We start from the raw sequence: 288,358 nt of genomic DNA, 5'->3' as shown, positions 1-288,358 counted from the left end.
AACCTGAAGAGGAGTTGTACCATTTTGCACACCAATAAAGCTATAGATCCCGATCCCAAGAATTTACTAGCGTGCAGATGGTCGTATCAACTAGCACGAATCGAGCGTAACAATTCATTACAGTTCATTGTGTGAACAATTTTTCTAGACAGCAAGATCGTGTAGCTTCTGCAAAGAACGCTAGACAACCGCGTTCATCGTTTTTTGTTGTCCGAGTTTAGAGGCGAGTTTAACGAAATGTGGAACCATGAACTCGATAGTTTACTGCGGCTGAGAATTCTGCAGTAACGTAGATCGTGCCTCGTCGCTGGTGTCGCTGGGATTAAATGGAATACCTGCACCGACCACGCCCAATGAAATGCGCATGTGGGCCCGATTTAACCTCTCCTAGAATCGTCATACTCGTTCGCGAACCTTTGTGCAGTTGTAACAGACTTACGCGATTGTTCCCGCGGCTAAGTTTACCAGAGAGTTCCCCTGTAACACGTACGAACGCTGTTGCACGCTTTTTAATGTTTCTTTCAACTGTGCTCGAATTTTTCCTCTCGTACTCCACGCCGGGAAATTGCATACGTGAAACGGAGCCTGTTGGAACAGGGTGAATAATGTAAGTTAAACAGAGAACGCGTTTCGTTTCCTCTTTCGTTGGAGAACGAAGAATAGACGGTGGAAAACAGTCACGTTTGAAAGTCGTAACATTTGAATTGGAGCCTGAAATCTAACGTAGGAAGTTGTATGCTTACGGTTTTATAAATAAATTTAATCTGTGTACTGTTCAAATCAGAAAATTTGTAATTTGAAATTTCGTAAATATGATTTGAGATTGAAACGAAATACAGACCTCTGAGTTACAAAATTTGCAACTGTGAAATTTTATTTAAAAGTTTTAATTCTAAAGCTTGAAATTTAAACTTGACTTATATAAACTTGAATAATTTAAGTATAGATCGAAGCTTAAACGCTCGTCCGCGAGTTACCCTCTGCAAACGCCAAGATCCAAATTTTTGATATGCAAAATGTCGAGACTAACGAGAATGTAACGCAAGAAGAAGCGCCGGTATCGTTTTCAGAGTCTCTGTCCCGTTCCCGGATAAAGTAACGTTCCTGGAAACTAGGCGACGCCAATAGTCGAGGGAATTCCTTTCAACGAGCCAACAGAGAACAGCCGGCACTTACAGCATCGACTCTAATTAGCGGTAATTAGAAGAAGCTTCGCGGACGGCGCCACAAATTGAAACCGGCGTAAACCAATCTAGAGGATGCCGTGCGAGGTAAAGAACGCTCCAACGAATCGAGTCAAACGAATCGCCGGCCAGTAATAAAATTGCATTTTGTGCGATGCTTCGTTTCAGACTAGACTTTCCGCTTTGCTCTAATTCCGTATTTTTTGAAATTTTTAAAATTAAATTCTACGTATATTCGATATTGCCAGTATCGTACGTCTATTTTCTCTATAGAATATCGACATAGAACACGATGTGATTATGTTCTGGAGAAAAAAAAAAAAAAGGAGAGCGGCTTTTCTTTCGTTGTTCTCCGGCGTAAAAAGCAACGGTTTAAGAACGCGTTGTTGCGCAACCCTCGGCGACAATTGAACTGCAGAATCGCGTTATCGGCGAAAGGAAAAAGCCAAGTCGACTGGTTTAACGACGGCGTGATAACGAAATATAGGGCGCGTCGCTACGATGGAAGTTCGTCGAACCGTGGTTTGTAGTTACTGGTGTTCGTCAGCGCTAATAGAACGATCCGCGTGCTAGATCTTGCGGCGATTGCGCAATTTTCAAGGGAACGCCGCGCGGCATCGTCGAGACGTTAATAGAAGGTTACCGGAAGAAAAGCGGGAAGAAACGCATTTAGAAGCGTCTTGTGTAAATCTACGAGAAAGATCTGGGAATGGGATCGATGATATCTGCTGCCGGTTACGGAGATTGGCAAGCCTCGCTTCCCCTTAGGCGAGAATAGTTGCCAGAAGCGTTCCTATTATTATTAACGTCCTGTTATGAGTTGTATAAGTCAATGTATTATTATTGCGGTATATCGAATAAAAATAAGTAAAACGTTTCTATAGAATACAATAGGATAACTGCGATAACTCACGGAACTAGAACAGTTAGTGCCGTTTTCAAGCGAAACCAGGTAACAAAAAAGCTATTTCTACATTCGAATTCAATTATTTTCTACCGCGTATATTCATTTCCATTTCTCTAAAAATATCCATTCACCTGAAATTCAGACTTCTTAAAACGCAACGAAACGACATCATCTTCCTCGGATCATCAAAAACTTGTTTCCATAATTTTACAAGTTATTTCCTTAATTCCATAGCGCCATATACCATCCTTGTATGGTTGAAAAGAGTCGTAACAGGTCCTTAAGACCGTCAGGAGGCACAAATCGGACCGGCACGATGCGCAAGAATGCGTCGAGATATTTCGCGGGTACTGGAGTGGGAGGTGGAATTCCAACGAGAAGAGAAGACCGCGTCGAAGAAGAAAACGAAGATGAAGAAGAAGAAGAAGGAGAAGAAGACGAAGAAGAAGGAGACGAAGAAGAAGGGAGGAAGAATGGGACGAACAAAAAGAGCGAACAAAAGCGGACAAACAGGGAACGAACCGGGCTGACCGGGTACACAAATTGCCAGCGAGATGAAATCGCTTGTTCTCCGGCGCGTTTTACCCTGAAGGGGTGAAAAAACTGTCCTCCGTGGAGCGAATTCGATCGTTGTTCACGATATATTTCAACTGGGTTTCCTGGTTCTATGCTCTCCGACTATGCGAGTCGAACGAACTATTGAAAACTTCTCGTTGGACGTTGAATAGTGAAAGGCAGTGGTGATTACTTGGCAATGAAGGCCGTTGAAAAAGTGCTACGGCAATTATAGAAATCGAGTCGAGACCGTTTCCCTGCACTTCTGTGGAAGAAGAGAGGTGGAGCGAGGTGAAACACGTACCACAAAGGTGTCGGTCGAAAAACCTTAACGGAATTACGTTAACCAAGCCGAGCAACAAATTTTCACGCTGTTAGAATTTTGTTTTGTCGAAATGGAATTTGTTTCTTGCTCGTGATCAATTTTCTCGTTACTCTGAAGCCAAGAGGATATTTATAATCTTACCAGGTAATTGAGCTTTGATCATATTATTGCACGCAGACAATATCATTTATGCGAATTTGTAATTTTAAACACGCGATTAAACAAATAGAACGTAAATTGTTCCATCCCCAAAATACAATTCCGACTACATTAATTTTGATCTATCGTAGATAAATTACATGTATTACGATGATGAAGCTGAAAATAAGTAAAACGATTCGATGCAGTCATGGAAGATCTGGAAAGAGAAAGAGAAAATTTTCTTTTCTTTTAATTTTTCAGTTGAGTTCTATTGGAAGAAGTTTCAGCTTCGTAATAATTTCAATTCGCCAATGACCCGTGCTCGAATGGAAAGCGTTCAGACACTATACGACCCTCTCATTAATGCTGCAAACAAACGAACAGCAACGAGCAAAGAGCTTAATCCGGGACAATACCGGAGGCTGCGGTAAAGGAATCAGAGCTGGCCGGTCCCCGGAGACGCAGAGTAGATTTCTTTTCGTAAAAAGACTCATCTCGCGAAGAATCCTGGTTTTACAGCGTTAGAAAGCTCATTCGGATCGCGTTGTTTCAACGGTATCCTTCATCGCTCGTCTTCTCGTCAGGTAATTCTCTCAAGTGGACAAAGAACAGTTCGCATTCTCATTATCTTAAAAACCCTTTCTGCGGTATTCCAACACCAACGTGCTCCTAGCGATCCGTTCGCTATCCATCAGGTTGGACCGCGAATTCTATCCCGGCGACGAAAAGCCCTCGAGAATCCGTCCGGAAAAAGAGGTCGGGACGACAAAGGATTTCTAATGGACGGCCGAGCACCCAGAGGACGCCTTATAAGGCGAACATCTCGAGAAGGTGGCTTGCACAGCCTCCTTTTGGTCTTTCTTCTCCCTTTCCTTCTTTCTCTCACGAGTATCTCGTGGCGACTTCTGCGAGTGGTCGCAGGCGCCTCTCCGTGGCCGGATTTAGACCGAAAAAGGAACACCGGGAGTTTCGGGAAGACGACGACAAAGACGATGAACACGATGGAACCGGCACCGAGCCACCAAGCTCATCGTGACCGGATCCCCTGATCCACCGATCGATACCATCCCAGCCCCCCTCCCCTTGCTTACTCCGTATTTTGCCCCGAAACGATCGTGTAACCAGGAATCCACCGAGCTTCTCGGAAGACGTGCCGAATTTCTGCACGATGCAACGTGTAGCTAGCCTCGTTGCCTCGTTCGCTTTACCTGTTTTACTCTTTTCACATTTCTCGGACGCTTTTTTCTCGTGGTTAAGTATGTTACATTGGAAGGTTGTTGGAGGTATGCTGGTTCGTCGAGCACGAGCTTCGTATTTCTTTATTAGTTTCTTTACTAGTTTTGCAACATGTTTTTAAAAGAAACAAGGGTTAGAATATTTACACGTTCGTAAGAGTTGTTTCAATTTGATTTATATCGCTGTTCTGAATATTTATAATTGGATCGTCCTATCGATGGTGTCCGACAAACAAATTAATCTAACAGGACGTTGAAATAGCTACAATTGCCAACCTCAGAAATCCAGCAAAGTGTAGACAATGGCCCATGAATCAGCTGCAAATCAGCCGACTCCCCTAAATGCGTGCAAGTTGCTTCGACTGGAAACAAGTAGCTGGATTGGCAAAGGCCATCAGGAGGGTGTTAGCCGCGTAAATCGCACGATTAGGATTAGCCGGAATCTGAATCGGCAAATCGACTCGAATCGTACGTCGATTGCTCTCGCTCCTCGCTTCCAAACAAATCGATACCACCTCGACCGTTTAAACACGCTTCGATCGCTCTTGCAATCGTGTCCGGGCACGGCGTCGTAAATTATGCAATGAAACGCACATGTACACGCCAGTCGGACTACGTCGTCGCGTGCATACATATGTAAAAGACGTAAAGCGTTCGAATTCACGTATGTAAATTGGAAAAGACGATTCGAGACCTTTGAGGGACAATCGATTGGCCGGCTCGAAGCTTCTTATTGTCGGGTAGATACGAATACGGAGCAAAATGCAGGTAGACCTGGAATATAGTGTTCCTTGGAATTTTCACCTATCGGTGAAACGGGCTGGATCATCGAGAATTACAATTCCGGGAATCGATCGACGCGTCTTCGATGAATATCTTATGTAGGTTATGTAAATTTAGAGGAGCTGACCTAACTTAAATTGATAGTTTTCGGCTGAAGCAATCTTGTAAGTACCGTAATTTTGTTGTATCGGAGAAATTTTAAGCGTGTATGAATTTTAGATTACGACCAGTCTGCGAATGTTTATGCAAATTTCTGTTTTCTTAAACCCGTTTTAAAAATCGAATCTAACCGTTTCAGCTATTAATTATTCTAACGAGTATCACGATTTGGATATTTTGTATATTTTGCTACATTATGTACATTCTACGTATTCGTATAACATTACATTTTCCATAAATGTTTTATTTATAAAAAAAAAGAAAAGGAAATTTGCATAGGGAATACATCACAAAAGTAGATAAAACGTTCTCGTGTACTTGCGTTTAGAAAGATTGCTCTCGTAAATTGATGTATGCTTCTGAGTGGAACACGATGTCTTTGAGTGGTGATTTTACTAAATTTATCTAATCGTCTCGCGGGTAGCAGCTGTTACATGGTCGAAGTCGTTTATCCAAGTTCAAACAGCTGCTTTCGAACGATGGAAACACGAGAGAGTCACCGATGTTTCGAGGATTGATGTAGAACTATAAAGCGCACCTGATCCTAGATTGGTGCGACATTCGAAAAGCGCAGTTTCGATCTCGTCAAACAAATAAAACCAATTCTATACGGTAGAATGTCAACATTTTCGTCGTATAAAATTTGTAAATTAAGAGATAATCCTTCGAATCCTTTCTCCAAAGAATTAACAAAAATTTATTAACCGAAGTATCATTTAAAAAAATCGATCTATGACGGATAAATCCAGAGTACCGATTAATATTTCGATGATAAATATCGATGAACCAGGACACCGTAAAGAACAACAAATCGCGAACAAAATCCTTCGCTGTATTCCTTCGGTAATCCTTCGACTTTATTGCGATAGAAAATAGCGCGACTCATGCCGCCACGTTGCAGCGCCGAGTAACGAATCGCGACACAAGATCGCGCGCGTTTATGGCTTACCGTGTGCAGAAGATCCCTGAGATGCGAGGATCGAGCCGCCACCCTCGAGGACTTTGTTCTCCGGACCGTGACCAAACTGCCCTCCTTCATCGACAAGATTCTAGGCATCGTATTGGATCTGACCAATCGATACTCCTCTCCTGGATGCCTCCTCTTCTTCCTGAACGAGCCGCACAACATTTTCGATCGATATTCGCTCGTCGTTTAAAAAATAAAATAGTCACTCTGTTCGAGGATCATCGATCGAATCGCCCCTTCGGATGAGGAAAAAAAAAAAAGAAAACGATCGATCGAAGCCTCTTGGTAGATATTTGGGTGATCGTGTGTCGCCACGATTCCTTTCGCTCGTGTTCTTTAGCCACGAGAATGTTCACGAAACGTACGTCGTTCACCGTTTCCTCTAACTGTCCGGACAGGTTAATGCCACTGTCGCAAACTGGTCCTCGAGCGAATTCACGTCCCTTTAACCGGTTGCAAACGTGCTGACTGATACGCTCCTGAGATTCCTATGTTACATCCACACGGACACGAACATATACACAGAGGCACCGAGGAAACCGAATATTTTTTCTCACTGCTACAGCAGCATGGCGCCGCGTACAGATTCCTGCATCTATTTAACTGTCTTCTGCCGCTTCACTCGCTTAACCAACCCTCTTCTCGCCTCTTTTATTTCTCGATGCTCTCTTCTGCTCCTCTAAATCGTGCTCCCTCCGCTTTCGGCATCTCTTTGCGTCCACCGTGCCACTCTCTCGGCTCCTTCCTTCCTTCTCTTTTCTCTCCTCTCGGTCTGCTTCTCGCTCTGTGCACACCCTCCCCTCTTCCCCGACAGTCGACCGACCTCCTTCGCTCTATCACGGCACCCACGTACTAATTAACAGCCGACGACGCGTACGCGACGTGCACGTCCCGTTCCACGAGCGAGTCTGACGCGGGATCGGGGTGATCGACCGGTAAAAGGAACTGGTCGGATCGATCTTTGGATCGACCGTGACGATCGCTCGAGTCCGCCTCCACGGGATTCACAAATGGGTACACGGCTTTAAAATAGTAGCCTTTTGTCACGGCGACTCTGCAGACACTGGATCCTTCTCCGACTTCGAATCCTCTTCAACGGGTCTTTGATACTTTTGATGTTCGATGTTCTTCCTCGTACGAGTCGTTTCTCTTTATTCGTCGATTAAATTAATTCATCCTCTGATCTTTCTTCCTCAATGGCCTCTTACGGTTTCAACGATTGGCTCGCAATAATTAGCTTTCGTTGAGAGTCGAACACGAGTCCTTTGTGGTGTCTGTAGGTCGTACGCAATCTCAGACGAGATCTTTTTCGGACGACCGATTTTCTCCGCGGGTAATCAGATCTCGATCGCGTACACGCGGTGATGCGTTCACCTGTTGTGTACCAGCCACCCTTGGCGGATCGCTCGATGCTTAATTAACGGAATCTCAGCCAGCTCGAGTCGCAGTGAGAGCCGAGAGTCGACTGAAGGCATAAGGCTCCGGTTGTGGTCGTCGAAGGAACCCCACCACGTTGATTTCAACAACACCCGGCACCCAGCCCGACCGGACGACCTGGTCGCGTGGCGCTCGGCACAGATACGCAGTGTTTCTCAAAATCCTCTCCTTTTCGTTCTTGCGAACCGATCCAAACCTCGATAGTTTTCCAACAAATCTCGGTTCAACGTCTTTGCCTCGGTTATCTTTTCTAGACGACAGTTTACGAGCTCGTAAAATTGTCGTTATCCACGATCGAGTGTATTTTTAGAAATTTCTCGATCAAAACAGAAGGTTTATCATATTCTTCGTAAAATTTTTGTCTCGTTCGTCTCTCCTTTTTCTTCTGTAACGCGTTAGCGTTGATTTGCTGATATTTTTCGTGAAATTCCGAGTTGCTCTGCTCGCCAGAGGGCGAAGAGATGAGTCTTTCCTCTTTATTCTTAATTCGCGACAATCAGGAATTTTATCGTGTCATCTTCGAAGATGATCGATCAATAGACGTCATCGCAAAAGATCACGAGGCATCGATATCGCGAATCTTAACCAAGTTCAAAGATCCTTCTTCCACCGACGTAGACAATACAGCTGGTTCCATTTCCTCTGAGAAACTCCTCGTTACACAACGAAACGGTTCGCAGGAGGCACACCTATAGGCGAGATAACCTTCAAGGACTAGTTCTACGATACAGAAGAAAAAAAAGAGGAAGTATCGCAATCCGGGTGACCCAGTTTGCGCTCTTGAATTTCAGAATAGACGTTCTTTCGTATTTCAAGGTTGCATTGTGGCGGCGTCGCCAACGATACCATCTAATTCGCCAATCTTTCAGCTTCTCTGCAGCTTACACCGTAACGATCGCGCAGCTCAAATCTTTCATCGCGAATCTGATCATCGTCGATTCATCTTTACTAGGAATGTCGCTAGGTTCTTGAATTTTATGTGTTCGTAGGAAATTCCAAAGCACAAATACTCTTTGTAAATTCTTACATCTTCCATAACTACACGGAGATTCATATTCTAATAAGCGCTGGTTTTGCAAACTTTGTTGAAAACGAGAAAACCAACGCGAGATACAAAACCGAATTCCCTGTGTCTTCTCTTTTACATTTCTTCGTTCTTGGATACGATTGAACGGAATATCGCAGAAAAATGTCTTCCTTGAAATCTGCATCGGCGAAGATCGCGTCCGAATGGATGTAGGTCAACTGATTCAAACTATACCGGGGACATCTGTCAGCTTGCGTAACTTCGCTGAATATTGCTATTAATTTCACGTTCGCAGGCCTTTTTCAAGCGGCAATATCTGTGGTTTTCTCCGCTCGTTTCTCGCGTCCATCGAAACATATTATTTTTCTGCTTCCTACCGGTGATCACTGCTCATTGATCAAAAGCATCGAATGCTTCCTGTCACGAACCACCGCAAGGACGATGATTCTCTTCAGCTTGGAAGCTTTTTTGTGGCACGAGCCGTGTCGAAGAAACTACCGTGCCAAGTATTTCGATCAAGAATAATACTATTTATTACCGTGTGTCAAGCGCAAAGAATAATCGTCAATAAAATTTGTGTCGTAAGTATCCAGACATTTATGGAGTGTAATGTATCTGCGATACAGGTCCAATGTAACGTAATGATAATTACCAGTTGTATCATTCTCTTGTCTTATTTTTACGTAAACTGTTCGTTTCTTCAGATTAAACGAATCGCGTAGATTTCTACTCTCGTATTGACTCCTCACGCTAACTAACAAAAAGGTACATTTAGAAATGGTAACTACCGGTGAACCTCGTGCTGCGAGACTAATATTCTTTCTACGTCATTGCAGAACATTCGATATCGCTCGAATTACGCGGAAAAAGTAGCGGGAAGCAAACGTTCGCTTCCTAACTTTCGCAACGAGAGCGATCAAACGAAATTCGAGAACCCAAAGGTGTCGTAAATTAACGAAAGCACGTGCCTTCCGTTCGTTCGTAGACGTTGCGTGTAACTCGGTACCAGGCAACCAGCACCGTACCTTTGTACCGAATAACACCCAACGATTCGATTATTCATTCCCTCTGTGAACCTATTTCACCGTTGTTTGCCATTTTCTTTTTTTTTTGCTTTTCCGCTTTTTCCAATTGTATCGTGCAGTTTGCACGATAACCGTTTGAACGCCACGGATCACTGCAGAAATTTAAACGAACAATAGCAAATGCGACGCGATCGCGTTTGTTTCGTTTCACGTCGAAAATTACCAATTACCACGGTCGTGCTCTCTTCTTTTCTTTCTTTTTTTTTTTTTTCGTTTATAGAAGTTTACATAGATTAGGTTGCAGCGAGAATTGCATCGAGTTGACCACCATCGTCACAGCCGCCACCATATTGCACTCAGTGACTAATAAAACGTTCGAGTGACCGATGAATTTGCATCAGAATCGGAATAATAACAAACGATAGCGTGGGACACAGCACCGAGGGCGTTTCAACCCTCGCGTCAGGAAGCGGATACGCAATTTTCGTATGAGTCAGCGCAACCCTATCGGAAGAAACTTCACGACCATCTTGAATCCTCGTTGTAGATCCGATCGAACGCGATCGGCGTAATTCGTCGTTAGGGCTAATTGAATTTCACTCTGCGAGCTATTGGAAACCGAAGAGACGTTAAATTTTAATTACAGCCGGATTATCGGACGGCTGTCTCGCTCCTTTTCACCAAGGAAACGACAGGACAAACGAGCGGCCTGTAATTAATCCATTAATCCCGGTGGCCTTAAACAGTCGGCCAAACGACCACTGGAAGCGTCTAAGCAGCATTTTCTCTGCAACAGAACGGTCGTTGCACTTTCTTTAATGAGATTTCGTATTTCATTTGACAGATAATGTATGGGGGAAGGATAAGAAACTTAACCTTTGCGCGGCGATTGCAAGGCATCTTTTGAAACGGTCGTGTAGTATACTCATACATATTCGTGTAGCACAAAAACGTTTCCCAAAGGAAAATTATGTTTCCTCGTCTAATTAACGATACTGAACTTATTCTTTTTGGAATAACCGTGTAACGTGGTTGAAACTCTCTGTTCGAGGAATATACGTCCAACGAAGTCGTAAAAATCGAACTGGAAATGATCTGAGCAAAGACAAAGAATCCGGTTTTGAACGATGATCGTTACTAAAATTTGTTGCTTCGACGAGAGGAAAATCTAATAGAAGCTACCATGCTGTAGAGCTAGTCACCTACTTCCCCCGGATGAAAATATCACGTGGGAAAGGCGACCGGAAAAGCGACCGGAAAAGCTCCGAGCAATTACGCGATCGTCAAAACACGCGGTGTTCCTTCCGAACGAGTCGTTCGGCTCTTAAAACTGGAACGCGATTGTACGCTCTTTAATTGTACCGGTAACTGCAACTTCTCTTGTTCTGACAATCGCCCAGTTGTTGCGTTATCGCGGCCGTTGTTACGCCAACGATCGTTAGCATTCGTAATCGCGAGTACCTACCACAACTCGCATAAATACGTTCGAGTAATTACACGAGCTCTGAAAAGAACCAATTGCTCATTGAGATACAGGAAAATATTGCGTTTGTAATTCAGTTTCGTTTGCAATTTATTCTTAATGTTTATAAAATTCGAAAGAATCAATTGAAATATCTTCCACGAGACAGGAAAAATGAAATATCGTCAATTAATTTCGGTACTAAACTCTATAAAATAACGAGAATGAAATATTCAAAGTTTCCAAAAAAACTTTGACGTACCATAACTTCGATGTACCAATCGATCATTTGCTTGCTTACTATACAACAAGATCAAAACGATCTTCGCAAGTAAGCCTCACGAATCTCATGAAAAATTTGAGAATCCCTGGATTGCTGCAGGTTTTACCTGAGGGATACGCATGCGCCGCGACCGACAGATGTTTCCTCCTCGCCAACTGTTGCACGCTGCTGCGACGAGAGACGATTCTGCATCTGATTTACCAAAGAAAGAAAGAAGACGAGAGAAGAAAGGAAGAAAAATCTCTCCATCTTTCCTGTTCTCCTCTCGCCCCACAACATCCAGTCGGATGAGAGGAGTCCTTGGGACGAGAGAGAGAGAGAGAGACGAGAGGAAGAATGTTTCTTTGTCGAATCACCATCGAAAGGAAACCCGGAGAAGCCCGCACGAGGGGGTGGATCGCCCCTATTCACAAGGGCAAGAACGTAACCCTTATGTCGTTAAGACCCTGATCGATCCTGACGATAAGTTCGCGTGGTAGACGAGACCTAACCCAATGCCGCCAACCAAAAAGTGAGATTTATTATAGCTCCAATTCCCTTCGCTTAGGCTCCTGATGCCTTTATTGTCTGTTTATTGTCCATAATTCCTCGTGGTAACAGTTGAACCAAGCAGTTAAATATTCCGCGGTGTCGTACTGGCATACCTACGTGTCGAGAAATTGAAGGTGTTGGGACGTAAAATGCACGGACCAAGTTATCTAACGAAGCTTCCTGGAACGGAGATACCGACGGTCGTTTAACTCTCTTCCATATTTTCTCAACAATTTCGTCTATATTTTCTTCCAACAATTTGGTCGTTTTCCAGCGGAATATCATAAAGATCTAATTCCGAACTTCTGGATATTTCTAGATAAAAATTTCTAGATAAAATCGAGATATTTGGATACTGTTACGTTCGGTGACTCTCTACACAGAGCAGAATCCATTCCTCGGACAAGACAGTTAGCTGTACAAATATAATTAGTCAGATCGCAATAATTCTATGGAACGATCTTCAAACTAAACAATTTTATTTTGCCATCAAGGCCCTTAATTGCTGTAACATGTCTTTCAAGTCGAGACGTTCCTTAGGGTTATTGTTCAATCAAGTAAAAATTGGGAAAAGCAGGTTTGTCCCATGTTCAATGGTCATTTTTAACTGCAAACGACCATTGGTGGGACGACCAATACCCATCAATAATTTTTTTCCTCGACAGCATCGTCACCGAACCTCGCTGGTTCTTCATCCGTTGACCAGGCAATATCTTGACTGGTCTTTCAAACTTAGGTCAGTCACCATCTCTTGACTGGTTTTCATTGATCAGTCGTCAGTTTACTTACTTACACTTCGTCGAGAATACATCTACATGCACCACGCCTAACTACTTATATCTACAAAGTTGTTGCAATAAAGTGTATATTGCAACCTGTTAATTCAGTGTTATAATTAGTTCGACTATCTCTATTATCCTAACCGAAATAGGGAAATGACGAATATTATCAAATCGTTACAGGAATTTACGATTCTCGTTGGCGCGTTCCTCCGCAAACGATCGAACAGATATCGAAACTTTCATCTTATATATTTATCGAATAACCGGGAAAATCCATGGTGTTCTACGTAAAAATCACAGCTGAAAAATGGGATTTCGGCCACGAGAGATCACCGTCGATTCATCGTGCAATGATCGGAGAACTCGTCAAGGGATCGTCGAGTTCCATTATTCTGTCGACGACGATCGAGCAACGGACAAATCAAAGTCAAACGGAACGGATACCGGGAGGATAGCTTTGGAAGAAGCTCGTTAGAAGGGGCCACGTTGGTAGACAGCGTCGTCGCCGGTATCGAAACGAGTCACGATTCACCTGCTCGTCTCGTGGACTCGCCCCTGCGCAATTCGCGTTACGGCCGCGTCGGTGAGATTTATCGCATACGGAATATCGAGTGGCGAGGGTACCGGCAGTCCTTATTACAGCTTATTAAGCGGCAGTAAACTGCATATCCATGATCCAGGAACCGGTCACGAGCGAGAAGCAAGATCTCATCACCTGCTTCTCCTTCCATCCTTCTTCCCTTCGTGCTATTCTTTCATACCATCCTTCTTTCACTTCTTTGGACTCAGTTTCTTTTTTTCGCGGCGATTCGTGGTGGCGTAACTTCCCCCAGAGACTACGAGACACTGAACTAAGTTACGCGCTATGCTGACACGTCAGGGGGATGAACACCCAGTCGCCAAGGTTCTTATAATTCAGAATTACATTTCTTTCGTGAAGGGAAGGAGATATCGAAATAATTCAAAAAATGAACAGATATTATGCCAAGAAGCTAAGACGATACAAGATCATAACTGTGAGATAACGTTGTCAACCACGAAACGATTCAACTCTCCGAAAAAACAAATTAATTATTTTTAATAACGACTGAACGACAAAAATTCCACTCGTAAACCAACCCGATATCTTTGAAAGTATCAGGCTCCTCTTATGGAAACAATTTCGCTGATCCACGGATGATCGGATTTTCGCGAATATCGCTCCAACTTTGCCGTATAATCCGCCTTCATGTATATTATATCTTCGATGATGTTCAGCTACCTTTCTCATCCTATCGGATCCCGAACACCTACCCTCTTTTCTTCCTTGCCTCGTGCTGAACCACTTCTTTTCTTCGTCCAACAAACTACGTTTCCTCTTTGTCGTAAAAGATCTCGTTCCTGTTGGTCGACCGTGCCACGTTCAAATCTCGGCCTTCGTCGAGGGGGAGGCGATTGCTTAACGACGCCAACCACCTGCCCCGGTGAAGAAGAACACGTGCTGCAGCTACGAGGCAGCTGCAACCGAAAGGACGAGACTCGTACACATACGCGACGGGACAGGCTTCCCCTGTTCCGGAGGTGTCGAGGTTGAGAGTGTTGAGCCTCGGCAATACAGTACAGACACCGAGCCACGAGGATGAGCGTACTTAAAACCGCGCGGCATTGCTCGCTTCTCGAACCTTCGATCCGTCTCGAGAGTCCTCTCCCCTCCTCAGACAGTTCCACGAATTCGTTGCTTGTTTCGTTATTAGTAGCACTTCTTTGACGAGAGATCGTATTGTAGATGGAAAAGTGGAGAAAATGCAACGGGGATTTAGTTGGATTTTTGGGCTTACGATATTCTTCTACGGAGTACTCCAATTAAAGCGATTACTGAAAATAGCTGCAACGTTTCCTAATCCCTGATTGCTACTATAGTGAATTATAGAGGCGGTCGGCGGATTAGGAATTTTTATGGAAATTTATCGAATTAAAAAAATAGAAAGAAAGAAATAAAACCTAACCAGAGATCTAGTTTATGTCCTCAATCTTATAAGTAGTATGCTTTGAACGTTTTATATACGTTTCTTATTAATTCACTCATAAATAAATATTACGGACCAAACACGGAGATGTCAAATTAAAACGACAAACCTAGCATTTAAATGCTAGAATGTCCAACTATAATGGATAACATATTGGTCCTAATCTTGAATCTTCAACAGAATCTTCAATGCAGGATGATCGCGTAATGGAAAAGCTTCGTGAATTTTAAGCAGAGCTAAAGAGATCTTCGAGAGTCGTGCAGTGGTAGTAGTATTTCCAGTTTATTGCACAGATCTCGAAAAAGATTAGGAGAGGACAGCAACAGATGGCAGACGGGACGCGTGTCTGATGCGAGATAGGAGTTTTCTATTCCTTCGATTTTCTCTACTACCTAACCCCGTCATGAAAATGGAAGTTCGTTTGTGTTGATACTCGAGAGAAGAGTCTGGTGGTCGGAAAACTCGGGCAACTACCATCGATCTTTTCCGCTCCGCCACTTACCCTAACTTACAGTAAACTGAATTTTACACGAAGTGGGAAAATCTGGGTACACCCGGATCGTCTTTCGACGATAGTAAGATTTTTATTATTAGCAGTTGCAAACACTCGTGTAAAGGGTGACTTCGTTTCTCTGGGCTACAAACTGAATCAAACCAAGGATCGCGGTATCGGTTTCGCGTGATGCGGTCGCCTGCATCGAGGCGCAGTGATAACGGTTCGCCTGACCCCGAGGCTGACGAAAACAGAAGCCTCATCGAGACGCGGAAGAAAGGATCGCCTTACGAGGATACGAGGGAGTTTAAAGCAGACGAAGAAGACCTGTCAAATTGCAGCTGCCTCTGGGCACGTGGGTCGAACCGCTACCTGGACTATTCTATACACGCTCGGTTTTCCTTTCCATGCTTTTCTCTCTGTGTTTCTTTCTTTTCACATATAACACTCTAGCCGTGGCCAAAAAGCAACAGAGAGGTCTAGAATTCGAAACCAGATGTTCCAACTCTGCCGATGACAGACCAAATTGTTCTTTTGAAACTTCTATTCGACAATGATACTCTAAGCTTTTTTTAACTGGACTGAAAGTAACAGGTAACATAAATTAAAGTTGTTAATTTAATATGAAAATTTATGGTCATTTTAGGAAAACTTAGGAACATTTTCCTTCTCCTTGAAGATCCTTATGCGGATGCTAACATTTGCCAAGCATCTTGGTCCGACTTTTAGCGACACGCTAAAGCAAGTTTTACCTTCATTTAACCTGATGTTCCATTGGTACGATTCAATTTGATTAATTTTTTCATAGAGAGATTGCCGGAGAGCGCACATTGGTTCTAAGAATTTTTTTCGTTCTATCAATGAAATCGCAGGGAATTAGAACCGGATATAGCAATATCGAGGTACAGAAGCTCTGGCCGCTTAACAATGCTAAGAAGAGTCGCACGGATGCGGATACAACGAAGCCCGCATACTAATAGCCGCCGGAAGTCCTCAGACATTTGTCTATTTTATGGTGGATGTACCTCATCATTTGGTATAACACGATTCTACCTTTATTATGTCAAGGACTAAGCGATGTTGTGAATACGTTGGCAGCTATCCTAACTAATGATCCATTATGAACAGTACAATTTTATTCAAATACGATTACGGGAAATAATTGCGTATGTTAATAGAAGAACAGCGAAGACAATACGAAGTCTAGGAAATATGATAATTTCGATCGAAGATTTAATTTTATTTTACCAGGAATGAATTATTTTTAAGTGAGAATACAGTAAAAACGAACCAGTTAGATTTCACAGAAAAATATTATTTTAAGAATAATTTAATTCTTATATTTTCTATGTAAATGTTCGGAGCTGCATTCGCGCCACACGTATTTGAATTCCGAAAGTTTCGAGCGCGCCGAAGTGGCGCTCGTGGAAACTTTACTGATGATGGATAAAACAGAGAACTGCATCGAGCCGGTAACATACCGGAGGAAGATAATTCGGTATACACGAACCAGGAAAATTCGAGTTTGAAATATCAGATCGCGCTAGAGCGAACTAATAAAAGATAGATACGAAATAAAATAATTAATGCTGTATAAAATATCAAATAAATACGAAAAATAAATACGTCGTTTTATCGTGATATATTCGAGCGAATGTGTGATGCTGGCAGTATTTTAATTTGTAAAGTTCATTTAATAAAGTGGCACGATAAAAATGAGTAATAACGACAGAAGATTAGCCGTCTCTCGACAAGAGAAGTAACAACAATGATATGTGGCACATTACAATTAAGCATTGTGTTCACTATGGAGAGGACAAATTAACATCGTTGTAGTTTCATCTGCATTCTCGGAATCCAATTGTGCAATACGCCGCTCTAGAGGGAAATCTTATACGTGACGTGCAACAGAATCATAAAACCAGAGATACAACGTACACGCACGCGTGCATCGACGACTGTCTACTGTATACTCGGTTTAACAATCTTTGCTGTTCCAATTTACCGAGCAAAAATATATACGTGGTCTCGAGATACGTGACACGTCCAGAGATATTCCTCCACAAAAATTTCCAAATAAATTAGGAAGAAACCAGAAAGATCGTTATCTATTTGAAAGACTAACGATGTATCAAATACATGATAATTTATTCAAGACAGTCGAGAAAGAATAATTAATCAAAAAGAGGATCGCTATACGGTACACAGTTTTGTATGATAATGATAACGATTGCTTTTAACATAAACACTAAAAGAATGCACAGATATCTAAAAAAAGGTACGTATAGCAATGGATTGCGATGAAAATGGCAAACAAGTGGCAAACGAATCGAAACACGATATCGAGTCGCTCGATTCATTAATCAATGAAACCGGTATTCGGGCAATTCGAAAAAATATCGGACAAAAGGTCTTGCCAGCCTGGTTTTCAATGATCGAACCGACAAACGTACTCGAATATCGGCGAGTAGCTTGTGCCGGGGTCACCGACCACGCTGCAACGTTATCCATTCCTCGTTGCCAGGTTATCGATCTGTGCAGAGGCGCCTTGACCGACCTCCGATGCACCGCCAAGTGCAAGTGCAAAAGCTCTCTCACCTTTCCGCTCTCGGACAGGAAGGATCCGGCGCGCGCATCGCGCTAGACAGATAATCGAACACCTTCCCGTACTCGTACAAGCACGCGAACCATTGTTGCACACGCGACGCTATACTTTTGTCATGGTTAACGCTAAAGCTTATCAAACTTATCGAAACGAAAGATTGCGAACGTTATTCTTTGCCATCAAATTTGTTATTTCGTAGGGATAACTGATCTTGGCAAACTCGATCTACGTATGCCTGTCAGATTTCTGAAATATTCTAGAAATAAATAAGTTGCATTCTCGTTTCGTTCTATTCTTCGTCAATGTCAAGTCAGATAGTTCTACGTTCATCGAATTTAAAAGGAAATATTTCTACGGACGCGGGATACGATTCTGGGACAAAGGTCGAAGGAGTAGTCTCAATCATGTTGACCATCGAAGCGTAGAAATAATATGAAGTCAAACTAACAGTATTACGAATCGTGCGCGAAACATGGACAGAATTGATTAAATTGACGTTTTGACATACTTTCCTGTGCTTTCGATTTGATTATTTGTTTTGTTACGACGTCTTTCAATAACGTTGCTTCTATTGTCTAAACTTTCACCGATATTGGGTCGTCGCTCACGATTAACCATAATGCTATTGCTGTCTATTGTTTCATAATTATACGGATATGAATTATGCCTTCTAGAATAGCATTCTAATAAGCGTAGGAGTAAAAGCAAAGCGATTAACGCTTCGATTATTCGTAGAAAATTATGATTGTACGAGTATGGAATTCTAATCTTGCTAATATTCTAATGATAGTCTGAAAGGTTAACACACAGGTTGATGTAATTAGGAAAGCATCGGACCTGCTAATATCGAACCTAAACGGTTAATGCTACCTATATGTATGCCACGTTATATCGTCCTATTGCATTTCATTATCGTTTTATCCATCGAGCTAATCCCATTCTATCAGAAGCTACTCAAAACGACTGTTCGTTTACTGCCACGTACAAACACCTGAACCATTCCAGCGTCCGGTTTTGATAAACAGCAACGAGACGTATGAAACCACTCGATAATGGCGCTAAAACATACGACAATAGAAATAATAAAGAGAATCGAATAACCTGTTTGAAAATAAAGAAAATTCCAATTAGCTGACGCTAGGCGATAGACCGATGAACTCCATTTCGATATAATCGAGTAGGAAGTGTGGATAAGCGATACCTAACACGTAGCTATCGATTTTCCGTGGCGTGGTTTGAAACAGCGGCACCAAGTGCAAGTGCAAGTGCAAGTGCAAGAACTCTTTCGGTCGTTGGCCGCGACTTCAACACGTTTAATCTATCTTCTGCTGCACGAGTGAACTGCTCTTCGTGCTCTCGTATCTATCGCTCGTCGTCGCTAAGATACGCTCGAGCAACTTTACTCGAAAACCGTTGCTATCCTAACGAGCAACGCAATTTTCACGCGTCGTTTATGAACCAACAACCTCGATTTCCACTTTCCGAGCTTCCCATTGCTATTTTCCAGCGAATCGTCTGACTCGCATCCGTTCGTATAGATGTTATACCATTTCATTATCGAAATGTAGAAATTCGAAGATAGCAAGAGGAAGGAGAAGCGAACTTTTCAGCGGATTAATTGTCTTCTCGGTGAAACGGAGAACAACCTCTCGGATTTTATCAAAAAGCAATACAGAAACTTCATCGAGGTTTCGTAGAAAATAATGTTCAACAAACTGCAGACCACTCCTGTCCAATTAACGGCGCAAACGATCGTCGCGGGACCGGAACCTGGAGACGGAAAGCCGCTGGAAATTCCGTGGTCGAACGGACAAAGTTCGAATCGCAATCGTTCAGCCGCGTCAATTGTCGACAATTTGTCGCTTTGCGGCTGCTATTGTACGCTCGCGATGCCCGGCCATGCTATCGAGCAACGCGATGAAAATCGATTCGTTACGCTGAACGAGCAGATTGAAATCTCGTTTTCATTGTACGTAAGATTTATACGCACACAGACAATCCGACCCGTAAACTTCGATTCGAATCGACGAAAATTCGTGCGATTCGCCGACGAAACCGGACGAATCAAAGGACCAGTGAAATTGCATCGCGATCGCTCGAAAACCGAGACTTTCGTAGAACTCGAAACACCAACAACGATACGTTGTTTTTCGCGTGGACAAGGACCTACCGACGAATTATTTAGAATTCAGATTACGCGTGAATCGACGCCGATCGAGCGACGTGGTACTACAACTGGAACCGTTCCAGCTGAACGTGAACTATCTTATGAATAAATCAATTACGAACAAATAAATAGTTTGCTATTCTTGCTATAAATTAACTATGAGATAAGAACTACGTTTTAGATGAAGTTTCTTCGTTAGTCGCAAACAGTTAAAGCCGAATATCGTTACTCGTCCGATGAATGTAATTTAGTAATTGGATGACAATTAACGTAATCAGCTATGATAAAGCGAAATGATAAAACGCAAAGTTCGCTTAAAAACTTACCGCAGTCAGGCTGTCCAACTCGCCGAGCCATTCGTTCAAGAGTTGTTCCGGGTCTGTCTCGTTGTCGCTGTCCTCGCCTTCCTCCTCGTAGCGCTCCATGATGTACGCCGTCCTTAATCCAGCTTACAACCGTAGTCTATGCGATTCTCCTTATCCTCTGTAAATACACGAACGCGACACGTTGATTCACCTCATTAAATACGCAACATCCATTGGGATAATTATACGAAAGGTATGACGGCAAACGTATAACCTTCGATGCGGTAGCAAATCTTAAATCTCTCGAATGACAACTTTTACTAAATAGTACGATAGATGCATCAAAGACCTTGAGGGGTTTATTACTGCTATTATGAACGTTCGTCTTACAATAGCAGATAATTTCATCGTCGCGTAATTTTTAATCGAAGTAGAATTTTTAATGGCAAATAATCGTATCGTAAAGGCACGTTTCCAAACCCTAAAGCTGTAGAAAATATATCACACGTTTTAACCGATCTCTACCTAACTTGGATGTATGCTAGAGCCCACTAACCCTTTCTACCAAACCAACTCGTTGCCAACTTCGGTCTCTTAAAAAACAGCCTACACTTGCACGATAAACTTGAAATGGCGTGGACAATAGACGAAACGAATTTGTCGTGGCGTCGGGGCGACGGGACGCGACACTCGAAATGGAATTCGAACCCCTGATTCGCACACCCCTTGGAAATCCCTGCTAATGGGCACCGGTAAACGTTTCAGAAGCCTTCCCTTCTCGGACTCGTAGTCTCATCGACACAAATTGCGCCGATGAGTGACAGCCGTCCGACGAGTTCGCGTGCGACTCGCGTCGAAATAGCGTCGCGCCTTTCTACGACGCACGTCGACCCGCTGGATGCATTATGAAACGCACGAAAGAAACCAACAGGCTTGACACTGACATCCCACAGGCGGAGTTCACGTCTTCCACGCACGATTTACCCGCGACGTTGTTGCGAGCTCGACCTGTTCGAGGGCACGATTAATCCATGATAATTATGCCTGCCAGCTGGCGCGACTGCTTCCGACTTTTGCGAGCCTCGTAATTGCGTTAGAAACGATCGGCAGCAGACTCAGCTCGAGTTTATGCAGTCTATCGAATTTATAGATGCGATTGTATGCGTGGTTTGGTACAGACAGCGGTTTCCTGCGAAGTAATTTCGAAATGGAATTAATTTTCCGAAAAATGTGCTCTAGCGACTGAGAAAGCGATTCTTCAGCGATTTGCAAAAGTGAAATTTCTACGATCGACATTTCGATTCGACTATTTTACAAATAATAGACGAACGTTCTACGAATAAATTGCGATATGTCGATACTGTGATAAAGCTTGTCTCGAATATCTTCTCGTTCGTAAACAGCGAGGGAAACGGATAGACGCGAGACGTGGAGCAAAGGTCTGAGGAAAGAGCGTCGGAGACGTCGTCGGCGTGAAACGCGTGCTGTCACGAGAACTCGTGTCCCACTTTAGGACGAGCCGGGTATGAAAAATGAAATACGAACGACTGACCAGAAAAGCCGGTAGTGAAGGCACGAACGCGTGACACCGACATACGCCTACCAAGGCGAGCGCAAACATTGAAAAAACAGGTTGTGGCGCCCAGAAGAGGAGTGTGACGCACTCGTTGCTCGTTAGTCACCGTCTTCCTGGGGCACGATCGTCCAAAGAACTTCACTAAAAAGTTTTTGAACTCCGGCCAAGTGGTTCATTGCCAAACTTAGCTCGTTGTGAACGGACGTTGTTGAACGAACCAGCCACCAGCCAGTGGATCGTGCTTCTCCGTTTTGCTTGCTTTCACTGGCAAAATCAGGAGCCAGAATGTTGTTGAAAATGTGAACTTCGTAGCTGCAGAGATCGACCTACTTGATCGAGAATGGAAAATTTTAGCCGTGGGAAGAGGCCTCTTTGTGGGAAACAGTTGCAACTTCGAAAGAAGAGTAGAAAATCCGGCAGCCTTTCGCACGAAAGAGAAAAGAAATAGGTCGATATTAAAATTGTCATTCGTAAGAAATATTGTTAGACACGGTCGAAAAGAAACTATACAATAAAAAATCGTTGTAAGTTATAAATGGAACGGTTAAACTTCTGACGACCGTGATGTTATAACGAGGCTTTTTATTATGGAACGGGCAACGATGGATCACTGTGACACACGTGAAAAACGACTGACGTCAAAAATATGTAAATCAGCTTCTGCAGAGAAAATATACGTGTATCATTGCGTCTTGGTATATGAAGCCATAAGTGATTACAATCTATGTAGAATAATCTCATACTATAGAGCGTTTAAGAGGCTGCAACTCGCAACATGTTTTCAAAGGTATGACACACAATGGTTTTTCAGTGTAATCTTCTCTGCAATGTCGCCTTCGCACGCGGATCAATCTTTCGTTAATTTCCACGAAAATACCAAACCACGATTTAATATCCCATTAATTTCCACAATGGTTTGTTCTCGCGTAGGCTGCGCCTCCTATTTCGTTCCTTAAACTGAGCTTCAATCTTCTAGAAACGCAATATCTCTCGATCAAAAATTGCTTATTCAAGGAATACGAGAAACTCAAGGAATACAAAGAGTTCAAGGAATACAACTCCACGTTTTTATTTCTCTATGTTGCAGAACATAACGCTGCAAAATACATAATTCAAAGAGAGGAATAAGCTTTTATCCGTATATTTTATGAAAAAAAAAACATGCAAATCGCCCATAGAGTTTGTACAAAAAATAGAAAAATTACAGAGGCGACTCACGATCTATGAATTCACGACCAAGAAAATGGAAAGTTGTATACGAAAATTCAAAGAGTCGGTCTGCGATTTTCCTAAACAATATCAAGCTGTTCTTAAAAGAAAAAGAAAAAAGAGAAATAGAAAGAGGCAAGAGAAATTGAAACGGCGGTGGTTGCTAGCCAGAAACACGCGCGAAAGGGTTGAACGCTTTCGTCGGACGGGTTTTCAACGAATTTCCCGGCAACGTTGCAAATAACGCGTTTTACGGGGACGAACGAAAGGCAACACGAGCCGGTGTTGGTGTCTCGTGACTTCGCGGTTCGCGCGTGATAATAAACACCGGAAGCGGCGAGGAAAAATGCCAGCAGCGAAAAAAACTTTCTTCTGTGGAGGATCAAAGTGCAGCTCGTTGCGAACGAACGTGCAATCTCGGGGGGAAAACTCAAAGCGGGAGTTGTCGGCGTGTTCGTACGTACGGGAAACTGCATACTGACGTTACCCATTTCCCCGAAAAATATACATACAAAAAGATATATATACAAAATGCAGACTGTTTTGTTCCTCGTTTCGACCGTCATATCCTCGACTGCGTATAAATGGCAGAGTTATTTTAAAAGTATGTTTTTCAAGCGAAAACGTGGAACCAGATTCGCCGGAATTAAAAAAGAAACGAAAATACATGTCAGATATAATAGAACGTCTCGTAAAAATAGATTCTTGGACGATATTTTCTCGGTCAGATAGCCGTTTTAAAACGATGTGCGTCATTCGAACTGTTGAAAGACACTGTCAACAAAATGCAATGATATTATCTTTGACCATTGTTGTAAATTGGAATGACGATCGCAAACCAGCGGCAGCAATCACCTTTTCGAAGCACGTGTTGCGTGGAAAGCGACGAGGCGAGGGTTTGTTTTTCGCCGTTCTTGCGCCTCTAAACGACCACTTCAGACATCGATCGAAACGCCGGCACACGTCGTTAGCCACAAAGTGACACCGTGTGACGAGCAACTCGCTACTCGAAACTGCCGCAACCCTGTTTAATCCTTAATTGGTGACGCGTGTTACATTGCGAATGGACGTACGCGTTTCCTGGATTCCCGTGGTTCTGAATAATTTTAGCTATTTTTATCATTAAAAAGAGTCACTTTGTCACCCAATCGACAGACTATGCAACATTATTGCGACAGGATCGTCAATAATATTTATCCACGTCGAATACCGATCATCGTTATCCCACAATTCCATATTTACAATAAATATACAGTCAAGTAACCACACGAAGTTCCAACGGAAACTTCACCATCTCTCCCCATAAATTTCAACAATCAACATTCACCCACCACCGGTGAGGTCAGAGCTGACCATCGATATTTTTCGTTCGACGAGGCATAAATCTCGACCAAACCAACCGACGCGACAGTGAAAAGGAACAACGCGGTTCCCGTGTGCGTGTAGCGGAGAGTATGCAAAGTATGCAAAGCAAATTCAAATTTGAAAATTTAAATTTCAAAATTTAAATTTGAAAATTCAAATTTGAAAATTTGAAAATTCAAGTTTGAAAATTCAAATTTGAAAATTCAAATTTGAAAATTCAAATTTGAAAATTCAAATTTGAAAATTTAAATTTGAAAATTCAAATTTGAAAATTTGAAAATTCAAATTTGAAAATTTGAAAATTCAAATTTAAAAATTTAAATTTAAAAATTTAAATTCGAAAATTCAAATTTGAAAATTTGAAAATTCAAATTTGAAAATTTGAAAATTCAAATTTGAAAATTTGAAAATTCAAATTTGAAAATTTGAAAATTCAAATTTGAAAATTCAAATTTGAAAAATCAAATTTGAAAATTTGAAAATTCAAATTTGAAAATTCAAATTTGAAAATTTAAATTTGAAAATTCAAATTTGAAAATTTAAATTTGAAAATTTGAAAATTAAAATTTAAAAATTTGAAAATTTAAATTTGAAAATTCAAATTTAAAAATTTAAATTTGAAAATTCAAATTTAAAAATTTAAATTTGAAAATTCAAATTTAAAAATTTGAAAATTTAAATTTGAAAATTCAAATTTGAAAATTCAAATTTGAAAATGTGAAAATTCAAAGTTGAAAATTTGAAAATTCAACTTTGAAAATTTGAAAATTCAAATTTAAATATTTAAATTTGAAAATTCAAATTTTCAAAAATTCAAATTTGAAAATTCAAATTTTAAAAAATTCAAATTTGAAAATTCAAATTTTAAAAAATTCAAATTTGAAAATTCAAATTTGAATATTTAAATTTGAAAATTCAAATTTGAAAATTTAAATTTGAAAATTCAAATTTGAAAATTCAAATTTGAAAATTCAAATTAAAAAATTTAAATTTGAAAATTTGAAAATTTGAAAATTCAAATTTGAAAATTCAAATTTGAAAATTCAAATTTGAAAATTTGGAAATTAAAATTTAAAAATTTGAAAATTTAAATTTGAAAATTCAAATTTGAAAATTCAAATTTGAAAATTTGAAAATTCAAATTTAAAAATTTAAATTTAAAAATTTAAATTTGAAAATTCAAATTTGAAAATTTGAAAATTCAAATTTAAAAATTTGAAAATTCAAATTTGAAAATTTGAAAACTCAAATTTGAAAATTTGAAAATTCAAATTTGAAAATTCAAAGTTGAAAATTTGAAAATTCAAATTTAAATATTTAAATTTGAAAATTCAAATTTTCAAAAATTCAAATTTGAAAATTCAAATTTGAAAATTTGAAAATACAAATTTGAAAATTCAAATTTGAAAATTTGAAAATTCAATTTTGAATATTTGAAAATTCAAATTTAAAAATTTGAAAATATAAATTTGAAAATTCAAATTTGAAAATTCAAATTTGAAAATGTGAAAATTCAAAGTTGAAAATTTGAAAATTCAACTTTGAAAATTTGAAAATTCAAATTTAAATATTTAAATTTGAAAATTCAAATTTTCAAAAATTCAAATTTGAAAATTCAAATTTTAAAAAATTCAAATTTGAAAATTCAAATTTGAATATTTAAATTTGAAAATTTGAAAATCCAAATTTAAAAATTTAAATTTAAAAATTTGAAAATTTAAATTTGAAAATTCAAATTTGAAAATTCAAATTTGAAAATTCAAATTTGAATATTTAAATTTGAAAATTTGAAAATCCAAATTTAAAAATTTAAATTTAAAAATTTGAAAATTTAAATTTCAAAATTTAAATTTGAAAATTCAAATTTGAAAATTTGAAAATTCAAGTTTGAAAATTCAAATTTGAAAATTCAAATTTGAAAATTTAAATTTGAAAATTCAAATTTGAAAATTCAAATTTGAAAATTTGAAAATTCAAATTTAAAAATTTAAATTTAAAAATTTAAATTCGAAAATTCAAATTTGAAAATTTGAAAATTCAAACTTGAAAATTTGAAAATTCAAATTTGAAAATTTGAAAATTCAAATTTGAAAATTTAAATTTAAAAATTTAAATTTAGAAATTTAAATTTCAAAATTCAAATTTGAAAATTCAAATTTGAAAATTTGAAAATTTAAATTTGAAAATTCAAATTTAAAAATTTAAATTTAAAAATTTAAATTTGAAAATTCAAATTTAAAAATTTGAAAATTTAAATTTGAAAATTCAAATTTGAAAATTTGAAAATTCAAATTTAAAAATTTAAATTTAAAAATTTAAATTCGAAAATTCAAATTTGAAAATTTGAAAATTCAAATTTGAAAATTTAAATTTAAAAATTTAAATTTAGAAATTTAAATTTGAAAATTCAAATTTGAAAATTCAAATTTGAAAATTTGAAAATTTAAATTGGAAAATTCAAATTTAAAAATTTAAATTTGAAAATTCAAATTTGAAAATTCAAATTTAAAAATTTAAATTTGAAAATTTGAAAATTGAAATTTGAAAATTCAAATTTGAAAATTTCAATTTGAAAATTCAAATTTGAAAATTCAAATTTGAAAATTTGAAAATATAAATTTGAAAATTCAAATTTAAAAATTTAAATTTAAAAATTTAAATTTGAAAATTCAAATTTGAAAATTTGAAAATTCAAATTTAAAAATTTGAAAATTTAAATTTGAAAATTCAAATTTAAAAATTTAAATTTAAAAATTCAAATTTAAAAATTTGAAAATTTAAATTTGAAAATTCAAATTTAAAAATTTAAATTTAAAAATTTAAATTTGAAAATTAAAATTTGAAAATTTGAAAATTCAAATATGAAAATTTTAAAATTCAAATTTGAAAATTTGAAAATTCAAATTTGAAAATTCAAATTTGAAAATTTGAAAATTCGAATTTAAATATTTAAATTTGAAAATTCAAATTTGAAAATTCAAATATAAAAATTTAAATTTAAAAATTTAAATTTGAAAATTTAAATTTGAAAATTTGAAAATTCAAATTTGAAAATTCAAATTTTCAAAAATTCAAATTTGAAAATTTGAAAATTCAAATTTGAAAATTTGAAAATTCAAATTTGAAAATTCAAATTTGAAAATTTGAAAATTCAAATTTGAAAATTTGAAAATTCAAATTTGAAAATTTGAAAATTCAAATTTGAAAATTTGAAAATTCAAATTTGAAAATTCAAATTTGAAAATTTGAAAATTCAAATTTAAAAATTTGAAAATTCAAATTTGAAAATTCAAATTTGAAAATTCAAATTTGAAAATTCAAATTTGAAAATTCGAATTTGAAAATTCAAATTTGAAAATTTGAGAATTCAAATTTGAAAATTCAAATTTGAAAATTCGAATTTGAAAATTCAAATTTGAAAATTTGAGAATTCAAATTTGAAAATTCAAATTTGAAAATTCGAATTTGAAAATTCAAATTTGAAAATTTGAGAATTCAAATTTGAAAATTCAAATTTGAAAATTTGAGAATTCAAATTTGAAAATTCAAATTTGAAAATTCAAATTTGAAAATTCAAATTTGAAAATTCAAATTTGAAAATGTGAAAATTCAAATTTAAAAATTTGAAAATTTAAATTTGAAAATTCAAATTTAAAAATGTAAATTTGAAAATTCAAATTTTCAAAAATTCAAATTTGAAAATTCAAATTTGAAAATTTAAATTTGTATTTTCGAGCTATCGCGGGGAGACGCGGTCGTTAGAATACGCGCCAACGGGAGTCGTAAATTCCCGTTACGATTAGAATGATCGACACCACGAATAGTTCGATCCCCGTATTTCGATTAAGATAATAGGGGTGATTCAGGTATGATAACACTGTGGCTCACAGAGTTAAAATATATATTTCCAACACCTAGTATACACGATTGAATAGATATAAACACTTAATAACTTAGCACGGTATGAGATTTAATGTGAGAAGTTAGGCGTTAGATCTTTGACCGTGGTAGGAACGGTGAGAGTTATAGGGAATGCAGGAACTCTAGTCACCGTGAGAGACGATGGAAAACTCTGAAGCTTAGTCTAATGTGAATACGGAGGAAAGCTTGGTATTGGTGTGCCCTTTGAACGAAGAACGCGGATTCGTTGCTTACATTTTTAGTTAGTAAAGTGAGGGCAATAATACGCGATGTCGATTGGTTGGGACCAATGTTAGGAAGGAAGAGAGGAGGAAGAAACCTCCTACCAACTTGGGTCCTAGACGACATTATTTACAGGGAAACTCAGATTTTTCGTTAGGTATATCTCAGCTTTCTTCGTAATTCTTAAGAGCACATAATAAACCCAAGGACCTTTCTAAAAACCGGCCGAAAATACTTCTGGAATTAGAAAGTCTCTTCGGGCAAACAGATGTGCTTAGACCATGTGTGCGAACAATGCAGATAGAATTGCAACTTTATCGTGGGTCCTTGGGCCTTTGGAGTGTTAGAAGGACGGCAGGTAGACCGGTGGTTGGCAAGCCGCGCGGGATGGCGTGCAGATGTGTTGCGCGACAGAACAAAATTTGAAAATGAAATTTGAAAATTCAAATTTGAAAATTCAAATTTGACAATTTGAAAATTCAAAGTTGAAAATTTGAAAATTCAAATTTGAAAATTTGAAAATTCAAAGTTGAAAATTTGAAAATTCAAATTTGAAAATTTGAAAATTCAAATTTAAATATTTAAGTTTGAAAATTCAAATTTTCAAAAATTCAAATTTGAAAATTCAAATTTGAATATTTAAATTTGAAAATTCAAATTTGAAAATTTGAAAATTCAAATTTGAAAATTCAAATTTGAAAATTTAAATTTGAAAATTCAAATTTGAAAAATTAAATTTGAAAATTTGAAAATTCAAATTTAAAAATTTGAAAATTTAAATTTGAAAATTCAAATTTTCAAAAATTCAAATTTGAAAATTCAAATTTTAAAAAATTCAAATTTGAAAATTCAAATTTGAATATTTAAATTTGAAAATTCAAATTTGAAAATTTGAAAATTCAAATTTAAAAATTTAAATTTAAAAATTTAAATTTGAAAATTCAAAGTTGAAAATTTGAAAATTCAACTTTGAAAATTTGAAAATACAAATTTAAATATTTAAATTTGAAAATTCAAATTTTCAAAAATTCAAATTTGAAAATTCAAATTTTAAAAAATTCAAATTTGAAAATTCAAATTTGAATATTTAAATTTGAAAATTTGAAAATTCAAATTTGAAAATTCAAGTTTGAAAATTCAAATTTGAAAATTTGGAAATTCAAATTTAAAAATTTGAAAATTTAAATTTGAAAATTCAAATTTGAAAATTCAAATTTGAAAATTTGAAAATTCAAATTTGAAAATTCAAATTTGAAAATTTGAAAATTCAAATTTGAAAATTTGAAAATTCAAATTTAAAAATTTAAATTTAAAAATTTAAATTTGAAAATTCAAATTTGAAAATTTGAAAATTCAAATTTGAAAATTTGAAAATTCAAATTTGAAAATTCAAAGTTGAAAATTTGAAAATTCAAATTTGAAAATTTGAAAATTCAAATTTAAATATTTAAATTTGAAAATTCAAATTTTCAAAAATTCAAATTTGAAAATTCAAATCTGAAAATTCAAATTTGAAAATTTAAATCTGAAAATTCAAATTTGAAAATTTGAAAATTCAAATTTGAAAATTTGAAAATTCAAATTTGAAAATTTGAAAATTCAAATTTAAAAATTTAAATTTAAAAATTTAAATTTGAAAATTCAAATTTGAAAATTCAAGTTTGAAAATTCAAATTTGAAAATTTGAAAATTCAAATTTGAAAATTTGAAAATTCAAATTTGAAAACTTGAAAATTCAAATTTGAAAATTTGAAAATTCAAATTTAAAAATTTAAATTTAAAAATTTAAATTTTAAAATTCAAATTTGAAAATTTGAAAATTCAAATTTGAAAATTTGAAAATTCAAATTTAAATATTTAAATTTGAAAATTCAAATTTTCAAAAATTCAAATTTGAAAATTCAAATCTGAAAATTCAAATTTGAAAATTCAAATTTGAAAATTCAAATTTGAAAATTTGAAAATTCAATTTTGAATATTTGAAAATTCAAATTTAAAAATTTGAAAATATAAATTTGAAAATTCAAATTTGAAAATTTGAAAATTTAAATTTGAAAATTCAAATTTGAAAATTTGAAAATTCAAATTTGAAAATTTGGAAATTCAAATTTGAAAATTTAAATTTGAAAATTCAAATTTGAAAATTCAAATTTGAAAATTTGAAAATTCAATTTTGAATATTTGAAAATTCAAATTTAAAAATTTGAAAATATAAATTTGAAAATTCAAATTTGAAAATTTGAAAATTTAAGTTTGAAAATTCAAATTTGAAAATTTGAAAATTCAAATTTGAAAATTTGAAAATTCAAATTTGAAAACTTGAAAATTCAAATTTGAAAATTTGAAAATTCAAATTTAAAAATTTAAATTTAAAAATTTAAATTTGAAAATTCAAATTTGAAAATTTGAAAATTCAAATTTGAAAATTTGAAAATTCAAATTTGAAAATTTGAAAATTCAAATTTGAAAATTTGAAAATTCAAATTTGAAAATTTGAAAATTCAAATTTGAAAATTCAAAGTTGAAAATTTGAAAATTCAAATTTGAAAATTTGAAAATTCAAATTTAAATATTTAAATTTGGAAATTCAAATTTTCAAAAATTCAAATTTGAAAATTCAAATCTGAAAATTCAAATTTGAAAATTCAAATTTGAAAATTCAAATTTGAAAATTTGAAAATTCAATTTTGAATATTTGAAAATTCAAATTTAAAAATTTGAAAATATAAATTTGAAAATTCAAATTTGAAAATTTGAAAATTTAAATTTGAAAATTCAAATTTGAAAATTTGAAAATTCAAATTTGAAAATTTGGAAATTCAAATTTGAAGATTTAAATTTGAAAATTCAAATTTGAAAATTTGAAAATTCAAATTTAAAAATTTGAAAATTTAAATTTGAAAATTCAAATTTGAAGATTCAAATTTGAAAATTTGAAAATTCAAATTTGAAAATTTGAAAATTCAAATTTTCAAATTCAAATTTGAAAATTGAAATTTGAAAATTCAAATTTGAAAATTCAAATTTTCAAAAATTCAAATTTGAAAATTTGAAAACTTAAATTTAAAAATTTGAAATTTTAAATTTAAAAATTTAAATTTATAAATTTAAATTTGAAAATTCAAATTTGAAAATTTGAAAGTTCAAATTTGAAAATTTGAAAATTCAAATTTGAAAATTTAAATTTGAAAATTCAAATTTGAAAATTTGGAAATTCAAGTTTGAAAATTCAAATTTGAAAATTCAAATTTGAAAATTCAAATTTGAAAATTTAAATTTGAAAATTCAAATTTAAAAATTTAAATTTAAAAATTTAAATTTGAGAATTCAAATTTGAAAATTTGAAATTTTAAATTTGAAAATTCAAATTTGGAAATTCAAATTTGAAAATTTAAATTTGAAAATTTAAATTTGAAAATTTAAATTTGAAAATTCAAATTGGAAAATTTGAAAATTCAAGTTTGAAAATTCAAATTTGAAAATTCAAATTTGAAAATTCAAATTTGAAAATTTGAAAATTCAGATTTAAAAATTTAAATTTTTAAATTTAAATTTAAATTTAAATTTAAATTTGAAAATTCAAATTTGAAAATTTGAATATTAAATTTCCGTGATTCTGAATAATTTTAGCTATTTTTATCATTAAAAAGAGTCACTTTGTAACCCAATCGACAGACTATGCAACATTATTGCGACAGGTTCGTCAATAATATTTATCCACGTCGAATACCGATCATCGTTATCCCACAATTCCATATTTACAATAAATATACAGTCAAGTAACCACACAAAGTTCCAACGGAAACTTCACCATCTCTCCCCATAAATTTCAACAATCAACATTCACCCACCACCGGTGAGGTCAGAGCTGACCATCGATATTTTTCGTTCGACGAGGCATAAATCTCGACCAAACCAACCGACGCGACAGTGAAAAGGAACAACGCGGTTCCCGTGTGCGTGTAGCGGAGAGTATGCAAAGTTTGCGCGGAATAGCGGCGAATTAACCGCAGAAATCGATTTACTTCGGGCGGGGTTAAGTAACATTTTATGTAGCCGTGTACGAGGATCGAAGCGGTCTGCGTATACCTCGACTGTAAATCAAGCCGAAGAAAGCCTACGCCGACTTCGCAGCGGTCACACGAACACTCGACCTATAACTAATGAGCGATTAACATGTCGTGATATAAATTCTTATTTTTGCGGAGGACGCGCCTCACCGCTCTATCCATTGACACATACATCGAACTGTCTTTTAATTCAGATCTGCACAGCTCCTTTCGTAATCGACGCGAGGCCGTTAATACGCGTTTGCTCGCTCGTTTGCATACGCTCAGGCGTACACATATGGCGGTAGTCTATATCGTCGTGTGAAAGTTATACACGATGTGGTTTTACGTACATCGAAATGGCAATTTTGCTACGTAGGCAGAGAAAGATTTGTGGATGGAAAGATCGAGTTTGAAATAAGAATATTTTCTTTAGCAAATGGTTCGATCCTCTACTTGTACGATGATCCGATTAATTCTTCGTTTCGCGAATCGTTCGGTTCCACTGCGTTTTCAATTTCGTCAAGATTTCACGAATACCGAACGCACGGAAGAGAAAGCAGCGAGAGGCAGTTTACGGACATTAAATTCCCTTTTGCCTGACTAAAATCCAAGCCGTCTCGTTACTGAATATTCTATTCGCTGTACACCCCAACGGCAGAAACAATTTTGCACGCGCCAGTTCCTTTTCGTCGGGCCGAAAACTCGGCTGGAGCTGTGGCGTAAACGTTTCAATGGGTCAGATTCACGAAAAACTGTTCGGCCGAGCCGGAATTTATTGGATTTCACCGCGCCGTTCCGCAATTACTTCGAATACCACGGACGATCCACGTCTATGGAATTCGCTTGCGACGCGAATGATAAATGGATCTGACGTAATTCACGAAGACGATTCGCGGTCATTGGGATTCCGGCCTCGTTGCCTTCTCCATTGCCAGCAAGCGGTTGCTTTTGTCTCTGAAATTTTCCGCGTTACGTAAACAAAACTGTTAAGAGGACAATCGTCTGCGAATTTCAATTGGTCGTCGATATTCAGCATAATTGTTGTTTGTTATGCGCCTGTCATACGTTTTCATTTATCGAGCTTTTTAACTCGGATATCGATCATCTGCTCTTTCGTATACGACAGTTACTGAGTATCTGACAATATTAGCAAGCCGATAACTTTCGAGTTGCAAATAAATCTTTGTCGTGTAAACAGCATTTTTACGATTTTACGATTTACGAGATAAAAACATCGATATATCACGATAACACTCGGTTTATATGAAATTTGTCGCAAGACAAATCGAATCGAATTTAACGCCGCTAAAAAGATACAAATTCGTGGTCACATTTCTCTTTTGTGTTTCTGTTGAATCTGTTGAATGAATCATGCGATTGAGCAATGTAAATAGTCTACGTATGTATACATACGGCGTAATGAACGCTCGAAGTGACGGTAACATTAAATCATCGAGAAGTCAACGAGGCCTTGCAACGAACAGTTTTATGTAATACCGCTTAGAAAGAAAACCAGAGATGACTCGTTTTCTTACGCATATCTGCGAGTATGTCATCGGTAAATATACGTGCATCGATGCTTTTAAAGCGAAACTGTCCTCGCAGTGTTTTTTGTGTTTTGTACCGATAGAAGCGTTGATTAACGAATAAACGATGAACCTGAAGTCTCTTTCGACACGTTTGGACGACAGCCACGATATCAATTCAGATGTGTTGTATTTTATCAATTGCGATTGAAAATTGCGATTGAAAATATTTGGTCAGAATTTTCTATAAATCGTTTAATTAAGAAAATAGCTATTATCGGTAAATTCATGTTAATTCGTCAAATTCCATTTTAACATTTTATAGCCATATCTACGATCATTTCGTATGAATATTTCTCTTTTCCGCGTTATTACGTTACAAAGAATATCGACGACAAAGTGTAATAACAGCTCGATCAGAGCGAGACAATTTATAAACCGACGGAAAATTTAATTTAGCGCGTCAATGGTCGTTCATAGTGATCGACATCAACCGACAATGTTCACCAGGCATGAAAGCCTTCGTGCGGCCGACTTTTCCCTTTCGATCTGTTCACTGAATATTTTATTGCGCAACGTTTAAACATAGCGCTGATAACAATGCATGATAAAAAGTATAATCCAAGCGTAAAACGTTACTCGGATGAAATAAAAAAGAAAAAAAAAAATGATCGAAACGGTCGTTATTGTCAAAACGAATCTATTCAATCGATAAAATTCGTATCAAAGTGGGCGAAAAAAAAGTCCTCGTGACTTTATGCTATCAAATATTCTGTGCAACGTTGCGTCGTTGAATATTCGATGGTATCCGTGATAACATCGTCGTATTTCAAACGAGTCTACATGAGAGCCATAAATAACCGAAGTACGACCATCCCGAAGCAAATTGCAAGTTGTAGCAAAATTTAATTTACAGGTTATATATCACCAACGAGCTACAGATACAAGCTTGTTAGCTTTCTTTTCTTTATCAAAAAGGACAAAATGGAAAAATTACACGACGATTACACGATAAATTGCCAAGGAACATCTAATTCGATTTATAATTTAAACATAACGAATACGCGTGCAGCGTACGACTATGTTCTATCGTTTAAACTTTTAATAAATTTCGCCCGTGATCGCTGATTAAAGGACGAGCTTCATCGTTGGTGGAAATGCGGAGGATAAAAATTCTTTTTATGTTTCATTTATTTTTTAAATTCGAACGTCTCGAACGCTACAATTGCACGACGTTTGCCACGGAAATCAGCGGAGTCGGCAGAATATCAAATTTACTCGGCACGTTTCAATTAATAGAAACGCGTAATCGGCACAATTAGGCACGGGTTCCGCACACGCGAAGCAACACCACGTCTCAGCGTCTCGAGAAAAATGAACTTGTTACTAATTCCACGGACGGCGCTCTCTCGACGGAGGCAACTCTATTTCGCGCACGTACGCGGTCAGAAACCGGCCGTTTAGATTCTGCACGATCGCCGACTGCAGCTGGATCCTGTCGGTCCCATTAATTCGACTCGCGTCACACGGTTCGACCAACGCCACGCACGCGTGTACGCCAATTACCATCTCGATACCATCATGGGAAAACAATGAAGCGGTCCCTTTCGTTCGAGTCTACGTATCATCGTGATACGTTGCAACAGTATGGCTTGGTTCAGTAGTTGAACCAGAAACTGGTTCAGGGTTGTCGATCGATGAGTTAACTGCCTCTGCTACTGTATGAATTTTTTACACGCTTCGAGTATTTGTCACCGATCCTGTCGAGAATGTGGTAGGTAAGGCTCGTGTAAAATGCTATCATTCTCGTTTTAAGACGATTATTTTTACGCTAGAAATATCGACGACTAAGTGACTATGTTTGTAGCAAAAGTAGACGGAGAAATATGTAATACGCAATTTCTAAACGAATTATCAATATGTCGAAAAAGGAAAGAAACAAGCGAAATCTACTGATAAAATTTCTCAATGAACTTAATACGCGTACGTATACGAAGAAAATTTATTTTCTAATTATGACGGAATAGATGATACTCCATTCGAAGGTATAGGAAAGTGACAAATGCGAATGGTGGATTATCAATCATGTTCCTAAACGCAACTTCGCGCACCTTGTCGTCAAATGAAACGCTGCTGCGTTCCACGGGACTAGAAGTGCATCGCAGGACGATGATAATTACCATCGACGACTAGCGGAGTGAGAGGAACGAGTTTATTTCAAGTTGCCGTAGGTGTCCTTGCAAGGGTTTATCGCGACCCGATGTCATAGAACGGATGCACGGGGTCATCGATAATTTTATCGACGCGACGGAATAATTAACGCGTGCACCAACCAAACATGCGAACTTTACGACACTGAATAGGTAATGCTTGTCGAATCGTCTCTTCTTTACCAGTGGCTGTTTTCCTTTTTTTTTTTTTTTTTTTTACCTTTTAGTTTGTGGTCACAGAATATATAGAGACAGTTGCCTCGAGTCTCGAATAATAAAACCAAAGCAAAATAATTCAGGTTTCATAACAGCTTACTTTTTGTACCTTAAAATTGACGATACGTGCGCTTAGAATCCTAGATACTCTTTTTATTATTGATTTGGACGGAGTTTAAAAAATGTACTTGCTGTTGCTTTAGCTTTATATCAAATTTATCGTTCGATAATAATCGTTCCACCTAATGTGGATTCTAATCTTGCAATAAAATAGTTTGGCTTCGATAGATCTATGTCATTTAATTATAGGCTCGTGTTCAGATGGAATACGAAGCTTACTTCGATTCCGCAATGACGGCATACCTGTTCTAGAATTAATTAAACGACGAGTACTATATTAGAGTCGCTGCCCTTGTTCTGGAATTAACCCAGTTATGCGCAAAGAATTTTCACAAAAAGTCGTTTCGATGGATGGCATTGAGTGGGTTGTACCGCTCGCCATGAAAACAGGAAGCGATCGGAGAGCAGAGAAAGGAAAGAATGCGCTCACGGTACAGCCGGTTTGCGCGTCCTTGCAAGGTTTTGTCGTGGAACCATTCGACCAAGCGTGCGAAACATAGATGCACGGAACATAGACCGAGATATCGATTGCTCGATTAATAATGTAACGACCTAGCAGGGGTGGCTCGCTTCTCGCATCGACTATGTACGTAGCACACGTTTCATTACGTAACGCGCACTCGTCTTTCGAACTGACGGCAATAAATAGAATTCTTTGAAACTGTCGAAGGGTATCGATATCGAAGAAAATTCTGAAGATCGAACGTTAAAGAATAATTGTTCAAATTAGCGCGTACATATATGAGAGATTTGATAAATCGGAAAATTGCTGTATTCGAGAGAGTCAAACGCGTTATCTTACAAAAATTACCTGTAACAATTTGGATTGCGACGTTTTTAGAAATATTTTTAGATATTTTTCAAACATTGCGAACAATATTGTGAATGATTTACTAGAATTTGTCAACGTGTAAAACCATTGAAAACGCGAGGCTCGTGAATGTATTTATTTTTGAAGAATATCGTGGAAAACGTGTAAAGCAGTAAAAATGAAACATATACCGACAAACAGGATAGAGATGATGTTTTTTGATAGCTTATCAAAGTTATACGTAACGTTGTCCGTCAAACAAAGTAGTGACGCTTCAAAGAAGAAAAATATCATACGCGGGGGATTAATTTAATGCGAGGGGTAGAAGCGTTTTGTGGTCGATGTGCCTTTCAGGTACATGTTATGAACAGCTTTCTGGTTGAAACATGCCTCCTAGGCACAACAGTGTTGAAATACAGTTTAATGGTTCACTCTGTTGTTCTATGTAACGCTATAGTCTATAGTATCGGTAATGGAAATGAAATACATCTTTCGATTACAATAATTTTCCACGAACTAAATTTCGCATGATTTATCGTTTGTTCATTATGGTAATAACGAGGATGGTAGGAAACGTAAACTAACAATAATATAAACTTTACCGATCGATCAAAATAATTTATTTCGTGTTTTAAAAAAATGGGTCGATGGATTCGAACGATGCTTCCAATATTTCATACGATCATTTTTTTAGCCAGCTGAACAATGATATCTTTACGATGAAATAAAACAGCACGTAGCTCGTTTATTCGAAGGCAAAACTACGCATCGTTTCATTTTACGTAGCATAAAAACACAGACACGTTATCGGGTTTTCTGTCCCATCCTCGCCGCGTATTTCGAATATATTTCAACGTAATGAATGGTATTTGCGCCAAAATGAGATTTTCCAGAGCTATTTTTATCACGGTTCATGCCGAAATAAAACGCTTCGAGTGGTTCTTCAAATGTTCAAACACGCGTTTTATTATAAAAGCGATCCGAGGGAAAATTCTACCTGGTCGTTCCCTTTTTTTAATAAAACATACGTCCTTGCGACGTAAAATTGCAAATAAAACACGCGAGACTTACTCTTGTTCAACGCGACTATATCCAGTAAAGTTCCATTTTAATTTAGTTTAGCGCTTTTTTCTTCAAAACGTACACTACACAACGACGCACAATATTTTTTCTTCCCTTCCCAGTTTCATAACATTAATTTCATGGTTTTAGATGAATACGCCGTTTACAACATATACGATGTATTTAATGTTTCTTTTATTCGATGAGAAACAAAAGACAGATTTTATTTGAAAGTGGAATATGAACCACGCTCGATTCTAAATCATTTCAGAAATATTATCTTCGCCATTACTCCGAATATTAATATACATATTGATTCCTTAATATTGCCAGTCGATCAAACTTTTACCATTCGAAGCAACAGAGTTGAAATTAGATGCTTTAAAATGCACTCGATCGATCGGCGCATCTCCATCGCGGAAAATTAACTTTCTAAACAACACCGGTGTTATAACGAACAATTACACCGGCAACCGTAATTTGTACATTAACGAACCCCAGTAGCGCGGGATCGTTTGTTAGACATGTGTTTTATCGCTGTTCGCGAAACCTGATCGTGCGTGAAGCCGCCAATTTGCAGGTATTCAGTGGCACGTGTCCCGTTTCAGCGAAGAGTTGCTCGCGAGAAATCGATCTGTCGAGGGAAAAACGCTCTAGACACCACGATCGTGGTCGAGTCGAGATTATCAGGTAAAATTCCACGAGATTCCGTCATTTTCGACGCTTTCATCGAGAAAATGGCCATCATAACGCTTCGCGGTATCGAACCTCTGCCCATGAAGAAAGAAAAAGAAACTTTTAACCGCCACTTTAATAAACTGCAAAAGCGATTGCACAAAATAGAAAAGGAGAACGGTTCGCGCGGATGAATCGAGGATACGGCTAATCTAATAAATACCATAGAAAATCAAAGACCAATGATTTCTCCCGTGACCGAGTCTCTGAGCAGAGAGTAGCAAACCGATCGGTTTCGATCTTCCGGCCGCGTTTCTAACGTGCAGTGCAGACCGCAAACTCGAAATCCATCGATGCCAGATCAACGAGACCGACAGCATGGATTGCTATTAACGTCGAGCTCGCTTTGACGAGTATTTGCCTGTGATGGACACAAGATCGAGAGATACTTAAGCGGAGCTGCAATCCGAAGATTAGACCGGACAACGTCCTTCAAGTTTGCCGTGGTAAACCGGGCACAGTTGGTGGTGTTCCAAGAAGACAAGTATCTTGCATTAAAGATTAGCCGAAATTGTGCGAATTGTAAATTTAAAATCGCATTGGAAACTGAAGATAGAATCTCGGAGATGTAAGAGGTTCGGAAATCTGGAAGAGATCGAAACTAGAAAAAAGGATACTGTGTAATTCCTTGAATGTCTGATGCAGAATTGAACCTCGTCGAAGCGATCCTCCTCGACAACGATGTTTACAACAACTCCACTTCCTTAAATCGCCATATTTGCGATACGCTCCGCAATCCCAGCGAGGTAATCCGACTCTGATGCCAACGAATTGACGCGAGATCGATCGAAGAATGCATTCGTCGGCGCGTGTAAGTACACTGACGCTTGCGTTCGCCCAACAAATACAGTCAGCTGGTATCGATTTCTATCGATCTTAGCATTCGCGTATGTACACGCGTGCATTTACGAACCATGTAGATTGAATTGCACGCACGCTGTGTTGGCATCGATATTCTCGGATACCGAATTCTTTTAAACGTACGTAAGAAGCGCGGTAATATTTTTTAACATTTTATCTTATTAAAAGATTTTGAAATTTTAGTAGAAATTTAATCTCCATCCACTTTGCATTTATTGGGGAAAAAAGATGGAGAATCCAGACAGTCTAATTTTCACGTACGATATTCAAGTTATTTTCGTGAATTTACAAAAATGTTCTTTTATTAAGTACTTGATTTTTTATTTTGATTGGAAACATATTTTTCGGAAAAGCTAGTTTACCACATAATTATAACATTCTTCTGATACCGGAAGTCAAGATCTGTGAATCTTCGGCCAAACCCACTTTACGAAGGATACCGTTTTATCGAGCGATCGTTGCTGCATTAAATCAATCTGGGTTACAACGATAACCTGGCTATTCAGAGCTTTGCCACAGTTGGACAACGTTATCGAGGAGCATCGAACGAGATACCGTGCAAACAAGCTGTCTGAATCGCGTCCAATAGGAGGATTTCGAGGCTGTTTGTCCTCGGTTTAACGGCATTCTACCTTGGAAAGGGAATGGGTGAATTACGAGAGGCGTCCCTCCACGAGAACGTTCAAGGCGAGGGATGAAAGTGATACAAGAGCTTAGACTTCTTCGAGGATTACAGACTCGTGAAATATTGACGGAGGAACGGCAGAAGATGAAAAGTTTTATAATTATGGCATAATGCGATATAGATCGTAACATAGAATTATCATCCGGTGAACGAGAGAATGAAATTATTGTACGTTGTAAGAGCGTTGTATAAATATTATAATTTGCACGAATAAATTCGAATATTTCAATGAAGCTATTTTTGTTTTTTCTTTCGAAAACAAACGATCTATGGCAAATATAATTTCATTAAATTTTGATTGCGTAAATTAAAAGGTATTTATTTCGAATGTGCTTTGATTTAATTTAAATCACGAAGTTTAAAGACGACAGATTAGATTTACAGCTCGATTACGATCAGGTTATAGCCGCTTTTAACTCTCCGATGGTGTTGCTGCATTATCCCTTAACCCTCTTAACCCTGTGCACAGTTATCGAGCCACCCCGGGCATCCCTCTTTTACGGTATTCAATTTCATTTTAAGGATGAGTATCAAGTAAAAATTTCTTCAAGCTCCTCTTAAAGGACGGATATATTTCACCACATCAAAGAATCTTCAATTAATTCCTATACCAACTCAATTTACCGTCATAAGAGAATAAATTCAGTAAAATGAAATATTCGTTCAAGATCATTTTAATTTTAATCCACCAATGCCATTTATGTTGAATTCTCAATTATTAAAAAATACAACTAGCAAGATGTCAGTATAAAATAACGAGTATTTGACAATTTTATGACGAAGAAGATAAGGCAGAAAAATACAAGAACAATGCGGAAAATAGAGAAACAGGAAAAACAGGATCCAGAGCAGAAATCTGAGGAAAAATCCTTAGAAGAAATGGAGAAAGAACTGCAGGGTTCTGAACTAATCTCGATACGTACTCGAGGGGATGCAACAATCCCGACGAGCTGTTTCCTCGTCTCACGTAGTTTCTTCGCCCCGTGCAACGCCCTGAATCGATCGATCCTCACCTTAGTACGGTGCAATTTACTTTGCCTCCCCTGGTGGAAGACCACCAAGGCGAGTTGCAGGAGAAAGACAGAAACATACCGAAGAAAGAGACGAAAAATGCATCGAATTCGATTCCACGATCTTTCTCCGTTGGAGGGTGTTCGATGAGTCACGCGTGTGACAACTTTCTCGGGGAGAGAAGACTAACCCGCGGTCCACGATTTATCGTAAAGGCTCCGGGAGAAAGTTCTGCCCCGTGTAACACGACGAGAACGAGAACCGATGTTCCTGGTAGGTGGTTATAACGGTACGCTGTTCGGTAAGCTTCGATTTTACGAGACTCTGTCTCGAATTAATTTATTTTTCGTAATCTCTTCCGACGCGCGGCGAGCATCGCCACGGCGCTGTAAGAGAATTTCCAACGAAACAAGAGTTTAAAGTAAAGTCAGAAAGAACCGGACAGGATTATGTGAATTTTGTGAAGTTGAAGCAAACGCGTAAGAATCTTTCAATTTATAGTTTACGCGATATTTTAAACGAGAGAATTAAAACACGAATTTATATTATTCCAGAATGGATACTATCGTACAATAGCGAAGAAGGATTATGATTATCCCATAGGATTCGAATACAAAAACAGAATCCATTTAATAAACTCTGGCGCAGTTATTCAACTCGAACAGCTCTCCAAACAGATCATTACCATTTCGTATTCCGAATAAAATATACTGTTATTTCAATTTCATACGTTACAACCATTTCTATTCATCCTCTACCCTACATCACATAATTTCTTCATATCGACACGCGCGGTAGATCCTACTACCTCGCCATAAAGAAGAACGCGTTAATAAAAACGATTCCGGTCTTTGATATCTCTACAGCTTGAAATACCATCTCTCTGTATCATGATTTCGGATCTGCCCACGTGGCGAATGTCAATGTCTCGACAAGTAGCAACGACGACTTGATTCGTAGCTCGTCGGACGAGTCTCGCTAAAAGTAAACGATGAAAAGCAACCGGGGCCATTTCATAGAGCCATTTCTGACCGAGATGCGACGATGCGGCGCGCAAGAACGGTACTTGGACGAGTTGGCCGCTCAATAAACCGCGTACACTGTCGTTGCCCGTGGCGATACTAAATAATAATACGCCTGCGACTTGGCACCACCTTCGAGCAGCTACCGTACGACCGATCGAATGATTACCAACGAATTTACTCGAGACGACGTTACCCTTTTACACGCGCTAATATTTGAATACTCGAGGAGAGCGCTATTACCGAATTTTCAAGAATTGAAAATCCTACTCGAAGGGAGCAGGTTTTGTAACGAGATCATAAACGATCTGGGTAATTTTGTCTATATTATTTCATTGTTGTATAAGCAAGTATTTCGATTTTTATTTTGATAGACTATTTTAATGGACTATTCTACTGATTGCTAATTCCTTCGATTTTTATAATGGATTCTTCAATAAAATAAGTATGGATTGGAGTAAATTGGTTCGGAGAGTTATAATTGTTTTAACCGATGGTATAATTAATTAATTTAATGGTTTCAAAAAACCCAAGCACCAACTCGTGCACATGCTATCACATCGTTGGCTATTCGTATCACATGAGCTGGCATTGTTACGTGAAATTCTTTGCCATCGACTCGCTAAAATATTTATGCACACGAGCCACGGTGTCGAGTTTTTATCAACGACCAACATACGGTATCGATTTTCTTCCACTCATCCGTTAGTGTCAATTCGGAATCTTCTAGCATCCATAATATCCGCGTTAGCGTCGTACGATTGTCGCACGATACACGAGCATCTGTCAACACGTCGCGAAAGCCAAGTCGCTACAAACACGACCGACCATCGATCTAAGAAGCGGCGTAGCCCTTTTACACGGGCATTTTGCAACGATTGAATGGGCCCTTTGAGAAGAAGACAGATCGACAGACGGTAAAGGGGGAATTCATGAGAAAAGATCGTCGTCTAGCAAGAAGAGAGACGTAATAGAAAAATTGTTATTTTTTAGATATTTTCAGTGAGATTAAGCCTCAACGTTCCGCAGCTCTTCTCGTTACTTGTTTTCAACAAAAATAGTCCCGTCGATCCGTCAATTACGAACCGGATGCGCGTGTGTCCTGTTTCGCCTTCGTTTTTTACGAGAACCGAGTATACAACTTCAGTGTCGCTCCATGCGGATCCTCCCTTACGCACGCCGGTCGCTGACTTTTACGTCGAAAAAAGAGCGAACAGCAGCCGGGTTATGAATGGAAATATGTTAACGGTTCCAAACTTGGCATCGCTGCTCCGTCTGCTCTTTCAAGCAAGAGAGAACCTCTATCTCGTTCGTTCTTTATCTCGTTCACAGTACCCGCTTTTACCGAGTTAGTCATTACAAAGGGAAACGAGTAATTTGAATAAATCAAACACGTTTAATCGTGTCGAGTTTATCCGATGTTACGTATTACCTTTTGCGAACGGATTTGCGTGAAACATATTATTCAATTATCACACCTTAATTGCTATACCGACGTACAATCCAAAATGCAAATCGAATAGCACAAAAGGACAGCATCGATTTTTCTTTTCCAAGTAAACATTTCCGAATCTCAAATAAATTGATACTCTTCAAGCTTGCTATTTGAAATAATTACCAAACTACTTAATTACACAGCGATTAAATTTACCAAAGAATCATTCGATTAAACGATTATTTAAACTTCATGAATTCTTTAAACAAATAGCTCAATGCTACGTTTTCCAATCTCTACGATCCTTCCCCATCTCGCTTCCACGAGTCCCGTTATCTTTCATCCTTGTTTCAACCGCGTGTACCTTATCGTTCTCTTTATTCTCCTATATTTTGCATTCCCGTGTTTCCCTCCCATTCGTTTCCCGTTCCTTTCCATGTTTCTCCGCCGTCGATCTCGGTTATCGTGTATCGCCGCCTATTCGTTCGCCTGCTTTCTCTCTCGAGATCATCCTCTGTAGAGCGAGAACGTGGCGCGCATCTCGAAAGTGCGTAATATGGCGTTTCGAGGCGCCACAAAAGGAAGAACAGGCAGCTGGTGGCTGCGGTGAAACGAGACGAGCGCGACGACTCGCAGCAGGAGAAAACGAACCAACGAACGAACGAAAGGAAACGGATAGGGGAGCTTTCAGCTTACGCGCTCCAGCTACCTCGGTTTCAACCGCGTTCATACGCCGCTCCAATCGTCGCTGCTCTCTCGGCGAATCGAATTGATCGGCGAAATTGTTTTCCACGGAAACGAGTTTCCTGGATCGTCAGCTATTCTCAAAGACTAATTGCGACAATTAGTATCTGTTCGAGGATGTACACAGGCTTGAAAACGTATTGGTACACGTGTAGACGACCTTTATGAGTGTACTATGCGTGTCGTATAAAGTTTCGAAATTGTATCGGCATTTAGAATTAGCATTTTAGAATTTACATTATAATTTATGCGATGCTGTATAGAATAATAAAACACCGTACATAGAACGTCTTTATACGAACAAAATTTAGTGCATAGTGAAATGAACTGTCGTCGATCGAATACACTTGTCTGATCATGTATAGTCGAATCCACTTGTTTGAGTCGAGTAAATTCATATTACAATATAAATTCCAATAATACGAACCAATCGTTCTCTGACAGAGATTCGCATAAACAGAAAAAATTCTATAAAAAGTATTATATACAAATAATGTAATATTACGTATATTTATTCGCTAATATTAAAATCAATAACCATATACACTATGTATCTATCAGTTACCTTCGTTTTTGAAATAATATTATTTTATCTATGTACTAACGAGTCGTGGTTAACGAACAAAAGACAAAAGGAAGATAAGAAAGACAAGCACGGAGATCGTTCTCTTCAAAAGCTGTTTGAAACAGCGTGGAAAAATCGTCGGTAAACTCGATGAAAATTTTCATTCATCGCGCCTCATTATTTTGACGCATCGTTGAGCTCTTTCAAGTTCTCGTTTCGGTCACGTGCTCGTGAAATTCGTTCACTGCTCGACAAGATCAACCAGTCAATGGTCCACGTGTTTTTCGGCTGCAAGAACCATCGGCAGTTTCGTGTACAATCTCATTCAGCTTTGCTTTATTGATAAGCTGGCGGATCTAGTACGAATTCTTCGATGAATGCCTTGACTGTTCCATATAAAGCGTACCAACTCAAGATGACGTCAAATATCGTTGGGTATGTCGTTGTGTCGCATTCTTGTCGCGAATGCACTTGAAAAGCTCTACGTAATCCTCGTACCCTGCTTTACCTATCGATCTCGTCATTAAACACGCAATTCTTGTCATTTCGAAAGAACGATTTGACAAAGTTACGTAATAGTATGGACAATATGCGTACGATACGATAAAGCGTATTATGCAAATGTATTTATCAGGGTTAATTAAGAAACGTCACGGAAGCATGACCGACTCACGGTCACTGTAAGAGCTCAGGGAAGATCGGAAATACTTCGCGGAGGAGACGCGTGGGTGTCGGCTGATTTCCACGTGAGTCATACAACATTGATCTGTGTGTCTGGCTGAAGCGATTCTCAGGAGATTCGAAGATAGCGGCAACCGCGAAACGCGATCAATCGAGAACGCGTTCCGAGTAATTCGCGGCGTTCTTGGCGCGCGATATTTTCTTCACGGTCGTGCAATAACACAATGGATTCGCAGGCGAATCAATCAACGTAGCTTGCCACGAAGGGGAGATGGTCGGTGCCTACCATGTTGCTACACGAACTTAATTAAACTTAATAAAGATTACGGTAGCTCAGAATTGTTAATAACTGTCAGTTGTTAAGAGTAATGAGACTTATAATCTTTTTGGTATCTTTTCGGTTCAAATGAATTGATATTTCGACCATTTTTCTTCGGGATAACGGTGTTTGACGTAAAATCAACGTATAAAAAGAAAAAGAAAATACCAAGGAAATTCTTCTGCATGGACCACGGACTAAAGGATCAAGGAGGGAAAAGGACACTATTACGGAAATTAAAACGAGAACGTATTGTATTCGAGAATTTATTCTAGTGGTAAATCTTTTTTATTGACGAGATATTGTTCCGAAATAATTGCAAATTGTACTGACAGATGGTATAACGAAACTTCGTTTATTTCACCATATCGCTCGAAAGCTGTTAACGTTCGATAATGAAAAACGAGCGTCACTGGCGCGTATCGGCGTGATGTTTTAAAGTAATACTTACAGATAATGGTCGTTCACAAACATTTCCAGTTAACTGCTTCGCAGAAAAAATGTTGAAATATAAAAGCATATTCGAGCACCACTCCGTAAAAACGAAATTCATATTATGGATTCAACACTTTACGAACGTAAAATATACAATACCTTTCATAATCTTTTTTGTCTCGATGATCGGCTCGCGATATACTTTATTTGAATACTAAATGTAGTCGGTTAAAATAGAACACAGTTACAAATAGCAACGCGTTCGCGAATTTAAACGAACGTACGCAACCCGAGCAGCTTGTGAATGAACGATTACGATGGTACGTGGTCTAAGCATACTTGCATACAATCGAGGTAGCTCATCGGTATCTTCTAGCTGAATGACTGAATTCTTTGTCCATGTGTTCGTTCTGGTTAATGAAGAATTTCTTAGAGAAGTTGCCAACGGATAAAACTCCACGCCTTTATAATCTCGCCGACGATAAATTGCACCGTGAAACGAGCGAGTATCGATTGTCTTATACTCACCCACCCACCCGCAAACACACACACACACGCACAGGACATTATCGGCAAGAAACTAAAAGTTGCGACAGAAAATATTTTACGACGAGGAACAATTTCGATTTCATGAGAAAAGGAGCTTAACGCGATAAAGATAATCTACTTCGTATTTCGCTCAATCCTCGCGGGCAGAGTTCTGCGTTTCCGTTTCCCCGAACGGACTTGCGTAGAAGGAGGAACGAGAATTCGTCAATGAGGCGAAGACAGCACACCAGACGAAAAACGAAAGAGCCGAGCAAGCGAGAAGACCGGAACACGGGAATAGATGCGTCATACGTGGACTATCGTACTCGAGTTCCGACAGTTTCCACTTCCAAATATAGGATTTCGATCGACTTACCACCGACTTGACGTCGTGCGTCCGTTCGATATCCGGCCGTTCTTTCCATAGCTCTAACATCTATTACAACCATTATTATACGATTTACATCCAATTTCAGAAAATGATTCAACTGCTTGTACAGCCCATATCATCCCGTTTAATCCTATCGTTTGTACGGTGTGATTAGAGATTCGTAACGGTGTTTCTTAAGATGTGGAAACACGCATCGAACATGGTAACGCCGCAAGGTGCATCGACCCTGAAATCAATATTTCTATTAGGCACTGTATCAACGTCTGCTTGCGGACGCGCGTTCGAAGTCCTTGTTCCTGCCGCCTCTCCGTTCGTCGATACACATCCCGATCGGCGGTGTTTCACACCTTGGTTTTCGCTTTGGACCGCGTTGCGTTCGCACGAATGCTCGTTGCGTGACGAGAGTTACCGTCGGACTCTGAACGCGGCCACAAAGTCATGGTTGCGAGAGAAAATTCTTCGTCAGGCTAGACCGTTGACCCCTTCCCCGAGCACGCACGCAAACGGAACGATATTACGTATATCGAACGTTTAACGAACCGATCTTGATAGTCATACCTTTGTCTTATACAGAACTTCGTTAATTATAAAACTTTCCATCTAACAGGTTATTTCGCTCCTAACTGCTAATAATTATTTTCCAAATCGTTCACTTTGAATTCTTGGCCATTTTATTACGCCTTATATCGAAAGATTAAACGAAACAACCTAACTTTTCCGTCAGACAGCAAAGCGTTAGTCGACCGAACTATCGTAGAATATCGATTTACACAGGAAACGTCTAAGAGTTGTTATAGAACGAAATACATACTTCGATTTACGGAGAATTAGAAATTCTTTCTTGATCGGCGTAAGACTTCCTCTCGGTTAAATGTGAAAGTTTAGAGGCTGAAGTTTCTCGGTAGGATTAATAGAACCGAAGTTTATTCCAGTTACCGAAGCAAGAACTTCCTAGTCTGAATCGTTGGTCGAAGAACAAGCAATTGCGTTGACTCTACGGTTTTCTATGGTTTCGTTGAAGTTGAACGAATCGCGAGCAGCCCTTTTGCAAGAAAAAAAAGAAAAGGGAGAAAATATTTAAAGCATATAGAATTTACAAGATCACGAAACGACGGTATAAATTTAGAAACTTGTTCTATCCGCTAAATCGTAAAGTCTTGTGTTGTCGAGACGAGAAAATAGAACGAAGTAAACGTAAAGTGGAAAGGGTAGAGATCAAGCGATGGGATAGCCAAGAAATTTCCTGGGGGATTATTGCCTCGAGTCCTTTGGCTGGCAATTGATTCAAGATAATCTACAATTACACGTAATAGTTCCAGGCAAACACGTTGCAATTGAAGCTCTATTCACCGAATGTAGGCCACACATCGTCGTTTCCTATGATCATCAAGTTACTCCCTTTCTACGTCTTTTCAACCCCGAATAACGTAACAGTTAGAAAATCGACAAAAATAGGCTCGTCGCATTTATCGCGCATGGTCTTCGATTACTATTTAGTCTCGAAATTTTCAGCAAAACCTACCAGAAATAAAGCACCATACGAAACAAACCGACCTGTCCACTTTCACTATCGACATATCTCTAGAAATTGAACAACGAGAACAAAAATCAGTCAATTCGAGGCATTGCGCCTCCACAGTTTCTCAATGAGTAGATACGCGAGGTTCCATTCAATTCGCGTAACTTTTCCAATCGAAGATTCAAAAAAATACGCGTATGCTTTACGCGTCTACAAGCCGATCGATTTTTCGATCGCGTTATTCAAACACGGTGACTGTGAACGTAGCTCTGTGATCGGCCGTGAAACAGACTCGACTCGCCTCGATGATCCTTCTCGCTTCGTCGAGAACGCAACAACGCGCCGTGTGCTCGAAACTGTGTACCATTGCCGTGCTGTGCACGTGTACACACAGATGCGCGAAGTGCAGGAGAGATATCGGTGCCCCGGGGTAATCCCATCGACTACGTCACACTATTTCCGCGATATGCATACCTATATATCCACATTTCCCGTATACCTCTACACTGCACCGACACATACAACGCGAGATGTATCCTGCACACACTCCGTGTATTACGCGTGTATATAAGTCAGTCTGTGTGCATTGCCGGTCTGCTTGTAACTTCGACCGATATGGACGGGTTGAAACAGGATTCACCGCGTTCTACCATGCACGTAATCATGAATCTTGCCCCTGGCTTCTCACTCGCTTTACTAGGCACTACGCCGCTTCCGTGTCCCGCAACGATCAAATTCGAACACGATCTTTAAGGCCGGGTTATAAAACGAGTTTCTTGAAATTGTAATACTACAACTTTGTAATTTGTAATTCACGACTTCCTCTGAGTTTGTACTTGTACGTTGTGCGTTAGAGCCTTTGGTATCTGAACTCGACCACCTTGATGTTCAAACGTTAGCAAACACGTTAATCGCAAGAGACGAAAGCTTTATCGTCGATCGTAAAAGTTGGATGAAGAATCGTGCTCTTGGATATCTATACATCGATCAGAGAAAATCAAATTCAACGAGTCAAAGATAGCTGATTAATCGATTCTGTTAACAACAAGCATTAATGACACGATACACGATATAGCATGAAGGTAATGATGGATCAGCAAAACGAAGCGGAAAGACGGCACACGTGCTTTCTGCGAGCGGAAGTCGATTCGAACGTGCGGCGCGAACTCTCCCCCGTTGGCATCGCGAGCTAGCTGCCTGCTTACAAAGCGCAGAGAACGGACCCGAAGAGGCTCGACGTATGGATGTGAAAGGAATGGGGAAGCGCGAGTAAAACGGAAGAGTGAACTTTGCTTCCGGTTCGATCTACGAGACGACGCGACCATTTTATTCGATAAGTATCCCTTTCAAGTGCTGCGACACCTAACGAACCGTGTCGGTACGTATATACCGCTGTTTCAGTCAACAAAATAATCTGAAATCTAATCTTCCCGGATTTAACCATTCAGAATAACGACGATAACCTAATTCGAGGACTGTTTCTCGAACATCGTACGAAACTCGCTTCAACCAAGATTTTATGACTTTGTTAAAAGACGTTTTTCAGGTGTGTTATCTGCTTTGCAAGATTTAATGGTTTAATAGCATCTCTTGTGAAAGAGAACGAGAACGATTATTTGAATTTATACAAAATTTATTAAAGTTATAGGCCACGCGTATTCGCTATAGTTCCATGTTATATACATACACAAGTATCATGATTATAAGATTTGGTTTCTAATGACAGTCCAGTCACGACACGCTCAGGAAACAATCACGATACTTTCAAGGATTATTGAGTGCTCTGAAACGTGACAGAACGATGATGTAGTCCATTTAGGCAATACTAAACGGATCACCGTTTGTAACGTGCTCGAGTCGTTATCGCTATAGCATTATCGTTAGAGTAAATGCAAGAAAAATCATATTACGTCGAAGCAAACATGCAATTAACTTTATCTTAATCTTTCGATTTAAATTCCTACAAAATATAGATCATTCTACAGCTATACAGTATCGCTATATGGTACAGCAATTTTTCACAAGCAAATTGCTTCTATTACGATAAAAAAGAAAGAAAAAGAAAAGGAAAAAAGCGACAAACAATGTAACAGACAAAATATTAAATTTTTACGCCTGCGTTATCTTAAACCGCACTGCCTATTCGTATGAAACATTAGCGATGCAAGAGAGGTTATTCGAGCTGTAACTTATCGCATAATTTAACCCATTAACGCATAGCTTTACGATGTATGCAGACACGAATTATGTACTTACAGCATCGTACAACTTTGTAAGTGTGAACTGTTAATTCTAATTTTGAATGTAAATACTCCATAATTTATACTATCCTCCAACGGTATTACATCTTGTATTATGAACTTAAATATATAGATTTCTTTAGCTAAATATGTAGAAAATTCAGAAGATGCTACGTTAACAATGATCCCTATAAATCCGTAAAATTTCTATGAAAAATTACGAATTAGCCATTTTGACTAATCGGATCGTAAAGTTGATACTAAACGGTTAAAAACGCAAGACACGAGATATAAATGGAGGGAAGAGGCGCGTTCGCAGAATCGAATCGTCGAGTCATTCTTCGAATCTTTGTGTTCCAACTTGGAAACGCGAGATGCCTTCTTTTAATCTCAATCAATGTTTGGTAACATTCCTGACCATATTTGGCTACCACCGTGGCCCGTTTATGGGGTCCCATGGCGCAAGAAACCCGCGCCTCCGAGCGTATTCTCGTAGACGACCCCGTGACCAGCTTTTTTCCCAAAGATATATCGCGTCAGATTATTCCCATACGCGACGAGGAATCTCGAAGCGTACACCGAACGGCCAACAATATCGATTCAATGAATTACAATGGCGAAACGGCCCTCCTGATAAGACTCGGCATCCACTGGACTCTCTTTCTTGTCTCAATCAATGTTTCGAACGGTTCCACTCATAAAGGAAATTCAGTGATTTCGTCGATCGCCTCTCTTGAATTTATAACCTTGTCTTCGCGATAAAATTCATGTTTGGATGAAATTTTTATATTTTATGGTTTTATGGAACCATATGCACTTTAAAAAGACCAAGAACAGAGGTCGTCTGTGCATCTTAATCTTTTTCAGAAAGATATTCCAACGGCTAAATAAATCACGAATGTTTTTCGAGTGCATTGCGAATGTTCGTGTATGCAAATTCATATATACTTCGACGAATACGATTAAAGAACAAAAATAAGTAGATAGTATTCTCCTGTCCAATTCTTTATTTCGTTCGTATATAGGTACAACGTGTATACTTCATACCACGTTTACGACCCAGGTTTCGCACCTTTTTATCACACCTCGCATTCTCCGCTGAAATTCCCCTAATATTCCCAGAGAAGCTAAACACTAAACAAGGTTTCAAGGTGGGAAATATCTTGTCACGAGTCGGCGAAGGTTTTCCCCGGTAGAAACTCTCACAGAAACACGAACAAGCACGAAGTGGGTCATTGTTGTGGCGTGCAAGGGGCTAAGAAATACACAACGAGAGAAGTCAGGGTCGCACTGAAGATTGAGAAGGATCGACGATATCTCCGGGCGTTCACGTATGTACAGACGAGTCTATATAACAGTGGAGAACGATCTCGGACAACCTGAGGACCAGGCAACAGAATGAAGGAAGAAAATAGAAGGCGAATAAGAAGGAACAGAGAACGAGGAAGATGGACCGTTATGTCGTATGTAACTGCGCTCGAAGCGCATCGATCGTACGTTGAGTGTGTACGGTAATCGTATATTCATGTAGATCGCTCTTATTTCGCATATTACGACTCGAAGACAGTTGGAATTTTGATCTTGAGCCTTTTAATTAAGTCGGAACGAGCAACTTGCTGTTCCTCGTCGGAAATATCTGACGAATATCCGTGGCTCGTCTAGTTCTCACGAATGTGGACAATTTCACATTTTCCAGAATTATTTGGTACGATCTAATATATTCTACATTTTCCATCTCGTAACATAGCGTAATATAAGATCTTACCGAACTGAACTAATAATTTCCAGCACGTTGCATCGTATACATTTTAAGATTAATCTCAAAGTTTGTAATGCAATGTCTAATGGGATCTCATTGGACGAGAGTATAGGCACGTTCTCAATCTCCGTGTCCATTATCTCGTTAAAATCAATTCTTTCGGAGGGTTTCAAGTATGCTCGCCGTCAAAACCTTACGAGAATGTAAGCACGAGCTAACGAGAAGGAATTCTCGGCCGGGAACGTAATTTCTTCTCGACCACTCGAGATGATACCGCACGCGGGCAAAATTGCGCGCCACGCTGGATCACGAAAATGGAAATCGCTTTCGAAACACCATGAACGTGGTAATTAGAGCTCGTTCTCGTACTTTACGACGCCACGTGAAAGATAAGAAACGAAGGAGAGAAAAGTTTCTGGCGCGCAGTACCGGGTCAATACGTTGCCTCGCTCTGGATCGTTTAACTCCACGGATGAGAGCGTGCCATCGAAAAATTCGACTTGCAAATGGTCCATTCGCGTTGCATTTAGCTTGAATTTAACCTCTGCTCCGCTTCCACGCGTTATTTTTCCTACGTCCTCGTGTTCAGCGTATAAAATGAATGAATATGAATTAATTACAGCGGAAAATTCAATCCTCGAACTTGTACATCTCAATGTCAATTTTGTTTCCACAAGCTTTTTAACGTTTCAGAAATTACTTTATTTTACATAAATTTTAATTACGACTGTGAAATGTTTCAACTCGTGTTATTAATCATTGATCACTTAGAGGTTATCATTTACAAAAGAATCTCTCGTATAATTTTTTTATTAAGAAGAAATTCATTGTATATTCAAATCTCTTTCCATTGACCTAATTAATTAATCTTACTTTTTTTTCATTGACAACAGAAGATAGTTTATCGTTTGAACGCTACCGTCCGAAGAAATTCCATGTAAACAGTGTCCAGACTCTGACGAAGAACGTCCCAGAGTGATCGACGTTTCTACAACGAGTAGTTCAATACCAATTCATGAACAAGTATTCTCGCGTGCCTGAGGACTGTTTGCCGTTGACGTCAAATCGCTGCAAACAAATCGGGAACAATGCGGCGCTATCGCGAGACAAGCGCATAATCCTCGGTAACCGCGGTCGTCCAGCGAGAAACGCGATCACAGCTCTGTAAACTGCAAGTGTAGTACAGATAACATAGTTTACAAACGTAACTCTGGTCAAATAATTGTCGGATTTTATCAACTGCCGGTTCATACGTCGGAAATAGACGAGCACGATTTACCAGGTGCGAATAAAACCGGTACTTAACCGACTTACAGCTAGAAATACTACATTAGGCACACTGCCGACCAAAAGTTTGAACAGTATCTGCACTATGGATTCTATGAATTTTAATAGAAGATGAGATAGAATTTTGTTATTTTAGAAATTTTTCTAGATAAGGATCTATATGGAAATAGAGGACATTATTTTTGGTACCTATAGCATTAACTTTATTAGGATTACATTGGTTAAAATTAAGTTAATTAACTAGATTTAATAAAGTTACTTTAGTATACGTACAAATAGCAAAAATAATTTCAAATTTTCGATCGATACAGTACGATATCTAATTAATTTACCTACAACGAAATCAAGTGGTAAGTTGGTTCGTGTTTGACAGTTCAAACTAATTCTACTTCGATTCGTTGACGCTGCGCGGATTGAGGACCGAGGACGCCTTGCAAAATTTTACTTCTACGAAATTAGTGAAAAATTTTTGTCTAAATAGTATTTTGCTACTTTGATGCTTAGATATACTGAAACAGATACGAAAGCCTGTTTTAGAAAACAAATAAGTTATACCGTATAGCGCGTCAAGGAAAACGGGATATTTATACACGCGTATTAAGTTGATCGGAAACACAGTATCTTGGAAGTAATGAAAAACGAGCTGTTTTGTAGCGATATTTTACAAGCATAAAACAGTAATTTCTGAATACTTTCTTAATCCCAGGCACTGGGGAATTAATGAAACATTTCGGAGACTATTCGAGAAACGCATTTATCATGCAGAAAAAAAAAAAAGAAAAGGCAAGAGCGACAGTGAACGTGCAAGAAACATCTCAAGAATTTATGCACTTGACGTCGTAAACGAACTGCTGTTCAGCAGCAGAACTTAAGAACTTGAAAAATGGACACTTTGACCTGAGAAGAGAAAAACCGGCAGAGAGAACGTAAAGTGAACCATCAAATTCTACAGTCGAATTTAAACTAAGTGGCAAAAAGCTTGCAATAATAATACATTATTTATCGGAATAAGTTTCAACGCTCACGCATAACACCGATATTTCATTGAGTATCAACGATCTAACATATAAATCGTAAAAATTACCATTATCTACCGATATATTTATTATCGCCATTGATTTACCATGAAATACGAACGAATAAAAAGATTGGCTTGCTTTTTACGAAACTTCGTCACGAATCTACAAATCAGAGAACACGCGAGACATATTCGTGGTACAAGCAACCTGGTCACTGTGAGAAAGAATCCACGGAACAGGACCACCCCGTGCTCGAAAATTCGAAACGAGTTTCTAGCTTCTCTGCAGGTATCATAAATAACCGCGCTGTAGTCACACCCACGCGAAAAGATTCAAGACCGCCGGTGTTTCTAGAGACCTAAAATGGCCGGGACCAATTTCGGCTCCAAATTATATTCTACGGAATAAATTACGTTTGAAAATTCAATTCTTTCGATTCTCTAATCAAATTCGTTTCATTTTTTAAAAACAAAATCAAAATCCAAAGACCTGAGAACTCTTTATTCGACATTCGTATCACTGTATGTTTTACACAATATAATATTTATGGATGTTTCAGTCCAAAAAAAACATCACTCGTTTTCTGTCATGACGAAACAGAAGAAAAACAGGAAAGTAAGAGACGAGTTTCGTTATTCGGTTTATTTATCCGGTTTGTCCGATCCAATTGCTAGTTTAAGAGGATTATGGATCTGCGTTGTACGGCAAAGTCATCGTCGCAGAACCGAATGCATCGCGATACAAAGAGAAACACAGAGTCTCATTAAGCCAAAGCATCGAGACGGGGTCATTGTGCCGAAGAGGCATTGCAACCTGTGCACCTAATCGTCGTACACTAACCGAGTCGCAACTGCAAACGTGACTTTCACTAATAATTAGGCAGCCGGCCTATTCAAAATATCTCTCAACTTGCGCTCTCCACGATGCAAACACGAATGCATAAAACACTCGAAAAGAAAAACGCGTCAGTCGAACGCCTGTGTCCACGTAGTCCTTTCACCAACGCCTATGCCTCCGCAGAATCGTTCGGCGAATATATCTGGCACGAGCCAACCAGCAAATTACCAGGTTTTGCGCCGATGAAACACGAGCTCGGCTAATGGTGGAATAAACGGAAGCCTCGGGCGACCGGATGGCTTGTTAACCGGGCACAATGCACGTCTAATGCACACCTACGATTTACCGTGGAGAAGCGTGCGTGCACACATCGGGAGGACCTGCATCCACGTATCTGAGATTCGATCAGCGAAAGAGCTGCCGGCCAACTCGCGCGCATTATGCATACGAATGCACTAGCCGGGGATCCAAGCGAATTACCATCGGTCGAAGGACAAAGTAGAAGTGTTAACTGTCATCGACAACGGGATCGTGTGGAAAAGACATCCGCTGGCAACGAATTTCGATTTTACGAGCGGCGGTTTGATTTATGGAGCCTGGTGTCACTTTCGACGCGTCGTACAGGTCCGAGAAGGCACGATACGTCGTAGTATCGCGTAGATTTGGTGTGTAGGTTTTACGACGAAGAGGTCGTCGTTTTTCGAGAGGTATAGATGAAACAGGTAGATTTATGGCCAGAGAAGCACGGGTTTCCGAACTGCTGAGAGATCATATTGCTGGATAATTGGAAGAAATAACGTGAGTTTCGATGAAATAAAACGTATCGGAGGATGAAGCAGGCCTACTTTTACGTGTTCCACTTTTGCAATTTTATGTCTTCCATTCTAGATAAGCAAAACTATCTTTGTACATTAAAAGCAGGTTGATACAATGTTCGTTTCAAATTTATCGATGCGAATAATTAACGCGTTACGAAGCATGCTCCGTGCACGTGACCTACTCCTAGCTTCCTATCAATTTCCGCACGCAACGCTGTTTAATTCCACGTGTATTTGAACTTTGTAAAATATTACGGAGATGATGTGCTAATAAACACCCTTGGTGTATCAGTTCTGGAAATCTCAGGAAAGTTCCAACACTTATTTTACATTTAACACTTTACCAGCCGCGAATCGGCGAAATTAACATGTTCAACGCAATAAACATGGATTTGGATCAACGTACGGTAATTTTATCGCATACAATTTATTTCTGTTCCGTGAATGCTTTACAAATAAGGGACGTTCCTAAGTTCGCCAGTTTTGATTCCTAACATTTCTAACATACGTTAAAGACACTTTATTAACGTCGTATTGTAACCCAGGTATCAGTACCGAATCAAAATGCCAGGCAATTCAAAGAGGGTCGCGTGCGATTGTTCGACTGGTAGGGGTCACTCGAACGTAGAAATCACGTGTCAGGGTGTCGTTACATCACGTTTTTTCCGAATCCGCAAATTAAGTCGTTCACATGGTAGCATCGCTCGTTACGATCGTGTCCCTATCAACACGAACCAGCTACAAATCGCAAGACGAATCGCAACCTAAAATCGACCACTGGTCGATTTCACTTGACGTAACGAATAGTTTTGCGTAAATAGAAAAAACAAAAAGCGCTGCGACGAGACAGAAGAAAGAAAAGCACGTTTGTCAGCGATAATTAAAAGCAATCAGGCCTGAATCGCGAATCCGTGGTATCCGCGCGTTATGCAATTATAATTAGTCAATTTGTTTTGAATAGACAGCGGGTGAACGCGAGCCGAGTGACGCAACGTAGATGGTAATGAGGGGCAAATACCTGGCATACGTTTGCTAGCCAAAGGGAGCCATTAGAGGCTTGGGTATACGTAATGTTCAATAACGCGGTTATGGTGTACATTATTTCGTACGCAATTTACATTTACGATGATGCCGCATCGATCCCTCTTCTCAACTTTCGCGCTACATTCTGCGTCTATTTCTTTGAAACACTATCGCGTAAAAATCCATCGCGTCGACTGTAGTAGGAAAATTTAGCCAAAGTACGTTTAATCCGGTCTCGACGCGGTCCTTAGAATGGTCAATTTTGACAAAACAAGAATTCTGCGAACGTGCGGTAAGTTTTCGACACGAAGGCAATCCGGTTTCCTCTATCGACAATGCAATTTTGTTGCATCGCGAAAACATAAATAGGGATGTACGCTCGAGCGGAGAGTCCAGGAAAATGAGGTACTTTGCCGAGGCGTACGAAACCAATTTCGTATACCGGTTGAAACGAGCACGCCACTCGAAAACCGGAAAACGTTCTCGTCAGATGCATCCGCGTGTGTATTACGGGTACAAGGAAGAGGATGGTAGAAAATAACGGCAGTAGGGTAAGCGGGAACGCGAAAATTAAAGTTACTGAGAAAGTTATGTTTGGGCTCGCTTCCACGCCAAGTATCCGATAAACGCCGATTAACCCTAAGCTAACATCAATTATTTCGTTCGAGCGAATTATCGAGAACATTGTTAAGAAGTTTGTTAGGAATTAAGTATACGAATCTAGCTTAATTTTATTTTTCATCGGGCCTTTGGCTTCGTAAAATTCGTATTTCGAATGCGAAGAAAGTATCGTTTATGTTTTTGATTCTACAATCTTTCTTTTTCATTGAAAAAAGAGATCAAGGGAGATTCGTTGGGTGGCCGAAACTAAAAGAATATTTTTGATTTCACGCTTTAACGTGAAGCGAAAGATGGCAGAATGTTAGCAAAATTAGACCCTCTTCCTAATTGCCTCGGAAGGCAAAGTGCCAAATAACATGAGATAAAATATATCTTTTTATTTAGCGTTTCAGCGTAGTTTACAAGATCATAGGATCAAATTACGTAACGTGGATTTACAAGTAGGCATGAAATTTAAAGCAGATTTGTGCAAATAACGAAAAGATTTAATTCAGTTTACACTATAAATTATCAGTATGATCCGAATCAACATATTCAGTTTCAACTATTTATCGCTAACCTTACCAATGAATTGTATCAATTAAATTGAACTTTATTTTGCGATACACGCATATTGGAATAACCAAAATAATTTTTTAAAAATTCCATTGATCCAACTATGTTTCAAGAAACGATCAAACTATCAGGAAAATATGAAATATTCCTATTTTCATCGAACATCAAGTATTACAGTGTATTACAGTGAGAATACTTGGGTTGCATGATCGCAAAAGACAATCTCCCAGGCGAATTGGACGCATATCTGAAAATCAATAGGCTCGCTTCGGCGTGACAAGCGGCCGAGCAACAATGTGCACGAGGCGTTGTACCATTGACCTTTCGCGAATCGAAACGGAATGAAACGGCATGGTTTGAGGACGGTGAAGCGTACGAAACGAGCAGGCGAATCGTCGTCAGTCAGCCAGCAATTCAGCCGATAACGAACCGCTGATTATCGTGGGACGGTATGCGAACTACCAATTGTAAAACTAGCTCGTAGAGAGAGTGTATCGCGTCCCTTGTACGTTCGAAAGATCAATCATTCGTCGTGAATCGACTGACAGAAAGTATAATAGAAGACAATGACTAGGCCAGATGAGGCTAATCTGGCAAGAAATCGTTCGGCCGTTGCTATTAACCTTTTAGCTACGATCAAAATCAATGAGTGATTGATAAATTGATTTTTGCTTGCGCGCGCTGTCAGCTGGACGAGTTACGTTATCTCTTTGCTCGAAAACTCTTTGGCGGATTTGATCAAAAATCTCATGAAGTGCATAAGTTAACATAAAATGGAAATTAGTTTTAATAAACTAACGCTAACTTAAAATTAATAAAAAAAATAACCAACAGAACGTACCAGAGTTAATTCCATCCAAAAGTCTATCGATCTCTTTGATAATCAAAGTAATACGGATCAGTGTTAAACGGCTTACGATTTCGTTCGCTTATTAAGACAAGAACGTCATGTTTAACAGTGGCGACGACCACGATCACGGGAACAGGATTATTAACTGTGGTTGACTCGGTTAGCCGCACCTCCTACCGTATCTCTCGGTGCCTACGTGCATACAGAAAAAAGCAAACAAACCGCGAGGAAGCTGCCATCGGGGCAGTCGAGGTGCAGTCTGTGTTATCTTATGGAAAGTCAGAGGTTCGTCGTTCGAGTATGTTCCATAACTCGTTCCAAGCCGTTTGCTCGACGAATAAATTTGCGCAAATGCTTTATTGCTTCATTATTCGCAGCGCTTCCGCGTGATTGACGGAACAGAGTTGCAAAGATGAAACGATCTGCACTGCACGAATCGATTATTCGAACATGAAATCTTTTCCGCCTTGATTAGAATCGTTCATTAGAAGGTAAAATTTCCCAAATTTCGATAAAATCGAACAAAATCTCGTTCGATCCTATCCAATATCTATTTATTCGAATAACTCCATCACTGGCAATTAGCGCGAATAAACGGATAGAATTCGATCGCCTGCAAACCTCTTTATACGCATTCTACCTCTCATTACGCAGAATGCTCGGCAACAGCAATGTTACTCGACGATATCAAACGTTACGAGTTTAAACACATACACGAATCTCTGAAACAGAGCGTGTACGGCGTCTATACGACGTTTGTTAAGCATGTTGCAGCAAGAGTAGTCGCGGCCAGGAATATTTCGCTCGCCACGGGCTTAATTGGATTAATTAAGCGAGAGTAGCTACGTAATGTTTCTTTGAGCGTTCAACGTTTCCAACGGCACTATACCGGTACGATGGCGAGCCCGACCGTAAAATGTAAATGCTTTTCGTCAAACGTGCTACAGGGATCACGATTCGAATTCTCCGACCACGAGCTCGACGCGATCTGAACATTTATTCGATCCGCCGAAACAGCCGCTTTCCCACGAGCGGTCTATCGTTTGGCACGAGCTATCGTCAAAGTCAGAACATCGTTGTAACCCAAAAGTGTCTACGTGTCTGACCTGCAGTATTTTAATTTGACGCCATGCTCTGCATGAAGAAACTCGACCATGCCGACTCGCCCACTTTATAGATGTGACATCATCCAGGTGTCCCAATTGTTTAACTTTATATCGGGCTATAACATATGCAATATGCCAGTACTTCGTTGAATATCAGTTTTAGAAAATGAAATAACTCCACCAAGCTTGAAAGAATTACTACGAATTGGAAGCAGGAAACTTTCCCTTTACAACAACTCCTTGAAAGTTCTTCGAAGTACAAGAGTAGCCATTCTTCTTCGCGACACGAAACACAAAAGTTTGTAAGAATCGATCACCGCGACAATACAACTTTTCAATTTGATCTTCAAACTTCAACGACCACGAACTTTGTATACACATTGCGAAACACGAAGATGCTTCGCCATCGAGGCAAGCCAACTCGATGAAACGCGCTTTTCGCGTCTCCATCCAAAAGGAACGGACGCACTGACGAGGCAGATACGCTTGTTTCCACGCTCGTCACCGCAGCATCCTTGCAAATATAAAACCAGCCTGGCTACGCGTTAATGACGACCCTTTGAATTCCCTGGGATGACAATCGCCTCCGACGAACCGGCGTTAACGACAGGAATCACCGAGCAAGAGGATGGGGATAGAGTACGGCGACGCTACATTATTGCATTAGCGTAACTTCATTAATTACACGAGGCTAAGGGGCAACGGTCGAGGGGTGAAAGGGGTTATTTCAGCGGTGCATCGGCTCGTTCAACGCTGACACCGCGAGAAATAAACCAACGTTTGGTTCCGTTCAGGAAACACGCTCCATTTCCGATACTCTCGGAATTTCATCGTGCAAGGTGCGCCATCCTGGCTATCAATCGAATTCATCGGCTCCCTCGAGAGACTGCCATTTAACCCTGTTTCCCTTTTCTAAACCTAACCCAAATCTTTTTTACGGTATCGAAAGTATTCTCCAAAGGTTGATAAACTGGAATCTAAGAGCCCGTAATTGGCGGAGAATACGTTTCAACGGAGAAGATCGAATAGATTTATGATTTGAATAAGTTGAGGGCGAAGGAACGTTTGAATTTAAATTGCCAGGAACAAGCACGCTGTCGACCAAAGAAAGTATTCTAATTCATCAAAAAATAAATCTATATTCTCCAACTATCTTCTCGAAGCCCAAAACGACTTCGATCCGACCGCTTAAACTTCCTACAAGATCCAACAACACTCGAAAAACGTGCATAGTCAGCGTTTAAACAATATTACGGTAAAAGAGAGAGAGAGAGAGAGACCCGAGCAACGTTAGCAAATTAATCCATCCACGAAACTCGAATTTCCGCGTGGCTGATCCACGAAGAGGTCGCGGAGGCCCTTGGAGAACGATAATCGTCCCCCAGGCACACATTCTCTGGCCTATCAGAACCGCTCGAATTTGAATGGTGAAACTGCTTTCCCTTAAACACGATTTCTAAGCGTTTCGGGAGTACTTGAGGACTGCAAAGCTGCTTGTGGCCCCGTCCATCCCCGTTCCACGACGATACCAACCCCCACGGCCTTTCCGTCAACGAGCGCTCCTCTCGACTCCGAAAGCTCCGTTCTCTCTGCTCTCTCCGTACTCGATCCTCTTCGGATCCGTGAAGGGGAAAATGGACGACGCTGAACGGACAGACGGAGAAACACGCACGCGGTCTCAAAAGCAGGAGAGTCACTTTGTAATGTAGACGCGCAAATCACGTGCGTACAGTCAACAAACTCTTTAAAGCCCAAGTCCGCGCTACTACGCTCTCTTTCCAATCCCTTTGACATGTAGATACACACGCGTATAACGTGTATGCGACGACCACGAATATTTAACAGGGCACGTCCCGTGGATGATGCTTCGGTGTCGTCGTCGTCGTGTTATTGGAAATTTAATGTTTCAATAAGGTATCCCACGAGAGAGGATACGATGGATCGTCTGATGGAATTTTGTGACGATATTGATGGTAAATCAATGAGCAGAATATGGATAGTACCTTTACATACGTACGCCTATACAGGTATTACCTACGATACGAAAGAGTAAAATATAATATGAGTTTCATATTTGATAGTTGGCTTTAAAAAGTTGAATATAGTTAGAAAATATATTAGAGAAGGTTTGTTCTTAATATGTCGTGCCCTTTGACTTGTTCAGATAAACGAGACTCTATCAGGACAGCTAAATATTCGAACGATATCGATTGCAAATTAAGACCGACTGTACGAGTTGTTTCAATTTCCTGCTATTTTTAGAAATGTGTGTGTGTACAAATTTTATGTGTACGATCTTCTCGTTCGCACGGTCGCTGCATTATGTAATAGGGCGCTTACGTACGTTGTCGGAATAACTATTCGAGAGAAATTTAACTTTTACTTGGTCGATAAAAATTTTGAGGTTCATGAGATCTAAGCAACATGTTACACATATAAAACGTTGAAGCTTCGCGGAAAATTGTAAAACGTGGTAGAAATTTCCGACGAGTGCGATTCTCTTCGTTGCTCTCTTTGCTCATCTTGTAAATAGCATTCTATGATAGAAAGGCAACGATAAAAATATTATGATATTTTGTTTTATATATTGTTACATTATATACCAAATATAACGTAATATATAATGCCCGAGATTTTAGAAGTAGGAATAAAATTATCTCCTTCGGAAGGACAAACTTTTACAAACGAAGAAATAGAGACTTTTAGCTTACTTTATACAGATCTTTTTTTCAAGCTCGATTGCAGAACAGCTGAATCCTACCTTCTGCAATTACAAACACGTTCAAGAGGTAGGTTGGTCGTATTAAACTAACAGACATACGTGGGCAAACATGAAATCGTTATGTTACAACCGTGGGACGTATCGAGCGATAAACAGTAAACGGGCAAACAGAATTTCACAGTCGGTTGCGATTAAATCAACTTTTTCTAATGACGCAACCATTTTTGCATACCACGGCAAGGTATTAACAGCGTAATAGGGTCTTAGTCATCTGTAATAAATAACAACTTGACGTAAATGTATATTTTGCCAGTCTATTTGTTCGGGAACTATTGTAACTCGTTTCGTTGCTTAACCTTCATTTTTATAATCGCGCCAGAAATTTTTGTGCGTTGCTTTACCAATTAACGAGTCTGTATCTCCTCCAAAGCACATTTGTGCGAATTATTTTCCAAAAGACATTACGCAATCAAACTGCCAAGCAATTACCATGAACAAATCGAGCAGACAATTTATCAACAACAAACAAGTTAAAACAACTCTCTTCGAAATTTCGAGACTGTGTCTCAAGACTATTCTACCAAAATCAAATAATCACCGAGCAACACCACTCTGAGCAAAATAGCAGCATTGTCCTTCCGCAATCGTCCAAATTAAAACATACTCGGTTACCAAACTACCACCATAGAGACGACTTCCGTGAATATGCCCCACCATAATCACTTCGTATTCTAATCGCCCTTCTGTGAAAGTAATAACAAGGAAACAGACGGATGAGGGATCGTAAAATTCAGGTCGTTTTTCGCAGCAGGTTCTCTACGGTTGCGAACAAAAATCGTCGGAAATTCAAAGACGATCGAGGTGAACCATTGAAAATGGCTACATAGCACACAGCTTCCCGCTGTGCATAGCGAAAGTCTTTTTAACAATCCGACAACCGTACACAAGAGAAACGTAATGGAGACATTCGAGATAAGTTAACGAGCACAATCCACCCTGCGGTAATTTACCGTCCACCGCATTTTCCCCGTCAGTTCGGTCGTTGCTGGCAACCTGACTTGGCGTTTATACGCCCCAACTTCAACTTACAACTTTGCACGAACGAAAATCGTTACACGGAGTGGCACTTTTCACCGGAGAGAAATTTTATTCGTGGAAAGTATTTCTGCCCGCGTGTAGACTGGAAATCGTTATTGACGTTGAACTCTGAAACATGAGAATAAAATGGCGATCGACGTACCAAGTATGTTCTATTCTTCGTTAAATTGAAGTAATACTCTAATGATAGAGGAATCGTTTCAACAAGAGATCGAGCTATATACCATAAGTGTCTCTTTCGAAGCAAAAGAAAAGCAAACGAAAGAAGCTCGTCCCTCTAAAAAAATCCCCATCTGATTAGCATCCGCAGCTATTCAAAGTCACACCTTAAAGACCTGGTCATTCATGTGGATGAAATTAAAAAGGATGAAATGAATCTAACAAGAATATCTAAAAAGAAGCACGCGTAAGAGAGTTAATCGCTCTTTCAACGACTTATTAGCACTGATTCGCGTAACAGCAACGCGGTTCTAAACGGTTCGTCGAGTCGTCCGCTTTAAGAGAGACCTGCTAGTGTCTTAGGGCTCATCCTCAGGGTGTATCGTTTCAAGGTAACGTGCTTACATCGTGGGGCTCTTTGATAACGATGGAAAAAGGCGTGAACGAAAAAAGCTCGAGCATAATGTTCTCGCCTCGAGATAGAGAGAACATCCTCGACACCTTTTTCGTTGATAAAATGTCGGCCTGGTAACTGCGGTTTCCACAGCCTCCGGCGTGTCCCTATGAACCAACGAAATCCCTTTGACTCGCGCTAATTCCGTTAATTGCCGACCTGGCGAAACTCCGGAGCTGTTTCGCGGCTAACCATCAACGCGGCTACGATTTTTTCACCGCGGAAAAATTGTCGTTTCCACTTTTTCCTCTTCGCCTTTGGAAACGCTCGAACACCCGGTCGGAAAACCATGTCGCCACCTAACCCGGCTATTTACATCTGTCGCGGATGCTTTCGCGCTTACGTAGCATCGTATTAAGATTATGAGCGGGATCGTTCCGGACGAGATCATCGCACGAAGAATGGCGTGCGAGAGTAACGGGCGAAATAAGAAAGCAAGCAGCGACGTACAGGGTGAACTACGACAGGTGGTACATTAGCACAGGAAGTCGTTTCAGATACGAAATACGCTGGCTGGCGAAAATATTCCAACACCTGTACCAATATTTTTTATTACTTCTTCTTTTGCTCTTCCATATTACAAGCGTGCTTGTATTCAACGAACCATCGAACTTAATTTTCCAAAAAAAAAGAAACGGCGTCTGCAACGAGGAATCTTCATTTTTCCTTCTCGACTTAGTTTTGCAGAACGTCTTGCTGCACGAGTGTATCCACCCATGCGGGTTCACTCTATATACACCTGTTCGGAACGAACCGGAAAGCAGCAAACGAAAGAGAAAGTAATACTTGGAAGGAAAAAACGACGAAAGAAGCGAGATTAAAGTCTTTCTACGGACAACATTCCGGATCACTTTGGGTCGTAAGTAATTCACGGCGAAGCATCTGAAAGCACTCCGTTAAAACGTACCCTTCGAAGAGAATGAAACTTCAATCGCGTATACCGGGGCTTCTGTATTACTCTTTCATTCTCTCTTTCTCTTCCTCGACGGTGCTCCCTTCGATTTGAAAGCTCGCTGAAGGTAATTGGTTGAAAGGGAAGAAAGCGCTCGAAAGCCCGCATTCTCGTTGCCGCTCGATTTGTGGATATAATCGTTTTAATTAAGCTTGATTATCTGCTTCCCCGTGCGCGACGGGCCAAAGGAAATCAAAAGGCTTCCTTTGTTGCCCGAAATATTCCTGATCCCTCTGCTCCCGAACCAGTCCAATGCTACTTCGTATTTCTCATCGCGCGACAAAGACACGGACGGAATATGATTTTTGGACCGGAAACCGAGACACCGATAATAACGATTATCAAACTATTAATGGCTCTTCAACGGCCTGTTACGGAAATAACGCCTTAACTTTCCGACCTTTGATATCCGAACACAGGGTATCGAAGCTACCAAGAGTTTGCTATTCAGTTCGTTTTAACGAAATATTATTTTATTCGTTCGCTTTACTTTTCTCAATTTCATGTTTCTTCCAACAACGTCAAGTAATCACGCGCTTTGGGAACATATTCGATCGTTAAGTTACATCATCAATGATGTTGCAGAGATACGTTACTTAATTGCAGTTAACTTGCATAGTTATTACAAAACTTGGCGTTCTATTTACGTACATTACGAACATTCCTGACGTATGTTATGTAGCATTCCTAAACCACGCCTGAATTTCGATCAACTACGTGCATCTGCATACCAAACATAATAGTCTTGCTGTTTATAAAATTCATTAGAAATTTGCCAATCCATTCGTACAGATAACCATAAAACGCGATTAATCCGAGCCTTGCTCTCAGGTAAAATCAACTTCTGCGTACATGCACGTAATCTTTCATCTTAGGACTGAGATAAAAAAAAGCAAGAACTTTATATTTATGAAGCCTGCGAAACAAGCAGTCCTGGAACCTTGAACCCCGCACACACGATCGTTTCTAAACCGCATTAGCGTAACATTGCGGTACGTTATGACTCTCGAATGTAGCTGCAGGTTGCACCTACGCAAGGTGTAGGCACACGAGTTCTGCGCCTTCGGAACGTCCAGGTTCCCAATAAGGGAACGGCGTGTGGCAAATGGTGCCAAATCTACCTGGGTAATTCGTATTTCCAAGGCACGCAACCATAGATAAGGAAAGCGACCGCGCCAAACGAATGAATTTGCCAACTTTTTTTAGCGACTTGCTGGTTCTTTAAAAAGATTTTCTTTTATTTTCCATATATTTCTCTGAAATTTTTCCGACGAGATATTTGACAAATTATTGCGTTATATAACAAAGATAATAATTCTTCAGTGGAAAAAAGCGAAAAGCAGAACGGAAGCGAGGAAGGCGTCCAGTACGACGAAGACGTTCGGGAACAAATAACTAAACACGCCTTTGACCACCCACCATTGCGAATCTTTAATAAGCTACGCGTAATAACCTCTTCTGCCGAGTGAGCTAACGTATACGTGGGTGTCTTGGAGGTGTTGGACGCTTCCGGCCAACGAAAACGCTTGTAAACGGAAGACACGTGGCCAAACAAACTGATGGAAATATTTATTCGCGGTGGGATCTTTTGTTGAAGCGTTGAACACAGTGTGTGTGACAAGTTTGTACGTGTTTGGAGATGTATGATCTGGTTAAAACGTATAGTTTATTGCTTGCATCTAATTTAATCCCGCCGAACTTAATGTAATATTCAAGAGTAATAATTTTGAATACTTAGCGATTGAATAAAATATAAGATACGCGTTCCGCTAAACAGGAAATTCGTAATAACATATTTTTAGAAAATGAAACGCGTTCTGTCAATTCTGAAATTTCTATTGTTACAGTCGGAATTCAAAGACTATCATTTCCAGCACGATTCCGCAGTAAAGCAAAGTAAGCAACCTGTCACTATCCGTGAACGTGTGCACATTTCCTACCATCTTCTTTATCTTTCCAACGGATACAACTGTATCAATTTAAGTAAACTGGTGCTTCGTAAACTCCCACCTAACCAGCCTCAAGTCATTCGAACCAGGAAGAGAATGTTCACTGTTGGAAATGTACGATATTGGTTACAAAGCTATATAATAATCTTCGTGTACGGGCATCTATTACATTGTAAAGATCAAACTGAAAGCAAACATTCAACCACGAACTTATCGATAGAACGACGCTATTCCAGTTGAAATTATAATGCTTCATATATTTGCTATGAAACAATTTTCCAGTAATTTTTCACGAATTTCGCGATAACATAGTGAAACATTGTTCTTCTCCAATACGACCTACTTGATTCGATCTAATTATCTAGTATATAACTACTACGATAAGTAGAACGGCGTACCGACACATTTAACAGCCACTGAAAAGACGACAATAAAAGGTGAAAGAAAGAAGAAAGAATGCAAAGGAAAGAGGAAAAAATTTCGGATACTAAATCGTTCTCGCGCACGAGAAGATTCACGAAAACACGCTGGGTAATTTCCTTAGGTCTCATTGTTCTGGTGGTGGAAGCACCGCATCCGTCTCTGTCGACGAAGCTCTCCGTTTCCGCAACGGTGCTGGAAACGCGGCAGCATTTCCACGCCGTTGGACGCACAGCGTGCAACCGGCAAACGACGCCGGGACAAAAACGTCGGTGCAGCAATCACAGGCAAACGAACAGGCTGTGCAGCTTTGTTTCGAGTGCACCTTGCTCCGTTTCAAAAGATGGAACGCGGCGTGCGCTCGAGGATCGGCTCAGACAGCAATTACGCGCGTTCGATGTAATCGGTCAGAAACGGTGGACCGACGATACCACGGATGTTTAAACGTTTTCCTCGGCGAACGCGGAGAGAAGAGATCGGTCGTTGAACGAACCGAACGCGAGATTTTCGATCGTGCTCCGACAATTGGTTTAATCTGACCGATTACTCCAATCGATGGATTGCTCCATTATGAGCCTCGCGTTGTGTATGATGGGGCGTAAATTGGTTAACGTAAATTGGTAGGTGCAAACGCGTGCTTAACGATGTGAGCGAGTGATAGAAGCTTCAGAAATTAAAGGTAATTAACGCTGAATTTAAGCCTGTCGGTTCTTCTCTTGAAACACGTCTCTAATTTACCATCGATCGACGATATCGAAGAGTCGGTAAAAGAAAAAGGAGACTAGAAACTCGTCCAACTGTTTCATATCTCATTTCATTCCCACGCATCGTCAATAAGAATAGACCGCCAATAGAGGATTATTTCTTCTTTTGTCATCTTATCGACGAGTCTGGCCGACTTCTCGAGCTCGCTAGTATATACTTCGAAAAGGTTAAAGGAGCTTCTTGGCCGCGCATTCTCCCGTTTGAAAAGAACGGCCAAAGGGGGAGAAAGAGAGAAAGGGAGGGCCGGCTGTCCTTCTTCCTTTCTCTTCTCGACAATGGGGGCGTTCCACTGAGTTATCGATCGTTTTCACGTTCCTGAGGCACAGGAACAGGCCTCGAGAGAGCCTCGACTTTGCCGAGTACGAAGCCACGACTCGAATTCGTGACTCCTTCTAACCATCGAAATCGATCTTTTCGAGAGGCGATACATCGATTTGACTCGCCGAAGGAAGCTTTCTAGAACGGTCAGGACCGCGATAGACTGCCACGAACGTTATATACGTGTACGCGCGTTCGTCTAATAATAGATCGGAGTTTGTACATTAACGAACTTCCGTGAACTCACCGTTAAAGGAAACGAGGAAACCGGAAAGCCGAAAGTGTGGAGTAAATATAGACGGCTGCCTTCTGGCCGGGACAGCTGTGAAAACTCTGCGGACTTTGACGCGAAGTATCCGAGCTACGCAGTTCGACAAGATTCCCATTGATAAATGTTCAATCGATCGTTTAACTCGGCTGGAGCGCAGAAAAATCAAGCGTCGAGGAACGTAATTTTTAACGCGATGTTTTAGCAGAAATTTTGATACATCTTTTAGCGGTCTCGCAAGTGGATATTTCAATTTGTCATTCCAAGATCAGCGAAAAAATACATACGGTACACGTGATAAATACATTTTTGTCGATTCAATAGGATTGTGATTATTCGTGTAAAGATATTCGATCTAAATTATTATACTATCCTGAAGAGTTCTATGGTATCCGCTTATTTAGAAGACGTATGTATACATAAAATTATGTAACAACTGTAGAGAAAGGAACTGAATTACGAGTACTTGGTAATGCGTAGAATAACACGGTATTTTCAGTTGAAACCACTTACCTCGAGAACGTGCAAGTACCCACGAACAGCCGAGATACGTCTATTTAAGGAACATTAAATAAAACACGAGCAATGAGCTCGCAAACGGAATAACCGGAGTCGTTTCTCACGGCAGATAATCGAGCGCAGCCGATACGTAATTTCACGCGGTATCACGCGTCAATTTGAAGCTTCAATTCCGAGCAATCATGTTCTAACAGTAATTTCGCCTAATGTTCGCCATTACCAGCGTCCAGACAGGAACAAGCTCGGCTACAACTTCGTGTAAACCGTCAAACGTTAATATTGTCCTTTAAGCCTGCGAGTTAAACGCGGAACAAAGACAGCGAGACAAAGTGAGGGAAGTGACACACGAGAGAACATTTGAAACACGTGCTGAGGATTGTAATTTAGGCGCGACTGCGACTCACGCCATCACGAAAAGCATACAGAGTTCACAAGAAACAACGAGTCGCTGTACGATGAACAGAATCGAACGAGCAGTTTCGTCTACGTATCTCGTTTTTCCCTATTTCCACGGCATTTCGCGACAAAGAGGATTCCAGATGAAGTTTACACGAGGAACAGATACACCGTTTACCCTTAAGCCGCGCACTCGCTGCTGAATATGTTCGCTAACAGCGACTGAGACAAACATTTTACGACTGCCGTTTCCTTAGGAATAAATTCACGACTAGTTCTTGAAAGATACAAATAATATTTAGAAAAATATACTTACGATATTGATCTATGGTAGTCTGTCGAAGCTTGGTTGGTAAAGTTAAAAAATCATTTGTTACACACTGGCTACTCGATTTTATATCGCTTATTTCTATTTGTGAAATTACGAAAAGACAGAAACACACAAGATTAATCGAATCGTGGAAGCCGTACTAATTCAATTGTGTTTCTTCTTATCGCGATAGGAAAGTCAGACTGTGAGAAGCTTTTCGGGCTACGTGAAATATTCAGTCGCGAGAGGTGGCGCGTAAAAGGCAAAGCAACGCGCGGCGAGATTCAGACGAAACAATCTGATCGTATCTCGACAAAGCCAGTACCTCGACGATCTTACGAATTCTCCACGGTCATTCGTGACGAACCATTAAGAATTCCAGCGAGCGAGCTCGATTCGCGTTCACGTGCTTCGAAATCAGTTATCGGAGCGTGAAATTTTCACACCCTTCGCGCGGAAGCGTACTATATTTGTAAGAGGCTATTGATTATAGTTGAACTGTTGCCCGATCGATCCACGAGACACGATACGGTGAATTTAAAAAGGTATTGTATGGGAAAAGGAGATGACGAACGGAATCAAGCAAAAGAAAGCACGACAAGCGAAAGGTATAAGAGATAAAACAAAACGAAAAGAAACGAGACACGATAGATGAAACTTTCGGGAAAATAGGGCACCGTGTAATAAAACGAACGCCAAAACCGCGATATAAAACGAAAATATCAAATGCAAAACATATAAAAAACTATCCAATGCAAAATGAAACGAAGGAAATCTCTATGGACGAAGCAAGACGAGAGGGAAGCGCGTTGAGAGAAAGCAGGACACGATGAACAAAAACCAGAGGAAAATAGCACATTAAACGCAAACCGATATACAAAGAAACAAGACCAGGTGCGAAACATATATAAAGAAGAGGTATGAACGACAAAACGAAAGAAAAACAAAGCGGAAGAAAAAAGAACGAGATAAAAGCGCAACGCGATAAACAAAATGGCGTAGGAAGTAGGGCATCGAATACAAAAGGATGTACCAAACGTACCAAATAGAAAACTATATAAAGAAGGGCAGTAAATGGAAAACGATATAGAAAAAAAAGCATAGGAAGCGTAGAACGAAACGGAAAAAGACGCGACGATGGGCGAAACGAACGACAGAAACTCACAACAGAAGCGCTCGACGAAAAGGGAAGCGGCTATATATCGTGAGCAAAGTGCGTGCGTGCGTGCGTGCGTGCGTGCGTGCAACGTTCGTACAATTAATGACGGAATCGCGTGTGTGACTTCTCGAACGTCGGAAGGGTGCAGCTCGAGTACACCACCTTTGGAAAACAGTGAAGGCACGCGTCGTCTACCTGCAGCACGCCTGCGTGTACCGACTGCATAGGTGCACGCATGTTCCTGCAGGGGGTTGCCCGCTGTCGGTGCTTGATTTACAAAGTGTTTACCGGATCCATACAGCCCTCACGAAAACTGGTGACGTTCCTAATTAGTCCAAGCTGCCCGAGCCACGAATAAACGTCGTGTCACTCGGAATCGTGTTCGTTAACTCGCGGTGTTTAGGGATATGCGATTTACATCTTCTTAAATGACTGTGCAGATTTTCTCGGGGTAACGTTACGGTACGACCATGTACTTACGAGCAGCGATTTAATACGACGCGATGCGAAGACTCAGATATCATTTAGAGAATCTGTTACACGAATTGATAGTACGATGAAGAGTCGATGCATCGTTCGAAGTGCAGAAGTTCGTTCGAACATATAACTATGCAAGATTTGTATTTTGTATTTTACTTTAACAAGATGCGAGAGAAATAATTGCGACTAAAAATTGATAAGTACCGTAGCAGAGAATTTTCGAATGATCTTTCAAGTCACTACATATTTCCAGAAAGAAGATTATCCTCTGAGTAGGACATTATTAATTAAATGATGAAATTGTATTACACAGGAAATACTAGTACTGAAAATTAACAAAATATTAATTACAAAATTATATGGATACTTGCTTGCATCGAAAATTAAAACTCGTGTCGTTAAAATAATTAGGTATAACCAGCACCGTAGATGCCTTGCGAGATTTACGATCCTGTTACGAATAACCACGCGAACAAAATCCTCGACGTTTTAATTTACGTTAAACGTTTTGCTTTAATGGGAGTCTGATTAACGGCGAAGCAGACTATAGTATGCAGACTTCGCTCAATGCTAAATAAGGTACTAAATAAAAACAGAGCGTACAAATTCCTTTCTTTCGACTACAAATGCAAATCCCATTCTTACACTTGTTTTACCATGTTTGCGAATTCTCGAAAAAAAACCCACATTTTGCTACCGTTTCACCGAAAATACTCTTCCACGAGCGTACTACCCTGTGCAAATGTGGAATTTTCCATACGGTACGACGTACAAACGTCCAATTACAATCTCAAACAAACATTCTTCTAAACTCATCAGCTTTTCGCCAGCTCCGCTCAATAACGTTCAAACGACACAGACAAAGCGTGTTTTTGAACGCCGTACAATACGAGGAAGAAAATTCATAAGCAAAACCGCAAAGCCGTCGCTTCGGGGAACGAACAAATCTTCTAGCCTCCGTGAAACTGTGTAATTCCGTTATTTATTTACGCGAGGCCAGAAAGAGGAGAGAAAGAAAGGAAACAATTGGTAGCACGCGACTCGCGCTTACACGCGAGGACACGAATGCTGGCGTCTTGCGATCCTCGCAACCCCTTCAGGGAATCCCTAGCCACGTAGTGTGAGGTCGCGAGCGGTGTATAAGCGGGGACACGGACGTAAGTGACTACAGACCACTCCGGAGGGTGCGAAGATAAACCCTGTAAACATTCGGGATAAAGCGGGTCCCCGGGGAGACGAGAGAAGAGATTCGAGAAAAGACGAGCACGCTCCGTCCCGTGCAGCCACTGTTCGACGATTAAAGGCCGTAGAAAGAAGAAAATGCAAAGGAGAAATTGAATTGCGGCGTACAATGTGTTAAAACGACCGCCCAATGCGAAGAAACTTGTAATTCTTTTTTATTTCTGTTATATTCCATTACGTTTAACCATATTTTAACTTTGCAAATCCTTAAGGATATTTCATTCGGATATTATTTTCTCGAGAAAATTATTAAGATCCTCTAAAAAATGTTCACAGCTGAGTTTGACGAATTACAAGGCAAGTTATACTTAGCTTCGTTCTAATATCCTTTTGACACGAGCGATCCTCCCTTAAACCCGGATAATCCTATCCGATAATAAATTTTTATACGTTTAAATCACTACGAAAATTGGATTTTGTCTTGTTAGACCGTCGAAACGTCCCACTGTGCGGCAAAATGAAAATTTCTTCGCGATGTATTGGCGGTGAAAAAGGGGAGGTGGAGAGTCGCGGCTAAACAAAGTCGAGAAGAGAACAATGTGCGAAGAGAATATACGGAACGGAGCACATCAGCCACGGTTGGGGTGCGTTTGATTAAACCCGGATTCATGGAAGAACTTCATTTCCACGGAATTGATTTCCGTGTGCGAAGACAAGATAACGGGAACGCGACAGAGATACGATCGTTGCTAGGAAAGCAAAGTTTACGGAGACCAGCGTAGATAATAGACCGTATTCTCTGGTACTATAAATGAGATCAGCAAATTGGAGAACGTGATCGCTATCTGACATAATGTATCAGCTGTTCGCGCCTTTATCGCGATAAAAAGCCACGCCAAAGCGTAGCTAAATATTTGCGCATCGCTCTCTTCTTCGCAACGATAAGTCTGCGTTTACGCAAGATAAGAACACCAGATAACAGGTGAGTTGGGTGCTGCTAAGTATTCAAATATTCGGGCTACTCTTGCCCTCCGTTAAATTTAAAAGAGACCAAAGGGTATCTCTAGAATTATTATCATCCAAAAATCACAACGATTCCCATCTCATTCGAAATTCAAAGGATCCGTCGTAACGTGAATTCGTGACAGAGATAGCATACAAGATACATGTTACACACACACACACACATCTTCGCAAGAATTTACTAACACAACCCGTTACTCCAAATAGCACACATTACAGTATCCTCTTTTCTAAAAAAAAAGACATACCGTTTCGAGCAAGAAAACCCCATGGACTTATGGAAATACAGTGGAAACCGGATTTTTATTCGGCCACAATGTTTGGACGTGGACAATGTACGTTGGAGACCGTGCACGAGCGAAAGGGAAACAGGCGAAAGTGATATAGACAGACAGATAGACAGACAGGAGGGCACCGCGTAACCGTACGAATTCCGAGCAAGAAACGCGGTAGAATAACGCAACACGCACGCAGGAACCGTTTTAGGACTTTATCTTTATTCGACATTTCTATCTTTTTTCTGTCTGGCCGTTTGGCTCGTCGAGTACCGCGGAAAATGGGTGTACGCATCCCACACGCGCGAGGCACACGGATCTGCGTACAGCAAAAAGCCTGCGCGTCTCTTACCACCCCCTTCTTCGCCTTCTCGTCCCAAGTATTCCCTTTCTGGAGAATACCGATGTGCACAGAGAGAGAAAAAAGAAAGAAATAGAGAAAAAGAGAGAGAGAGAGCTCTATTAATAGACGACGTACTTACACTTCGAAAGCGGTGCGGCTTCATCGAAGCTTGGCGAATATCAGAGTTCCGTTCCATTCCATGAGCAGGGAGGGGAAAGAGGACGAAGAAAAGCGGAGCAACAGGGATCGAAAAAAAGAACGCGAAGAAAAAGAAGGGAAAGGAAAGAATGAAAAAAGAAGAGGGAAGACAGGGAAAAAGCGGACCCCGGTTGAAGACCTCATCGATCGACTCGCCGCCGGCTCAATATCCTTGAAAAGCGCAACGCGCCAGCGTAATTGCGATGGAGGTCATGAACAAGGTCAATAACCACGTACAATCCCCGCTGAAATACTTTCTATCGAATGTGGAAGCTGCGAGAGTCATGGGCTGGCGGTTGAATTTCAACGGGGCGTCGCACCGCCGCTGTCGATCGATCGGTTATCGAAAAGTTGCGAACGTTCTACAGAATTGCACTGGAGAACGGTGACATTGAAAATTCCGCTGTCGGAAAACTTCGGCTGTTCGTAACGGCTAATATCTTCCATTTCGTTGAAATTATAAATCGTCTTGCGAAGATAAAACTAACGAAGATAAAAGAAGAAAATATTAATTACCGATCGAGAAAGAAATTTTTAACAAGTTCGAGAAAGAAATTTTTAACAAGTTCGATAAAAGCTCGGTCAAAGTTATCGAAGATAACGCAACGTTCTTTGGATTTAATAACCCTAAGCTGATATAAGACGGAACAATCATATTCCCGGTATAACAACAAAAAAATACCTACTGCTTGCTATCTTATTGAAATAACGTTAGCAAATACGCAATAATCGCGATCAGACAGTAAAAAGACCAAAAGGGACGGAAAGAAACTATGTCGCTAATTCCGCTAATTCGCTACTCGAGTGACCATTCTCGGGACAAGAGTGTTCTCAGTTGGTGTACTTACATAAATATGCCTCTGTTCGCTCTCTGTTCCAGAGAATAGCTCTTAGCTCGTGCGAAAGAAAAGCGGGATAACCGAACGAAAAAACGGGCAGGGAGATGAATTCGTTCTCCTTCTCGTCTAACCGGTCACTACTAACCTATTGTACTCGCCTTCTTCGCCGTGTAAAATTTAACGAGCGCTTGTAATTCTAACGTATCTCCTCGTTTCCCTTTCTATCGCCTCGTTTCGGAGCAAAAATATCGACAATGTTACAGTTGCGGGGATACGATCCTAAAAATTTAAGACGAATCTCGTACGACACAGGATTAAAAATGCGAGGAAAGGAAAAACTCGAAGAAACTTCCTTCAAAGCTCGCACCTATCTATAATCGTTACGGTGATCGTTTTTATCGTCGCAATTAAGCGCAAATGCGCGAGACCTGGTGTCACGCGCGATATTGCTTCCGCTTCCGGTAAACGCGGAGACGATTCAAACTTACCATCGCAGGCTGGGAACCTCTGTTTCCAACCGTGAATTGATAAGCAATGTTAGCCCGAATGTTCCCTTCGACTGATAAGACTAGATTACGACTTGAACGCACGAGCATCTGGCATCGTCTACGTTAACCTTGTTCTTCCGCGTTAACCTCGTTCGTTTCACGGAGGCCGCGTGGCTCTGTGATAGTGTACATCCTCGAATTGACCGTCGTCGTATCGAGCAAATCTTATTACGGGGAAACTGCGCGTACCAAGTAACGATTACGAGCGACGTTGATTTCGACGATTTTACGTGGAATACTGTTAAGTATACGAGACTGGAACGTATAAAAATGCAAATTATCGATAACCTTACGAATGTGAGAGATAAGAATTTAGGAAACAGTTACAGCAACGTGTGAGTATTACGTGACTGGAATTGCTATTGAGCTTTAGGAATGAAATTGTAATAGTTATTTTTTAGAATATGTTCTCAAAGGTAGACGATCATTTTCTTTTCTTTTTCTTCTAAAAAAGAGCTAGGTTATTTAGTTAGACTCGAAAGACTGTGCAGGTATCTAATTTACCATGTACAATTGAGTTAACGAAAAATTAAAACATCTATTATTTTCCAGAAGAATCATAACGAGATTAGGATTATCTACTGTACAGTGTAAATACCTTAAAAACAATACGGGTTTCCAATACTTATCGCCGCTATATAATATTTCAGATACCGAGACTTAAACAATTTTCTATTGTTCCGAAGAATCATAACGAAATTGCAACAGATGTGACATTGACAAAAATATGGATTTGAAACTGCTCGCGATAACCTTACGGTACTCCGAAACGTAAATGCCGAACGAATTAACGTTAACCTTGTCCGTCTGTGTTAACCTTGTTCAGTTTACTCGAATCGAGCATGCCCGCTCGCCCACGTAGCCGCCAGGAATCGTGAAAGTGATGTTACAGGTAGGCATAAACGACGCTCGTGCCCGCGAGCAAAATTCCACTTCCACCAAAAAAAAGCAAAACAAAAATTCCGAAGTCGCGCACGCGATACTTTTCATAGTCGATAAATAACAACAAATCTTTGGATCAAAGTCAATGACCACACCTGTAGCGTTTGGCAACGCTGCGGGTGTGGACTTCACACGGACATCCGTACGTGAAGACGAGAAAAAAGAAGGAAAATGGAAGAGATTGGAGAGTTATACGCAGATTCAAGATCCAAGAAATAAAGATATCAACGAGAAATCCATGCCAATGACACCGAATCTCTGCGTCTGTCCCTTCGATATTTTCCAGATCATTGAGCACCGTTGCCGGATACGTCATCCTATGATGATATATATGTATACTACTTTGTTCGCGTCCAGCGAACACGCCGCCCTCGTGTTACGAGGATATCCGCGCTAATACGGCAACGAGAGGGATATACGATTGTCCTTACTATATATTCGTTGCTGTCCTTCCATTCAGACAACGTATATATATTATACAGTATATGTTATGCCATGACATTAACGAAAAAGGGATACGCAGATTTGAAACGGTGAAATGTCATTTTAAAGAATCGAAGTATCCTGTCAGTCTAATTGGCAGTTATACAGTTATGGTAGGAAGGATGAAACGTGTAACGCATAGCCTCAGGACCGATTGGAGACGCGGTTTGAAATATTATTCCATGTGAATACTCACCGGAACGATGGCCCGTGTACTCTAGCTGTCGCCTAACGATTCCGGCTACTCCACGAGATCCCGCGAGGACGAAAAATCCTGTTGCACAAGCGTCACGCACTGTGTCAACCACGACGGTACTCTTACGACCGATCGGTCGAAGGACGAGAGACGTTTCCCGGTGCACCTCGGACGCACTCGTGTATTCGAACGCGTATCTCGAGTGCTACGCGATACGATATCGATGGGCCTCGGGCCGCCATGCACTGACTGTCGAGACTGCGGCCGCTTGTCTCGCGCATGTCTTCATCGAACGCGCGCGCATCTCCCGTTTCGAACGACCCATGGAATGCCGGGAGCTCGCTGCCAGCGCTATCTTTCGGTGAATCTCGCAAGTCACATTGAATCTCTTGTTGTATAGGTAGGAAACCTACAACCCGACATTCATGATGGAGTACGGAATGGACGTGACATTACTGTACGATACTAATTAAATGATTTGTTTAATTATTTTCAAATAAAATTGAAATTTAATATATCTGAACCTAAAAATATTTTAACTTTTTAATCTTTTGAATCTATTTTTATTCTTGTATTCTCAAATCGATTATTATATACACGGGTACAGGGTGTTCGGTCACAAGCATTAGGAAATTTAAAGGATAATTCTTGAAACCGAAATAAGACGAAGATCAAAAGTAAAAAATTGCGTTTTCGATTTTGTTTTTCAGTTATCGACAATTAAAAATCGACCACAATATCCCTGTACGCGAGCAGACCCTTTTATACGAGTGAAAGGAAGTCTGCCTAGATAGCGGGGCACACAGTGATCCTTAATTAAACCGAACGACACACGAGGAGCAACTTATCTCGGCAAGTCGTGTAAAAGAAGACTATGATATTCAGAGACGTAAACGAACCCACGCGACGTTTTGCAAGAAAAAGAAGAGAATGGTAGATTGAACATTAAACCTGCTTACTCTTGGAAATCCATAAGAAGTTTGGATAGAGTTAATTAATTCTAGAATACTCCATTCTTATTTATACTTTACTCAACACCTAGTTAAGATCGCAGCCAATTAGCTCATATTACTTGCCATATAATTAATAATTATACCAGTTATACAGTTAATTACTTTGCTGTATAGTGATATAATTAGTAATTATATATCAAATAATATGATTGCCCAGGTCTCACCACGAGGAGCTGCTGCGAATGGAGACCCACCCTATCCGCGACCCATCCACCCTTTTACGCAAAAAAATCTTAATATTCATCATCAAATAAATACTCCTTTTGGTGTTCGTTTACATAATGTTCAAAACAAACAGCAAAAGGAGCTTTAAGAAGAAAAACCGATGAAAGGACAAGAGAATAAGATGAAATATGTACCACATAGAATCAACTATTACATAACATTCATTCTACGATACCCACGCTTTTACTACCAAAATATCTAAAAATCTAAATATCTACTTACACTATGTATGTAATAATCTAAATGTAATAAAGGGAAAGAAAAGGGAAATTCAATCGAAGAAACAAATTCAAACGAAGAAATCAATTCAACCGAAGAAAGCTTAGTAAAATTCTATAAAATATGTATAATTACTCCCTGATGGGTAAGGTTCAAACGTTATTTCGTAATATTACCTTCTTTCTTTTGCTCACTTCCTTTATTTCTCTCGTTCTTTTGAAACTCAAGCATATACATTTAAGATGGGATTTGGCATATACAAGAAACAAGCACCTCTAAAACGAGAACATTTTATATACGAAAAATAAACTACTAATAATGGTCAATTATAGATCAAATTACAACTGATTAAATTTTAGCAAAAATAAAGAATCGTCGATATCTTTTTAATCGAAACTAGGGTTACGTTGGAAACAAGAATTTTAAGTAATTGAATTTAAACTGAATTAAAAATTGAAAAGTTCATTTGGAATAACTAAGATGAGAGAAACCCCGGTTATTATACAATCACTTGCTTTATCTTTTAACTTTTAACAGTATCTGTTATTTTCTACAACCACATAGTGATTTGCAACATAATAAACCGAAAGGTATGTGCATAAGTCATGTTTTGCAGAATTTTTGATACAAACGTGACGATGTCTTTGTTTTGTGACGAAACTTTTGTTTCGTGCAAATGAAATTCGAATATTTATAAAATTCTACATTACTGTTAAAAGATTGAAGTGAAAATATCGCGGTCGAAAAAATTCTAAAAGTTATGGTTCTAAGAACGAACAATCACCGGCACTAATTCCAATTGCAATGAATTAAATTTTAAAAAATATTTCAAGCCTTCATAGCAAGGCATTAAGATATTTCATTATAATACTTTGTTGCGCATGAAATCGCTCACAATTTCATACATGTAAATATATATATATATATATATTATACATTCGTAATAAAGTTCTGTATTTTAGCAGTCATGGTAACGTTAACGCTGACAAAGGAATATGTCTTATAGCAGTATTTTCAGTAATAAACGTAGTAATAAGGGGCGCATTAATAAGGGGCGCTGAAAAAGAAACAAAGCAGTAGCCAGAAGGGCTACTAAAATTCAATCGTCTTCCACTCTATATAAACCCGATCAACACGTCGAGAGTGGAACTGAATATTCTTGTTTCGCAACGCTAATTTACTACTAATATTTATGAAGCAGAAAATTCTCAAAATCAAACGCGACGAGTGTTTCGTTATATCTGCAATATCAATTAATCTACTATTAAAAAGAAAAAAAAAGAAAAATCTGAAAATTCCCGATATCTGATACGCAACGCTAATAAGTATAAATCTACGCACTCGTATTTAAGCAATACGCAACACTAATAGCGAGAGATCGCAGTGCAACCATTTAGGAGGTTGCGGATGAACGATCACACTTGTACAGCTCTTTAGGCTGTACATGTGATCCAGGAGCAGTGTCCGACAAATGCAGTCGGAGGGTTTGGGCAGTTTGTGAACGCAACTCTACTTAACAAAACGCGAGCATTCATTATCGCAACGCTAATAGGAAAAATAAGTAGAACTCGCGATGGAACAATGTCGCAACGCTAATTCTTAAAGTGAATTTAATGAAAATTACTATTTACTATTTGAAAAAGCTACTTTAAATATCCTAGTATTGCAACTTAAACAGAAAAACAGAAAAAATTCTAAAAATTGCAAAAGACAATCGCGATATCGTAATTCGCAACTCTAAAACAAACGCGATTATCATTTTATCGCAACTCTAATTCAAACCGTAATCATTCTCTCGCCACACTAATGAAAAATAGCAATATTATTTCGTAACTCTAATACAACCCGTAATTAACTTGTCGAAACACTAATAAGAAAAATCGCGATTTGCCCAATGGGACGATGGACCGATATATACATCGGCCAAAAAAACAAAGACTACTACTACTACTACTACTACTACTACTACTACTACTACTACTAATACTAAAATCGAGCATAGTGACAAAGTAGTAACAATAATGACTTCCCATGCTCTGGATGACCCAGAGGATGGGGAGCCATTAGTAGTTGCCCTCTTGAGTGGCAGTTTGCCGGGCCTCTTCAGCATATAGCCTCTTCTTTCTTCGGGCGCAATGCCCGCTGAAACTTAAATCTAAGCTCGAGACTTCTAAATCGCAAACAAAAAAAAAACTTATAAAATAAAAATATAAACCGCGGAAGCTGATGGAAGTGCATATGGACTGACCAACGATCACAACAGTGATCGTTGCTCACTCGCATGTGCGTGCTCGAGCAATAAACGTTCGTTTCGAGACCATTCGCGACCGCGACCGCGAAATTCGAAAAATCGAAAGGCAAAACCAGAGACGAGTGCATGCTCTACTCGTGCCAGTTTCACCGTCGATTTTTCAAATTAGATTTCCAGAAACAGGTTGGTCACACGAAAACGCGCCTACCCGACTAGAGACTGTGCCAACCTGCCCGGCCCTACCTACTTATAATTAACAGACATACCAGAAAGTATACTACCTATCCTACCTAACGCTATATTTAAAAAATGGCAAAACATGCACACCAACACACTCACTCCACGGTTCTCACACATACCACCCGGGCGCAAAGGTCCTACACTAGAGAGGACGTCCCGGGACGCCTCCGACACCCGAGCTTAATACAACATGCACACTCTAAGGTACTTACCTTTTTCCTGAAATCGACTGACGAAGGCTAGTGACCATTGCGTAAAACGTGATAAAACACGTCTGAGGAAGTGATATCGTTAAAATAAATGTAAGTAAACTTGGAATTATAATTGTAATTTATGGCAATATAAAAAGCGTGGTTACATTTAATCGCGTGGATGATATTATCACAAATTGTGATTGTATCGAGACGTAAATTGAATCGATGTATGTCTCGACATTTTTAATATTTGAAGTTTTAACGAATGAGAAAAAGCGACGCAATTCCACGGCCTAACAACACACACACATAATGTGGAAAATACGTCGTGCACGATACACTAACACATCGTCAGTCGCTGAGAAATTATTACATTACTTAATTCTAGACCATCGTGCCCAATGTCTTTCTCCCATTCAAGTAGCACCTGGGCACGTGAATGAGATCCTGACAATGGGCACGGAAAGGGTTAAACCTGAAAATCCTGATCTAAAAAGATGATTAGTTTGTGTAATTTTTATTTAACGGACTAACGTTCTTTGAGTTTATATTTTACTACTTTGCATCTGATTAAATTTACTTTATTAATTTAATAGTAACTAAGTAACTCTACTTTATTAATTTAATAAATTAGAACAAAATTTTAATATTTCGAAAAAAGTAGCGTTAGTAGAAAAAGACTGAGACTCATGCAAATAGAATTATTGACTCTAAATATATTACTAAGAAAGAAATAATCTCAGGCGATCTCTTTATCAAAGCATATACTCGAAAGTGCAGAAGCAGTGTTCAAAATTATTGCTTTGATTAAAAAATCTGCCTGTCGCGAAGTGTCTTCTTGCACGTAAAATTTTGCACATTTTTGTACGGAAAAAAATGAATTTTGACTCATATTTTAAATTCTAACCGAAATGAAATAAACGATCGTGACTTAATATTGTCACGATTAATTCATTACTTAAGATCAAGTATATGTATGTCATACAGGTATATTCGTGTAGATATTTGCCATTTGCAAATATTCATACAAAATATTAACATGCACATTTATAAATAACACGAATATATTCTCGAGTGTATATGTTTAACCTAATTATTAAAAAACTAATTATTATAATCGCGCTGTGCAAGAAGACCTATCCTAAACTAATAAATTTGAAAAAAGAGTGTTACTACTCACGGGTATAAAAAATACCCGCGGTCACTATGCTCGCAAAAATTTCTACGTAGTACAACCGGTCACCCGTGCCGATTTGGACCTTTCATCCTACGACATGATTGAGTGACCGGAGGAACAAAAATGCATGCGACTCACCGTTCGAAGCGGAGAAACAGAAGACGTACCATGGATGCTGCGGATAATCAGGGAGACTAACATCAGGCAGGAACCGTGTAAGGTCCAGTGTTGGAAATGGAGGTTGCGAACAATCTGTTACAGAGCAAAACACGATGAGTGATTGCTGATTATTTAAAAAGTTGAAGATAATGAAAAATGAAGGTTTATTAACTTTAGTAATATTAGTAGTAATAAAGATTGAAATTCTAATAAACTTTGATAAGTATAAAAACTAAAACTCTAATATGAAAGTATAAAATATAAAAATCAAGACTTTAAGACTTTATTTCAATTAAAGAGAACATTTATAGCTTTTTAAGTTATCAACCATTCTTATTTTATAATTAACAATATTTCAAACAAAATATAATAAATAGGACAAGTTGAAATACAATATATAAAACTACTTACATTCTTGAGTTCCAGGAGAGGCTTTATCCTCTTGAGGGAGGCACTGACTCTAATACCGAAAACGAATATTCGAAACAATAAATATAAAAAAAAAAAAAAAAAAAAAATAAAAGACTACGTTACCACGACCGCTTAAATTATGATCGACGAACAACGACTCTAATATCGCGTACAAATTTAATTGATAAAATTTTATTACTTTCGCGTGTGATTATTTGATCGAATTTAATCAAAAATATCGTGATTTTAAAAAATTGAAAAGAAACTATTGCGTAGCAAACACTGACTCTACAACCGCATTGCGCGCGGTCACAAATATTTCCTGAAAATAAAGCAGTTTAGGGGCGGAGGTGGGGGGGGGGGGGGTGGAAAAAAAGCGAAACGTTGTTTCGACAATTTTCTCCTTTTTCCTATTGAACGTTTATTTAGAAAATACTGCTATTTCTTTACACTTAAAAATTATTATTAAGAAACTGGAACAAGTATGAAACTATAAGTTGAAAATTGTGAGATATTTCTCGACAGCAAACAAATGCTTACGAATACCGTGAATGCAATGCAATCGATTTCAAGAATTATACTGTTCGCAATTAGAATATATACTGTGAATTTTCGTTATTAGAATACGAAATATACATTGCACTAATACACTATAGTCGCCTGTTATAAATATTGGAAAATATTTGCAAGAATTCAAAAGTTCGCCACTAAATATGTTTAAAGAATACTTGTTTCGAGGTATTCGAATCTAACTGTTACTATGTTGCAAGTTTATGACGTTAACTGAAGCAAATACACATAATACAACAAAAAAAAATTGAATTCCATAAGTGAATTATTGAGATATAACTCAATTTGAAACAATAAAATAACTTATTAAAAATTCGTTTGAAATAAGAGAATAATCTCATATATCGGAAATAAAACAATAATTTATTTAACCGAACCTATTGACACTGCATACACAATTTCGTGTTCTGAAAAAGGGACATTCGAGTCATTGTTCTAAACTGTTTAACGTTCTATTTTCGCGGCTCAAAACTTTTGAATATATCGAAAAGTTAGAAACTCTAACAGGACCGCAATAATTTTCTCTTAAAAATGGGAAACTAAGAAGAAGCCCGAACAAACAGACAATGAAAGAAAAATCGCGGCGCGAACTCGTTCGTTCGCGATCTTTCCAAAGAATCAATGGACTTACGCAACGCACTCCCGTGCACAAAATAACCACAAGATTCAATGCAAAAAAAGAATCGATTTTTATACTAGATTCCAAGTCAGATAAGTACCATTATACAGAATGGGCTCAGAATGGATTTGAGAGACAAGACATATCCCACGGTGTCCAACGGTATCCAACGGTGTCCCACGTTGTCCCACGTTGTCCCACGTTGTCCCACGTTGTCCCACGTTGCCCCACGTTGTCCCACGTTGTCCCACGTCGTCCCACGTTGTCCCACGTTGTCCCACGTTGTCCCACGTTGTCCCACGTTGTCCCACGTTGTCCAACGTTGTCCCACGTTGTCCCACGTTGTCCCACGTTGTCCCACGTTGTCCAACGTTGTCCAACGTTGTCCCACGTTGTCCAACGTTGTCCCACGTTGTCCCACGTTGTCCCACGTTGTCCCACGTTGTCCCACGTTGTCCCACGTTGCCCCACGTTGTCCCACGTTGTCCCACGTCGTCCCACGTTGCCCCACGTTGTCCCACGTTGTCCCACGTCGTCCCACGTTGTCCCACGTTGTCCCACGTTGTCCCACGTTGTCCCACGTTGTCCCACGTTGTCCCACGTTGTCCCACGTTGTCCAACGTTGTCCCACGTTGTCCAACGTTGTCCCACGTTGTCCCACGTTGTCCCACGTTGTCCCACGTTGTCCAACGTTGTCCAACGTTGTCCAACGTTGTCCCACGTTGTCCAACGTTGTCCCACGTTGTCCCACGTTGTCCCACGTTGTCCCACGTTGCCCCACGTTGTCCCACGTTGTCCCACGTTGTCCCACGTCGTCCCACGTTGTCCCACGTTGTCCCACGTTGTCCCACGTTGTCCCACGTTGTCCCACGTTGTCCCACGTTGTCCCACGTTGTCCAACGTTGTCCCACGTTGTCCCACGTTGTCCCACGTTGTCCCACGTTGTCCAACGTTGTCCAACGTTGTCCCACGTTGTCCAACGTCGTCCCACGGTGACCTACGGTGCAGCCCAGTCTGTATCATCCAAAATTCTGTTCGCGGCATTTGGAGATACAAACCGGACTGCTGCGTAGTTCTTAGCTTGGTATCGTTTTCCAAAGATTAATCAACTGATTAATTTTTTGGAAAACGATGCCAATTACCAGGTCTCACCACGCGGAGGTGACTACGCAAGAGACCCGCCCATGGCTTCTTTATCTTTATACATCCATCTCGACATTCAACCCATTGGCAGAATGTCGAGTTACGACTCTACTTGACCATGGGCCTGCGTAAAGAAATAGTTGTTTCGTACCCTAACTGCGAAACACATATTTCCAACGCAGCGCTTACATGAATCTTTACAAACGTGGAGCAAAGCATACATAACGCCACAGCTATCTCCCACACACCGATTACATAGATCAGTACAAATATTGTACAATAATTGGTACCCCTACTGGCAGCATTCGGTATCAAAGACACATTTATCTAACTTGGAACGAATGAAAGAAAGTGAAGCTAACGAACGAACTAACGAACTTATGCGACGTACCCCGGTGCACCGGATAACCCGAAGGATTAGCGGAAAGCCCAAGTATTGACCATAACTCGAGTCCTGTTTCGCCTGTTTTCCTAGAATTTGCTTACGAACCAATACAGAGTTTAAGCGAAGAGGAAATAGAACAAGTACTAAAAGAAAATCATGACTTGGTAGGACATCCCGGAATACAAAAGACGTACGACAGAATCCGAGGCAAATATGATATCCCACACCTAATAGACAGAATAAAAGGCAGAATAGGAACTTGCGCGACATGTCAAACATCAAAGACTACTCGGATAAGAGGAAAGGGGGAACCACAGATATCCGACACCCCGTTAGAACCTAACGACAAAATCGCTATGGATGTGATAGGCCCGTTGAAAAAGACCAAGATGAAAAAGTCCAAGTGTCTTATAAGTGTATAAACGAAGTAAAAATAAAGTTTTCTTCTTCCTTATAAAATTTCTCTTTATTTTTACGTGACATTTTGGCGATCCTGCCAGGATCCATCAACTTCAAGAAAACGAAATTACGCATTTCGGGCTACGGTCAACTTTGAAGATTGAGGATCAGTGGACCACTGTAACAGAGCAGACACTTTCGACGTTTCGACAAAGGAACACCGCAACGGAACCTTTCCTACGGGTTAAACGATCAAGGTGAGCAAGCCCTGGATTCTTTTGTCAAATACAGATCGAGAACAGACAGCACAATTAGTATAACAATGGCAACGCCACGAGAAGACAAAACCGAAACTGTTAGCGCCGCTTTAACTAACAGCGGAATAGACCCAACAGTTGAAGCTTTGCTTGATGCAATGCAGAAGCAAAATGAGAGACTGACCCAACAAATGAGTATGCTTACACTGCGTATGGATGAAGTTGTAGCAAACACAAAAACGGGAAATGTATCGGAGGCCAGTTCCCTAATAACCGTAGACGAAGTAACCCACACCGCTAAAGATCAATCGGTCCTTCGAGATCCTCGCCCATTACTTCAAACACCACCTCAACCATCCTGGGAAAGGTCTTTTCCTGAACAATATACGCAACCAGAGCTAAAAGCTGAGAGTGCATTAAAATGCATTCCGATATTAAACGGAGAGGATGATATAGACGTGGAGGATTTTATTCGTGAAATACAAGAAGTAAGAATAATGTGTAGCGAACCAACACTATTACTAAAAATGATTAAAATAGAGAAGATTGTAGGAAAAGCCGCAATGGCAATCCGCAATATTCGTATTACCGAATTCGAATCTCTGTACGAAGCATTGAGACGTAATGTAGCTGCGCAAGTATCAGTGAGAGAACAACTGGACGAATTAAGAGGAATGAGGCAAGGATTAACCGAAAGCGTGCAAAACTATAACATCAGATTTCGAAGTGTTTTTAACAAACTCCAACACAGCATTACCAACGAGTATAGAGACGAACTAACTCGACGGGTGATGAACGAGCAACTATACATGGACTCTGTGACCGACTATGTAAGAGGCCTTCGTCCAGAAATAGGGCAGACGCTAATGGTTAATCTCCCCCCAAATCTCATCGAAGCAGAAAGGAAAGCAATGAATATGGAAAGATACTTTCGCGAGCACAACTCTCGCAGACAAATGACGCGACAGACAACCGCCCCGCCATTTTATCCAACCAGCCAACCAGGCTTTTCATCCACTAGACAATCGCCTCGCTATTACAAGTAACACAAATAATAAAACTCCACTCACACAAATTATTCTACCAAGAACGAACAATTTTACGAAGTTTGGGAACAGACCATTAAGCGAAATGTCCCAAATGCAATCGATTGGGACACCTTCCCAATCAATGCCAAAATTTTCGGATACCGCCTCAAAGAAAAGCCCCTCCAGGAATAAACCACGTTCAAGAACAATCAGAATTAACAATGCTACCTCAGGAAGATTACCCACAATACTATTACAATTACCAGGACGACCAGGATTGCGATTTCTCGTTGACTCCGGGGCAGGAATCAACTTGCTTAAACAAAGGTGCTTGCTACCCAGGAAAGACAACAATACCAGACACAAAGAAATTCTCCATGGGACATTCCGAATACGAATCTAATTCCAAAGTCAAATTGAATTTGTTCGACAAAAAGATAGACTTCTCTTTAATAGATGACGATTTCCCAATTATAGAAGATGGCGTATTAGGCTTACCCGGTTTGAATCAATATCGATTCGAACTCTCCAACGAAACATTGAAATTAGATAACAACACCCTTCTGCTGCAACAAGAACCAACCCTTGCACCAGGAGAAACCATTCAAAAAATTGTATACCTCGAAGTGAAGCCAACGCCAGTGTGCTTTATCAATGGTGGTGAGTCCTCAATTCAAGTTTCTAACATTATCGAAAATACAAATACCATAGATCAAATCCAAAAATTCAAATCTTCGATTCGACTATCGCACATAGAAAAACCTTTCAGAGAACCTATAGAAAAGACTCTTCTCTATTACATGGATGTATTTAATTTAGACAGCGAAACATTACCGTGTACATCTCTTGCTAAACATTCCATTACATTGAAAGAAGATAAAATCATCAACGTAAAATCCTACCGTCCTCCCGAACACCATAAAATCGAAATAAACAAACAAATGACGGAAATGCTAGACAAAAAGATTATAGAACCCTCCGACTCTCCCTATAACTCTCCCGTCTGGGTCGTCCCAAAGAAAATCGACGCGTCGGGGAAACAAAAGTGGCGAATAGTGATTGACTTTCGGAAGTTAAACGAATTAACGGACCAAGACGCATATCCATTACCCGACATTGACGATATACTATCGCAACTAGGGAACGCAAAATATTTCTCCGCTTTAGACTTATCCTCGGGATTCCACCAAATACCCATGGATGAGAATTCGAGGAAGTACACCGCATTTAGCACACCACAAGGGCACTTCCACTATAACAGAATGCCATTCGGGCTCAAGAACGCACCCGCTACCTTTCAAAGAATGATGGACACCGCGTTAAGAGGTTTAATTAATAATCATTGTTTCGTCTATCTCGATGAGAGCTAGAGCTCGGAAGTGTCTTATAAGTGTATAAACGAAGTAAAAATAAAGTTTTCTTCTTCCTTATAAAATTTCTCTTTATTTTTACGTGACACCCGTGACGCGATGCAAACGTCGAGCAGTCACCAAGAGTGAGATGTCCTTGTGCCGTCTTACGAATCCAAAGAGTTATCTAATGCACGTTGACCCGCACGCAACCGGGAAACGCGCGAGCGAGTACGCCACGCGACAGTTTGAAAGAACTGAGTGATCGCGAACCGACAAATCGCGAGTACAATTTCTCCAGTGTGATAAGCGACGGGAGAGAGACGAGCTTTTTCTTTTTTCGTCCCAAGATGGATCAGTATCGTTGTACAGAATGAGCTCACAATGAACTTAACATAGGTATCTATCTTACGATTAATTAAGCCTAAAACGCTCGCATTCTACGGTGTCCAACGGTGTCCAACGGTGTCCAACGGTGTCCAACGGTGTCCAACGATGTCCAACGGTGTCCAACGATGTCCAACGGTGTCCAACGGTGTCCAACGGTGTCCAACGGTGTCCAACGGTGTCCAACGGTGTCCAACGGTGTCCAACGATGTCCAACGGTGTCCAACGATGTCCAACGGTGTCCAACGGTGTCCAACGATGTCCAACGGTGTCCAACGATGTCCAACGGTGTCCAACGATGTCCAACGGTGTCCAACGGTGTCCAACGGTGTCCAACGATGTCCAACGGTGTCCAACGGTGTCCAACGATGTCCAACGGTGTCCAACGGTGTCCAACGGTGTCCAACGGTGTCCAACGGTGTCCAACGGTGTCCAACGGTGTCCAACGATGTCCAACGGTGTCCAACGATGTCCAACGGTGTCCAACGGTGTCCAACGATGTCCAACGGTGTCCAACGATGTCCAACGGTGTCCAACGATGTCCAACGGTGTCCAACGGTGTCCAACGGTGTCCAACGATGTCCAACGGTGTCCAACGGTGTCCAACGGTGTCCAACGGTGTCCAACGGTGTCCAACGGTGTCCAACGATGTCCAACGATGTCCAACGGTGTCCAACGATGTCCAACGGTGTCCAACGGTGTCCAACGATGTCCAACGGTGTCCAACGATGTCCAACGATGTCCAACGGTGTCCAACGGTGCAGTCCAGTGTAGATCATCCAAAATTCTTTTCGCGGCATTTGGAGGTCCACACTGAACCAATGGTGTCCCACGTTGCAGTCCAGTGTAGATCATCCAAAATTCTTTTCGCGTTTTTTGGTGATCTACACTGGACCAACGGTGTTCTACGGTTTCCAGCGGCGTCCCACGGTGTCCAGCGGTGTCCCACGGTGTCCAACGGCGTCCAATGTCGTCCCACGGTGTCCAATGTCGTCCCACGTTGCAGTCCAGTTTAGATTATCCAAAATTCTCTTCGTGGCTTTTCGTAATCCAAAATGGACTGTATTAGCGTGATTCTGAGCTTGGTATCGAATTATTGTGCAATGTTTGTACTTATCAATGTAGTCGTTTTCTGAAAATTAATCAACTGATTAATCTGCGAAAACAATTACATCGATCGGTACAAACATTGTACAATAATTCGCAACCGTACTGGCAACATTCGGTATCAATGGTACTTATGTCTAACTTGGAACCACAGAAAGGAAATGAAAGTACTGACACTGTATATACAATTTAGAGTTTTGCAAAAGAGACATACGACTCGTTGTACTAAGCTTATGAAGATATCGAAAAGTTATATACTCCAACGTGACCGCAATATTGTTCTTTTAAAAATGGGAAAACGGGAAGAAGCCTGAACAATCAGACGATGGAAGAAAAATCATTTGGGCATCTAGCATACATATTTTATATGCTATGAAATGTTCATATATGTAACTGAAACGTATTTTCTGTAAATTGATAAATCTGAAACAAACTCATTTACTGGATTTGGTATATGGAAGAAACAGACATCTTTAAAACGAGAAGATTTTATGAAACATTTTATGAAAAATAAACTATTAATAATGGTCAATTATAGATCAAATTACTATTGATTGAATTTTAGCAAATATAGAGAATCATGTGTATCTTTTAATCGAAACTAGGGTTACGTTGGAAACAAGAATTTTAAGTAATTGAATTTAAACTGAATTAAAAATTGAAAAGTTCATTTGGAATAACTAAGATGAGAGAAACCCCGGTTATTATACAATCACTTGCTTTATCTTTTAACTTTTAACAGTATCTGTTATTTTCTACAACCACATAGTGATTTGCAACATAATAAACCGAAAGGTATGTGCATAAGTCATGTTTTGCAGAATTTTTGATACAAACGTGACGATGTCTTTGTTTTGTGACGAAACTTTTGTTTCGTGCAAATGAAATTCGAATATTTATAAAATTCTACATTACTGTTAAAAGATTGAAGTGAAAATATCGCGGTCGAAAAAATTCTAAAAGTTATGGTTCTAAGAACGAACAATCACCGGCACTAATTCCAATTGCAATGAATTAAATTTTAAAAAATATTTCAAGCCTTCATAGCAAGGCATTAAGATATTTCATTATAATACTTTGTTGCGCATGAAATCGCTCACAATTTCATACATGTAAATATATATATATATATATATTATACATTCGTAATAAAGTTCTGTATTTTAGCAGTCATGGTAACGTTAACGCTGACAAAGGAATATGTCTTATAGCAGTATTTTCAGTAATAAACGTAGTAATAAGGGGCGCATTAATAAGGGGCGCTGAAAAAGAAACAAAGCAGTAGCCAGAAGGGCTACTAAAATTCAATCGTCTTCCACTCTATATAAACCCGATCAACACGTCGAGAGTGGAACTGAATATTCTTGTTTCGCAACGCTAATTTACTACTAATATTTATGAAGCAGAAAATTCTCAAAATCAAACGCGACGAGTGTTTCGTTATATCTGCAATATCAATTAATCTACTATTAAAAAGAAAAAAAAAGAAAAATCTGAAAATTCCCGATATCTGATACGCAACGCTAATAAGTATAAATCTACGCACTCGTATTTAAGCAATACGCAACACTAATAGCGAGAGATCGCAGTGCAACCATTTAGGAGGTTGCGGATGAACGATCACACTTGTACAGCTCTTTAGGCTGTACATGTGATCCAGGAGCAGTGTCCGACAAATGCAGTCGGAGGGTTTGGGCAGTTTGTGAACGCAACTCTACTTAACAAAACGCGAGCATTCATTATCGCAACGCTAATAGGAAAAATAAGTAGAACTCGCGATGGAACAATGTCGCAACGCTAATTCTTAAAGTGAATTTAATGAAAATTACTATTTACTATTTGAAAAAGCTACTTTAAATATCCTAGTATTGCAACTTAAACAGAAAAACAGAAAAAATTCTAAAAATTGCAAAAGACAATCGCGATATCGTAATTCGCAACTCTAAAACAAACGCGATTATCATTTTATCGCAACTCTAATTCAAACCGTAATCATTCTCTCGCCACACTAATGAAAAATAGCAATATTATTTCGTAACTCTAATACAACCCGTAATTAACTTGTCGAAACACTAATAAGAAAAATCGCGATTTGCCCAATGGGACGATGGACCGATATATACATCGGCCAAAAAAACAAAGACTACTACTACTACTACTACTACTACTACTACTACTACTACTACTAATACTAAAATCGAGCATAGTGACAAAGTAGTAACAATAATGACTTCCCATGCTCTGGATGACCCAGAGGATGGGGAGCCATTAGTAGTTGCCCTCTTGAGTGGCAGTTTGCCGGGCCTCTTCAGCATATAGCCTCTTCTTTCTTCGGGCGCAATGCCCGCTGAAACTTAAATCTAAGCTCGAGACTTCTAAATCGCAAACAAAAAAAAAACTTATAAAATAAAAATATAAACCGCGGAAGCTGATGGAAGTGCATATGGACTGACCAACGATCACAACAGTGATCGTTGCTCACTCGCATGTGCGTGCTCGAGCAATAAACGTTCGTTTCGAGACCATTCGCGACCGCGACCGCGAAATTCGAAAAATCGAAAGGCAAAACCAGAGACGAGTGCATGCTCTACTCGTGCCAGTTTCACCGTCGATTTTTCAAATTAGATTTCCAGAAACAGGTTGGTCACACGAAAACGCGCCTACCCGACTAGAGACTGTGCCAACCTGCCCGGCCCTACCTACTTATAATTAACAGACATACCAGAAAGTATACTACCTATCCTACCTAACGCTATATTTAAAAAATGGCAAAACATGCACACCAACACACTCACTCCACGGTTCTCACACATACCACCCGGGCGCAAAGGTCCTACACTAGAGAGGACGTCCCGGGACGCCTCCGACACCCGAGCTTAATACAACATGCACACTCTAAGGTACTTACCTTTTTCCTGAAATCGACTGACGAAGGCTAGTGACCATTGCGTAAAACGTGATAAAACACGTCTGAGGAAGTGATATCGTTAAAATAAATGTAAGTAAACTTGGAATTATAATTGTAATTTATGGCAATATAAAAAGCGTGGTTACATTTAATCGCGTGGATGATATTATCACAAATTGTGATTGTATCGAGACGTAAATTGAATCGATGTATGTCTCGACATTTTTAATATTTGAAGTTTTAACGAATGAGAAAAAGCGACGCAATTCCACGGCCTAACAACACACACACATAATGTGGAAAATACGTCGTGCACGATACACTAACACATCGTCAGTCGCTGAGAAATTATTACATTACTTAATTCTAGACCATCGTGCCCAATGTCTTTCTCCCATTCAAGTAGCACCTGGGCACGTGAATGAGATCCTGACAATGGGCACGGAAAGGGTTAAACCTGAAAATCCTGATCTAAAAAGATGATTAGTTTGTGTAATTTTTATTTAACGGACTAACGTTCTTTGAGTTTATATTTTACTACTTTGCATCTGATTAAATTTACTTTATTAATTTAATAGTAACTAAGTAACTCTACTTTATTAATTTAATAAATTAGAACAAAATTTTAATATTTCGAAAAAAGTAGCGTTAGTAGAAAAAGACTGAGACTCATGCAAATAGAATTATTGACTCTAAATATATTACTAAGAAAGAAATAATCTCAGGCGATCTCTTTATCAAAGCATATACTCGAAAGTGCAGAAGCAGTGTTCAAAATTATTGCTTTGATTAAAAAATCTGCCTGTCGCGAAGTGTCTTCTTGCACGTAAAATTTTGCACATTTTTGTACGGAAAAAAATGAATTTTGACTCATATTTTAAATTCTAACCGAAATGAAATAAACGATCGTGACTTAATATTGTCACGATTAATTCATTACTTAAGATCAAGTATATGTATGTCATACAGGTATATTCGTGTAGATATTTGCCATTTGCAAATATTCATACAAAATATTAACATGCACATTTATAAATAACACGAATATATTCTCGAGTGTATATGTTTAACCTAATTATTAAAAAACTAATTATTATAATCGCGCTGTGCAAGAAGACCTATCCTAAACTAATAAATTTGAAAAAAGAGTGTTACTACTCACGGGTATAAAAAATACCCGCGGTCACTATGCTCGCAAAAATTTCTACGTAGTACAACCGGTCACCCGTGCCGATTTGGACCTTTCATCCTACGACATGATTGAGTGACCGGAGGAACAAAAATGCATGCGACTCACCGTTCGAAGCGGAGAAACAGAAGACGTACCATGGATGCTGCGGATAATCAGGGAGACTAACATCAGGCAGGAACCGTGTAAGGTCCAGTGTTGGAAATGGAGGTTGCGAACAATCTGTTACAGAGCAAAACACGATGAGTGATTGCTGATTATTTAAAAAGTTGAAGATAATGAAAAATGAAGGTTTATTAACTTTAGTAATATTAGTAGTAATAAAGATTGAAATTCTAATAAACTTTGATAAGTATAAAAACTAAAACTCTAATATGAAAGTATAAAATATAAAAATCAAGACTTTAAGACTTTATTTCAATTAAAGAGAACATTTATAGCTTTTTAAGTTATCAACCATTCTTATTTTATAATTAACAATATTTCAAACAAAATATAATAAATAGGACAAGTTGAAATACAATATATAAAACTACTTACATTCTTGAGTTCCAGGAGAGGCTTTATCCTCTTGAGGGAGGCACTGACTCTAATACCGAAAACGAATATTCGAAACAATAAATATAAAAAAAAAAAAAAAAAAAAAATAAAAGACTACGTTACCACGACCGCTTAAATTATGATCGACGAACAACGACTCTAATATCGCGTACAAATTTAATTGATAAAATTTTATTACTTTCGCGTGTGATTATTTGATCGAATTTAATCAAAAATATCGTGATTTTAAAAAATTGAAAAGAAACTATTGCGTAGCAAACACTGACTCTACAACCGCATTGCGCGCGGTCACAAATATTTCCTGAAAATAAAGCAGTTTAGGGGCGGAGGTGGGGGGGGGGGGTGGAAAAAAAGCGAAACGTTGTTTCGACAATTTTCTCCTTTTTCCTATTGAACGTTTATTTAGAAAATACTGCTATTTCTTTACACTTAAAAATTATTATTAAGAAACTGGAACAAGTATGAAACTATAAGTTGAAAATTGTGAGATATTTCTCGACAGCAAACAAATGCTTACGAATACCGTGAATGCAATGCAATCGATTTCAAGAATTATACTGTTCGCAATTAGAATATATACTGTGAATTTTCGTTATTAGAATACGAAATATACATTGCACTAATACACTATAGTCGCCTGTTATAAATATTGGAAAATATTTGCAAGAATTCAAAAGTTCGCCACTAAATATGTTTAAAGAATACTTGTTTCGAGGTATTCGAATCTAACTGTTACTATGTTGCAAGTTTATGACGTTAACTGAAGCAAATACACATAATACAACAAAAAAAAATTGAATTCCATAAGTGAATTATTGAGATATAACTCAATTTGAAACAATAAAATAACTTATTAAAAATTCGTTTGAAATAAGAGAATAATCTCATATATCGGAAATAAAACAATAATTTATTTAACCGAACCTATTGACACTGCATACACAATTTCGTGTTCTGAAAAAGGGACATTCGAGTCATTGTTCTAAACTGTTTAACGTTCTATTTTCGCGGCTCAAAACTTTTGAATATATCGAAAAGTTAGAAACTCTAACAGGACCGCAATAATTTTCTCTTAAAAATGGGAAACTAAGAAGAAGCCCGAACAAACAGACAATGAAAGAAAAATCGCGGCGCGAACTCGTTCGTTCGCGATCTTTCCAAAGAATCAATGGACTTACGCAACGCACTCCCGTGCACAAAATAACCACAAGATTCAATGCAAAAAAAGAATCGATTTTTATACTAGATTCCAAGTCAGATAAGTACCATTATACAGAATGGGCTCAGAATGGATTTGAGAGACAAGACATATCCCACGATGTCCAACGGTATCCAACGGTGTCCCACGTTGTCCCACGTTGTCCCACGTTGTCCCACGTTGTCCCACGTTGCCCCACGTTGTCCCACGTTGTCCCACGTCGTCCCACGTTGCCCCACGTTGTCCCACGTTGTCCCACGTCGTCCCACGTTGTCCCACGTTGTCCCACGTTGTCCCACGTTGTCCCACGCTGTCCCACGCTGTCCCACGATGTCCAACGGTGTCCCACGGTGTCCCACGATGTCCAACGGTGTCCCACGGTGTCCCACGGTGTCCCACGGTGTCCCACGGTGTCCCACGGTGTCCCACGGTGTCCCACGGTGTCCCACGGTGTCCCACAATGTCCAACGTCGTCCAACGTCGTCCAACGGTGTCCCACGTTGCAGTCCAGTCCAGATCATCCAAAATTCTTTTGGCGGCATTTGGAGATCCAAACCGGACTGGTGCGTAGTTCTTAGCTTGGCATCGTTTTCCAAAGATTAATCAACGGATTAATTTTTTGGAAAACGATGCCAATTACCAGGTCTCACCACGAGGAGGTGACTACGCAAGAGACCCGCCCATGGGTTATTTAACTTTTTACATCGATCTCGATATTCAACCTATTGGCAGAATATCGAGTACCGTCTCTACTTAACCATGGGCCTGCGTAAAGAGATATGGGAGTATACCACGCGACAGTGTGAAAGAATTAAGCGACCGCGAAGCGAAAAATAACGAGGACAATTTTTTCTGTGTAGTAAGCAAGAGGATGAAGAGAAAAGAGATTTTTATTTTTCGTTCCAAGATGGATCATTGTACCGAATAGAATCACAATACACTTTACATCTGTATTTACCTTATGAATAATTAAGGCCAAAGCGCCCATACCCCGCGGTTGCCCACGACGTCCCACCCATCGGGAGGTATTAGTCCGGTCTAGATCATCGAGACAGTTTTGAGTGATCTAAACTAGATTGTGTTGGAATAGTTTTTACCATGATCTCGTTGTTCAAATGTTATAAATTAGTGGTTTAAATATTATAAATTGATGCTTTAATTGCTATTAAGTAATGGTTTAAAAGTTGTTAATTAATGGTTTGATTGTTATAAATTAATGATATAATTGTTATTAAGTAATGGCTTAAATATAATAAATTAATGCTTCAATTATTCTTAAGTAATGGTTAAAATGTCGTTAATTAATGTACTGATTCTAATAAATTAATAGTTTAATTGTTATTAATTAATAGGGCAAATGCTGTAAAGTAATAGTTTAAATGTTATAAATTAATGGTTTAAATGTAGTAAACAAATATTTCGAATGTTGTTAATTAATAGTTTAAATGTTAAAATAAATGTTTTGAATGTTGTTACTTAATGGTCGAATTGTTGTAAATTAATAGATTATATGTTACAAATTAATAGGTTAAATGTTATAAATTAATAGTTCGAATGTTAGAAATTAATGGTTTAAATGTGTGAAGTAATAGTTTAAATGTTGTAAATTAATGGCTTAGACGTTATAAATGAATAGCATAAGTGTTATAAATTAACAGTTTAAATGTTATAAATTAATTGCTGTAATGTTATAAATTAATAGCTTAAATGTTATAAATTAATGGCCTAAATGTTACAAATTAATAGCTTAAATGTTATAAATTAATAGCTTAAGTATTATAAATTAATAGCTTAAATGTTATAAATTAACAGTTTAAATGTTATAAATTAATTGCTTTAATGTTATAAATTAATAGCTTAAAGGTTATAAATTAATTGCTGAAGTGTTGTAAATTAATAGCCTAAATGTTATAAATTAATAGCTTAAATGTTATAAATTAATAGCTTAAATGTTATAAATTAATTGCTTAAATGTTATAAATTAATTGCTTAAGTGTTGTTAATTAATGGCATAAACGTTATAAATTACAAGTTTCAATGTTATTATTTGATATTTTTTTTTATTTACCTTATGTTTAAGTTTCCTTTCGATGTTCACTCCCCGGGAGTTCAGGCACGAAAAAGCTCGCGCGCGACTTGCGTGTTCCTTATATAACTTGTCAAGGTGTTCGGGATGTTAATCAAACGGTAACGATGTTTTGACGTAGCAGCAGGCGGTTTTTCCATTATAACAAAGTCAAATTGAACAATTTCTTAATTTTTAACGTAAATTGGCGTCTTTAACTATTTAATACGATATCCATTTTTATCATTTTAATAGTTTCTATAAACTAAGACTAAATCCACACTTCTTTGATACTAGTTTTCGACTATCAATTAGTTTGAACAAAAAGGGAAAAAGGCCTAACGGCAGTCGATGACGTTACTGTGAATTAAGTTAAGGTATTAAATAATTAGACAGATAAAATTCATATTAAGCGTTATATTATATTATCGATATTCGTTCATTTACTCGTGCTAATTAAAAAATAAAATGTTCTTTTTTCTTGAATAACATCCACATCTCTGTTTGCGATATTTAAAACTCTTACCTAATGTTTACTTAAAATTCAGGGTCTTTTTTAATTCCTCTCAAGTTAAACGAATAAATCTACTCGTTATAGTTGTAACATAAAATGTTTTTTTTTCTTCAATACCGCCTCCATTGCTGTACGTGATACAGTTATTAATTATGTAGCTAATAGTATGAACTAATTGGCTGTAATCGCGGTTAAATATTTCTTCGTTAAATCTATCGATCTATTAGGCTATTACCGACAGACTTATTGATTCCTTGAAAAATGGTTTGATTCTTATAAATTAATGTTTTAAATGTTGTCAATTAATGTTTCGATTGTTATAAATTAATAGTTTAATCGTTGTTAATTATTTGCTTAAATGTTATAAATTAATGGCTTAGACGTTATAAATTAATAGCTTAAAGGTTAAAAATTAATAGTTTAAATGTTATAAACTAATAGTTTGAGTGTTAGAAATTAATGGTTTAAATGTATAAAGTAATACCTTAAATGTTATAAATTATTAGATTAGATGTTGTAAATTCATGGCATAAATGTTAGAAATTAATTCCTTAAATGTTATAAATTAATAGCTTAAATGTTATAAATTAGTGGCTTAAATGTTGCAAAATAATAGCTTAAATGTTCTAAATAAATAGCTTAAATGTTATAAATTAATGGTCTAGAAGTATAAGTTAGTGGCTTAGATGTTGTAAATTAGTGGCTTGGACGTTATAATTTAATAGCTTAAATGTTATAAATTAATGGCTTAAATGTTATAAATTAAAAACTTAAATGTTATAAATTCAGAGTTTAAATGTTAAAAATTAATGGTCTAGAAGTATAAATTAGTGGCTTAGATGTTGTAAATTAATGGCTTGGACGTTATAAATTAATAGCTTAAATGTTATAAATTAATGGCTTAAATGGTATAAATTAAAAACTTAAATGTTATAAATTAATATGCTTAAATGTAATTAAACGTTAAAAATTAATAGTTTAACTGTTAGTTAACTGTTAATTAATGGTTTAAATGTATAAAGTAATAGTTTAAATGTTGTAAATTTATTTCTTAGACGTTATAAATTAATAGCTTAAATGTTTATAAATTAACAGTTTAAATGTCAGAAATGAATGGTTAAGAAGTATAAATTAATGGCTTAAATGTAAGAAATCAATGTTTTAAATGTATAAATTAATAGCTTAAATGTTATAAATTAGTGGCTTAGACGTTGTAAAATAATAGCTTAAATGTTATAAATAAATAGCTTAAATGTTATAAATTAATAGTTTGACTGTTAGAAATTAATAGTTTAAATGTATAAAGTAATAGTTTGACTGTTAGAAATTAGTGGTTTAAATGTATAAAGTAATACCTTAAATGTTATAAATTATTAGCTTAGATGTTGTAAATTCATGGCATAAATGTTAAAAATTAATTCCTTAAATGTTATAAATTAATGGCTTAAATGTTATAAATTAATGGCTTAAATGTTATAAATTAATGGCTTAAATGTTATAAATTAATAGCATAAATGTTATAAATTAATTACTCAAGTGTTGTAAATTAATGGGTTAGACGTTATAAATTACTAGTTTCAATGTTATTATTTGATATTTTTTTTATTTACCTTATGTTTAAGTTCCTTTCCGATGTTCACTCTCCGGGAGTTCAAGCACGAAAAAGCTCGCGCGCGCTTTGCGTGTTCCTTATATAACTTAACAAGGTGTCGGGACGTTAATCAAACGGTATCGATTTTTTGACACAGCTGGAGGTGGTTTTTTCATTATAACAAAATCAAATTGAACAATTTCTGAATTTTTATCGTAAATTGGCATCTTTAACTATTTAATACGATATCCATTTTTATCATTTTAATGGTTTCTACAAACTAAGACTAAATTCACACCACCTTGATACTAATTTTCGACTATCAGTTAGTTTGAACAAAAAGGGAAAAAGTGCCTAACGGCAATCGATGACGTTACTGTGAAATTAGTTAAGGTATTAAATAATCAGACGAATAAAATTCATATTAAACGTTATATTATATTATCGATATTCGTACATTTACTCGTGCTAATTAAAAAATAAAATGTTCTGTATGTATGTAAGTATTTGTCTGTTAGTCTGTTAGTATGTAAAGAGAGAAAAACGCGTGGATAAAGTGTAAGATACAAAATATATATTTGACTTGATAGTGGAATACAGGAATACAATTTGAGCTGGTCCAGATCCGCACGCTAGCAGTGTTACTTTATAACTGAAAACCCCGAAGCCAACATCGCCTGTATACAGTTTATGGTCTGCCTCCCTGCTATTCTTTTGTCTATATGCTGTCGATGGCTTCAGCGCTTGAGAAAGCTAAAAAGACCAGATGTGGAGTTTTCCTAGAAGTGGTGACCACTTCAACAGAAATTAATGGTTTAAATGTATAAATTAATAGCTTAAATGTTATAAATTATTGGCTTAGATGTTATAACTTGATGGCTTAAATGTTATAAATTAATAGCTTAGATGTTATAAATTAATAGGCTTAAATATAATAAATTAATAGCTTAAATGTTATAGATTAATAGTTTGATGGTTAGAAATTAATGGTTTAAATGTATAAAGTAATAGTTTAAATATCGCAAATTAATGACTTAAATGTTACAGATTAATACCTAAAATGTTATAAATTAATAGCTTAAATGTTGTTAATTAATAGTTTAAATGTTATAAATTAATGGTTTAAATGTAATAAATTAATAGTTTATACTTAATAAATTAATGGTTTTAATGTTATGAATTAATAGTATAAATGAAAAAAATTATGGTTCAAATGTTATGACCTAATTAGCTGAAATGAAAAAAATAATGGTTTCAATGTAATAAATTAATGGTTTAAATGTTATAAATTAATAGTTTATATGTAATAAATTACTGGTTTTAATGTTATGAATTAATAGTTTAAATGAAAAATATTATGGTTTAAATGTTATGAACTAATAGTTGAAATGAAAAAAATAGTTTAAATGTTGTTAATTAATGGTTTAAATGTAATAAATTAATAGTTTAAATGTTATTAATTAATAGTTTATATGTAATAAATTAGTGGTTTTAATGTTATGAATTAATAGTTTAAATGAAAAGAATTATGGTTTAAATGTTATGAACTAATAGTTGAAATGAAAAAAATAATAGCTTAAATGTAATAGACTAATGGTTTAAATGTTATAAATTAATAGCTTAAATATTATTAATCAATAGTTTAAATGTTGTCCATTAATAGTTTAAATGTTGCTAATTAATAGTTTAAATGTTGTTGATTAATAGCTTAAATGTTGTTAATTAATAGTTTAAATGTCATAAATTAATGGTTTAAATGTAATAAATTAATAGTTCAAATGTAATAAATTAATAGTTTATACTTAATAAATTAATGGTTTTAATGTTATGAATTAATAGTATAAATGAAAAAAATTATGGTTCAAATGTTATGACCTAATTAGCTGAAATGAAAAAAATAATGGTTTCAATGTAATAAATTAATGGTTTAAATGTTATAAATTAATAGCTTAAATGTTATAAAGTAATAGTTTGAATGTTATAAATTAATGGTTTAAATGTTATAAATTAATAGCTTAAAGGTTATAAATTAATTGCTGAAGTGTTGTAAATTAATAGCCTAAATGTTATAAATTAATAGCTTAAATGTTATAAATTAATAGTTTAAATGTTATTAATTAATAGTTTAAATGTTGTTGATTAATAATTTAAATGTTGCTAATTAATAGCTTATATGTTGTTAATTAATAGTTTAAATGTTATAAATTAATGGCTTAAGTATTATAAATTAATAGCTTAGATGTTATAAAGTAATAGTTTAGATGTTATAAATTGACAATTTAATTCTTACAAATTGTTTCTCGATGTTCACGGTACGGGAGTTCAAACACAAATGAGCCGCGCGCGAGTTGCATGCTCCTTATATAGTTTTTCGCAAACCGTTGTCAAGGTGCCGAAAATTCAATCGAACGGTTACGGTTTGTTGACATCAACAATGTTTTTCCAATATAATAGAATCAAACTTAGTAATCTTTTTATTTTTATTGTAAATTGGTGCCACTAATTTATTACAATAATCATTTTTATAATTTTGATATTTTTTATAAGCTAAAATTAAACAAACTTACACTTCTGTGGACCTAGTTTTTCACTTAGAACTGTGTTAATTTATATCAAATGCCAGTTCATGATGGAAATAATAGTAGTATCATAGTCAAAAGTTGCAACTGTTATAAACTAAGAGCATAATTATTTTTATTTAATAGGAGACTATAGTTATAAATTAATAGCATAATTATTGAAAATTAACGGAGTAATATTATCATGTATATGAAGACTGACTCAAAAGCGCACAATACAATTTATTAATAATTCGAACATAAAAATTACGCCTTATGGATAAAGTAAAAGAACAACGAAAGAAATAAAAGATACAAAGATCACTAAAGATAAATATATCGATCGAGTTTATCGATTTTTACAATTATACTAAAACTAAGGCTTAAAACTAACTTCGAAACTTTATTTAAGATTTAGAAGTAAAGTTAAAAAGTAACATTTAAAACAAAGATTTAAACCCAAGAATAAATCCCTCGTTGTTCGTGGCCTTTCATAATGAATTAACTTCAACTTAATCTACACCTTAGAACTAAAATCTATTTAAAAGTGAAGCTAAAGATAGATATTAAAAATAGATACTAAATAGATACTACTGACAATCTTTCTCATCAAAAACTTTAACTTGAAACGAAATAAAAAGAAATGCAACTATAAACAATTTGTTAAATCCATTGTCCTATTTAATAATTTAATTTTTAAAAAGATTAGAATGAAAGAGTTTTAAACTTTTCGCTCTATGTTAGACAATGTATTTTTCTACAAAAAGCGCGCAAAATGGATTTTGCCTGAACATATCTATCTTAAAATTAATTAAAACGATCCACGTCAGGTACTAATAATTTACCAAGGTATATCTATTAATTAAAATTAAGACGAACGCATACCATGTTAGTTGTCTAAGTTGAGAGTTAAAATTAATACTTAAACCTAAACCTTGGAAGCGTGCATACACCATCTATCTTCCACAGAACGATTACACGGATATTTACCAGCTTAAAATTAATCATGCAACATCCACTTCCCACGCACCGAATACATCGATTTTTACAAACATCGTACAATAATTCGCAACCCTGCTGGCATCATTCAGTACCAAATACACTCAGTACATTCGCCTAACTTGCAGCGGAAGAAAAATAAACGAAGCTACTGACCTTTTATTTATACTTTCGTATCTGACAACAGGGAAATTCGAAACGTTTTGTTAAAATCTAACGCTCTACCTTCGCGACACTAATATCTTTTAAAGTATCAAACACTTATCTGATCGCCCTAACATTTCTTAACAGAACATCCTTTGAAAATGCCAAGACAAAAAGAACCGTGATCAGTTACAAAATAAAATATGCGCCTCTGAAATGAACGAGCTCGCGATCACTCGGAAGAAACATCAAACATACGCGACGCACTCCTGTGTACAAGATAACCCTAAGTTTCAGCGGGAGGTCCAGCGATTGACGATCGCTCGATTCTTGTCTCGCCGTTCGAAACTTACACGAGCTACGGTCGAAGCCACCAACCGACGATGCCGCGGTGTTCCAGGCAAGGATCGAGCATACAGGTCTGTAATCTGGCACGCTCCAACTGAACAAATGGGGCACCCGGTGGGAGGGACCATTGAACAGGATTACGAAGGTATGCCCCAATTGAACTAGTGGGGTCCATTGCCGGTGGGACGAACCCACTGGACAGAATTATGAAGGACATCAAATTACAGGTCTAAACCCCCTCCGAGTACAGTCCGATGACAACTTTCACGACTCGACGCAAACACCGAATTCGGTTCAAATTGATAAGCATCATCGTACAGAAAAGACTCGCAATGATTTTAACATAAGTATCTATCTTTTCTGCGGGGAGGTACTTCAATCCAGTCTGGATGATTCAATATTCTCTTCGGGGTCTATCTGACCTAAACTGGACTGTATTAAAGTAATTTTTAGCCCGATATTGTTTTCCAAATATACTCGGAATATTAATATGTGTATCGCTTTACAAATAGTAATAGATTTCCGATATTATAACTGATATTATATTGGCTCTCTTTTTTATGATTTTAACATGGTTCCATCTACAATAATTTATATGCACTCGAGAATTTAAAAAGTCCAGAATAAAAATGTTATAAATTGTAGAGGGCGTGAGAAACATTCTACTTTTTTCGAAGTCGGTATTTCAGAACGTGAGATAAGAATGAAGGTTCAATTTAATGTCATACCTATCCTTCGTCAATAATTCGGTTATGAATGAATGAGATTGTATGACTGCAAATTTAAGAATACAAATAGTTTCTAATCTCAAATAGGGAAAATGTAATTACAAATGGACATAAAAAGATAGAAAAGTCAATCACTCCATGTCATGTAATAAATTGTAGAGGGCGTAATAAAACCTCTGAATGGTCGGTATTACAGAACATTTGACGCCACAAACATAGCAGTCGGTGGTGGCGCGATATGCCGTAAAATTCCAGCATTGACCAGTAATGCCAGGTTCATTCTTTTCGCGTTTGTCGACCGAGTTAAATATGTGTACTTCCTATATTCGCCGTAACAAATCGCAGAGGGCGTAAGGAAGATGATCCTTATCGTGGTCGGTAATTTCGAAACGTGAGACTCGGAGTCCCATATAATATCAGATCTATCCTGTATTTAGTCAATGAAAATGTAACGGAAAAAAGTAACGAACGTTAGTGTCTATCTAAAAAAACGCGTTCGTCTCATTGATCACGCTATTATTAATGCTATACTTCAAAGAAGATCAGTTATAAAACGAATTCGAAAATGCATCTTAGGTGAGTACACATTTAAAATTCATATTTATTCTTCACTTTTCTACACCGAAATGGCATCGAAGATGAAAGTAGTCACGATAATTCACAGATAGAAATACCAGTACTTTCGTTATGACCTTGTTTCGAGCACACATAGTTCGCGAAACGCAGCACAAGCATTCTTTGTACCCAAGGAATTAAAGCTGTACAAAGCTATTTATCGTTCGTCCGACGAGCAATGAGTTAGTCAATGAATAGGGCCATATATGCAACACGCTCGATGCTCTCCCCCTTTTTGCGCGCAGAGCATAGTACTTCTGCGAAATCAGACAAGGTGCGTCTGCGGGTAAAATTTCAACGTAAAAAAGTTAGCCTCCTGTTTTGTTATTTTTTTGGGGGGAGTTCAGTATCGTTTACGCAGCTGTATGTAAAGGCTCGTTGTAACGAACGGCTAAAAACAATCGTTCCAATATCGAGTTGCACGAAATCGAATGTACAAGGTGTCCCAAAATGAAGCGCGTAACTTACCAACTAAGTTATAATATCAATTGGAATTACAGATATATTTTATCATTCGCGATTCTAGGACGTCGCACGTACGTAAAAAGGTATACATATATTTTTATTTAAAAAATGAAAAAAAAATGTGATCATGGTTTAACGGTCTTAGCTTTTTTTTCTTTTCTTTTTTTGCTATTTTAACCTCCTGAATACTAAAACACTTTGCTGCAAAATTTAATTCCTTCATTTTCGCGATCATTAAAAGTTTGAAAAGTCCTTCCTTTATTCCGAACGATCGTAGAAGAAGCAGTCATTCGCGATACACGATTCCATCGAAGCACATCGTTACGCTGGCTCCACGTTCCATTACCAGAAAATATTCAACCGGAATGATCGATCTGAATATCCCCTCGTAAGTTCGCGAAGCTACCGGTAATACCGACGGTATACTTCCGCCTCGCTGGTAAGATAATCTGCTTCCAGTGTCAGTGTTCTTCAACCTCGTTTTCAATTCGAAAATCACCGAAAACTATCGCGATCTATATTCTATTTTCCACGGCTCATCGATAAATCACGAGAAACCCAATGAATCGTTTTTCCTTTTAAAATTCAGTGAAATGTTCGATACATCGTCGATGTAGTTTCCTATTTCTGTCGATTAAAAATTGAAGAACACTGTCGCGTCGTACGAGAAAGGTCCTCGTGTAGTATCTCGTCGCGGCAGACGTCGCGTTTCGAATATTAAGCTTATCTCGAACGACGATATCGTTAGGCCTCAGAAATGATGTTTAGCCCCGTTCGAGATTCCCCTGCCTCTCGCCCCTCGATTCTTTCTTCTTCCGCGATATCGGCGAAACGAGACTGTCTAACGAGAGACGCAGTCTGGAGAGATGAAAGCTTCGACGCGCATCTAATCGGCTTCATTATGCGCGCAGTAAAGAGCGCATATTAACGCTGATTAATTGCTCGTTGGCAGCTTGTTTAAACGAGCTCGCGCGCTGCTTTTTCGTCCTCCGTATCGGAGAAGGTTTCTCGCTTCTTTTCTCGTTGCCTCTGCCGAATGGCGCCCCTTTTCTTTCACCGTTTCTACCTTTTCCTCCGTTTCTCTTCGGCCACCGTAGGCAACTTCGCCCCGCTACGACGTGTCGTTAAACCGCGAATGAATTAAAATCACAATGGAACAATTTCCCCGTAAGACTTCGCTGGCGAGTGTATTTGCCCGGCGAGCGATTCACCGGCTACTACCGGTTTCTACATGAAGCGATCGTTCTACAGCCGAGCAGAGAGAAAAAGTGTTCAACAGCGGTATATTTATTTTTATAATTTCTTCCCTTTTGAAATTTCTTACGTTTTATGTATATGTGTGATTTTCATATATCATAGTATGATATCATTCATGAATATTTGAAGACCAGCGAAAAAGTAGAACAAGTGCACAGTCTTTCTAATAACGAGATAAGTACAGGAAACGATACGTACAGTTCGTTAGTAGGTTTCATAGGTAGGCTTTATGACTACGCGTAGCCAAGTATTTTAACGTTCAAAGGCATACAGGTTTCTCTATCAATCTTTCCAACTTTGTCCATAATCCTTTTAAATCAGAAATCTTGTCGCTGTTTTTCCTCTGTGTCTCGTTTAATTCGCTGACTAAAGTTCTATCATCGCTAACGAACACTGATAATCGTTAGTTCAGTGGAGCGGAAAGCCTATTACCAAAATCTAATCCCGTTTAACTAAGATCAATTCAAGCACCATCTAAAACTAAAACTATTGCGAACAAAAACATGCTCCCATCAAAGATAAATAATTTTGTCAAAGTAACAGAAGCAATTACGTATTCTCGCTGAATTAACGATTCAATTATCAATTCTCCGGCTCCTAACCAAACTATCAGCCAAACAGCCATTAAACGACCAACTTCCACGTAAGAACCAATCGACCGGATGCGCTTATGGCTAATTTACTGCTGGAATTACACCGAAAACGCGTCGCTCGAGCAGCGATGCTCGGATCCCTATCTTCTAAGGTGTGGGAAAAAACCTTCTCGGGTTCGATTTCGACGAATTTCTCCGTTGGCGCGCGAAAAATTCTTACGCGATTCTCGGTAGCTGAACCAAGCGACAGAGAACGACACACGGGTGGAGAAGCGGGTCTAAGCGGGTTGGACTTAAACTCTACGATTTTAATTAATGTCGCTTGCTCGGCGACGATCCACTTTACAGCGGCGCCCCTCTATCGTAAACGCGAGATCTTTCAATCGCGTGGAAAGTTTCCACGTTAATTATTTCACCATCGAACACGGTGGCGCAGCGGCATACCGAACTGGTAGAGATGGTGGACTTTCGAGTTTTCCATGTTATGCAACGAAGCGCAGGAATATTAGACAGCGAACGCGAAACGAAACGAAGCGAAGAAAAGCACGCGCGAGCGGAAAAGTTTCTGATCTGGTTCGCAAGGGGATATCGCTTCCGACTGCTCGAATTTTCGGAAAGTCTGCAACCACCGACAAAAAGGTCGTCGTTTCGTTCAACCGAAACGTCCTGCAGGAATAAATTTAAACGGTTCCGCTTTAATTGCACCGCCGTTTCCGTTTCTCCTTTCGTTTCTTCGCGAACGGGCTGGAAATCTACCGAAACCGAGCGAACAGAAGAACAAGGGTGTTTAACGTATTTCACGCTAATCGTAGCAAACTTTCCACTCGTACAGAGTATCGTTACGTAAGAGATATTCCGTTGTGGATTGCCACCGCTTTTTCGTTCCACTGCGATTCGATATGATTCGCAGATTCGATATTTCGAGATTCTGTGTGGGATAATTTACGAGCGATTAATCGTTGAACGTATGCGTTTTTGTCTTTGATGGATACATCGACGCATCGTACATGACGGATGACATAATTGAAGAAAAAACTGTTGTTACGTGGAGAATTTCAACCGTAGGAAGTCGAGCGTGCGATATGAAGCGATGAAATTTTTATCGAGCATCGCCGAAGCTTCTACAAAGGCTTCCACGATTACTGTACCGCTGAATATATTATTAGCTTTATATGTAACGTTTCACGTGCAGCTGTGGCCACGAACACCTAACTTATTGCTCCTAATATTCCTTCCCCTAATGATTTTAATTAAACGCCACTCGTGAATCTAACGGTCCGTTTAAATCGCACGAGTCAACCGTTTTCCGCTGATTCTCAATCACAATGATATCATACGCGAAGAAAAGAGTTCTATCGTAATATGGAATATAGAAATTTTTGATTTATCTCGATATCTCGTCTTTTTCTCTATACCCACCTTGACGATATTCTTAAAGATTTGAATAATTTCCTAATCCTTCTCGATGTCGATCTCGCTTTCTGCAAGTGTCGTGATACCTACGAACGGATTTATACGAAACTAAAGCTAAACCTACGGGTTAGTATCACATTCAAAGTATCAGAATGATCGCGGGACTTTGACTAGTATCTCAGGCTGATCTTTGATTCGTCGCCGTACTGTCGTCAGTCCTGTTTCGTTCATTCGTGCGTGATGTTAACAGAGAATTCGGTTTTTCCCTCGTACCTTCAGAGATTATTCTCGTGGAGGGTTTCTGTGCAGCGTCGACATGCACTTACCCTCGGATAGACAGGCAGGGTTCCTAAAGGGTGATCCCATGACAGTAATCCGATACTTGACCGATACAGGTCGTTGCGTGGGATATGAAACACGTGTTTCCGTGGGCGACAGGCCCCGCCACTTTTGGAATATTTATCAATATGTGTGGCCGAAAGCGACGCCCCAGCACCGCCACCGTTCTTCTAGAAATAGCGCCTTTTAAGTAGCCTCGCGCCACTGCTATACACAAGCGGTACCGTTAATTTTTAAATGCAACGGGCGATAGTTTGCCAGAGACACGTTCCACCGTGTAATTCGGCGGTTGTGCGATCTTTTAGCGAACGAAAACGCGTCAAAAATCGTCGCGGTGACGGTGTATGTAAATTCGTGACGAGGATCGTCATGGACGTTCGATGAATTATAGATGGGATTCGCTATGCTACGAATATTCCAGGTATTTGATTCGTATTTGTTTGGATTAATGCTGATTGCCCAACCAACGAAAAATATACGTTTCGAGATTCCCTTGGATTCTTCTGTTATTTATATTGTCGCACAAACATCGACACGTTCAGTGAGAAATCGTTACACGTATCGAGCACGAGGAGCAAACTGAATGACAACGTCGATACGTACATCGATACAATTCTTTTTTTTATCTTTCAATAATCTCATGCGTATTCTGATCATTTTTCGAGAATCGACAAGCGAAAGAGTATTTTCAATCTTTCCCGATATAGAATCGAAGGGATCGAACGTATGTCGCGTTCGCGATCTTTCTGCAAATTTTTACGCGTTAAAGTGTACCAGGCCTATTCGTTTTTCGAAAGCGCAGCAATAAATGCTGACATTTCCTTCAGAGATACATTTATTAAATCCGGAAATAGATAATTATTTCTCTATTTTCCTTAATTATGCGTATCTAAGATATATTTGAAATTAGTAAGATAAATATGGTTACAAGATATTTGCTCGCGCGTGGTCGTCGTATCTTTATCGAACGACGGACGATCAAACGCGACGAGAATCGACGGGAATCTATGTACGAGCGAGCGGTACAAGTGTTTTTTGGAGGGCCGAGGATTCTTTAGGGTTCGCTGGTGGCCGAACGACGGAAGCTCGGTCAGTGTCTCGGCCACCCTCGTGCCGTGCAGGTTTGCGAGGGAGGAGACTGCTTGTTCCCGGCATCCCCTCTAGATATACATACATATCCCCCTCCTCCTCTATCCCTCTCTCGACTTAATGCCAGTACGAGCGCGCGCTTTCGAACGACGCGTCGTGTCGGCCGCGAGGGACGATCAGTCTGTTCTCCACGTTCTCCACGCAAGGACGATCGCCGCTGGCAATCCGTCCCTCTAATCTGTGACACGAACTTTGACCCGCGCTCCCGCTCGCCTTCCTCGCGATCGTCTCTTATCGCTTCGTTTGCCCGATGACGTACGCTCGTCATGTTCCTCGATCGGCGTCCGACCGAACTCTTCAGTAGCGATTACGTTTTCGTCGCGTGAACGCGCGTATCATTCGTTTGCTTCGTCTTCCTTCTACCTTCTGTGACCGCGTATCGGCCGAATCGTCGATTTTACCGTTTTTTATCGCGTCTCGTTTCACTTGTCTTCTCCGGTTTGCTCGTGCTTCGTTGTGCATCTGCGACAAAGGGTAGTTCCTCCTTCGCTTTTGGTCTTCACGTCATTCCGATAGATCCTCTTTGTTTTGTTTTTTTTTTTCTCCCTTTTTGGTCGGCTGACCGAGGCGAGGACAAGGACGACGTATCGATCGCATCCATCGAGCGTGACTGAGTTCGGACATGTGATCGGTGGCATCCCACTCGAGAAAATTTCTCCCGCGTTTCGAGTGGTGGTCTCGAGTCGTCGGCGGAGGACGAGGACGTCGAAAGGTGGAAACGAGAAGAGGGTGAAAGAGAAGTAGTGGCAAATGCGTTGGTGTAGGCGGTAGTACGACTGGTCTTTTATGGCCTAGCTGGGTACATAGAGGGAAGAAGGCACTCGTGTCGTTTGGACCCGATATCGACGATATCGAGATGAGATTGCTGCCGTTGCTTTCCATCCTCTGTTTGGCGAGTCGATGCGCCGATTGCCGGGCGGTCGACGCCGATCCCGGGGAGAACGAGAACACCGTCGGAAGGCACAGGCATAAATTCACCGTGGAAGAGCTGTTGAATACCAAGTTCCCTCGTGGCATCAGCGACGACGTCGATGTGGACATCTGTAAGGCGGGTAAGCGAAGAAAAGATATCTCGCGGATAGCTGCGAACATCAGGAACATGGCATGTCACGGTGTTTCTTTCTATATATAGAAAATATAGATTAGGAACGAAAGATTTCGCGGAGCGGAAAATATTTAGAACGATTCCGATCGCTGCAACGAGATTCTCTTCCTACTAAAGGAAAACTGAAAATATTTCGCGTATAAATGACTATTATTTACAATTAATGAAATATATAAATCGTAAATAAAAAATTTAATGGAAATGTCATTACTTCGAATATGGAATCCCCCCGGCTATTGACCGAGAGAAATTGTGCAATTAATGTACTTCTAATTACATGCTCGATAAACGTTTAGATTCAATTAAGCACGAGTGTTTCGGTGCTATGTAAATGCAATTATATAAAACATACATCTTCGATTCGCTATGAAAATGATAAAAATGTGTACGTTATCAGCACGGTGGTATAGATAGGAAAGAAATTTTCCTCTTTTTCCGCTAATTTCGTAATACGTGTTGCGAAATAGTTAACTGTAGAAGATATAATTACGAAGAAGCATCGTTACGCTTGATACGGAATCCGTATGGTATTGCAACATATCGGCGATCACAAGCAAGCGCATTGCTCGAATATTCTCTGTGTATCTTTGCTAGAAGTTGGTCGCGATGTTTCCATTATTATAAAAAGATCTGTGCAAATTGTACGAACATTTAAATCTTCGGATCGTTCAAAAACGCTAAATAACTCGTAACACGACGTAAGTGATGAGAGCACAGTTGAGCGTTAAAACTATCCACCTCTAAGTACGAATATCGAATGAAGGAATATTCTTGTATGTGAAGCAAATAATCGTCGAAAGGTTATTACTCGGAGGTCTACGTAAGACGTTGGAATCAAGAACGCGCATCCATTCGAAAAATCTCGATCGTTTCTTGGTCCTTCGCAGCCATAACGTCGGCAGTTCGATCGAATTTGGCCAACTGAATCAAAGCCAAGCTACCGTTTATATTGTCGCGCATAGATCCCATTTCCCCGGCGTGTCATAAAGCTTGTGGGCAAGATCGAGCGAAAATCGAACGAGAGACGATCCTTTGAGTCTCGAGACATAAATCGAGGCTTATGCTTTCCGAATTAACGAAGCGAAGCCACAGAGACGCGAGGACAGGGCGAGATTGCTCGAAGGAGGGGCAACATAATACGAAAAGAGGCAGTAACCCTTACCGAAGAACCTGGTCCGATAATCTTTCTTTCTCTCAGGGTCTAGCATACTCGTTGTAATAGCTAAGACGAGCATTCGACACTCGAAGGGTCCAGGATCGTTGGATAGGGACTGCCGCAAGGAGCCTTTTATATTTCTCGAGTGATCGTCCTGGACCTGCCTCTAGAAAGAACCGCGTATACACACGAGATCTCTAAAACTGGCACGGCCGTGAACGACAATGAAAACCGACGCGATGATCCTTTGGAAAAAAGAGAGAAGGCCGAGGACAAATAGAACGTACAACAGAGAGCTCCGTCCACCGTTTCGCTCGGTATCTAATCTCTGTTTACGAAGAAGAACGAGAAGCAGAGGATGATGCTACTATACCGGCATTATCGTATTGTCAGCCGTGCTTGTTGAACGTTCGGTTATCGTTACGTCGATGACCAACACTTGTATTTTCGTGAGGCCATCGGCATAACTCGATATCGAATTACAATTTGTTTTATGAATAATTACGCTCACCAATAACGCGCTTCTGTTTGAGCTCTTAATGGTGGCGCGTTATTGGTGTTGTTCTTTCTCTTCTTTTTTCCACATCAAATTGGATTACACGCTCTCGCGACGCTTTTTTCAATTTAATAGGAAGTTTTAGTAATTCTTAATCGAGTTTGTAAGCGATATGCAAGCGAAGTTTCGAGTTTTACAAGCAGCTTGATCGATACCCGTTGACAGCAACTCGATTTTCTTTTCCCTGTTCTTCGCTTTGGAAAATTTCTTCCCCGGAAAGAGCTCCTCCGAGTGTGCAAGAAGCGTTCCCTTCTATCGGAAACTTTCCAAGTTTTCTTCGAAAGCATCTCTTTTTTTCTTTTTCTTCGACCCCTCTTTGTCGGACCGTTTAACTAAAACCGGTTTACGAGCGTTTAACGATTAATCCAAATAAACCGCGAGGCGAAACCGGCGAATAACGCGAATCGGTATCGCGTCGAGCCAAAGTAAACACCGACAAACATCGTACGAGGTCGATTCGGCGGGAAAAACGCGACGGAGACTTGGACTTTCAAACTATGTACCGCAAAAACACGGCAACTTCGATCGAAGTGAAACGAAGTTTGTTCCAGCTACCCGGTATCTTACCGAGAAAACATTAATTTTCCAGTTTTCTCGCTTCCGTTGCTTCCGACGGAACCACAAATATTATATAACCGATCGATGTACGACTTCATCGGTGTACGAGACGTTAAGGATGAAAAGGGCGATGGGAAAAGGTTGATAATAAAGTACTGTGTACGAATCGTCATCGATTATAATCGTTCGAGCTATTGCTAATTGCGGCTCGACAACGAACAAACGGTCCGATTCGTTTTTATCGTTTGCAAATTTGCCCGACGAACCCGCGAAAGAGATATGGAAGAATAAGGGGCGGACAGAAAGGGCGAAGGGGGCGAGGTTCGGCTTTGAATTATCCTCTTTCACGGAGAAGTTTCAGCAATTAAGATTAAGATCAAAAGCCAACCGAGTAATGTCTCGAATACCTACCGCCGATGGCACTCTGTTCCGAACAACAACTTGTTATGTCTAGCTTACACTTACCTTTCTTAAGCGTCACTGGCAAACGGCCTTTCGATTCGATTCTACGGATTCCCACGGAAAAGGGAGGAAAATGCGTCGCTCGTTCCGACGAGTAACAAGACTTTTCGCTTCCGTCGTGGTTCACGGCTTGATTGTTTGCTCGAGTGGCCGCCGATGGTTTATAGGCTCCATGTAATTTTCTCTTCGTGTACACGCGTAGGATTTCATTTACCCAATTTATTTACTTGCCCGTTGTAATATTAGGATATCGGTCGTCTTGCTAATTGTATATGTTTGATTTCAAAGAAACCTCGTCGATCTATCAGCTGTAGCCAACAATGTGTTAACTTCACGAGAATAGAGATTTTGCTAAAGACTGGTTGAAAACGAGAGAGCGACAGAGAGTCGATGATTTTCCTTTATTACTGTGCGTTACGTTACAACGTGGTATAATCTTATCATAAACCGTCTAGAAGATTTTCTCTTTCTTTAAAAAATTTCTCTCGCCCGCTATTAACTCCTCGACGCTCGGTCGTGTACATGATTTTTAAAGTTCTTTGTACGCATAACGCTTAACCGTTAAGATATACTTTTTCGTTCCGCTTCTCTTATTCGCTTTTTCACGCTGCTTACGATTGAATAGTCGAGACGTTGAATAAGTAATAAGCGTCGACGATTGATTAAACGTTTGCCGAAGAAACCGTGGACAATATAGGAAATTATAACGTGCACGTTAGGACGATAGTGCCCATTGATTTTCAAGAGTGTAATCAGCCATAAGTTGAACGTACTTAATGTAAATAAGAACAACGATAATACTGAAAGCCGCGCGGCAGAAGATAGAAGCGAACTTATTAAGTCGGCAACTGCGAGAACTTACTAATAAATATTCCGTGAGTGAAACAATTTATCCTCGTCTGATTTGAATAAAAAACGACGTGGCTCGCTGTTGAACAGCTCCAGTAATAGAACGTTCATTCAGTGGCACGTTTTATCTCCTACCCATATTGATTTTCTGACACAGAAAAAAATTTTGTTTAGCCGCCACAATACGCGGTAATGATAAAGATGTCGTAATATGCGATTTTGTGCAACGCCAAATTAATCTTTCATCTGCCGCGTATGTACTCCAATAAAAATAAAGATACTCGTTGTATTACAAATTGCCACTTGTAAGCTAGTTGTCGCGGCATATCGAAAGATTTTCATTTTTCGATACAATCTGTTACCTCTATGTTATCGTAGCAACGCGATATTCATTGGGTTAGAAGATCGTATCAATTCGCCAAGGAACGCATTGTACTAATTCAAATTTAAATATCCGCCCGCTCACTACTTACTTCGTACCTGGTTCTTAAAATGCGATTTTATACGATTTATCTTATAAAAAAAAAAAAAAAATTGACGATCGATCAACTCTTACTTCGCTAAATTAAATTCTTTATGTTAGCAAGTTTCATCAGTATGATTCTCAGCCATTCGAACGTTCCTTACAGTTACCCAATTATCGATGGAATAAAAACGTGTGTATCAAGATAGATAGATTTCGCGCGAAAATGAACGAAGATCTAGAAATTTAGGCGCGTGTTTGCTGAGATGACCTATCCGCCGTAGGATTTTTCACCGGTGCGGTGAATTTTTTCTTCTCGTCAAACTGCACGGGCCATTATGGAGGCAATTATCGGCGCGACTGACTTTTTCCTATCTCGGCTCGGTGGAACTTCCATGAAATTACCAGCCCGACGAGAAATGGAAGATTTTATTTCCCCATATCGATCTCCGCTAAGGTTTTTCCAACTCCGCTTCCTTGCGTCCATGAAGCTTTCTTCGTCGTTTCTTTTCATTTTCTCCCGTTGCTTCCTCGCAACTGATTCAAGACAATAGGATTAAGAGAAAAGAAATAAAATACCCGATGTTTGCGTCAAAGAAGAAAAAGAAACACATCCTAGAAAGCGTCGACTTCGAAGATTCTTATTAACAAAGAAGTTTCTACACGAAAGGATTTACACGCGTTACGATACTAATGGGCGTTTTGCATACATGGAGGAATAATTGGGAACGATAAATCCCGCCTATTCCCAGAGAAATTTCGTGTAAATCTTCGATTCTTTGGAAAATTGCACCGATATATCGTGTCGGATACGATCAGAATAATTGTTACTGTTTAATACACCTAACTGAAGAAGGTGCGTGTTAGCGGAACGTAATTGTAGAGCGATGATCAATTAAAACAGCCGCTCTAAATCATATCCACGCTACTGTTAATTAGCCAGGAAATTTTCTGCAGTTTTTCCTCTCGCGTTGCTTTACAATTAAAATCTTCGTCGGCCGCTTGCGTAGCGCGCTTATTACGAAATATACACCGTGACTCTTAAGAGGTCCACGTGAGCTCATTGCCCGGAAAAAAACACTTATGCAAACGACAGGGAAACACTTTCTGTTAGCTTGGTGCTTGTTCCAAAACGTAGAAATAAAACTTTCCAAATGGCGATATTTAAGTCGGGCAATTATAGCTGTAGATACTTGAAACAAAACAACAATAAACTCTGTAACATGTTACTTTTTACGCCTGGAGAAAGAGAGAAAGAGGGATATCAGAAAAATTGGAAAGAGAGAGGAGGAAAAGTATCGGGAAGATGCGAGCCACGGGCACGAAATGTTCCATGGAGCGTAGTTGACGTAGGCGGGTCTAGCCGCAATTGGGACATGAAAAGCAGGTTCGTCGAGCGTGCATCGGTCGCGTGCAGCGAGATGCATTATAGCGCACGCGAGCTCCACGATACTCGAGCGGTCAGTCTTTTCATCGGGCCGAGTCTAAAGCACGCAGAACGGTACCTCGTGCTTTTTGCTCGTTAGCTCGGGACGATCTTCGTCGTGACCGCGCGCTGGATCTTACGTGAACGAGGATTTTCCAGATCGATCTTGCCTTCTTTACCTTCTATTCGTTCTCTTTCCTTTCTTTTCTTTGTTTCTTTTTTTTTTTATTTCTACTTTTCTTTCCACGTTTGGCGATCCCCTCTTGACCACCGTGATCGTCGATAAGAGCGTGAAAAAGGGGAAACGAAGGAGGAGGCAAAGTTTAAAAAGTTCCCTCCAGCAGAGCGCGAAACTCGATGCGCGAATGCACCCGATACGAGATGTATAAATATCGATTTTATAGAATCCGCACGCGTATGGGGAGGACCGCGGCTTCTCGTTGGCCACGGCGGAAAAGGTAGAATCGAAAGGTGTACTTCGAAGGTTTCGCGTGTTTCAGAGGATTTCACGGTACGTCGGTCTATCAGCTGTTTATTGTGGATTACACGCGATTGCGACGTGGTTTTAGCAGCCACCGACGCTTTGCTTCCGCGCGAAAATTGATCTATCGTCGATAGCGCGTGGAAAGCGCGCGAATACGTCTCACGAATGCTTACGCGTTTACCTATATTGTTTGGAATATATTCTGGTCCTGTAAATAGGTAAGATAAGATGGAGTTGTTCGAACCAAGCAGAGTAATTTGTTAACAGCGTTGACGTATTCTTCGAAAAGTTCGTGCCGCTTCTATCGTAAACGAGAAATCTCTGGCTGGATATCAGAGTGTATTATATCCAAGTGTAAGAAGAGAAAGTTAAAATTCGTTAACAAAACACTCGCGTGATTTCCAATCCGTCAAAGATATTACGGTCAGATGTTAACGTTATTCTTTTCGATGTCGCGTAAAATACTACCCGTTAATTCTAACGAAGCACGAGGCAGCGAGTCCTCTCTGATTTTTACACGAGTCTCGTTTCTTCTCGGTGAAAAGAATTCCTCCTTCAGGGGGAAGGTTTTCAACGGAGCCGAGTCGGTTATGACGGTCATTACGCGATGAATTTTAATGCATTTTAGCATTCTCGACATTTCCTATGGCAGCTTGAAAGTTCCGCGAACTGCCCCTAACGGATGGACGTACGTACGTACGTACTCTCTTTCTTTTTTTTTCTCCGTCTCTCTCTTTCCTCCGCTCTCGTTTCCTCTTCTCGCGTCCCATTCAACGTTCTCACTTTGTTTTTCGTTAAACTTTTATCTCCACGAAACATGCGGTCAGGTTTTCCGAGTTTCTCACTCTTTTCCATTTGCCCGGCGTTTCACTCTTACACCCCCGTTGCATTGTTTTCTCGTATCGACTGGCTAGTGCATAATTCGTAGGCACTTCGGCGTGTAAAAAATCAAGGAAAGTATTTTCGTTTCTACGCTATTGGATTTTTTAAAGGGATTCGACGTTCGAATAAATTTTGTATATTCCATGGAGACTTTTCAACTCCTCTCTGCTTTTACGTAATTTTTATTAAAAATGCTTCATACTTTTGCTACCTACGAGTAATTCCAGTCAGAGACAATGTAAAAATTTAATTTTCTCTGTCTCGTTTTTAACTCCAGAGAATGTTAACGTTACGAAAGTTTCCTTCTAAGTGATGTATAACGGAGTAAGAAAGGGGCAGCATGAAAATAAAGGGGCAAAGGATGTTAAATATATTTATGGACATTTCTGACTTTAATTTCGACCATTAACGATTATTCGTTACGACTTAAATATTTCTCGGAATCGTTGAAATTCGTTATTTTTCTCAACATCTCACGAGCATAAACATTCTACGCGAGAATGCTAACTATTCTATTGTAACAAATTCGCTGAGAATTTTAGGACGTTTAAAACTTTGAACACGTGGATGAATCATAAGATTATTCGAGTGGCGCACATTCCATCCAATTCTTGAACAGTCGGATAGCTGGAATAATTTTCTACCGTGTCGCTATATGTTCTAACGTTTCGGGTCTATCTGAGGAACGACAGCAACGGAAGAAACGGAGTAGCATTCCAATATGCATTGTCGACTTGATCGAAAATGGACACGAAATGAACGTAGCAAGAGAACAGGACGATCTTCTTTATTCTCGCGAAAAATGTTTCAAACTGCTGATGATAATTGCACGATATCGATATAAATATTTAAAGAATATCGGACCGCGTATATACGCGAACGCTATAATAAATTACTATGGTGCGCCAATACTTTTTCAAGTCGCTACGTATCCTTTTAATTTCTTAACATTTTATTCCTTTGGAACGTCTTTGTCTTCATTTTGTAACGTCTATTATAACGTCTACTTTATTGTACCGTAACTCTGTGCGAGACAGTTTGGTCGAAGAACTCGAACAAGGTAAACGCCGATAAATCAGTCGTCGAAAATCAGAGCTCACTTCTCGATCGTAATTGAGAGTTCGCGTGGAGTTGGCTGCGATTCCCTGAGGAACTTGTCCATGAAATCAATGAAGCCCGATTCAGCTTCACTTTCAAAGAGCTGGAAGTTACACTTGGTCCCCTAAAGAGGAACCATAGAAGACCGCTTTTCATTCGGTCGTCGGAATATGATCCCGCTAAATTCTTATCATCTTATTCCGTTACGTTGCAACTTTCTCAATTACTCTTCTTCTCTTCGCCCTTGTCGCTGGCCAACTTCTCCGACGAATCCAAACACGGTATATCGTTTCGGTAATACGTTATATTTAACCGCGTATTTATATACACAGAATGTCCCGTAATATGCAGCATCCAATTTCAAGAATTAAACCTCTCGGTAGCCAAACTGATCGACTCTATCTTTTATCAAATTAACGAAAGGATGTTCGGAAACTTTCTTGAACCAGCGTATCTTCAAATACGTCACGATGGTTCGAGCATCTCGTGTAAAAGCAATCGGGGAAAAATGATGTTGAGGTTATTAGATGTATAAGGAGAGGAAACGCGTGGATAAAGTGTAAGGTACAAAATATATATATTTAATAGAGAAGTGTAATAATAAGTAGGAATACAATTTGAGCTAGTCCAGATCCGCACGCTAGCAGTGGTACCTTATAACTGAAAAACCCCAAAGCCAACGTCGCCTGTCTATTGTTTATGGTCTGCCTTCGTGCCAGTCTTTTGTCTATATGCTGTCGATGGCTTCAGCGCTTGAGAAAACTGAAAAGACCAGACGTAGAGTTTTCGTAGAAGTGGTGACCACTTCAACAAATGACAGGACACGATACTCGTTTCTCGTAAATATTCGTACGAATATTTTTCATTGTCATCGATTCCTAAAACCAGTGCCATATAATATTACAGAGCACCCTGTACGTGCATATAACGCGTGGAGTCGGTGTTACAAATCTAGAGCTCGTTTGTCACCGAGCATAATTTATCCAGCCAGCGTAACCCAACGTTATAAAGTTAAATCTCATCAGGGAGCAATCCCTTAGGATCGTCCATTTGGCAATTAACTGACTTTGTCTAACGGTGTTCTAAATACCGAATTCGAGCGGTAGATAGCTGAGACGACCTCATCGAGACAACGTCCAGGTAGCACCAAGCTGTTCGCATATTGTACATAGTAACGTGGCGTGGTCCCGCGCACGACCTTAATCCTCCGAGGGGCGAACGAGTCCCACCGGGCTGAATGGTGCACATCGATATAATACAGATGTAATATCACACCTCTCGTAGTAGTTACGTGTCGCCCAGTATTCCGATACGTCCGCGCAATCACGCGGTTACGCGCTGGGAACACGCCTTTGCTCCGGAAATAGATATTCCTTCGGAGCAACTCCGCCAGGAATTCCAAGCATCACGTGAGAACGCCTCGAGTTCGTTCGCGGAACGGGGTGACCGCTCTTCGAATCGAACATCGTATGTCTCGATTTACACTGGTGATGGTGTACGCCGCAACGTTTCATTGGTATTTAGGAGAGTTGGGCAAATGCGATGGCCTCTTCGAGACATTGCACATTTCGCGAAAATGTTGGGCGATGGGATCGTATCTATAAAATGGCATCGTATTTGTAAGCTCGTCTTACGGCGTTATCGAGTTAAAGAATTTTATTGTCTTTCTAATATTATTTCCGATAGCTTATGTTCTCGATATAAGATTTACAGAGGTTCGTGGTGGTGATATTTACTCACGCTATTTCGTAGCAGTGTTATGTTTGATTAAATCCTATTGCGCGTTGTAATACAGCGCATTCGTACATTCCGCGTGATATCGCGGAATATATGGAATGCCATTTATAAAGCGACCGCAAAGGAACATGACTTTATTGGATATTAGAATTTTCTTTGTACTTCTTGCAGGAAATTTGATTCGTCGTGCCGCGTAAGGAGAAAACATACCGGGTGATCCTCTCCGACGATAGATCTTATTGTAATTATTCTAATCCTAGAAAGCGTAAAAAAAGGCGCTCGGTGATCAAACTAAGAAACTCTTGACTTTCTGCAATTGAAAATATAATTTCGTCCGGTGCACGATAACTATCTCTGTTTGCACGAAGAAACTGTATCGGCGCGAGCGTTCCTTTAAAATCGTTTCTCGATAATATTGTAGAGGGGGTCTTTTTTCCTCGCGTAATTACATTAACGAAAGGTCCCGGACTAAAATCGCGGGGAAAAGCGAACAAACGAACATGCACGCGCGAGAGCACACAATGGAGCAACGTTTAAACGAATAATTTATTGAAATTCACCGGAAGGAAACGCTCTCCCCTGTACTTCCACTTTTCCCTCCTTCCCCTGTTTGTTTTCGATGTACATATCTTTTAATGAAGTCTGTTAAACAAGCGACGGGGAACGAGCGCATCGATGGAAAAAGCAGATCAAACGTTCGTGCGGCGTATACGCCACGAACGAAACGGGATAACGAGATATAGAGAGAAATAACAACGAGGACGATTCTCTCGTGACACGATGTGGCGTTTACCGCTAACGAGCGCGCTAATTGGCATAAACGAAGCCGCGCCCGCGGGAGTGTAATCAAGTAATTCGATTAACGCTGTCGTCTAGTTCCTGAATGTTTTTCTCTCGTGTAACTTCGCGATTTATAAACCACCCACGCGTACACTCGTCGATATGATTTTCAATAACAATGCTTATTCCATCCGCCCAATTATCCGATGATAGTCGTGTTCCGCGACAGTGTCAACGAAATTCTGCAGAGTTTCGTGTAACGCGCGTGATAGGTATATTCGTAGAAATTTTCCGTGATAAATGTTCGATGATGCTTTCGTGAATCATCGTATATACGATTTACTATATCGAGATATTAATTACACGAAATTAAACGAATCTTGAAACGAATCTCTTCTTCCGCGGACATTATATTCTTCAACGACTGGGATTCACCCTTGACACGCGACAACTCAAATTACCTTCCGCCGCTTTAATTCCGAGGAGACGCAACACACGCGTCCCTCGCCCCGATTTTCGTTTCTTTTTTTGTGCTTTCCTTTCCATCGTTCCGCCGCGTTCTTCTCCTGTCTACCACTCGTTACCATTTTTCTTTCCTTCGCGCTTCCTCTTCTCTTCTCTTTAACCCTTCAACGTCTTGTTATAATGAGATATACACTTGTGCACTGGCTGTCGTTGACAATAGTAACAGAATGTCGAGGGTTTGCTACGACGCTAAGGTCAGTTGTTGTAGAGTTTCTTAACAACATAATTAAGTGAGGAGAAAATTAATGAACTTGAGAGTCTGCGCCAGGGAATTATTATTTTTGACAGTTTCAAACAAAATCCATCGATCTCGTAGTGTGTTGCGCGCTCGGACGTAAAACTGCGATTAATTAATTATTTCGGTCGATGAAAATTTCCAGTTATGTTTTGAAATTTCCAGCCTGCAACGTTCTCGAGCATATTTTACGAAGTATTTTGCCAGGGAAAAAATACCAAGAGATTAAATTGCGTCGATTCAATTAGCTCCGGTTAATGATATTTAAATAAATCGATAAAAAAAATATTTCGAGGGGAAACGCCCAGCTTTGAGCATCGCGCGAAAAATTGCTACTGATTATTACCATTTTACGAGATATGAAATTACTAGCAGATAGTTAATATAAAATCGGTCAATAATTTTTTGAAAGGTTTTAGAACGAGTAAGCTAAGTATCGAAATTAGATCCATTTCATGCCATTAATGGAAGCAAGTTCAAAGCGACTAAAGTGGCTCGAAAAGTGTGGGGCATGAAAAGTGAGGGGTCTATCGATTCGTCTGGCACTAATTTCGTAGCAAAAAAAAAGAAGAGGATCGAAAGACGATAGCGTCTAACGCACGCGTCGAAACAGCTGGAATATTTAAGTACAAGATATCTTATTATCCAATCTATACGTAGACACAACGATGTAAAATTCCTATCCAAGATGTTGCATTATCATATTTTCAAATTAAAGTCAAATAAAAGTTTCCACATGATAAAACAAACCTTCGCTAAAGCAACAAATGCGACGTCTATATACATTTTCAGATTGATTTTAAAAATCGGTATAATCGTGTTAGTTGCACTGTATCTCGTAATAATACTAATGAAATTTCAAAACAATTTATATAACACGTACGTATATGTACATCATATCCAATATACGCATCAAAGTTTTCTATGGTAAACGTCGAAATACTTTCGCGAGCCACGGTATATCTCTTCGATAAACGATAATACTTAGCCTAGGAAGCGGGCAGAGGTCAAGTAACAAATTGATTCGTTGGTGGAATGGTAACAGAAGCAAAATCGCTTGGAAATCCAGTAACCTACAATAACGCATCGAGAAACGGCCCCTTCCCTCTAATCCCTTGCCCCGGTAGAAAGGCATTATACGAAGTAAACAGAAATTAAGGGTTGGTCCGACCCTCATCGGCGATCTCTGCGGATGGCATTCTCCCCGTACTGCACTTGGCAGCTGTCCAGTCATTTCTCTTTCTTCCTCTCTTCTCCTTCACTTTCCAACGATTTTTCTCCACCGGTGACCAGTCAGTTTTTGCGCCGCTGTTTCCGTCGCCGTTGAAATAATCCAGCCGCAAATACCGCTTTAATTATTCCATTCTACTTAACAGCACTGCCCACGATCGCGTTCGGTCCCTTTCCGGTTGCGCGATAACCGTTTTCCTCCTTATTTCGCCGAGCAGTTGGCCAGCTTGTCTGCCCTCCGCGTACACGACTATTTCCTTTTTGCGCGTGTTTCTTTCTTACGTCTGTGTTTTCTTTCTTACATTTTTACCCCCTTCTACTCTAACCCTTATGCAAGCAACAGAAATGTTATTAAATGCCCGAAGAAAAATCATTCGCGACTCGATACAAGACGCTTCGCGTTTCTACGTGCAAGTAAAACTTACGCCGTAAGCTCGTTTAAACGAATTCTCGCGGGAGAAAAGAATTCCGTGTTATCGAACGCGGCCGATCTTCAAGATGTTTTTAGTCTCGCGCATATGTAGCACGAGCGGGAAGAAGAGATAGCTACGTAGATGGTTTAATTACGGGGAAATTAAGGCCATCCTTGACGAAGATTTTTGCATATTTTCCTTGGTCTACTTCTTGTTTGCATTTTTTGCAATTTTTATCTTTAAAAGATACGCTATTTCATGGATGATTTTATTCAGCAGGAAAAGTTTTAGCTTTTAACGTTATGAAATTCGCGTTATTAAAATAGGAATTGCGTGAATTATTATTTCGAGGAAGACGTCGCCGCGTTACGATAAAGGGATATCGTTCATGGTTTTAAGTTATACCTGGTACGCGTTTCACGAGAAAGTTACCCCTTCCGTGAAACGTACTTTACGACGAGATCAAAGAAAATTTAATTCACTCTCACTTCATTAACGTCCCGCGAAAGTGTAGCTCCAATTCTTTTTTTCGTTCTCGATATGAAATTAGGTGCGCCTTTCTACGCGTGCCGCTGCTTCCTGCGTCCTAATAGTTCACAATTAACGCATAATTACGCTAATCGAGCTCTATGCGACTTCTTTGTTAAACTATTATATGCGTTTCTCTACAGATTTCCTACTTCAAAAATTTCCTTCACGTTGCCACGATAGAAAATTCCCACTTCTTTTTCCGAATCGACCGAATTAAATAAAAACAGTTTATAAGTAAAACGTTGCGTTAACGAAACGTTGGTCTTGAAACCGTTCAATTAGGCGATCCTAAGAAGTAGAAAGGGATAAACGCGGATATTCATTTTTCAGTGAAATTCGGTGGTCTCATATAATATAAATACGCGGCCAAGTAGCGGCTAACGCTATTTTTCACCGAAGAAAACGAGCACAAGCCATATTGTAGTTCAGGTAATAGCATAGTATAGCGGCCCATCAATCTCCGTAACAATTTATTGCGAGAATTTTTCTCCGTATCGAACGCGAAGAATACCGCGAGGTATCCCGGTGATCATCGGTTTAACAGGCATCGGTTGACACGAGGTAAAAACGAATCCTCGAGCATTCGATTCTTTTGCGACTTTGCCCTCCAACAAATTGCCCGGTGTGTCGCGCAGTTGACAATAGACGCGTATCATTGACGGACACGCGCCAAAGTAATTGAAAACCTTTGAAAGCAAATTGTGAGCGAAACGGATAAATGGATTCGACGATGCAGAATGATTTGTCGTTGCTAGTATCTGCTTTAACACTGTCGATTTAGCGAGCAAACGATAATAAAAGGATAGAGAAACAGCACGGTACTAGTTGCGGTGGTTACGTATACCGCGAGTTTTATCGGATAAGTTCATAGCATTCTTAACATTATGAGATCACATTTTATTTGCAGTTGTTCGTAATTGTTTATAGTTGCGGAGTATTCGAATATCAGGATGTTTTGACGATAGTACGGTCGAATTTCTAACTGCAAAGTATATGCTTGGTACCATTCTGCTATCGCAAAGATTCTGCCAAGATCGATCGTTCGACGCGAATCGAACGTCGCCAAAGTTCCGAGCTAAACCAAGTTCCGCGACCCGCTCACGTACTTACACGCATACGTCAAGGGGTGCCATAAACTCGGATTTCCACGTGCATTATGCGCGGCTAACAAGCAACCGTGTCGTTTGTTCAAATTTCAGCAGCGGAAGCAGCACGCCGGAACGTCGAAATAATTCTCGCTAGGTTGTGCAGCGCGAATCGCCGTCGTATCCAAGAACGTCCGAACGTTACTCGGTAACGTGACCGTGTCTCCGCTTTGTTCGCCGGGAAAAGAGCAAGGAAGAACGTTGGCAAGAGAGAAACAGAGGGTGAGAGAGATGCGAGAGAAGAAGGTGAGGGGGTGCAAGAGGACCGACAGTCAACCTCGTTTCATTTAGTCTTGTCCTCGGCCCGTTTCCTTCGCGTACGGGTTTTGTTCTCCCCGACTTTTCTATCCCACCACTGTCCACGTCCCTCTTCCATCCTCGTCTTGCAACCGTTATCCCCGGCCTGTTTCCGGCTTGAACGCCCACATCGCCCACTATGTGGGTCAGAGACACCGCGTATACTATGGTAACTGTAGCAACGTGTCGGTCGTCCGTGTGCACCGCCTACGATCGAGCAGGTTCAAAATTTCACTTGGAATTCCGCGGTGGAATGTGCCAACCGTGAACGCATATGAATCGAGAACGACCACGACGCGATGTCGCGAGCAAACATCCGATCCGATTCTGTTTACCGTACCGTGACGACCAAGTTTCTTCGCGTTTTATCTTCGACACGAATAAGCGGATAATTTGCCCGTCTAAACGACCGGAAAATTTTTATCAATTTTACGTTTTACGTTTGCACGGTAATAACGTGCGGACACATGATTCGACGGTAGAATTAACGCGCTTCTGTTTCTAACGAAGCGGCAAAAACGACAGGTTTTTGGGAAAAGCGTGTGGTATAAAGAAGAAAAATGTTTGTTGGCTTCTTTTGACGAAGAATTACGCCCTTTTATACTGGCCGTGTTAAAAACTAGAATTTCGTAATGCACGCTGATTAAAAAAGTTGCAAATGAATCGTTACGTTAACGCTACGTTGACCACGATGGATTAAAGTTGGCGATTATCTGCCTGCAATAAATTAGTTTGCGAAAACAGGTCCTTCGTTTTTCGAAATATTAAACGTTAATTGTATCGGGCTTAACTAATGAAACTTAAAACTTCCGAGTCGCTCGATTAAGGATAATATTATCATTCAAAGAAAATTTTCCAACAACAAAGTTCGATATTGAGATAAAAGTTTAGATCAGAAATATCGGCGGATTAATTTTGAGGTGGATTTAAGCGAAAGTTAAACTTCTTTCAAATATATATAAACTTTAGAAACTTTTCAATCGTTTGGACACAATCGAGACTTTAGAAATTGGTAACTTCCGAATTGTTATCCGTTCAGTTCTGCCCTGTGGATGGGTAGTCTTACGACGAATCTAAAAAGCATTTCTCGAACGTTGTTTCTTTTCGACGCATTTCAATTTCGTATTATCCAAAGTTCATCCCAGCTTTGCCGCGTTAAAGTGGAACTGAAAAGATAACCACGTAGAAAGTTTCCCAGTGTGATATCGGAAAAGGAAAACAAAAAAATTGAAAAGAACGCGTGTAATTTTTTCGGTATTTGGCTCTTTATGTTATTTCAATCCTCCGTCCATTTCTGAAAGTAACGAATGTGATTTTCGAAGTAATTTTTCATAAATCTCCTGCTTTTCTCTATCGATATGTAAAAAGAAAAAGGTAGAAAATCCGTTTTGTAATAGATTGTATGGAAAATGACGCGACAAAGAATCGCGCGAAGAGTCTGAAGATGGAAACGAAAAGAGAAAGAAAAATATTCGGTCGGTGTCAGAGGTCATCAGACGTTCCTTTTTACTCGGGTCTTCCTTTTCCGCGAGTCGACTCTCATCCCAGGTGAGAAGTCAACCTAATCCTGAGGGATAAGTTTTCATCACGTCCGGCTAGCTTCTGCGTAGCAGCGCGCTTCCTGACTTTGATTCTGCAGAATGCTCGTCTTCCACGTTCGACCGAAATGACCATCAACCACTTTTCCACTCAAATTCGAAATAATATCCATACGGAATTTCTATAAATTCTGTTCGTTTCCTTTAATTTATTATTCAATGAACGATCAACGTCGTACACTGCCCTGCTTAGTTAAAATGTCCTATCTATCTCCTTTTATCTCTCGCGATACGTTGAAGTATTCAATGTTCTAGCGGTTCTGACCAAGTCGTCCAGCGAAGGAGTTTACCCAACAGGAAAGTCACCGCAAACGTCTGACGCGATCTACCAAGCAACAGCAAAATCGTGCGAGCGAACAAAGCCCTAATTATTTCGAGCAGCGTGCGAATATGAACGCAGAATAAAGAACGGAATACAATTAAAGGTTGACTCGATCGCGAGAGCGTAAAACGAAGATCGTTGTGCTCGTCGAAGGGGCCAGAGATGCATTATTCAACGTCAATCTCATATTCCGCGAGACACGAAAACAGATTCACGGCCAGAGAGCGAAACTCTTGACTCGGGTGACGGTACAGGCGAAAACTTCTTTGTCAGTTCGCGGCGAATAAATAGGAAGAAACGTAGGTTTGCCATTTCCTTTGTATAGGGTGGAGCCAAAGGTAAAGCCATACGGATCGCCATGAGCGTGTCACGGGTTGATAGGCTATCTGTTGGCTGGTTGATCGGAGGATAGAGGGAAAGGCGGATGTGCCGCTCTTCCAAGTTGCATCGGCTTCGATTGATCCTCGGACATATGCTCTTTGGGCGATATCCGGTATAGCGAAGCGCATCGTATCCGCTCGAAAAAGGAACAGGAAAAGTGTTTCCATCTTCGGTGTCGTTTTCATTCGGTTGGATGATCTGCGAGATGGAATAAAGCAAGAGCGTGGATGGGAACAAAGGTATTGCCTGCACGTTTACGATGGTTCTCGATGCGAAGAATACTCGTAAGAAGATCATGCGAATGTGTATAGAATGTTTAGGACTGTGTGTTTAGAGAGTTTATAGAGGATTCTTTTTCGCATTGTATTGCATGGTCCGTTTTCTTGCGCGCGTGCAATAACTCCAAACGGTCGAAAAAAATTCGCAAGATCTCTCCGTGTACTAAGGAAGTATCAAGTGTGAGAAGTTTTCATCTGGAGTTACAGGCAAACAATCGGCGTGTAAAGTCGTCGCGCTTGCATTTGCTCGTCGATTCGGAGGAGCATTTCGCTCTTAGATCAAGTGCGGAAAGAAAAGATCCAAAAAATGGCAAAAAGCTGTGGCGCGCAAAGAGGCAAAAGCAAAGGAAAGAAGAGGAAGGGGAAAATAAAGGGAAGAAAATAGAGAAAGAGATCTCCGTATGGACGCAAGTTGCAATGGATCGTTCGACGGGAGAACGAAGTGGACAAGAGGGAGAAAAAAAGGGACGGAAAGTTGACGTCAGTAGCATACGCAAGCGTTTAATCCGACGCGATAGAGGTTCGCTGCGATGCGAGAGGCTTCTCCATTCGAATCAATACGACACACGTACACCGGGCTTCTATATCTGTATGAAACGCGGCACGACGCATTATCGTCGAATCCCAGCTACGAAAAGTTGTCGATGATCCGTGCCCCTTTTCCTCTGCCTGTCTCTCGTGTACAAGAAACGTACACGATTTCATCGCTGAAAATCCGAGACATCGCTCCGAAAGCGACGTCCAGAGACGCGGGCTACTTGCTACTCGTTCGATTCAGAGCGAACTAACGAGAGATTACATGGATGGGCTATAGACGTGGACAGCCGAATAATACAGATAATCTACAGATTTTTTTCACAGTTTAATAGATTGCAACTTCTACTTTTAATTTTTGAAATTATACATTTCGATGTTAGAATCCATTTGAATAATTTTTCTTTAGATTCTGATTCGGATACGCGGGTTTTATTACGTGCAAAAGCAGATACGAGATATGTTTTCTATATAATAACAAAGAGAATGGAAACGCAAATCGAATAATGATAAAAAATGGCGAGTATTATATTAATTAGATGATGCTACGTTACTTCCTGGCCGAGGACCGAAATACACTTGAAATTTATTTTAGTAGAGCTGAAAGTTTCCCGTGGAATGCCGTCATAACTCATCTTATGATTTATATACCACATATTCGTCTTGTTGTTTTACGCTTGCAGGGGATGAAACAAAGGGAATTAGGAAGACAAAAGTGACTGTTTCAACGCGAAGTAGCATAGTTTATGAGTGGAACTCGTTTTCGCGTGATTTTCCTGCGCGCGAAATGTAATCTTTGCTTCTGTATTCTCGCATTGCGGCCAAACAACTATGTTTAAACAAACGTTCGTTATTGCAAAGATATCCTTTCACTCGTACTCGCCAAAATATTTATCGATTTAAAACGCTGTCTGTCGTTGATCAGTGATCGAGAAATGAAATAACACGCGCGTTTATGAATGTCGGTAAAATAACGTCGATGAAGCAGAAAGAGTAAAGAGAAAAAGAGGAAGAAACATAACAGATTAGACAAGCAGATCCGCAGAAAATTTAACGGAGATTGAATCGACGATACGATTGCTCGACGAACTATCGAAAGTTGTTCGATAGGAAAGCTCGTTCTATCCAGCTAACCGGAAGTAGCTCTTGTCTGGCCCGGTCTGTAAAGTGTTCCGTCTGTCCCTCTCCTTCTCATAACATCGATGCTCTTGCAAATGTCCTGGAAATGGAAAAGGAGGCTTCTGAGATCGATTCGGAGATTGAACCACTTCCGACCTTCCGTTTGGCTGTCAGCCACAATCCTGTGGTTGCACCGATCGCAGTTTCAATGTTATTTAACCTCCTTACACGTTTCAGCATTAATCGCGACGTAATTCGAACAGGTTATGCTCTCCGCGTGAATCCGAGTTTCCTGGAAACGATAGCGTAGACGTACGTACTAAGAACTTTAGAAAAGTTAGTTTTCTTACCGATGAATGGTTCCATCGATGTCGGAATAATAATAGAATTTAGATTGACGAGCTAAATCTGCTTATTTTCATTGAGCTGTACGACTCGCTTGAAATTGATTGACAAAGAATATCCATTTCTTCGCGAGACAAAGGGAATTCTTTTAAATTAAAGTCAGAAGTTCCACGGTACTTTTTCCAATTCAAAAAGAATGTAAGAAGAAGGTTTCGCAAAGTCGAGGACTCGATGGAAAACGCAGATTGAATTGCGTAACTGTAATTTATTTTCTTTCAGAGTTATTCAAAAGCAAATGCTTGAATGGTACACAAAGGACGTTATCTTGCTCGTTACACGCTCTCTACTGATTTTCCAGTCCGGACTCCGTTCCACGCCTCCGATGAAAGAAATTGATAAAATTATGCTTCTACTTTCGAACGCGGTTAAAAGTTAACGATAGGATAAAATTTCTTGGTTAGATAAGGGGTACGATTCTGTTGTCGCGGGACTTTCAGCGAGGAAATGGGGCTCGAAAATAATCTCTCCGTATCATCCAGCGAATTGCAGCCACTCCTGATAATAGCTTCCAAAGAATCATTCCGATTCTCTAATTCCACAAAAAGCACCTCTTTTTATTTCAACGAAAAAAATACAAGCGTCGTACTAATCTCGTCTTCTACGCGTTGAAATCAACGTTTTCAAATTGCAGAACGTTCGCGCGATTATTTCTCAGCGTTTCTCCGCTAACTAAATTAATTAAACTCGAACGAAATTACATAGCTAATAAATTATTTATATGCTTGGTGCTTTCTATAAAGAAAAGAAGAATGTCTGTAAAAAGAATGATATTACGCAGGATCGACGTAGCAAAGGGCGAAAATTGCGATCGCTTCGACTGAGAATTGTTCGACGATAAGTAGAGTTAATCGTTCCGGTTCATTACTGGGAGGTCTAGAATGCGATTTTAACCGAGCATCAAATATTCCGGCGAATCCACGGGCTGAATGGCACGAAATCACCGGCTCGAAGCGAACAGGGGTTTGGCATTATGCGGTTTGTAACCGATTGCGCCGGTGTGCGTACGCTTCTGCAACAAAATTCATAGAGCGACGGTGTACTGTACGTGACGCGATGGAAAATTGAATTTGACGATTCTCGTTTTGTTTTCCCTCGAATGTCTATCGATATTCCGTAACCCTTCTCGATGGCCATTGAAAAGAAGCGACAATGTCGCTTGACTTATTTCGAGTGGATCAATCATCCTACAGATTATTTTTTGTCGTTTATGTTTCTCTCTCTCTCTCTCTCTCTCTCTCTCTCTTTCGTTTTTTACTTTTTTATACATGTAACGTTTCGAGTAGTTGCTCGGAATCGACTCTATTGTTCGCGATTCAAAATATATACTTGATATTCTTTTCAAGAGCGCACGAATTGATTACACGACGTCGAAAATATTGTTCAACTTCAGGAACTTCGATTTTTTCGCATATCAGGTCATCAGACTCTCGAGAGATTTTCGAAACTCGGAAATCTTTCGGAATCTTTGGAAGCGACAAAATTTCCATCGCGTCTTTAAGAAGACTTTTTCTCGTCCATTGTGTACTTGTCACTGGTTTCGACGTTTACAGCGTGTTTATGCAAATTACACGGTTAGCTTGTAAATAATAACAGCGAGCAATAACTCTCGAATAATATATAAAATATATTATAAAGAATGCGACTTTACTCGCGAGGGAATTACTTGCGTAAACAGTGAGACACGACGAACAGCCGAGCAAGAAAACTCCTATAAACTCTGGGAAGAAAGTTTTCGCAATATCTGGAGGAGACTGAATTAAGGAGAGCTGCAGGAGATAGGTGCAAGAAGGTAAACACACCGCGAGATCCGACAGAACTGGAACTTGCTCCAGGCAAACTAAGGGAAAAAAGGTTCATTTAAATGTTAAACGAACGATGGTATACGATGCGACGGAATAGTAGCCTAGGGACAAATGGATAGGACGTACGCATAATGCGACACGACGTCGTAATACGCTGGTTCTGCCGTGTGCGGTCCCGCGAACGATATAATTAAAATATCGGTGTCACGTGAATAGGGGCTGCGAGGGAAATGGACGTTACGCTTGCAGATTTACCGAAATGATCGCGAAACACCATAAATTAATGAATCGTGGACAACACAACGGAGGGAAGGATATGCGTGCACGGTCCGTTGACTAATACGTACGCTCCTAATACTCGTTGCCAGCCACGACGTATTTACGATTGTATCGCCGTGAATCTGCCGATTTCGACCCCCGTCCCTAGCCCTCAAGGGACTACTGGCAATACCCGGTGTGTACGTGAACGCGCCTAATTAATTAACCGGATCGGACATCTGAATGCTGGCGGCAGCGTTTAATCCCGGCCATCGGAAAGGTTTCGCCGATTTTATTTATTTATCCTGATTTTGTCGCGGATACGTTTAAATGCTCGCGGGTTGCATATGAATCAATGGGGTGACTTTTAATCCTTTCATGATTTAATAGGAAAGGGATCGCCGCATGTATTTCGTGCTTTGCCTTTTAAATTGTATCGTAGATGAGTTCATTCGTCGTCCCTTTGCATCGTAATTTAGTAATTAACAATATCGTTCAATTGACAAATTATGAATTTTGATAGAATATTGTAATTTATTGTACCGCAATTTGTATGTATATGAAGTTAATGTGCTAAGAAATTAAATTTGGTTTCCGTGTGCGATTATATTCTATAGATTGTAAATTAGAACGCGGCAAGTGAATTTTGGAACACGAGGCGAACTTTATGAACCACATCATACGTAATTATCCGCATAGTTGACATTGTCAGCCTTCCAACTCTAAACCATGTCCTTTTGGAACAAACCCCCTCTCCCCCAACCCCTGCCAACCCGTTTCATCGGCATTGCAGTCAACTTCATTAAAAATATACTAAAACACTAACGTCCGCAGATACGTCCGTATATCGCCAATTATTAATCACGTTCCGCTTACTTTTAAATCGACGTCGAAAAGATTTAACGTTACTACGCGCATCGAGCCATTTGAAATCTTTAAAAAATCGACAATTTTATGTATTGTAGAAAATTATACCAGCATAAAACATAGGATATAAAGTATACCGTTATTACGTAATATTCGGCGCATTATTTTCACCTGGACGATTAAAAGCGACGTATAAACCATCACCACGGACGATGCAATAAAAATTTAAATTAACCCCATAAAGTAACACGCGCGTGAATTAGTCCTCGGAAGGCGGTGAATCAATTCGATGGAATTATAACCACTTCGTGAGTTACTCCTTCGGAAACTATAAACTTACTGCATCGAATACGCTCGAAATATGAATCATATCGTTGAAAATCCTAAATCGACTCTATGGTATCGGGCATTCGAGAATTACGGTATCGAAAATTGCCAATTAACTTTCACGAATCTACGCTTTCGATCGCGATAATGTCTCATAGAAAAAGTCGCGTCATAGTGGGTATCTCGTAACGTGAAAGAATTAATTGGATCGAATAAATCGAGCCGGCGTTGTCCACGAGTTACCGGTCGCGGCGACATTGCAGCCGGTATTTACGACTCGGGGCAAATTCATCGGTGGCGAATTCGACGATTGCGACCTCGTTAACAGGAGGGTGAGATATCGACGTCGACTCGGCCCGGTGGGCAGGATCGTGTTCGCTAATTTCTAGATAGACAAATTATTCACTGCCATTAATAGGACACACGCCAACATTACGTTCAACGTAGGGATGAGTCCGATGTACGCGGTCCACGACTGGATTAATTAAAGGAAATCGATCGGGTCTATCGATAAGATATAGTCGGGTAACAATGGCGATCTCTCGTGTTCCGTTCAGTTTTTCTTCCTCGTAGGACGCCCGTCGTATTGAACTGATACGAAGAAAGAAAAGATAGCGTTCTTATTGTGAGTGGTATTGGCTTTGTAATAGATACGGAGTGCTCGAAGCACAGAACGTGGTACAAGTGACGAAATCGATGCACACAGGTTTTTATGAGCACGCCATTTACGAATGTACTATGCGTATTGCACGAAATATCGTGAAATTTTATTCGCATTGCTAGGAGACTCGGCTATCACGATTATATCTATCGGTAGAGTTCGAAACAAATCCAGAAACGTATCTAGAAAGTACCAAATGTTTGACAAAGCGAAACACTGGAATATTTCTTTCAAAACGATAATTGGGCAAATTTTTATGTTTTTGTTCGTTTGAGAAATTTCAGTGAAATTCTACAACATAGAATTTTATATTTATTCGTATATTTAAACAATAACCATTTTATTCGGACGATACTGATTCTAGATGTATTGTATTAGACATTCATGATAGTCCTTTCTATGCAGTGGAATAATTTTTTAGTCGGCCTGTTTCGTTGTTGGCTTACGTTCAATTGCGCGATGTACGGGATTTCGTATTGACCTAGATATTACGCGAGATCAATGTATTTACCGAGCTACATAAATCTTACGTTGTGCGGCACACACTGTGCTAGTCTCGCTGTAAAAGCCTTGACTTTATACGAAAACCTTTCAATAACATTTACATAACTTTTAATTGATAATTCAGTTTATATCTCGCGATCAGCTTCAACGATAAATCTGTGTCGTGTTTACTTTTATACAATGAATACCTGGTAAACAGTTGTTCAATCCATAATTACAAATAAAAAGGAGGAAGAAGCAAGCCCTGAAAAGCGAAGTATAAACTTCTATCGAACAATTAATATTGACACGCGACAAACATTCGCATTTAATGTTGATCTCGCGTGGTACATCGATGTTTGGCCAATATTTATGTGATCTCAGGTCAACATTTACTCGATTCGCTTTTAAACTCGTGTTTGCATCTGTGGCGGAGAATGGTAAACGCGGTTCGACTGATTAATGAACGAAAGAATACTTGAATAGCCTATTTTCTCCCAATGCTTTATTTTCTCTGATAAATAGTGCTTCATCGCTGAGAAACTTAAAAACTTACCCAGAACCGAGATGGGAACATTTTTATTAAGAATTAACTATTCAGTCGGAATATATTTTCATAAAAGATAAATGTACGTCGATTTTTCAATTTCCATTACATTTTTTCCCTGGTTTTCATTATTTTTTCATATATTGCACATTCGTTCTCTGTCTAACGATCTGTCGGTGTTTCTCGTGTTTAACGGGATCGATCTTTATCCTCGAAATGATGTTTCGTTGCCCCGCTGTAGGCGATTCCGCGTCATATTATGTCGTACAGAACTACAGCTGATCAAACATGTACTTTGTTTGAGATACACAGTCTACGTTGAATATATTACAACGTGGCTACATAATACGTGTTTTGTTAACCGTACGATAGATGTTGGTCGCTGCACGTAGATAATGAGGTTGTACGCTTATCTTTACTTTTTCAACTCTCTTCAATAAACACTTTCACATTAAGAAATAGGCAAAGTAACAATAAGACGTACTATATAGAAACGAACGCTTTAAAATTCTCATTCCAGTCGCTGTAGATAGATTAATTTCGACTACGGTCAATAGGCGAAGTCCGATAAAGATAACCTCTCGAAGTAAAAACGAAGTAATTAGGTAGTAATTAAGCGTTAGAGAAAATAAGTTAAACTTGATAATAAATTATAATTCGCTCGTTATACCACTTCTTCGAAGACATTCTCCAAAGAGTAAGTTTCGAATAATGAAATTTTCGTGTCTTTAAATTTCCTCTTTACTTGCATTACAACTTACAAGTACACAGATACTTTGACGACTTTGTAGTAACAGTATGTGCATTTTATCAGAGTGTAGAAACCAACGACGAACTGGTAATTAGAAGCAACACTTATTACCTTTTTATGAAATCACCGGGTTATAAATTGCAGCGATACGACTTTGATCCTCGGTCAAAAGACCCTCGGACCCAAATCAGTCTATTTCGATAAAAACATCTATAGAAATAGAAATAAAAACGCACGATATAAAAATATAGAAAATATTAATTTCTCATATTTAGGAAGCTATCGAAATATCGAACAAAGTACGAAGAAAAGTTTAAGAGAAAGCATTGTTTCCACGGTTGGTTTCGATGGTTCTGGTGGCACAAGTTCTATCCGCGACGATCGTTACCGCGGCTCACCGAATTTGTGAATGAGAACGAACGCTCTCGAATCGAAGTAACAACGGCGTCGTTGACACGAATCGCCGACGAGTGTCATCGAATACTCGCGACTCGCCAAGTTTCGCTAATACCTGAGCCGTTCAATGCGAAGCCGCGTGAAAAAGAACTTCGCGAATAATTCCAGGAAATTTTCGAACATGAAATTTATCGCGACTCTCGAAACTCGAACATACGATATTTTTCAAACAATTAACGCCGTTTTGCGAAATTACAATCGACGAGAGAAAAAACACAGTATATTTCAAAGCATTTCTACGTTCGCAATGACGGTCGATCAAAAGGTCCCATCGTCGAGAGAACAATTTTCTGTAGGTGGAAAATGTACGAACGACTGCCCGTAAAAATTACACATAACGAAATTGTTTCCTCTGAACGACTCGAAACAAGGTTTCGTTTTTAGAATGCTATAAAAGATTTGGAAAATGTGGCCATCTTTATTAGATAAGTATAGAGTAGTTGACGAAAGTGAACATGAATCACGTGTATCATACAAAATCCTTTGTACGATACGCGTAATATATTCAAAATAATATGTATAAACGTTCAATTACTTTTGCGAGCCGCACTATGTACGATTCTTGAAAAGAACTCGTAAAAAAACGATTTATGAATTTTTACCGAAACAAATAACTTCGTGATTTGGTTAAAAAAGAAAAAAGAAAGAAAAAATAAATAGAAAAAGGGAAGTGAGATACGTCACTCGTGCTCCGCGTAGTAAGGAAGAAAATTATTACTCAGATGAGCACAGGTCAGTGCGGCTGCGCGTAAAATTCTGAATTTTTCACAATAGCCTTCCGCTATGAAAACACCGATAAGCATGACCGCGAGGGTATTTCGTCAACGATACCGAGCAAAACCGCCTGCCGCCGGGGGTCAAAGGCCAAAAACGAAGCGTACGACATGTGGAATGCTGCAATCTCACAACGATCGTGGAATCACGCGCGCCGACTCCACTCAATTAGACGTTTATACGCTTCCATTTCACCAAAATGCAGCGTCGACTCGTTTCGTGCGAATTATACGGATCTACCACTTAAAATGATATAACGTTCATGTACCACGATGGTGTTCATTGTTGCTCGTTCGCTCGTTTAGAAGAAAAGAAATCGAGAGGTCAAGAAGCGTATTATTTTTAGCAAGTTGATAGCAGATCGTTTGAAATTTGTATTTAAAACTTTATCGGCTACTATGGAGCAACCTGTTACCGGAGGCATTCTCAGAAAGTAAGGAGAAAGATCGATAGTTTACCTAAAGTGTTTTACGAGTTAAAACAAGTTCGGTAGGCATTTATGTATCGTAATATAACTATTTCTCATAAAAATTGTTCAATTGGCGGCATCGACACATGAATTACAAGTGTTTATTGTCAATTAAGACGACTCTTAACGTGTACCAGCATCATTAATGTGGTAATCAGAACTGATCACGAGCAGTAAGAAGTGTTAGTAAACATAAAAATTCGATTATCCAACTATGTGTCACAGATTGATTCGAATAATCAAAATTTCGCTAATTTGTTTTTTATTATGATAGGCATTGTTTGTCTATAACAGTTACAGAAATGATCAACGCAGCTTTTATTAATATTGACCAGTTACGCCAATATTGCAACGCCAATAATCAATGAATAGTTGACACGAATTTCTGATATTCAAGTATCGTACATTAACAGCTATTTTTTAAACGGTGCTTTAACTTTCCCAATAAAGATAACTGTCCTCCGTTCAACGTCCTCCTCGTTTCTTATATTCGATTCATTCACGTTCACCCCGCTGGTTGGGTTCTTTACGCCACTTATAATCCGAACGAGACGAGACGAGGTCGATAGAAAGATCGATGCCCTATAATAGGCTAGCAACTTGTGCAAAGCTTCCGATATTTTAGACAGATTTCCATAAAGCCGTTTCGTTTAATTCCACTTTCTTTTCCGAGCGATTCCCTCGTTCCAAAACAGGAATAGTCGAATCCATTTGACCGAATCAACATTGGGAACAGCAACGATGACAATTCCTTTCGTCTCGATCATTTAATTATTTCCCCATCGAGCATCTGACTCTCCAACTAATAATAGAAAATCGACCAGGTGGTTGACACGGAATTGAATAATCCTTCTTTCCAGCAAAGCGGTCTTCGTCCTCTGTAAACGTATCTTTTCTCGGTACGTGTCGTTAAAACGGAATCGAAGAGCGATAAAAGACGATGGTCGATCATTCCTTACAAGAGTGATTTTACGTGATTTTTCAGAATATTCGGTAACTATTTTACTTCTTTCCTGTTTTCGCGCGATCTATTCGAACGGTTCGTTCCTTTTCTCGTCACGAATCTTCGACCCGCTCCTGATAGCTGATAACGCGACCGAGGCTGTTTACATCGGTCGAAACAACTGCAGTCGAACAAACTCTCTCTCTCTCTTCACCGATAACACCACGTTTCATGATTTATGAACGTTGATAATAAGGCTGTGCAATGCGCCACGCTATAGCGGTCGAGTGTCTTGGAAACTCGCTATCCCACAGCTGGTATCGCTAACAAGACATATGGACGGTGAACGTCGAAAGTCCGAAGCACGTGCAGACGGGGGAATGTAAATTCGAGAATTACGTGGCCACCGGAGGGTAATGTTCAATCTTTGTCAGCACGCGCGCACACACGAGATTCGTTAGATACGGTGGATCGCGAGAGCGTCAGCTCCTTCCGTCGTGCTCCTCAAATACGAAATAACGAAATTCGCGAATACGAGCCTGATTCACCAACCGAGTATGTCTGCTCGCGATTAAATGGCATTAACTTGATGTCAGATGCGTATGGTTACACGCACGAGAGGAAAGGATAAATATTTCGAACGTACAAATACGGCAACTTGGCTAGAAAGATATTTTGTCGTGAGGAAAGACTATACGGATAACTATAATCGTAGCAGGAGTAATAGTACTCGGTAGATGTGCAGAGGGAAGAATCGAAGATTAGAAAGAGTTGAAAAATACAGCAGAGAAACGGGAGATAAGATAAAACGAGCATAATCAATTATCCGTAGTCTAGTCATAAGCTTCATATCAATATAGATTCATGAATGTGTGCGTCGATATGTTTACGTTTCAGGTGGGTTTCTGGGCGATATCGCGCTGCCGAATATCAAATACGAGACCGAATGGCGACAGCAAAAACTCAACAAGAGTTACTTGGAAGAGCTGGAGAAGTATCGGGACGAGGTGCTGAAAGAGGGTCTTCAAGTCGAAGAAGAGGGTCTTACAGGTAAAAAAGTTTTCTGCGGCCAAACTTTTCCATCATTCGGATGGTATATCCGTTAAGGTAGCCGGTTGGTCGATGTATGCTAGCGACAGGTGTCGTTCCAGAGATCCTTCAATTTAAAAATGAGCACGACGCTAACGAGGCGCATCAGGAGAACGAGGAGATCGTGGCTTCTCAAGAGAAATCCGAACCAATTATGGTGGACCGGAATCAATACAGCATGGACGGCGAGCTCGAGGGTGGATTCAGTTTTAACGCGAGGAACGAAGATGCTAGGCCTGGGGTGAGGGACGAAGGCGTCGAATTCAGGTAGAGCGGCACGAAAATTTCACGCGAAAGTTACGCGAACGCTTCCAGCGTGACGATGATCTCAGATTTTCAACTCAAAATACGTGCCATGTCACACCACTTAGGTGGTAACCTTTCTTTCTCATTTTCTTCTATTTCTTCTTTTTCTTTTTTTTTTTTTTTTTTTTTTTGAGTATAGGAGTCGGACAAGTTAATTCAAACGCCAGGAATAGCGTGTTTCGCTTCACAGAGAATTTTTTAATGCGAAATGTTTCTACATTATTGCGCCTGCTTTTACCCTCGTGTAATTTTCAAGCTCTTTTGAATTTATAATGAATTTACAAACGTATATTTTGTCGTGTAAGACCAGATTTAACTTTTTTAATGGTGCTCGTGATTTCTGTTTTCGAGAGAACGAATTATTTTGATAGACGATATTACGTATACGAATTCGTAGAATATTTTGATTGGAGAGTTGGTTGGGTATTTAAAATAAACAACAGGGTGGTAATATGTACAATTATTTGAAAACCTACGGAACGAAGCGATACATTTTCGTATTTTGTGCGCCAATTAAAAGTATTTAGATACCTTTAGTATCAGTGGTATTAATTAAAAGCGGATGATATAGAATGTGTCTTGTGCCCGCTTTACATGCTTGTCAATGTTAAGTTGCGCGTATATTAATTTATTGTTTTGCTGGAAATATTTTATAAATAACACGAGTCTCGTTTATGCTACAGGTTTTAACTATCTTCCTCCGCACTTTACTGTAATTTTATAGTAAACACGAATTTCACGATAGACAAATTTCAATTTTGAACAGTGAATCTCTGAATTTCTGAATTAAATATTGAATTTATAGTTTTTTAATCGCAAAGGTTTCGATGATTTTAAAGCGGTTTCGTCAAAAATATCAAATGTTTAGGCTAGAATCAACCACCCCACCAACCAAGAAAAGACATTCCGCTCGAAAACAAGGGCGTGAAGCCTCGCAAACGGCGTCGAACGTGAACGCTACAAAATCGATGGAAGCATTTTTGAGAACGTCTCAAGAGTTGAACGCGTTTCCCACGACTACTGAGAACGTGAATCAAATAAAAACCACGAACGTGGAAAACGTCGAGGAAGTGTTCACCATTCAACCGGAAAGCAGCACACGGAACGCATCGAAACGGCGTCATCGTCGTCATCACCGTAGAAGGTACGAGAATTTCTTTACTTCCCCTTAATGATTCGCGCTTATCGTACGTTTGTATTTGAAAACTTTTTCTTTTTAAATATAACTTTGATAGAAGAATTCAAATTTTTACTTTATTACAATTTTAAGAATATGATGAAGCCAGTGTATTCGGATTTTACGCGTTTAAAAAAATATTATTCGGATCTAGAAATAGATATACATGCGAAATAATTTCATAAAAGAAAACAAGGAAATCATTTTATTTCGTGTAAAGCGTCGACAAAATTCTACGGAGCAAAGCACATTTGTCAAGGAAAGTTATCGTCGGATCGATTGGAAAGGTTTTGGAGCCTGGCAGAAATTTATAGCGTTTAGATTACCTACAAGATGTTAATATTCGATCTATGTACCAGGAAATATGAAACAAGTCAGAAATTTATAAATTGATATCTTTCGAACTAAATCTTATCTCGTATTTTATTGACCACTCTGCTTGACCACGAAAATGTTATAGGAGAGACCCAACTTCCTCGTGTTTCTGGTTAATACTTTTCCGATTTTATTTTAGGAATTCGATAATGACATTTCTAACGTACTGACCTATAAAATCTAATGATTTAGCGGAAGAACTGGATTTTACTTTTTGGAATAAAACCAGTGAGAAACGTTTTAACAAAAGACCTCCAAGCTGAAGTACCCATTGGGAAGTTAAAAAAAGAACCATACTCTATTTCCGATAGAGAAGTGATTAAGTGTATTGCCGTGTTCGATAATAGAGTTCGCTCTTTTAACTCGCACCCTCCCTATCACCAACAATTTTCCGCTGCTAGGGCTACTATGCCAATAACAATGGTCGTCATCGTAAAGCTGGAAAATGGGGACCGATAGTGCCGGTCGGGCATTTTCAGCCCTTGAACTGCCAATAACCTGTCAACATCGGCACACTAGTGTCTCTGACCGGTTGCGGATGTGTTCGTCTATAGATTATGCGCTCCTCTCTGAAAACCTACGGGGGATGAAGACCAAAAAAGGAGTAGAAAGGACGATATCGGTAAAATGTACTCGAGAAAATCCGGGTTTTTTAGTTTCACCGATAGCTTCACCGTGAAACTGCACCTTTTATATTAACGTTGATGAATAAAATTTTCTAAATCGAGTTGGTTCCGTAATAACATTCACTTTCGACATATTTTTTATCGTTATTTAAAACAGAACATGCGAAAAATTTGAATTTCAAGCGTACTTAAATAAATCCGGTAATGGATACAGGAGATGCCAGTAATGAATACAACATCTACCGGTATTAAAATTATTAAACGATATTTAATATTACCGTTAAAATATTCAGATGAAATTTACTACCGACATGTATTAAATTTTGAACCGCAAACATTGATTTCTCGATTTCCTGCGCGTTCTCTCTTGTGCTCGCAAATCAGCAGTTCTCGGTTATAGCTTCTCCTCGTTCCTTTTTCACGCTTACAGTGATACTCAGCAGGCTTACGAAAGCGTTTATTTACGACCTGAGTTCGACACCATGAAACACGATCTCACTGTGATCTCCCAATGAAGCTACGGAGAATTCTGGAGAGGATCAAGCAAGAACCTGATACCTTTGACGTGGTCAAGCCCTGTATCCGCAGAAATTTCTACCTTCATTTCCGTGTGGTTCTCTTCCACCGAGTACCTCTTAAGCGAAACGATTAAAAAGCACGTTAAAAACTCTTCTTCGAAATTCGATATCGAAACTTTCTGTTACTCAAAAAATTTCCACGATATTCAAGAAACCCTAGACGTATTTTCTTCTCAAAGATACTCGTGTCACAAAATGCACCTTCGAACGTTTAAACTCTGAACAAAACGTGTTCTTAAGCATAGGAAATTTCTGACAAATCATACTCGACGAATTACCAAGTAACAATCGCTCGTATTTATTATTATACGTATAAGTAAAGTCGCATGAATGAAAATACGTTCGTAATAAACGAACGAACGAACTAACCTTCTCTCATCCCCTGATAGAATCGTAAAACGATCAATTACATTGAGGCGCAGCGGCCGTCGAATTGCCACGTAATTATTGAACGCAGGAATTCCAATTAAGAAAGCGAGCGCGAACGCATTAATTACAGGGCGATAAGGAAGTTTTGAAATCCGCTTTTTCCCCTTGTCGACCAGCGGAGGATCGAGTCGAGCTGTAAATTTCAGTCAGCTTCGAGTATCGATTAAAAACGAGCGAAGCTCAAGACGCATTAATTTCTCCATCGGTTCAATCTGATCTGGTCTTAAACGTTTTTCATTGAAGGATCCGTGAAGACGATCATGCCACGGGGATAACTTCTTCTTATCGTGCTCTCTCTATTTCTTTTCCCCTTTTCTTTCGCTCCAATTTCGACCATCGAGCAAATGAAGACGCAAAAAGGTGAGCAGAGAGGAGGGAGAGGTAGATAGAAACCGATGGAAAAAAAAAGGAAAAAAATGGTTGGAAAGGAGAAAGATGGGATTCGAGTGATTTATCGAGATCAGTCGGAGAAAATTTCGTATTCAGCGAATACGTCGGTCCGTCGGTGGTGAATCGGTCGCCGTAACTCATCATTTTCCTCTGTCCTCCGTGACTTCCGTCCTTGCGCCTCCGGCTGCGCTTGACTCTTTTCGTTGCGCGTTATCAGTACCGCGAGATTATCGTGAGCTTGTTGTCTATTGAACTATGGACAGTGGAATGGACGGGTGAAAGGGGATGAATTTAAGGCGCGTTTCGATGAATTCGATTAAAACCGCGCTCTCGTATACGCGTCACGGGATCGTTCGTTCGAGTGAATTCGATTTCCTGGGATAAATACGCAAGCTGGATGAACTGGCTTCGCTTCAAATATTTCTATATTTTGTTTGACGGGATTGATAATAAGCAATTTAACAGACCGGTAATATAATGCTTACTGATATTAATTTCATTAACTCTTGTTTGTTAATCATTTTAGATGTTTCGAAATTTAATTTCCTCTTTGGTGTCAAATTGATACGACGATATAAAAATTGGATACACGGAATCGATTTAACGGAAATACGAATAGTTAAATAGTTCGCGTTGCTTGCAAGAAGCAAACGAGAAGATTAAATACTACGTTTTAAAGTATCCGTTCGTTAAATTCTCTACAAAGTCGAGATTTCCTGTATACATAAAGCTTCGTTTATATCGATTGCTTAAAACAGATCTTAATCAAATCCGAATGAATAATATTTTTCAAAGAACAATTAGTCTCGTGTTGTTTAAGAAGAACGGAGGAGCTACACCGATGAAATTAATTTTTCTCATTAACGTACAAGAAGTCGCGCTGAAACAAATCACGATTAATTTAACACCCGGTTTATTAATTAATTGCCAACGAAGCACTCGCTCCAGGCGACATAACAAATCACAAGGATTGCAAGCTCGGCGTTAATATTGATATATATTAGACGCGGGCTTTATTCAGTGGTGATAAGTTACGCGGAGGACGATGACAGTAAAACGGATCGAACAAAACAGACCCTTGGGGGGGTGAAAATATCAGGGACGCGAGAAACGGGGAATGCCGCGAATCGCGTTTTCATTGTCGTTCCGCTGATTGATGAAAAATCGTGATTCGTTAAATTCTAACCTGGGTCGGGCTGGATTATTTCAGTATGGCCGGGACACTGATATATTATATTGTGGTTTATTGCTTGCTGGTTAGGGGAGGGTTCGTCCGCCAGTGTAGAGAGATGGATCGACATTCGAAGGGGTGGTAACTAGCACACGTCAAAGCTAATAGAATGATCTATGCGTCTCGCGATCGTTTGATTGAAATCCACGTCGGGTCAACCGATGGTGTTCCTCCGATAGAATCGAATGGTTCTCTGAATGCAGCGTGAAAGAGAAAAGGATGACATACGGCCGAGTCGCGTGACTTTTCAATGAATTTAGCGCCGGCACGATCGAACCTGACGAGACTTCCGGAATATATGCTCGTTCGGGAACGTGATCGTGGAACGTTCGTCCAAATTGTGAAAAGTAAATTTGCTTTCTTATAACTTACCACTTTTGTAAGCGCCAATTCCGATGATTTAATTTTTTTGACTTTTATCTAAAAAAGAATATTCTCTTATTTTAGCTTCAATTTAAAAATATTTGTTTTACTAAGATAAGAGGAACGCTATCGCGGCCAAGATCATCGAAATGTATTCCCTTTTAGTGGCGTGTTCCTTTTACCGTGAAAGTATCAGCCACTGACTTTGCTACCGCCGGTAAAACCTACTTAACCCTAGAAACCGCTAAGGGTTGGAAGTTTCGACATTGGGATTTAATGGATACCGAGATTGGAGCGAATCGCGCGATTATCGTTACGTTTTAGATCCAGGACTGCATTTGCCGCAACCCCGACAAGATCGCCACAATGAAAACAACGGATTGCAGGTTTTGTTACTCGCAGCGCGAGTATTGCTAGACACGGTATTAAGCGAGACGTATTGTTTCCAGCCCCGGATATCTTCGAAGCTATAGCAGTTGACCTGAATTACGAAACAGACGCGACGTCTAATTTGTCGAAACATATATTCCTTGACAGCAACATACATAAACGCGGAGACAGAAAGCAAGGAAGGATCTTAAAAAACACAGTGTAAGATGTCCAAATATTTGCCTGAATCATCGTATGTATTTTGTATCCGACGAATGGTGTAATATATTCTATTCGTTAATTATTTGTCATCGTTAATATTTTATTTGTTTAATATGTAAAAGCGAAAGATATTCGACAAGAACTCGTCTTCTAAACTATATTATTTCGCAATTATCCGGGAGTTTCCGAAGGTTTCTTAAGCCTTGTTCGCCGACTCAATTTGTTCATAGGACAGACCGCATACATCTTTCATTTTCATGCTGGAAACGCGTCAAGCGGAAATCGCTTTAACACAAATAATCTTTCTTTTGCCTTCGTTAATACGGCTAACGTTGACTGACACTGACAAGTATTACAAGCGGCGCCAGTGTCGAACCGAACAACTGGCTAAAACAGTTTCCTGGAATCAGTTCGAGTAACCTCATCATTAATCAACACCTGCTTGAAACCCCTGTTTCTCAGTTTCTCAATTTCCTGGAACAACCCTCGTTTTTCCATAAAATAAAACGTTTCATTATCAAGTGTCGTAAGTTCCGAACAATTCTGTCCTGCGATATAACGTATCAATCTCTGACGATTCCTGTCGTGTTAACAAAAGAGTCGCCATCGTAAGGGAGCGTAATAATGGGATTTCGTGTTTCAGCGCGAATCGAGACCGAAGGGATATTTATTTCATAGGACAAGTCGCGAGGGGCTGAATCGTAAAACTCGTACCATCCCGCTACTCTATAACGATGGCTACGATCGTAAAAGTCAAAGAAACAAAACGAAAGGGAGAGAAAGATCCTCGGCGAAGACTTCGAGTAAACATTGTTAAAGAAAAGCGCTCTGTCGGTTTTCCACCAGCAGCCGTGAATTTCTACGATTTACACGTACACGAACCACACCGTTCTTCTTCCTCTCTCTGTCTCTCTCTTCCTCTCCCTTTTTCTCTGGTAGTTCGTTCACGAAGCTCGCTAGCGCACCCTTAATGGAGGCTGCTCGCTCGCTCGCTCGCTCGCTCGAGGCCCCGTTAATTAATTGTAATGCCGCGCCGATTCAGAAGCGCATAGCTTGACTGCTGCCGGTCGAGAGTCGCCGCTGCAAGGGTGGTTCACCCCTCGCGACCAAACTAGGGTGGGGAGATAGGAAATCCGGGGAGAATTACGCCCCGCGGTAATTAGTACTAATAAACGAGGGGCAGAGCCGTGGCACACGCGTGCGAGCCTCGTTCCGCGGCGAGCTCCAATGTTTACGCGAAGGGGGCAAATTATTTTTCAAAGTGTCATTCCCCTCGCAAGCCTCACCCCCGTCCTCCACCTTTTCTCCCCTTCTTTCCGTTTTCATACCCCCTAACCCGATACCATTCGTTTTCGCGGATTCGAACCGAGCAGGGGACAGGATAAATTGTGTCCCTGCTTTTTGGGAGCGAGTTTATTTTTTGGCGGATTCTCTGATACAGGATTACGAGGGGAGGGCGATTGAATTTTCGGGATGAGGTAATTCACTAGTTTGGACACAACCGAGGGTCGAAGCCCGGCAAGCGAGATGATTTGATTTTTGTCGGAGATTGTTTTGTTAATTGTTAATTCGGTTGATAATTTCTGGCTGGGATGGTGAGTTGCGCGAATGATGCTTTGCAAGCTTGCTTCTGATATTTCAAACGGCATAATCGTACATTTCACTAGATCGAATTAAAATCTGTTCTTTCGATGATAACATTTATTTCGTTAATGAATCTCGCTTATTGCTCTTCGTACGAAAAGATTTGTTGCAAGATAAATGATACAAAAGCGTTAGATTGAAATTTCGACTAAGCTAATTTGTTGGGGAAAAATTTTCTATAAGATTTTTTATAAGAAACTCCATAACGAGGATTAACTGTCTAGTGATCTTTAGACGAGCTTTCTATTGATAAAACCTGTGCTAATCCGCTCATACGAGAAGTATCTCAAATCGGTGGCTTAAAGTTCTTTCGCGATTTTGCTTCGTTTCTACCAATGAATATGCATGCGGCACACCGCCGTGTGCCCGTGAGATATTTGCCGAAAGATTTTATTGCGTTTCCTCGTATTATGCAAACAGAAATGCGGCTAGTACAGACATAGAAATTCTTTTTTTCAACTCCGTCGAAGAGGCTACGTTATTCCAATATGTACGACAAAGTGTAAAACACCACTTGCGTTTTCAGTGTACAAAGTGTACGTTCCTGCTTCGTTATGAAGTAACCAAGCGTATGAAAAGAAATCTACGCTAAAGTTTTAATGTTCCTTTTCATTAAAACGAAAGATATCTCTTAAATCTTTTACATTTAATTGCGAACTCATTTTGCATGTTTCGTTAAAATTCAGCGAAAGATAGCGACCCAGTCTTCTCGCAACATTTCCTTAGGACCAAGAGGCATGAAATCTCTCAATACGAATACGCGGTTAAAAATGTTCTTCGTTCAAGAAACTGTTCCAGATTCGAGAATCGTTTTGACCGAGTTCTAGAATTCGAGGGTTGCCGATATCGTATACCTCGATGCAGGAAAGATTTTTTCCTCTATCAAGTTCCATATCTTTAAAGCTGAAATTCTTGCTGATATCGTGCCTCGTAAGTGCGGAATCGCCGATATCGAAGACCTGCCGGCCTCGAGATTCTGGATGTCGTTCTTATAGAATCCTCGCGACCTACAGTCATCAGTATCGAACCTTACGACGGACAAGTTTTGTATTGAGTTTCGTAACGCAAAATCCTTGGCATCCTCCGTACCAGGCTTATCGTGTTTATAGAATCGAATGTCATTTGCTATCCATTTTTTATCCGTTGCGTCGTGAAGTTATTCCAGCGACCCACAAAACTTAATAGAATCTGTATCACGCGTAATCTTTTCGCACCACGTACATATTTTCGTACGTCGCGAACACGCTTCGTGTTTCTCACTCTGAAGCAAACGAACGAGATAAAATAAATATTACGGGGAGGAGAATACACGCTCGCTGTTTGTGACGAAGAAACACTTAGGTTTCAGTATGTCGTCGATCAATCTCATATCGGCAAAATTACAATACATATAACAAAGTTTTTGGTGTAAAACGGTGTACCTTTTTCCCGTGCGAAAGTCCAACACGGCGCAACACATAAATACACGTTTCATCAAAGTTGGAATTGGACACTTGACCGGTCAGTTCGTTAGCCACGATTGCTTTTTTCCGACCGATAAAGGGGTGTCCGCGGAGGCCGCGCGGCCGAAGGGCCTCTAAAAAGCGCGTTTGTTCCAGGCCGGTGGCAATTTCATCCGATATCGTAAAAAAACTCAACTGCCGGTACATTCAATTCGCGAAGCAACGGTCCGCTTTAATGCCGTGTTTCGCGGCCATTTTTATAACCGCGAACACCTGTTTTCGCGGCAGCTTTGCCTCGTTCCTCGTCGTTTCGTCTCGTTTTTCGTCCCCTTGTCGCTCTCCACCGTTTCGTTATAAACGAACGTGCGTTCTTTTAACTTTCACGAGACGCGATACAATCATAACAATTCGCCGCGAGTCCATAAACTATTTGGTCGCTATCGAAGTCAGAAGAGGATTGCACTAGCCGGTCAACTTCAACCCCGTTATCCGTCCGGTTATTTACTTAGTAAACATCCGGTGACCGATGTTGATTATCCTTTGAAACACGTGTGACCGTTTTACGACGCGGCACACGATCGAACGTACGATGGAAATTGCTATTTACAAGACGATAATGGAGTAGGTCGCGGGCGAACCTCGCGAAACTTCGACAATAATATTCGATATTACGCTAACAGGATATTAATAAATGGCAAGCAGGCTTTTACCATTAACGATCCCGGTATTCCGGTTACATTAAACATTTGATGGCTGCTACTTTGCGCCGTAAATTTTCCGGTCTTACAGTTTTTTAACGACCCCAGCGTTGAACGTTTCGATGCCGCTCTTGTGAGTAAATTTTCCGGTGTTTCGTGTTTCTTTTTCCTCTCTTTCTTTTGCCATTTTTTCTTCTCTTTTTTTACGAGCTTCTTTTTGCCCCTCAACCCCGAAACCTGGCTTTTTTCTTTCACTAAGAGAAAAAAAGGAAAAAAGTAGGGGAAACTCGACCAGCTTCGCGTCACGTAAATAACGCTAGAGATCGTAAAAGCACGACACGGTAAGATTAACTGGGGAATCTCTTACCCTTGACGGGAACGATGTTTCGGCGAATATGGAATAGCGGGGAAAGAATGCGATTCGACGAAAATTGAGTCGAGAATGAAAATTTAGACGGGCCCCTTTACGACCGTTTTAGGTGGTTCTCTTTAAGCGGTTTCAAGGAGGAAGTAAGTGATATAAACCTCTTACGACCGTGCGTATCCGATTAAATTAAACGATTCTCATTTCGTGGTATTTGCTTCCGAAGATTATAGGTAGTGGGTTTTCAAAAAATCTGACAATCACGCGTTGAAATTTTGATAAGAGCTTCAAAAAGTATTACGGTATAGTCATAATAGCAACGTTTAACGAACTTTACTTCAGAGTTATATTATTCCAGCGAAAAATCGCACAATAAAGATAAAATATCGAAATAATTTTTGGAAAGTATCTTTACGATATTTCTCTAGAGGATTGCGCAAAGAATAATATGCAAATTGTTTAAAAAAGAAAAAGGAAGCAAAGAAAGAAATACAGAAAAAGTTAGGGAAAACTAAATCAATGAACATATCCGTTTGCAGAGCAACGAAAAGGAGGCATCGTAGTCGCAAGATTCCCCTAGTCAGACGAGATTTCGATGACTCTTCAGACGAGGTAGTGTCGTTGCACGATAGACAGCTACGTTCGATAGAATTCTACGACATGGAGCATAAACCAAAGTATTCGGCAAACAAACGTGGTACCACAAGACATAGATTTTCCAGCAGGACACGAAGAGCCGCGACAGCACGCAAGGAACGTGTATGGGATCATGGAGTGATCCCGTACGAGATCGATGGAAATTTTTCCGGTGCTCACAAAGCCCTGTTCAAGCAAGCCATGAGGCATTGGGAGAATTTCACTTGCGTTAAATTCGTCGAAAGGCTTCCTCAAGAGCATCCTAATTACATACTGTTCACGGAAAGGCCGTGTGGGTGAGTTTGTTAATTCATGGATAAGAAAAGAAAGTATCTTTAAATACTGGTTTTCCGAAGAAACTCATTTTTCATAACACGTAACAACTTTGATACTCTATCGTTGTAAACAGTTTCGGTTCGTTAGAAAAATACACATTTTTATATAGCTTCTCGCGTAGCAAGAAAATGCGATGGAGAAGACAGTGTCTTTCGATGTATATCGATCTAAGATTCATTTGCAGAATCTCTTTCATTTTGCTTTTGAAACAACTTCGCAGATGCTGCTCGTTCGTCGGGAAACGAGGAAACGGTCCGCAGGCGATAAGTATCGGGAAGAATTGCGACAAGTTCGGAATAGTGGTTCACGAGTTGGGCCACGTGGTTGGCTTTTGGCACGAGCACACGAGACCCGATCGCGATCGTCATGTACAGATTATCCGTGACAATATCATGTCTGGTAAGTGAATTTTTTCCACCACCGTCACCTCTCTTCCTCCATATATTCCAACAAAGTATAGTTCAAATAAAGCCAAGTTACAAAAACAAACTATTCTATTTTCATACCTACCTAAGATCCCATACACGCTAAGGATGTTTCATTCTAACCATTAAAGGAACGTATAAACGTACTTTAACGATATCGAATCACAGCAGCGTCGTTTCGCGAACGCTTTGACGTCGTTAGCAGTCTCCGGTGTTTGGTGAACGTGAGAAGGATCCCGCACGAGGAGCATGGCTTTTTGGTACGTGCTTGACTCTCGATTCCGTTTCAGCTAGGAAATGGCCGTGGCGCGGGTTTACCTTCGCCAATAGGCGAATAGATATCCGTTTTAGATTAATGGACCAATTTGGCAACGGGGTGTCGGGCAAATCTCACCAATCATTAGCGATGACAACTAATCGAGGGTCGGTATTCTAATATTTACACACGATGTGACAGTCCCTGAACGGGTGATCGCATCCCGATTAATGGATACTCGTAACAGGAATGGTAACGAGCTGTTTAATTAGCGAGACCCAGCACCATCTGTTTAGGCGGTGAAATTACACCTTCAGTCACGCAAGCTCGCCTTGGCTCGACAAAATCGCGCGAGGAACGCGCGTGCCGTTGTTGTGGTTTCGTTAAGGTTACCGATCCGTTTTCGATGATCAAACAAAGATCGAAACACCGGCTACAGCCTATACGATCGAATAACACTCGAGACTTCGTCGAAACGGGGAATATCGTCCGTGCGACGTTGCCAGACTTTGTGTATACCGGAAACGATTGACAATGTCGAATGCCGCTTTGAAAGCAACTGGATAGTCGATGAAATCGGCCGGCTGTGTTTCTTCGATGGCACGTCGAGTTACCAACTACAGTTACACAGAGACAGTTACCTGACGCTAGTTCCCGATGCTGTAAGCGTCAGATGTTTGTCGATTCGAAGTGGTCAATTTGGATCTCGGTTGACGATCCTGACCTCGTATTTCGAATGTTTGCGTGCACGTACGATATAACGCGCGATCGCACGTCAGACATGCAAGAGCGTACGAACGTTAGAGATTAGCCTGTATCGATTTGCGTGCGTATATTGCGTTAACCATCGTTTAATGGAATTTTAAAAAATTCTTTGTAGGTCAGGAGTACAACTTCAATAAACTGACAGAGGAGGAAGTGAATTCGCTTGGTTTGCCGTACGATTACGATTCCATTATGCACTACGCGAAGAACACGTTTTCGAGAGGGACGTACTTAGACACGATTTTACCAATGGAAATTCATGGCAAGAAGCGGCCTGAGATTGGTCAGAGACTTCGACTCAGCGAGGGGGATATCGCTCAGACGAACCTTCTTTACAGATGCTACAGTAAGTTAATAAGGACACTAGTCATTTTTGCAATTACTTGAAACGTATCAGGATGCTTTTACCACCGCATTGATAATTACAAATATATTATATTCTCTTTTTTAGTATATTACAGAGACCGGTAATTTCAGCGAAAAAATTTATCATTAGATATGGGCTTTCGAGTAAATATCTAATTTGTATTTTCACAGAATGTGGCAGGACGTTTCAAGAAAACAGTGGAAGTTTCGGATCACCGATCTTGGATCATCCGAACAGGTCACCGCCAGTGGAGGGCGAACGATGCGAATGGAGAATCACGGCGACCCACGGCGAACGAATAGTCCTGAACATCACGTCGCTCGATATATTTAAGAGCAATTTTTGTCGCAGCGATTACTTGGAGATCAGAGACGGATACTGGTTCAAAAGCAACGTGCTGGGTAAGTAGAACGCGTGATAACGAAGCCGAAACACAAAATTTATACTTATCCCTGGTCCGACTGTATCGCGGATATATATCTCGAATATTGCATTCACCACGGCTAAGGAAATTCCTGTTGGCCTTATTCCGACGTTTCTATAGAAAATCCTGTTTACGAATATATCCACTATTTCTTTTTTGCATGGCAATAATTAACGGGCAGAGAATGATATTTTTAAAACAAAGTTTCGTTCGAAATAGAAATTTATCGAAGGATTTAGTTTGTCAACGTTATATAAGATTTGTATAATCCTTTACGGTCCTGCACACGGTCAATATGAATATCGTATTTTACTTGATTGGATTTCGGGTTTTAAGGTGATCCCGATATGCCGCTATTCACAGGGGGAGAGACACATCGTAGAACTAGGTTTATGGAATAACCGATGTTTCAATATTATCGTACACGATTATTCTCGTGGTTATTATCGCGTTCAATGAATTCTAGGAAATCCTAGGAAGATCTAACAACAAATATAGAGCACTGGATTAACCATCGTAATTCTCAGCACTCCATTTCGAAAAATCGAAAAATCATTCGAACGCAATATCGAAATACAAGTCGATGCCTCGAGTATATTCGTCGGGACTCTCGTAACAACAATTTAATCGCAACACAGGTCGATACTGCGGAAGCGGAAAGATCCACGAACCTGTGGTCTCGACCGGAAGTCGAATGCTGGTTACATATGTAACGTCGAGCCATCAGACGGGACATCGTGGTTTTACTGCGAGCTACGAGGCTGTGTGTGGCGGTGAAATCGAGGTGGAAGACACAGGCCATTTGGAATCGCCTAACTACCCGGAGGGCTATCAGTCGAGCAAGGAGTGCGTCTGGAAGTTGTCCGTGCCGCAGAACTTCCAAGTGGCGCTAAAGTTTCAATCGTTCGAGATCGAAAACCACGACAACTGCGTGTACGACTACGTGGAGGTACGGGACGGTCATAACGCGGACTCGCCATTGATCGGGGTTTACTGCGGTTACAAGATACCGCCGGACATTAAGTCCACCGGTAACAAACTTCTGGTGAAGTTCGTTAGCGACGGGTCCGTACAGAAGGCTGGGTTCTCGGCCACGTTCATGAAAGGTACGCTCCAGTTTTACGTTCGGTCGAGTTTCAATGGCTGTCGATTGGATTTGCTTTATCCTTTTATCTTATACCAGTAATCTTCGGCTAAGGTATCTTCGTGGTAGTAAATGAATTTTGAGCGAGATTCATCGAAGCGTGAATTAAAGAGAATATAGAATAAAGCAAATTTTTCCAAATCAATCGAAGAGAATTTAATCGATGCTTTCGGCACATTTTTTGTTTTAGAATTCGACGAGTGTGTTTTGATCGAGCACGGCTGCGAACACAATTGCATCAATACTTTGGGTGGATTCGAATGTTCCTGTAAACCTGGCTACGAATTACATTCCGATGGAAAACACTGTGAAGGTATATTGTAGAAAATGTTGAAAAATTCTTCTTCCTTTCAAGTACTCTCTTTAGAATTATTTGAGTGCCAGCAGATTAGAATTTCGGTATATCTCTTTACGCCAGTTGATGTATACTTATGTCCGTCAGATGCCTGTGGCGGAGTATTCGAGGACAGTAACGGAACTATCACGAGCCCCTCGTTTCCGGTAACTTACCCGGGAAACAAGGATTGTGTCTGGGAAATCATAGCTCCGCCTCAATATCGTATCACGCTAAATTTCACGCACTTCGATCTAGAAGGCAATAATGCTCGTCAACAGGATTGCGAATACGATTCTGTGGAAGTAAGCAGCAAGCTCGGAGACGATCTTTTGAGAAAACATGGTATTTTTTGCGGTTCGAGGCTACCGTCGTTGATTACCTCGGAGGGAAACTCCTTAAGAGTGACATTCACATCTGATAATAGGTAAATCACTTAAATTTTATTATTAGCTGGTTTATAAATTTTAAGGGAACCCTAATTTAACAAGATATATTCTTTTCTGATATTCTCTCTCTCTTTCTTTTTCTCTCTCTGCGATTACAGTATTCAAAAAACTGGTTTCGCCGCCGTCTTCTTCACGGACATGGACGAATGCGCGAACAACAACGGTGGTTGTCAACACGAATGCAGAAACACGATAGGATCTTATCAATGTTCGTGTCACAACGGTTTTACGCTTCATGAAAATGGCCATGACTGCAAGGAGGGCGGTTGCAAGTACGAAATTGTCGCACCTATGGGTACTATAACATCGCCAAACTATCCAGACTATTATCCCGGCCTAAAGGACTGCGTCTGGCACTTTGTTACCAAACCAGGACATCGTATTAAATTAGTTAGTATCTAAGAATCGTTTTATAATTTTACTAACTAGAATTTTATTTACTCGCGCGAAAATTTATAAATTTGATGCGATTTCGAAATCATCCAGGTTTTCAAAGTTTTCGAGATGGAATCCCATCAAGAATGCAATTACGATCATATCGCTATTTACGACGGCGATTCACCGGATAGTCACGTTCTGGGCAAATTTTGCGGTACCAAAGAGCCGCATCCAATCCTCGCAACTGGGAATCAAATGTATATGGTATTTAAGAGCGATGCTTCCGTCCAAAGGAAAGGTTTCCTTGCGACTCACAGTACAGGTAAGAGTGCCATCAATTTAAACGAAGTAATCGCACTTTCGTTATTAAGAATGTGACTTACTTCTGTAAGATTTCCACCATAACATCAATCTTGCCTTTTAAAGCACGACCTCTTTCGTGCTTCGCGCGATTTTTCGTAAAATCTCGTACGACAATCAGAATCGCATGAGAAATATCAGAATATGCCAGAAAAATGTTGTGCTTGAGTGAATTTTCTGTTTCAATGAAAAAAATGTACAAGCGTGCCTGATATATATTTCCATTAAGAAACAATTCAAATCTACAGAATTATATTAAAAATTCCGAAAAAGACAGATGTCAGTGTTAGTAGTCGATCGAATTCAATAAATGAAAGTATCGAGGTGTACTGTGCTTTCTGAAGCATCGTAGCGATTCATTTTACGTCTGCGATAGTATCAAGTAATTTAAGTTGTTAGGTACAATTTCGTTCACCTAATCTCGTTCTACAGCTTGCGGTGGCCACTTGATTGCCACGACCGAAGTAAAGCATTTGTACTCTCATGCGAAGTACGGCACCCACAATTACGACCACAGGACCGATTGTGATTGGGCGATCGAGGCACCACCTGGCAAAAACGTACATTTCACGTTTGTCACGTTCCAATTGGAATCAGAGAGCGACTGCAATTACGATTTCGTCGAAGTTTATTCCGGTTTAGATACGTCCGGTCTTCTGTATGGACGATATTGTGGAAACAGCGTAAGTCTTATCTTCTGGCCTGAATGAAAAGTAAAGTTCGCTTTTACGTGTCGATGCTTGAACGCAATCCAGCCATTTGTATCGACATTGAATTTTAATATGCAATTCGTTTATTTCAGAATACCACCGACTTCATATCGATAAACGAGGCATTGCTGGTAAGGTTCAGAACGGACGACACGATATCGAACAAAGGTTTTATGGCGCTATTCGTTGTGGTTGATCATCAAGACAGTGGAGAAAATTACGGAGGTTCTGAGGACGAAGATGCGGACGAGGAGAATCTCTGATCCGTGACAGGCCTCGCCAATCGACTGGGCTACGGATTCCACATTGGTTCACTCTTGCAGAATAACGAACAAGGCGAAGGCGAGTAATGTCTAATTACTCGTGCGTAAACGTTCCGAACGTTTCGATGGAGTCCACGTAGTCCTTGTCAAACGTGAATCTTGCTCGATCGTCGAGGCCGTGAATCTTATTCTTCCGACGAATTATACGTTCGAAGGAGGCGAATCGATCGAATATCGACCGACAGTATCGATCTTTTTGGACTTAAAGATTTATATTTAACGATTAACGGGTGAACGAAGAAAACATTGCCCAGAGTTAATCCCAAGTGTCTCGCATCAAGGATAATTTATTCCGTCAGCGATGGCGTTAGTTAACGGCTTAACCATTTGGAGTAGCGATGTAACGACCCTGAAATTCGGCCTAGGGTCAAGGCCAATCGTGCCATTGTATGTTTAGGTAGAGCGCATTATACTGTTAACTACTATGAATTGTCAAACCCAATGAGAAACAGCAGGTTCAAGAAGGAAGGCGAAACAACACAGGATTTAGTGTTGCCAAAGTGATTTTCTAATATTTAATCGAACAGTATCTTTATCGGTGTTCGGAATTATTCTAAGTAATCGATATGAATACAATAAGAAGGCATAAAGGAAAAGTCTACGAGAGGAACAAACGTAATCCAGAATTATGGTCGACGTTGTTCCTTCAAGCACTGCCCTATACCAAACGATTCGATCACGTTGAAAGATCACTTTTTTCTCGACTATGTACAATTCTTTCGAATCTTCTTCTTTCCATTTTCACTATTTCCCTATTTTTAAATAAAAGATATACTTTTCGAAGCGTTTTGTTCAAATGTACGCGGATAAACGGTTCTAATGTCGCTACGCAAGAATATCGTACGAAACCGAACGTGTTTCGAATCGAACGAAAGGAAGAAAATATGACGAGAAGTTTTTCGCTCGAATCTGTTCGATGCAAACCTTCCATACAACTCGTGCAAATACTTGAAATAATCTAGATATAAATTTAGACATAGCGCTGATCAATCTTGAAAAATCAGCGATAGAAATTTTACGGCGAACCTCGAGCGGCTGGTTTCGATTGAAACTGATCAACGTTTCCGCGAGGATTTCGCCGAGCGTTTATTGTACATAGATAAAAGTTTAGATGTAGACGTCGTGCCGTTTTATATCGTAGTCATAGGATCGACGACAAAAAATAAAATGTCTCGCTATCGTGTGAATTGATAGATTTCTGACGGTTCTCAGGCTCTGTACTTTCGTCTGCGTTTCATAACGAGATATTTAAAAATAATTGTAATAATGCACGCAGTAATTTGTTGCGGAATGAAATTATTTCGACGATACCAATCGACAGATCTATAGACGTACGTTAAATTAATGAACTAGACAATAGTATCTGATACAAATGTCATTGGTACTCCAAGAAAGTACAGTTAGAACAACTAGATATCTTTAATAATTTTGTCGTAGATATCGATACTGGAGTTGCGATACGAGTATTGAACACTTCATATTAAACTTACAGCTGAATGGCGAAAAAACGTATTTTAAGATCGGGCACGTATCCTAGCGAACTCATCAAAGTACTCGTGTTTTTGACAGAACGAAACGTTATCCTTTGTACACTGTGTATTGTTTAAGGAAAATGATATTGTGCAAAAGATTATTCTGTAATTGCCAAAAAGAAAACGTTGTCCGAGTAACGATATTCTGAAATTTCCAAACTTTTGGTCATTCTTCTACATGATTCACTGCCCGGTGTACAATTTTCACGATGGTGCACAGAGATTTAAAAGAAAAAAGACGATATATTTTTACTTTGATATTATTTTTTAAATGTATCGTACGATGAATATGGCTTATATTATTTCGAGCAATACCTTGTACGTGAATGCAAGCAACAAGATATACGAGAAACTTTGAATTTCTTTTGCAAGTGTACATGATGTACGAGCGAGTACGCGCATAATGTTGATCTTTAAAAAAAGAAAGAAAGAAAAATTCATATGCCTAAAAACACACAGTATAGATAATAATACCTTTATCTATTATCTGACGATAAGAGCAATATTAAGCGCCGCGTCAAGTTCCTTTTTGTAAATTATATGTGATTTATTTGTTCTCAGAAATACACGTTATAGGCACTCTATATATTACTAAGCAAGTATATACAACTAATATATGCGTTTCTTCTATTGAAAAATAATCCTCTACCTACACGAATTCCTCTATCCTTCTATCACGCTTGTTCACTTTGCTAGCATTTGATAGCTAATGGCATTGCTGTCGTATCGAATATTCTGACGAGTCAGAAAATAAAAAAAGAATCTATCGCAAAAACTATTGATTATCAGGTATTATTCGATCCCGACTAACAACCAAAGTATTTTGATTCGTAACTTAATGTCAGTTTAATGATCAATAATTGACTATTATTAAAAGTCATAAGTTCAGGATTAGTCACCGATAAATATGGTAACTCTGGTCATTAATGGAGAATACTGACTATCAAAATGATTTCAGGTAAGTGTTCTTTGATAATTTTATTCCGAATGAAAACCTTAATTTTGATCATTCTACTTATTCTTTCATTGTTTCATATTAAAAACATATAAAATTTGAAAAAATTAAATCTTAAAAAAATAATCGATCAAGCAGTTACTTACGTTAATAGAAACGAGGTATAAGATAAAAAGCCTTGGATCACTGGCTTACTATATTTGGAGAACAAGATCTCTGCAAATACAAGGACAATAAGCGCGTGCTCGATATGTTACATCATTGTGCAGTTGTACCGGTATCGATTATGTTAATGTAGAAGATCAATTTCCGTGATCATATATAAAAATACAATATTACTATAAGATACAGATTCATCTTGTATACCGTATAATAATCAATAACATCGAGTACAAATTTATGAAGACACTGATTGTTCAAACATTTCAGTCGTATAAAATTTCCATGATTACGAACAACACGAGTTATACGTTGTTATTTGAAATTTTATGCCAATATATTACTTTAAAGATTGCAATTATGCTCTAAAAACATCGATAAAATAAGTCCAGAGTTCTCTCGGGGAACAACGTAATTTTTGCGTGCACGTCATACAAAGGAGTTATTCCCAGAGGGAGTACTCTGTGCCCCACCCTGTAAGTTCTCTAGAGAAGAGGATCGTCACGATTTACCGCTTTCCTTACGCGAGAACCGACCGTCTGTGACCAATTTTAGAAAAAGTGAACGGTCGAGTAGCAGAAGCGTTCTCTCACGGCCAGTCCCATCCTTCTTTGTCACTTCTGCATATCAAAGGACATCTACATATATGTATGATCTAATATTAATAAATACAGAAAATATACAAAAATGACGACCAATATGTTGTATTACTATTTTGTTCTGAGGATTTTTGGTTTCATAGATTGACTTTTACGAAGTTATCGATTCATTCTCAGAAATGGATACGATCTGACGGAATATGACCACTTACGTAATTACACGGTCGGTCAATATTTCTGCTTGTTTCTGAGTCTGTGTAACGAAAAAGGATATAAGTGTATGATTGGAAGAGATTATTTGTTTATCTACATTTTAAATCATTGATGAAAAGCTTGTTCTAATGTGTAAAGAGAAAATGAATGTTATACATTTTTAGATAAGAAATTATTTTGGCAAAGAATGAAACATTTTCATTTGGTTGATTCCGCAATTTCCTAGGGTTTGCACATACAGGTAACTTCTGAATAGAAATTCCGCGACGCAATGTCTATTATTAACCAATGGACAAGTTCAACGCCCATATCCAACCGCAGTGGTTTTGCAACTAAGAATAAGTGTCGTGTTTTTTTGCATTGCTCTGCACAACATCCATTTTTCACGAGACAATGCAAATTTAAAGATAACAAAATGAAATACGTAGCGATAACAACATTTTTAAACGCTAATTTCTATGATACTGGATATTTTTTTAATGAACTATGTAGAAGAAACGAATTTACAATTTTGTGTTAGCAGAATAGTAATACAAGTATGTACTACTTTGAAGCAACTTTCTCTCGCGTATCTTTCCGCAAGTGCATCGTGAAATTCTGATGACAATCTCTCTGTGACACACTCTGATCGAGAAAATCCATTTATAACTATATAATATTTGCAACGTGTAATAGAAGTTGTCCTCCGATCAATCTTTATAGAAAGTAATTCTCAATAAAATTCTTAACTACAATTGCAACCGTGCGCGAAGGACTTTGTGAAATGTATTCTTTATTAATTAATATGTAAACAAGGTTCAATCTCTTAATGTTGTAACAGAAACTCTAAAAAACTGTCCTATTTTAAAACTTAATAATTAATACTAGACTTACATTAATTACAGCCTATAGTGTTACAGCATGTCATCCTGCTATCTGTGACACTTTTGTTAATGAGGACAAGACTACATTATGCATACATTGTATGTATGTATGTACGTACGTATGTAAGTTCATATGCATGTATAATAAATGCAAAGGTCGTACATCTGAGCAATTTAAAATGTCTCCTATTACAACAAGTTAATACAAGAGACTGTCATTTTTAATAATAAATTTCGATATGATCTAGTAATCTTTTAAGAAACTTAACAAAAATTTGTTAGAATATTCAAAGCTAACCGTTAAGATGCTTGGACTTTGTTCCATTGCATGATGAACCCGGTCCATACCTGAATAAAACAGCTTTCTGCGTAATGAATATTTCCTTGCTAATCAATCGTTATCGAGTCAATGAACAGAGCGTTACATACCAATTTCCTTGCTATGCCCGTCGAAATTTGTAAAATCAATAAAATAAATGTCGCATGACAGGAGGCTAGGTACTATATTTTACACGTAGAAAACATGCGTGAAGGCGTTGTGGCGTTCTGCGGTCTTCTGTTGACCAATCAGAAACATGGGTGAGGTCACTAGCGACCAATAACTGTTCGCCAAAAGAGTAGAGGGTCAGGGGTATAAGATCCAGTAGCAAGCGTCCCTCGCGCATTAATCGTTTGGTTCCCGACCGTGCATTGTGTGTGGCTGATAGCAGAAGCTCCATTACTTGCTCCAACTATCGACTATTCACTTTCTACAAGAGCGTAAAGCAAATCCCTAGACTTCAAAATGGTGAGTAAACATTTTTTGAGAAATTCTGCTCGCGGGAACGATTAGTTATATCAGCGGTGTTATTCGTGAAAAGTGACGACTGCAACTTCTGCACCGGCCGGCTCCGCCCTTTCCGTTGCGACTCGTTTAATATCTAAATACCGTTAAAATAGTTAAAACATTTATATCTCGGATAACAGTTATGCTTGCATAAAACATAATTTGTAAAATTAGTTGTGGAATGTATGTAAGACAAAAAAAATGAAAACTAGGCATTTCTTTGTTTCACGTTATCGAGCGGCGGGGGAAATGCGCGTCGCGTCGTTTTGAGCGACGCGATCGATACTTCGTGAATGATGTCTATCAAATATTTTTTATACAGAAACCGTTTTAAATGTTATTGAAATTAAAAGCAATACGCTCCACGATGTAACAAAAAATATTTGAAATAATCTTCTGTAAAAAGAAGATAAAAAAATATACTAGTATTATTTTATAAATCCAGACTACACAATTTAAATTTATTTAAATTTTTTCAGCGTGAATGTATCTCAATCCACGTTGGCCAGGCTGGAGTTCAAATTGGAAATGCCTGTTGGGAGTTATACTGTCTGGAACATGGCATTCAACCTGATGGTCAGATGCCATCAGATAAAACCATTGGAGGAGGTGATGACAGTTTCAATACTTTCTTCAGTGAAACAGGTGCTGGAAAACACGTTCCCAGAGCGGTTTTCATTGACTTAGAGCCAACAGTAGTCGGTATGTAATTATTATTTCCATATTAATAATTTTTGTATATTTTTTTAGAATAAATTAGATAAGTTCTTCATTATATCAATTTTTGTTGTAGACGAGGTTCGCACAGGCACCTATCGTCAGCTCTTCCATCCAGAACAACTGATCACAGGCAAAGAAGATGCAGCGAACAATTATGCTCGTGGGCATTACACCATTGGCAAGGAAATCGTTGATCTCGTTCTAGATCGTATTCGTAAACTCGCAGATCAATGTACTGGACTCCAAGGTTTCCTCATTTTCCACTCTTTTGGAGGTGGCACTGGTTCTGGTTTCACATCTTTGTTGATGGAACGCTTGTCCGTGGATTATGGAAAGAAATCGAAGCTGGAATTCGCTATTTACCCAGCCCCACAAGTTTCCACTGCTGTGGTCGAACCCTATAACTCAATTCTCACCACCCATACCACTTTAGAACATTCCGATTGTGCATTTATGGTCGACAATGAGGCTATTTATGATATCTGTCGCCGTAATTTGGACATCGAAAGACCTACGTACACGAATCTAAACCGATTGATTGGTCAAATCGTTTCTTCGATCACTGCCTCGCTTCGTTTCGATGGCGCTCTTAACGTTGATCTGACGGAATTCCAGACTAATTTAGTACCTTACCCAAGGATTCACTTCCCTCTGGTTACTTATGCCCCGGTCATCTCTGCTGAAAAGGCGTATCACGAACAACTTTCCGTAGCGGAAATTACGAATGCTTGCTTCGAACCAGCTAACCAGATGGTAAAATGCGATCCTCGACACGGAAAGTATATGGCGTGTTGTATGTTGTACAGAGGAGACGTTGTACCCAAGGATGTTAATGCGGCCATCGCAACTATCAAGACTAAGCGCACTATTCAATTTGTCGACTGGTGTCCAACTGGATTCAAAGTTGGCATTAACTATCAACCACCTACCGTCGTACCGGGTGGTGACCTCGCTAAAGTGCAACGCGCTGTCTGCATGTTGTCGAATACTACTGCTATTGCAGAAGCTTGGGCCCGACTTGATCATAAATTCGATTTAATGTACGCCAAGAGAGCATTTGTACATTGGTACGTCGGCGAAGGTATGGAGGAAGGTGAATTCTCCGAAGCACGTGAAGATCTTGCCGCTTTGGAGAAGGACTATGAGGAGGTTGGTATGGATTCCGCGGAGGGTGAGGGAGAGGGAGCCGAAGAATACTAAACTGACTCTCGTTGAGATTTTTGAATAACGTACAATTCGAAATAAACGAATTGATTTGCAGCTGTGATTGTTCATATATTTTACCTGTCCTTTATGTATTTTCCTGACCTGTTCAATAACTTTCGTGAACAACTAAAGTTAAATAGTTCATTTAAGTTACCAGTTAGATTAAAAAATAGATCAAGCATCATTTTGCAAAATTTGAAACTAGTAAAACTAATTCGAATATTTAGTAGTAAAGAATATTTGACATTTTTATGCATTCAATAAGATATTTTATCGTTTCAATAGCAAAGAATTGTAAAGAAAAAAAGATTACAAAGTTATTTATGTTAAAGATGTGTTGTGATATGAATTTATATGTTTATGTCGAAAGATTATATGACTATTGATGTCAGGAAAGGATAATATGTTGAAATATAAGAACACGGAAATTTGTGGTTTCTACGCATTGTCAATACTTGTTAATGAATAAATAGATGTACGGAGATTCTCTTTAACATTTCAATTTATTTCGTATATAATTTATAAGACAATAATGATATTATTTGCAATAATATTATGCAATATGGAAACTTTAAAAGTGATAAAGATAAGAAAATTAACATCATGAAAATATTACTTTTATTTCATATCGTTAACTATTATAGTCTAGTGACTAATAAATTTTACATTAAACCTTTTTTTCTACATTTTGTTTACACAAAACCTGTTTCATCCGGATAATTTAAACGTGTCATCTGTGATAGTTCAATCGTTCTAAAATATTTATTAAAAATACCTATACGCAAGTATGACACGTACGCAGCATGGTAGTTTGCCTAATAATTTATCGCGTCTATTTAGACTTTCTTATTTCATATACGAGAATATCTCTCCTAATTCTATCCCATCTTAGTTTCTTACGCATCAGTTCATCTCACTTTATTCCAATAACAAGAATAGATATCTTACTAAGAATCCGCCATGAGTCGAGCTCCTTACACTTATCGCGAACACGCATGCGCAGTACGGCAGTGCACGTTGGTGCATGTCGGTGTGCACAGTGGTGTGTAAGGCGGTATTTTGTTAAAAAAAAATTGGCGGTTTCGTTGGAATAAAAATTGTGCAAATGTTATCGACAAGTAATTAACGTTCGCCCAAATGGATCGCCTGTCTATTCAGCGTTGCGACGAGTAATATGAGTGAGTGAATGCAATATTACTAAAAGTTTTCAGTAACGTTTCCCTTGGGAAAGAATGAAAAAACCCATGGTTGGGGATATCGATATGATACTACGATCGATGCATCGAAACCGAATTGACGGTGGCTACAATAAACGTTGAATAAACTTTATTTGAAATCTATTTGGACCGATGCCTCGGGTCAGGTGTATCGATATATTGTTTGCATACCTACTTGCAAGGCAAGAAGCTGTGCCTTGAATGTATGCAGTGGAGTGCAGCCCCTCCAACTCGAGTTCTCGTTGCAACGTTCTCCGGTTTCCTCAATCAAGTTTTTTTTTCTACTGTGCTGAATAATACATTTAAACAGAAACCATTTCAAAGAATGCTAACTTTATTTCATGACTACTTACGATAAGAATGAGTGAGTATTCCGGTGGAATACACGAACGTTTGAACAACTTTGTATATTCTTGTGTGCTTATCTTGTAAAACGTAAGCCGGAGCGTATATGATAGGAGACTCTTATATTTCTGATAAAATGTACACACTTGGACGCTCTACCTGTACAAATCGCTTATGTATAGTGTGTATACATTAACACCTCTAAATGTTGTATCTACACGTGTGTTCGACTAATGTGTTCAGTGTTGAAGATAATTCAGGTAGAAAGACTCTACGTTGTGTTGCGTCTAATGCATTCAGTACGATTAATTCTTTTCTGTGACGTGAGAATTCAAAGAATGATATGAAACATTCGGTTAGATAGATATTTTTTATATTTCCGCGTATGTGAGATATAGTATCATACGTGGCAGGTAAATTATGTGAAAGACATTTGACAGTTTTGAAATAGAGAAAAGTATCTTTATAAATAATAGTCTAAAGGTTATATTTTTGATTCTTTCGTTGTTTCTTTGTAAATTTAGTTATAACTGGGCATAACTATTTTCATATTTACAAATAAAGGAGAATATATGAAAATATTTGATATATTACATTCATTAAACTTTCCCCAGTATCATAATGATTTAGAATAGTGTCAGTAAAGTAGGCATGTAATTACAATTGTAGATGTTTATTGACATTTGAAATATATTATTAAGTTTAGTATCCTTGATTTTGTCTTATGTTTATGATGTATACAAAGTATATATTGTAAATATATGTGATATAACTTGTTTTATGTATCTTAATTATTATATCTTTAAGGTTAAAGATACATCACTTTAATAGTAAAGTGTCCATAAATGAATTCTAGAATTTTATGTTTGATGGTCATTATTCTTTAATTCTCATATTAAAATTACAGACCACTGCAAAGCCATGAAGATAAGTTTTTCCTTATCTTCGCTACAACCACTGGGCCAAGGCTTAGAAAAACATGGCCAAGCTGGGGTAGCGATAGAAAGGCCATATAACAGTCTCACAAAAAAGAGGTTTGTAGAATCTTTCATATTTCCTATAGTTAATATTTTATACAGTTTATATTATTTATATTACATTTAATAATTTATTTGTATTACAGGAAAGATCCAAAGCAACTTCACAATCAACGTTTGTGGACAAATCGTGAAGATATTAAAGATGAGTTTTGGGCAGCAATACGTTCTAACTATGATTATATTATGGATACTAATTTGATAGATAGTTGTAGAGTATGTGCTTGATTTAGATATTTATAATGTAATTAGACATAAAGCATATATGACTTATGCTATATTATGTTTTAATTTGTCATTAATAGGAAGCTAATGGTGAATTAACATGGGACGAGACTGATGTATCTACGCAGACATGGAGTTTGAAAGAAGTTAGTAGTCAATTTACAGAGTTATATTCATGGCTAAGTGTTCTTCAAGAATTGGTTTATTGCAAAGAAGAAAATTTATTAGATAAAAGTCTGCGTGCGGTATGTATCATTTAAGTATAGCATGCTGTGCTAAATTGTGTATGTTTTAAAAAATTAAATTATTGTAAAATATAAATTTAAGGCTCACATGGAGGAGCTGCGACGTAAGGCATATAGAAGAAAGTTATTTAATGATCAGGCTGGAAAACTAGTGTCACGTGCCCCTGCTTTGAAAGATGAAGTGGCTTGGCATGTTGACCACTTAAATGCAAAATGGGAATTAGTTGAACAAATTATGGCACCTGTTGAGCGGCCTGTATCTAATCAACAGGATATATCGGCAGGTAATTTTCTCATTGAAATAGGAAGTTCATTAATTATATTTTCATCTGTGAATTCAACATATTTAAATGAAAATTTGCATTATAGATTTCGAGCATGAAGTAAAGTGTTTAAGGAAATGGCTCCGTGAAATGGAATCCCGTCTTCAGCCTTTGAGCTTTCATGTAGACTGGACGTTAGCAGAGCTCGAGGAAAAAGCAATGAAGCATATGGTGAGTGACATAAAAATAGTAATTTTTTATAGTATATAAAGCAGTTACATTGCAATGAGTAATATATCTTTAATAAAATATATACATATTCGTTGAAAACGTCGATAAAAATTTTGTATACTAAATTGAATAAAAATAGAGTTTATTAAACCGCGATGAAACCGTTGAATTAGAGTTGCTAGTATATCCGGACAAACGAATACGAGCGATGCGTTTAGATATACGAGTCATTAACGTGCTAAATCAATATTACAAATATGTATGCCGTTTCCGTTTGTGAGCCGGATATATCTCTTTATTGTTAACGGAAATAGTCGACAACGCACACTTAAAGAGGCGTATGGGATAAACGTTGGTAATAGTAAATAATTACGCTCGATGTGCTTGAAATATACGTAACAGGCATGAATATATCAAAAGCAACTTAAAAAAGCGATCGAAGCCTATTTTTGAAGCGATCACGACGAAATTAATCGATGGTTAATACCTGGAATTTTCGTTGTGATTTCTTGTCAGTAATTGTGCAATCTCAGCCAGAAATAATGGAGCAAGTTTTACTTTTGTCATGGCGAGACGATAGTCGACGCACGTTTAGTTTCAGCACGATTCTCTGTCGACTCTGTACTGTATGATCAGGTGGGCGTCGGGAACTCGACTCGTGTTAGTTCCGTATCTTTCTACCGTGTTTTCTATCTTCTTCTTTCGTTCCTTTCCTCCCCCCTTAATTGCATCCCAACACAAAACATGATACGTACTGGACCTCGTGAATGTATGCATAACTACAGTATTGTGTACCGCAACGTGATGATGCTGCGAGTGTGTGAGTTTTTGAATTTTTTTACTGGCTACATATTGTGTAGAAAGATAGTCGAATCTGCCTTATTTCATTCTCATCCCGCTGTATTTCACAATCATGGTTGCAAACATATTTATGATTTTCTGTTTTCGATTTTTCAGTTTAATCACCTATGTTATTTCGAGAATGAGTTGTAATTATTAGCAATGTTTTGAATCAGCTAGGATTAGTATTAAATACTATTCGACGCAATATAAGATTACTTCATTCTAAACGTAAGTTGTAGAGTAGTGCAAGAAATTGTATGCGAAACCTTATTGTAATAATAAGATACTGTAAATGCCTAAATTAAAATAAGATATGAATTTTTAACTAACTAATCCTTAATTCAACGTGGAAGTAGCTTTCGTTCTCAGATGCAAGAGAATCTTGATAACACGAACAGTAAAAGTTACTTCTGTTTAATTGAATTTTTTTCTGTTTCAAAACACGTACTTTTATGTATCCTTAAAAATGTTTAAAATTGTTTCGAAAGAATTTAATTTATGAGGACCAAGCATACTTTTTATGTTGCAATTTGTTTTGCGCAAAAAGTACAAGAATTTCTTCATCGTTAAAATTATTATCTTTCTAATTGAATTTCTACAAATTAGAAGATAATTAATTAGATTTGTAGATAACAGCGATTGCGTATCATGCTTTTGAAATTTTAACACGATTATAATGTCTCGTTTTACTCTTTCGATCGATATAATCGAACGAAAGCGTCCATCGAATAACTTTAAATTTAGCTCTGTAAGCTGGCGCGAATAAATTTGTTTATGCCCCGGTTCGTTGCTCCCTATCAAAGCCACATGCCATGTTAACTTTAAGCAAATTCCATAGAATCTTCAGTCTCAGCTATGAAATAGAAAATTCGTTGTTTCGAGCATCGTGTATCTTACGATCATTCTATAAATTATTTCCGAGTCACGTGTGTAAAAAATAGTCAAGGTTGAAACGTGCCTCACAAACGTTGACTAGCTTCTACGTTACGCAATCCTCTGCCCGTGGTGTTACAGTGAAAGCTGTTATTACGTTCGGTACAAAGATCCAGATCAATTTTTAACTCTGTAAACCGTGAAGTCTCAACTTTTATCGATATTCAATATTTTACGCGATAAATGATAATATGATCTTTATTACGTACAAAATACAAATCAAAACGAAGTACTTTGCAATTAAGCAACTTGTTTCAAATCCTTCTGAATTATCTAGGTACCGATCGAAAGTTAAATACAGCTAAATTGAATTTTATAAAATCAGAGTAAAAAAGAAAAAGGATTTATGTTTGCCACGTATCTAGTTTGCCTTACAATTGCAAATAAAACGTTACGTTAGTAAATAAAAGCACCGAACATTCGTTCGGAGTGCAAACACCAATCAGTGCTGGAACATTTATCATCGTGAAAGTACTCGCGCCTTCATGGTTAATTAATTTCTAGAAACTTATTGTTCAAGTGCGCGCTTGGCAAAGGGGCTGATTTTTTCGAGAATTATCGCGCGACTCAGAATCTTTCATATACGTCATTCATTAAACGCACTGAGGCTATCGTAGTACGGGTGCGATACATGGATATTGAATCTCCAGATAAAGCAATTAATCTATCATACGCGTGATTTTCCGATTCGATGGAGAAAATAAAATGAAAGTCGGTATTAAGGCCGTGAGCAGGTACTATTGACGGTACGAAAAGAAGGAAAAAGGGAAAAGAGAAATACGTGCCACAAGTACGATAATGATCTAAGGGGAACGATCTAAGGGGGGATCTGACGTAAGGGGAACGCATAATTTATTTTACGTTATGTATGTATCGTTCGGATTGTTCGATCGATAGAATTTTAGAATGCTGATGAAGATTGATGGCGGCGGTACTTGTGCCTCTCGATGGAAGTAAACGTTATTCGACTAGTCTTCTTCGTTCGAGTGTCTCCTAAGGGACATATGTTACGAATGCTCATTGATGCTCGTGGATCGTGTAAAATTGAAGATCGATACCGAGTTGATATTAGCGACTGAAAGATGAGTAGAAGTCTACATATAGTGTATTTTAGCATATCTATCATGTTGATGGATGTTGAAGTATTTAACGAATGTATGTATTTAATTTCATCATGGAGGGATCTATAGTCTGTAGAAATCGATAGAAGCGACCGAATTTTTAATAGGTTTAAAAATTAAAGTGGGTTAAGATGGCGGTAGCTTATTTGAATAATTATATTGAAATTTAGTAGATACGTTTAATAATATGTTTCTTTTAATTGTCGAATTGTGTGTTGTAGAAAGTTTGCAAATGTAAATTTTACAGCAAATTGTAATGATTATCCGGTAATTAATCATACGATTTCATTCATTGTCTATATCCGTTCGCACGATTGCTAATGTTATTCCGCACCTACATACACCGTTGAATAATGTTCGCATAAATTTTCATAGGCTTATTCAGATTATAATTATTATGTCGCTTTAACTCCACTTCCTTTATAATTAGAATCCAATAGACAAACTTCCGTTTCTTTAACAACTGTATGGTTTGTTATCCGAATATACATATTTTGAACAGAACTCTTTTCTTACTAATTGAAGGAATACAAAGTTTGATTTTTCTTTCTTCATCTGTTTAAAAAACTACATCTTTATTATTAAAAATCCTCAAAATTTTTAGTTATTAAATTGTAATACTATTTACTCTTCGTTCGCACGTGGAAGGACAAGAAATGCTTTTACTTTCTTCCGATTCCGCGGAATCGATCGCTGACCTCGCGCAAAATGAAATCTCCTGTGATCTTTTAACCTTTTCGCGCCTGGCATAAATTACAGCGTGTATCGGTTGGAAGAACCAATATTACATTATTATTTACACGCGTCGCTGAAAGGTTTATGCAACGCGCAATGAGGATTCTTGTTTTATTGAACTTCAAGTTACACGTTCGTTTGCGTGTAACTTGCCTAAACGACGTGAAAGTGTCGTTATTATTGTACCCGTTGAAATTACGTATCGTAAATCGTTATTTCTTCATTCTACGATTCCCTCGAAACGATACGCTCGTCAGTTCGTTAAATCAATGGGTACGCCGTGTATTTAATCTTTTACGTTTACGCCGAGTTACCTTTGAGAAATATGTTTCTTCAAGTTTGCGTTTCTCTCAATTTAATTTGCCAGAATATTAATTGGTTATCAGAAGTATTTCACACTGATGTATTATCGAAACCTGCGCAATATTGTTCAGCATTTTTTAAATAAACAAGTACGCGATTACCATGTGAATTTCAACGAAAGAAAATATAACGTAATATTTGCTTTCATTGATGTTCTGAATTTTTACTATATTTTCTCGTTCCAGTATCTCGGTAAAAAAATTTTTTTTTAAATAAGGTCGCACTTATGCGAAATTTAAACGTGCAAAAATCTGTATTGAGGAACATTTGCAAAGAAATAAATATTTCCCAATTTACAACTCAACATCGTTATTTCGTTATAAATTCAGAGGTTTTTCGCGATTCCAGTCACTATAACGTAACGTATATCGATGTAGTATATATAGAAAGAGCATAAGAATTGATGGTAATTATAATCTGATTAAGCGTCGTTCTGTTCGCTGTCGGTTTGACAATAGGGGTACGTTGGACGAAAAATTACCATGTTGCAAGTCGATCGGATTATTTACTTTGCTATGCAACTAGAATGCCTAGATAGCATTGATGCTTCGCTGAGTTTGTACTGCAATCTGAAGGATTGAATTTCCATGCGATATTCATTCCACGACATAGAATCGCGCGATACTTGTCTTCCAGTTATTTCTTACACCCTGAAATTGATACGAAACTTTGAATGAAATAAAAAAATCTACGAATTGTAACATCGAACTGTGATTCATTGTACTATGTATGCGTGGAGAAAAGATCGAATATAAGCATTTTGCAACGAGAAACCGAAGCTAGCGTTTTCTTATTATTCTTCCATTCGATTCGCTATATTTCTCATTAACGTTTAAATATCAGCAATTTTACATACCGAAGAATCGAACATCGATCTCAACACTTATCGTTCTTGAAGCTTTCAACTATCTCCATACCCTTTCCAATCGATCATTTCCACACGTCGAACACTGCCCCACCCCGCATTTATTCCAAACCACAATAGTCAGACGAGAAAGACAACTTGTGCATCTATCAACGACTCGTTAGTTTCCACTTTTGAAATCGTTATAGCTTCTCTTTCTCTGGATCGATAAATCAACGAGCAAGTGAACCTCTCGACCACGTGTAATGCGGTGACCGGTGGCACGAGTCACTGGGAATTTTTGTGCATCGTGAAGGATGATCGAGAGACGAGCAACGGTAGTTGCTACGGATCTGGAGCAAGTCACGTCTAATTGTTTACTGGGAAGCGGTGAAGTGTCCGCAGGGTGAAGCATCGGGCATCGATGGGTACCGCTACTTTGGAAGCAGAATTGTTATGTCGCGTCGCATCGCTCCGAGCTACTGGGTCACTATCACCGAAACATAGCCAGCTCGCTCGATATCAACCAGTTTCAGCTCGCGCGCGTCATGCACGTATGCGTTTAATTAACCCTTTGCGGTTCAATTTATTCTTCCTGCTCCCTCACTGCTCACCGACTCTAATCTACATCGACTTTCAAAGTCCCGCCAATCGAATGTTTCTTCCACCTTATCGCGATCGCACCGAATGTTGTTCCAAGCCTGAACTACCGAGGAGAGTTCGTGGATTTTATAGAGATTTCAGTGGAATATCATGCCGTTTTTAATGGCGCAGGAAGTACAGAAGAACTACTGGATTTGTTTCAAGTTAGTACGCTACAACGTTTCTTGCTAACAAGGAACGCTATTCGATCGATGATGGTTTTTTTATATATGAAAACGACGAAGAAAAATAGAAGAATACCATTTTTGTTGATTCTATGACTTTGCTCTTCCATAAAATACTAGAAATGTGACTTATCATTCTTCGTACGAATCAGAAGAGTATAGGCACTACAAAACTCGCAAATTGAGTATAAAAGAATGTTACCGATAGAAAGTTTATATTGCTCTAAATCTCATTATATTTTCCTCGTTTCATCTTCTCATTTTATTTTCAATCTCTCATCATGTTCATGGTAGCACCGTTATGTTAAAGCGGTTATTAAAATCTGCCTCTAACAATAAATTCCATTTGTCTATGACTGTTTTGCTTTCACTGCTGTATTTAAAAGGAACACACGGAATCTTTTTTCCTTCGCGCGATTTCTCTGATGGAACATGAGAGTACGGACTTTTTGATTTAGGTTACGCTCGTTCAGAAATGTAACTGCTATGATTTTCGTGCCACGTAGCGGTTTCTCCGTGGAATCATCCACGTACCTTAATAAATAGACGCGTTTGCATTGCAAAATCTAATCGACGATCAGTGTTTTCATAAACATTATCGCGCAAATTTTTCGTCGTATCTTATCCAGTGAAATTCATGATGGGGACTTATAACGCGGGATAAGCGTTTCTTCTGCTTTTAATTAGCCAAGACGCCTGTAAGAAACCAGGCAAAAATACGTTGATTCTCGTAACGTTTGTGGCGAGACTGAGCCTTTTCCCATAAATTCCGTTTATTTATATACAATATACACGATGATCCAATATATACAAAGCTTTTTTTAGAAACGCTACGGTTAGATAAGTTTCTCACGACCTAGATACGAGACAAGCAGATGAAGTTAGACAACGAATACAATTTAGTTAATTCTACGATCCTTTATTGGTCATCACGCTTGAAAGTGTACTACTAGCTGAGAATAAGAAAGTATTCGCTCTGATTTACTTTATTATTACGATATTAGCGGAACAAGTAACATTTACAACGGTACTCGTTAATTCGAAACGAGATCCGACCATGACAAAGTGCGATATCTGTTCTAATTAGCCTGGAAGTTGTGAAACATCGTTGGACTACGTATCGTCCAAGTTGTGGAGAAGCGTGCGTCATTAATATTACTGGTTAACAGCCACGTAAGTCGCGCGTCAGCCTGTCCACCGTACCGACTGACCTCTTAGTCGACGGATGTCACCGTTTGATACAACTTTCTTACAGTAGCGCGTAACGAGGATGAAACGGAAAGCGAACATCGATGAAGCGTAGAGATGTTTCAGGAAATTTGTTCGTTCCGTAATCCTGTTACTACGTCGGTTAGAATCACCGTGCAGATTGACGAGTCGTGATCGCAGATCCTTGGATCCTTCCGTCAAACGATGTTAAACGGTATCAAACGATCTGAAACGTTTTCAAACGCTCGATCATCCGCGGTTCGACGAATCGAACGGGTTACTCACGTTCGCGGGAAGTTTGTCATTCGTTCGATCGAGCTAGACAACCGGGGTCAGAGTTTAATTGGATTCGTCACGGTATGGCATTGTCTGCAAACACGTGAAGCTGGCAGGAATCACGGGCACGTTACATAACGCTGGCATTAAAATAATCGACGAGTATCGATAATAACGGTAGTCGGGAGCTACTTCCAACGATCTTTTCTCGCCGTCTTCGTTCGATGCAGAAACAACGGTCGCGTGCTCGATGCCATTGTTCGATCGACTATTGTGTTGCAACGAGGCGAGGAAAAGTTCCAAGTGCGATCGACCTTTAAAGATTTTCAATTCCCTCCTTCTCCCTCTCTCTCTGTCTCTCTCTCTTTCTCGAGGTAACATGTTCGAGTGGCTCGAACTCGATGTCCAGACCGAAGCACGACAAGAATTGTTGCTTTTGCTAATCAAGAGGGTCACCAGGAATCACCGGTCCCTATCACGTTGGACCAGCGAATGACAATGTAGATCGTGGAAAGTCACCGAGTCACGACTGCAACTTTCCCCCTGCCGTATATTCGTATGTCTCTCGCCATCCAGGCGAAATGCATTTTGAATTCAGCGTCTCATTGTTGGACAAGTTCGAGTGAAAGCGTGACGAAACTGGTATCTAATGAAGTATAATGCTCACCGTAGCTGACCGCACGTTTACGTACATAGGTCTTCTTGTAATGTTCTTGTTGTCCTATCGATGCAACTGCAACGCCCACGTGTTTGGACGAGCTCACCGTGAACGATCAGGGGATGTTTCTCTCTTGTTTAAATTATGGCCGGTCTCTCGTTCGATCATTGCCATAATCGGCAGCCGATGCGCAGGTTAATGTTTACGCAAACATAGCGTATAGGCGATGCTCGGTTAGGCAACGTTTGCCGACAATGGAATTTATTGTTAGACATATTCGGGCGTGACTCGTGTGTAGGCGATTAGAATCGACGTTTTGTAAGGTGGCACGATGCAAGATCGTGGGGTCTTCCAATGGGTCGGAGGATCTTCAATTGGGTCCACGAACCTTGCTCCTCCCCTTCCATTTCGCTAGCTTTAGTAACTGACAGTCGTACAAATGCACTTAATAGGCTGGTGATGTTTGGCTATGGGACTGCAGTTTTAGGGCTCGTCTCGATTGACGACCGGTCTCGTCTGGTGATTGCGTAAGGACTGTTCGAGGGTCTTCACGCGCCTTCTACTCTATTTCGTACTCGTCCAAATATACTCCTCGATATGTATATTACTTTGATATCTCGTTCGAACGTAAATTTGATGAAAGTTTCTTCGATGCTGATTCTCGATTGGATAGACATCGACGATTTAACCTCTCGCCTTACGATTTTTTAATAGCTACTTAAGTAAGCGTTACCGTACTTAAGCGAGCGTTCGAAGAGTCGATATTTCTTCGACGTTTCAATAATCCTTTTTTGCCTGCTAAACATACATTTAGTAAGATGTACCATCGTTCGACGTAAATCGACGCAATCGCGTGATTCGAGTCGAACGACGTCCTCCGATCTCCCAACACGGTGCTTGCGACACGGAAACGTACCGTAAAATTACGTTCGTGGCTTCGTCAATTTTTCGCTTATCACGCCGTGACAATCCACGATTCAGATCTGAACGCGCGACCATCTAGAATCCCAGCTGGAAGAAAGCCTGTATATCCCTGTGTATGGTAGAGCAGAACCGTAAGAACCGTAAGAATCGTAAGAGACGCGTTTCCCTCGAACATGACTCGATGAATCTCCCCGTCGCATCGTCGCCGTTTATCACCACGTGAATCGTTCTCGATCTAGACAATACGTCGATTCGTGTGACAGAGGGTTCCTCGATACGAGGACATCACCCGCGAATTTATCAACGGTGTCTGTCTTATGATCGAGTGAAAGTTCAATCAGGTAACTTAGACGGAGGCAGTTGAGAGATAAGAGTGACTCATGAGGGGAACAATGGCCGCGGAGAGGAATTTGTTGAAGAGCCAGTCCCGCATGTAAGACCAATTGAAACAATTTGAGGCTATAATAAACCGTGCTGCGAACAGTGTACCGGCTGTTGGTTCAGAGACACTGTGCCGGCTTCCTGTACCAGCGCATTATTATAATGCCAGCGTTAACTCTGCTTGCGAGAGTATAAGCGCTTCCCTGAGCCTGTTACGAAGAAATTCTAACAGAAGAATCAGGGAGAGAAAGAGAGAGATGGAGAGAGAGAAACAGGTAGCTGGGATGGCGAATGGTTTCTCTACGTGGGTGACAATAGGGAAGAAGAGATCATCGAAAAGGATCGAAAAGGAACGAAACCAACGTCGTCGACGAATGGTACACGGTGTCGTAAATTTCCTCGTCTCGATTGTATGCATCCCGTTCGAAAAAAAAAAAAAAAGATACTCGACGTACGGAACCACGATGTTCTGTGCTCGCAACGGCACACCGTGAAATGTTATTTGAATGTTACAGTAGGTCATAGAGAGTTACGTCGCCACTGAAAGAATAGGAACCTCTGTGAAAAATGAAATGTGGGATGCGGACCGACAGGGAACGCTTTCTACTTGATATGGTGCTTTAATCACGCTGATGATCATCGTTTTTCCGATGAAACTAGTTGTCATTCTTTAAACGTTAACGTTGGTTAGAAATCCTGGCTAAACACAACTCGTTGGAACGTTTAGAAAACATTTGTTCGTTTTCGTGACTTCTCGTTTAAATATTATATACGTTCCGAGAGATTGTTCATCGCGTGAGAATGTTTTCGCGGTCTCGTTTCCTTAGTGCACCTTAATTAACCAACGACAGAGACGCGTTAATTGTACCGTAGAAATTAATTTCGCAGGAGCACGCCGTTCGTACATTGTTTCCCGAGCGTAATCGAGCACAGCTGGAATCGTAGGAAATCGAACGAAAAACGCGTCTACCGGAATATTGTACCTTTCACTGTGTTCGTTCGAAGCACGACTGGAAAATGGAAGTACAGACAATAATTGTTCGTTAGATAGCTTTCTTCATCTTTTACTAAATCGAGATAAAGGAATGTAAATTGGATGATAAAATTTATTGGCAGATGTCGAGTAACGTTTATCGTTCGATACATTTTTTATTACGTCAATAAAGTTACTGTTAATCGCGGTTCTATTGAAATGAAGAGAAAAAGGAAATAAAATGATAGATACACGTTCGCTTGCTAATTGCTTTCCTGTCTCGAAGAAGGAAATATCTTTTCGCGAATGAACATGTTCACGTCGGAGAACTTTATCAATAAGATGGGAAGAGTGAAATTTAACGATCAAATGGAGCGTGGATGTAAAGAAGCTTTTTATTTTCAACCGTTTATTTGATTTACAATTAAATAACAACTGTTTTAAAAATTCTACGTTAACATAATGACAGTGATAAAATGCATTATAGAAAAATAAAAATTGAATGTCTTCTTTCGAAATCTACTCGAAATATTTGTTTATAACTTTCATTCATTACGAAACAACTGAAAATCGCTGTATAAAATATTCAAGAAATTCCAATTTCTTTTCAATCGAGTGGAACGCAGTTCTAAAGAAACCCGATGCTTCGTCCTTCGATTCGACGAACAAATAAAGTGGGTCTGGTCTTGGTCGACCTCGGTCCGGACGAAACAAAGCACCGCCGAAAGGACGCTCGACTACACCACCCGCACAGCTACCTACCACACACGAACCACACAGACAGGAATTTTTCAGAACGTGTTCGCCGGTCGAGCAAGTAAAAGAGAAAGAAATGGGGGAGTGGAGAATCCCCGAGAGCTTTAGTTAGGTCGCATCCGTGGCTCGCGTGAAAGTGACTAGACAGCAAAGGACTACACGCCGAGTTTCCTATGCGAACATCATTATGCACGGTTTACATGGAAGTCTGGTATACGTTCGATCAATCATCCTGATTTACCATAGAGATCGTTTTTCGATCGAACCGACCGTGTCGACTGGTTATCGTTCAACGTATCCCTTCGCGAGTTCCTAGAACGGCCATTTCAAACGCCTCTTCCGCGTTTCCTTGTTTCCTAGTCACCGTTTTGTACCTAAACGTTACAACTTCGTAGTCAAATGACCGACAGTGTCGAACACACATAAAAGTTCTAGACGAGAAAGCGTTAAACAACGCCTTCTTCCCCTGCTCCTTTTTCTTCTTCTTCTTCTTCGCCTTCTTCTTCGTCTTCGTCTTCGTCTTCGTCTTCAGCTTCGTCTTCGTCTTATGCTTTTATTTCTTCTTCTTGTACTTGCTCGAACCGGTAGTTGATGGTATAAGCCGAAGGTCGATGGAATTAGAAGAATCGTTTGAAACTATCGTCATAAGAGGAAGATCTCGCCACGACACGTGGCTCCTGCGACTGATTTTGTTGTTTTTCGAGGCTCGCGGAAGAGAAAGGTATTTTCTGGCGACTACAGGAAGCGCGAGGGAAAGGACCGAGATTACTATAATCGGACGCGGTGCGATTTTACGTAAACGAGCTTTTCTCTATTTTAATTTTTCTACGAATCTATGTAGCTCTTTTCGTCAGCAAAAAATTGAAACTCGATTTTCACGAGGAAGTATCGAAGCGAGCAAATATGTACTAACTTAGAAGTAAAATCGAAAGGTGCCGTTTTAATCGACCTTTCTTTTTCATTGCTACGTAACGCCCCCCAAATATAATTGGTCGTTTATTACGCGTATATGTGTGCTTTTTCTGATAGAAATATAAAATAGTAGAAGCGGAAGGTGAAAAAAGAGGCGCTATTACAGCAGCGTACCTGTAATGTCAGTAATTACGTTTTAAACGCGCCCATGGCCGGATATACCTTGCTTCTCACCTCCTCTTCTGATTATAACTGTCTTATTTAATTAGAGCATTTTTTTTACGACGGGGGAAACACCGAAGAGCAACTTTGGCTAGTAAACTTTGAATTAACACGTAGGACTTCAGTTCCCTTTTGTCCTTTTTTCCCCCCGATGAGTTTCTTATTAGAAGGAAGCGTATTATGTTTTTTTCGTGAAAAAGAATACGAATTAATAGATGATATGGTAATATTAACGTAATATAATAAAGTTAAAGTGACTTCTTCGAGTGTCTAATTTAACGATCCGATGGTTTTATAATTTTAGGCATTAGTCGGTTTTTGTTAACATTAATGCAGTAAAATGTTCCTTTAATCGCAAGTGCTTTCGACTGAGATTCTAATAGTCATTGCGTAGTCGTCTGTCGTAAATTGTCGGTTGTTTGGATCGTAAAAATAATCGGCACACTGATCTAGTTAGAACAACCAGTGAAATCTCATTATAATATTGGATGTTCGTCGCTGTTACTCGGTGCTTACGGTTACGGATCTAGTTGCATGTCGGTTCAATTTCTAAATCTACGAGCGATGAGAATGCAATTATTTGAAATTCGTATCCGTCAGATATTCAGATATTAAGGGAATTCTATTTCTTTCTTTCCGAAGCCATCCGAGATGCATAGATATACAATCAAGATAATACTCCTAAAAGAATCTTCAAAAGAAGTCGTTATCGTATTTTCACCGAACGAAACGAACTAAAACTTATCAATCCCCTAGAATTTCTCAGGTAATAGAAAATGAGTAACTATTAGCATCGACTTCAAATATCGCTTACTATCGTTGCGCGGCTCGATAAGCCGCCAGACGGGTTGTCATTTACCCGTTATATATTGTGGTATTGAACGTTGTAAAGGGTACCTAAGCGTACGGTGGATATCGTTATCGTCATATAACTCTCCCACGTTCGTTCCGTGACCGAAGATAACAGGTATACAGAGAACGATTTTTCGACTGGATGCACTAGTATTACGCGTATGGCTTAACGAATCGTTTCTGGTTTCCTGGTTGATCGTGGCGAATAAGTTGTATATCTGACTGTAGCAAACAAAGTTGACAAAGAAACGCTTATTCGAGGAAGGTACGTTATCCTATATCGTTCGGATGTGTACGTATGAAGACGTATCCCATGAATTTTTCAGGATCAGCGATTAGCTGTATCTAAATAGGTCCGCGGTTTGCCTGGTGATTTATGTAGGATGTTGTAGGCGATAAGAGACGTCTTCTAAAGTTTCTAAATGACCGGTAAGACGCGTGGACGGTCGTTCGTTCGGTACGCTTGGACATTTATAGTACCTCTTGTAATTATTCGACTGGAAATTCTAACACTTTATTCTTGTCTTTGCACTGTCATCCGCGCGATAAAAAATTGTTTGTCCAATAAAACGACATCTTAATACGCGTTTATGTGTATTTATGTCGCGTCTATTTGCATGTATTTTGACGTTAAAGCTTAATCGGCGTCCCTGGACCAAGCCTGCCCCTCTCACCGATATCATACTCCGGGATTGTCGTTATAAATCACAGAGCAGAGCTGGAATTCAACGTTGCCCCGCCATAATGAAAATGACTTTGTCACTTTCCTTAACCACGTTACAAACGATAGGCGTGTTCGTAATGTACGTATAAATTTTGCATCGAAAACACCACGCACCTTTCTTATAAGTTGTGCGGGTAATTACTCGTGGTAAAGCTTACGTACAAGGAAAGCTTCCCTGGTCGAGCGTTGCGGCGATACGTAATAAGTTACACGCTAGCAGCCGGTAAATCACGTAATGCCATTGCCAACGGATTACCAGTCGATTATCAAGAAAATCGCATGATTTTATTCTCGAACTCTATCCAATTACGTTCCGTAATTATTCCAGCGAGCAATCAGCTTCTATTAACGTCTGTTGCTCACGACTTTGTCTTACGAAATTATCATCGACAGCGAATTATTAGTAGACGTAATTATCTCGAACGATGCGGACCAACCAGCCTTCGATAATTAATTGCCCGTTCCGTAGCATCAATTTCGTTCCACGATTAAGGTAAACGGACTGCTTTCTCGTTACACTTTTCCTAGCCTGGTACGTATATGCACAGATTATGTTAACACGTTAACTATTTGACTATCGTTGGTTTCTGGCCTGCTATCGCGGCTTGATTTATCACCGCAACCCAGCTTAACGACAACACGCGGCATCTCATGGAACGGTGTGTACAAGACCGCGTATTGAATACACAACTTGTTCCCGTATCATTCTCGTTTTGCTCCTGTTCCAGCCACGTCAGAATGCCACCGTTCCCGAAGCCGAGCTCTCGCAATTTCACACCTGGCACGTCAGATTGATCGCAATTGATTTCGTTCCTCTGCTCTCGTTAAATTCGCGGTGCTTTCTGCCGCGGACACGGCGATGAAACGCGGTACGCGTATTCTTTTCTTTCTGTTGGCGAAGCGAGTAACCAAAGAGAGTTTGTTTATCGTTATCACTGCTTACACGGCCTGGTAAGGGAAGCTTGTTGGTTCTGCGAGCGTTTCGTTCTGGAAATAGCGAGTACACGTGACCGAGATTAGAGCGAGTTACGTAGCTCGCTAATAGCTCAATGGAACGAATCGATGTGCGACAGACTCTGATCCTTCCTTTTTCCCTTTACTTCTCGAAAATTGTAATAATCATATTAGGTCGTTTGGAAAATTCGTAGTGTTCTCATTAGGAACTTGTATCGAGCAACGCGACTAAACGTTCCTAGTTGAATATTACTATTTCGCAAATTTATTCAGCAGACATGGCGAAGAATATTAATCTTGTTCGCTTTTCGTTTCTTAGAAAATAAATGTTGACACAGTTTCTTTCGCGAGTTTCATGCGACTGTTATATTACTTGCCAGGGTTAATGCGGTTTCCACGATGAAAAGCCATAACTTTTTCTCTTTAACTCTTCTTAAGGAACGCTCATTAGCGCGGGTAATTTGTTGCAGGCTCCATTATCAGTATTCTCGTGGTATTTGTCTCTGATGCGTTAATATGGAGCGCAATATGTTTCAGCCGATGCGTTTTATCATCGAAATTACGGTCGTTTCGTCATATTCGCTACGTCAGATTATTGTTCCCTAATCATTTCCGGGTGCTACTTCCCACGTTCGTTCACGAGGTGCTTTTGCGCCAAGTCACCTCGCATCGACTCGCTGCGCTCCTCTGCGTTACGGGATTCTGTTCCGACTTACGACAGTCAGTCGATTGCATTGTGCCGAACGTTCACACGAAGCCAGCTTTTGTCTGGAAACAAGTGGTCTCCTTTGCGAAAAACTTGGGATTCGTTCGAAGATAACACTTCCACGCTGCAAGCTGGCTATTCCTGCTTCCTGGTTATCTGCTCAAAGGCGAGCCATAAAATATCGATTCTCGTCATTGATATCTTTTAAAACGTTTATTTGCTCGTTCTTCCCTTTTTTCTTCCCTATTTTTTTTTCCTTTTTTCATTTTGGAAGACTCGAGCAAGCAAATTTAATAGTTTACGTAAGCGTGGAATTTTCTGCGAATTCTAAAAAAGTGTTTTTTCATAGCTTCCTATTTTTTTTTTTTTTTTTTTTTTTTTTGCTAACGATACTAATTACATACAAAACAGAACGTGATAAAAAGAAGAAACGCCTGAAATGACAAAAATTCGTATAAGGTAAAAAAGGTATTCTGCAGAGAAGCATTACGGATTAAGGTGTTAAGAAAAACAGTACATATGCAGCAGTGAAAATTAGTTTAGAATTAATTTAGTTGGACGCGAACTGAAGTTCGTGGTTGTCCGTTAAATTCGATACAACGTCCCTCGAAAGATCAATTAGATTATCGTTTGAATAATTTATACTCGAGTAAGACGTCAATAAATTTACGATTTGATAGCGCCCCATTTGCATTATTACAACGTTATTTTTATCCGCTTTTACCATAATACCTTCTGTTACGTACAAAATACTAAAAATCGTATGCACGTTCCGGCTCAAAATATTTAACCAAGACAAAGGTGCATGCATAATGCAAAAGGTGTTTCACGCATTTTCGAGTGCATACGAAATTTGTCGAGGGTCCATGTAAAAGCCCACACAAAAAGTAACAATGGTGCGCTGTTACGATAAACAAAAGGCCGAAAATGCAAATAGAAAAAGATCTGAATTTCATACGAGAAATTTTGGTTACGATCTTTTTTATTTTTCTAAACGACCTCCATTAATTCTATCGGCGGTCTCGGTCCTGATTTATGAACATCCTTATCGCGTATTAAAAATCAATCGGAATGAGTTGCTGGAGTGGCGTGAGCATCGGTAATTGGATTACTCGAGCGAACAACGTGGTATTACAGTTTTACAGAAACGCGCGGCTAATCAAATCTATAACAATGGATCTTTTTTGAGTAATTAGCCGAGGCGTTTATGCACCGCTATCCTTTTATCGTCGCAGACGTGCTACATTCAACATAGCGTGTCTACTTCCTTAATTAGTATCCGCCGTGAGTGTTTTCAGCGTGCCTACTCTTCACTGACTCGAACGTTTCGCTGAAAAATTTTCTTTCGTCAAAAAATCATCGTTGGATAATATATCGAGACCAGAATATGCACGGTGTTCGATTTATTTATGAAACTATTTTTCAATTTAGTCATGCGTAATAGTCTTTAGGTTTCATTTCCGCCAGTCGTTGATTGTGCCTTCGAGCTCTTCTTATATTGATTTCTTTTATTATTCTAGTATCATCGTAATGTTCTTTCGGTACGGTTTTGCAACCTATCGCAGAGATGAGTTTTGACGTGCAATTGGTTGATAACTCGTTGCTCCTCTATAAAAGAAAACAAAAACGAGATATGTGTCTTCTATAAAAAATATGGAATAATTTCATTTGTAATTTCGTTTTCGAAACTTCGTCTTTGAAACTCGTCTACGTTCCACGGATAATCGATATAATTCTCTGCCGCAAGACGAAGAAAAGTAAAAATCTGCGAAAAATATTTTCCGCGAAAGTTTCGCGTCTCCCGCAAAGTGATTGATCGCCGGCGATGCCGCGGAAGCCACGCGGTTGTTAACGAGTGAAATGTCAAAAGTCAGCCGACGTTCCCTCTATTGAACGTACGTGCACAGCCAGTCAATTTGTCACTCGATTCTTATGATCTTACCATGGTTTCCTTTCGGCGGTATCGGACAGTTCTTCGTTGCCGTACCTTCTTTTGCCCGACAAATAGATTATCGCCACGTGATTAATGCTTCATCGTATAAAATCGAGTAGCTTGGGACGAATTCGTTTTCGCGAAACCTTTCGCCAAAGGAATCGGAATAACACGATTCGCAGGGATAATCGGTGGACTGATTAGTCCTGAAAGTGGAGCCGTAACAACGTTTCTACAACAAGCCGGACGAGAATGGTAACTGTAACGCATTGTTTGCTAATCGAGCCAGCTACCCGATGTTGCGATGGTTCACCGGTGAATCAACAGACGATTCGATTTAATTGGAAAGTGTTTTAATATTCATGAAATAGAAACGGAATATTCTATTGGTCTCTTTGTTCGTGTGCCACGTTGCGGGTACGATGATCTAAAAAAAGAGAGGCTTGGGGACTACGCGTTGAGGGAGGTCCTCCTATCGACAAATCCGAGGAAACTTGGAGAGAAACTTCGCTATTGTATTTGTTTAAATGCAAGTTAAATGTGCGCATTATTTGACACAGAAACCCGAATAAGAATCTAGTTTCAAGTAAACACGTGTCAGTACTATCGATGTTTATTTAGTATGATTCATATTAATACATTGCGATAAGAGCATGGTTGACCAATTTCAACGGTCTAACATCTGAGAATTTATAATCACGATAGGTAATAAAGTAAATCGTTTGATGCTAGTTTAATGGATAATGATAAATGATAAGAGTAGAATTTTAAATATTCTATGGCCATGTTGTTATATAGAATTAACTAGATTATCTTTATCTTATCACATGCACAAGCTTTTCCTTTAATGTTCCCTTCAGATTAATCTACGAGCTAGACAAATTGCAACTCACTGCTCCGATCCGATCGAACGAAACCTATAAGTAGTATTTCTTTGGTCGAATAATCGAGACACGCTAGACGTATGACATTGGAAGGTAGCAGCCAGAAATAACGCTGTAATAACGCTACATTGTAAACTGGTAACAAACAGGTACAAGCATTTAAATAATTTCACCACAGCGAGCACGCGTTAACACGAATAACTCGAACGTAATTGCAAGCAGCCTGTAGAAACGTACACCTTATTACGGCAGGGTGTTCGTGATATAACAGTCATGATATCACGTCATTAAACGATCGAAAAAGAGGAAGAAAAAGAAGAAACCAACGGCCGTTCTCTATCGGTCTGACTTTCGATCGTATATCCTCGCTTTGCAAAGATACCGCACGCGTCGTCCATCTCGTTCTATAATACTTTTCAACGTTGGCAATCAAGGTTTCGAGAGTAACCACTTTATTTGCTCGTCGCGTTAACCTCGTTATCGCCTGCTATTTTCAATCCGTGTGTATTAAACGAATCGAAAATAATCGAATCTATCATCGGCTGAGATTTTTAGAAAAGCTTACGTAACCGTGTTTTTAGCCGTGTTGCTAACCTGACGCTTTAGGATCGGAAGAACAACGAATTTTTAATACAGCGTCCTTGTGAAAAATATCTTCGCCGAACCAATCGATGATCTGATACGAAGAGACAAAAAATTCGCCCACTATCGAATCGTGTGTCTTAATTTGGAAGCTTTAAATACAAAGATTCGGGACAGCGAAACTTTCCATTCGTCTGATCCGGAAATCGCATGGATCGTTCCAGAAAGTGGCAAAGGTTGAGCCTCCAATTACCGCCAAACTTCTCGATGTATGGAACGATTAAACGACATCGAATAAGCTATAGGGCGTACATCCTACGTGCTACAAAGTCAAGCATCAACCTCTTAAGAAAGAGAATCCGCGTATCATCCTCCTCCGGTACGTTACATGCGAACTGTACGTTACGAAGACGAGAGAACAGTGCTGGATCAAGGGAAACGCTGGGCCCTGGCGGTCCGGTGCGTGATGTTGTGCACGCGGGATCAAGCGCGGCAACAGGCGCGGCGTATCTACGGTGTTCCGAGGGGACTCGCGGCGCAAGGGGCGTCGGACAAAGTTTGTAGTTTTGTTTGGAGCCGATGTTTGCCGAAGGCGAGCGCTCGGCCGGGAACGACAGGCTTCGTAGCGTGTTGGAGCGCACCAGCTGGCCGCCGGCTGCACGAACCGACAGAGTTCGCCGTTCCACGGTCGCCGTCGGTAGACGGACGCAGTGGCGCGCACCTTGTTCCAAGATTCCCGTTCCTCCTTCTCTTCTCTCTTTTAGCCTTCTTTTTTTCTCACTCCGTTGTTGGTTCGCCTGGATCGTTCGTTTTCTTCTCGATCTCCAGTCGACCTCTTCACCGAGGAGAGAAGAGAGGTGTCGCCTCTCTTTTTCTCTCCCTGTACGTCTTGCGTGCGCGTGTGTCACGTATCTCGTCTCCGTTCCTTGTCCTCGTCTGGCACGTCCCAAGCCCTCGATATCATTCACGCACACCCGGTGTAGAACTGTGGGTCAGCCGGGCGACTTCTCTTCTTCTCGATCTTTTCTTCCCTTCTGGCACGCTCGTGCCATCCTGCGGCCGGTTGGTCCATAGCCGTTCCAACCGTTTCTTTATTCATTCCCCCTACCTTTCTTTCCCCTCTGCCGCGCTCTTTCTTTTTTCCACCTCCCTCGTTCAGTCTCTCTCGCTCTTCTTCTATCTTAAATCCTGTACACCGACGCCTCTTCCTCTTGCCACCTACCTACCCACCTATCTACCTACCTGAGTTCTCCCTGTTTCCCTATCTCTCCATCGTAGTTGTCCGTTTCATCCGACGCGGTTTCCTCGCGGCCGCGAAATACAGACCGACTTAGAAACAAAACTGCGCAACAAGAGAAGAAAGGAATATACCGAACCTTCGCGAGCGTCGTTGTGTATCGAGGGTTCGGGTCCGAATGGTGCGTCGTGCTCGCGGTGCCGAAGAACGTGGTCCGTCCAGCGTGCCACGGGCGAAGAAGAGGGACGCACCGTTCGCGCAGCCGTCCGACCGGTGCGTGGTGACACGCGAGTAAGCAGAGAGCGCGCGCGGCCACGCGAAATGTGCCGGCGAGCAGCGGCAAGTCGAAGAGGAAGAAGCAGTTGCAGTGTACGCAGAGCACGGCTCTGGTAGTGCGGCCTCGCGATGCCGGTTGGTGGTTTCCTCGTGTATTCTTCAAAGCACGGTTCCTGTTCTCTTTCCGTCCTTTAGACGTGCATCGATCGCACGATCCTTCTTCGAGACCAGTTCTCTCGACCAGTTCTCCGGATCGACCGTCTACGAGTCACGTGTGCCCTGGTCTGACCGTCGTTTAACCGACGCTGGAGTGGATATACATTTCGGTAACGTATCTTCGACAACGTTTTCGTTCTTGCAGTTTCTTTAGCTAGTTTAGCTTTTGTAGGTTTTACTAGAATATACGTAATATACGTGATACAGAGCGTCTTATGTACGCGATTGTCCTGTGAGTGTGAGAAAGGATTACGTCTGCTCGTCCTCGAGGCAGCGTTGCCGCTGCTTCGTTCGCGTTAGCCTCGTTCCACGTATCGCCGTTCCATTGTTATATTTGCGTACAAAGAGACTAGATAGTGTTGTGATCGAGAGGTTCGGGACGCTTGACACGTTGCGTACGCCACGAACCGCGATTTTCGCGTGCCTGCGACGAGGTGATCAGACAGAAAATAACCTATAGTCTAACAGAAACGGAATAAGAAACATCGAGAACAACAGAAACAGAGTATAGCGGAACATAAAGAAAGACAGAGACGAAACGAAAATGGTGGTTCGTGGCTAGTCACGACGTGGTCTTAAAATAAAAATCCAACCGCGGTCGATGCAATGCCGATTTCAGGTAGAACGGTCGTAAAACTGTTCAGGTACCCCTCTGTTTCCTGTTTTCCACAGCCCTATGGAAACGAACGATTTCCGTAGCAGCGATTATCAGGCTGTGCGTTCCGCGTCGGTTAATACGTTTTCCTGGAATCCTCGATAGCCGGTGCGACGCGGCTTTACCGCTCGAAACTCTACTCGAAACTCGAGTCGTAACTCGCCTCGTAACTTGCCTCGCGATTCCCAACTACTCGTATTTACTCTCTTGCTACTCGCGGCTGTCCGGCAACGCTCGTGTTCGTTCCGGAATACCAACGATACCAAAGAGACACGCTCCAACCTATCTGTATCGTGTTTCTCGGGACTCCAGGATACGACGAGTTTCGCGCAATCGTCACGGAGGATCGGCTCGTTACGTCGCGGATGTATCGATTTCTAGAGGCAAATAGCGGCCAGCGACTTCCTACGAGCCATGGCGCGAGTCCTCTATCCGTTTATCGTGGCACCGCTCCGGTTTGTTGCTCGTCGTCAGGGACGCTTCGCTTCAGGTAATTCGCTGCTATGCAGCCAGACGAGGACGTTCTTCGTCTGCCATGATCGATTTATTCTTTTCGTACGATGAAGAATATGGATAAAGAGACGGAAGAAGAGTAGTTCGTTGGTCGAATCGCTGCAGGATGTATGTTCGCATCGATATAGATTTTAACTTCTTATCCGGTGGTCGATTGATTTTTCTCGTAGAATAATACAGGTAGAAATGTTAGTATACCGCCGCTGGAGTATATCGTGTTTACCAATACGTATCTTTTGCTGATAAGCCGGTATCTATCGGCGTTGCTATAACACACTAACGAAGATCGATCCGATGACTGCGAGTTGCTTCGGGTGGTATACGAGCTCGTCAAAGTCCAGTTCCCTTTGAAATATTATTTATGGCGATGATTTCGAGATGACCGATAGCTGCTCGACTTCCTGAGTATGCCTTTGAAGGTGACCGCCGCAAAACACGCGGCTTTAGTACGATTCCGATAATATTTTTAATTATTAGATCGTCAGTTTTAAAAATCGTCGTAAAATGTAGGATGAAAGCTCGCTGTCAGAGGAAACAGAAGAGATTTCGTCCCTATAGCTGATTCAAATTTTTGATAATTCTTATATTAATTGTGAAATTTCTAAAACGCCTGTCTTACTATGTCAAATCTTATCGAGGCTCCTGTATCGAATAATATTTTAGTACTCTTCTATTCTTCTTTTTACGATAGATACTACAAACTTAAAAAAGTGGCACTGTAAAAAAGAACACTACAAATATTTGTACGTTTTCCACCATTAAACTGCACATTTTTCTATGCATTCTTTAGCGAGCTACGGAAGGGTGAGACCAGGTGTGACGAAGATGCAACGTCGAGGGGACGGTAGGCTGCGTGGTACGCTTGGTGCGTTCGACTGACACCTTGTGTAACCACGTGGAGGCTCCGGTCGGATGAACGACATTCGCGGTCGTTGAAGTCGGTCGTTTGAGGTCGGGCGAGTTCACGTTGAATTGTCCATATAAAGAGAAAGTAGATCTTAGCGAATTTTTATGGGATCGCCAGCGGCAGGCAGACGATAATGGCAGCGCGACGACGTTCCTGGCGAGCTGTGTAATTAAGCCGGCCGCGTTTAGAATTACGGAAGAATGCAGTTATCCGTACTAGCCGTTTCCTCGGTTATTTATTGTTATCGTCAACCGGATTTCGTCGTTACGCTCGTTCGTTCCCTTTTTTCGTTCTGGCTCCGCTGTTCGCTCGATTTGTCATCCTTCTGGAGCGATCGCGAACAACCACCGTACTTTGTCCGATGAAACGCGTTTCTTTGAAATTGATAGTTCGCTGCAAGTTATATCGGATTATTTAATTGTAGGCAATTAGTCGAGAATAGTATCGGATCGATTATACGGATGCCTTTTTAGTTGGTTTGCCTTCGGTGTTGAAACGAGAAAGTTGTCTTCTTGAGTTCAGCGTTCGGTAATTGATGTAATCGTGATTGAGTCACGTGGCATTGAACGGGTTAATTACGAGAGCGTGTCTTTCGTAGAATGACGAGCTGATTTATTAGTTCTCCGCTTGTTGTATCCTCGTTGAACCGAGCGACGAAGCGAGCTGTACGTTTTACTCGCGCGGGCTACTTAAAGATAGGAAGTTTATGACTCTGGAAACATTTTTTTCAGTGGATCGTAAAGATTGTTTAAGTAAATCGTAGAAATCATCAGATAAGGCTTTGTTTGTACAGTTTCTAGCTCTTGTAGGATAAACATTGGCCTTCGTATCGCGGAACAAATAGTACAGCTGCTTGTTGTAAAATTAATAGGCCTTCGTTTACAAGGGAAAGTAACGCAAGAACAAGATTTTCGTTCAAGATACTTTCATCTGATTTAAAACGCCAGAAGGATAGTACAAACGCAGACGCGAGCGTACTTACTGCGTCCATTCAAAATTCAGCGTAGCATGAATAATTACTCCGATCCCCCTTTCCATTGTCGTTTCATTCTTCCGCTGTATAGTTATAACTGTGCGTCCATATCTTTACCATTATTTAAAGTGGACAGATGTACGCTGCATAATAATTTTCGTAGAAATTACCCCCGATCGTTCATCGTTGTCCGAACCATCGATTCTTTTCCCCTTCCGAACGTTACAAAATTGAAACCCTTCCGAGAAACGAACTCGCAAATGTTTGCAAACACTGTACAGACGTTCAAATACGTTCAGATACGTTCAAATTAGATTCCAATTATTTTTTATAATAAAATAATAACAGGGAGGAAGACCGTTTTGTTTAACTTTGATCGGACTTGAATTAAAATCGAACGAAGATGAAAAAGATTTATGAACTAAATTTGTAGGATAATTATGTAATGAGTAGGAGTTTCGGTGAATCAAGGTGCGTCATCGGCAGGTGCCAAAAAGTAGAGCCAACTCGGGAATTCGTGGTGGATGTGTACGATGCTTCGCGTACGCATATTAAGTTACGTGACTTAACAGTTCGCTGCTCCGAATATTGCGTGGCGATCCAGAATTAACGACACCTGCTATTTTCGAATGGATGTCAGCCTCAAGCCGTGACAATATTTCTTTTATATTCGCTTCGGTTTTGCTCGGTTCGCGCGTTGTATCGTAGCTCTCGAAGATCGGCTACTTGTTGAGCTTCGTTTATCGTTCTTGCGCTATCAAACCACTTCTTTTTCTTTTTCTTTTTTCTCACAGCCTCGAACATACTTGTGAGTGTTACGACGCGCTCTTGTATCTCGGTATGCCATGTACAGGGTGCGATGAAAGTAAACGGAGCAGTTTTAATTTGTTTGAAGCGTGTCGCTAACGAACTACGCAAAAATAGATTGTTTTTCCAAACTTTGAATTACAGGCGATCTTCAAGATAGTAGCTATTAAAATATGTATATTAAATCAATATATAATATTATCAGATTAATTTTCATAATATTCCCTCTCAAGCTAACCATTGAAAAATATATTTCAAAGCGAACAAAGATCTTTGACAAAGTGCGTGGAAAGAAAAGTCGTACGGTTGAGATTCTCGTTGCGGAGGATCGGTTTGTTACGACGCAATGGAAAGAGGTCAATAATTCTGACGTCCGCGCAGGGATGGAGTTCCGTGGAGTGACGAGCGACCGTGCGATTCCAAAAATACTTTTCTATGGTCGGTGAGTTGAACGTCTGGTGGCCGGCCACGCGTATATCCCTCTCGCTCGGTCGAGCCATTCTTCCGTATGCCGGAAGGCTGTGTTTCACATGTTGGTTAAAACGGCGGGAAACCTTGATCGCCGATGTCTGTTCGGCTTTTTGTGACCTCTTCCAGCGACAGAGATCTCTCACGAGCGTGTCCACCGACGCGCTCCAACTACGCATGCTTCTTCGTAAAAGACCGTGAATCTGTCGTCGCGAGCTAAAAACTTTCGTTCTCTCGCTAGCTAAAAACTTTTGTTCATCCCGTAGGCCGCGTCCAGGCGTTCAAGATTCCACGCAGGCGAGCAGCGCAATGTTTTTGTAAAATGAATTCCATTATCGAACAATTTCTAGCGGATTATTTGTTCGCTCTAAAATTTTCGAGAGAAGTTTTTTAATTCAGAGATTCCAAAGGAAGAATTTTTATTTAACGATTTCTAAAGAGACAGTACACGTCGAGGGAATTTCGAGGATGCAGTGCACACCGTTGTGCCATCTGTCTATTGAAAATACGAAGTCTGCCGAATTACACAACGCCACCGATGCAGCAACGCGAAATCGCATCGTTGGTCGGTACTATACCTCAAAGCATTACACACTTGCAACGTGTTCGAATAAGATGAGAGATAGAAGCGAGTCTAGTTTGTTCAATCCCGCTTTTGCTTCTCGATTTTCTGGTTGTCTTTCGCGTTGAAGCTGTTGAAAGCTGGTCCGACGAACCTACCGTTTCGATTTATCGTTGCCTGTCGCGATGAAAGTCTGTCTTTGTATAATTTGCTTGATTGATCCTTATGTCCTCGCGCTCAATACTATGGAAGGGAAACGTTAATTGATGAGCTTGATTCGTTTCGATTCGATGCTAAGAATATTACAGGCGGCGGACGATTCAAGCGTAGAAAGTTGGTAAATAAAGTAATAAGATAAAATGATTCGCGTTAGCGTTAATTTTCATTAAATATTTCACTGTCAGATGTTATAGTTCCTTATGGTCTTTTTAACGAAAATTTCTCCAAGAAAACTCACGTGCAATGGCAGGTTTTATGTCTATAAACGTGCTGTAACGCTATTTTATTTATATCATAAAATTCGTAACGTATTTTTACTCCAATCATTATACATAATGCGTATTACGAAAGCATCGAAAAAAGCAGTTCCTGCTTGTCAGAAGGAAGAAAAATGGACGATAGAAGAATAGCTGAAACGTCGCTCGACTTTTACGTGTTTTCAGCTAACAGTATCGAGTACGATAAAAAGAAAGCGCCAGTCAATCGATAACATTCGATGAACGTAATTATCAGATCGATGTGTTTAGCAATAATATCGTCGATCTTTAATTAACTTTCGGTAATTAAACGTTTATCCATCGTACAAGTTTCACTTTTTGACTACCTTAGGCTTGTGAAAGAATCTGAAGAAATTTTTAGTACGTTCTATATCCTAAATCTTTAATTTACCAGAAAAAGAAGAATATGAAATAAAATTGCAGAAGGAAGGGAAATTGAGTATATATTAAAAACCACAATTTCTCTTGCCAATCAGAAATATTCAAATTTTTGAGTACCTGGAGCATTCTATCTTCGAGTAGTGTCAAACGATCGAAATGTATTCTATTACAGCATTTGCTCTGATTCGTTATTTAATCACGATGTGTTGCGCTGACGTAATTAATCGAGCTCTCGATAATCGAAAACGAGCGTGAGACGGGTTTAGATAATGAATTCTTCCTGCATTTTGCCAGCTTGATTTAACACAACCGCGTTTTGCTTTCCTTCGAAAAGCGACGTATTCTTCTTTTTTTTTTTTTTGTCTCGTTGTACGCGCTCGTTCCTTTCCCGGCATATATTTTGATCGACTTAACGTTCGAAAGTATTTCCGGATTGGGTGCCGGTAATTATACGGCCCCTTAAAAACGTGTAAACAAGACGAAACTTTCTATAAAACAACTTGTACAATATAACGCTTACATGGCGACCAGTTTCTTCTCTTGACGTATTTGAATACAATCGAGATCGTGTCGAAATGCTTATTTTGCTAAGAGAACCGCTACGCTATTTATGCGTTTACCTGTTTATTTATAAATAGGATACTGTCGTTCCTGGTAAATATCGGGCGAAAGTTTTTACAAATATCAACGAAAGATACAAAACGTTCGAAAGCGTACGAAGTAAAAAGGAAGGAAAGAAATTTTCGAATTGGCACGATCGCAAATTCTGCAGAAAGTGAGCGACACGTTGCTAGAGAATTATTTTTAGTCCTTGATTTTAACTCGAACGAATCTGTCAAACGCACATCACACGGATAATCCGTAATTCATTTGCCCTGCGTCATAACGGAAATTCATAATAGCGAAAGCTCAGATAATTTCCATAAAATGATCCTATTAATTTTCCTGTACGTAAAATGCCATCGAGTTTCGCTACCTGCCACTGCGATATTTGTTCGAACGAAACGAAGTGTAACGAAATACACAAATAGAAACACGCGAACAATCGCCAGCAGTCTTAATACCGGTTCTCGATAGCAACAGATGGACACGGTTCACGCGATGTTCGTGCATCTGCTTTCAAGAACGAAATGACTAAATGACGAATTCAGTGACGCGTGCCGGAACAAATGCAGAGACGCGCTAGGACAAACATTCGTAGCAGGTTTGCGAGTTTCTCGAATTAGAAATGCGTGTCGCTCGCAATGACATCATACGCGGTCGTTCGAGTGAGACGATCGTTAGACCCGGATGAAACCACGCAAATCATTCCGTCCCTCTACTTACGCATTGAACCCCGTCCAACTCGACCTAAGATCGATCCTTGATCGATCGATTAACGAGTCTAATCCGACATCGACTAATAATCCGATTAATTTCACTGTCATTTGACGGGCAGCTTTGCCAATGGAAAAATTCTGCCTGTGCTTTATGCTCCTTCCAAACGATCGCGCAACGTTGGAAATCTGGTTTTCCTTCGATTGGAAACAGGATTTCCCTTTGCTGGTGATATCTGTGTTTCTCTCTGATCTTCTACAATGGCTCGCGAAAGTATTTACTACGACGTGTACATTAAATATACGCCGTATAAAAGATTTCGAAATGTCACTACCTGTTTAATATAGTCGTAATCAGGTTAACTCTGTCTGATTGATGCCAATGAAGTTTGAAATTATTGCTAATGAAATGTTTTGTACAACATACAACGAAATACATGTAGCTACTGTATGCCCGTAATTTATCCTGTTTTTATTTTTGCGTTTCTTCCGTTCGAATTACAAGAGAAGATAGAAAATAACGAAACAACGTGCAGAAAGTGAGCGAGTAGAACAGACCTGCCTAATGGTGTCTGATTACGGCTAAGGTACCTTTTTTCCGTTCTCGTCTCCGGCAGGGAACTTTCTGAACACCTGCCTCCGCATCTCGGGTACCGTTAATCTACGTATTAAATGTGGTTTCATTTCCAATCCACTGTGAATATTACTCTTCTGCTGGGCGTAATCATCGGTTATTAAGATCGCGTACAGAAAGCAAGAGCTACGCCTTTTGCGGCCGAAGAAGTGATCTATGTACGTTGAGTGGTTTGACGTTGTACTAGATTCTTGCGCTAGATATTCCATGATAACGTTGGCTCGTCGATGTTCAATGAACGTAGGTTAAGTGCAGTATAGACGCGATAGGGTTTCGGTTGTTTGTCGGGCAACCAAGTTATTCGATTTTACGCGATTTTACGCGATTCCAGCGTTTAATCTTCAGAAGCGGGTCGCTGGCGATGCGGCTTTTCTCATCGCTCGGTTATTTAACGCGGTGAATGCTAGGTATTTCGAGTTAACTTACGAATGCTATGCGAGAAATATACGATAAAGATTTTCTAATTCTTATGTCGTGTTACACGTACGTGTCGGTGATTAAGGGGTAGTTTAACTGGTTCACGCGTATATCGCCGATTTGTATATCGCGAGAAGAAAATCTCCTCGTGTATTCCTCATCAGAGCGACATTTCAATATAAATATTCGACGTCTTCCGAATCGATCTTGATTTAGTCTTCATCCAGGCAATATTCATAAATCGTTCGTTCTGCCGCACAATTTAATCGCATACAATAATAAAGAGAATCTATTGGACTCGGCCGAAGCGATCTTAGAGGCTGTAAGGTTGCACAGCCGAACAACGGTTCAATTGAAGCAATACTTCATTAAATACAGTGAAAGTTGCACAAATATTGCTCCGTAGAGACGATAAACGATATAATCGAGCGAAGGGGAATTGCGAGGCGAAGTTGTGAGCAACGAACGACGGAGAGCGTTATTGGAAATGCGTTTCTCGGAGCAACGAATTTAGATAGCCTTTGCCGTGGAATGTTGGCTAAGCAGTTACTACGATACGCTAGATTTACTTAGATATCCGAGAGAAAAAAAGAGCGAAACAAATCGATCGTATAATATATTACAGAAACGTATTAAATTCTAATTATTAATAAATTTACGCGTGTAATGTAAGAGAGAAAAGGGGAAGAAATTTCTATTAATGTAATTCGAATAAAATCAATAAACTGGAATTCCTTTCGAGCTGGTTTATCCGCTACTCGAGTGATGTTCTTCCAGAGTCCACTGTTTCCATTACTTGGTCGAACAGTTGCCACGTGGTGAATTTTGTAACGGAACCAATCATTTACTGTTCAAAGTGCGAACGAAACCGGGGCTCCGATGAAACCGATCAAGTGTATCATTTGATGCACTTCAGTTTCTAATAATAAGAGGACTCGCGGCACCCAATAATTTCAACCACTTACGAATACTACGTATACTATTTATGCGCGTAATGCTACTCTCTTCCGCGATCGAAGCCGCGGGCATAAACTAAACTTGGCCCACTATCTTCAACGTTCTACCACCAACGTAGTAGGCTTGTTTCTGCATATTTAATAATAAAAAGTTAATGTACAATATATCCTGAACAACCATCGTAGTTACGTCAAAGATGGTACTGGCTATCGAGGCTTATTAGTACGATGGATAATCGAGTCGTTGAATATTTGTATGATCTTTATGAAATATATAGCCTCGAATACTTTCGCGAATTTGCGTATGTCAGAATCGATATTAATCCGCTACGAATGCAACTTTGATTTCATTTATCGAACCAACGTCGATTTCCTTTATACTGCAACATAAATCGATCACGTAAATCACGTAATTAAAGGAACCGAAACTACGAGCGAGATTGATGGGATCGAGTTAATAGCGATCTTTCAGTATCGCGTTTCAGTTTTATTGCACTTTCTTAACTCGTAACGTGTAACCCGCGTCATTATGCAAACACACGTTGAGGGAGGAAAACTGGTGTCATCGTTGGCTTCCTTTTCGACAGGTAATAATTTAATTAAATCTTCTAACTTGTCAATAAAGTTTCGGAGAAACTTTTTCGCGATAAGCATTTCTCCCTGGTTATCTATTTTCGTGTCTGTTTGTTTCAACTAACTCGAACAGCTTAATAGTGGACATTGTGTTCAAGGAAATCGTGTAAAAGTCGTGCAATTTTCCGAGCGCTGTAATTACAGCGCAGTAAAAGTTTACTTTGACTTTTTACCTAGCATTTGCCCGTTCGATTCTCGCTACGTCACGAACGCAGAAAAATATCAACGCCCCTGTTGCGTTTATTTTAGATAATTTCCTTTGCGCGAACCTTCGATAAATGAACTGATTCGATTCGTTTAAAGAACGGGAAGACGCGTGAAAAAGTAGTCGCGATATAGATGACCGGTATTCATTATACGTTGCTTGAAATAGTTTGAGGGAAAGGTGTATTTTACAGGGTGATGTGGCAACTAATAAGTAACACGTTCGTTACTTTTTCTCTGTTTTTTCCCCTTGTTTCCTGTTTACGACGCAGAACGTCATCTTTATCGATTTCGTTAGCGTATCGATTAAGATTCACTCGCTTCTCCGAATTTGATTAGGTCGTCCGAAAAGTTTCTTTCGTTTTATAAGGAAATAATGGATGTACAACATTTTTCGTTTTATATTATTTTATCGAATTACCTATTATACATTTTGTTCTATCAAGATAAAAATTACAACGTTCGACAGATTAGGTTTCATGTTTGTATAAAGATGCGTCGTTGTAAAAGACGTGTCTGTAAAAGAAAGACACTTTTCGGACAAGCCAATACTAAAGCGACAAAACCATCGAAAGTTTCGAACCGACCCAATTCCTTATATTTTATCTTCGATTTAGTACAAATCCTCCGGAAATTGGTCGCGTTAGTAAAAATCCCTGGAAGATCGTCGATCGTTGGACAAAGCGAATTCTGATGTCGAATTCACGACACGATTCGTCGATCACGCAGGATTCTCGCGGCGGGACAGCCCGTACAGGTGCACGATAGAAGCTAAGGGAAAATTGAGTTGCAGGTATCGCGATTACATCGAATACGGAGAAATATTTATGGATAGTGGCGTAGAGTGACTGGAACCCTGGAGAAGGTCGCGGTTCTGCACGTTTTCCAGAAACTCGCGCCTCTAGATGCACGAACCGCGAGAGGATACGTGTATAATGCCGTTGTTGGTACGTCGATACATTGTGGCCGTTGCGTCATTTGCAAGCCGCGGCGTGTAAGTGAAAGGGAATCGAACATTTTTTCCGGGGCCCTGATTTTTTTCTCCTCTTTCTATCTCGCCGCATTTAGAATAGCGCGTGCGCCCGCGGCGATCGTGCCACATGCCGCGGAGTGCAAGGTCTTGCACGGCGAAAAGTATCGTATCCCCACGTCGCGATTCGCCGATGGAATTCCAGAAGAACGTTCATTTCACGACTAATTGTACGGAGTAGTGCGCGCAGCGCCCGCGACTTACGAAAATATTCGGACGATTATCACAGCAAATTGTTAGGAATACGCGGAACGTGCGTTGTACGAAATTTGAAATTTCATTACTAACGTAACGAGACACGGCGTTCATGTTCATAAAATTAAAAATTTGAAGATATTAGAAATTTTATTTAGCAAGATATTTACTGCGAGCGTATTAACGCGTGTCAATAAAATATTTTATTAACAGCGTTAATGAAACTTTTGGAAAGTTTCGCATAATGCGTTATGTATGTTTGTAAGACCAGATATTATATTACTACTTTTGTGTTTCTTTAGTATGTCGGATAATTGAGAGCAGAACAGAATACGGCGGAATAAATTTTATTACTCGTAGTAAAGAATATTTAATTTAATGGAAATTAACGAACTCGATATTAAGCGTGTGTGAATTCAACAGAATGGAGTGTACCTTGGATAATTTGCAGTGTAGTAAAATTTACTATGCGCATATTTCATGTTCCATTACTTGTTCCCCGGTAAACACAGCCATAGGTATAAACATTATTCGTTGTTTGAGGTAAATATGCGATAGAAAATCGATGGAACGTTGGGCGGCACTGACACGTTTTGTTTTGTAGAATTAATAATTGGAAAGGAGGTGATAGGTTGCTTGTAATTTGACGAGCTATATAGTTGTAGAAAACTAATTACGTTGCTCGATAAATTGCATCGATACGAGAAGTATACATTTATTCTTAATTACGTTCGAGGAATTTCTATTATATCGTTTATAAAATGGATCATCGAGCGCGACGTTTCTCCAAACGTGTGACAAAGAACAGAAATGACTCGTTATTCTGGAAAATTCTCGGAAAAGAAACGACGAATCCCAGTTGAATCAAGAAAATTCCAAGACTCGCTCCAACGATAAAGAAATTGTATCAGCGTGATGTCAGTTCCAACGTATAAAGTGCACGATCGATTTAATATTAGTCTTCTGAACGGGTAAACGCAAAGAGAAGACAGACTGTTCTGCTAGTTTTTGCGGATCGCGACTTCGTGTGGTTTGCAGCGGGATTTAATGCAACGCTGGGACAAGGTGAATACGATGCAACGTGTTCGCGGTTGTATGCGTGTTTCGTTTCCCACGGGCACACTGGCTAGCTAGAATCCCGCTGGAAGTTTCTCCTATAGGTTGATAAAAAACGGCGATTCAATGTCGCCATCGTTGATCCTTTTAAAGTGAAGGGAAGCCTTCGAAAGAGGCAGTTGATGTTTTAAACCTTCGTGCTGGTTTGCACTGCGACAAGTCCTCCCCTGCTTGGCTTTAGGGCTTCTCTGATTACTTCATTATTCCCTGATATTTGTATTTAGTGGCTGGAAAAAAGAAACACTACGAAGCTGATGGCTGAAGTTTTGTAATTTATTCGTTCGTTAATAATCTGCTCGATCCTTGCTTTACCGGAGAAACTATTTTTTATATCGTTGCAGATAATTCGTTCGTAATTGCTTGATGATGGTTCTTAAAATTTAAAACGCGCGGTGTCGAAGATTTCGATTACTTTTTTCAGTCGTTCCAGAGATCGGAACACGAGTCGTAAATTATATTTCGAACGTGATTTATAATTATGTTTGATCGCGGTAGTACCGGTGGTATTCGTGTCGGTTACATTGATGGAATCTTTTGCCAATGGCAAAAAGTTTAGACGATCAGATAAGGTTAAAGACCAGATATACAGGTTTTTAAAGATAGAGGCATTAAGGTACGCGTTGGTAGAAGCCTGGTGCACTCCGCTGTAACAAAGAGCGCGTACGCGCAATTATTTCCGTTGTAGTAATTAAGATTCTTTGTTTATCTAGCTGTTGCATTTCCTCTCTTAACAATTTACTTGAACTTCTATATTAAGACGATTAAAATCTTGACGATTGTATTTTTTAACTTTATCTAATATCGTAGGAACTTTGGAAGCGGTGAAATCTTGCTACCTCTAGAAACTCCAGTCTTTTTTCTCTTTATTGTTCATTTTTAATAGGCTTGAAGATTGCGTAATGGATGAAAGTAGCGAAGCCAGGTGCGTTTTAAACTGGCCGTAATACGCGTGCGAATTTGCATGTATGAAATTCCATTCACGGTTTATAAGCATTAAGAAATCATTTTATGCTCATTGGGTGTGAACTATGCGTGTAATCGTAAACATCGAAACCCTAAAGGGCAGGCCATATCTCGTCTTTTAAATACCATGAAATTATGACATTCGAAATATGGCTTCTAGGAAAGGAAGAATTTTCACAGCCAAATGGCTATCATCTTCAAGCAGAACCTCCGTTATGGAAGAAAAGCAAAACGTATAAAGAAGAAAAAACGTCGATCATCAAAGATCCATAGTAGTATGACACAAGCGCTGTTTCTATTTATATTTTTAAGAGCCACTTTGATTCCTGCAGCCTCTTAACACTTGCGTACATCCATCCATTCTATGTCCTCACTGTGCGCAGGAAACAGACCCTCCATAGTGTCTGACCACGCTCCTATCATTCTACTGTACTCAATCTGTAACTCTGATGACACGGAAGTGCTCTTACAACAGATACACGCTAGGATTAGCGGCTTATGTGTTACGAGAAATGTACTTTCTTTCGTCACCGAGACAAAATTTTAGTCTCTTTGGTACGATGAAATTTTATTTGAATAAAAGTCGCGTTCTCTTTTTTATAGATATATCGATATTTAGCATAGCACGACTTTTGCATAAAAGTTTAACTTTACGTTCTCAAGTAACGATACTATGCGCTTGAGCGAATAGTTTAACAGACGATATTATAAAATCGTTATGTATATACGTAAAATTTCGTGATCGGATTCCGCTATTCTGCATTTTAAAGCGGATCTAAATAAACCAAAATCGCGCTTAAATCAGGCGAGTTTCATAGCTCGGTCGTTCAACCTTTCGAAACGACAGCATCGCGAGAAACTTTTCCTAGAAATCGATGATTTACGATCGTTGCTTTATTCGGGGCTCGTCTCGTTTATTATCCGGGATTAATCCTGCAGCACTCCCGTTTAGCTGCGACCGTACGCCCATAAAGACCGAGCTTCGTGGCCGAATAGGATCCGATGGAAAGTGATTTTGAGGACTTTCAGTCTCGACGAACGGCTGTGTCAATGCGCGAACCGCTTTAGAAAACGAGTCAATGAGTCATGCGACGGCATCATTCGCGTATTTATGAGCGGTTACGTCCGCGTTACTCGGTTTCCCACTGCACGAGCTCGTTTTGCTAAATTATTGCCTTCCATGAGCGCTCGCTCGCACATAGCCTCGGTGTTTAACCTCGCGTCGCTAACAACAGGGGAAATTATGTAATTTTAATTGCAACCGAATTTCCGATGCAACAGTCGATAATGTTATTCCGTATAACTGTGATTTACGAGCTGTTTAAATCAGCTTTGAAGTTTTTCTCTGTTCTAAAGGTTTTCTAGTTTACGAAATATTAGACATCGTCGCGAGGTCTCGATTTTATGGGATTATCGGAGTGTTTAATTCACTGAAAAAATATATTACAGCAAGAGTAATATTATTATTTCTGTATTCAGAGGTAGGATCGCAATAGCTATTATTTTATTCTTTGGATAAATCTATCGCATCGTTCTGAGGCAAAAAACTTTTATTGCACTTTCTTGCATGGACTAGAGATAAAAACAAAAGAACATCTTAAACTTATCGATTAAATCTATCAGAACTAGCTTCTAATTACTATTTATTGTAAGTAGCGCATCTGCATATGGATGGCGAGCGCGAACTCAAGTTGTCGTTTTCAATAAATAACACGAAATTTATCGTTCTGTGACCTAATTAATTACCACGTAATAATTTAAATGCTATCTAGATCGAACCAAAAGATATCCGTTAGCTCGATTCTCAAGAGTTGCCAAAATAATTTGAAAGATCGTTCGACCAGCGTAGAACGATCGATACGTGGAAATTAAATTTAACACGTGAAAGTGTTATGATGATATCGCGTGATCGAGTCTAAATGAAATTGCGCTCGGAGCTGTCTCGAGTCCTCGAACGTTTCTTCTTCTAAGATGATTAACCTCCTGGAGGAAGGTAACGCTGTCGAGGAGGCGCAAATTGTATTTCAGCTGGTAATCAACACGACGTAAAAGACATCGGCGATACTTCTTTTCGAGTCGCCAAATATGGAAGGAGACCGCTACGAGAGTTTCGTGACTTTGTCCGGCTGCGCCGCAAAAACTGTGCCGTTAATGGTACCCCTAGAAGAACGTGCCTAGTTTTACAGCCCATAAACGAACGTCGTGGCCCGGAATTAGAACGTATTGTGTTTCAGATGTTATCGAAAGTAGAACGGTAAAATGTTGCCCGATATGATCGCCACCAGGAAGTATCGAACTCCTATGAAACACGTTGGCAGGGAAAACAGACAATATGCTCTTTTCGAAACAATATGTTCTCCCATCTCACGGAAAAATTCAGCTTGCTGTTTGTCAGAAATTATCAGAGGTCGTATCGACTAATTTTACTATCTGTTTTTAGCCGAAGAATTTTTTCCCCTGAAATCAATGCTCGTCGTAGTATGGATAAGCGATAATAATTTTTCTAACGTTTATAAATTAACATCTTCCAAAGTACTCGATTAGATAGTATATTCTGTGTTCTAATTCGATATCGATTCTGTAACTGATAACCGGGATTTACAAGGTTTAAGAGACCTTAAGTAAATTCAAAGATCAGGATTGGAATCTTAATCTAACGATTTAATTGCTATTTCTCTAGACGCTAAGAGAACTCTAGAATACAGAAGAAGAAGAAGAAGAAGAAAAAAAAGGAGTTCATTGCGGTGAAATTCAATGCTATTTATTATTTTCTATAATTGAAGATTGAAAATAAGTTTTTGATTTGATCTCAACAGTTTCTTTTCTTCCTTTTCTTTTTTTTCTTTTTTTTTTTTTTTAACCAATATCGTCGTTTCAATTAAACCAGATATAAATGATAGCTAAGTAGGTATGTTTCTACGCTAGATCGATGTAGAACGCGTTAAATTTGCAAAAATATCTGGATCGTCAGAAAACGAAGCATCTGTTAATAGCGAGGCATAAATCGTTGCGTATCGCGGTCGATGCCTGTGCTTAGATATCGTTTCGCTCCTCTATCTCTCCGTTGGAGAATCCCATGGTGAGATAAAGAAGCGAAACTCGTCGATCTTCTTGCTGTATTTTACAATAAACGATCTTGGCTACCTCGGATGGTTTACGATCGCCTGCAGTCAACCAACGAGCATAATCATCGCGGTTTAATAGCGAATTCGTCGTGAAACTCTCGGAGAAAATTATGCACGCATCCACCGTTCCATTTATTTTCATCTTAGGAGAGAAGGGAAAGGAAAAAGGAACGTGCACGAGGAAAATCGGTGATTAGACATTTGAATATACCGACTAAAACCGTGAATCGCACGGTGTCTCGTATCGAGATCGTAGAATCGATCCGATGGCAGAGCAGCGAGACCCATTTACGCGGAAATTAGCGATTGGCCGTGGCAAATTTAATCGCACGTCGCAAAGAGAATCGCAAAGATCGGCAGCAAAGATAGAATCGAACTATCAAAATTATAACTGACTCTTTTTGCTCGTGTTTGGATCGTAATAAGCGTATTCAACGTAAACATAGTTATTCAGATTCGGAAATAGGTTAAATCATTTTTAACAGGTTTTTAATAGTTGAATAGTTTAATAGTCTTTTGAAGACCGCACGGCATGATCATAGCCAGAGTTTAATGTCTGAGCAAGGATCTTCTGCAAGGTAATATTTTAGCAGAGAAATTGAAATACCAAGAAACTTTAGCATCGCGTTAGTACTTGACGACCACTCCGTAATATCTTGGTTAAGACAAAATATCTGCTTTTTCTTGACTCTATAACTCATTCTCGTATAAAGTCGCCAGATTGCTGTTTTAAACTTAACGATTTTACAACTCATTGTCAGTTTACTTACAGGATAGGATTTCAACGTATGAGTTATACGCGAGGGCTCTTAGCGAAGCGATTAAGGTGTCGGATGGCTAATTTAAGAGGTGTAGTTTCGATTCTCGGCTGGTATTTTTCTAAATATTTCTCGACCAAACTACGACAGATAAAAATGACGCGAGACTCGAAAGTCTGTCTGTTCGTTCCTACTCACTCGATATATCCTTCTATTCCACAAGACGGCGACCCATCGAACGTGCTTTAAAACCTCATACGGACCTTCCACCTCGACTTCCATTTATCATCGAACTCCTCCGCTATAACTTAACTCAGCCAGACATTACAAATCGATCTCTCGATAGCTCGGAAGCGATCGAACCCGCGAAACACGAAGAAAGCAAGAGGAGATTCTCACGATAAACGTTCGAATCTCTGCGAATGATCTATAAAGAAGTAAGAAGGAACAAAGTAAGTAAATTGGCCAAGCCCAGCTCGTTCCCCGAAACGATTTCAACGAGAAGCGACTTCGGATTCACCGAAAAGGTTCGGAGGGCAGGAACAATGCCACGCCTACGCTTATATTGGCCTACCGTTTCGCGTTCGTGTCGATTTTCCGTGGATCTGGTTGAGATATTCGCGTGAACCGGTCACGACGGACTCTCCGGACTCGTCTCTCCGCAATTCGTGTACCGATAAGCTCTTAGAAAGCGCACGGCCTCTGGATAAACGCTCGTAGTCACGGTCCACCGAGTCGGATACGGTGAATAGGTGAAACTTAATCAAAATCGTCACGGCCTATTTTGACGGAATTGCCCGGGGATCGGTCTGCCCCTTCCGTTCGTTCCAGTGATCCGCGTTTTTCGCGGAAATGGAAAGCTGTCGTGAGTTAGAGATCGCTTCGACGTGTTTCTGCCTTGTCGATCCGTCGATCGGTATCCTCGTTTTGGTCTGTTCGTGATGGGAAATCGGAACTGATCGCTTTGCTTCTAAGTTGTATAACGATGTTGAGTAACTGTTGAATTAGAACTGTTGAATTAGAGTATTTAAGTAGAAATGAGATATTGAAGTGGATGGATGGTGAATACGATAGACCGACCGAAGGTCATGCGCTTCTTCTCAGTCAGTGTAAAAAGTACGTGCGTCAAAGTCAGAAAATCGACAAAGACGCTCTTATTACATTTTCCATCTGTGACTTTTCACTATTATGTTCTCTGTAGATATTCATATCTTACGTTAAAGCAATTTTTCTGTATGTCACAGCTTCCTTTTCTTTTCTTTCTTTTGCCCTCAAATTAATTTAATTATTCCCATCGTATTTAACAAGTATTATAAGCGACCGAATGTTAGAAACGTTATTATTGTTTGGAATTTCCAGTAATAACCGCGTCTGAAAGTTTTATGCGATCGGGTTTGACAATCGTGTCTAAAAAGGTGGAAGGCAATTTTCTTAATGGAGCAAGATTCATCGATGGCAGTTAAAAAGATACTAAATCAGTCAAAGTCTAGGAACCGACTACAATGATTTCAGGATACCTTTCCTTTTGTATGCCGTGTTCTATTTTCATCGATCCTTCCCATTAGCCGATGAGTAACGCCTTTTATCGGTGCCACCAAACCCTCGCTATCTCACCCTTTCAATGGATCGATAAATCAATGAAAACCGGTAACATTGCGTGGCTTAGCGTCTGCTGGTTAATGCCCTGAAGTACAAACTATTATTAACGAATGTCATCGATGTTGCTGGGGCACGACACGTGATGCGAATTCTCAACTAATTGGCGATCAGTCAGGTTCCAACTGATCGATTGATATGGCGAACTGTGAACGCTATCAACGCTTAAGTTTCATTAGAAAAGTGAGGACGATGGTCGTCGCTCCTAAGTGGATAAGACAAAACTGGTGGCTAACGATGCGTGCTAACTGCCCCTGATCGAAGGACGGTCGTGGTTGGCATCGCATAGGAAAAATCCGCTTTCCCGTGTTTTCTCAAAATGAACAATAACTTTACGGAATGCCTCGACTCAAAAGGTGCCTGTACGGTCTTAAGGACCTTGGCTATAGAAATGCTAAGATTTATGTGTCCCCAACAAAGGTGTCTAGACATTTGGTTTGGACGGAACATAACCGACGACCACTCCAAATCCTGAACAACACGAACTCTAAATAAATGCTGCCTATGCACTCTGACTTATTAGGGGTGTTGCAGTTATTTAACTACAAGTATAGATGATATACAACGTATACCTGATACTTATAGCAATTTTGTGTCATATCATATTCGATAGTTTTGGACGTCTGTTATTATCTTCGTGTTACTTTCGAACAAAACTTTCGACGACTATAAGCATTAAAAAATTCAGTTTCTTCATCGCAATCGCTATCGTTAATCATCAGTACGCTACTCTGTACTTTTTCATATTACAATGTTATTTTGCAATCGATGTTCTAGTTTCCAATGGCAGCTTTATCGATTTTGCATCATGCTCGTGTTACACAATTTCTGTAAAATGCATACCTATTACGCAACACCTATCCTGCTATACAGAAGTTTAGAAGCCAGCGAAACGCTCGGTGAATTAATTTCAACGTTTTCTAAACGCGGCTTTAACAACGTTTTAAACTAAGCTCTACGCGTGTAAACGCGAGCGCGGTTTAATTGCGGTTGACGGGGCGTTTAACGAAGAACCGTTTTCAAACGGCGGAAACGGTTCTTTAATATTAGCACAGGGGTTACTAGCTTCATTAGCACCGTCTATGAACGCGGTTCTATGTTCGTGCGGCAAACACCGTTCTGGGAATTTGTTTTCTACACTGTTGCTTTTTATTTTCTGTGTTTCTTCGTGAACGTTACATCGTTTCGTTTAAAGCAACCTCCGACCGATTTGCTCCTTTTTTAAAATTATTTTACTATGAATCTATTATTTCATTTGCGTCGTACCTTGCGTATAACGTTTCTTCTAACGTAGAATATTAAATAAAGTAGAATTTGTTGGACTAAGTATAAGCAAACGGTATCTAATTGTTCCGCTGCTTATGTCTGGCGATGTACGTGCACGATTCGATGTTAAAATCTATTAAAGAAGAGGGAAGGAAAGAAAAAGACCGAAGAAAAATAGTTAAAAAAAGAGAACGCTTCGCCTGGAAAATTTTTCTCCATTAAACAGCGTCCATTATGATTCTCCTAAGCTTCTAAGCGCATTGCTAATAGGAATAACAAGCGGCGCGCGTACAGTGTACACGCGCAGAGAATAATCACGGATATATAGTCGGAGGTAAATACTTTCGGAATCGCGTATTCGAGTGATCGTGCAAAACGGAGAAACGTAATCGCGTCCATAATTCTTGGCTGCGTGTAGGCTAATGTGTTGTACGCCGTTGCTTAGATTTTCAGGAACACGCCGACTTTTCTTGATAACACGGTTGAAGCACGCTGCCAAGGCAATCGGCCTCGACTTCCTATTCAAATCGGTACGGGCCACGATTATAGAGACCGACTGTGCGTGGATGTGTTTGCACGCCTACGCTATGAATCCGTTCAATTCGCCTCGCGAACGCGCGCCGGCGAACATCAACGCGAATCGTGTCTTATGGTTCTTATAGTCGACGATGGGTGACTCCGTACACCCACGAGGAATCACCTCGCGAGACCTTTCTTCTTCTTTCCGAACGGTTCGTTCCAACCTCTTGCTGTAAAATTGGTTCGATAGAATGTTTGAAAATTTTAGAAGACTTCTTTTAACGTTTCTTCTTCCTTTCGATGGCGGGAACTGTTCTTGCTGAATTCTTCTTGTAATAAGAGTTTTCTAACTTTAGAATTTCTACGCTGTTCCTCCGTTACAATTTGTTCCATGGGATTAGAAGATAATTTATGGAGTGCAGATTTACGTGTAAACTATAATTTTGCATTTCCAACCATCCAAGGTTATTCTTTTCGTTTAGAGTAAAAAGAATCTCGTCGACGGAAATAAGAAAAGGAGAATGAAAGAAGAAAAAAAGCGGCGATCATACGGTATATTAACGCATAGTCTATATCAGCAGTAATCTCGTAAGAAAAATTAGAATTTAATGTACTCACAGTTTCACGTACACCCTCTTGCTCGTGAAGAGGAAACCGACTACACGAGTTTTATAAAATACACTATTAACTCTACGCTGCGGTAGATGATTCAATCGCTAGACGTTGTTATTTTATCTCATAGCATCATTAAACTAATCACCATAAACTTAACATAGCTCTACAACATCGTAACATTACCGCTCTATTATTACAACATCACGAACTTTCCTCGTTTAAACTCTCTCCGGATTGAACAATATTCTAATTCCCCCTGCTTTTATCTTATCGTTATTATTCGCTATCTTTTACCATTATCCGAAACACGCACTGCCTGTCAGAAGCCAACGATAATTTAATCCATTCGACTTTTTATTTCTCCACTTTGTCGGGTATTCTGACAGCTTTTAGAAGAACAGCCGACAGACCCAGCGAATTAAATTTTCGGCCTGCGAGAGATTAATTTAGAACATCGTTAACTCATTTCCATTTAGTATTTATAATTGCGATATTTTTTTAGCTACGTCGCAATCGCCTTTTGCAATCTCCAACGCAACAAATCATCAACCTTTCACCGATCCAGTTCTCCGAGACTCCATCCAATAATTTCATTGAGATCCATGGCTATCGACTATCTAGCGAGAATCGTATCGAGATCACGTAGATCGCGCGATTTGTTTTCCATTGAGGATACAGGGAATCCGCGGACTGGCATGAAAGTCAATAACTGTCGGTCGATACCTGGCACACGGCTACCGAGACAGCGAGCTGCCAGCGGTTTCAGCGTAACCGTAATCTCGGCGTGGATTCAACCGTGAATTATGGACTACTTTATGCCGGTTGCACGGACAAGAACGCCCCTGTCCTCGGTTCTTCCGAGCACACGCTACTCCGTCACATTCTAACACCTATCCTCCAACTTTCCCATGGATAGATGTGCTCGTTGCCGCGTTCTAGCGGTTTTTAGACTTGAACTCGACATGGAATTAAACGATGCAGGCTTAACGAGCAGCAGAGAGGATAGGAAATCGCGTGGAAAATTGTGGGACGGGTTCAAGACATTTTTGTGGGAAGTAGGTAAGCGTGTATCCTATCGATGGTAGATAATTGCTTGGACGAGAGCGAGTTGGAAGTTTCTTCGTTAAATGAAAATAAGTTAGTGGAGAGATCTCTTCAAGATTCGTTATAGATATTAGATTAGATAGTACGTTTCTTTTTGAAACGTTGAAATAAAAATACGATATACAAAGAGAACGAAGAATTTGGCCATGCTTTGTTTGGAGTTTCCATTCGCGATATTCGTTAACCTGTTCCAGCATCGATAAAAAGAATTTCCATGCAAGAGTCGCTTCGAAAGTTCCAGCTCCTACAATAAAATTCCATCGATTAACGTAACGAGAAACAATGCATTTCCGGTCACGGTTATCGATCCCGAGACCAATAAAATTTCCATACGAGTTTTCCCGCGCCCAACAAAAGCGTGCAACGTCAACCGGCGAGATTATCCGACGTGTTCCTACGCCGTTTGAAAAAATTCCATACGAGAAATCCCAGACCTACGATAAGATTCCATACAACGACGTAATCAATGTATAATTCCGGTGGGTAGCTGTGCAATTACTGGAAGGCCATAAGAGCCGCTATAACAGGCGTCACAACGAAATTTCCACGCGAACCGATAAAACAAGCATTGCGTAACGTGCAAAAGGAAAACGGAATCGTGACTGTTGCCTTTACCACGACTGCCGTCTGTCACGACAGCACGCACGGTTGTCGGCCGGATTAAGAGTCGGATTTTTCATCAAGATAATACGATATCGTCGCGCGATACTTAACGCTGGTGGGACTTTCGCGCGCGTGCACGCCAGTACGAACGAATACGAAAAATGGAGACGATTGACGAGCCGAGGGGTACGCGGTCTGCTCGCGATAAACCGACGTATTCCACTAAATAGGTCGTGCTCACGGCTAAAAAGCTGCTGACACGCTGCACCGAATCTCCGTGAACAGCGAGACGCTTGTCCACGAGAAAGTTAACGATCGATGCATCGGAGATATACCCGATGCTTGCCTTGTACTAAGATTTTTCGGACTAAGGTGAGATAAATTTTAATCCATTAAGAACCAAGTGAAATAATTCAGGTGGTTCTGAACGTGTTATGGGATAAATAAACGCGAATATTTTTATCAATTATAAATAACTTCTACTTTAATCGAGACTTAATATGTACTATGGAACGCTTGAATCACGCTTATCGTGGTTAACTTTTTCGCGCGAAATTGCCGATAATTCGATTGTTTGACTCTCGACTGACTTTTACTCTTATTTAGGGCTATATTTATGGCGTTGGTAGGTATGGCATGGTTTCGTTTTTGGGCCTGGTGACACGATTCTTTGTACCGAATGGACTGACGCGTGGAGATCGTACGTGCAAATTTTCACGTGCGATTCGCACGAGGTTACAGAGACTCGTCAGAATTTCAAGCGGTAGATTTTGAAACGGTAGTAACTGGAAATGATAAAGTAGCAATAAAAGAGCAATTGGCCGAGTGTCTCACGGATACGGAGTGACGTTAAGTATCGTGCTTTGCATAACGCGACACTCGATATACTGTCGCGTAGCATAAATCGAGTCTGGAGAAATGTCATGTAAATTGAACGGGCTGTCGGAATGTTCGTCATCGGTCAAGTATATCCATCACTTTTACTCGAAGAACATAAACGATCGTGATTAGCGATAGAACCAGCGTCGAGCTTTACTGCCACTATGGCCTACTTCACAGTCATCGCCGCAACAACATTATTATTTCACGTATATAAAGAGAATATGATTTTCTCCGTGTGTATTTAACATCGCGTTAATCTTAAATATTGAGAATTATTATTATTTATATCGAAGAATCAAACTATCGAAGATTTTAAGTATACGAAGTTAAACTAACGCAACAACTAGATTTAATATCGTTTGTTTCTTTCGGAATATTCAGTCAGTCTGCTACTTATTTTTAAACAATCAAAAAAGGTGGTACTTATATCTTCTCTTCATAATTTTCATATTATATACAAAATGCATCTTAACCAATATCGTCCATCCCACGAACAATTTTCCAATAGCAAGTAACACGTAAGCGCAACAAGAGAGAACGTGGGTTTTATTTCTTCTCGCAGACTCTGTTCCATAATTGAAAATACGGTACCACGAAATAATCATACGATTACATCGCTAATCGATCATCCGATACCGTTGCGAAACATCCTCGATACGTCATCGAACGCATCATTACGATAGCTTCTCTCTGCACGCTACATTTCCACCATCGCAGCATCTTCCTTGGTCGGTAGCCTGTTGTAGCACAGAGATTCACTTACTCAAGATAGTAAAGGCATTCCGTAAATTCTGCGAAAACTGTTACTCTAACCTCAAATCTGACCAAGCTTCCGCACGTATCTTGCAGTTGGTACTGCTTATCCATCGCCACACGCTTAGTTAAACGTTTACGTAAGCCGAATGATTACGTGGTTCGAAGAAAAAAAACAGCGAGGATGATTGCACGGATCCTTTAACAAGTTCCGACAACTTGTACAAACTAACGGTGTTGACCTGTTTCCAAGAATTAGTTTTTATTTTCTGTAGACAGTTACCAGAATCTCCTGCAAGAAGAGTCGACCAACAGGAAATTAAGAACGAATGTTTTATTAATTTCTCGTACGCAAAAATTGGAAACTTTTACAGAAAGGAAATATGATCCGGTTGTGTAAAATCTCGCAATAAACCAACAGCGATCCTAGCTTTCGGTTTTTGCCAGAATCGTTAAAATATCGATCGTTCAAGCTACGTTATCGATTCGCAAATAGAATCAACGGCGATTGATAATTTGCAAGATTAATGGTCCATTTGTCTCAAAGTTGCTTACAATCGAATCACCGATCTGATAACTACGGTTTTGTATAAAAATCCCTGCCAGGACAAAAAACCATCCATCGGTAAAACCGAATCGCGATTGCAGGGTAGGAAATAAGTACTCGACTAACTCGATGTAAAGTCGGAACAAGGAACAGAGCATGTGGCGTATTGTTCTATGATGTATCGGCACGTGTTTGAAACTTTCTACTATAAAAGCAGCGTAACGCGGCGCGCCGCGCTGCTCCGAGATGGAGCGATCGAACGTCGTCTCGAAAATCTTTTTCGATGCGTGGCTCGATAGTTCAACAGATCGGAAACTCAACACCGTTACATTTTCTACGAAGTTAGCGGACGTTGAACATAAGCCGCGTTTCCTCGTTGATTTTTAACAGCTTCGATCACCGACCGACAACCGCTCAATTTTACCGCTTCGAGAACTTTCGATTTCCGCTAGACGATCGATCTCGATAATAATTTTACCGATTTGTTTTAAGAATATTCACCGACATATCGATCCGTTCAAATAGAATTGTTCAACGTTTACGATTTCTCCGAGATCGATCCTGTTTTTCGCACAGCCCGCCGACTTCAATTTAATGAAACGCGACTTCGCGCCTGAAGATTTAGATAACTTTTCTAGTATGTATTTATTCCGTTACGCTTGATACTTTCGATAGCATTTTTATGGGGCGTGCTCCCTTGGACTCTCCACCGTTATCGTATCCTCTTTTTTCTTTTTTCCTAGCTATTTTGATACGAATATAGAACGCAGGAAGATTATTCCGCGAATACTCGGAAAAGAAATTGGTTCTCCGATTAGATCAAAAATATACGACACAGATCGAGTTTGCACAAACAGACTATTTTACGAATATTTCGTGCTGCGTATGTATTTAGAAAAGGAAATGTCTGTTGAACGATATCTAGCCAGTCAAGTCGAAGGCCAGTGAAGAATGTTTGTGACCATGGGAGAGTCGTGTGTACAGGAAAAAGTAAACTTCGCGGGAATGTAAAGAGAGTCCAAGTATGCACAAGCTGCATAACGTAGTACTTTGTAGCGTAACTTTTTATGGATAAGTTATGTAAAACATACTTTAAGTGCATTTCTTACGACTGAATTTTTTCATTTCTTTATAAATATGTAATTTATTCGAATGCTTGTAATACTTTAGAAGGAAAGGCTACGAACGCGTGACTTTGGTTACAAATTATACTCGTAGACAAATTGAAAAAGAACGCAAGTGTCAGCGTAGAAACGTAGATGTCAACTTCTACGGTAACGACTAACAAACAGAAATTCAAGTTCTTCCTGTAAATATTTACACGTCTCTAAGAGTAAAGCAATATATGTTCTATTCTTCTACTGGAAGATAACGTTCATTTTTCAGAGAAATCATTCTTTATTATTTAAAGTCTTTATCTTTAAAAGTGGTCGGGTCGGTCACGTACGAAGTATCGTGTAGCATTTGAGGAAATCTATCGAATATTTTTATCGTTCGTAATCGCTTATCTCCGTGGTATCGTCCTAAATATATCCCTATTATTTACTTAAAAGAATCTCGTAACAGTGCGATACGCGATACGAAACGTTAAAAGTCTAACTGACCGTGACTCATGACACCAATTATCTATCAAACCACTAGATTCGATTTAGATATTCGAATAAAGGTAAGGCAACGTCATTTATTCCAACAAATCCGAATTAATCTAAATGAGCCATCTGAAATTTCTAAATTTCCAATAGACGCGTCTCGAATAAACTAAGCTTCTACGTCAATCTGTTCGAGATCGTATGAAAAGCCGCGCGTCTTCGATGATCTCGTTCGAAACCACTAGGTTTTCCACGGTTCATGGGTGTGTACTTTCCCGGCTATAGAAATCGAAGTTAACGGCTAGAAAATCGAATCCAGCGATCGAAACAAATTAGTGGTCTTTTTCTCTTTTGGCTTTCACGCAATTTTCACTCGAAGAGACGAGGCAGGTGTGTCTCTCCGTGAACGCCTCGATTCGAATTTCCTCCCGTGGTCTTTCTCCGCAGTTCAATACCCGAACACCGTCTTAACCGCGAAACGCCAATTATGTTTTATCTAAACGTCGATCTTCAATATCAGATAAGACCGAGCCTCTTCCGCAGGCATTGTTCTCGCGCGGACGAGACCGAGTCGCCGGGAAAAACTCACCGACGAGCCGAGGAGCCAGTCGAAAGCAACACGGTCCGCACCGCGGACAGATAAAGTGGAACAATCGCGCGTAATCGTACGCAATCTATGGGAGAAAGTGGGCTAATGCGAGCTGCGGATAGACTCGGGACCCGCAACGTCTTTGTTCTCTGCTGATTCCAGCTACTTCGCTTCGCAGGAGACAAAGATCGTATAGTCGCTGGAACAGATACAGTAGGTGTGAACGAAGTTTGATCGAACTGGTAGTACTAGCGTTATCTGTGCGCTTAAATTCTAAAATTTCCTTGATTCGATGATTCTAATACCCGTTCGCTGGTCTGAAATTTTCTTTGCCGATCCGAATTTAAAGCTGTGTGCGTATTCGACTTCAGAACGACTTTCTTGTTCTTAAAAGAAGAAGAAACTGAACTCTTGATTAATGCGAGCGAAAGCGACAAATTGTCGCCAGCGTGCGTATAGCCTAAATTCGTTCGTATCGAGTACGTGGGACAAGCCGATACATTTCGTTCGAGATGACTCGTTCGATCAAAGTAGTGGAAGAGATGGCTTAAAAGATACGACTTTGAAATACTTTGCTTATTGCGAGTTTCGTGATGTACAAGTGTCAGGATAAATAAAGAAGCTGCGTCGATCGCTGCTGTTGAAGATTGCGTAAACTTTCAGTAAGTATTCGTGTTAGATGGGAAAGTGGATAGCTTTGTCAGACTCGATGATGTTTCTTTTATAGTTTCGGCTAGCACGAACTTGCGGTAGGTCGTTAAATTTTATGGTTATTAGCTTTGTTGCGACTATTTTGTTAGAAGGATTAGTACACGTGGATTTTCAATGGTGTCTGGCATTGGTTCGGACGAAATGGCGATGAAATGGCTTTCCAAACCACTGTACGTTGCGTACGCGTATAATCGATTTGGCGGCGATACACGTGACAACGAAAAGCACGAAATTTGCGATTCGCATCGCAATCAACCGATCGTTCTACCGGATTCTGCTCGTTGGATGATTCATGCGGCGCGATTTTCCTTTTTCACAAAGGGGCAGATTAGATCGTTATCCTGGCGGATCTCTTCTGCTTCTCTATATTTCTCTATTTTGCTGTGGTTGGAAATAAATCACTGTTCGGGTCATCGCGGCGCACAGCGAACGCGGACACTCTACGCTTGGGTGCAAAGGTTAAGCACACGCGTACAAAAGAAAGCAGTTAAATGCCTTTATTGCTTCCGCGAAGCAAGTCAAGCATTTCGACGCAGTGCTCATTACGCTTCCACTGGTGGCTTGCGAGAGAACGTCTCTCGTTCCTCTGTGAAAATCTCCGTTCGTTCTCTCTACGCCGTATAACCAGCCCAATGTATTTGATTACACGTAACAAGAAACTAGATGCAACGACAGGGTAACGTGAAATTTCATTGCAACGGATTATCGTGATACGCGCTGCTCTGTCGAAGGTCGATAGAAAGCTTCGACGTAGATATATATGGCGCGTGTTATATAAAACATTTTTCAATTTTATTGCCGCTGCAACGAGTCACGACGATTGTCGTGATTAATATTGTTCTAGGATATTTACCGTAAAAATATATTTGGCAAAAAATTAGTACACAGTCTGAATAGCCATTTCGAGCGCATAAGTATGAAATATCAAAATTTATTGACAGATGCATACGTGTAAGACGATGCAAACGAGTTGTTTTAATCGATCGACTCGCGAGGTGTGATCTCGCACGTAAAGCTGGAAACAAAGAGACCGTATTCCGTAAAAAATGACGTACGGGGTAACGGCATGCTCGACGACGTAAAACAGACACACGGCTAATTTGAAGAAAAACAGCGGGTTAATTATGTGCAAACGATGATTATTCACGGAATAAGAAAGTAGAGTGGAAGGCAAAAAGGAAACGAGGACCGTGCGCGGCTGCTCTTATCGCTAATTTAAATCCCGCCGTGGGCAGGAAAATCATAATCCTACTTTATACTTCCTTCGCAGTGGGAATATCATGGTCGAACGATGCTCCGCGCGCAGGAAACTCGCCGCGTTGTATTTCTGCGGGCATCGTATCGCTTTCCTTCTCGTGCTGCACCGCCTATTCGGCGTGATTCGTTCCTTTTTTTCGCTGCGAGCCTCGAATTGATGAATTTCACCTGGTCAGGCGTTCGTAGAAAGGAGGAAACCGAAGACAGGACTGAAAAGCGAGAAAGTGTGGCTGTCTGCATTGGGCCGCGACGAGCTTCGTATCACTTCAGCTGCATATCGGAAGTGCTATATTTGTACTTACACTTATTACGGGATAATTGACAGATGAAATACCTGTTTGAATTTGATGCTCGATTAAATTTAGACGAGAAAGTTGCGAATAGTCGCTGTCACTCAACACGTACTTAATCATTTTGCCAACAAAAACGTCAACAGCTGTTGTCGTGGAATGTAATGTTAAAGGAAATGGTCTGTTAAGTTTCATGCTCGTAATCTTCAGGTTAGACAAATTGTAAATGAGATAATTATAGCTGTAGCACGCAGAACTAGATCTTGTCACGATTCTAACGACTTTAGGATAGTTGAAATTTTGGCGTTTGCTGATCTATCTACATGTCGACGATGTCGATACATTCGACTCGAATCATAAAACGAGTTCCAGTACTCAGCGTTGCTCTACATTTACCATCGTATGATCTACGAATCAGTTGGACATGTTAATATGGCTGATTTCGAGTTGCTCGATGTCGGACTGTGATCTAGTCCATAGCGTAATCCACGACAGGTCAATTAGATCTAAATTGTGAGATCCATCACGGACTATAGATCGCTCAATTAGCTCTAAATATTGTTCAGTTTCACGAATCTTGAGTTTTATGGTTCGAACTTGTGAAACCCAACAAAGATCATCACAGAGCCGCGAGTCGTTGAGCCATCCTTGAATCACTTGAGCACCACCTAACCGCGAAGGACCTTGAGGTCGCGGAACTTGCTAGGGATTTCTTGAGATGGTGTAAGACGTGGATTCCAATGATACAAGGCGGATCTCGTGATCCAGGGGTCAGGCAGCTGGAAGTGTCACGACCCCAATGTGATCCGTAGCGAGTGTCACGACTACAGGGTTTGTGCAGTGTCCGATGACTCTGTGGTGGTTCGTGGCTAGATCCACAACTTCTGGGTCAGATGACTTGAAATCTGACATCGATGGTGTCAACTAGCGATACCCACGTTTCCTACAGCTGGCTTTGACGTACTCTATACGAGACCTTGAGGATCAAGCTATCAAGGTTTCATGACCTCAGGGTAGCTCGTGATACGTTCAGTGATTCTGGGTCGGTAAAATAATTATTCAAAGCCGTTAATTTCTTCTTTCTTTTTTTTGTCGGCGATTTATCTGACCAGAATTTTAATGTACTGCTTTAATAGTGTTATTATGCAGCGCATGCTTGTAAATGCATGACTTAATCTACCAGTGGTCGGCGTGAAAGAAAACTTTCGGAAGATCGCCTCTGATAACGGTACTTGGCCGAAACGCAATTTAAAGCCCATAAATCGATCTTCGCGTGGGCTTCCGGGTACTTTCGAATATTCGTATACTTAATAACCATACATTTCGCTGTTCACTTAACACGCTTTCCAATCCTGAAGAAGACGATACTAATTTTGATGCTTAACATTAGCTGATTTATGTACTCGTTGGTGGTTGTCATTAGTAGCTTAAAATTTAACGTGGAACGACAGCATTTAAATCATATTACAGCCACTGACACCTTCTATGGTATTTTTACTGTATCATACGGTATATATCAATCACGGTATTTCTGAACGATAAACTTCTACATTTGGTAACCGTAAGATGAATCTTTTATGATTATAGGTACTCCAACGAGACATAGAAGAACATGGTCGAATCGTCAGTTCGATCGTTAAATTAGGAGGTAAAGTTGTCAATCAGCAGCAAGCACAGCAAAAAGAGCAAGAACAGGATCAAGCGGAGCAACGGGAACAACGGGAACCGCCTCAACCTTTACGAACAGCGAGATATTTGGAACGCCGATGGCATTTGCTGTTTCTACGAGCTTTGGAATGGCAGTGTCACATCGAAACTCTTGTGTCTCGCATAAGCAGTAAGGTGAGTTTACATTCTTGTTTCTGCTATATTTTATACTTTCGCGAATAATTGTCACAAAATAGACTAAGCGAATAACAAGTACTAAATTCATCTAAATCACAAATAAAGATTCACCGATGCAGATTATTAACCACGCTACTTCTATTCGAATCAAACACACCTGTTCAATATTTATCGCTCGCAATTATTGTACGAAACGGTAATTTGTTTTCCATACTCGCTGAAGTGAGCGAACTAACGTTACCAACATTCCTGATAAGTCCATTTACAATGGCAACTGATTAGAATTACAAAAACAGATGTCAGGGGGAACGGTCTCGTGAAGCGATCTGCTAGAAGAGCAAGCTTCAAATTAGAAACTCTAGCACAAAAGGAGATAATTTGCATTAAGTGTAACTACACGCATTTACCTCCATGTTCAAAGAGAATTCTTAGCTTGGGAACTGAAAAAGAAATATATAGTTCGAACATGTCTGTATTAACTTTTAGTATACCAAAGTGGGATGATCGATGATTTTTCCAAAAGTTTCTTGTCAGATCACACTTTTCGCATTAATTTAACGTACTACCGTAGTTTCGCCACTTTCGTTAAATCTGACAAGGATATCATTGACAATGAAATTTTATCTGAGATACGGTTGCTAAAAACTATTCTAATTATTTACTTATTAGCTTTTAATTAATTAAGTCAGTGTATCAAATTTTGTACCATTTAGTAGTACTTTCACGCGACTGCAAGAACTTGATTCGAATTAATCGTCATTCAAGTGAATTTTATCACTGGCTCAATATCAGAACGTATCATCAAAGTTTCTCCAAAGATCAGTATGCTTCATGATCTTCGATCTTTTCACCGTATTTATCGAGGAATTTGCGTATTCACGGTGCACGCGATTGAGAACGTTTTAGTTAAACGTTATCCTGTTCGACTTTTGTGCGTGTGCCGGGTTAATGGAATGTTGCACGTTTTCATTACGCGCACGTTTACATGCACTCTGGGTAACTTAATTATTGACAGGGATTTATGGGTTAAGAGAATGACGTCTTCGATGTGATTATTAAGCGTACGGTGCTTTTAGTTTATTAACTTCTTCTCTTTAATTTAGAGATTCGAAAACATAAAACTACAATTTTTTCAACTGCCAATCGTATCTCCATTTTGAGTAAAAGTTATATATTAACAAAATTCTTCTTAAAAGAAATTTAATAATATTGTGTTACAGTTAGGGTATATAATTATACAATAAACCTGTCTTTTCAGAGGCAGGTTATCTTAACAGTTTATTAAAACCACGCTATATAACCGGAAACTTTCAACAACTGTACAGGTGGAAGTAATTTTTGCACTGTTAACCGAATTATCGAGTCGCGAATTATCTCGACATTGACGTGATTCTTTTTCAGCTATAAAATTCTCACATTTCCGTAAACATGTTCTCTACTTCTGTATTCATATTTTACAAACACAGACGTGTAAAAAGTAAGCAATAAAAGAAGACACGCTAATTGTACGAAACTATATTACTAGTTTCTCGTAGTGCTATCAAGGATTTCTCAGCCAGGAATTTCTCTACTTTTGTTATTAGCCTTTTAGTAGCAGCGTAAAACCCAGCGTGCCACCCAGTGGAACGAGTGTCCACGTGAAAGAACAAATGAATGCACGCCGTTAAAAAGATTTCACGATGTTCGGTGTTGTCGGTTTGGCCATTAACTCGCGATCGCGTAGCGAATGCGTTCCTTTTCATGCTCGTTCATTCTCTCGAAACCACGTGAAAGTTCGTCCAGCCAGCGTTGACCGTAAAAATTTATTAATTCTATAGTACGATGCGAAGAATCGGATGCTTTTATTTCTCCATCGTGCGTCTCTCATATTCCCCCCTCCCTTGTTTTCTCTTCTTTTCGCTTTAAACGTCGAACGATCTTCAATTTATACCAAAGAGTCTTGTTTCAATGGATACTTTGCGACTATTATCACGAGTTTAGGTATCTCGGATGATCCTCGTTAAGCGAGTGTTTCGTATTTATTTTTACGATTATCGAGTGTACGCTTGAAATCTTCGACGAGTTTCTTAGATCGCTTTGTATGTTAACGAGATGATTGGCTCTCGCGAAGGTTCCGTAATTTTAGTGCAACGAGGAAGTCTGCTGGTCTCTATGTAGGAGGCTTGTAAGTGAATATGATAATACCTCGAGTGTTCGCCGAACAGTCTTAGTAGTGGGTGTTTGCGAATGAGATGAGATTTGTGCGGCTTGAAGCGTGTCTTGTTCAATGTGATTAACAGGCAGCGAGAAATTACAGTTGGTTTTTGCGTCTCCTATTATACAACTATTTTTCAGATTGCACGCCAATGTATTTTCTATCGAATATTCTATTAATACTTGTATATATGTGTAACGAATAATTTGCATTCTCTTAATACTTCCATGAGTCATTAACACTAAACCTACCGGTGTGGTCAAATCGGCCGCTCTCGCGACTTCTACACAAATTTAACCGTATTTAAATTTTATCATATCGCCTCATAATTTCTGACTTTTCCTAAAACATGCATACAATATATTTTTCTGTATTTAATTTTATTTTGCTCTTTTATTTTCTGAGAAAAATTTATATTCTGTCTTGCCTACCGCGAGCGGTCATTTTGACCGCTCGACAAAATATGTTAGTTATTCTTAAAATAAATGCAATCAGTACAAAGAAAAGGCTACCTCAAGATCCAATGACAAACAAAATTAGTATAACAAATAATAACAGCTGTTACACCCGTAATCTTGTCATAAAACTATCCATCCCTCGATCAAAATATCCGCCACTCTACTACCCACCATTATCTAAATTAAATCATAAAAATTATTACTTCTTTAATCACCGGTCATTTTGACCGCACACGGTAGGAATAGGTATACGCGAAGTGTCGGTAGGTTTAGTGTTAAGAAACGAGATCAAATTTTATTTTATGATACTAAATATGTAATTACACGATCGACGCTAGAATACCATTATTTTACAATTAATAAGAAACGCCAGTTTACCTGAATCGCAGCAGAGGACAGGCAAAGCGTATCGACCTGTATCGAGAATCGGGCCGATCGTACACAGCCTCGTAAGGAAGCAGGAAGCACGAGAACGCTGTGTCCCTGTTTTTACGGCCTCCACGAAACCTACATCCTCCCAGATAGAGCTAGTCCGCACTAAATTTATAATCGAATAAAAAGTATCAGCTTAACCAGGGAAATCGTTAATTATTAGGACGAATTGCATCCGGGCAGAGCACATACGATAAATCGGCCGATTGCAACTACGATCTTACTCTCTGTTCTCGTCCTTTTCCTATTTTTCCCTCCCTTTTTTACTTTTTCTTTTTCGGGCAAATTTATCCGTGTCGAACGAACGCTTCAGGCAACCGGCCATTCATATCGGCCGAACGTGTTTGCTCGGTAAAGCGATCCCGCGCATAAAGTTCGATTAACGCGAGCAATCAGCTTGGCGCGTGTATACAAAGGCCCGGTTTCACTCGCGCTCATAAACCGTGCTAGATGCAACGCGTGTCCGCCTAAAACTTTCACGCGAGGCGTACCGACGCGGCAAGGCTTTCCGGTCTGTCCTGAATTTGGATTTTTCACGCCTTCCTCCGCGCTGATTCTGTTCGTTTCGCGCGGTGTCGCTTCGTTCACTCTCAGAAAGAACAAGTACCAGTGTAGGCTAACACAGGCTTGCTCGATTAATTTGTCTTGTCAAAGTTTAAACGACTCGAATAATATCGCAATGTTTTCATTAGCCGGAAACACTTCGAAAATGTGCTTCTCCTTTTGTATCTCGATGAAAAGCTTGTTGTCAGATCGTAGTAGCCAAGAGGGTCGCGGCAAGTGCCACTAAGTGCCTTCTTCGGCGAAGGAGACAAGAAAAACACGTTTGCCAGCATGTCGAAGGATCACACGCGTCAAGTTGCCGAAGAGAAAACGTGGCTGCGAGGAAGAAGGGGGTTGGCCACGATTTTTTTTCTATACGCGAAGCAGCACAACGTTATACGCTTGGTAAAAGGAAATCTCGCGTTGGATGATTTTTACTTTCGTCTGCCTTCGAGTGAAACGTGACATCAGCCTCCGTTTTCATTGATGAACACGAAGACTACGTTGAATGCTATGGCGTGTTGATAGTACGTTGCACGTAAGAGCGAAGCAACGTAATTTGCACGCGCCTCGGTCCCGCTCGAGTAGTCGATCCAAGTTTAATCGTTGGGTAATTGGCCATGCTGAAAGAGTTAATGGTTGATCCACTATAAGGAGGTAGCCGAGATATCCAACGATTTGTTGATTCATTTTTAATCAAGAGATTTCTCCCAGCCTCCGCGGTGGTTTTCTTTTTCTGTTTCATCTGGCCGAGGCGGTAGATTTCGTGGCTGACGGCGATCGCGTAGAAAATTACCTCGTTTCGTGGGATGCTTAACGACTCCGTACGATGATACTCGCGGGGTGCGCATGAAAGTGGAATATTTAGCGGCAAGTTTCACTGTGGAGCACGAGATGCCACGGTGATATATATCCGCGTGACGATTGCCACGAAGCACGTGAAACTTGTACGTGCGAATTTACGGAAGAGTGTGAAACAATCGCAAACGAAAAATCGGATATTATAGTAAATATCGTAGTAAGAACGAGTGACAGAGACTGTGATAGATGGGTCGAATTATGTTCGGAAGCAGATCGTGGTGCGGAAAATTGAGTTATTATTATCTGCAGAGTATTTTTCCCCTCATCCATTTCCAATTTTCATTATCCCGTCGTTTCTCATGGATACTGTTGTCGTTGATGAATACCGTTAAAATAAGAAACACGATAGGAAACGAAATATTTCAAAAGATGGAAAGCCGTAATTTTCATTTGATTAACTACTCGCATGGTAGACTCGCTCTTGTTTCAAGGAAACTCGACGACTAAAGTAATAAGTAATATTTAAGTCCGGTAAAAGCGGTAAAAGTGAAATGAAATACTTTGAATTGCGGAAAGATCGCATTTCCTGGAACATAAGTCTTCCCAGACAACGTGCGCTGCTAGGGATCTTTTTAGAAATGGTATCGCCACGATTTCATCGCTGAACTTGGTGACTCACCGTTCGAAATATCGACTCGACGTTACGATATCATTGAAAAAACACGAGTCTCGCCGATATGGCTAACGTCACGTACTCGCCGTTTCTTTGGAAACATTTATCCTTTTCGGAGTTGTTTCGTCTCTCGAGAAGAGCGAAGAGAAGCAATATAACTGGTCGAACTTGTCCCAAGCGCCATAGTCGCGTAAAATATTCCTATTAATCGATGTTAGCGCTCCAAGTGACCATAAATCGTCGTTTTCTCCGTAGGACAATTTTCACTTACGGAAATCGATGTCGAACTTGGTGTTAACACGTAGCGAACGACTCATGTAAAGAATTAACGGAGTAAATGAAACATAAACAATCTTTCAAATGTAGGTCTCAATTTAAATCTTGTAAGAGATTTAAGATATTATATTTATTTTCGGTTCTAGTATAGTATCCTGACTGCGAAATATTCGGCTAGCATGACAGTTTTTAGGGGTTTTTGAGGTCTTCGAAGCCGAAAATGAGGTTCGTTTCATATGCAAATAAGGCGTGACAAATTTCGGTCAACCGTTAACGTATGACGTCTCCATGGACGTTGACGACACCTTTTTTTTAAATTTCGTACTCTTGAACTACTGTGCGGCTTGCTCTATACGCATTTGAATCGCGAGGATTGAATCAAATTTGGGTCATTTTTTATATTGCGACCGGTTAGACCGCGATCATTGATCATACAGTGAACGGTAGGCAGCAAAATTAGCATTTGGGGCATTGGCATTGGTTGTGTCATCGCTTGTTTTGCCGCTTACCGCTTATCGCTCTCTGTACGATCATGGTCTTACGCGGATTTCTAAAGTTATGACCCTTGTCAGCCAAATGTTCGTAAGAACGAATTGTTAGAACTGTTCATTTCCGTGAAAGTGACCCTCTTTCTCGGCTTCAGCGACCCAAAATACACGCGGAAAGATACATCGAAAACAAAAATACTGCCATCCGGATACTATACTAAACATCTTCGCGAATTAGTTAATATTCCATCGTCTTTTGTTGTTTTTATGGTTCGCCATAACAATTCGCGGAAGTACAACTCGGTTCTGTGAAAGTGATAGAGCCACGTGCTCGCTATGAATGTAGCAATATCACGTGACACGCGGGGTCGAGTTCCGTTTCTCGTTTCTCGTTTTGCATACATTTTTGATTGCTTGTCGCGTGACCAGGTCTGATATTCCCAAGGAACCGGGCTAGGCCGCGATAACTCAGCCTCGACCGGTCGATTTGAATGAACGTGTTTTCGTGTTCCCGAATGATTTGCACGCCAGTTGATCAAGTAATTTACAGGACGCCCATAAATCCTTACCTGCTTGCGTTTATTTAACGTTGATGTCAACCGCGTAACTCGTTCGTTTGGTCGAAGAGGAAAGCGTGCGAACAGACGGCAGGACATCTTCTCTTCGCTCGGATGTTAGCGACTCTTTTGCGTGACATCGTTGAGAGTCTTCGATCCGTTGTCTCTTGATAATTATCTTACCGGATCGTATTCCAATTAATTAGCTATTTTTACTCTACGATACTTCGAACGTTCGTTTTTTGGTAACGAGTTTTCGCAGAAGTTTCGTAGATTTTAATAGTACAATTTATGAGTTTAGACGCAGTATGCACCGAGCAATAAAATTCAACCGACATGAAATTCGATCCATGTTTCGATTTCGAGCGTATCTCGTGGCGGACTTTTCGTTCTTCCCGAGACGAATGGAAAGTTTATGCGAGGGTCGCATAATGGAGCATATCTACTCATGTGTGTCCGCATATATTTCACCTCTCCAAGGGAAATATGGGGATATTAAATTGCAGCGTTTAAGCATCGCGTGGTTACTTATTTGCAAGTCTAACGATCGCTACTATAGTCATTTCTGTATTACCGTTTATGCGCCATAATCCCCCCAACAGACATCGTTTCTATTTTTTTCCCTTTTTTCCTTTATATAAATGTTTGTCTACGCGAGGATATTCGAGTCCTGATTCTGCGAGAACTGTGTCGCGTATTTTATACCACCTGTACGGATCTCGCAGTCCTGTTCCGTATTTTTGGATTAACTTTCTACCTCTTTCCCGCTCCTGTTTTTCTCTACGTTCTCGCATACACTCGGTAGAAAATGCACTCACGCACTCGAAATTGTTTACGACCACTTGCTAACCCGTAAACGTAGAGTAGTAAAGATAATTAAATGTTACTATACGTGGATTACAGCAAACTGTAACTTACTTGGAGAGACTATATTTTGCACCGTGTTTTTATCCAAAACCTGTTTTATTGCAGCGGATAATTATTTTTCTAATAACGCGCCTATCGTTAGGTATGATTTCTTAAAATTATTTTTCACCTGTTTCGTGCTACTTAGTCGCACCTTTTGATGAATAAAAGGATCAGCAAAGTTTTCTTTCTGCGAGTATCAAAAATCGGAAGTACCTTTTACAAGATCGAATCAGTTGACACAACTTTTGTTAACATACATACACATACGTCTATTTTTATTACATCGATTTAGTCATGAAATAATTATCTCAGGTCGATACTTTGAGCATTAAAAAACTAACCGTTTTGTTTTTACTACAACATTCGATTCTATAGTTCCAATGTGAAACTATCGAAATCCTTAAAATATCTAGTAAGCAGCAAGGAATTTTTCATTCATCGTCAGTCGTCACCTTTACGACTCTTCAAAGGGACATTTTTATTACGAAGTTAACGTCTTCGCGTAAAGTTCGAGAATTTCGTATAAAAGGAAAGGGACAGGTAGACGTTTCATTATATCTTTGGCGTACAACCATTTCTCACCAGTCGTTGATGAATTAAAATACCGAAAGTTGGCCTCGTCTTACATTGTAATGAGCATACCTGGCGCAAATGTTTATACGTCAGGTAGTAATGCAGGTGTAACCTGTGAATTTTTCTCAATGGCCGCACTGTGCATTATGAGACTTCCTAGGGTGAACGATCGTTTTTCAACGGTTTGGTTCACGTTTGATTCAGTAGGTAATCGTCACGGATAAAGAGAAGCGGTATTCTAACATGTTCGATTAATGACAGCTCGAGTTTGCCCGTGTCTAACGACATCGTTTCGCGTGTCTCGTTCTCTTACGTTTATAGCGGCTATAAATAAGCGGCACAGTCGAATCAACCGGCTAGAAGAACATCTTTGTCGGTGAAAAAGTCGTATTTCTCGGGTTAATGCCATTTAACTCGAAGTAAATGGAACAAAAATCGAAAGGATTACAGGGTAATTACATTTTTGAACAGAATTCATAGTTTTAATTAAAATCGACCAATGGAAAGTGAAATTTCTATCGATTACAACATTTAGAAAGTCATACGTTATTCTTTGTTTCTTACTTATTAGATTACTCCAGTATCTCGCTTTAGAAATTTCTCTTTACAACTCTGTTTCTCTCTACGACTATTTTATATTATATCTATAAACGATAAAAATCCAAATATTCTTACGAACGAATATGGATAGATAAATTGACGTTCGTTTGCGTCCGTTTCGTAATCATCGAGAATTTTTTACTTCCATCTGCCTGTTGAGAAAACACCGTGCTGCGAATACAAGGAAGAACAGTTTCTAAAAAGAAGGCAGCCATTTTTCTCGGTGGAGGTTTCGCCGATGTGCAAAGTGCCCAAGCGAGTTACCGTTTATCTCTGTTGGTTGATCTTTTGACACGCATGGTGCCGTGTCCCTTTCTCGGGGAAACGCTGGCTTGAAAAGGCGAAAGTGGTGGTTCTAAATAGCGATGAACAAGGTGTAGTTCATGGCCGGACCGTACCGCGGCTATTCGACGCAAATTTATTCAAGCAATGACGCGTCGCACGCTGCGAGACGAAACTTTGCGAAACGCTCGTGTCTCGGTTTTCTTAATGTTTCCCTCGGAAACGTTCATGAACCTAAACTTAAACGAAACGTTCAATGATAGATGTTGGATATTAGGCTTGATGTAGGATATTAATCGTAATCTGACACAGAGTAGATTTCGCGTAGAATATAACGTTGCTGGAAAAGAAGAAAAAGACTATCTGTCCCTACCAACCGGAAGTATTGATTAATCAAGTCATCCACGAGAGTCGACCATAAAAGGATAGTAGAATAACTGTATACTTTCTAACGTAAAATTTATTGTCTTATTCATATTCATCTTCTTTGTATATATACCAACACATATACCTATTTACTAAAAAGCGTAGTATATTTCAACAGTTTCTAACGTCTCCTAAAAACTTTTATTCCATCTATTCTGTTCTTAACTTTTGGACATTTGAAGACCTGTCTGTTCGACAAGATCCCTTCAACACTTATACCTGAATTATACTCAGGTATATAAGCTCCTAACTATTCCTAATAGTATTTTCCATTCGTTTGAAGGCTACCAGCATAGAACTTTCCACTCTTAAACTTTTGTAATTTCCTATAATCTTTACTTAGATAGAGAACGAAACGGTCAGACGCTCAATATTTTGCAGTTCGTTTCCCTAAGATTCGTCGAGTGTCACTTGAAATGGACAACACCAGACCGCGGATGTTTATGCAAATCTATATTTTTAACAAGCAGAAACTTGTTTTACCCATTGAATATTTCAGCGAGTATCATACTTTGAATATTTGATGTACTTTTACATATCGTGTACGACTTGCGTAGCTTTTCATAAACATCCGTAGTTTCGCTATTATCGATTCCAAGGATATTGTTTGGAAATATGAAATTCTACGGATAATTATTAAGAATGGGAAATACCTGAGACTTTTGAGTGTACCCTACTCCAAGACGGTATACTTTGTACTCCTAATAAGCCAGAGAGACCATCGCTTTTATGACAGAGAGACATCACTAAGACACGTTTCAATCCTTCTTAGCATCTCGCTTTACCTGCGTTATCCCTCAGATAATACACATGGAACCGGGGGAAGGGGAGATGTTCATTACATCCAAGTTACGGTCAGGTAGCCTGTATCAACAGGTCGCCCAGGTAACGATCGTTGGTAGACTCGACATTCCTGTCAGTCTTCTACAAAGCACTCTACAGCGAAGATGGTTCTCCACTCATCGCAGGTAATTAGTTTGGATATTAGTTAGATATTCAGTCAAGTTCGATACGCGGATCAAAGACCGTCTGACATTTGGCTCCCGTCACCCGGTGCAAAACCGTGACTAGCCAGTCGAAATAAGAGCGAGTGATTTACTTTTCCCCGTGCTCAACACCTTTGAATCGGCCGTTCTGGCCCGTTGATCCTGCTGAACTTTATTACGTATTTACGGGCGCAGCTAGCTAGTCGATTGCGAACGATTCTAAGAAACACGAAGGCGAAAGAATTGCGTAAGTGCGTGGATTATTAACGAGTTGATTTTTACTTGTTTACTTTGCATCTGGTAAGGTTTGCCTGCCAAGTGTCAGTGATAAATTTCTGATATTTCTTGAAATGTATGGAATTCTTTCGCGAATGATCGAAGAGTCTCGAAGTAAATCTAAAAGGTTCGAGAGGATTGATCGAGCGACTAAGAAATTCGATTTTAATTGTATACCGCGGATCTCAAGGATATCGTATTGCGTTAGGTAAAGATTTTGTGAAATTTCGTACAGTATGTGTTCCTGTTTCGAATAGTCGAAGTGAAAGCAGCGTAGTGTTTTCAAGGCTTTGAAGTCGAAAAGATTCTAGTGGAATCGCAGATTTCTTCTCCGCGTTTAGCAAATTAACTATAAGTGTATATATCTCTCCTTGGTAACACTAAATTTCTAATTATAAGATTTCTTATACAGTGTACATTCCTTTCGTAAATAGTTCGAATAGAAGTGAAAGTAACGAAGAGTTCTGAAGGATTCTCAAAGATTCTAGAAATTGCAAATTGCTTAAATGTCTAATTACATTTTTCTCCTGCCGTGCAGCTAACCAAATTCTTAACATTTCATGGTAAATATTTGTTTATTTTTTTAAATTACGCGCTACTCTCGCAAGTTGTGTTTGAAAAGAAAGTAAGGATAATATAAAGACTCAAAAGGGGTCACTGTGATTCAAGTAGCAGTTGCTGCTTGCCCAAAAATCAGACAAGCTCTGGCGGTCGTTGATTAACGGTTGTGGCTTTTCTCGGCCTTTGTTACGGAAGAATTGTACGAGTAAGAAGATGCGTGTATTCTCGGCTTTCTCTTCTGCCCAGGACAGCTTTTTCGTTTATTTTTTCATTGCGGTTTCTAGTAAGTTCCAAGTAACGCGCAGCGAGTTCCTAGCCGACTGTTGTGAATCTGCTTCTCTACCCGTTTTTTGTTTTCCTCGATTACCAGTAGCCGTGGAAAACTTCCCTAGTTATCCGCTTTCCTCTTAGTACCGATATTTTATTGTATTAGGTTATTTTTCAATTGAAAGAATCGGAAATACTGATAATTTTATTACAAATATAGTTCGATCCGCGCCTGTTCCATCTTGCGGTGAGTTTCTTTATTGCAGAATTTTTTCGTGGAGTGGGAATAATATTTAAGAAGTTATTTATTAAATCGATATTCCTGCTATGTTTATTTTATACATAGTTAAAACATTGTAAAAATCATTGTTTATTGTCAAAGATGTGCTATCCGTTATCGTTTAGTTCAATTAAAACTATCGCCAGATAGTTTGTTTTCTAAACTATCAGAGGCTCCTGCGCTAGAACGAAGAATAGCCAAGAAAAATTCCGATTATTTTGTATATTTATTCTTGTCGGAGATTAGATTTCCTAGCAGCTTATCTGTTGAGAGAAATGGAATCTCACAAGTTTTTATCGTTAAAAATATGTATATGTAATTAATAGCCAGCGTTTGCAACTTAATTAACCGTGCATGTATATTAAAAATTTCGTTGTTGCTACATTTGCTAAATTTTACTTACAAATAGCTAATTGTAAATTGAAATTTGGATATTTCTATAACATAATTTCCTTTCATTAACGTTAGAAATGTTTTCGTCTGTTTAATGTCATTTTATGTTTGGTATTAAGTTCGTTTGTTGAGAAGAATTCCTTTATCTAGATCGTAGAAAGTTAATAAATTAGATGAAAATTGCGTGGCCTTTTGTAAGCATCGCTCTGCTTAGAAACGATCCAACTAAGATGTAACGATTATTATCAGGATGTTTCACTGACACGCCTTTCACCCGGCTTTGACCAACAATTAAATTAATCCATTAAGAAGATCAAGTCGTAAAACGCGATTATTTACTCGAGGCGAAACGTCTTGCTACAGCATTCATGTAAAAGTACCATCGGTGTAGAATCTTTCAAACATTCTATTTCTTTAATATTTTTTCGATAAAGAGAATCTTGAAATTTTACATACTATTATAGGCGATGATGTCACGATTATTCAAGATTATTAAAGAATAAAGTTCCACTGAATTGGACGTGTCTTGAATCATATCGAAGACATAACAGATCTTATCGGGCACTTGCATTTATTTCTTTCTCTTATCAATCGTATACCGGAGATTATCTACTTACCACGTTTCCCGATATTTATACTACTAACTTACATTAGAAGACACTTTATCCTTCCATGTATAATGTACACTGAAACGCAAGAAGAAGAGACTCGTGATATTCTCGCAATTTCTTTATTTCCCAATAAATTCCGTTTCATCGTTAATAAGAAATAAATTACAACTTTCACGTTGGAGATGATAAGAGTAGGCAAAGAAGAATGGTCCTTTAAACCCTCGACGGATAATTAACGCTAAGTAAGCCATGGCACACGCGAAATTGGAAATCAAGTCGAAACGCCTTGGGTCCGATTAACGCGTGCGTTTAATTGATACGACAATAATATCTCGGTTCCCGAGGTGTACGGTTAATCCTATAAATCACCGGTGTCTAAATTTACTCGAACCACGGTGAAATCGACCATTAATTTTGCATTTATTCGTCGGCTGATACACACACGTTCTCTAGACTGTATCAGTCGCGTCCATCGAACGTCTTTCGTTAGTCACGTTGTGTCGCTTGGCCATGCTGCCAATGGCACAGCTCTTGCCAGTGAATGCCTTCAACGGTCGGGATAATCATTGATTTCGATGTGATTTCGATCTGTAATTAAAGGGGCTTCGCGTACTCGTAATCGTTTCCAGCCTTTGTGTATTGTTGAAAAGAAACTAATAATCGAGGCTCACTACGACTACGCATTATGATTCGCGATTTTCACTTTCGTTTTTCGTTTAACAACAGCGTACGGATTTCTAGAGATTCTTGGGAATATATTATGGCTTAATATCGTGGAAAACGGGAACACATGCTGGAATTTTTCATTTCGAATTAATTTCCATCTAACATTTACATTTGAAATGTATGCAGAAGGAGGGAAAGAAAGCCGTGCAGATTTCATATTCAAAGTGCAAAAAAGATTATTGATACGAAAAATGCTAAATACACTATGGTTTGCGAGTGTCGCCCTCGCAGGAAACGTGTTAATTCGTATTGTCACACAACGCGAAACATCAGCGGAAATTTCTTTCGGCACGGGCGAGATTTGAAGGCTGACGGAAATTTTGGAGAGCAAAGAAGGAGGAAACGATGTTTTATACGAATTCACAGAAAACTCGAGTTGGATCGGCGCCAGCGTAAAATTAGTTTGAATCGAGAATAGGATAAAACCGTGGAAAAATTATTCCAAGCTTTGTGGGTACACGTTTCTCGTCTAATTTTTGCCGCGCCCAGTTTCTCGTTGTCGTGGCTCTCTTTCACGATACTCGTCCACAAGAAATTACTGCTATAGAAAGGGACATATTGTTCCTTTGGTCTCCTCTCTTTTATATTCGACGTTCCACTGACTCTCTATTTTTTCTTCTTTTCATTCTAAGTAAATACAGTGATAATAAAAAGGTAACATTATATCAGAATCTATTCTCCACAATTATACCATCAAGCTATATTTCTAACAAAAAGTACGTCAAATAAAATTCAATCGCTATTCTAAGATTCAATTTTGTCTCGCAATCGTATAATACGATCTACGCATCCGTGGTCTCTGTACTTTGATCTGACAAAAACACAAACTCGCAAAACCAAAAGGAGACTAAAAACTAAAATCACGAGACAGAGATTTAAACTACCCAATAATTGCCTCGAAGAGTTCATCCTCGAATCCGACAAAGGATTCATAAACACGTGCGTGGTAGGCAGACCGATTTACCTAGACATTTTGATAGAATCAGAGACTGGTACGTAACAGGCGTGGCGGACGAACGAAGATTATCAGATGAAGTGATTCGGCTGTTCGGCGTGTTTCAGAACTTGGTGCCTTACCGCTGCAGTAGCGACAGCGACGAGGAGCCAGTCACGAAGCAGCCTCGACTCAGCCGTAGACACTCGCGAGGTTCTGGAAGGGAATCCCCGGGTCAGTCGGCTCGTTCGACGCGTTCGAAACGCCACAGAGCCACGAGATCGCGATACTACGAGGATCCAGCCACTAGCAGAGCGGACCTATCCGATACCGACGCGTCTTCCGAGAATCGATCGATCAGCGACGGATCCTATTTCGAGGTGCGTACACAAAATGTATATATTTGCAATTATTTTCTTCTTGCAGCAAGGATATTTAGCGGGATATTCGCTGGTCGAGAACATACACTGTATAGAAGAGTCGTGAAACCGGTATGGCAACGTTTCCCAAACTGTTGCCGAAGAACAATGGAGTACGAGCCTTCGGGAGGAAGTTTGCTTGATTAGAGCGAAGTGACTGTTCGGTTGACGATCCATGGTGTATCGCACGTGTGCCTATGTGTTCGTGGATTCGTTAACGAAGATGAACTCGTGGATTAGCGGTGGATCCGGCTCGTTCGTCGCGAGTTGATTAGCCTTTGATTTACGCTCGAGAAAGTCTTTGATCCGTGGGCGATATACTTAGTGGTGTCTTTGTGGTGTTTCAGTGAAACTCGAATTGATTCGTGTGACGAATCGAGAAGAATATTTCAAGCATTAACGAACGGTTCCCAGTGTAATTTATCGTACTAGGGTATATCGTTGTGAAGCTTAGCGGCTAAGATTTAAAAACGAAGCAGTTCGAGTATTTTGTAGATGCTCGAGAATTTAAAAAATTGGAAATATTTGTCGAGCTAGGTTTCCTGCGCTTCGATATCGGATCGGCTTGGAAGACGTTACCGCGTGGTTATTCGAGGATGGATACCTGACTGTGGAAGTGAACTTGATCCTTATTAGCTAACGGCTATTGTTCCGTTTCGAGTACAAAAAACTATCTTGCATACTTGGTGCATGCGTTACGTCCGCGTATGATCGAATCGAATAAAATCCGGAGCACGTTCCATGCCGTTTCTTACTTGGAACTCTCAACTCATTTCCGTGCTTCAACTATATTCAACGATTTTAAACGATTCGAATGCACACGTGTTTCTCTATAGTGCTCCGAATATGATATTCTGAAAAATATCATAAGATAGCACTGAAGTATATCCGAATTAATAGAATCGTTATTCTTTATTTATTTCCAATCAAACGATCTTTTCTATACAAGAAACTTGAATAATCCTCAAAAGAGAAAACTCCAGCTTTCGCGTTAATTATTATTCGAACGTCACCTCAGTGGTTTCGGAATTAAAATCGGCAGATCTCGAAAAATAACTCCAATTGTCTCATACTCGGAAACGTATTAACTTCATTTCCACTCTACAACGTAGCACTCGACTTTCCTTTTCTACGAATCATTATCCTCCTTCCCAGTCATTTTCTAACACTCTCTGCCTTATAATTCGTTGTCTGGAACTATGAAACATCTCTCTAAGACCATCAAATAGCTTAGATCTACGAGACGGCGGATACCTGAATATGGAGATGAGCCTGATCCTTATTAGCAGCTATTGTCTCGTTCCCAGAACAAAAGTGGTCGATGTCCCTCGTATACATCAACTTGCATTCTGTGTGCAACTTCTATCTCAATCTACCCCTTGTCTATTTCGAACACTCTATTTTGAACGTTCTGGTAATTTCGATTTTTGTACTCGTATCTTTCAGGTTTATCGGGGAAAGTTGGTGTAAAAACAAATGGATGATGTTTTTCTGGTGTGTGGATGGCATCACGAGTGCGTCAAGCGTACACAGTGTAACGTTACTCGTCACACGTGCGTTACCAGTGTGAATGATCTATCGTTCGCGAGCTACGACACAACGTGATTATAGTGCGTGGCACGGGTTCAAGCGCGGTTCCACCGCGTTCCTTTCGTTGCGTCTCTTTGTTAGTCGATGAAATCAATTTGTAAGATTTATCTGGATGTTTCGAGTGAATTAATCGTTCCCTAGAGGTAGATAACTTTGTAGCTTTTTAACTGAGACTATATCTCTTCGTTAAAGCGATATAACTAAATTAAACGAAATAGTAAAGTTTCGTGTATATAAGTTCAACATTCTCTTCTTTTTTTTTTTTTTTTTTTTTTTGCTGCTGCTGCTGCTAATTATATCGTTCCATTTTTTGATAGCAGTTGAAACAAGTTCTTTTTGTACGCCTGGCAACACTATAGCTCGCAGAGTGGAACGCGTTCGGCGGCGTTCCATGTCTTTGTTGCGCGGTGAAATTGATTTACGACGCCGGACTTTTCGTTTTCGTGTACATTAATTAACACCTGAATCAAATCAAAGCGCGTCAAACTCACGAGGATTTATCGCCTCGCATCGCTTCTTTAACTAGACCTTCCTCCATTGATCGACAGAGTCTCGTGACATGAAACTGGCACAGGCATCGTTAAAGTCCCCCGAATAACTCGAAGAAACAGTTCAGTAAGAAGTTTGTGGACGGTAAGAAGAGAGAACGGTATTTCTTTTTTTTCTCTTATATTTCTTTTTTTCTCCTCTTCATTTTTTTCTCTCTCGAGGAAGCTCGAAAAGTGTTTCTTGTTCCAAACGCGTTATTCTGCGAGCGGAATGAGAACTCGACGAGAGAAAGTGCACGCGGGGCCTTTTACCTTTTGAAATATTCACGAGGCAAAATAAAATAAAATTGAAATTGACGAGTAATTACGCGTACGTGACGCCGAGGAACGTGCTTCCATTGCATCAACCCTCTTCTCGACTAATCAGAAACGAATGTGCATATATATTTATTTTCTTTCGTTCGTTTCGAACATCTGCGTTTCCTACACAGAAGAAACCAGTTTCTTACCTCGTCGTTACATCGAACGTTATTACATTCCATTATTTTGTCACGTTACCGTGCCTGTCTTTATTTTCTTCGCTCGAACCAATGGAGTTGATCTTGAAAATACTTTTTGCTCGTTCCAACTAGTCCACCATTTCCCTGTTACCGGACATGTATCAAAAACGACTTGTACTTCCCCATATGTTTGCTTCTGAAACAACTCGCAGAGAGAAAAAGACAAGTATCAAGAGGCAAATCAGTTAACGAAGCGAATTACCTGTTTTATTTTCATAGTCACAGCGAGAATCTCACCGTAGTGAAAATACCTGTAACCTGAAATCTTAATGGCGTCGGTGTGTTTCTCGTTTTTCTTTGATCGATCGAAACGTTTTTGCCATTTCGTCAAGTACGAATGGAATCAACCGACGAACGAAAGCGCGCATACGATCGGTCGAGGTAACGCGAGAAACACTTCGAAGCGTGAAATTTTCACGGTTGCATCACGCTCGATTTTATGGAGCACGAGAGAGAATCCGTTTTGTCGAGCAACAAATAATAACGACCGGAATGGCGTTCGCATACCGTCACTGAGTGTGCTAAGTGGAAAGAAATCTGCCGCGAAACGAGCACGTATACACGCCGATGTGCCGCCATTATACAGCGGGCCGTACACACGCGTATTCGACACGTATGCGTTTTATTATGTTTCGATATGCTGATACGCGGAAGACGTTTTTCGAAAACTTGTTGTAGGAAACGTGATCGAGGCGTCGAAAGGTTTATTTTCTATTCCAAATATTTTGAAACTTTGATCGATTTCCTGTAATTTATTACGGTATATTTATTACGATAGAAAGGTAGACTTGTGCTGGATAATTATAAAATTTATTAGATTGATATACAAATGAAAAAATGTAGGTTTAATTATACAGGCTGCGTGATATTTATTATTTTCTTTACGTCCGAGAAAGAAACAAAAAATTAATCGTTTGATATATATCTATACGTACGATTACTCTCGAAAGTCGCCCTTCTCTCAAGCATAGGTAGAAACATTCCATTCGTTTACTGCCGTGATATTTTGATGAGATCGGACAGTTATTTGCGTTGTTGCGCCAGTTAGCGACTTGATCGATAATTAACTCCTTATCGTAGAAAATTATCGTGATAATCTGCACGCGCCTCGCGCTCGGTCAGTCGCAGCGGTGTGATGCGAACGTACAGTTCTCACTGTCTGATTATGTTTCCTTCGATATCGAACATTTCAAACACAATCAACCTATTTTACTAAAAAAAAAAGTGTCTTTACGACAACGCAGCATGGTCCGGATTAGTGTAATCTTACCGATTATCATAGTGCGATGAAAAGTTTTCAATCTTAAAATGACGACGGAATTTCTCAACTGAAATAGTGAAAAACAGGAAAAAGAAGAAACACTTCGTAACGTCTGATTTCAGGATGAATTATGTCCGGTTTATGTGATGGACACAAAGTCCGACGGAGTGGAAAATCTCCAAGAAGTTAATCGAATCGCGAGCACGTTAGGCGATCAGGGCGAAGAAGCTGACATCGAGGAAGGTGCGGTAAGTGAAGACGAAGAGTACGACATGCCACCGACACCTGACACCGTACCGATGGCAAATTCGACGGCCATCGAGGAGAGCTGCGACCAGATCGACGGCCAGCCAGGGAACTCTGAACAATCGAACGGCAATTTAGCCGCTAACGAGCCAGTGAAACGTCGCAGAACGACTGAGGAGGTCGCCTCCTTTAACACGTAAGATCACCTTATCAGGATTTTATCGCGTGGGCGTGTACGCCTAATTGACGTGCACGAATATGTTAGTGCTATATTCAGAGAGTTCGCGTTAATGTTCCGTTTGATCAACACGTTAGTATTTTTATTTATCTTTGTCGTTCACACTTGTTAATGTTTTGCAATCGGTATAATAATTGGAGAAAACTTTTTGAAGAAGGTGTTTTACAGAGATGATGCTAAAGTAAACGTGCCCAAAGTTCCGTAAGAAACTCCGACGATAATGAAAAGTTTCGTTGCAAGAAAAGTAAAGGGGTGCAGAGGGTTAATCCAATTTATCTCTATGAAACACTCGGTACTTACGAAATACTGTACTTTTAGATCTACGTTATCAAAATTTACCTAGATACCACTTACTACCTCTAATTAATCACGATGTTCGAGTAAAATCATAAAAATTTCAAAATACTGAAAATATTCGGAATAATCAAAGTATTGAAAGTTCGGAGTACTCGGAAGCAACCGAAATAAAGAAAACGTAAAAAGTTGAGGCTTTTATTAAGCTTTTTAGACGATGAGAGTCCACGAGAGATAATCAGAATTTCACACCACTGATCCGTGTCGTTTCGCATTAGATCCGACAGGAAATCGAAGAATTGCGCGACCTTCTACTTCCGCCACTTGGACACCGACTCTGAGCAGAACGAGGAGGCGGCGATCGTAGCGGAGGACTCGTCGGAGGAAGAGTGGACGTACACGTCATCGCGGCTGAATAACGTTACGTCGGAGCAACGCAAGACCAACGTTCTGGTGCGTCTGGACTTCGGCGAGGGGCAGAGTCAACCACGAGCTAGCGAGGGAAACGCGAAAACGAGCGAAATGAAGCCCGTAAAAGAGACTTCCAACATGGAGGGTGTCAACGAGACTTCAAACGAAACCGACGCGTCTTCTCGCTGCGAGAAAGACAGTGACGACGAAACGAGAAACGACAAGACGAGCATCCAAAGGCTCATTAAGGAAGTAGAGAAATTAGTCGGAGAGGAAAGGCGCAACGGTGCAACGAAGACTTTCCCTCAGCTCATTCTCGATGATAAGGAGGGTATAACGAATAATCATCGCGCCAAATACGCGAGGATCAAGGAATGGTTGAAACTGAACTCTGTACGAAGCCACGACGGACGATCCACGTCACAGGTAGGTTGTAATTATTGCTATTGTCATAGGGTGAATAGCTCGACGTTTGCCTCGTACGATTTTTTCTTTTGTTCATTTATTTAATGGGAAAAAGATTATTCATACTAATCGGAAGGCATCAAGGTCGTTCTTTGGAATTTAATGTAATTGAATTTAACGTAATTGGCTTTTCGTTGGCAATTGTCGATTCATGCACGATGTCCAAACTTCCTCCGCTTTGCAAATTGAATATTTCGTAACAATGTGAAAGAATGGACACGTGATATCTCGATCCTTTGTCGTCGATGAGTTACTTAATCGATGTTTAAATGCTTGTTTGGATTCGATCAAGTTACGTTAACGATTTGAAAGAAAACGCGCAAGTATAATATTCGCTTTCGAAATATCTTACTCCACCATCGTTCGTTCTTAAACAAGCATTGAAAACGCGATAATTAAATAAAAAGGTAGAATAATATTTCGAAAAGGAAAGTCAAGTACTTAAAGAGCAAAAGAAAACAAGAATTATAAAATGAATATAAAACGGTCAAGGAACCGAATCGTCAGTCTGATCATGCGCGCCAGTTGTAACGAGGTCTAAGGGGGAATTATAACGTTTCGTAACAATTGTAATCAGCGCGAATTACAGCCGTTGGATAGCTGCGATGCCAGTGGCGAGTATACGACGGAAGAATCCGATGGGGAGAGGCAGTCGGTTTCATCGGAGGATCTGCAGAGTAGCGTTGCGACGTATCGTAGATTCGAAGGTGCACTGGGTTGCACGTCTCAATTCGTGTCGCAAGAGATATTCGACGACGCTGAGAAAACGCCGATCAACGAGGCGCATCCGATGCTGGACACGAGTACGCCAAAAGTCGTGATGCGCTCCAAGCAGAAGCACAACGGGCCCAGACCGTGGAGCGTATCTTGTATCTCACAGATCGGGAACAACTCGAATTTGAACCAAACCAATGACCCGATTTCGCAGTTCTCCATAAGCGAAACTGCGCTCCACCAGTTAATCGCTACTCCGCCCACTAAATCCGTGTCCCTCGATGCAACGTAAGTAGATAATTCTACATATCTTTGTTTGCTCGTTTTGGAAGCGAATTTGTATCGTAGAAATAATATTGCGAATTGGTTATAGTTAGAACGAATAGATCGTAGGAAGATTAGAAATCTAAATTTTTGAACTGAAACTTTCACTTTTAGATCTTTTTTTAATTTCAACGTTCCAAATTTTCAAGTTTCCAACTTACTTCGGTGAATAAGTTACAGTATCTTTCGCTTTCGAGACAGCGCGTGTAATTAGAACCATCGAGGTATACACATCGATTTATAGTGTAATCGATGCGCATGGGAGCGCATTATTCAAATCCATCGCGTGTCGACAACCGCGACGTCGCGTTGCCTCGATACCCTATTGCCTCATCGAACTGGCAGACATTTTAATTTCACCTCATTTGAATTACAGAGGATCACGGAAATCGTTCAACAACTCAACGTCCACGTTATTGGAGGAGTCGATCATTTGCCACGACGGCCGTGTAGTTCGAAACAGTTCGTTGCGCAGGAAAAAGAGCAGGTTGCGCAAGAAGAACCTGGTAAGACGATGCTGCTTGCTCGTAGCTAGAAAAGAGCGCGCCAAAACTATTAAAATTATTTTCTCGTGTTTCCATTCTTTCTCGCTTTTCCGTTTACATAGGGTCGTAAAAGTGACTCCAGTTCGGAAGGTGTGACCGCGAATCATTCGGCGGGAAGCGATGGCAGCTCGTCGAATCAGCAACGTTCACCGCGTAAAATGAGCGGAAATCGCGCGATGCGCACCATTTCGAGAGACTGTCACGGTCGTTTGACTACCCTGGTAAAATCCGGCTCTTTCTCGGGGTGCACCGCTCATCAGCAACTCTCGGCGGAGAGGACGATCGTCAGCGACCCGACACCGCCGTTCAGGTTACCTTGCTGTACTTCGGTGGCTTCCACATCCGAGACCGAGGGTGAGGAACAACGTAACTATACGCGAGGCTGCTTCGCCTACTACGATACCGTTCCAAGCAATAAGGAGCTGTGCAATCAGCAACTGAACGTCGATAGCGACATCGAAATGAATAGCCTCGGAAACAACTCGATCTCCGATCAAGCTTGGGATAATTATCAGGTAACTGGCTTCAACTGGAATCGTAAGAAACAAAATTCCTGTTCTTCTCCCTTCTTGTTTCATTTTTTGTTTTCGTTTTGTTATTAATTTTTTGGTGTTTCTTTTTCCTGGTATCGCTTTTAACAAAGTTAGGTTGTTATGTAACAGACAATAATTAGGACTAGAAGTGAATAAATCAAAATTTTACGCAATTCTTTGAAATCGATTGTGAGGATATGGAGTACGTTCATAGATAAGACCGTTTTAGGAAATCTAACTTCTATCTCTTGGAAATTTCGCTTAATATTATTGTTACCATAATGATACTATTAAAGAGTAGACTAGAGAAATTGCCTTATGTAATTGAGACTAATAATTAGGTGGAAATGAACACTCGTATCAAACATATAAGTTCCTGACAAGTTGCTAACGTTGAATTCTTTTGAAATGATTTATTTAATTAGAAGCATTATGTCGATATTCATATAAATAGAGTAAATAAGCAAATATTTATTTTTAAACTGATCTCTTTTCAATAGGAGAAATATATGAGCGAGACATACAGTGAAGCGCCAGACGTAGAAACGGCACGAAGATTATTGGACTTTGGGGATGATTACCGAAACTTCCTTGATAGTCAATCCGACTGTGCCTCCAGTATGAGCGCAATGCCCGCTAGTTCTCCACTGCCTAGAAGTCGTATGGATCATGTACGTTCCATTCTATTACTCTTTCTTGATCAAGTGTCCATATTCTTTCTGTGACAATACATCTGCTATATCTTTGCATATGGATTTCCATTATCTTGTATATAACATGGGCCAGTATGTGGAATCGCATATGAGTCAATATTTGTATAATGAAAATCGACATTGGTATCATTACATTAAGAATAGAACAATAATTTCCGTTATCCACGCCAAATGTCCATGCAGTTTACATATCCCTAGTGTGATTAATTAATTGCCTTAATGCACAACGATTTATTGTTTTATTTCTCAATGAAATCATTTCTGGAATTTTGTTTGACAGAAAGTATACCGGTGTCGTAGTTTAGTCATAGCTCTTCCTCTGTGTTGTAGTGTTTCGTTTTATGGAAAAATAAAGAATCGCTATTTGTATATTGCCGTAGAATGAATGTAATTCTTCTGCAGCAAATAAAAATTTAATTTTATCTGTTCAACCACAAGATCACTTTAATATTTGCCTTGACCTTACGCCGGATTGTTACTTTGCACCAGATATGTTCGAGCATACTTTACTCAATTTTTGCATATACTCCATCTAGACGCATAAATTATTCATGAGTTATCTTTCTTTTCATCTCGAGGGTAATTCAAACATAATGATCATTGGATAGTACTTTCTATTCAATGTACGTATAACATTATCTGGAAAAGAAATTTTCTTTCGCACAACACATTTCTCCGTTGAATCTCTCCGTGTCTTATCAAGTCTTCTTTGAGACGAACGCGTCTCCACGATGATGATATCTTAACGAGGATAAACGGTGTAATTACACATACAGTCACTGCTAGAAATGTCTCGCAGGCGGTATCTTGATCAGAATTTTAATAATAAATATCGAGTAGAAATTTCTATGAATTACACTTTCTCTGAATGAAATTTTGTATATATATATCGTTTATTGAATTTTTATATACGTTGAAAATATTTCTCATGTGCAGTAATAATTGCTCAAAATATATTACAGTTTAATACAAATAAATAATTAACATCTACTGTTGTATAATTGATAAAAAAAAAAATTACGAACAGTTGCAAATAAAATCAAATTAGATATCTATTGAATTTAATTTTCATATATGATATACGTATCGCGTTGTTAAAATCATTTCTGTGTACAGTAGAATCAGTCCGTTATCTCGACCAATAAATCGGATAACTACGATAGCTATGTTTCAAAAATTTGCCCTTGACTTCAAACGGGTTTTATGTGCCACTGGCAATAGCAGACAAAGAGAATGTTTAGCTTCCATGCTTGACTTCAATACATATTAACCGGTAGTACGCTATCATCGCTCTTAAAATTTCCAAACTCATTAATATAACAGCCATTATTTACAAAATAATAACAATGAACTTTCTTTTCGTCAATAAATTAACATGGATTGATCTTAAAGTAAAATCAATATTACACCACATAAAGGAGTAATACAAGAAAATTAAGAAAAATCTGAAATTTGTTACAGGAAATAACCGATACCACGGAAGATAGCGACAGCGACGTGGAGGATATACGGAACGTAATCGAGAAGTCGCAGTCTCAGTTATCACTTGCTGAAAGTTTATTCTCGAGGTCGTGCAACGGCACGATACCGCAAGATAACGTACGTAGCTCATTCAGCTTGTACTTCATAGTACAATCTCGGCCTAAATTTCTGAAATACTTGCAAAGAAGCGTACAAAATTTCTTTTCGTGGCTTTATTGCAAGTTTATTGCCGCCGGTGTTCTTGTCATGCGTCTATGCGCCCATATAAAGTACTTCTTAATGACTGTATGGCACAATTAAGAAAAAGGACAATTAATTTCTCTGCTTGTGTGCTTTGTGTGCTTTCCTCACCTTTAGTTTTATTCATCATTACATGACAAAAGATTATATCGTTTCGTTTTCTTGTATTTTTGATAATCTTTCAATTATTTAATTTAGTTAATGAGTATGAGGAATGTCGTATAATTGGATAATACTGTGATATTTTTTGCTTTCTAAGTATTTATTTTATAGTTTTAGTTTTACTTCTAAACGCTACTGCTTAAACTTATTACTTGACGAAGGTCCCCTGATAGACGTGATCTTTCTTATTATTTATCATATATGGATAATTTATATGTATTTTTTCAAAGGAAAGTTAAAATGTATGTATATCTAACAGGATATCTGTAGGATTGCTTGACACATACATGCTTTGAAACAGTGGCATAAAAGGGCAAATTGCCAATCATTGTATAAATATAAATAAAATTGTAATATAAAAATTTTCTTTTTATGTGTTTCTGATCGTCCATCTGATCTATTCTATTATTACCTTTTAACAATAAATAATACAGTATGTAAATAAGAAATTTTTACTCATAAATGATAGTAAAGCTGACAATAATAAATATCATCCAAATAATGATGGGAAATAGGAAAAGGAGGTTGTACTAATACTATTCACTTGCATGTTTACTATTCTATCCTTATCCTGCTTGTATAGCCCGTACTCACAAATCATGTTGACAAATATCCAAGTTATTGTACATGTCCCTGAATTGCTTCATGAGCGATTCCATGTTGTCTTTTGCAAGAGTACATTCCCTGAGAGTTATTGCGAATGAATAATTGCTTTTGATTGGTGATTTACAAGGTGTACTTGAGATTTTTTATACTTTAATTTTGCCGTAAGTATATTGTCGCATTTTTACTACTTCTAAATGATTTGCTATATCGAGTGGATAATAGTATCGAATAATTTCAAGTTCGGGAAAGTGGATTTATTTGGAATAAAATTTTCTATGGCGATGGAAGTAAACAATGTAGATTGCTTAAAATAATTAAAAGAAAGAAGAGTTGTTTTATACTATACTTAATTCCTTTAATAAATTACCTATGCATGAAACTGTGTTGAATTATTTTTAACGTACAGGTTTTTAATTATTCTAAACAATAAGCAATATTTTTAGCACGAACACGGTAAAAACATTTTGCTTGGATTCTTTCTCACTTCTTTTTTGCTAATATCCGAATATACGTAGAAATGTTAACGAAAGCTGAATTTGATTTCACGGAATGTTGCTAGAGCAATTCTTTTTACTTCCAATTAAAGACAATGGAATACGCCGACTGACATAAATTTTTATGTTGTAGTCCGAAGTGGAATGTGCGTGTAGCGAAAATCTGCGGTGTCTGCACGCGTTATTGGAGTCCGTCAGCACATCGTTCCGAAGCGAAAAATACGTGAAACAAATTCGTGGTGAGTACATTCAAATTCACCGTCGAACATTTTCTATTTCACTGTCGTACATGGCCGCTGTATTAGTTACTGCTCTGAGCGGACTTGTATTTTTGCTTCTTTCGTAATTTTATTATTTTATTCTCTAACGCGAAAACACAGAGGGAACATACAGAAGTAGAAAAGTTATAAAATATTTTTACTTATATCATGCGATGAATCTTTTGATGAACACGTTTGAAAATGTTCTTTCGAATCTTTATAGTATTCAAACATAATCGAAGAAAATTTATTTTCGAAATAAGAGTGATAATTAACGGAAAAATTCGAATGGATTTAACGATTGGAATTTTAAATCGACTCGACTTAAGCGTTGTTTCATCAAGCAGCTTGTGTAAATATTATTGTAAAGCAATTGCAAAGACTGATACGCAAGTATTATAGTACGTTACAAATGTGCATTTCTGCTTTCGATGTATATACTTCGAAAATGTATTTCTAAGAAGTGTATGCATTTGAAGTAATGTTACTGATACTAACCGTAACTATAATCGATCAATAAATCTTGTACTTAATTTTAGAATAAAAATTGTAAAAAATAACGACTGAATCAAACTGTTCGTAATATAATGTAATTAATATTTGAATTCTTGTGATATGTTTGCTCAAATTTGTATATATATATATATATACATATATAGAAAATATATAGTATATATATATAGTACTTATATAGTATATATATATAGTACATATATAGTATATATATATAGTATAGTATATATAGTATAGTATATATATATATATATAGAAAAAATTAAGATCTTTAAACATCATTAATTAATTATATTTAAACGATGACTTGTGCACAAAAGCAATGTATGATGCAACGATCCTTATATGGCATTAAGATACAAATGCATGTGTAAATTTTCCTGAACTATAAGTTGATTATCTGCATGCTAAAGAGCGAATTATATTTGCACATTAATGTCCAATTTGGCCGAGGATTATGCCCCCAGTAATTAACAATAATTTAAATATCATTTTACGTAATGTAAAATGTATTTTTAAATTTCACCTTTGAAATAATAGAAAGATGCGAGATAATATTACTAGTAATACATTAGTTAATACCGATACTGGTTAACTTCCGATAATGTGAAATATTTTTTTAAGAAAGGATTACGTCACAATTACTACTTAACTTAAAAATGAATCGGTAACAGAAAACAGGAGGGAGGGGGGATATTGCTGGAGAAAACGCAAATTGTACGTATCTATTTTTTTTACGACACGAACATTGGACTTTTCTCGCTTGTTTATATAATTTAATTTTTAATTAATACCTCCCTTATTAATTTTTTATTTGTTGCAACGAACGCAAGTGCGAGTGTAACAAACCTTTGGAGTATTTTGATTTTTAGTTCACTTTTGTATACCGTTCATATTGTAACCATTATGTAATAAACACTGCTTTATTGTGGCTTCCTACTACTAATTATCCTTTTGTTTCTTTTATCACCTACAGTGAATATTACTTGGATTATCGGCTCTTATCTCTAGTTTGGTGGTATTTGTATAGTTTGAATAATGTTCCTTTAATTCACACGATAGAATGCCTCGAAGATATAGAGCTTTTTATGCATATTAAATAGATTTAACAGATCATGAAATATATGTAGCATGAATCTACCAAATGGTACCTCTTCGTTAATATATACATATTATTTATGAACGATTTCGAATAAAATTATGGAATCTTATGGAATTTAATCATCTCGATTATATATACATTTCTCTTAATTACAGTAAGCCTCTACACTATCAAACAACCGAATACTATTAAATCGACGAATAAGTAGTCTTTACAACACTTATGTATCTGCTTGCAGCATGAAACCTCTAAAAACGTATTCCGTGTAGCAGCGGAACCAATTTTCTTAATTGCTAGAACGAGTAGCTTTCAAGCGGGGGGAAGGGAGGGGGGGCAAAGTAGTAACTTCGATTACGTTGCACACAGCCTTAACACGATTTCCGTTTAAAATAGCGAACATCTCGCTGAGATTGCACTAGCTTTGTAATATTGAATTTGTGATAACATGCTTGATCTATAATACAGATCACAATCAGATCGATAAACATCCAATTCCACACAATCTTCTACACCTTCTTTATCTTTCTTCTTTGTTATTATAGATGGATAAAATTTCATTTGTGTATTATTTTCCAAAGAATAGCTTTATTAAATATAATGAGATACAATTGGCAATTTTTCAAGAAACCTTTTATCGATAGAAACATCTTGTTGACTCGAAAATGATTCAACATACGTATCAGCGTCACAGTTGCGATAAATCTGTCGCAACTTGCTCGACAAATGGAACAACTTCATCCATTTTACCTTAAAGATCAGTTCTAAAGCCGGTTCACCTGAAATCAAAATGTATTCAACCGACACCGATCTTTCCAAGCGTATTACCCCAGAAACGTGTGCGAAGAGCTCCGACTTCATCCCGTTCACCGTCCATTAAACAAACGTTGAACTCTGCCGAGTCTTCTTCTATCGAGCTAACAAACGATTATCGCGACCGACGAATCAAACCGACCCTGAAGGGAAATACGATTAGACCGGTCGCGGTCGATTGTTTGGTCGCGATAATCCGCGTGTGGGTGCACTCGCGTAGGAGTGTTGCAAGACGCGAGTGCATCGGTACACCTTCGGATCTCACCTTATAAGAAGCACTATATAGCCGACGGAACTTCACGAACCGGTACTCGGCCGTGCTCGTGCTCGTGCTCGTGTTGTCGAAGAATCGTCGGCCGCGTGTAGCCGGTCAGTAGCTCGGTTTTCCTGGCGCGAGTCGCGGCGTCTATTCCGCTTCTCGTGGCTCGCCTTCTCTTCCACTCAACAGCTGATCCGCCACGCGCCGCGTTTGACGTTTCGCAACGCAGCGCGCTTTTCGAACTGTTTCGACATCTCCTGTGCTACTTTGGAAATTCCTAGTATTGCGAAGAATCGATACATACGTACGCTCGTTCGATTATTTTCATTGCAACTCCAAAATCAGAGATTGGAAGCTCGAAGATTAGGATAGAGAATAAGAGAAGCGTATTTTCAGCGTATAACTTTCCTACTTTCGGATTCGCTGGAACAAATTTGCGAGAGTCGAAGTACCGGTTTACTATAACAGTAAAAAGTTAGAGGTTTCAGTGATCGTTTCTCTGTAAAAAGGAGAGGAGTCTTGGAATTTTAAGCGAAATCGTGGACACGCTGGATTATTCTAGCAGTTCGAGCATAATTGGCACGGTGAATTAGAAAACTGGGATTCTTGAGAAAAATAAATCGTGACTCGCGTTCGGAAAATAAATCATGGTGTTTGTAAAAAAGGAGACCAGTGTCGGGAAAGACGCACCGGATACCTGTTACGCACACCAGCAGATTATCGCGGAGGATCAGCCGGATGATACCTGTACGTAATCTTTCGTATATTTAGAAGCCTCCATCCGTAAATCCTTTTTAAACGTTGTATCATTTCATTTCGTAAAATAACAAAAGTCAACTCGCAGGAATCCGTATTACGCTGTCTTCTTAATTTAATTATCAAAATTTTAAGATGCCATTCAGTGAACGTTACGAAACATTACTCGATCTCTGATCGCGTTTCTTCTCTCAAATCTTCCCGGTATACCGTTAATCCGAATTTTTACCGTATATTTCAACGCCGGTCTGCTTTCGTCCTCTCGTGTAAACATTCTTACTCTTTCACGTTTCGGTGTAGAAACGTTCGATCTCTGACATCATTCCTGGAAGATAACCTGGTACTCTTCTTCATCAGCGTTCCGTTACCTGTCATATCGATTGCTCGTATACCTTTCGTCGTCTCGCCAGAACCAACTGAACTCTGTTATTCGATTTTGTGATCCAACGACGAATTTCATTGGATCTGCTTCAGCCTCGCTAACAACGATTTTATTGACGCGTAAAAGCGGGTCAGGACGGATGTCGGGTTGAGATGACGTGAAACGAGAATCGCATGACGCGAGCTCTCTGAATATCTATCGATCTGTATCTATGTTCAATGTTCATCCATGGTTTTTGATATTAATGCCTGATCCTTTCGTCTTCACGATTTTGTGTTCTTATTTATGCACAAAGAGAAATTTACAAGGAACTTGAATCTTTCTTAAGCGAGTGGTTTACCAGTTTTGTTACAAAGATGACGATATATGTAAATTGCATGGAACGTTTCTTTAACGCTAACATTGCCAGAGTAGTCAAAATGGTCAGTTTGTATTTTTTTTTATGGGAATTTTGTCGGTTTGCAACAAATGTTCGAGTAATTTTCGCTAAACAAGAGCTCGACGAATTAATTAAAATGGAAAGCCAAAGTCGGGAGTGGCGTATTGATACATACGTACGTCTCTCCCGAGAGTATCGATTATTTTTTACTCGTTACGTAGCTCGTAATTCGTGACGCGTATAGACGTGCCAGAAGATGTTGAATTCACGGTTAATTTTACCGCGGGATTCTGACATAATCCTACCTCTGCAAAACAAGATCTCAACCTTGAATTTTCGTCGGTAGCCAGATCTAAAACTCGCAAGAATTCGACGCGCAGAAATTTAAATAAGATAAACACGAAAGAACGAAGATAATTTCTTACGAGTTCATTGTCGAACTAAATTTAAAAAGGTGAGAAAATAATTTCAATCCGTTGAAAATCGAACGGGATCTATGAGAAGCAAAGTACGTCGTGCGATCTGTCTCTGATTCAAAGTCACCGTCTGATGCCAAGCCTTATTAATAGCTTAACGTAATCGATTTGTATTTTCATTACACCCAAGCGATCGGCAAATATTCCACCTGGAATTCCCCATTGTTGCTGAATTTATCGATCACTTTTTTTTATAATTTCATTCTCTTCCGTTTCTCTTTTTCTTTTTCATCTTCGGCTGCTAACCGCGGAAGCTAATGGAGCGACGTTCAATTTTATTGGAACGTAGCCACGAAGCAACGGTTGCTCGGCGAGGAATTACAGTAGAAAGCCCGGGAACACAATCGTCCGGCAACCGTTTCTCCGTTGTCCAAGATCCCATTCCGATAGAAACTTTAGAAGGTAGTTGATTAACGAGCTTGCATTCATTCTCGCGTTAACGTTGACCTGTTTCGACGTGGTCGCTTTCATAACACGCTGTTCGCACGAGCACACGTGGGTGTATCCGCGGATGTTACTCGACGTAGTTGCGATGCTCGACTTGATCGCGTTATCGATGTATTTTGTACCGAAGGAAAGGAACACGATGATCGGTAGAACTGTCCCGTTATATTTTCTAAATTACCTTGGAACGTTCGTCGAAGGGAAAAGCTAACTTTTACGCTGAATTGACGATGCTTTGACCTTCTACGGAAGACGACTGTCAGCCAATTAAAAGGATCGAATTATGTAAATTACAAACGGAGCGTGCGCGTGATAGATTGAAACGAAAGCGTTCGCGGTAGATTACAGGAGCGGTCTGCGAATAAATTATTCTCGAGCTATGGATTGAGACGTGTGGTCGGGATTATGTGAGTTTCGAAATCGTTCGTGGCAGAGGGCGCTAATTAATCATTAAGACGTACGTGAGTAAGTACTCGCGATACCGACAGTAACTAACGTGATAAATTGGCAAACACGATCAGAGAAAGTAGTAATAATACGTATCTTTCTTGGTCGTGTTTAGCTGGAAACTATCTCACAAATCGTCTGAACGTTTAGTATTCACCAGGTTCTGCGATGGTCGTTCTTGCTGACCATGAAACCGATGTAACAGTTAAGGATCTATGTTGCGCTATTTTCGATGGACAAGCTCGATCGTTTTATGGTTTTAACGAACGATTATGAGCACAGGTATTGCTTACAGCGAGTTACAGTGGCGTAGTTACGGGCTTTATGTTAGTTACAGTACGTAGTTTTGCGTAGTTGAAAGAAAATCACTTATGGTTTACTTGCGAGGTATACAATTTGATGGTAGGCTATTGTAGCGAATCGTTTTGTTTGTTATTTATCTACGAACGACGATGGACAATACATTCAACGATAAACATACGTTAAAGTGTTTATAATGTATAGGTATATCTTTTTTTTTCCTTTAGTTCGATCATCAATCACGAGAATTTATAGTCGTATTTCATGTAAAAAAGCGATTTCTCGGAAAAAGAAGAAAAAGGTTAACCGGAAAAGAGTGATCGATCCACGAAGCCTCGTAAGAAAAATCCGACGGAAATAATTAACGTATCTCGCTTTGCTATTTCCAAGGGGGGTGAAAAAAGCGTTTGATTCTAAAACTCCATAAAAACATGGTCTTAATAATACGGAACTAGTGGAGAGCGTTACGAATGTTAAAATAGCTGCGCAAAGAACAGAAAACGTGACTCGTCGCGTTTCACCTGTCGCTACATATTCATGTAGTTAAGAAATCCAACTTTTCATTTAGATTTACATCTGCACCGACAGATTTACCCGCGGCACAACATTTACCACGATAATTCGTTCGCTCTTATCAACCAACCGTACGGTTCTGAAATAATAATAACGTCGAGCTAATGTGGCAAGCGTTCGATTCTCAAGATTAATTGCTTCCTTCAGAAACGTTGGCCGAAGGCTATCCGTTCCACCATCCTGTGATCCTTCCTTTAGGCTAATTTCAGCTAACGGCCAGAAAATTACGCAGATCGCACTCTGCTCGATGATTCTTCGAAATTTGACGTTCCACTTTGTCAAAGGCGATCCGAAGGCGATCGAAAAAAAAGAAAAGAAAAAAGAGAGGAGACGGTCGCAGGAAGAAAGACGTACCGTACGCTCGTCCACCGATTTCTGCTCTACTGAACGTAATCGTTCGACCGTGATAACGCGGGACGTATATTACGTGTAATACACGATACCACGCAGGCCACAATTATTCCGCACATTCGCCGTCATTTCCTGTAGGTCAGTGTGAAATTCATTGCTTTCCATCGACAATGTTTTCCCGAGCGTCTCGCCCCTGTTGCTCCTCGCGCGAGCGCGCACACGCGCACCGACACGCTCTTCCTGCCATTCTCAGCATTTGTCAACGAGCTTGTTGCCATAATAATATCCGCGACAGGATACGCGGATCCTGCTGATTGCCGGTCACGCGAAATTTCTTTATAACGAGATCCGAACATTTTTATAGCGTATTCGTGGGAATGGGAAATTTAATGGAGATCGATGTCATAGTTCCGCGAACATCGTGCAATATGAAAATAATAATTACGTTTTCGTCTGAATTTTTAAGCGGTTTAGTCGTCCGATACAATGGATTGATTTACCGGCTGAACATGATTGATGGTTTGGCTCGCGTAGCCAGGAATCGCGGATACGAAAGTCGCCTTAACGACAGTGTCATTTTCTTTTCTGAATTTAGATTCTGTGTTTTATGTTCGAGGGTAGCATATTTTTCTATTTGTCGCGTAAAATTCACGGACTAATTCCGACGATTTCATAAAACGCTGAATAAGTGGAAAGTTTTTCTCTTTGTTTTCAAAGGTTATATAGCAGTTCTCGACCCGTTTTGACGACGGCTCGGAATTCGAGATTTCACTTGATAACTGTAGTCCACCGTGTAGCTGTTTTTGTAAACCAGCCGTGACAAAGTGAAAGTTGTTTTTTCCGAGAAAACCGTGAAAAAGCCGGCTCAAGATTTTCCTTCGTAGCCTAGAAATCGCATTACGTTTTTATCGGGCGTGGTAGGAACCCGTGGTGTTGTACGCGGATCGTAGTACGATACCGCGAATGTAGATTGAAAAACCTAAAGGCCTTCGAGCTATTTTTATTGGCATCGTCATGGATTGTTGATGATTATGCGAATTAGACGCTCCGCTCTTGCATCTTTGCCGACTAATTGTTAGGTTTCTTCTGGCTGAATTTTTTTATCCTACTTACGTACATTCGTGTTTTCTTAAATGTCCAACTTTCTGTAACGCGTAGCGTGACTTCGAAATTATATGCTATTTGTCCATTATCATAATCATACACGTATGTTTAGATATCTTATCTATAGATTTTAAATCTTCTTTCGTTCGTTTATCGCTGTACTATCGCAGTCTATTGCTACATCACGGGATAACCATTGAAATTTTTATTTCTAACAGTTATTATTGTATCTAGAAAAATCAACGGTATCGAGGTCATAGAGAGAAACTTCTCGTTCGAGCACCGTAGGTATTTTGTATGTCCACAGTCTGATTAGCGCGTTGTAACGCGTTTTATTCGCATGTTCGCACGCAGAATAATTATATACGTTGGTAACTTGATTCGCGAAATAGGCAATTAATCTTTTGAAAATCGTTAACTTTCAACCAATCGATCAGTCTTTGCCGTTTCTTCTAATGTCTGCTCGGTTTCTTTTCGTTTCGAGAAATCCTCATTACTACGAAACACTTTGTTTCTCGTCGGATGTTGTTTCGGTGGCCGTGGTCCGTAAAACATTCGTTTGGTCGCTCGTTAAGCCATCGATCATCGTTGATCACACCTGTTGTGCGAATTGTCTACGGTAATTCCTAATACCGTGCTCCTTTCCCCTTTACTATTCACTTTCTTCCAATTCTTGCTTCTTTTTATGGGACAGTAATTACTCGAGTGTCTCGGTCACGGTTACCACGCTGAACAGAAAGGGGAATTCGATCGGCTTTCACCGAATAATTTATTACTTTTGTATTATAGGAAGACACTTCGCGGACAACAGGTACTCGTATTTAATCGAACGAAAGCAAGGATCACGGTGTAATGGAGCATGACCCGAGCGATAGGTCGTGCGTAGTGACATCAACAATTGATTAGAAGTCGCTAATTAAGGAATCGTATCTGGATGTTAAGTTGTTAATAACTTACGATTTCCACGGCCTCGATCTTCCGCGTCTTACGCTTCTTTTTCACTCGTCTTTTATTTTCCATTGACTTTCATTCGTAACGTTCTTTTATTCCTCTTGTGGAGTATCCTTACGTTACACGTTGATGTGAATTTATTGCGGCGCGTGGCTTTGGAACTCGGTCGGTCTATTTTGGAAATCAATTCCATAAATTATTTTATCGATCGAATTTATTTACTCTATGTTAATCCGATAACGTTTCCTTAGATCTGGCTTTGATCTCGGCACAAGCGAAGTCTCTTGACTGTAGATATTGGGTTGGCAACTAAGTGATTAGTGCGATACAATGGCGAAATGGTACAACCCAAGAATTCTTTTTTTTTTTGCTTGCTGTGGTGTCATACGGAGGCGATACAAAACTCGTACCTACGCAATTATCCAGAAGAAAGTATGCAATTAGTTCGATAATTATCCGTCTTAACTGTTATTTCATTCGAAATCGCTCGAATGGCACGCGTTAGACTGGAAAACATTCCGGATGTTATAGAGAGTGGAAAATGCCCTAATTACCGTCATGTCGGGGAAAGCATAAATGCCGGGACATTTTTACAATTTTTCAATCCATTCTTATTGGAGAAAACGAACGCAAGAACTTCTTTTTCTTTTCATTTCTCTAACTCTATTTCGTATCGTTTCAACGGCGTACAGTAGCGTAGTCGAAAGTTTCGACTTGAAACTTACAGTCGCAGATCTCGAAATCTTACAATTCCGCACGCTGGAACTTGAAATTTTCAAACTTCATCTTGCAAATTCGAAATATCGTGAATATAGAGCGACGCTCTTCTCGCTTCTAGACAGAGATTTATTGAAATATAAGTGGAAGGTTCGTGGGCTCGTAAAAGTGAAAGTTCTTAAATCGGACCGCACCGTTCAAAACGATATCAGCCGGCTGAATCATCTCCATCGGAGTCGTTTCTACGTATTTTTAAGGGCGCAGCGTTGTCTCGAGGAAGAAAGTATCGAAGGAAAGTATCGAAGAAACAGGTCATCGAAGCCATGCGAGCTGCTGCATATTATTCATGCATGCGCATATAAGCTGCTTGACCTTAAATATGTGACTTATCTTCTCTGACATAACGCTGACGGTGCCTGGGAACGAGTGACGTACATAATAGCGTAACGTTAGGATCGTCACGCAAAAGGAAGTTATTGTGTATAATTACCTAAGCTGTTTCCGTTGAGAACTCTCTGTCTCTTATGGAAAAAGAAGTATAATAAAACCTTACTTGATATTCTAAAATATAACTTTTCGTTCTACAGTATTACTTAGGTTTTTCAAACTTATGTCTGTTTTACATTTCCCTTGTAATATAGGTTCTTTTATAGAGACTATTCTTTTCCTTTTTCTTTTTTTTTTTTTTTTTACTTTAATTTTTTAATATTTTTTCGATGGTAATTTTTACAAATATTTCTTATATTTCAGGTGTATTGGAAAAGTGGGAGTCCCTGACAGCTAGAACGGGGGAAACGCAAATGGCCACTACGCTTCATCATGACTTAATAGCTCTACGTACGGAATTCAAAGCAGCACACGATAGACTCTTCTCGTACGAGATCACTCTGGAGCAACCTCACGTACTGGACGAGCGAATTAATCGAATCACGGTAAGAACTTAGCATTTCTATTTCTGCAACCGTATAATAATATTAGCAGTAACGTTATGGGATATTATACGCGAGGTATTTCTAACTATATTTTTCATGGTATCACTTTTGCTGTGAGATGCGTGATAACAGTGTTTTTCTTTTTTAAATCTCGATATAAATTATGCTTTTAAATCGCGAGATTCGGTGACGCTGTTCCTGCTGGTTCGTGTCTAATACAAATGTACCAAGTGTCGATAAGATTGCCTTGGTCGGTAATTGAATCTCTTCGTCGGTATCTTACAGATGAATTGTATACCGACTGATATAGTATCTTCTCTGAATAAACGCCGACTATAGATGGCGCAAAATCATTCTTTCCCTTAAGTTGAGTTAAGTATCGAAAATCACGATTTTTCCGCTGTATCGTTGAAATAAAATTACACACCGACGATGAGAATATCCCGTAATCGATATAATCAAAAACTAATCAGAGATACAAGCAGAAGACATTGTTCGGTTCGTAAAGCAATTTTTCGACAACGTTTGACTAAATATGCCATCTTTCAAACAGTACCAAGCGTTTTTATCGGTTATCAAATACATTGCCACGCGTGAAAACCGAAGTTCTTCTAAATCTGTTAAGTCGGATCTGGTTGATCCTCGTTTTAACGCGCGACATTCGATTTGGCAAAGTATTCGCGAGCGTTCGCCAGAGCGGAACAAGCTCGGGCATTATTAAAAACATCCTCGAGAAGTTGGAGAGAGCCGGGACGGGGAGGGGCTCGAGATGAAAGTAGGCGAAATAGAAGTAAGAAAAAGAGGAAAAGGGGGATGGTGTAGGGCACGGTGGAGCGCGGAACAACCGGGGATGGCGGTCGCGGAGGAAGAGGAGTATAAAGAGAGGGAGAGACCAGTCAGGAGGCAAGGATAGAGGCAGAGAGTGGCGTAAAAGCGTAGTCGTGTCGCACGTACGCTCGTCTGACGGCGACGTGCCCGGCATCGCAACTCGCCAGAGCGAACGCCGACGAACCTGGCCAACCCTCTGAGTTCCACCCCCCGAGAGTCATCCCCAGCCTGCCTCTACGCTCCGTGAACCCCTCTCTGGAAACCTCTGGAACACCCTGGTCTCCACCTCCTTCCTGTTTCTCTCTTCGTCTCGCTTACTTTCCACGATTCTCCGCTACACCAGGGGCTCTTCTTCTCATTTTCGCCTCAACTTTCTTCGATCCTCCCCCGGTCTTACGCTTTTTCCCGTCCTTTTCCTTTTCACCCTTTTTCTCCTCTCCCTTTCTCGATCGCAAACCATCCTGCTCTCTCTCTTCGTAGCCTGCTGCACGCCCCTCGTCCCCCTGTTCCTCGTAATATCCCTAACATCCCTACCAACCTCATTGCGAAGACCAAACACATGCTCCCTATCTATCATCAAGATGTATTAGCGTCCAACATTTGCCGGGTGAACTCGTCGCTGTGCTGCATTATGCAGCAGGCGCGAGGCTGTCTAGCCGCCGACATTCACCTCGCCTCCCCTCCCCTCCCCACGTGCTTCTTGTTTTACATGTTTTCGCGTGCCACGTTCCACGTAACCGGTCCTCATCCAGCGGTTCGATCGACGAGCTACGACGAAACGCTGGGTCCAAGTTCCAGTGCCTGCTTCGTCTCACGTGCTAGAATGTGGCAGACCGAACTGACAGACGATGTACGACAGGGCCGAGCGTGTGCACGAGGTTTCGCACGCGACGAAGGCTGTCGATGGTTTAGGGCTAGCGAGAGAGGGTTGACGCGCCGTTGAGGTAAGCCGTGCACTGGGGTTGGAGAAGCACGCGCTTCGAGGATTAGCTCGCTGCGGAAAGCGGGGCTTCGCGTTACATACTGGTTTTGCGGGCGAGAGCACTTTTTTTTGGCTGGATTTCGAGCGGAGTTAAAACGGCGTGAGAAGGTTTTAAAGGTTTTATATTGGTTGATTCTCGTTTGGAAATGTTTTCCATAGCAACTCGTAGGCCAGCTTTCTCGTCTCTTCGAGAAATTTCTTGTGAAAATATGAATTTGCGTAAACGTGCACTTATACGGTGTAAGCAACATTCTCAGCGTGAAACGTCGCGCGATACACGAGCTGAAAAATAAAAGGAGGGGCGGGAAAGGAAGCGTTGGAAGCATCGACACGTTCGCCAGACAGATTCTCGTTGAGACGGGAATCGAATCGACGTTAACCAGTCGAGGAATCGATTAGCCGCGTTGGTTCGCGGATACAACTCTCCGAGTCGAGCAGAATATTTCGCATGCACGACGTACGACGGAAAGCGCGATGGAATGAGCGAGTGTGCAGCGGCGGCGTGGCGCGCGAATCCGAATGGAATGTTCTTCGTGTATTACGCATTCGTAAACAGGCTTGAAACGAGCCTGTGTGCCACGCTATTGCGGATCGTGCGCGACACGCCGGACCGCTGATTAACGTTATTGCGTAATTCCACGACGGCTCGCGTCTCGTGTCTCGATATTCCGCTCATTAGCGATCGTTCGCACTTTCAACTGCGTGATCCGCCTGTGGACGATCTCGTCTACCCCGTGAGAAAAGTCTCGACTCTTACAAATCGTCTGGCATTTTTAACGCGGACAGACGGAGTTCTTGGTACGATAGTTCAGTGTGTCTCGGCCGAGAGTCGTTATTTTTCTTCCCTGTTGCTTTGCAATTTCACGATTAAATCGTATCTTCGTGGAGATAAATAAGGAGACGTTCGTTTCAAGTTTAGAACGAGTGTTCCATACCGTGAATATTTTTCGTTACATTTGCGCGTCGTGTGCATTCCGTGCGGTCGTAGGCTAGTTACGACGAAACGAACGATCGAGCAATCGTTCCAGGCGCAGGTTTAGGAAATTTCATAGGATTTTGGCGGATCCGTCATTTGAGGTCTAAATTTTCAGTTACTCGGAATGTCGCTACAGATTTGCCGGTTGCAGCTTTTGTATCGGGATAGATATATTCCGAGAAATCGAGAAAAATTGGAGTTGATCGGTTTGGCTTGCGAGAGGCTCGCACTTCCTTGACCTAACCCATCGTCGTCCCACCACATCGCGCGAGAAAATCAATTCGATTCGATGAAGTGTCTATAAAAGCCACGCCCCAGACATACTAAAAACTTCGACAACGACTTGGTTCGATCGTTCGCAATCTTCGGTTGGAATTCCTCGCGCGTGCACGGGTAACGAACTTTCAAGCAGCTTAAGATCGTAAACGAGCAACGTATACAGATTCGACGCGTCCGTGAGGACCGCGAGGTTAATCGCGAAAGGCTTTCACGGCGTGGAAGCTCGTTAGCCAGCCGCAAAGCCGATACGAGCTATTTCGAGTGGCTTTTGCCGTGCCTTTATTCGGTTCGATCGCGTTCGAACGCCGCGCGCTGCTTTTTCTTGCGTCGCGTCGACCGGTGGCGGCCTCCTTTTTTTAAAAATCCCGCCTTCTCCCGTGACACGCTGCAATTAAAATACTGTAGCGGCGGCGGGAAAAAAGCAGCGGTCACCGGTGGAACCGGGCTCGTCGACGAGCATTCAAGCACGTCGCTTCGTACGTTTAACGTCGCTACTTGCGACCAATCGCGTTGCTCGACGAGTCCCATCTCGTATCTCGAGACCGTAGAAAATTCGAGTTTTATCCAGTTGTCTATTTACGCGTCTCTTTAATCGTTCGTTATCGAACGGGATATTCTATTCCAGATATCATATCGCGACGGAAGGTGTATTCAATTTTTCTATAAACATAACGTACAATGATCTACGTATTTCTCGCTTTTAACCGGACAACCGATCTCTTCGCAGTGTCACGAGGATTAACTTGTATCCTCGATAATCACCGAAGCACACAATAACATCGAACAGCACGAATTTCATTAACTCGATACGCACGAAACGTGATTTCTCGCTATCACGATTATAGCATTCTCTAAAACTCTTTGTCAATGTGCTCTTCGATCCGAAGTACCAAGAGTCCTCCGAATCCCCTCTTTCTTGTTGCTACTGCTGGATCATCGGTATCGCGGTCAGAGTGCGCCGTTACGAGGCCAGGTAAAAAGCTAATTGCCCGGTTGGTCGGGGCACGCGTGGCTTTAAACAGAGACGACACCTCGTGCCAAAGAACGCGAGAAAGAGAAAGACAGGGGAGCGAGAACGAGACGGAGAAATCTGGTAGCCTCATAGGCATGCAGAGGCCGCAGCGGCAGCCAGCCGACCGCCGCTCTGTATACCAAATTCGAATCAATTGATTGGCTGTTGATTGGAAATTGAATTAGATCGGAATGTGCGTGTCTGCGTGTTGGCGACGGTGGAAAGGGACGTTGGCTGGAGGGAAAGCTTGTAACGAGGGATCGGAGAGGGTTGTCGGAGGCTGGACCTGGGCCCCAGAGGGAAACAGGCGAATGCGGTGGGTGGTTACCGCGCGGAGGGGAACGGCCGCGAAGCTGCTGCTTCTGCGTTCGCGATGTGCTCGGAATATCAATGCCAGCCACTTTTCGTCGCGACCGCTGTCGGACAGCGCGCTACCGCGCCTCTTCTTTCTCCTTTCTTTTCCTATGCCTCTTTTCCTCTGTCTGGCGGGTTTCTGCGGAAAGGCAGCACGGACTCACGCACGCCAAGCGTGAACCGCCGCTTTTCACGCGTCTGACCTCTTCGATAGCGTGCCTGGAATCGCTGCTACGTAGACGACGTTTGCTCGTGCACGGATTTGCATCGATTAGCCGCGCAGCCCTCGAGAATATCGATTCGTTCCTCTGCATCCTTTTTAAAAGAATGCAGATAAAAGGTGCCGTACATGCAATATGTATTAGTCTATAAAGTCGGAAGTTTATAAGCACGAAACGAATAGCAACAATAAACGACGTTGACCGTAACAAATCGAACGCGTGATACGATGCTAATCTCCGCGTCAAAGGCTATCGGTGACATCATGTCGTTCTACGGTCCTTACGCGTTGCAGTTGAGCAAGGGGATCCTTTGATCGATGAAGGGCGATGGAGAATCTCGAACGAAACCAAAGTTCCAGCCGTACGTCCTTATCTACCGCCCCATTTGTCGCTCGAACTGCTGTGTATTTTACTGAAAATATACTTTTGGTATAAAAGAATCAAATGGTTGATAGTAAATGGTCGGTAGATGTAGTACGTGTAGCCGGCAGTGCAAGTAGATCCAGACATCCTCGCGCAAACCGCGCGTCTCTACGTATACTTATGTATTTATTTGTGTCTAACCGATACTGTCCCTATCTACTTTATTCTATTCCCGCGAAACGAACATTTTTCCAGGCCTGAAACTTAGGCTATGGTCACAGTGGACTTAATGAGCTCAAACTTGATTCCTTCGACGCATTCAGTTTATCAAAACGATAATTCGCCGCAACGAGCGTCCATCGCGGCGATAGCTTTACCCAGAAGCAATTTCTAAAAACCAGCTTTGCGAATCAATTTCTCTCTCCTCCCTCGTCCAAGTGACAAACTTTCAATTTCCGCGAGGCAACCCGAAAGAAGCGAAGGAGTCGGAGCTCTCTGATTCCAGGGAACTCTGAAAGAGATCGGCGTACGATACGAATGCAAGTAGGAAACAGTAGTAAACTCTGTCGTTTCGGGGACAGAAATTACTCGATGGTACACGAAGGTGGAAAGGAAACGCGGAGAGGGAGACGCGAGACGTTGGATGACCGCAAGAAGAGCAGGTTTTACGAGCGTCTCTGCCGAACTCTGCTGCTCGTCACGCGAGAGAAATGACACGCGGTGGGTTGGCAAAGAGAGAGAGAGAGAGAGAGAGAGAGAGAGAGAGAGAGAGGGTGGTTGGACGAAGCGGAGAAAGCGGAGGGGCTCTCGTTTTCGTTCTGTTACGGGCTGCGTCGCCGTCGTAAAGCTGGGTTTATTTATGCGGCCCTCGTCGGTCGCCTCCTGCAGTAGGACGACGGAGACGTGACAACGTGACGTGGTTACTCCATCGTGTCTACCTTGCGCTCTTACAACCCTTATAGTTCGGTTATGTTCTTCTTGATAAACGTATCTTTGCTTATTTCGCTCTTGATGTCCGATCTCGCGTCCTCGGTATCGAACGAATAACCTTCGCGAAGTAGAGTTCGAGACGAGTTACGTACATGATGCTGGACTTAGTTTATTTGGCTGACATCCCTTTTAAAGTTTAAGGGAGAATGAGAGAAAAATATAAATATTTAAGTAAATATAAAATTACGAATATATGTAATATATCGCATAAAGCGATACTCACATGTATCGTAACAGAAATACTTGCAATGATTCTCTATGGGAATGGGAATGGACCCTTTGTTCTCGCTGCGAGATGTACAGTTAGCTTTCTTTGGTCTGCTACTGTGACCAGTTTATACATCAGCCGCAACCCCAAAGCCAACCCCCTACGTCGTAATCGCGAAAAACGGTGCAATTCGTTCGAGTTAGTGGAAGAAGGCAACCACTAAAAATGTATATTTAATGTTGCAGGCTGAACTGGCTGCGTTGAGGGATCGTAAGGCGGCGATGCTGTCGTTGAACGTCCAGACTCACAGACTGATCACCGATGTTGGTAATTCTAGCTCGTTGATCTTCACGGCGCTGAAGGATGGCGTGGCCGATTTGTATCGCGTTTGGGATGAAACCTTCCAAAAGTGAGTATCGGATAATAGTTATTTATTCGAGCGAGAGTTACGCACGAACGTTAGTCGGAAAACCATTGAACGAGCTTCAAAAATTAGAGAAACAATTGCGAAAAAATTAGGAATAATCGGAAAGTAATTTCAGGAAAGCGTGAAAGTTAGAGTCCGAAAAATTCGATGGATAGTTTTTGCTATTCATTTTCATATCGTAAAAGAAGAATCCTCCGACAAGACGAACTAGGTGGTGGCACGAAACGGCCGATTAGGCGTTTAACGACATTTACAATTGCTCGAGGTCTTCCTGCTTGTTGAGGAGACTTGCTTTTCCCTCGGAGAGGGTACGAGGTTATCGAGTTTCGAAGCGCGTGGAATAGCTGGTTTAGGATCATTGACTGACCGTTCGCTGGCCGGCATGTGACGTTGGGCAAATATTATGAGAGGCAATGAAGCCTCGAAAGCAAACACAGCGGGAACCATAGACACCATAGGTACCGGCAACGAGGGCTCGAATCTTTGGGATTTTGACCCGTGTCAAAGGATTACTAGTTTTAGCTGGGATCGTCAGTTTAATCTTCGACGTTTCTAAACCGCCGTTCCTAAACCACCCGTTTAAAGTCTTCTGTAATATACCATTACGAACAATTTTAGGAAATAGACGCGGTTTAACGCCAACGACTTTATAGTTGTCTCGGCGATTTTTAACGTTTCGGATATATAAAGCTATACAAGTTAAAAATGCGTTGAAGCTTGGTGGGAATAATATTTTAACTTCCCTATTTATCTCGTAAAATATATTACGATATATGCACTATCTCTTTTCGCTACAAATTTTCTGCCGTGGTTTAAACGTTTTTCTTCTTCGCGTTGTTAAAATTTATCGCAGAATCGTACACGTAACTATCGTGAAATTCCTGTACAAGCAAATATTAGATTAGACGAAAATGATGGTACGGCTGTAAACGTAGGGGCGTTTCTCGGGCAGGTCAAGCAAATCACGGACCTTGAAATTGATACGTGTTCCAAGCGAAAGGCACGTCGCGGCCGCTCAACTCGCGTTTTAATTGCCGTATGAGCACTTGATTCCCTCGTCTGATAGGGGTCTGACCCATGCAAAAGGGTTTACCAGTGACCCACTGGGCTTTTACAGAGGTCAATTCTATCCCTCGCAAGCTCCCCAGGAATTTCTATTCTTTGCACGAGCGCACGCCACTCTCTGCAACGTACAAATCGACCAGTGCTACTCGACGCTTCATTTTTCGAACATAGCCGTGCCATCTTTCACGTTGTATCCGTTGTCATTTTTCAACATTTTGAATATGCAACAAATTCTGCAAAGAATCACCGAGATCCTTGCAAATACGTATGCGGTTTAAAACAAGTTCAAGATTATAAAATTCGAAACGTTAGAAAAATGTTGAGGCGTCCTTTCAATTGCAATCGTTTCGCGACGCGCTAAAAATCTAGTAAAATCGATATCCTGTTGAGATTCTGTAGAGCTGAGTGTGTTGCTCTATAGGTAGGTCAAGTAATTTCGCCAAACGCAAGTTAAAATCCCAAGTTATCGCAAGCTGATCGAATACTTGCGAATTTCGGTCTCGTTTCTATTCAGTGCGGCTATCCTTCCGAGAAGTGGAAGAAATTTTTTCAATCACACGCCAATGCGGGAAGCAGACGAAAAACCAGTCTTCCTGGTTTCATTCGTGCGAGCCTAGGGCGCTAGGATTGACCTAAAGTGTTTCTATTTGCCGATACCGCCATCGGGGAGATCCGCTAATAATTTGACGTCTTACTGTTTGCCAAGAGGCTTTGCCCTCGTTCCACTTTTTATTGTGTTGACCCGACTCGCGATTTTTCCATTCAATTTCGTAGCTCGCTTTCACCGATTCCGAGAACCTGGAACAGCCGTCTGTTTATCGAACGTCGCGGATCGATCGCATCCAGAAAAGGAACACGTCCGGGAATAGATTCGGATTTTCAGTTAGTTCGGTAGATCTAGGAGAACTAGAAGATATCTACAATTCTTTCATGCTTAGAAAGCGATTGGAACGAAAAAATTAACCTTTTCTTCCCTCGTTGATACTTTTCCGTGTAATATTTGTTTACGCGTTTATTAATATTCGCTAGTTATATTTCGTAAAATATTAGTTTGGTAAATTAGCACGCATTGATCACCTTAATTCGAACCAATTGTCTCTATGTCTCTCCCCTTACTTTTGCCTCACCTCTGCCGCTCCTTCCCTTCTCCAGTGCCTCCGTTAATTTCGTCGGATATGGTTCATTAAGCTGCATAGTACTAGCTTTAAATGTCTAATGAAACGCGGCAGCTCGAAATTCAATACGATATTCGCTATATAAATCCTTCAAATTCGACTACGAATCTTAGAAATATTCAAGCAAACTTCAAACGATCGGCGCACCGTTTCTTTTACAATTTCTCTCTTCGAATTTCGCCAGATTCCCGTTACGCTCGTCCCCGTTAGAAATCGCCGATGTATTGGGTTAGTGACTAAACGATTGCGAATTTTGTCATTAGGTGGTATTGACAAAGTCCGCAATCGCTTAGCTGCCAACTCAATATAAGAATTCAGAGTCTGGAGCCCAATTAGGTTGCTTTATCAAATCTATTAACTCCAATATGCCCATCGATGATAATCTTCTCTAAACGGTATTTTGCAGGGGTAATCAACAATTGTGCGCCCTGCAAGCCGTCCAACAGTTTAGCGTACGTTTGGCGGAGCTTCAGTGCGTGTTACGAAGGGATAAGGATACCCTGGCAGTTTTGGACGTGGCCCTACAAGCAGGAGCTACTTCGGAGGTTGCTTCGTCTGTTCGTCACGTCGCCAGATTGCTGTCCGAGAAGCAAGACATGAATTGTCAGGTAAGATCAGGTGTCGCGTGTATCCTTGATTTTTACGAATACGGCGAATCGTTTTACGTTCTCAAGAAAGTGAATGTCCATTTTTAAAATACCATTCGTATCGTTCGATGGAGCGTTGTAAAGGTTAGCGAAACGAGCGAGGCTAGTAATGGTGGAAAATGGTTGGACAATAAAGTTTTTCAGTGCCGCGTGAAGAGTGTCGGAAGTGATTTCGCTAAAACGGGCAATGCTCGTATATCGTAACGTTTTTATTTCGCGAACATCTGGGTCTCTGCAGCGTCCTACGCTAACGCGTTCTTATTAGAAGTTCCACGCGTTTTATATCATTTCTCTATGTCCTACGCGCGAATAATAATCTAAGGTAGATTTTTAAAAGACGACGTTCACGAAAATTTTGCTGCTACGATAGAAAAACTGGGAAACGTTACACGCAAAGAACGCGATAAGGCGCGTTCATCCGCAACGCGTGTGTCGACGAAACTTATCCTCCATTCGACTGGAAAATCGTGTCTTATTGTACGATACATGGAGCCGCGATCTGATCGAATATCGTTCGGATTCTATTGCCGTTCGTACGTGTACGCCTGTACGTGTGAAACGTACGTAGAGGCATTGAAACGGCTAAAGAAGAGAAGAAAAGGCGGACGATACTAAGTGCGCGTCGACCGATTTGCAGCGACCGATCCGCGCTTGGATATAATGGCCATCTGCCAGTCCGGCCACGGTCCTTTATCCTTTTCCTATTTCTATCGTGTCTCTTCCTCTTTGTTTCGCTGCTTATGACGGCTATTACTCTTTCGACCTCTCTCTGCCTCTCCTTCCATCCGAAGAAAATTTATGGACGAGAATTGCCTAGACTTCAAGAAATTGAAAAATTTAAGACACTTGGATGATTTGTTAGCAACAGAGAAACACGATTGAGCCGAAAGTGACCAAAAGAACGCAGAGTTGCCTTAAGTATCGTTCCAATTCTTTTTTCTTTCTTTAATATTTGACTATGGACGTTGCGATTACCATTTATCGACGATTGCGGAAACAACGAAATCATTGATAAATCGTTTGGACGATATTCCCACGGTATCCTTGATTTTCAATCGGTTGGATAGCTGGTAGCAATTATTCAACGTCGTTGGACGGGGTAACGGTTCCCGTGGGTATCACTTGTGTGCATAAAACCATTTCCCCGCGTAGATTGCCTGAGCGGAAGAACTTTGGGGATATGGCTCTCCTAAGGAAGGCGAGATTATAAGGCGAATCATGTTTATTGGTTCGTCTTCTGCTCCGAAAAAAAAGAAACCTTTTCCTCAACTCTCTGTTTTTCCTCCAAGTAAAATCTCACGATGAAGGGTCTTCTCTCAAAGGGATCGAAAAACTACCCGTTTCAGGCTACAAATTTTTTTTTTTGTTTGCGCAACATTCTTTTTCCATCGTGAATTCTATTTTCTTCGTTTATCTTATGGTGAAAGAATGGTACGATTAATTGGCTAAACATTATCTTTTGATTACAAGTTCCAATTACTCGAATCTCTACAATTTCCGTTCGACCGAGTAATTAGCAGCAGAAACGAGGAAACAGAACAAGAATCGAACGTTAGGCGCCGCACAGTAAGTCGAGCAATCGTGCGAAACCAGTTATTCTAATCGCGTCGCGGCGAGGGAAAAAAATGAGGAACGTCGACGTGGAAATATCGCGTGGCGGGCGGCACGTTTCTCTGACAAGCGGAACACGGGGCCAGGCCAATCGGAAACCGTGATAACAAACCTGCCACCTGCTTCACCTCGAGCTACTTTTCTCCTTAAGTCCATAAAAGCGTGGAGGCAAACGCGAGGCCAAGACCTTGCCAAGAGATTTACTCTATATGCAAATGTAAGACGGATATGGTGGAAATAGGGGGATGCGATGGCGTTTAACCGAAACACGATATCGACAAGTGTCATCTGTCAAACGTACCCTTCTAATCTTTCCCCTTCTCGTGCCACCTTCCGGAAACTACCACTATTTATAGACCGTATCCCACTTCTTCTTCGACAATTTAGGTTTATTAACCAAGTCGTTGTGAACTTATTTTCTATATTCGAATATACTACGATGGCAAATGAGACGGCAAATATATCGTTTTCGATACTGTGCCGCAATTAGATTTTGGTTCTGTCCCTAAGCTTTAAGATCTCCATCAATTTTTCTTCCTTCTTTTCAACAAATTGGAACGACGATTCTTTATCATCCGATAAATTCCAAAGCGTCCGATTGGCATTTTTCCATCTTTACGTTACTAAATCTTGAAGAAAAAGAAAGAAGACAGCAACCACCCTCTTAAAAAGAATAAAAGAATACTACAACAGCCACTGCGAGAAAAAAGCAAGGCGAAACGAGCTGTTACCTTTTCAACTTGCAATTGTCCCCGTGCTTATTTCGCCTGTCCGGAAGACGTATGGCTCGCGACGCGATATTTTTACCCCAAGAAAAGCAAGAAAGAGCCTCGTTCCAGGCAGCAACCCCCAAGTTTCTCTATAGCAAACGTTTTAACGGTACTCTTGCAGTCGTTGTTCCGCCAATGAACTCCGTTTCCGGGCGAATATTCAAAGTCGCGTCAAGACGGAGCAATCCGCTCGGCTTCGTCGATCTACGACACTCGTGGGGATAATTTCATGCATGCGACGTTACATCTTTCTTTTCTCCTTTTTCCGATACGATACTTTGCCCGAGCCAGGCAAACGCGTTTCACCGCTCGACAAAGTGCTTCGCGTTAAGAGTTCCACCTTCTTCGAATCTTAGAAGAAGAAGAAGAAGAAGAAGAAGCTGGTCGTGGACGCGAGGATGGGACGAGAGAACGTATAATGGAAGAAGGAATTCCGATTGAAACGATAAAACCAACGGGGGCTGTTAGAGATATGGAACGGTAATAGTTCCACCGCGACTACCGATTCTACTTGTGTTTATCTCGAAGGGTAAATGCCGTGCAACAATTAATCGTACGTTTTATAGTTGTTTCTTGTTTTTAGATTTTCCTTGGTTTTCGTCGCTTTTATAATTTTTCAAGAATCCACGTGTACAAGAATCTTTCTTTTCTTACACGTAGAATTTTTCTGACTTTCAGTTACGTTCCAATTAATTATTTGCGAAATCGCTGGGAAATCAAAGAATATGAAATTGAAAGAAGATGATTGTGAAATTGATGAAATGAGAAATTGACACGAGAAAGTGAAATTGCAAAACGTAAAGAATATACTTTTGCTTTGCAATTCGTTTCCATTTGATTTTATATAAAAATTTAATCTTCCTTCGCAGGCAAGACCCTATTGTTTCGCATTTTTAACCGCAAACCAGACTAAACGTTGCTTCTACGCGGAGGTAGCATTAAATTCTGGAGTAGCTGTTGGCTGAGCGAGAAAAATCCATAAATTTTGATAGGCGTTAAATAAAATATTAGCGAATAGGAAAAACGGTGGTAGGAGACCGGTACGAGGACGAGTTTTAGGATCACATAGGAGAGTCGCCATTGGGAAACGTTGGAGTTGGCTACCTCAGAACCAGCGACTCCCTAGGGAGCTGGGATCGTTAATCGTCCGAACGATTCCCTTTCGACTCACGTACGAGAATGGCCCGTGGAATCAGCGTAAAAATACAAATTTAATATCGCTGCCGGAACGGTCGACTGACCAGTTGTAGCCGCCGGATATACCGGTGTCGACGAGCACCACTTTCTACGTGGGTTAGAGATTAAGAGGCTGAGCTGCTTGATTAGCACTTCCGGCCGAGCAGCTCGTTCGACATAGACATTTCAACCTATTGTTTCCTTAGTTGCTTTTTGGAAATTATATTTTCCTTCTTTCTTTTTTTTATTGCCTTTCGATCAGATCTTTCGGCATGTATAACGTGTTATTTTGAAAATTTGGTCTTGTGTTTCATCGTTATTCACGCATCATCCGGGGCTAAATAAACTTAAGGAAGTCATTTGTCGTGGGAGATCGAATATTTGTCGTGTACACAAGGTAATCAAGCGGTTTGACTTTTGGTTAAAGGAGATTAAAAATTGTATTTAAAAACAAATTACCAGCGCGTTAACGTTAAAGTCTGTCGTAAAACTCGGAGCGTCTGAAAAGGCAACGGAGAGCATTCGTTTGAAAGAGAAGTTGCCTTGAGAAACCGAGGGTAACCGCAAATTTATGTAACGCGATATCTCGAATTAACAGGAGACAGGAAAAATTGCTGGACTCGTTGCCTCGGCCAATTATCTCCGTAATACCCAGTTTTACTTTTCACGTGCAATAACTCAGACTCGCTTTTAACCGCGTGAACCTTCCACGTAAGTTCAGCCGTAACGTTGCTTCGTCCAGGACATCGATGCTTCGACAACGATTTTATCGCTCATCTATCTGCCTGCCCTTTTAGACCGTTACATTAGTTTCATTCTCGTCGCCAAGTCCTAATTATACTCACCGATCGAATTAGATGGGTCTAATTATAAGATCCGATGGAAACAGTTCGTAAGCTTCGACCGATCGCTCGTTACATCGTTGCGATGTAAGCTTGCATATTATTTTTCGCGATCGAAGATAATTTATCGATGTTTGTAAGGAAATTCGAAAGTGTATCGACGTTTTAAATACTCCAATTTGGAAATATCTTATTCTTTTTTCTTCTCTTGGTATTCATAGACAAACTTACGAACGATCAAGGGAATCGGTGAGATCGCGAGCGTTCTATTCATATTTGCGACAGAATCCGAAAACGTTAAGAAGATATCCACGGGAAAAGAATTAACGAGCTTTCATTTTCGTTTCAAATCGAATTGCAAGACGGTCACATTCGCGACTAAACTTCAAAGAACACGAACTCCACCTTGTAAAGAACTCAGAGGTCATAGAAAAGTCCCTCGAAAGGACTCCACTGATCTTCGCTCACCATCTATTTCCAAACTCGGAAGAAGCTCCATCGACATTCGCAAACGAAGTCGACTCGTTTCATCGATACGATAGCTCGTACTCCAAAAACGTTCGATCCAAACCCTCTATCCGCTACGATGACACGCGATATATTATTCCAAGGTTAGTCTTTCCAACATCAAAGAAAGAGAATAAAAAAAGAGAAAGAAATGGCGAGAGAGAGTATTGCTGTTACCAGGGCGCCTTACTAGACCGGAAATAAGGAATTCTCGCAGTTTTCTTCTACGTGATTGGTCCTTCGGGCAACGTGGATTCTGACTCGAGACTCACTTCGTACCTACTATCCGTTATACAAGAGTATACCGACTTATATATAGGTTAGGTTGAAGGTTGCTACTTGGTATGCGGATCGCGCTTTTCATTACCGGAGGCTCTCCCACCCCTCCCCCTCTGCCCCGTTGCTGCAACAGCCTAAACCAACCCTCTCTTTCTTCCAACCCTCTTCTCTCCCGCATTCGCCTTTTCCACCCCTTCCTCTCCACCCTTTTCGCTCTCGTCTCTTCGTCCTTGTCTCGCGCTCCTCCGCACTCTCATATTCTTTTTTGTATTATTATTATTACTACTACTACTACTACTATTATTACTACTACTACTACTACTACTACTACTACTACTACTATTATTACTATTACTACTACTACTACTACTACTACTACTACAACTACTACTACTATTATTACTACTACTACTACTACTACTATTATTACTACTACTACTACTACTACTACTACAACTACTACTACTATTATTACTGTTTGATATTAAGGTTTCGTGACTGGTTATATTTTCTTTCTATTTTCTATCTTTGGTATTTTATTTTTGGTTTGCTTCGTGGCGGACTTTTTCCGGAGATGACACGTTTGTATTGAAATAGGGACGGACATGTGATGGTGACACGTCGAGACTAGTAGGGTTGTCAGTGGTGTTCCTTGAAAGACGTTACAGATGCCAAGCAAGGCGAAGAGAGAATTGAAAACTAGGTTCGTCTCGATCTACAGGCAAGTTTCCTTTAGACATCTTTTTCGACAGCTGGTGGGATAATTTCAAAATTTTCTATGACTATTGCTAAGAGTTGCCAAATTCTTTCTTGTTAAGAAGAAAATTGATCTACTTAGATTTATAGCCTTTTGCGTCGGTAGGTCTTCGTCGATCTATCAGTCTTAGCGTTAAGAGTATAATTCGAACGAACGGTTGCAAACCGTGTCCCTTCTAAGATTTATCGATCCTAGGTCAGAAACACGTATAACAACCCCAATAAATTCTTCACTTCGACCCCTATATATCAGGAATACCGTCATAACTTGTCATTTCTCGTATTGACAAGAATGTCTAGCGTTTCTTTTATAGTTGCGATTGTGTCGAATACATGGCGTTCCATTTTTCTAAACATCTAAAAATTTTTGGAACAGACGTTTCAGATGACGCTATACGCCCCTGCGGATTCCGTCTGCTTCCTTTCTTTCGTTCACCCCATCTTCGTATCCCCTTCTTCCTTCATATAATCGTCTTATATGCCTTCCGATTAGCCGCCGGCAATAACCAACACTGGATTATGCAATATTCGATATCGTATTCTCTCGGGGTGTATTTATACCTATCAGCATCCCGTGATCTAATCAGTGGCAAGGTTTAAGTGGCACACCCTTTCGTGATTTTCCCTGTAATCGATCGACGGAGATTTCGAAGTGTCGCGTTTCGTCGTAAACATCGTGCCATTCCGAGCTATCACTTGAAAGCTTCAACAATCGTTTGATCGTAACAATTTACACGCTCCAATTCATTACGCAACTTCTCATTTATTCCTATCCTCTCTGTAACTCAAATCTTCGAAGCACGCGTTATTTCCTGAAAAGACTGTGACATAACCCTGTTATATAATCCGAAACGAAAAGCAACGAAACCTGCAAAACCATCAGTTATCTACCTCTCGAAAGAATCCAACAAGAGCAGCAAGCAAAGACAAAGACAAGCTTCTGTCGTTGGAATGAAAGCCGAATACTCGACTGGTTCGTGTTGCAGAACGGGACGGTGCTAAAAGACTCGACCACGGAGGAAGTGGGCAGTGGGGTGTTAGCGAAATTCGGTGACTCGCCACCGATCAGTCTGACGCAGGAAGGTGGCTCGTTGTCCGACAGTGGCATCTCTGACAGCGGCAGCGAGCAAGAGTTGAGCGAACGGGAGCGAAGATTGGCCGCCCTTCGTCGTCTGACCCGCAGTTTGGAGAGTCAACTGGCGCCTGGAAGCGAGGCCCTCGTCGAACTCCTGCAACGTGTCGAGGACGCGGAAACGGAGCTACGAGATCTTCAGAAACAGTGTCGCGAATTAATCGTACGCACTGCTGCCAGTGTCGAGGCGCGAGCTGCGAAAAGAACGAGCGGTCAAGTCCATCATTTTATAGAGTGAGTACCATTTTCTTTTTCATTTTCCTATAATTTTGTCGTATATTTTGCGATATATCCTGTACTACGTTTTATAAAGCAGACTTTGGTTTGTGGATTATGTTTCGTTTTTATCTGGTTTCTTTTTATTTTATCATCAAGCGATATCGAGTGACGTTGCTCTAACTAAATGGAATTGTTAGAAAGTTTTTGATAAAATTGGATTTATTAATAATCGATATCTGTCATGAAACCTTTCGTAGTCTCTTTTCGAAATTCGATGTAACGAAATTTTTCCACTCTTCTTTGAACAAATTCTCTCTATTTACGCGCGCTTGTATCTTCACGCTTTGTCTCTTATCTATCCTTATCTTCTTTAATTACGTTAATACAGTTGCAAGCAAGTTGATTAGAAAATTTTCTTGCAAGATGAGCCTTAATGTACTAAAATGAAAGTTCCGTCGAGGTAAATGCACGGACGCGTGTTTTCTTTTTTTTAATTTATTCAGGCGTTTCAACACCTTCGAGGGGATAAAGAACGACTTCCTCGGCGCACATTCCATTTACATAACGTCAAAATGAGCAGCAAAGAATGAAGGCGTCTATTTAGACGCGGGGACAAGAACTTGCTCGTTCATAAAGGCGTTTCCATAACGCGTCCACTCATTTGAATATAAGAAGTTAGCTGTGAATGAACATTTCTCGCGGTAACCACCTTTAAGGCTCGGAACGAATTAATAATATTCGACGCTTATTTTCTCTACCACGCAATTGTGAAACATCTTTCTTTTAGATACTTTTAATTAACCTTCGATAACTTCTGAAATACCTGACTGAAAATCACTACTTTTGGTTTCGAAGTTGTACGACACTGTCGTATCGATAAACGCGAATAAAATGTTGTTTCGCTTTACATTACGCTTACTATATTTTTTTTTTTTTTTTTTTTTATCAGGATTAAAGATTTAGTCAGTGATATTTGAATTCTATTGCTATGGCAATAATATCTAGGCTGGCAGAAAAAAGAAAGATTAGAGGCACGAAGTGCATTAAAACGTGTGTTTTCCTTGTTTTACTTGGTTTCCCTAGCGGACCGGCTTCGTGACCCGCTCTTTCAATCGCAATTACTCCGAATTCCCATTATCACCGCGGTACCTTATTTAACTTTGTTTGAAGGATGCTTTTTTTATAGTCGCATTTAATCACTGCACAGTGGCAACGGTAATAGGTTTAGTTTTCGTGAGCATAGAATGGCGGGCATATTGCATCATAAAAAAAGTTGTAAAAGCTCCCTCCCTCGTGTCTACTCGTATTTTTTCCTTCCTTTTTTTCTCGTTTCGATTCTAGAAACGTCTCTGCTTCCATTATTTTTTATTCCTTCTAACGTTAATAGCGTTTCATTCGCTTTGGAGCAAACAAAAAGTGGAGCAAGCCAATAAAAAGGAAGAACGAAAAATGTACCCTCGGTGTGCATAAAAAATTAGGACACTTTTCGTTCAAAGAGAGTAGTGTGAATTTTTTAAATCGTTATTCTATGGTTGTTGTAAATATGTGAGTACACTGAAAGTCACTTACCAACGTCCCAAAATACGGAAATGTACATCGTATTTGATTTCCCCAAGAACCTACCTTTTGTTCATTTCCTGACCTGACTTTCTCCCACGAGACGCTGTAAATTAATTTGCTTGATTAAGCGGACACCTTAAAGTCTCACGGCTAACCGAAGTTCGCGGTTAGTCGACTTTGTAATTAATTGAATCTCGAGCATAGAAGCTAATCTGATTATCGTGCATTCTGTTAACCAGCGGTACTTGTTTCGTTCTGTTCGTTCGTTTCTTACGAAAGTGTTTAATAAAGTGTTCTGCAATTTCTCCAATAAGAAACTAATACAGAATCGAGTAATATCTGCTCGAACGAATTCATATGCGCTGTTCTTGGCGTGAAGACTAACGTTCCCTTCCTACTTTCCTCGTGAAAATCCACGATTCCTTCGATAATACTTGCAGCCGATTATATAACATCCTCCTCACAAACAACGTATCTTCTATCATCCACGTGATCCACAGCGTCATTATCAAACCAACACTCAACTCCTTGAAACACCCCGCCTCCTCGACAAAGCAAGAACACGAATTAAAAAATGATTCAAATTCATGGAATAATCAGAAAAAATTGGATGTTCCTTCTGTCCACTGTGCAGCAAGCGCAAGAAGGCTGGTGTTACGGAGATGTTGAAGGAAGGTGCGGAGCTAATCGCGACGAACGCAGTGAAAAGCGGCGCCACGGATGGAGGAGACCCCGACAACGAGCCTGGTCTTCCTCATAGTTGGGTCTGGCGCATCCTCAGAGCAGCTCTGCCATTCCAGTTGGCCCTGGTCGCCCTCTTCTGCGCCGCCTGTCTCCTCGAGCCGCATTGCTGCGAGGCGACGAACACGTTGAACTTCTCGCTGACCCCTCAGCTACGCTACGTTAGGGGTCCTCCACCTGTGTGAGCGTCACGACGCCAATCGTCTGTTGGAAAAGCCTGACGCGGCGTCGTACTCCATGGAATCTCCACGGAAGACATCGTTCGTATGAGAGAGATCTGTCGAACCCTCAGTCACCGAGCATAATCTGCTCCATTCTGTTGGTCGTGCGATGCGCGATAAAATTAGTAGGTGAATAGATTGATAAATAATACTATGCATGGCTGGAGAGTTTAGCCAGCAGAATGATAGAGAAGCAAGAGCTATTCTGTTTGTTTCTTCGCAGAAGTTCTCTCCATCTGTAGAAATAAACGACCGATTCGCGGATGTCAGCGTCTCACTCCAATAACGATACGTGCGCTTTATTTCGAAAATTGTATCATTAAAGGCGGTTTTGTTCTAACACAGACGAAATTAGACTCGCGACGTTTCATCGCCAGACAACTTTCCAGCCAAGAATAGTATACGAAGAGCGCACGATTTTCGGGAAATTCGTAGTATCGATTATCAATACGTCGTCAATTAAGTTGGGAACAATATAAAAAGCGAGAGTTATCATTGATTTTGTGTTGTAAACGTATTGAGGTGATTGTTTCGTCCAGATTTTTTATGTTCAGTCGTCGTTTCTGAGATACCGAAGTTTTATATTTATCTTTAAACTTTTTATATTTAAACTATATTTTTACTGAAAGTATTCTACACAAATGTGAAAAAATACAGTATCGCTTAGCGTTAATATTTTTCCACTGAGACTTAAATACGTAAATTTTAATCTTTTTTTTTTTCTTTTTTTTCTTGACACGTTCGATTCTCGATCTCACTACGAAAATTCTTCCAAATTTGTTTACTTTACGCTTGCACTGCCATAGATAATTCCGAGTGTTCAGTAATCGAGTCAATTTAAAGCACAAAGCTCGATCTTACGACGAGACTGCAACTTCGTCCACAGGACAAAAATACTTTTCAGTTGAATGTGATGTGTTCCTTGTTTTATTTCACGCACGATAGAGAGAAGATCTGCGCTCGTTTGAGATTGTGATACGATAGAAAATTTAAAAAAAAAAAAAAAAAGATAGAAGAAGGCGAAGAACGGTATAGATTAATAATGTAGAAGTGACTGAGGCGTGACGTAGAGACTATGAGCACTAGGTCAAAACAGGAAAAAGAAAAAAAAAAGAACGACGAATGAGGAAGAACTTTTTTATACGTTTTTACAAAATCAGATATTTAACTGTGCGAATCGAGTATGAAACGAGAGGTAAGTATAACTTCGTATACCTGCTCTAGCCACGTGCGAAATCGAGAATGAATGAGAGGGTCGAGATCTACGTAGACAATCTTCGAGCCTTCGAATATAACGACGAATCGAAACCTCGTAGCATAATTCTGCAAATTCTTGAAGAACGAAAGATTCAACTATATATAGGAACGACGTAGAGGTACAGATGAATAACAAAAGAATAAAAAAAAAAAATGAAATAACAAAGAAAAAAGATAAGGTTGACAGATATTTATAAAGAGAATAACTTTATCTTGATTTCAGAGAATTTGCAAGGACAAGTAGTAACGATAACGATGAACGAATGAATGAAATCTTTTCTCGCATAATATCGAGTTCGAGGTTTTCGAAACTGATCGATGAATCAGTGGCGCGCTTTTTGTTATATAGTATAAATATTTATTTATATATATATATATGTTGCAAATTATATATATACATATACGTATTATTGTTTGTAATTTAATGTCAATCGGGAGAGGAGATATTTTATAGCGTTCTCCGAATGATCGGGAAACAAAGGGAACGATGTTTTATACGCGAACGCTGATGTTCGACGAGTATCATGCATGCGATGTTAAACGACAGTAGTATCGTTTGATTGTTTTCAACGATTTTGTTTTTGTTTCTGTTTTTTATGTGGACGATGGTTGTTTACAGCAGTTGGTAGCATTGGCCGATGGTCGACTGCTACCGTAGAGTAGAGAATGCGGGTGAACTTCTTTTGTTGAAATTCTGAATCAGTCGATCGAAATAAATTGACGTTTACAAGACGCATAAAGAAAAAAATAGAAAAAGAACGAAGATCTCCGTATCTTCCTCTTTAAAAAATCTATGTCGCTAAGTAAACGACCAACGAACGAAAGGATTCTGGTAATCAGAGTTTCAGCGGACGAACTTCTTTCGCGTAGAAATTTTCAGACTCTCTTTTCGACCGCTCCGACAAAGAAAAAGGAAAAAATGATAATAAAAAAGGAAGAAAGGGACCAAAGTTGCCTTTGAGTCTAGCGGAGGAAAACGGCGACGCCGAAAAGAGATCTGAATTGCAGACACAGGTTTCTGGAATTTTAATGAAATTAACATCTGACTGACACACACACACACACTCACGTGACCCGTCTCCGTGATAATTTCATTAAAATACCAGCGATATCGTGTTTGAAAACCGCATACGTAGTCACGAGATCGTGCTACGTGAAGTAAAGTCATCTTGCTTCTTCGGGGAACATCTAATATCGAAGAATCGCGAGACGCGCTATTTTCTGAAGTTCCATCGAACTTCGCGGTTCTGTCCGCATTTTTTGTCATCACTTGACCAATCGATAATACTTCGTACGAAGGATCTTGTGGATATCGAGGAACAATAATTCTCGTGGTAAACGAGTTTCGTAAAAATTTATCCAATGACAAGGATGAAAGAAAATACGTAACAAATAAATAAATAAATAAATAAATAAATAAAAGGGTAAATGTTGATCGAAAACACACCCTCAAGTGATACGATTCGCTGATATTGCGATCATGTGGTTGAATCGACAGCCATGTTTGCTGCTCGTTGCTTGACGATTGAGAAAAGGTAAAGAAAAGAAAAAAAATCATAAAAGACGGTGGTAAAATAGATGATAAAAATGATTGAAAAAAAAAAATGTATATATATATAAAATTGAGGGCAATGATTGTAAGAGGGCAATGATGACGAAGACGATGATGATAGAAACGTGTGAAGGTATATTGTTGACAAGGAAAGTAAATAGTCTTTGAGTTGGCGGGGTGACTTCGGCGAGAATTCAAAGGTGAATATGAGAATGGGACTTTAGGAATCTGTCTGTTGTTTATTGGGAACTTTATTCGTTCTTGCCATACGAACAACGGAACTAATTGAAATCTGACAGTTCTGTCGATTTACATTGACATTTATTTGTCGAACTAACGAAATGTTAACATGGTACATTAAGGAAACACGAATGCGTGGGTTTTTATAGACATATCCTCATCGCTTGTAGTTGTCGCATGAAGGATCATTTTACTTGTATCGAGTAGATCGTTTCGATAACTTGCAACGGTACTAATGTTAGGGTATTTAGTAACGTTTCTTGTATACGGTGTTTCATTTTAACTGAACCATGCGTTAGCGATATAAAATATGTTGGATGATAATTAGGAGATTCTATGAAAGAAGTTGCATTACAAGCAGCAATAAGTTTTATCTTCTAAAATGTACTCTTATAGATTACAAAATATTAAGACACGTCCAATTATCGGAAGATTAAAATATAAATATTTTCCTTGAAAGATTTAACTGTATCTGTTAATCCTTGAAGGTACAAATACTTAGACGCAATAAGACTCAATTGGAAGACAATGTATACGAATACAATAAATATCGAGCAATACTTGCTTGGAAATTTTCCACGCTTCGATTTTCGTTCAAAAACTTATTCGACGTTGAAATGCGCATGGCTCGCTAGAAATGAAACACCCTGTACGCGAGCTTGTATAAAACCTTTACCGAAGGTTTTCATATTATAATCATCGATACATGCTGAATATTAAACGCTGTGATTATCCACATGGTTTTCCAAGCGAACTGATCTTCGATAGGGAGTAATAAGATTACAGTTCCGTCACGCAATCTTTAATTCGATCAATTTATTTCAGCACGATCGCTCGAAAACTTGCGTGACACGGAGTAATAGATAGCGAAAATAAAAGCATCTAAAAAGAAAAAAAAAAGTTTCGAATTTTATTTTTGTACATCGTAGGGATTATTATTATTCGATAATATGGATGGAAAATATTTCGTCACAGTTTTCTACGCGGCAAAATATAAAGGACAGTTTTGTACGACACAAATTTACAGTAACGAACGTTCACGACGTTTCGTCCAATCGACTGAATCTTTTCGAGCTCAAACATTTTCTGCGTTTTATCTTTCGTGCTACATTTTTCATTTGCTAAAGCACAGTTTTACATTTTATACGATACTTTGGCCAATTTACATGAAACGCGATCTTACATATTTTAGATTGATTAAAATTGGTAGATTAAACAAGATGAAAATAAATAAGTAGAATTAATGTAAATAGCGCGCCTGTAAAAAGAATCGATCGCACTTTAAGATCAAACGATATTTTTTGTATTAAAAAATTTTTTAAAAAGAAAACATACACTTATAACTATTGATTTTTCGTAGAGGCGAACGAAAATTAAAGTGGTATATTTTGTGAAATATTTTGTGAGGGGAAAGGGGTCCGTAGGCGATAGGATGTTTCAATTTCAGCTTCGTTAGAGCGTAATGCGATTAATATTGTGCTTCGACGTGAATCGTTAGGGTCGCTCAATTTTCCAATGAACGAGGCAACAAAAAATCAAATATAATCAACTATAATCAAACATAATCAATATACGTAAAGGATATGTATAAATTTGTATACGTCAAAGTAAAACGCGTTATTTGTTGGAAAATAGAGCGATCGTATTAGAGCTTCTTTTAAGAACAGATCGAACTTATTGTTACAGGATGATTAGTAGGTTTGAACAGTTTGTGCACGATGCTTACCGTGTAAGCGTGCGTGCGTTTAAAAGAGATCGAACGAATGTGTTCGCATCTAACAGTAGATGGATGATACACTTCTGTCGAGACGCTAACTTTTCGCGCAGGACCAGGTGTTATCGCGAAAGAAACATACGAAACGAAAGATAACCAGGGTCCCCGAGAAAAAAGAAGTTTGCAAAATGTCTCGCAGACTTATATTTTTTCACTGCACATAGCAGACTCCTAATAAGATTATGGCGTCTTTGAGCGTTATTGAGCGTGTTTGAGTTTGAGCACTGTTTGTGCGTTATGTTTGTGTCAGAGAATGTGACACAGGAGAATGGAGTTTGGAATCAGGCGGATCAAGCATTGATCAAAGTAAAACTGTATATTCGTAAGCATGCTACGTTATAATAAGATAAAGGAACGTGAGAGATAACTTAGTAAGATACAGAAGAGAAAAGAGGAAAAAAAAAATAAATGAGTGAGAAGAGAAAAAAGGGGAAAGGGTAACAGTAACCGTTGGATCGACGTATAATTCTTCCAATGTTTCAAAGAATATACCATTGACGATCCAAAGTTTAAAATGCTGTACTTACGTGTTCACGACGGCGACGACAAATGGTGACATCATACGTGTACACACACTCACACACACACACACACACATACACGCACGCAATTAATATCCATACACAGGGCACAGAGCTTAAAAAGAGCCTCTTGTATTCTCTGAATACTTGATTTTTTATTAAACAGATTGTCCTATGGGATCGAGTAGAACTTTTCATTGAGATCTTCAAGATGACGACACCCTCAGGGGTCGTTCGATGTCGAAGAGAAAAGCTTAACGCGAGGACAGAGCGATTTTCATCCAACGAGATGTAATTCGTCATAATTTTTGAGAATTAATTGCTTTAGAAAATTGTAAGTATCATTGCTCCTGCTATACTTTGACTTTACCCTTCGTTAAACATTCCCTTCGTTAAAAATATACGCAAAAAGTTACGATAGAGGAAAATTTATGGTTCGAGTTCGTAATGTAACACGAAGTATTGCTTAAAAGAATTTCGTCAACTTACAAATTTATTTACAAGTTTCTGTTTCATGATTCGGCTATCTAAGGATGAAAATTGCTCTGTTAACGCAATCATAATGCTAGAGCGTTATCCTGCACCCTAGGGAAACTGTCTTAGACTGTACTACTTAAAGAAACAACAATTCTTCTGATCGAACAACTTAATTCGATCCTTTAAACAGTACATTAGGAGACAAGTTCCGTGGTTACAAGTCCTTGGTCATCGAATTCGTGTTTTACGTTCAACATCGACGTCGCGTGAAAGCACGTCGATGGCGGAAACTTTTGAATGGAAAACCTGAAGTCGACGAACATGAGGTCTGCCTCACCTGCCTACTCTACCTATCACAACGTGTATAAAGTACCTGAGAAATCAAAATATTACTTATATATAAATATATAGGATTAACGAGAAGTATCTTGTTTTTCCTCCATTTCATTCGTATCATCACCGCATCGAGCGAGCGTCTGCTCGCGAAATGAAAAAATAAAAGGAACAGAATTGATGGATAAAATGAATCGTGTCGTGCTTTGTACAGCTTTGATTTGTCGCGAAAATGTATTCACCTTTGCGTTGCTGTAGCGGCTACTTAGATTATACATTGCATGCGGTTTTACTTTTAAACGAAAATTATGATATAGGGCAACGCTCAAACGTGTTGCTGTATATTGGGGAAAAATCTAAAAAAAAAAAAAAAAAAAAAAAAAAAGAAAGGAGGAAAGGAAGGAATTAATTACGCGTTTAATTGCAGAATCGAAAGTGATTCGTTTGCAAATTGTATTACGATATTTTTAACAGCGGCCTGCGGTTTCTATTTCTATCACGGTCATTGTTATTACCGTGATCGAAATTTTTTATGCGAAATTCGACAAATTTTACTTTGTATTTTTTCTGGATATCTATAGACGCGATGCAAAATTTTGTAAAAAGGAAACCGTAGACTATTTTGCGACAAAGCTATCGAATGTGTACTTTCGAGAGTACGATGCCTGTTTGTATTGCATCTTAAGAATACAAGCGACATTAACCCTCCACGAACCTTGATCTCTTTTATTCCTCTATAGTATTATGGATCGGTATAATTTCTATCTTCTATCGATTTGTTGGGTATACTTTTCTGTACTTTTTCTTCCTGAATATCGCGTTTATTTAGAACGACTTGGTTCATGGAGGATTGAATTTGATCGTATCAGTAAGATTTCATTTGAATTCCTGGAGAACGCGATCGAATTCAAATATCGCGTACTTCTTACAACGCTATGTAGTTTGGCGCCGTAATGTCAGGCATGAACCTACTGCATGGCCTTTGATCAACGTTTTGATTTATTTCTTGAATGTTCTTTTTTTTTCAAAAAATTCCTTTATTCGTTCTGTAGATTAATTTCTGTCAATTTTGCCGATTACAGCGCCGAATAGATCGATCCTTTAATTATAAGGAAACACGTTCGTTGTCAGTATTTCTTTTATTTTATTGTATTTCTTAATCGAACAGTATTTTTATCGATTTTTAAAATGCGTCGAACAAATTTGTCTCTATCGAAATTTTATTTTGGTCGGACATAGTCTGAATACGATTTACGTATGAAATTTTATCGAACGAACGTGTTTTTTTTTAGTGTTCTTACTGTTTCTTACTTCTTTCGCTACATATACGTATCGTTAATTTTATTTGCTCAGACTTGTGCGACTTTGCCATTCATATCATATATCCCATCTCAAGTGTACACCCCATTCGTATGAAAATTTCATGCCATTTCAATCATCATTCACATGTCATTGCGTTTAACGTGTTATATACTTATACCCGAACAATATCAATAATATTTTCTACGATTACGGAGTATTCTAGTGTATTTTGGCACCATGGAGAAATAAATTACAGTTTTGGACAACATTTCACGTCTCTTCATTCCGTCGTATCTCCAACCTCTCCACCTTCCACTTCTGACACAGAGAAAAGAGAGAAAGAGATCTTGTTAAAGAGATAGACAGGATGAATCACGAGAAACAAGACATTTAGTATCTTCGTCATTTGTCATTGCATCAAATACTTCGCAGGAATGAAGTCACGCTACTCGAAGAATCGTATAAAACGACGACAACAAATTTGTTACCCAGATACCTACATACTTGCCACATACCTACTCGGTTGTCGACATTACCGTTAAATAACGTTAAGAGAAGAATGTTCCATCAAAAGTATAAGAAAATAAAGAAACACATCCGACGAAAAGATCGATATCATTTCTGAACTTTCCAAACCTTCCGAACTTTTCGTAAACCTAAATTCTTAATAAATTTGTAATTCCTCAATTGCTGTGATCCCTCGACAATGTTTCCAAAACCACAGCGAATGTTCAGAAATACGACGATTGGAAAGACGGAATGTTCAAAGACGCGAAAAATTGGATAAGCGCCGGCTGAAAAAGGGAATAGCACGATAGAATATTTCCGAGCGGCGCGTACACGTGTACAGTGCCAAAAGTAACGGTGGAGAAAGCGCAATGCTAAGTGTATTCGCAATAATGATCCGCTGGCGATTGATACAGAGGTAGAGGATGATTGCGGTGTACCCGGGGCCGATTGTTGGCGGCGTTAGTGAAGTCAGTACGAAGGTAGGGATATTAGAGGTTAAAGGGCGCGGCCGCTATGTTATTACGACTCACACCTGTACCCACCAGGTAGGCAACCACGGCCGAAACTTTTCTCCGGGAATCTACTTTAATGGTTCCAGGATATCGTAAGTTGGAGCTGTAAATAAATTATTGCTGCGACCGCGGCGGTCTTTAATCGGACGTGCATAGATATGCCCTTTAATCATGCGACGAGTAACGCGTTGCAATTTTCGGAACGGGATTACGCCATTAAGCCGTTCGTACCATTCTAATACGATTTCTCGCGGAATATCCAACAACTACGATAGAACGATCTTTCGAGGAATTGTCGATTATAATTTCGTTTTCTTTATTTGTTTCTTTTACTCCGTTTGAGGCTAGTATTGTGAAACGTGATTCTTTCAAATATCGCAGAGTCGTTGTAATTTTTAATAGAATAATTTTTCCGCAGACGAATAAGACGAATTCTATTTATTTGTTAATCGTTGCTAAAGAAAGTTCTAGAACGTACTAATTCGTCACAGATGCTTCTCGTATCACGCGAAAGACGTACACACCCCTTGTTTCAAGCGTTTACAACAGCACGTTGACGTTTCTAATTTGTAATTTACGAGATGACAGCGGGGATCGAGGTAAGAGAGAGTCGCGGGCTTAACAGCAGCAAATGAGCGAAGACAAGTATTATTTTTTACAGGGACGAGCCCCTTCGCGATGAAATGGCCTGTGTCGTGCTCGTCTATGACTCCTACGGGGTTCTTCTTCTCTCTATCGTCCGACCAACCCTTCTTCTTCCACCCATTCTTCCTGGCTTCTTTCCACCCTCGCCGGCCAAAGGGTTGAGACTGGTCGAGCTGTAAATTACCAAGAGGGCATTT

At 39.8% G+C, this 288,358-nt stretch overlaps 4 protein-coding genes and 1 long non-coding RNA gene across 11 annotated transcripts in view; 3 read left to right on the top strand and 2 right to left on the bottom strand.

The window, feature by feature from the left end:
* Positions 1–79,978, bottom strand: part of LOC100643056 (amyloid beta A4 precursor protein-binding family B member 1-interacting protein) — a 152,988-nt gene extending 73,010 nt beyond the window's left edge. Inside the window, exons 1-2 of one of the 2 annotated variants that reach the window (XM_003399650.4) lie at positions 79,714–79,978; positions 20,401–20,557 (exon numbers count right to left, since the gene is read on the bottom strand). In XM_003399650.4, the coding sequence (XP_003399698.2) occupies positions 20,401–20,499 (99 nt within the window). In that variant the 5' untranslated portion in view covers positions 20,500–20,557; positions 79,714–79,978. Of the gene's footprint in view, positions 1–6,238; positions 7,657–20,400; positions 20,558–79,713 lie in introns of those variants that run through there. The other variant, XM_020865702.2, reaches the window with a different exon arrangement.
* A 28,157-nt stretch (positions 79,979–108,135) lies between these two features.
* LOC100643173 (bone morphogenetic protein 1) lies at positions 108,136–162,742 on the top strand. 2 transcript variants are annotated; one of them, XM_048410823.1, is made up of 15 exons: positions 108,136–108,225; positions 143,285–143,437; positions 143,539–143,743; positions 144,651–144,926; positions 154,230–154,622; positions 154,883–155,061; positions 156,224–156,454; positions 156,646–156,876; positions 157,538–158,005; positions 158,234–158,356; positions 158,486–158,804; positions 158,925–159,216; positions 159,313–159,526; positions 159,997–160,247; positions 160,367–162,742. In XM_048410823.1, the coding sequence occupies exons 3-15, from the start codon at positions 143,631–143,633 to the stop codon at positions 160,535–160,537; spliced, it is 3,261 nt and encodes a 1,086-aa protein (XP_048266780.1). In that variant the 5' UTR covers positions 108,136–108,225; positions 143,285–143,437; positions 143,539–143,630; the 3' UTR covers positions 160,538–162,742. The 2 variants fall into 2 exon arrangements, with proteins under 2 accessions (XP_048266780.1, XP_003399699.2); XM_003399651.4 differs by lacking the exon at positions 108,136–108,225 and adding an exon at positions 113,438–114,532.
* A 2,811-nt stretch (positions 162,743–165,553) lies between these two features.
* LOC100643379 (tubulin alpha-1 chain) lies at positions 165,554–167,724 on the top strand. The gene is made up of 3 exons (XM_003399652.4): positions 165,554–165,705; positions 166,224–166,446; positions 166,538–167,724. The coding sequence occupies exons 1-3, from the start codon at positions 165,703–165,705 to the stop codon at positions 167,662–167,664; spliced, it is 1,353 nt and encodes a 450-aa protein (XP_003399700.1). The 5' UTR covers positions 165,554–165,702; the 3' UTR covers positions 167,665–167,724.
* A 541-nt stretch (positions 167,725–168,265) lies between these two features.
* LOC125386073 lies at positions 168,266–172,853 on the bottom strand. Its single transcript, XR_007225914.1, has 2 exons — positions 171,721–172,853; positions 168,266–169,391 (listed from the first exon to the last, which is right to left on the bottom strand). It is a non-coding gene; the product is annotated as an uncharacterized LOC125386073 (long non-coding RNA).
* Positions 168,710–286,762, top strand: LOC100643499. Of its 5 annotated transcripts, none has more exons than XM_012314851.3 (21): positions 168,710–168,848; positions 170,140–170,266; positions 170,356–170,485; positions 170,575–170,739; positions 170,822–171,023; positions 171,109–171,233; positions 222,653–222,907; positions 237,285–237,536; positions 241,597–241,916; positions 242,531–243,089; positions 243,706–244,130; positions 244,543–244,672; positions 244,774–245,226; positions 245,745–245,915; positions 247,419–247,556; positions 249,075–249,180; positions 259,516–259,697; positions 266,156–266,319; positions 268,984–269,185; positions 276,152–276,531; positions 278,711–286,762. In XM_012314851.3, exons 1-21 carry the CDS (start codon positions 168,845–168,847, stop codon positions 279,000–279,002), a joined length of 4,782 nt encoding a protein of 1,593 aa, XP_012170241.1. In that variant the 5' UTR covers positions 168,710–168,844; the 3' UTR covers positions 279,003–286,762. The 5 variants fall into 5 exon arrangements, with proteins under 5 accessions (XP_012170241.1, XP_012170242.1, XP_012170239.1 ...); XM_012314852.3 differs by lacking the exon at positions 168,710–168,848 and adding an exon at positions 169,115–169,251; XM_012314849.3 differs by lacking the exon at positions 168,710–168,848 and adding an exon at positions 169,359–169,492 and having other exon boundaries at positions 243,718–244,130.
* Positions 286,763–288,358: the final 1,596 nt, after the last annotated feature.

This window comes from Bombus terrestris, chromosome 12, assembly GCF_910591885.1.
Source record: "Bombus terrestris chromosome 12, iyBomTerr1.2, whole genome shotgun sequence".
In the NCBI taxonomy this organism is placed as follows: domain Eukaryota; kingdom Metazoa; phylum Arthropoda; class Insecta; order Hymenoptera; family Apidae; genus Bombus; species Bombus terrestris.
This window is presented reverse-complemented; position numbering and strand designations above follow the sequence as displayed.

Bases quoted from the DNA above. Each gene is read 5' to 3' on its own strand.
- LOC100643173 (XM_003399651.4), top strand. From the start codon at position 114,337: ATGAGATTGCTGCCGTTGCTTTCCATCCTCTGTTTGGCGAGTCGATGC. The intron at 143,438-143,538 runs GTAAAAAAGTTT...GTGTCGTTCCAG, and splicing joins CGAAGAAGAGGGTCTTACAG to AGATCCTTCAATTTAAAAAT. The intron at 144,927-154,229 runs GTACGAGAATTT...ATCCGTTTGCAG, and splicing joins CGTCGTCATCACCGTAGAAG to AGCAACGAAAAGGAGGCATC.
- LOC100643379 (XM_003399652.4), top strand. The intron at 166,447-166,537 runs GTATGTAATTAT...TTTTTGTTGTAG, and splicing joins CTTAGAGCCAACAGTAGTCG to ACGAGGTTCGCACAGGCACC.
- LOC100643499 (XM_012314848.3), top strand. From the start codon at position 169,438: ATGTTGTATCTACACGTGTGTTCGACTAATGTGTTCAGTGTTGAAGAT. The intron at 222,908-237,284 runs GTGAGTTTACAT...GGCGTGTTTCAG, and splicing joins TGTCTCGCATAAGCAGTAAG to AACTTGGTGCCTTACCGCTG. The intron at 244,673-244,773 runs GTAAGACGATGC...CCGTTTACATAG, and splicing joins GGTTGCGCAAGAAGAACCTG to GGTCGTAAAAGTGACTCCAG.